We start from the raw sequence: 230724 nt of genomic DNA on the forward strand, positions 1-230724 counted from the left end.
CACAAGCCTCCCCACCAACGGCAAGGTCCATGGATCATGGGGGGGACCACATCATCATTCCTCAACAATTTGTCTTCTGTCAACAACACAAACCTTGAGGCTAGTGGAACACACATGCAACACCAGACAGATCTGGCACAGCATAGGGGCCATCTTTCTCGATATTGAAAGGGCCTTTGATAAAGTCTGGCACACTTGCCTCATCCACAAACTCATCCTCTACAACTGTCCTCTCCACATAGTCCACATCCTCAGATCCTTTCTCAACAACCATCAGTTCTTCATAGCCATCGAATGCTGAGAAAGCCATCCCCATCCAATAGCTATAGGGGTGCCTCAAGGTTCCATTGTGGGTCCCACCTTATATTCAATATACACAAATGACATCCCCCAGTAGATGGGAGGCCACCTTGTCCTCTTTGCTGACGACATGGCGATATTCAGAAGTAGCAGCAACATTCCATACACAGCAATGAAGCTCCAGCAACACCTAGATGATATTCATCACTGGTTTCGGCTATTGAAAATAACAGTAAATGCAGAGAAAACCCAGGCTATCATTTTCACTTACTTAAGCATACCCTAAAATGTCATGTTATCACTGGATGGAAACAACATACCCTGGAAGAACTACATCAAATATCTCGGAATCTACCTCGACTGCAGACTAACCTTTCAAAGACATGTAGAGCATATCTGTAATAAGGGCCAAGGAGTCACCTATATGCACTAATCAAAGGAAACGGATTACCACTGAAGACAAAATTCATTATGCCCAAAACATTGATACTTCCAGTAATAACATATGGCTCTGAAATCTGCTCCACACCCATATGAAGAAATTCCAATGAACCCAAAATGGATTCCTAAGGGCAGCTGTGGATCTATCTCATTCCTTCCAAACATTCTGGTACAAAATGCTCGTGACATTCCTAAAATCCCACAAATTCTTCAAGAAAAAGCCAACACCTTCTATCAAAGCACGCAAACCTTCCCATATGACCCCATACAATCCCTAGGAACAATCGCTCTTGATCCCTGATTCAAATTCCCGCGTATGCTCCAATACCGCAACTTCACGATATAACTCGCCAAACATAACATCTCCTCACCTTCCAGTGAGCTCGTCCCCTCAACCAAAATCCCGAATGTCCGATATAAGGAGAGAGACTGTATAGTTGCGGGCCTTGAGACGACAGGGGCCCAAAGCCCATCCGATTACGCAACGGCCAAAAAGTCCAATACCCAAACTTCGCTCATCCCGTCCTCTACTGACGTATTTGAGCGCTACCGCCATGACGTGTCCCGTCGCTGTGGTTTATTCTCGCGACAACAATTAGTTAAATATTAATTATTTCGTTTGTTAGCATTTAATTCTGGATTAATATTCATTCTTGTTTCATCTGAGTGTCACCTTCATGTCCTAAAGCTTATTAAAATCTGGAAACGTTTTTTTATCCAGTATTTTAGTACATGAACAACGACCGCATTTTTCATTGCAACCAACTTATTAAATCATTACAATGTTCCGTAAACAAAATATTGATCTCGGTTCAAAATCAAGTAATGTTTTTTGAAGTTAACATTTTCGGGTTTGAAAGTCACGTTTATTTAAAAACCAACATTAATATTTGTATAATTATAGTATCCATACATCTATGAGAACTTATATTGCAAACCTGTTCGACCACAACAAGTTTGTAAGATAACAGGATTTAATTAATGCTATTTTCTCCTGTGATTCACTAAATTTTCATATTTTAAGCAGAGTAGTAGACTGTTGCATACTCTGTTCATCATAAGAATAAACCTGATGGAAACAAATACAAACGTGATGATTGGTCAGCAGCCGCAGCTCTCATACACTGGTATTGGTCCGGTCTTGGAAGTAGGTCCAACTTACTTATTAGATATCTTATTACTATGTCACTGTAAATGAAACTTTGACATTTTAATGTATTAACAGCCATCAAAGTTTCTCTTAATCATACTTGAGCAACTTAATTTTTATTTCAAGAATCGTGTACAGTCACAGTTCCTGTAAGCGCTATTTGTGCGCATTCCTAGTTTCCCATGTTGTTATACATTGAAACCACTGAGGGACTTACCTCTTAAGTCGTTTCATAATGGACTCCAAAGAAAACATTTCAGCACTGCTACACTGATACCAAGGCGATCAACAACAGAATCCCAAGTCACAAAAAGTCCACATTTCCTCCTCCTCTTTTATGACGCACTGTTCTGCATTCGGCATCGTTCGGCAGTGATGTGTTACAAAACTTCGTGCATTAGTTCCAGTACATTTGGCAGCTTAACTGTCGTGTTATTTCTTGCAACAAATCCCCCAGTTCTACTGGGCTCAGATAGCAGTGGTACGGTGACAACTGTAAAAATGCAGCATTTGTACAGTGTGCTCGACGCCGTTAAAATTACTGTTTTGCATTTTTCTACGATGCTAATTGCTCTGGCTCGTGAGAGATCATATCTGTCCTACAAAACATATGTGCATATCAAAAAAGGGTATTAGATTTTTCATTTTTCTCCGAAAAAATTTGACTGTGTGATGTTTTCTTAACTTCAGCAATCTCTTATAAAATTTGATTCGTACGAATTTATACTTGCATTTTTCTTGAAAAATGATGGTTAAGTATGTTCCGGCGTTACGAAAAGCGCCGGCACCAAGATGAAGAACGCAAGAGCAAGACTAGGCTGTGAGACGACGACGTCAGCCAATAGGACGTCACGACGACAAGAGCGGCCTCTACAAGGAGACAACATAACCCCCATTTAGGATCAAAGAAACGTAACTACAAAACAGTGTTTTGAGATGGTTCGATTTAAAGGTTTTGTCCAAAAAAAAAACTGAGTGCTTTCTAATAGCTTTTCACAGACCTTTCTATGGCAAATAAAAAGTATACTTCATTGATTATGGTTTTCTACTAGGTGTTACATATTTTAGCCACTCGATGGACACTAATCAAATATTTAATAAAATTATGGACGCAGTTACGTATGTCCGATCCTAAACTTAATGGCTGCTGCTGTATAACATATGAACGTCAAACAAATAATGTGCAGCTTTAAGCGATATTATCATATTAAAGATTACTGCAGTTGTGTTATTAATGTATTTATAAATACAGATTACACGGAACAAGCTATGGGAGTGTGCGTCATTGCTTTCAATGAGTACTAAAAGCAAGAGAACTATTTTCCAGAAAGTTTATTATCAGTCTATGACGGAGAATACATAAAAGCCATTATTATTTTCACTTTGCATTATTTGGCAGCGAAAAATTTACAGGTGACCGAAATTATATTCTTGTTAAAAAACATAAGAAAAATCATTTTAACGAAGCACAGTGCGCCCTCACACGTTTTTCTGTTCGTGGATTACTGTTTAAATAAATAATAAAAAAATACAACACATACTTTTAAACGAGTCAAAATTAGTTGTTTACATGAAATAGCTAAGGTGATGAACTAGCAACAATAATAAAGGAGATAAAACCAGAAAATAAACATGAAGTCTATTCCTGTGATTCTTCCTCATTTTCTAAATCGTTACCAGCATTGAGTCCTTGATATAATGTGTGATACCCAGGAGGTATCATTGCATAAATCTATAAGATCTTTTTTTCTTTTCTTTACTTATGCTGAGAGGACTCTCATATGCTAAGTCATGAATTCGAAGAATTTTGTAGGCCAGGTCTTTTCTTGGAATGCAAAACTTAAAAGTCACGATCATCATAGGAATACTTGAAAAACATCATGTCAGGCTGATCTTTCCCACATTGCATCCAAACAATCTTAAGCCATTTTACAGTTTCTCCATTCTCAGCAGATTTCCTATTCTGAATTACTGTCTTCTGAAGCTGGTTGAAATCTAAAATTTGATTGTTATCCATTTCTGTCACTCTGTACTTGTTGGATGTCATTCTTACAATTGTATACCGGCAAATGGGATTGGAAACATCCACATGTTTAGTTTTTCTTTCGATGCTCGCATGCACTTAGTCTACTTCCATTTGTGAATGTCCAGGCTCGCCGGCCGGCCGGAGTGCCCGTGCGGTTCTAGGCACTACAGTCTGGAGCCGAGCGACCGCTCCGGTCGCAGTTCGAATCCTGCCTCGGGCATGGATGCGTGTGATGTCCTTAGGTTAGTTAGGTTTAATTAGTTCTAAGTTCTAGGTGACTGATGACCTCAGAAGTTAAGTCACATAGTGCTCAGAGCCATTTGTCCAGGCTCAAAAAAGCATTGGTCGATAGTTGGATTGATCAGTGTATTCACTGCATGCAAACACATAGTGCTCATGTTGGCATTCCTGTTCTGGACCCACATGTATCAGAATTCAAGGTTAATGGTTTTCCTTGTGCTTCATTTTTCAAAAAATCCCACAAATATGAAGTTACCTCTATGGACCCCCTTTTTGCCGTTGTCTCGTCCCACATGTAGCAATCGGTTTTGCTGTCTCCTTTAGTAAGGATTGTGATTGTACACCGAGAGCCTTCTTTTACAGAATACTGCCTTTGCATTCAAATTAGGGCAGTAAAGCACAGCTTGTAAGTCAAATTCAGCTAGCAAAGATTCACCTTTTCTTGCACTTTCTTTCTTAATCTTCTTAAATTCCTGTGCCATTTCTTTCCTTTTAGAAGCTCTTCTGGATCCCTTTTAAAATCTTTGTCTTCCTTTTCCTCAGTCAAAAGGTGTGAAAACTTGAAACATTTATCACACATATCTTTTCGGGCCTGTGGAATTTCAGATTAAATTCCTTTGTGAATATCTTGGTATACAGCCATAATGTCTCGACTATCTTTCCTTTCTCATAGCATTGTTACCAATATTTCATACATTATCTTAACACTCATATCAGCGGATAAATAATCTGCTGTGCACTCCTTCCTCTTGTAATGAGAAGGAAGGGTAGGAAAACTCTTAATGTGTTTCGTTATAGCCTCTTTACTTTCTTCTGATCTCTATATACCTGGCTCATGACATCCTCTTCGCTCTTTCTCAATTACATGATGTTCATTTCTTTCTTTAATAGTATTTCTTACAAAGGTTTCAGAAATGTCAAATGTCTTGAGAAAAAACTGTGTACACACTTGAATCTTATCAGATCTCTTTCCTTCGTGAGTTATCCAATTTTGTCCTCACACTTTGTTTCTCTTCTTCTTCCACTAACTTATTTAGGTACTGCCTTTGTAGCTCAACTAACCCAAGATCCCAGTAGGTTATATGGATATTCTGTCTGTCTTGTTCAGTAAACTTACTGGAGCACTGTTGTGGACATCTAGAGCAATCTTCACATTTCTTGCAGGAAAATGTAAATTTTCAGGAATGGCTTCTAAAGTTTTAGAAGACTGTAACTCAATATATGCTTAATATTTTATTTTTAGTCACTCAGAAGCACCCTTCACCATACTGTATATCATCCTTTTGATCTTTTTCAAGCTTTTTCTTCTTTCAGGACTCCTTAGTGGCCAACTGTGCTGCATACTTCGCCTTATCTATGCGAAACTTGTTCATCCGTTCAAGTTAACTGATGGTTTGCTCCAGGATTAATTCCTATATGCTGTAGCACTTTCACTCTGCCAATGTTGCCATCAATAAAAGAATCACTGACCCCCAATTTAGTGTCCTCATTCCAACAAAAAGTTTTTTGGTAAGCAACTCCATATAAGATTATTGGAATTTTGAGTCTGACCACGCAGACACTTCTTCAGTAATTCAGGATTTGCCAGGTCTCTGTAAATATGTTTTATGATATTCATAACTGCTGCTGGGATGGAATGTTTATGGCTGTATGAACTGTTTGAGTACTGGGCATTGCAGTAATTGCACCATGAATCAGGTACACGAGGGCAAAAGTGGTGTACTGGCTTTTCATCAGTTGGCAGTCTGTGGAAGAAGGTAGCCCATAATGCCTGCTTCATTTTCAACAAATCCTCAGTATTATTTCTAATGGTCATCCCATAATACTGCTGTAGTCCATCAATCATTTTGTCTGTCAGCCTGCTTCTTATGGTTTTACCATCAAAGTTTCTTGTCTCTCAAACTTTGTTTCAACTTCCTCACCCTGGTGCCTATCCTCTTCTGGACATGACCAACACATTTCAGTTTTGTGATAATCTTGTCACCATAAGGCTGAGCAGCTACTACACTGTTATATCCTTTTGAGTCTCCAGCACCTAAGAGCTTAGTGTAACACACTCCCCTTTCGTTCACCAAGTGACTAAAAATTTTAATAGCTGCAGAGGTTTCCATACCACCACTTCTTCCTTCATAATTTCTGTCACAGATATGACCTTCTTCATCCCCTGATTTAAATTTATAACATTGTTTCCTTAAAATCTGGAAATCTATTACCTTTCCGGTATCCACCCTGGTTACTGTAGCAACAGAATTCTTAGAACTGTAGCCGCACTTCTGCCAAGTGCCATCAAAAACTACTGGTATTTCAGTCATACCATCATTTATTTCAACAGCTTCATTTGCAGGACCCTTCATTGACTCAAATACAGCAGATTCCACAGCAGCACCAATAAATCCATCATACTTGTTGATTTTACAAGGTGGGCATGGCATATACATCACGGTACACATTGTTTCTGCTGCAGTGTGCCCTTTGCCACTAGCTCTCAATCCATACAACCACCTAACATTTACTTCACAATAATTACCTTTACACTAATCAGAATTCCAAAATAAATGAGTATATTTACAGAATGACGATTTTGGAAAAAAACCTCGTCTTATCATCACGTAAATACAATAAGTTATGGCTGTACAATATTAACACAAATTATTTACAGAATGTGAAAACTGGTAAAAGCCAATCTCAGGGAATACCAGTTTGGATTCCGGAGAAATGTAGGAACACGTGAGGCAATACTGACCCTACGACTTATCTTAGAAGAAAGCCAAACTTACAATCGTAGCATTTGTAGAGCTAGAGAAAGCTTTTGACAATTTTGACTGGAGTATTCTCCTTGAAATTTTGAAGATAGTGGGGGTAAACTACAGGGAGCGAAAAGCTGTTTACAAATTGTATAGAAACCAGATGGCCGTTACAAGAGTTGGGGGCATGAACGGGAAGTAGTGATTGAGAAGTGGGTGAGGTAGGTTTGTAAGCCTATCCCCAATGTTCTTCAGTCTCTATATTGCACAAGCAGTAAAGGAAACCAAAGAAAAATTTCAAGTATGAGTTAATGCTCAGGAAGAAGAAATAAAAACTTTGAGGTTTGCCAATGACATAGTAATTCTGTCAGAGACAGCAGAAGACTTGGACAAGCAGTTGAACAGTGTCTTGAAAGTAGAATGTAAGATGAATATCATTTCTTCTTTGTCAAGTTGTGCCACAAATTTCTTGTCTTCCCAATTCTGTTCAGTACCACCTCATTAGTTAAGTGGTCCACCCATCTAATCTTAAGCTTCTATGCTCTTCTTGTTTGAACTATTTATCATCCATGTTTCACTTCCATACATGGCCACATTCCAAACAAGTAACTTCAGAAAAGGCTGTGAGATCACAGTGAATACAATGGGTAAGATACATAGAGACAAGGGGAGAGTGTAGAATTCGAAATAAAATGATGAAGGGTGTGATTCATTCAGCTATGCAAAAAGGGAGACCTAGAAGAAGATGGATTGACATAGTAGTGGATCTCACCAGTATGGGGGTGGAAAAGAGTAGCAAAAAACCGAGAAATGTGAAGGAAAAGTGTTGAAGTAGTCAAGGTTCACCAAGGGCTGTAGTGCTACTGAAGAAGAAGGGCTACAACAGCAACGACAAGAGCAAGACAAGGATAATGGAAAGTCATTGAATTAAATCGGTAATGGTGAGGAATTGGATTAGGAAGATAAACTGATGGTATCCAAAGTAAAGACGATATAAAATGTAGACTAGCAATGGCAAGAAAAATGTTTCCGAAGAAGAGAAATTTGTTAACACCAAATATGGATTTAAATGTTAAGAAGCATTTTCTGGATGTATGACAAATGGTTTAAACAGAGCATACAAGCTTTTGAAAGTGGTACTGAACAGAACTGGGGAGACAAGAAATTTGTGGCACAACTTGACTAAAAGAAGCAATCAGTCGATAGGACATTATGAGACATCAGCGGATGATGAATTTAGTATTGGAGGGAGGCATGGGGTGGGTAAAAATTGTACAGGGAGACCAGGAGATGAATACAGAAAACAGATTCAGAGGGATATAGGTTGGAGTAGTCATTCAGAGACGAATAGGCTTGCACAGGATACAGTAGCACGGAGAGCTGCATCAAACCTGTCTTTTGACTGAAGATCGCCACCAACATATATCCTGACAAACATCGAGTATGTAACTGAAAAGTATGTGATCAGAATTATTTACTGAATCAATTTGGTGTGGGTGCACATGCCTTGAGGTTTGACTTCAATTAGCTGTGTTGTCATTTTTCGATCTTCATTTCTGTAGTTGTTAACATTATCATAAGGGGCTTTTTTTGTTGGGTGTAAAATTTTGAATTAGTTTTATTTTAATGAATTGTTAAAAGTGTAACTCGGCCAGAATTATTCTAGCACATTCAATATCCCCTGCCACACTCACTAACACATCACTGACACTTACTCAGTCTAGCTGACGAGTTGTTCAGCAGCCACAGTTCATAGTTTTCTGTGCAGCTGGTGCGGTCTTCCTTTTAAGAAATACAGTTGTGGCATCTGACAGCAAAATGGTTCGGTGAGCATCTAAATTCAAGCTCAAGTCACTGATGTGCAGGAGGAATAGCAGAGATCCAAGTACTGAACCTTTGCTTGACTTCTTTATTTTCAGATTGAATTTTAGTTGCTGAATTGAGCAGCTTGTTGGTGAATGTCATACAGATGTTCTGTAAGCTATTGCTTAGGAATGATGCAATCCATATATTTGCATCCTCTGAATCCGTTACTGTCTATAGCTCCAATTATTCTGGTTTCAAAAATGTGCAGTTTTTCTTGAACAACATATTAGTTTATGAAATATTTCCATTACAAAATTTAAGTTTCTAAAAATCTTGGCAGGCTTTGAAAATACCAGCACACGGTAAAACATCTGCCCCACAAAACAGAACCATCATTTATGCCCATTTCAGGCCACTGTGCTAACTGTCAATCAGGCTAACTTCTTTGTCTGATTTTTATAAATACACTATATATTTCCCACCTTTTACATTAATATCTAAATCTCAACAACTTCATATTTTAACGTTTCATAATATTTGACCTGAGTGAGTCATTAATTAGGAGTCTTGCACAAACCCACATTCAGTTAGTGGTGAGTCATTCAAACAATACACATACTATGTCAGTTCATGTTTAGCATTCAGTACGTAAAGTTCTATGTCAGTCAGCTGATAGAGTGTAATCAGTATTATTAATTGTATAAAACTTAGTGAATTCCCTGTATTTACATAAGGTGAAGTTCATTGTCAGTGATTATTGTACATAATCCATTATCTAAACCGAATAAATTGTTTAAGCATCTTATGTAACGTTGTTAGTGAAACATCATATTTCCAAGAATAAAACGTTCTTGGTTTTCCAGCCGCGTCAATTCGAATAAAATGCTCGAGCTTTTGATGGCCATCTCCGCCATCGTCATCAGGAGTTCACTGACTGCCGGGGCTGTTACGGTCTCCCGCTTATATAGGCACGATGCCACCATCAGCAGCCAATCAGATCGATCCAATGTGGCGCGCGCGCGCGCGAATGTCGACCCGGGCAGCTATAACGTAGCTGTTGCCCGTGTCAGAACCGGTGATGTCAGGTGGCGCCACGTTTGAAACTGCCGCTCCCGCGTCGCACATCTGTCTCTGCTTTCTTTCGATGTCCAATGCCCGTCCCTATGCCCTGCTGAGTGTGTATCCCCGGTCTCTGTTGAAATTGTTGTTGTTGAAGCGAATCTCGGCCGCTTCCTTTATAACGGAGTCCCAATATGTAGTCGCATGAGCCAACACTTTTGTATTTTCGAACTGTATTTTATATCCGTTTTCTACGCGATGCTCTGCTATGGCCGGCTTGTCAAGCTCCCTTTGTTTTATATGGCGCTTGTGCTCAGTAAAATGCTCCGCAACTGTGCAAATTGTCTGTCCAATGTACATGCTGCCACATTCACAGGGTACACCATACACTCCGAGAGCAATGTCGTCCTTAACAGGGCGCAACATTCTCGTATCTTAGGGGCGGGCCGGAACACTGGTCTTAGCCCATGTTTCTGCAGCAGACGTCCTAACTTACAGCTAGTTGCTCCACAGTATGGCAGGAATACAGTCCGTTTGGCCTCTTCTTCTGATTCATCAGGTGTCTTTCGTCGGCGGCCCTTGAAAGCGTTTGCGATGTCTTGAATTGACGTGGCGGGAAAACCGAGAACGTTTTATTCATGTATGCCGTCGCGAAAGACTCCGAGGACATCGCATTTTCAAGTAATCTAGTGCTACAAATCATGTATTATTGGCACTCGTAAGTACATTTGTTGATGTGTTAGATCAGGGGTCCGCCGACTCTTTCTAGGGGGTACGCGGCCGCCTTTCACCTTATCGTGTAAAATAATGAGTAAAATTATTGAATAAAAATGTAAAAATCAAATTGATCACTTTTACTTCAGGTCGTATTCCCAAGGAGCCTTTGCGGATCCTAAGTGAGAACGCATACACAGTTTAGTGCCGGAGAATGCGCCTCCTCTGAATCGACTGTTTCGCAACAATACGGGGGTCGTTTGTGCGCTGGCTCACGGCGCAAGATGCGCTGAAACCGTTTACGCATGAGCGGAGCAAGCTTTGTAGACCAATCACAGCGCTCGCTGGCACGTATGCGGCCCCAGGCATCATTAAATGTTAAACCTGCTTTGTCAGTGCACTACCCGTTTCATAAGTTGATTTTTGATCAGTTTATTACTTCTAACATGGATCGGTGGCTGAAGTCAGGATCATTGAAGAAGGGTGCAGTGTCTCCATCACCTTCACAACAAGGAAAGTTTCCTGTTGAAATGAATGAGGAGGGAGGACGACCAAAGGAAGAACAATCACAAGAAGCTCCACAGCCGGATTTATTATGTGAAAATGCTGCAAGTACTCTATTGGTTGCAATATCCTGTAGAAGTGGAATAACCAAGAACCCTAAGTACAACGAAAGCTATTTAGGAATGGGCTTTATGGAAACAAAGGAGGGTAAAGCTCAGTGTGTAATTTGTGCACGAGTCCTTCTGAACAGCTCAATGGTTCCAGTTAAATTGCTCCGTCGTTTTGAAGGTACTCACCCGGATTTCCAGGCTAAAGACATCGATTTTTTCAAAAGGAAGAGTGCTGAACTAGCTGCTTCTCAGTATTGCATGAAAACTCATGCAAAAACAATTAATGAAAATTCATTAAAAGCTTCTTTCTTGGTTAGTTATCGAGTGGTAAAAACAGGCAAAGCTCATACCGTTGCAGAAAATCTCATAAAGCCGTGTGTTAATGATATTGTTTCTTGCATGCTAGACGAAAAGGCAGTAAAGCTTGTATCTTCGGTGCCATTATCAAGCAATACTGTCAAGAGACACACTGTTGACATGTCAAATGATGTGAAAGACACTCTTGTTTCTCGCATCCAACACAATTCATTTTCTCTGTAGATATATGAATCCACTGATGTTGCAGGATTAGCGATTTTATTGGCTTTTGTCCATTATGAATATTCTGGATGTTTTGAGGAGGACCTCTTATTATGCAGACCACTACCTGCCAACACAACAGGTGTTGAAATATTCCATTTATTGGATAATTTTTTAAGGACTAACGAAGTTTCATGGTCTGATTGCATAGATGTGTGCACAGATGGTGCAAAAGCTATGACGGGACCTACAGCCTGAGCAATAACGAAAATAAAAGAAAACGCCAAGAATTGCAGCAGTGATCATTGTGCTCACCACAGATACGCTTTAGCTACGAAACAAATGCCTGTTTCGTTCAAGAAAGTTTTAGACAAATCCATTCAAATCATTAACTACATAAAATCGAGACAGTTAAAGTCAAGACTTTTCACAATACTGTGTGAAGATATGGAAATCCTTCATCGTTCCCTGCTTCTCCACACAGAAGTGAGGTGGCTCTCACATGGTAATGCACACACTCGGTTGTACGAAATAAGGTTGGAGGTCTCAGCTTTTCTTTTGGAGCATAACACCAAATTAGCAGACCTTATTAATGACGAAAATTGGCAGTGTATACTTGCGTATTTGTCAGATATTTTCTCCAAAATCAACGAAATGAATATTTCACTACAAGGGCAAAGTGAAACAAAGGTCACTGATATCGAAAAGTTCGAGCATTCAAGAGGAAATTCAATTTTTGGGCAAAGAGTGTCGAGGAGGGGGAGGTCGAGCGTTTTCCTCTTCTCAAGGAGTTTTTGAAAAACAAAACATTGGCACTTGGGAAGAATTCGTTTCATCAAATCCTGGAACATCTCCGAAGCTTGATGTCATTCTTGGAGCATTATTTCCCAACAGCTGAAGATGAGAAGCTGCAGAAATACGAATGGGTGGTCAACCCATTCACTGTATCCAAAAAAACTGAACATTCTATCATCAAATGAATATGAGTTGTCGATAGAAATTGCCACAGACCCTACCTTGAAATCAAGTTTTGACATTGACGGTTACTCACACTTTTGGATCCGTTTGGATAACAAGAAATGCTACCCCCTTGTTGAAAAGGCAAAACATGTACTTCTTTAGTTTGCCACAACATACGTGTGTGGATCTGGATTCTCGATCTATGCTGCCCACAAAACTAAGTGCCGAAGCTGTTTAGATGCGGAACCAGACATCCGTCTCCAGTTTTCAAGAACTGAACCCAACTTTTCAAAATTGTGTCAGCAGAAGCACCCTCAACCATCACATTAGGATTCCATTATTATTCCTACAAACTCATCTATAGTAAAGAAGAAAGCATTTTTCTTCGTAGATGCTCAGTGAACGTTCCTGAACTATAACTCTGCAGGAATATTGTTTGTCTTCTATCATTTACAAAATAATTGTTAATTGAATTCTGTTGGCATTGATATTTTTGTTATGAAAATTAAAGTATCTCTAAAGCTAATTTATTTTCTTTATAATATATTCCGTCCTCTCAGTTAAGAGTACGACCTGCCTGTAGTTCAATTACAATTACTTGTTATCACTCTGACACTATATTGTGGCAACTGGCTGCAAGGGTAAACAAATGAGGACTTTTCATGTGCCACCTTGTAAAAGGTAAACCACCTCTGCCAGAATTGTTTCCTTTGAGAAAAAAAAGTTTTACATTCTGTGAAATGCTTTGTCTTCTTATATAGAAATAAGAGAGTCTGTTTGTTTGTTTTCCAAATTTGTTTACAGTCGAGGCTGACTGCCACGATATAGTGTCCAAGTAGTAGTTGAAGTTATCAGCTGTGGCTAAACTGTTGCCACGCCACATGCCAGCTACCGACTGACAGTACACTGTTGCAACGCACCTGCTAGCTGCCGGCTATGGGCTAACAGCTGCCGTTCAGTAGATACGCAGAGTCGTAAAAATAACTAGACTTTCCGAGCTGTTTACATGGGCATGAAAATCGATTGTGCAACTGGAAAACTGCTTTACAAAAGCAGATTTCCAGAATCGATTTTGTTTATCTGACCAACCAAAAGTGGAACTGGGACATCGGCTTACGAAATCCAGTTTTGGAAACGCATGTAAACTGGGTGAATGTATTCCCACACATTGCACAACAGAAGTCACAATAGCCCTTTAAAGGCAATTCCTTGGCCTCTCTTCTTTCGTGATGTGTTTGTATCCCGAAACATGAGTGTGCCTCTTTTCTTCACAGCTGCGAGGAATGGCCGCGCAGTCTTAGGTGCCATGTCGTCGTGGATTGCGCGGCCGCTGCCGCTCCCGCTCCCGCCGGAGGTTCGAGTGCGCGCGCGCGCGTCTGTGTGTGTGTGTGTGTGTGTGTGTGTGTTGCCTTAGCGGGAGTTAAATTTAGGTTAATAGTGTGTAAGACTAGGGACCAATGACCTCGGCAGTTAAGTCCCATAGACTTTACATACATTTCAACATTTTTCTTCGGATTTCACTAAAAACCACACACACACACACACACACACACACACACACACACACACACGACTGCTGCGAAATATGCGTGCTTCTTACTCAACAGTAGCCAAACAGTGCAAGTGAACAAACCACAAGCTGCAGCTTGTCAACAGCGAACAGTTTGGACATGACGTTGATTGCTCTTGGAGGAAGGCAGCTCCAACGTGTGAAATATCAATTACCAATTAATTTTAATCAGGCTATAGTGTGTTGAACAAAGGGAGTAAATCCACTAGTAAGTGCCTGGATACAGTGGGAATCCAAATTGGATCGTTAATTTCAAGTGATTTTCATTCATCTCTAAACCAAAGACTGCTGATACTTCGGGGTGGGGGGTCATTGGGAACATGGCACTTGTGATTAAGAAGCTTTCAGTTCCCATGGGTTTCGCTCTGAAATTTAAAGTTACTGTGCTCTTGACTGACTAGGGGTCCGCCATGGATTTTCGACTGAAGAAGGGGTCCGCCAGCTGAAAAAGGTTGGGAAGCCCTGTGTTAGATGACACATGATTACTATTTTCGAGCTGGTCGACATTGCAGTGAACTATGGTTCTCAGGGGCCCTTGACTGTGCACCCCATATTTTGATTCTGCAGGCAGCAACAGTGCGAGTTTACAGGTGAACAGTGTTTGCAACATTCATTCTAACGCAAAACAGTGTCCTACTCACAAGTATGTACTAACACCGAGCAACTTCAGCTATTTGAAATAAGTCGCATTGCTGCACATGTTGGGCACTACATACTGGTGGTGTGTCATTGCTTTGAACAGTCATCTGTGGAACATTCCCACACCTGTTGACCAGAAGCTGGGGGTCCATGAAATACAGATGCACGTCGAGATCAATACATTGTGCAATGGTGGCCGAATGAGCGTTATCTAGGGATGACATCTGGGCATATGTTGGACTTGCTGTGTCATCAGGTACCCTTAGGAACTGTCTGCTTGTGTCAGGATTAACATCACATGTGGCTCCTGCCATGTTACCACTGACACTTGACACAGCCGAAAGTGGCTACCCTGGTGGTGTTAAAGTGACTGGGGAGTGTAATCGTGCTGTTCTGTCCTGTGATGAGAGTAGGTTCCGTCTGTACTCGAGTGCTGGAAATACACAAGTTTGGCACAGATCTGTTGAGCTGCTTGTGCCATAGTGCATTCACCCGTGACACACAGCCCCACCCCAGGTTTCTGCATGGTAAAATAACCAGTGCTCGACATATTGCACAGACCGTCATTTCTGGGCTATCGCCATTTGTTCTACGGGTAGGTGATGCATTTTTTCAGCAGCACAGTGAAACCCACATACGGGTGCTTCAATGCAATATGCTCTTCACGATGAACAACAATGAAGGAACTTACTCATTCTTACAATACTTGCAAGAACAGTTGCCGAATTGCACCAAAAGTCACAAGATGCTCGGGACAATCTATCGCAGGATGCCATTTGACTCTTTTATAATCCTTTTCAGGCAAGAAAATGTGCCTTCGTTGCTGCTTGAGAGGGGTACACTGTGTACTGATGCAACTGTCTTGACACGGGTAAAATACTTATGTAGGCAATCAATTTCAGTCAGCTGACCATCATCAATTTCATCACAGCGTCACGTTATGTGAAAAATAAAATTGTTATTGCCAGGTGATAAAACCACAAATAATACACTGTTATTATATTGTAATGTGAATTACATTGTCAATCTGTGGAAACTGTGCAAGGGGATGTACTCGCTCATGTTAAAACCATCAAACAGATGACTGAAATTCATTGCATACCTAAGCAAAGTATTTTACCAGCAGCTCAAGGCAGTAATGTGACATTTTTCAAATATATAAGAGCGGAGGGGGCACCAACCCCTGGACACTGTGTATTGTGTCATGTGCATTTTATTTGGTCTGAGTTTGTTATAATGTGCTCTTACCTTACTTATCCATAAAATAACCCTGTCCTTGGGAGAGTCCTCTACTCAAGATACCACAAAATTCATTCATCACTCTTCTTGGTCATTGTGTGAATATATCTAAATTATTTTCAACTATTCAAGGAGAAATTACCTGTCATTCATGTAAATAAAACTAGCAGAGACACATAATGATTTTATTTTTAACATACAAAAGAAACTGAAATAAAACAGAGAAAACTTACAAAACTAGCTTCTCAATGCTACAATGTTCTACCAGAAATGAATATGCAAAAGCAAAAGAAACATTTTTGTAACAACAACATTTAGGAATCACATTTCATTTGTACTTGATTTTTAAATATTATGAAAAATGAAAATAAACTAAAATACTTTCTTGTGATGATACAAAAGTCAGTACATTAACATGACATAAATCTAAGGGTAATTTACATAAAAGAGTAAACAACCGTTTAATTAATGAAATTCTCAGACTTAACTGGCTGTAAAGGGCACTTTTATCTAATAGGAACTATTGAGTATTCATTAAAAATATTTTGTGTAAGAAAAATTTGCTGGTTGTAATAAATGTGGAAAATGGTACTATCATAATTAAAAAAAAGTTAATGAAATTATGTGCAGGCAACTTTACAAACAAAACACAAATCTTCAAAATTTCAGAATAAGTAACAGAATCATTTTTCTGAGGCTGCGCAGACCCATTTTTCATTTCTGCAGGCCTCTCATACTTCTACAAAATGGAACTTTCTGCATGTATGTATAATGTCTTTATATTTGGCTTTCCTCACTGTCTGTGATGTATAGTGCTTGATCGGTCTCAGTTGTATTGGTAGTGAGGATGAAATCAAATTGATCTACGAGTCATAAAAAAATGATAGAATATTATGGAACCCGAACATCCTATTGTAGCAAAGCAAAATAAACAAACATGACTTCGTATTGTAACAGCATCTATGAGAATAAACATTTAACAAAGTGGAATTCATTAATTGGTTGTTATTTACTTTGAAACAACATGACAGTTTGTCGATCATGGGTTTCAATACCATCTTCCAAGCTGTTCCCGAACACCAAATAACTTTGCCAGTATATATTTTGAGGAGTCTTATAAAACAGAACTTGGAAAATAATGTCTGTTGTTAAATCTATCAATTTCCAAGTTTTAGAGTGTTTCATTTCTTTTTGTGGAATGTTGATAGATAACAAATTTCCAATCTTTGGAAAGAGTACTACCAGTGGCAGCTCAGTTTGTACTCTACACAGTAACACCAGTTCACAAAGAAAGAAATGAGAAAGGCAGTCCAGGAGCTTACACCTCTCACAGCAATATTTTAGTGACCTTATACTCCAAACTGCAAATGAAACCAGCAGTGTGGGCCACACTGATATTAACATTAAACTCTCCAGTTACCTTGTCAACAATCAGAAAACAAGGAGAGGAAATAAACTCAAATACAAGATGCTCATTACACATTACATCATCTGTCTTTAATGAGCAAGAGTCTGCAGGAGGCTGATACAATTTTTCACATCTAGTGTACTTGAAAATACCTTCTTACATAATTTTCTCTTCTCAGCCCTGCATCCTAATTCCTCTGCCTTTTTGAATGCAACTCTAATGATGTCAGTAGAAATTCCTCCCAATTTTGCTGCATTAAAACCGTATGACTTTGGACACACACCTTTCACAAACTTGTACAAGAAGGTCACCATCTCCTCTGTAGGATCATCTGCACCTTCATTTTCAACAGCACAAGCCTCGGAAAAAGAAAAGAAAGCAACAACTTATAATGGTGAACATACAATAAAGACACAAGGAGTATTACATCAACATAACAAAACAGAAAGCAAATACAGTAACATTTGTGAGTATTGCAACACTTTATAATTTATGCCAAAAATAGATACTAAATTTTTAGGTTTTAAGTAATATAATTTCCGAGAAGTTATGTGCCCAAGATCTGAAGGGTACACCCATGTCCACATTTTTTTGGTAGCAACACAAAGTTGTCATTTTTAGCATCAACAGACAAAGAGCATTACACAAACAGGGTACACACTAGCCTACTTTATGCACCATAAGCCAAACAGAGACAAAAAACTAGCTCTAAGGTGTACGATTCACATACACTGTGGCATAACAATGTTCTTGTCCACAACTTGCACACCATAAACAGCTTCTCAATTCTGTGGTTAAAAACTTTTAGGCCAACCAGTGTCTTGTGTGATTTGCTTCTTGAGTTATTCTCTTTTTCTACAGTCGAAACTATGTTTTTCAATGGCAAGTAATACTTATGACAAAATTCAGACTCAAAGGAGCAGCACTAACACATAAGCACTTGCACAAGCAGTATAATTTCTACTTTGGTAGTTTTGTATTTTAAAAGCTTACCAATGTTCTCGTATTTCAAAGAACACTCACACTTGCTTTTGCACTCGGGTACGAGCTGAAGAAAGTATTTTTCAACAGCTGGCCAGAGTTCCAAAAAGCCTCTCCAGAGCTGGTTCTACAGTCAGTTGTCTATAGATAAGGCGTTTCATAAATCAATAACTCACTAGTTTTATATGTAATTGTATTTTTTCAAAATTTTTCCAACAAGATGTTTGGCCACCAAAAAAATTATAGAGAAATGAGATAATGTCCAATGCATTTTCACGTCTTGTAATCATTTATTGAATGCATTATGGGTTATGTTTATGTTACATGTGCCAGCATCAACCAACTGTTTTCTTCCTAACAGGACCAAAGAATCATTCATAAGACGATTCACAGTTCCATTACTATTGGTTGATAACAATTATCATCAATAACTTGGAACAAAAACGCTGGGCATTATTGAAGTCTTAATTTAACTAATAGTAAATATCACTAGTGGTGCCTTTAGCAATAAAGAAAGTCTGCAGTCATCATGTCACAGTAATTTGTTTGGAATCAGGTCAGTATTTAATTACAGTATGAAACTCTTTCATTGAAGCTGCATTCACAGTTTCACAAAAACAAAGAGAGAAATGTGCTCATCCAGTATAATCCACTTTTAAAATATGGAGCTAAAGCGTCACATATTAAATATCCTGCCTTTCTTCTACTGAACACTGCACAGTACGTTTCACATTTTCACAAGCTGGCTGAACAGCGAGGTTCCCTCCAGTCATCCTCAAACACCAGGTTGACTCTGGCCTAAAAGCAGCTTTAACAGGATAAAGCTGAATCGATGGCGTAGGTCCGTGGGGTGTAATTGTACCAACACTTCTACATTCAGGATGGACAGAAGACAAATATAGCTGTGAAGAACTCACTTTCACTTTACATTGTTCTCTGAGCTTCCGAGTATAGGCATGTTCCTCTACAGCACTACAGTCGCAAGAAACTGAAAATTTCTGGCTTAAACTGAGATTTGTTTAAAATCTTCATGATCACTTGAATAATATTTCCAATATAGAGCTCAAGAAACATTCTTTGGTGCACATGGTTGTTAACCAAGTTATAACTCAGAGCTTTCTCAATGGTATTTTTAATTTTTTAATCCATCTGCCACATAAAATGGTACTTTACTGCCTACAAACCCTTTTCCATATGATGTAAATCTTTTTCAAAAAAAGGCCATGGTATAAAACTGACTTTATAGACCAAAACTGAAAAATACAGACTAAAACTGACCAATCAGTAAAATGTTATATTTCATAATATTGTTAATATTCTAACCTGGCCTTTTAATTGTTTCAATCTGAAAAATACTCACACTTACTTATTTTACTGAGTATTTTCCATCCCTGTATACTGCTTATGAGCAAACACTATGCAGTAATCTAAATACACAACTGAAAGGCAAGCAGTAATTCCAGTAAAACAACAGGGAAGGAAACATGACTACAGCACAACACACAAAGCAGAACTACACTAAAACTTCATTTATACGTTTTTCACTTATACGTTATTCTCACTTACACTTTTTCCTCCCATATCCCGGCAAAAATCCACAGTGTGCACAAGTTATGATGCAGTATTTCAGAGTGGGTTGCCGGGAAGTGGATTGGTAAGGTCAATATTAGACTATAATAAAACTTTCATAGTATAATAAGGAACTTTGTCAAAGTTAGGCATTGGTCAAATTTTCTTTGATCAAATCTATCGCCTCACCTTAGATTTGATAAAAGGAAGTGTTCATCTTATGTTTACCGCATGGAGAAATCAACTGCTTGGAGTGCTAGCATCGCTGCAGGTGTCTGACACACGATGTTTATCAGTATGACTCCCAAATTTACATGGTGCTTAGCATATATAATGAAATTGATAGAAATATTCGAGGCAGATGAAGCACTGTGTACCTTACAACATCCCGAATACAAAAACATGATAGGAAAAAAAAGTTTGTAATGCTATTAGCCATGAAGTACGGCCAGGCTGTAACCCCGACAATATAAAGGAAAAAGTCTACAACTTCTGTGCAAATAAAAATTTTTCATGACTGCAGTAAGTATTAATTTATTTGCCTTCACATATTCCTCCTTCAGTGGGTTATAAATAGCACCAAACATTTCTGGTATTATTTTCGTCAATGTGCACTACAGCATTAGAGTGGTACTGTAAACCAGAGTAGCTAGAAATCACAGTATTATGGTAAATCTGTCTTTTGTGTATGTAGCATTTCTGAGGAGTGTGTTCAGGTTCATAATATGAGGAGCCACTTTCTTGAGCACATACTGAAATGTACTCTCGACCATTCCCAAAGGGATTTTCATGCGACTTAACGTACTCAACTTGTAGCTCCCATAGCCAATTTTGTTGTACATCTTTTGCATTTTGCCGTGAAGTCTACGGCTTCACCCAAATAAGTTTCCTTTTCTTCTGCTTCTCTTGCAAATGCAATGACAATGCAATTGCAGCACACGCCATTGTGGACCCAGCATAATTTTACTTATGGCATCGGTGGCCTAGTGTGTCGATGTTGGCAACGACCATTCATTTCTGGAAATTCATATCACCACAAAGTAAATAATTAAATTTGTTCTTGCTCTATGGTTGACAGATTCTTGCATGTATTCTCGTCCACTCAGTAAATTAGTTATACTTGTAAAATGAACATTTCATAACAAAACATCTGCATTATGTGAAGATGGTGTTGCCAACTTCAGCACACTACACCACCAATGCCAGAAGTAAAACTGAACTCTACAGAATAGTATTAAGTTGTCGTCGGCCATTATGAAGGAACTTTGACGAAATATTTGATGACAGTGTAACACCCCCTTTTGCGCCCCATCGAAGACCATTGTCAAAGAAAATTTGATAGTATAATACAGACCTAAGCTTCATTTATTAACACGGCAGCAAGCTGCCAACTAGAAAATCACTTTGTCGCGAGCATCTGAATCCAACTAACATTTAATTTTTAATGTGACAGACTTGAGACTGGTTTTATAGATTGACAGATACGCAACAACAGTATAAACTGGAATAATAGGGTTGTCACAAAAACCAGATGTTATTCAGAGACTGTACAGTACTGGAAAGTACAGTATAATGTGATGGGAAGGAAAAGCTTCCCTCACGATCAGGAAATTTGCGAAGCCCCATTGTTTTAAGAATATTGTTACATTTCCCACAAAATTTGTTTCTACCGACAGGCAATGCACTACACTGCAGCTTCATAGCACAGAGTTTCAGACGATACCATGCGGAACTGTTTATGAAAAGCCGGATTTGGAAATGTAGTCCATGATCAGGGTGGAAATGATCATACTGACGATATTTCACATAATGAAGAAGAATGGAATCGACTTGAAGAGCAGGCATCACTTGAGGATTACGTGAATGTTGATGAAAACCTTGTCAGTACAGGACCCATGACTATCACTGAGCTGGTTCAATGTGCATTGCGGGACATGGATGAGGAAGAAACTCACAATGAGGATGATACAGAAGAGCCTCAGCCGTGACATTTAACAATGCAGTAAACACGTTAGGATTACTTAAACAATTTGTGATGCACCACAATGTTTCTGACGAAATAATGACAGAGTTATCCCGTTCTGAGGGTACAGTGTATGCTATTGCTGCGTCAAAAGAAAAAACAAGCAAAATTTATGCACTTCTTTTACGAAATGACATTTTCTTCTGTGTAGAGGTTTACATTTTTCTTTATATCTCTGTTAAGTATGGTACCTAGTAAGCCTATGTAACTTTTGTAGAATGTTTTTCTTTTTAATTTACTGGATTTTTCATTTTTGTTTACCAATTAATTTGATAGTATGGTGCTATATTTGATATATATTTATTTTTCACACTTCTGCTTTTTTTTTTTAGTCCATTGAAAAACGTATAAACGAAGTTTTACTGTACATACTGCCTTTGCATACAAGGCAAAACAAACTTTGATGGGGAAACAATAAGTTCAACAATTATTTAATAATATGACTGCAAAAAGGTAGTGCTCACTTACCATGTGTGCGAAATAAATATCAGACATATCCTTGAAACTGTCAACCAAAAGATGATAATGTGTTGAGAAAATTGTTCGGCATTTCATTTTCCTTAGTCTATTTATGACAGCACATGCCACTGCACACCCATCATAAGTAGATGTACCTCGACCTGGAAAATAAAATGTTCAAATATAAATGCAGGAAGAAAGAAACAGTTTTTATTTATATTGGACCTCTGGGTCATTGACATTGGTTCATAGAATATATATATCCCCTATTATGAAAAGGATAGTTGCTAGTCAGCGTATTGCACAATAAAAAGACGGTCAAGCAAAGCTTTGGCCAAACAGGCCTTCAACACACACACACACACACACACACACACACACACACACACACACACACACCCACCCGTGTGTGTGTGTGTGTGTGTGTGTGTGTGAGTGAGAGAGAGAGAGAGAGAGAGAGAGAGAGAGAGAGAGAGGTGTTCTGAATCATTCAAAGAGAGTGCTACTTTAAAGAGGCTGATATATCTTTTCTTCTGTAAGCATTGTTTAGAATGGTAAAATGAAGTTTGGTGAAAAGCTTTGTTTGGCAGTCTTACATTGTGCCTACCTGTGGCTCAACACCTCTGCTATATGGTGAATAGCAACTATCCTTTTTATAATATTGTCATTACTCCATCCTGGATTTCCCATTCTCTGATTACAACATATTCAGGCTCTTTAATTGGGTGAGGGTGGGGAATAGTAGTATTAAAACAAAATGGCACTGAGGACTATGGGACTCAACTGCTGAGGTCATTAGTCCCCTAGAACTTAGAATTAGTTAAACCTAACTAACCTAAGGACATCACAAACATCCACGCCCGAGGCAGGATTCGAACCTGCGACCGTAGCGGTCTTGCGGTTCCAGACTGCAGCGCCTTTAACCGCACGGCCACTTCGGCCGGCTAGTATTAAAACGTGGGACTGTATAATCACCGAATAAAAGAATGAAAACCACACTGACAAGACAAGAATTTACTTCATTTTACCATTCTAAACAATGCTTACAGAAGAAAAGATGTATCAGCCTCTTTAAAGTAGCACTCTCTTTGAATGATTCAGAACACCATATATCACCCAAATTAGAACAGATGGATCAGATGAGTTAACACTACGTGTAACTTCACAAGACCAATGTATGCTTAACCTTAGAACACACTTTAGTGACTTACAATTACAACAACAAAATCAAGTGAATCTGAGCAACATTGCCTGCATTCCATTCATTTAAATGATGTATAATCCCGCAAGAAAACTATGTATAGGTACTTATGCGTGGACAAGAAGTTTACCAGAAGAAAAGTCTTCAAACTGTGTTTTAAAGCTGAAGCTTACTGAACATATACGTTCAAAATGCTTACCGTTATTGACCACAAATCTCATAGGTGAGCTGATTTACTGTGCTGCCGGTGCAAAAATGTGGAAGTCATTAAACAGCACTAATAAGCTAAAATTGTATTCTTCACATGCCCTCATTGCTTGAAGTCATATGGGATAACATTTTGTGGCAATCAAGTTCAGACAGAAAGAAATATTTCAGCTTAAGAGTCATTCATTCACCTCATACATGCTATTAATTCTCGAAGCTCATTTGAACCTCTGTTCCACTAGCTGCCAACCCCTGCCGGCAAACAATATAGTGTGTGGCAGCCATGGTCGGATGCTGTGTGTCCTCCATTGTACTGAGCTGTGTTGTATTTCTTTTCAACTGAGTGGTGACACCATTCCAGATCCAACACAGATGTTGCCAATGACTACTATACGAACATGATGGCCGGTTAACTGTAATAATGTGCAGTAACAGATGTTGCTGCGACTAGGAAAAGCAGCTCAATAAACTCTTCAACCTGATTAGACAACTAGATAGATTTGCTGTGCACATTGGCAAAGGCAACAAGCAGTGCTGTCTGATGACGATTAGGTAATTTTCCGCATCTCATCCTACTGAACTGCCCAGACCTTCTGTTAAGGCAAGGTCAAGTGTTAACAGAATCCTTATAGGTTCACTTTGCTGTCCATCCGTCCGTGTCTGTCCGTCCGTCCGTCCATTAAATGTCCTTTTCTTCAACAAATGATATATGTATCAAGTTGAAATTTGTGTCACACACTAAGGTCTATGGCCCCTGGCTGTGGTGGAAAAAAAAAACTGAAGCTTCCAAGTCAATGCAATCAAAAGAAAAGGCCATTTATGTGACATATTTTGATACGAACTCATCAAAATCTGTAGAATACCTTCACGTTGACCTAGAATCATGAATTTTGGCTAGAGCAAGATTTCATGGAAGAATGAAATTTTAAAAATCCAAAAATTGGTAATTATACCACACAAAAAAACAAAAAGTTGTCCTTTGTTAGCAACTTCAAATTTGAAATTAAAACATTCTCGAAAGTCTTTTAATTTCTGGTACCAATATCTTGCCAGTATCAAATGTCAGTATCACTGAAAAATTGTCGAGATTTTTGAGACCCGGGACAGATGATCATGTTTGGTTTGTGGGGCGTTCAACTGTGCAGTTATCAGTGCCCATACAAATTCCCAACATTTGCTCAGTCCAATCTTGCCACTTTCATGAATGATGATGAAATTATGAGGCCAACACAAACACCCAGTCCTTGGATGGATGAACTGTTTAATACATAATTAAATTTGAATGTAACCCTCAGAGAATGAGTCCTAGTTGCACTTAGCCAATTGTTATTATTATTATTATTATTATTATTAAATTTTGCAAGCCATGAAGTCTCTCTGGTGCAGAAAATACAATTTGGAGCTACTTTGCACTGTCCTTGCAAGTAATTTTCTGGTCTCAATATTGTGTTACTGACTTTGTCTGACGGTGCTCTAATCATGTGTCCAGTATCTTGTTCACTGTAAATTGTAAATTTCATCATCAAGTAGTATTTTCCAGTCATTAGTACTGCAGTCCCTAATAGGTTCAAGTGTTTTACACTAAAATATACTCAACTCTCCCCCCCCCCCCCCCCCCCCTGCTGCTGCCCTCCCTCCCTTTTCTAGCTGGGGGGTGAGAGGCGAAAGTCTACTCAAATCTTTAAACTAAGACTGGTACAATTAATGATTTACATATGTACAATTTAAATTTCATAGAAACTAACTTCCTTTTGACGACTCTTGTAAGACAATGACCACATCTGTTAGCCTTCCGAATGCATGGTTTCTGTTAGGCTTAAATGGAATTGTGAGAGGTTAGTAGGCTGACAAGATATAAAAATTCATTGGTCTTTGTGAAAGGTGTGTTGTTAGTTTGTAGTACATTTCTGTGTTCTTTGAGGGCTTTAAATTAATTTTCATTGTTAGCTAATAGAACAATGTTTTCAAAATATGCTATTCAGTTGTGTTCCATTTTGTAATAATTTTATTTTTCAATTACTTGGCTAATTATGATATTAAATAACATTGGAGGCAGTGAAATCCTAGGTTTGACCTCAAAATCTTCACAAGAGTTTGTTTGCAACTTTAATTGTATATTTTGAGCTAGAAGTGCAGGATTTTATTAAATTCATCAGTTTGTTACAGGAACCACACTGTCTCATCCACTTCTATAAATATTGCCTATTAATAATAGCACAGGTTTTATTTTATTCTTAAATCCATTGAAGTATACTGTAATCTTGACTGAATTCATACTTCTTTTTATCAACGTCCTTAACATATGTAAAGTGTCCCCCCCCTAAGAGGCATAAGGCTTCTCCATTGCTTCAGAAGAATCTGCAATTTCATTTTAGCAATGTGTAGCTGGAGTCAGCTCAAACAAACATTGCCCATCACATCTTTTACGTGATGCACCAAATTGTTTCCAGTTAGAAACAAAATGATTTCTAAAGTGGGATTTTATACGCCCATTCAATAGAGCAGTCTAGTGAGATACTCGTATTATTGCGAAGTATTAACAGGAACAGTAAAATAACAAGAATAACCAGTACTCTAGCACGGATGGGACCACCCTGGCATGCGTCAACTGCTACCGCCACAAAGCAGTGTTGCTTAGTTACTGCTGGAGTACTTGTCACTCTTTACTTTTTATTATCCCTGTTAATACACACAGATAAAAACTAATATCACAGAAGACTAATCCGAGACTACTCAATCAAACGAGCATGAAAAATTCCACTATAAACATTTTGTTCATAACAAGAAACCAAATGGTGCTTTCCATCAACAATGGGCATTGCGTGAAAGGCATGGTGAGCAGTATCTGTTTGGGCTGATTGCAGCTACACATTGCAAAAAGTAAAATTCAAATATCTGCTGAAACAACAGAGCAAATACACCCGATTACTTGTAGACTTGAGGGACAGACAACTCAAATATTAGCCACTGTGGACCTGCATCTTCTGTACCCACAACGGACATTGTCCATGGAATCTCAGACACATTAATGAGCCAAAACATTACGACTGCCTGCTCAACAACACGGTGGCCTGCCTGTACGATGCAGTACAGCAGCTTTACGATTCCCACAAATTACAGGCAGGTGGGTCGTGTGCAGTGCTGGCATCCGATAATGTACCGTGTGGGTCCAATCAGGTCCAGATCAGGCGAGTTTGGTGCCCCAGGTGTCAATGTGAATTCACTATTGTGCCCCTCAAACCACTGTTGCACAAGCTCAGCTTCATAACTCCGACAGGTATCCAGTTGAAAGATGCCTTTGCTGTCAGGTAACAAGTTGAGCACGAAGGGTGCACATGGTCCACAATACTGTCCACTTAGCCCACAGCTGTAGTGATGCCTTTGATTACTACTACAAGTCCTACAGAAGACCACACAAATGTTCGTTATAACTTAATTCTGCACTCAATGGCCTGCATATGGTGCTCGTTTTGAGCAGCCATTCACATGAATGAATAGTTATCTGCGCATCATCCTGGTCTAAGAAGAAATGTGAATCATCTAATCAGATTGACTCATAGTCTAATCTCGACGATCCTTTGCCCGCTGAAAATCTAATCCATGATATCATCCGATTGGCACAGAAACACGCACAGGTCGTCAGCAGTAGAGACCGATGTTCGACAAAGTGTGTGTACAGTGCCGTTTGAAACACTTGTGCCTGGACCGGCACTGTAATCTGTTGTTATATGTACCACAGATCGCTGCCTATCCTGCTTTACAGAGCAGGCGAGTGTCAGGCTCTACGTTCTGTGAGGAGGTTCTGACGTCCAAAATCCTGTCGTCCACTCATAATGTCACCATCTTTTAACCATTTTCCAGCTGTGCTTACAGCATGGGACTGTGGAAAAGCTTCACTGTTTCCAAGACGCTTGTTCTCAGACATGGGCCTGATGATTCTGCCCCTCGATCAGTCGCTTTTGTAGGTCTACCATTTTATTTAAAACAGGAAGCAGAATAAATCTTGTTTGACGACAACACAAGCATTGTTATAAAGCTGAACACAGACTCATCAAATAGTAAATGCTGTTTTTCGGAAAGTTACTGAATGGTTTTGCACAAATTGGCTATATTTCAACTTTGAAAAAACACAGCTTACCCAGTTTTGTGCTGTCAAAAGTATTTCACCTCCTTTTAACCTACTATACCAACAAGATAGAAGAAATAGGGTAGAAAATTCTAAGTTCTTCGGCATCCATATTGTTGAAAACAAACTGGAAAAACCATCTACTAGACCTCCTAAAACGCTTATAGGTTTGACTACTTTTGCCATAAGAATAACTGCCAACTTTGGGGATATAGAAGTCAGTAAGCTGAGATACTCTGCATATTTTTATTCACTAACAGGATAATATTCTGAGTAACTCCTCACTTGAGCAAAAAGTAATTAGAATTGTGAGTCATCCACATATGTACATCTTGCAGGTATCCCTTTAAGCAGCTTGGAATATTAACCACAGTGTCACAGTATCTCTATTCACTTATAAAATTTATTACCAACAATCCATCTAATTTTGAAAGTAACAGATATTCATAAGTACAACACTAGAAGCAAAATTAATCTGCTGTATCCTTAATGAATCTAATCTTGGCACAGATAGGGGTGAAATACACAGCTATAAAACTGTTTCAAATTCTACCCACGGAAATAGAATGTCTGACAAACAGCCGAAGTGTTTTCTAATCCAGATTAAAGAGCTTTCTTCTCAACGATTCCTTCTACACCATAGAGAACTTTAAATACTTTTTATTTAGTTGTATACAACTTTCTCTGTCTCTTCTGTTGACATGTTCAACAACATAACATTTTTTATGAATCTGATCTCTGCAACGAGTAAATAACTAAAAATTGGGGAATGCTTCCCAAAAAAGGGTGGCAGGAGGGAAATGAAATATCTCCTGTGGACTAATAGGCAATGCAGCATCTGGTCCAGAGCAGGTGCAAAAAGCGCCTGTATCTCATGTTTGGAGTGACTTCCAGAATTGCCGAAAGTAAAGGACTAGCACTGCAAATTATTTTCCCTGCATAATGCAGTCTTCATTTTACATGCAAAATATGGCTTCCTCTCAAGTTAATCAATAACCAGATGCAAGCAAGTCCCATGTTTGGATCTATGGGGAGATGGGTATGGGATGTGGTGTGGAGCAACTTTAAAAGGAGACACTATATGTTAAGAAGAAGGATGATATAGAGTTTAACATCCCATTGATGGTGAGGACATTAGAGATGGAAATCAAAACAAGGATTAGTACTTGGAATGTCTAACACCGCTAACGGAGAAAAACTAGAAATCCTTAAAAACAAGATTGAAAAGAATAATATGACCCTGTTAGGGGCTGCTGAGGTAAGATGGAATGGAGGCACAGAATTGCAGTAAGATGAATACATAATGTACAACTCCCCAGGACAAATAAAAGGATAGAATACAGCAGAGGTGATTATGACAAAGGAAATGGCTAAATTTGTGGAAAATGTAGACTATGCAAATAATGGGGTTATCAGTGTAAGACTGAAAGGAATACAGAACATTCTGATTATCCAGGTGTATGCCAACTTCAGGACTTTGACGACCAGTTCACAGGGGAAACATGTAACATAACAGAGGGAATCATGGAGAAAAATCAAGGTGCTACAAAATAGTAATGGAGAATTAGAATGCCATTGTGAGACAAGGGAAGAACATAAGCATAATAGGCTGTCATATTCTTAGGGGGAGGAATGATAGAGGTGACTGGTTTACTGACTTCTGCATGGTAAGGCTGTTAGTAGTGACAAATACATGGTTCAAAAACCACAGGAGGAAGATCTACACCTGGAAATCACCAGACGATAAATACCGAATCCAAACTGATTTTACACTGATGGAAATCCAGAGATGGTATAAAGAAGATGCAACATTATCAGATACAAACATTACTAATGACAATTTACTTTTGAAAAAAGGGGGGCTGGAGAATGTCACTCTGATGAAGAAGTGGGAGCTAGAGAAGATAAGATCAGGGAGGGAGAGAGAGAGAGAATTGCAGAAATGACACCACATTTCAGGTCAAAGAACCAAACGATAATGTCAAGGAGTACTGGTATAATCTGAAAGATGTAATAAAAAAAAAAAAAAAACAAAAAAAAACAAGGGTTACACAGAAAATGATTTCCTAGATGGAGGAAGAAGAAAATTAAAAAAACCAAGAACAATGAAGATACAAGAAACAAATATCATAGGCGGTATTAGAGAAACAGCATGACAGGAAGAAATGGCTAAAAGAAGGGTGTGACGGAACTGAAGAACTGGAGAGGAAGGAAATATATGATTTACAATACACAACAATGCAGAAAGGATAAGGAGAAGAAGAAAAAGAGAAAACAAAATGGAAATGGAAACAAAACAGATGATGTGGCACTAGTACGGAAATTCTCAGTAAAGTCAAAAATATAGCATACAAGGACCACGACGGCATCCTCCACGGATGGAAAGACTATTTAAAAGAGCTACATGACACACATCACAAACCAACAACTCTGGAACTTGAATTCTATAACTGTGTATGATGAGAAAGGACCACCAATCATAACATAAGTAGTAAAAGTGCAAAAGTTGCAATAAAAAATCGTAAAGCAGTAGGTACAGATACTAAACTGGGAGAAATAGTAAAATGTCAAGTAAGAAGGAATAAGAGAAATATTGATGTTATTCAACAAAATATATGACAGCGGTGAATGGCCAGAGAACTTTTTGACAACAGTAATGATTTCAACAACAAAGAAACCATGAACCAAGAAGTGCAGTTGGCACAGGACAATTAGCTATCATTGCATGTGCAGCCAAAGTTATATTATGAATCATTTATGAAAGATTGGAGAAGGTAATGGGGGAGAATTTGGATTTGGACCAATTTGGTTGCATATGGAACGCAGGTACAAGACAGAAACATGACTGTTGCCAGTTTTGGGGGAGAGATTTATTGAGCTTGCCGTTGGTGGGAAGGCTTGCGAGCCTCAGCGATAAAGATAGCTGTACCGTATGTGCAACCACAACGGAGGGGTAGCTGTTGAGAGGCCAGACAAACGTGTGGTTCCTGAAGAGAGGCAGCAGCCTTTTCAGTAGTTGCAGGGGCAACAGTCTGGATGATTAACTGATGTAACACTAACCAAAACGGCCTTGCTGTGCTGGTACTGTGAACGGCTGAAAGCAAGGGGAAACTACAGCCGTAATTTTTCCCGAGGGCATGCAGCTTTACTGTATGGTTAAATGATGATGGCATCCTCTTGGGTAAAATATTACGGAGGTAAAATAGTCCCCCATTCAAATCTACGGGCGGGGACTACTCAGGAGGATGTTATCAGAAGAAAGAAAACTGGCATTCTGCGGATCCGAGTGTGGAATGTCAGATCCCTTAATCGGGCAGGTAGGTTAGAAAATTTAAAAAGGGAAATGGATACGTTAACGTTAGATATACAGGGAATTAGTGAAGTTTGGTGGCAGGAGGCACAGGACTTCTGGTCAGGTGAATACAGGGTTATAAATACAAAATCAAATAGGGGTAATGCAGGAGGAAAATAGGAATGCGGGTAAGCTACTACAAACAGCATAGTGAAAGCATTATTGTGGCCAAGATAGATACTAAGCCCACACCTACCACAATAGTACAAGTTTATATACCAACTAGCTCTGCAGATGACGAAGAAATTGATGAAATGTATGATGAGATAAAAGAAATTATTCAGACAGTGAAGGGAGATGAAAATTTAATAGTCATGGGTGACTGGAACTCGATAGTAGGAAAAGGTAGAGAAGGAAACGTAGTAAGTGAATATGGAATGGGGCTAAGGAATGGGTGAGGAAGCCGCCTGGTAGAATTTTCAACAGAGCACAACTTAATAATAGCTAACACTTGGTTCAAGAATCATAGAAGAAGGTTGTATTCATGGAAGAAGCCTGGAGATACTGGAAGGTCTCTGATAGATTATAATGGTAAGACAGAGCTTCAGGAACCAGGTTTTAAATTGTAAGACGTTTCCAGGGGCAGATGTGCACTCTGACTACAATCTATTGGTTATGAACCGTAGATTAAAACTGAAGAAACTGCAAAAATGTGGGAATTTGAGGAGATGGGACCTGGATAAACTGAAAGAACCAGAGGTTGCAGAGAGCTTCAGGGAGAGCATTAGGGAACGATTGACAAGAGTGGGAGAAAGAAATACAGTAGAAGAAGAATGGGTAGCTTTGAGAGATGAAATAGTGAAGATAGCAGAGGACCAAGTAGGTAAAAAGATGAGGGCTAATAGAAATCCTTGGGTAACAGAAGAGATATTGAATTTAATTGATGAAAGGAGAAAATATAAAAATGCAGTACATGAAGCAGGTAAAAATGAATACAAACGTCTCAAAAATGAGATCGACAGGAAGTGCAAAATGGCTAAGCAGGGATGGCTAGAGGAAAAATGTAAGGATGTAGAGGCGCATCTCACTAGGGGTAATATAGATACTGCCTACAGGAAAATTAAAGAGACCTTTGGAGAAAAGACAACTATTTGCATGAATATCAAGAGCTCAGATGGAAATCCAGTTCTAAGAAAAGAAGGGAAAGCAGAAAGGTGGAAGGAGTATATAGAGGGTCTATACAAGGGCGATGTACTTGAGGACAATATTATAGAAATGGAAGAGAATGTAGACGAAGATGAAATAGGAGATATGATACTGTGTGAAGAGTTTGACAAAGCACTGAAAGACCTAAGTCGAAACAAGGCCCCGGGAGTAGGCAACATTCCATTAGAACTACCGACAGCCTTGGGAGAGCCAGGACTAACAAAACTCTACTATCTGTTGAGCAAGATGTATGAGACAGGCGAAATACCCTCAGACTTCAAGAAGAATATAATAATCGCAATCTCAAAGAAAGCAGGTGTTGACAGATGTGAAAATTTCCGAACTATCAGTTTAATAAGCCATGGCTGCAAAATACTAACACCAATTCTTTACAGACAAATGAAAAAACTGGTAGAAGCCGATCTTGGCGAAGATCAGTTTGGATTCTGTAGAAATGTTGGAACATGTGAGGGAATATTAACCTTACGACTTATCTTAGAAGAAAGATTAAGGAAAGCCAAACCTACATTTCTAGCATTTGTAGACTTAGAGAAAGCTTTTGACAATGTTGACTGGAATACTCTCTTTCAAATTCTGAAGGTGGCCGGGGTAAAATACAGGGAGCGAAAGGCTATTTACAATTTGTACTGAAACCAGATAGCAGTTATAAGAGTCGAGGGACATGAAAGGGAAGCAGTGGTTGGGAAGGGAGTAAGCCAGGGTTGTAGCCTCTCCCCGATGTTATTCAATCTGTATATTGAGCAAGCAGTAAAGGAAACAAAAGAAAAATTCGGAGTAGGTATTAAAATCCATGGAGAAGAAATAAAAACTTTGAGGTTCGCCGATGACATTGTAATTCTGTCAGAGACAGCAAAGGCCTGGAAGAGCAGCTGAACGGAATGGACAGTGTCTTGAAAGGAGGATATAAGATGAACATCAACAGAAGCAAAATGAGGATAATGGAATGCAGTCGAATTAAATCGGGTGATTCTGCAGGAATTAGATTAGGAAATGAGAGGCTGAAAGTAGTAAATGAGTTTTGCTATTTGGGGAGCAAAATAACTGATGATGGTTGAAGTAGAGAGGATATAAAATGTAGACTGTCAATGGCAAGGAAAGCGTTTCTGAGGAAGAGAAATTTGTTAACATCGAGTATAGATTTAAGTGTCAGGAAGTCGTTTCTGAAAGTATTTGTATGGAGTGTAGCCATGTATGGAAGTGAAACATGGACGATAAATACACTCCTGGAAATGGAAAAAAGAACACATTGACACCGGTGTGTCAGACCCACCATACTTGCTCCGGACACTGCGAGAGGGCTGTACAAGCAATGATCACACGCACGGCACAGCGGACACACCAGGAACCGCGGTGTTGGCCGTCGAATGGCGCTAGCTGCGCAGCATTTGTGCACCGCCGCCGTCAGTGTCAGCCAGTTTGCCGTGGCATACGGAGCTCCATCGCAGTCTTTAACACTGGTACCATGCCGCGACAGCGTGGACGTGAACCGTATGTGCAGTTGCAGTTGGCGGACTTTGAGCGAGGGCGTATAGTGGGCATGCGGGAGGCCGGGTGGACGTACCGCCGAATTGCTCAACACGTGGGGCGTGAGGTCTCCACAGTACATCGATGTTGTCGCCAGTGGTCGGCGGAAGGTGCACGTGCCCGTCGACCTGGGACCGGACCGCAGCGACGCACGGATGCACGCGAAGACCGTAGGATCCTACGCAGTGCCGTAGGGGACCGCACCGCCACTTCCCAGCAAATTAGGGACACTGTTGCTCCTGGGGTATCGGCGAGGACCATTCGCAACCGTCTCCATGAAGCTGGGCTACGGTCCCGCACACCGTTAGGCCGTCTTCCGCTCACGCCCAGACATCGTGCAGCCCGCCTCCAGTGGTGTCGCGACAGGCGTGAATGGAGGGACGAATGGAGACGTGTCGTCTTCAGCGATGAGAGTCGCTTCTGCCTTGGTGCCAATGATGGTCGTATGCGTGTTTGGCGCCGTGCAGGTGAGCGCCACAATCAGGACTGCATACGACCGAGGCACACAGGGCCAACACCCAGCATCATGGTGTGGGGAGCGATCTCCTACACTGGCCGTACACCACTGGTGATCGTCGAGGGGACACTGAATAGTGCACGGTACATCCAAACCGTCATCGAACCCATCGTTCTACCATTCCTAGACCGGCAAGGGAACTTGCTGTTCCAACAGGACAATGCACGTCCGCATGTATCCCGTGCCGCCCAATGTGCTCTAGAAGGTGTAAGTCAACTACCCTGGCCAGCAAGATCTCCGGATCTGTCCCCCATTGAGCATGTTTGGGACTGGATGAAGCGTCGTCTCACGCGGTCTGCACGTCCAGCACGAACGCTGGTCCAACTGAAGCGCCAGGTGGAAATGGCATGGCAAGCCGTTCCACAGGACTACATCCAGCATCTCTACGATCGTCTCCATGGGAGAATAGCAGCCTGCATTGCTGCGAAAAGTGGATATACACTGTACTAGTGCCGACATTGTGCATGCTCTGTTGCCTGTGTCTATGTGCCTGTGGTTCTGTCAGTGTGATCATGTGATGTATCTGACCCCAGGAATGTGTCAATAAAGTTTCCCCTTCCTGGGACAATGAATTCACGGTGTTCTTATTTCAATTTCCAGGAGTGTAGTTTAGACAAGAAGAGAATAGAAGCTTTCGAAATGTGGTGCTACAGAAGAATGCTGAAGATTAGATGGATAGATCACATAACTAATGAGGAGGTATTGAATAGAATTGGGGAGAAGAGGAGTTTGTGGCACAACTTGACAAGAAGAATGGATCAGTTGGTAGGACATGTTCTGAGGCATCAAGGGATCACCAATTTAGTATTGGAGGGCAGCGTGGAGGGTAAAAATCATAGAGGGAGACCAAGAGATGAATACACCAAGCAGATTCAGAAGGATGTAGGTTGCAGTAGTTACTCAGAGATGAAGAAGCTTGCATGGGATAGAGTAGCGTGGAGAGCTGCATCAAACCAGTCTCAGGACTGAAGACCACAACAACAACAGACCTGGAAAAGGCCTTTAATAATGTGAGTTGGGATAAGCTTGGAACTGTAATGAGAGAAAAGAGAGTGGATTGGAGACCTAGAACTAATTACACTGTCTTAACAAACTCATTTTATTCCTGCTGTACAAGCAACATCAGTGCGGTAACTGCAGTGGCAGCTTGAACTAATGATGTAAACAAGTCATGCGCATTTGGTCAGTTGTGAGCAGGTAGGGTTAATTACTGGTGAGCAATCATGGTGTCAATGTTGTTATGTCACAGACTGCAATGGAGCTAGATATCTACACTCCTGGAAATTGAAATAAGAACACCGTGAATTCATTGTCCCAGGAAGGGGAAACTTTATTGACACATTCCCGGGGTCAGATACATCACATGATCACACTGACAGAACCACAGGCACATAGACACAGGGAACAGAGCACGCACAATGTCGGCACTAGTACAGTGTATATCCACCTTTCGCAGCAATGCAGGCTGCTATTCTCCCATGGAGACGATCGTAGAGATGCTGGATGTAGTCCTGTGGAACGGCTTGCCATGCCATTTCCACCTGGCGCCTCAGTTGGACCAGCGTTCGTGCTGGACGTGCAGACCGCGTGAGATGACGCTTCATCCAGTCCCAAACATGCTCAATGGGGACAGATCCGGAGATCTTGCTGGCCAGGGTAGTTGACTTACACCTTCTAGAGCACGTTGGGTGGCACGGGATACATGCGGACGTGCATTGTCCTGTTGGAACAGCAAGTTCCCTTGCCGGTCTAGGAATGGTAGAACGATGGGTTCGATGAAGGTTTGGATGTACCGTGCACTATTCAGTGTCCCCTCGACGATCACCAGTGGTGTACGGCCAGTGTAGGAGATCGCTCCCCACACCAGCTGCCGGGTGTTGGCCCTGTGTGCCTCGGTCGTATGCAGTCCTGATTGTGGCGCTCACCTGCACGGCGCCAAACACGCATACGACCATCATTGGCACCAAGGCAGAAGCGACTCTCATCGCTGAAGACGACACGTCTCCATTCGTCCCTCCATTCACGCCTGTCGCGACACCACTGGAGGCGGGCTGCACGATGTTGGGGCGTGAGCGGAAGACGGCCTAACGGTGTGCGGGACCGTAGCCCAGCTTCATGGAGACGGTTGCGAATGGTCCTCGCCGATACCCCAGGAGCAACAGTGTCCCTAATTTGCTGGGAAGTGGCGGTGCGGTCCCCTACGGCACTGCGTAGGATCCTACGGTCTTGGCGTGCATCCGTGCGTCGCTGCGGTCCGGTCCCAGGTCGACGGGCACGTGCACCTTCCGCCGACCACTGGCGACAACATCGATGTACTGTGGAGACCTCACGCCCCACGTGTTGAGCAATTCGGCGGTACGTCCACCCGGCCTCCCGCATGCCCACTATACGCCCTCGCTCAAAGTCCGTCAACTGCACATACGGTTCACGTCCACGCTGTGATGGCATGCTACCAGTGTTAAAGACTGTGATGGAGCTCCGTATGCCACGGCAAACTGGCTGACACTGACGGCGGCGGTGCACAAATGCTGCGCAGCTAGCGCCATTCGACGGCCAACACCGCGGTTCCTGGTGTGTCCGCTGTGCCGTGCGTGTGATCATTGCTTGTACAGCCCTCTCGCAGTGTCCGGAGCAAGTATGGTGGGTCTGACACACCGGTGTCAATGTGTTCTTTTTTCCATTTCCAGGAGTGTATATCAAATATTCAATACAGTCTCCAGAAAGTTTTGAAGAAGAGAAAAGTGTGTGCAATGTTTGTCCTAAACTCCTTGACTCTCGAATAAAAACTATGCATGAGTGCCTGCCACAATTTGACTGAAATACAAAACGCACAAAATACTTTTCTGAAAAAATCATCATGGGTGATGAGACTTGGTGCTATCAATATGAAACTATCACAAAATGACAAACTTCAGAGGAAATACATGTGAAGGGACAATGTTTTGACAGCGTAACTGGTATTGAAGCTGATGTATCGTGTAAGTAGAACATACCTAAGACAGATTTTTCTGGCAGTTTCACATGGTTGTATGAACATTCTGTGCATTGTACTAGTGTGTGTGTGTGTGTGTGTGTGTGTGTGTGTGTGTGTGTGTGTGTGTGTGTGTGTTGAAAAAGGGGAGGGGGGGGGGGGGGGGTAGGTAGAACACATGAAGCCATAAAACCATCTTCTTAATGTTTCTCTATTCTATATTAATCCAGTCTCAAAAGAGTTGTGCTGATGGGGTGTATTTAAATGAAAATGTATGAATGAAAGTGAGAAGAAAAATTACCAACTGGACAGAACTAGGAAAAGGAGTAAGACAAGTCTACTACCTTTTTCAATAGGTAGTTACAAAATGTGATTGATCACTGTCCACTAAATGACAAGGAAGTAAATATTGGACAATGAAGAATAAAGTGTTTGAGGTTTGCAGATGACCTAATCCTTCTAGCAACATGGGCAAGCGAGTTAAATTTAGAGGAAATGAGAAGAAAACGAAAGTAATGGCACTAGCAAGAAATGAAAGGCTAAAGATAATGATGAATGGAGAAACATTAGAACATGTGCAAAGCTTTAAATACCTAGGAAGCATGATAGAAAGAGACTGTAAGAGTGGCACGGCTGCATCTAAAGGGGCTGGAAGAACAGCACATCTACATGATTACTCTGCAATTCACAGGTAAGTGGCTGGCAGTGGATTCATCGAACCACCTTTAAGCCACTTCTCTACTGTTCCACCCTTATGCGCTGTAAAAACAAACACTTAAATCTTTCCATGCGAGATCCGATTTCTCCTATTTTATAATGATCATTTCTCCCTATGTAGGAGGGCACCAACAAAATATTTTCACACGCTTGAGGAGAAAGCTGGTGACTGAAATTTCATGAAAAGGTACCTGCTGCAGTGAAAAACTGCCTTAGTTTTAATGACTGCCACTCCAATTTGTGTATCATATCCATGGCACTCTCTCCCGTATTTTATGATAATACAAAATGGGCTATCCTTCATTGAACTTTTTTAATGACCTCCATCAATACTATCTGACGTGGATCCCACACTGCACAGCAGTACTCCAGAAGAGGATTGACAAGCATAGTGTCCTTAGTACATCAGTTAGATTTTTTAAGTGTTCTGCCAATAAATCACAGTCTCTGGTTTGCTTTCCCCACAACATTATCTATGTGATCATCCCAATTTAAGTTATTCATAATTGTAATCCCTAAGTATGTAGTAGAGTTTACAGTATTTACTCGGATCTAAGCTGCACTCGAATCTAAGCCGCACCTGAAAAATGAGACTCGAAATCAAGGGGGGGAAAAGAAAAATCCCGAATCTAAGCCGCACGTGAAATTTGAGACTCTAAATTCAAGGGGAGAGAAAAGTTCTAGGCCGCACCTCCAAATCGAAACAAAGCTGGTCCATTGTAATATGAGACACAATTTAGGTCGAATGGATGACAATACAGCTACAGTAGTTTGGTTCGAGTCGTAAGCTTAGCAGTTAAACTTTACCAGGTAGCCATTGCTATGTGTCAGGCGCTCCGCCCGTATTTATACGGGTACCCTTCCTTTTTCACGTGCTTCGTCTAGCTGGAATCGATTGCTTATTTTGCTTTGATCTGATAAGTGCTGTTTTCTTTGTTATAGGTGTTTACGTCACTCTAAGCTGAAAATGCATTACTGCACTGTGTCAGACATTGTTTGTCGCATTCTGATAGTGCGTGTTTACGGCCTGTCACCGCTCGGGGCCTGGCTTGCTGTTGTGCGTGCTACCGCCGCTTTTTAAAAAAAAAAAAAAAATAAAAAAAAAAAAATTAAAAAAAAAAAAAAAAAAAAAAAAATTTATAGAGAGAGGAATCGTCTCATTAGCGAAACAATGGCAAGAGACTGCTATTTTTTGTTACTTACACAGCTGCTTTCTTTGATAATGATCAACAAGAACCAAATAATAGACTGTGTATGATAGAACATGTTCTGAACGAGAGTTAGGCGAAAATTTTTCTCCGTTTGAAAATCTTTGCGGCCGCTTCTTTAGTACATCAAATTCTGCACAGAAATTAGAGTCATCTTGGATTTCAAAATCTAGTCAGTTGCTGTGCTTCATTTCTGACTATCACTATTAGGCATAAGAATAATACGAATATAAACATGACACGATATGTATATTCTTCCGCGTTTGCTGTTGTCTCACTCTAGTTTTGTAGTTTATTAGGCAGACAGGATATAAATGAAATAGCAGCAAACACGAAAGAATACATGGCAAAATGTTTATATTCATATTATTCTTTGTGATTCATACTTCATGAGGTTCCTATTAGCAACCATCTCTTCTCACAGGTAGGAAACAATTCAGAACGTAAGTTGGCCATATTGACAAACATCCGTAACAGTCTTGCCAGTCGGATTTTTGTAGTACATTGAAATTCTGCTACATTCGAAGATGAACAATACGGAATTTGTATTTACTTCGTTGGACAATGTATGAAAATGCAGTGGTCAAAACTCGGGGCGGAGAAAAAAAGATCGTCTTCCACCTTTTTTTTTTAAATTTATTTACTGACGCAGAGGTTTTGGCGCCAGTACTTATCTTTGTGCCTACAAAGCATGCCTGTGTAGCACTACATATATTCAACGGCAGGAGTTAGTTGTGGCGGCACCTACCAACATTTTTCAGAACTTCCGCTTGCTTTGCACTCGATTCTAAGCCGCAGATGGTTTTTTGGATTACACAAACCGGAAAAAAAGAGCGGCTTAGATTCGAGTAAATACGGCATAGCCGTTAATTTTGTGGTGATTGATTGTGTAAGAGAAATTTAGCAGATTCTTTTTAGTGTTCTTGTGGATGACTTCACACTTTTCATAATTTACAGGCAGTTACCATTTTTGAACATCTGATGACATTACAAGATCATAAATGGCTGCATCATTGCAAACAGTCTAAGACGGTTGCTCAGTTTATCTCCTAAATCAGTTCTGTATATCAAGAGCAACAGAGGGCCTGTAACACTTCCAGATATTGCTTCTGTTACCTTTCTGATAGAAAATCATGAATCCAGTAATGTGACTGAGACAACACCCACCCAGCATGCAATTGATTAGAAGCTGCTTGTGAGGAATGGTGTCAAAACCCTTTTATAAATCTAAAAATATGGAATCAATTTGATTTCCCCGGTCGATTGCAGTACGTTACTTAGTGAGAATGAAGAGCTAGTTGTGTTTCACAACAACAATATTTCCTGAATCCGTGTTGGCTATTTGTCAATAAATTGTTTTCTTTGACGTAATTCATAATGTTCGAACACAATATATGTTCCAAAATCCTGCAGAATATCGACATTAATGATATGAACCTGTAATTTAATGGATCATTGCTACTACCTTTCTTGAATATTTGTGTGTCTTGTGTAACTTTCCAGTCTCTGGGTAAGGATCTTTCTACAAGTGAGCAGTGACTTAAGAAGTGACTTAAGAATGGAGCTACTGTATCAGTATACTCCGAGATCTTAAGTGTTAAGTTGCTACATTACGCCGACGTTGCCTACTTCTAAGTTACTCAAGTCAGCAGTTGTTCATGATTCGAATTCTGGAACATTTACTATTTGAATTATAGAATAATCACTTTTGTCTTCTTTCGTGGAGGAATTTCAGAAAACTGTGTACAGTAACTCTGTTTTAGTGGCGCTGCCATCGATAACATCACTACTGTTGTTGCACAGCAAATGTATTAATTGCGTCTTGCTGCGGGTGTACTTTACATACGACCAGAATCTCTCAGTGTGTTCTGCCACATTTCGAGAGTGTTTCGTTGTGGGAACTACAAAAATTAACAGCAGGACAGCGATAGTGAAAGAGGCATTTAGTAAGAAAAGGCGAATTTTTTTTTTTGCAGAAATATGGGTAAAGATTTGAGGAAAAGGCAAATGAACTGTTTAGTATGGAGTGCCCCTCTGTATGGTGCAGAAACGTGAACAATGAGGAAGAAACATTGAGCGCAGCTGGAGGCTTCGAGGTGTAAAAAATGAAGACGTACTGAGAAGAGTGGGCAAGCAAAGGCAGTAGTGAATATAATAAAAAGAAGGTGCTGAAACTTGGTTGGACATAAACTAGGAAAGAAGGAGAGGCTTAGAAAAACAGTCTTAGAAGGGTATGAGGAAGGGAAGAGCTTTCAGACCCTGGATGATGTGATGGAAGGATTATAGAAAATGGGGATGCAATGGATCTGCTAACATGGCAAAAAATGTATGAAAATGACGATCATGAATAGTTTTCTGTAGATAAAACAAATTCTTTGTTTCAATAGCTTTCTTATAAACTTTCAGAAACAATAAAAAAATTACTTGATGATTTGGTTATACAGAATTGTAAAGAATGACATAAAATCCTTCCGAAAACATCAATAGTGATTTTGTGATGAACTCAGATATAAAATTATCAATTTAAAATACAACACTTTAATACATCAACTAATATGCATTTCATTAGTGACATTCAGAAATTTTTAAATACTTATAGTTTCAAACATCAGGATTAATATTTAAGCATGCAAAACTACCACTGAAAGTTGATAACTCTTCATAAATTAACAGCTTTAATTGTAATTCTCTGGGACACACAAAAGACCCACCACAGTGCACCATTATGGTTCATGTTTAGTGCTGATACTAGGCCTGATAGAGTATACAGACGTTTGAAAAGATGCTGCATACTCTTGTGAGACAGTGTTAACAGCATCAGATAAAGTTTGAAAGGGGCATCACAATGAAGCCCCATTTCGCTAGTACTTCAAATTGTGTACTAACCGAATTTATGGTTACAGGTATGAGATCAGGTAATAGCTGGTACTGATGATGGTACAATACTATGTCATGGACAACCCGAGTTCTCACGTGTTACCTCTTGTGCGACACTATCGTGATGCTATTTTTCGACAGGACAATAATCGACGACATGTGGCACGTGTCTCTTCGACCTATCTGTGTGATGCCGAGATATTCTCATGACCGGCAAGGTCCTCGGATCGATCCCCGGTAGAATACATGTGGGAAATTTCACGTGTCAACTCCGTCCCAGTGCCAGTCCCAAATACCAAGGACAAATTACAATAGTTGTGGGTCAGCTTTCTCAGGAGCCAATATGACGACAGCCCACCACCCCTACTCGACATGAGAAGTTTATTTTGTTTCCTCTTCTGGGCGCTTCATTTCCTTTGTCAAGCAGTGCATATTATTATTGTTTTAACAATATCCATTGCATCTATGTTCTGTGGTGTTACGTTGACAATAAAAATAATCTGGAAATCAAATTTTATGTAAAAATGGAAATGTGTTATGTTAGACCACAAAAAGGAAATGTTGAAAAACCTGAATTGGCAAACCCTTGGTGATAGACGCCAGTTATCCTACAAAAGTCTCCTTACAAAGTTCCGAGAACAGGTATCGAGTGAACAATCTAGAGATCTTCTTCGTCTCCCTACGTATTGGCCCATATAGGGACCATGGAGACAAGATTAAACTAATTATGACATGCACAGAGGCAACTGAGCAGTGTGTTCTTCCTGCGTTCCTTATGCAATTGGAACAAGAAGAAACCCTAATATGTGGAAAATGCTACGAAGCCTACACCATGCATTTCACAGTGGTTTGCAGAGAATGTATGTAGGAATGCAAAGGAATTGGGTATTCTGGAAAAGCTTACTATTGAAATTTGGAGGGTACATGTTCCAAGAAGAGTTAAACTTTACTTCATCCCCGTACATATACTCCCAAATAACCACACTACTAAAAACAGAGAAAAATCAAGTGTGTACAGTCCTACAGACAGTAGTAGTTTTGGTGAACCATTTTGGACTGGAAGGGAGGGGATAATAGTAGTAGTATTAGAGTACTCGTGTGTGTGTGTGTGTGTGTGTGTGTGTGTGTGTGTGTGTGTGTGTGTGTGTGTGTGTGTGTAACAGTACATGATGATGTGTCCTCTACCACAAGCAGATGGTACGGAACAAATGCATATGTAAATAAGACATTCTTTGGGCAGACTCATGTTTAAAATTTTATCTAATACATTTATTGCAAGTCATACAAACCCAGTTCGTCGACGAGTACCAGTGAGTGCTCTGTAGCATGTGCACAGATAGTCGCAGTTTCGCTCAGCTCAATGTAAAATGTGCTCTCTCCGGCCATTGCATCATCTCTCGCACCTATCCTTGTGAAAATTCTGTCAACCAATGTAAGCTCAAACGAGGCAGCTGGAACGTGGCAGCCCTGGAAAAGCAAAACACAAAAAAACTGGTAAGAATTCTTAATTGAAATGAAGTCTGCTTTGTAATGTTTCTCCTTATATCTCAAACACTATGCTGTGCTGAACAATTTTTAGAAGTTCAACTTTTGCAGATAAAAAAGGAAGAAGAAGAAGAAGAAGAAGAAGAAGAAGAAGAAGAGGGAAAAAAGGGGGGGGGGGGGCAGGGCAGGGCAAGACAAGAACAATTTCCTCCTCTTTACACACCATGACACACAACATTTTGTTATTTTGTAACTCAATCCAAATGAGAAAGCACTATACAAAAATTAAATACACTCAAATTTGTGAAGATTGCACAACCCAGGAAAAATGGGCCAAATGAATATGTACAACAGAAATGAGCATGCGAGCAAAGAGGTGGCATAACCCAGCGGTCTGTTAAAGCCATCCGTATCACAGTGGAGCACTACAATGTGTGTGAGTGCATACTGTAATGTAACAGACTGAGGCTAGCATATTGCTATACAGGATATGTGGGACTGCTAAGCAACACAATACACTTTAGTTCCATAGCGTATATATTGTATATCATCAAATTTTTGTTTTCGACTTACGTTAATTACTATTAATAATATTTAACATAATACATGGAAATTACTTTAGTAGAATCTTTGTTCAGTCTATGTAAAACGATATCTATAATTGTTTGTGATGTAAACAAAGGCCATATTTATAATAATCGGTAGAACTGAAAAAGCAATTCGTATAAAGTGATATGAAATGTCTAAGGAAACTGTCACAATCGAAAACAAGTGAAAGCCCAAATTAACTGTGTCTAACATTAAATGTAATAGTAATTGTTAAGTATAGTTATGAAGTCATTTTTGGAGCAGAACACACGTGAATTTGTTAAAACAACAATTAAGAACTGTGTGTAATTGTAAGTCACTTAAGACATATAAACTGCCCCTGACAGAGAGAGTTATGCATCCAGAAGGAGAAAAGGAAATGAAATTTCACAGATTGAGGGAATATGTGATATTATTTGAGTGATTATAACATTGAGTTAAATTTACTAAGGACTTGGCAGTACAAGCCCACTTATCAGTAGGATGCTGCACCCCTTCTGGTCTGGATAGGTGCAGTTATAAAGTTGCTAAGGGTGTCATAAAACTGCTGCATCCTCACCACAGGCCAGCTGGCTCCCATCGGATGCTTTAAACGGTGCCTGACATACCAGATACTGGTCCCGGGACAGAGCTGACATCTGATGTCGTCCCACACGTGTACTATCGGGGACAAATCTGGTGATTACGAGAGTCCCTCAATGTCATAGAGACATACAGCACGAAAGGGCAGGCACTGTCCTGTCGAAAAATGGCAGCGCAATACTGTCACACAAGAGGTAACATATGAGGACGCAAAATGCCAGTGATGTACCGTTGTGCCATTAAGAATTCCCGCAATCACTACCAACTGTGATGTGAAGCCGTACCTGACGGCTCCCCACGCTGTGACGCCAGGAGTAATGTAGCTGTGCCTCTCCAGCACAATGACAGAATGGAACTTCTCCCTGTCATCGCACATCTGACAGTCGTCATCTGGGGTACACAGAACCAGACTTCATTGCTGAACAAAATTTATTGCCATCCACTGACAATCCATTCTTCCCTGTTACAGCACCACTCTGTGCTGTTAACAACAGCCTAAGCATGGAACAATAATTCTCTATCCCACTTGTTTCTAGCCTGATCAACACGGTAATCTTCCCTACTGGCGGTCAGCAATGAATTACTGGAATCTTTACAAGTACGGCTGCTCTCTCGTCCCCATGTGGTCTGACATCAGATCACTGTCACATCTAAAAATGTGGGTGCTGCACAGTTTGAACTGCTGGCCAAATAGAAACCAACAATGCAGCCAATTTCCTGGCTGTTGTTGATAATGTTGTGTCATACAAGTATCTGGTATCAACATTCTCTTCACAGGAATCACTTGAAATGTGATGCTGTTCTCTACCAGGTCTGATAACAATAACACAAATGAAGAAAGCTAATGCATTCTGGTGTACATTCTTTCTGTCTCAGAGAATTGCAACTCTAATCATCTACATACCCACCAATGATGTGCACATGTATAAAGTGACATTGCCAGCTGTCCACACCTTTTGAATGCTTCCCTTTTTCTCATCAGGCAGTGTAAGTTCAGGCAGCTGTGTCCAAACAGTAATATATGTAGCAATATGGTAGCAGTTGGAGTGAGCGATATTTTGGAGTGGCTGTAGTGTTTGGAAGTTGTAGTTTTGAAAGAAATATCTTGCCAAAATGCAGTTCAGAAGTTGTTTTATGAATCAACTGCACAAATTAGCTATCAATGAAATCTGACTACTTATTGTGTGAAATATTCTCAAAAGGCAAATCTAGATGCTAGAATAATTCCTACATCATGAACTCAGGCAAATGCAATGACTGGATTTGGAGAATTAGCGACCAATAATAACACCCACTGGATTTGGAGAATAATTAGCCACAAATAATGACACCCACCAAGTATTAACTGTTGATGTAGAATTACCTGTTCTAAAAGATTTGTAATCTGTACTGCAAATAAGCTTCATTAAAAACCAGAAGTACATGTGATCAATAACCTAGAAATTTGGATTTTTATTAATTTGTTTTCACATCATTATTAACATGAAGAATTAATATAAAAGTTTTCTGGGTATGGTACCATGTCATATTGTATAAAACTACAGCTGGAGAAAACTCTAATGTTCCGGCCATGGTTGCAGCGACCTTTTGTGGGTCTACTTGTATGCCACTGCAACCGTGGCTGAAACGCTTGTTTTCTCCAACAGTAGTTTTATACAATACAATACGGTACCATACTCAGAAAACTTTTATGTTGACTGACTCAGGCCACAGAAGCCTACACAATTATATTAACAACCTTGTACAAAAACAAATCTTCCCAGTCCTATCTTCCCAGTCCTATCTTTCCAGTCTCCCAACACCTCCCAAAGTCCAGCCACAAAGGAGAATTCCCCTCGTAACCCGGTACCATCCAGGACTGTTACAACTGAATTACATTCTCCACAAGGGTTTCAATTACCTCTCGTCATGCCCTGAAATGAGGAATGTCCTGCACACTATCCTTCCCACCCCTCCTACCGTGGTATGCCACCATCCACCAAACCTACACAATATACTCGTCCAGCCTTACACAACCCCTGCTCCCAATCCCTTACCTCATGGCTCATACCCCTGTAATAGACCTAGATGCAAGACCTGTCCCAAACTTCCTCCTACCACCACCTACTCCAGTTCGGTCACCAACATCACCTATCCCATCAAAGGCAAGGCTACATGTGAAGCCAGTCATGTGATTTACAAGCTAAGCTGCAACCACTGTGCTGCTTTCTATGTAGACGACAAGCTGTCTGTCCGCATGAATAGCCACCGACAAATTGTGGCCAAGAAACAAGTTGCTGTTGCTGAATACGCTGCCAAACATGATATCCCTCATTGCAATGACTGCTTCACAGCCTGTGCCATATGGATCATTACCACCAACACCAGCTTTTATGAATTGCGGACGTGGGAACTTCCTTGCAATACAGCCTAGGTTCCCATAACCCTCCTGGCCAAAACCTTTGTTAATCTCTGTCCTCATCCATCCAGCCCTCTCCCTGTTCCCATTTCAGCACCACACAGCCATCATTTCACTGCTACACCCAGTCTTTTTATTTCTCTCCTTCCTACTACTTCTCTCGCCCCCTCCCCACCTGTCTCCTGACCTCTATCTAAACTGCTGTTCGCAGTGTGGTTTCAGTTGCCCGAGACTGCAGCCGTGTGTGCGAGTTGCATTTGCGTGAGTGTGTGCGTGCATGTGTGTATGTGTGTATGTGTCTATTGCTGACAAAGGCCTTAACAGCTGAAAGCTTTAATTGTGTGAATCTTTTTGTTGCGCGTATCAGTGACTCAGCATCTCCGCTATATTGTGAATAGCAACTCTCCTTCTCTAATATTGTTAATTCCATCCTGGAGTTTCCATTGTTTGATTATACTAACATGAAGAATGTTACAGTACACTATGTTCAGACAGTTTGACTTAAGTCTTCTGAGGGCTGCAACAGTGGTGCACACCCCACCGCCCATTAAACACATCATCCCACTGAGTCGGGTGGCACAATCTACTGCTTTTGTACTAACCTGGTTCAGCCTACACCACAGGTGTTGTCACATATCAGATGCCAAATCTGTGGACACACACTGGTAGTCTGACTTGGTGATCAGAATATAAAGTAAGCTATATATGGTAACAACATTTCACTTTTGCTTCTGTAAAGTCTACTTATTCTGAAAACGGATATTGCACCCTCCACAATCTCAATCTTAGTGGGACTAAACAACAAATGATACTGTAATGGTACTTTCTGTTTTCTTGCTGTAATATCATGTATCGATACCATCCCTACTGGCATATCACAGTTGGCAAAGCAATTTTAAGATTCCAACCAACGCTGATAGCTGTCGTGGAAGATCTGCCAGTCCCAATGGAGCACATCGATTGAGCCACATATCCAGCAACTCTGGACTACAAGTGTACTCTGCTGCTGCAATATAGGATTGTCGGTCGCATTGACTCGGCCCACTCACACTTTGAACCAGTTTGCTGCGCAGATGCCACCTAGTTGTGTCTGTTTCCAACTCCACAGTTTGTGCCTTTCTACAGAGAGCCTCATACTTGTCCAGACTGAGATAGCTGGACTCTTGTGTCACACTGCATTACTTGTGTCGAGTCTTCGTAAGTTTGGGGAAATACAAATTTTTGTTTGTTGTGTTAACTTGCTTGATAATCATTTCTGCTCCTGTCTAGCTTTCCTACGACGCCAGTTGCCGCACCACTCTGTAGCCTACATCTCTGTATTGCTGTGTATGAAGTAGTACACAACATCTATCAAGGCCTCTGACAGTATAGATCATAAAATTCTGCTACGAAAGCTAAAATGGCACAGCATTAAAGGTCTTCCTCTCGCACAGAAGGTGTCATATCTTAACAATATATAGGGACATAAAAAATTACGTATTTGCAATAAATGCAAATTCCACCTCAAAATGCAAAATTATATAATAAATGTTACTTTAATGTAAGCTGTATCCAGATGAACTCTATCCCTGTTCCCCAACCACCACCGCCACCACCACCACCACCACCACCACCACCACCACCGATGTCACTGCCGTCAAAACCACCACTGCCACCGCCAGCAGTGATTCTTTTAAGTAGCTTTACAAAGTAATCAGTTTTCAGTTACTGATGTCGTACATAATTACAAGATCTAGCAAAGCATAATTTGGAAAGAATATATACACTAAGTGCCACATAAACTGGTATAGGCATGCATATTCAAATAAAGAGAGATGTAAACAGACTGAATATGGCACTGTGGCTGGCAATGCCTAATAAGACAAGTGTCTGGAGTAGTTGTTAGATCAACTACTGCTGCTACAATGGTGTTACAGTTGGCGCGCACGAGTACACCGTGAATGCCAGGAATCTGTTAAGACATCAAACCTCTGACATCGCTGCGGCCGGAAAAAGACCCTGCCAGAATGGGACCAATGACCACTGAAGATAATTGTTCAAAGTGACAGTGCAACCCTTCTGCAAATTGCTGCAGATTTCAATGCTGGGCCATCTACATATGTCAGTGTGCGAACCATTCAACAAAACATCATCGATATGAGCTTTCAGAGCCAAAGCCACTAGTGTCCCCTTGATGACTACAGGACACAAAGATTTACACATCGCCTGGGCCCGTCAACACAAACATTGGACTGTTGACCACTGGAAACATGTTGTATGGTCGGATGAGACTCTTTTAAAATTGTATCTAGCAGATGGACATGTATGGGTATGGAGACAACTCATGAATCCATGGACCCCGCATGTGATCAGGGGACTATTCAAGCTGGTGGGGGCTCTGTAATGGCATAGGTTGTGTGCAGTTGGAGTAGTACGAGACCCCCGATATGTCTAGATACGACTCTGACAGGCGACATGTACGTAAGCATCCTGTCTGGTCACCTACATCCGTTCATGTCCATTGTGCAGTCCAATGGACTTGGGCAATTCCACCAGGACAATGCGAGACCCTACACATCCAGAATTGCTACAGACTGACTCCAAGAACATTCTCCTGATTTTAAACACTCCCACTGGCCACCAAACAGCCCAGACACAAACATTATTGAGCTATCTAGGATGCCTCGCAACATGCTGTTCAGAAGAGATCTCCACCCACTTGCACTGTTGCGGATTTATGGACAGCCCTGGAGGATTCATGGTGTCAATTTACTCCAGAACTACTTAAGACATTAGTAGAGTCCACACCACTTCATGTTACGCACTTCTGTGTGCTTGCAGGGCCCTACACATTGTTAGGCAGGTAAAGCAGTTACCTTGGTTCTTCAGTGTATATGGTGAACTTTAATAAAACAAACTGCAGGGACAGATTCTCAAATGGAAATTGAGGAAAAAACTCCTATGAACATGTGTATGGAGATGATCTCTGCCACACTAGAATGACAGCTCCTCTGACCATATGCTGTTTGTTCCTTGTGTGTTGCAGGCTGTGTGATAAACAAATAATACTATAAACAGCAGAATGGTCTGGTATTTGTGTTGGCAACAAGCCAAGATGATATTTGTGTCCGGTCAAGCAGACGGAAATGATCGAGAGGCAGCACGGCTATACAAAAACAAGTGCCCTTACAGGCATGAACCACTTCACACAACATTTTAAGCCCTTTATCTAGGCATTTGTGTGAGTATGGGTCCTTTCAGACAGACGAACCTGCAGGGAGCCGGTGGACCGTGCGTACACTAGATACGGAAGACCGGGTTCTACAGGATAGAAGCTCCACATAAGTGGCGAAAGGGTGCGGCAATCCATGAAGCAGTGTGTGAGAGCATGCACTGCAACCTGTGGAGATCACTATGAACATCTGTTCTGATATGGATGTGACACAGTTCTGTAATGTGTTTCAGGAAGATCTGCTGTTGCACGCACACTGTCCAGTTCAGGACAGATGTTCGTAGGACCTTTCTTCCTCCATTTCCAGTCAAGAATCTGTCCCTGCAGTTCATCAGTTTTATTAACATTCAACATGTGTGTGTTTATTTTTTTAACTGAATATATTGAAATATATCTAAACCTATACATCAGACCAAAAACAGGTTATAATTCCAATTTGTTTGTCTTACTGGGAGACATTCAATGATACCACACTCAACTACCCATCCCACCCCAAGTGTGGGTGGGTTGTGGGGCAACTTTGAAATCTTCAATAGTACCTCCCATTTTTTATTGCAAATTACGATTCTACAGCAAAATCTACATATGTTTTGTCTGTAGCATTTTCTTTGTTTCTCCACAGATGCAGCTGTAATCAGAGGAATATAAAGGGGTACACAATCTTAACATACGACATGCTACTCAATGGTTCTTAAATTTACAGTAGCACAGGGGACCCCACCTCCATGCTGTGAGGGTAGGACCGGCCACTATTTCACAACTTCTAATTGGAGACCCAATTCGCAATGTTGTATTTCTCTGGCATATTGAACACGGGACTACTTGATGCGTCACCGTGGCCGTGTAACGAACTACAACGTAGAATAGATAGCAACCCAAAACTTTACAATACTTGCGCAGTGTTTAATGCCCGCACACCTACCTATCATTTGGAGAACATACATGCAAGTGGACAATGAATGTTGCAACCATAGAAGAAAAACCTGAAATGATCCTGATTTTGGAGAATGTAGGAGAAATGTTAGAGGCCGCTGTTGCCTTGTATACCGAGCATTTTTCAGTGAAAGCTCGCTCTCATTCATTCTTTTAAAAGGTTGTGAACACCTTTATGTCTGATGGCAGCATACAGACAGCAGAAGGAAATGAAGCAAATGTGTTACAGGAGAAGCTAATGAAATAGTCATACTAGCAGCAGTGCACCACAACCATCAATAAGCAGCTGGAAATTACACCATGATTGCGATAGGTAGGTGTGGAATTATAAACTGGAAAAATAATTAGTTCAAGTGACAAAGTTGGCTTATCTTTTGCTTAAAAGTTACTATTGTGGATCTTTATGGGTTGTGGTAGGTGGATATCAGCTGTCTACAAATTATTATTACTGCTTACTGACATTTTTATGGTAGTAGGTGAATGGGTATGTGTTTCCACTTTTCAGTGCTTTGGGTGTTCACAGTATTTTACACTAAACTTTATGGTTGTCTTTCATGCGTAAACTGAATGACAATGATCGAAGGTTACTTGACGTATGCCTGCACAATGTTAAATATAGACCCCTACTTCTAGAGTGTGATTCGAGTTCCGTTAAAAAATCCAATTCACATTAAACATGCAGTTCAGGTTCAAGTAAAACCAGAAGTGACTCTTTGACATATGTCGATTACATTTTCCTAATAATTAAGTCTATACCACATTCTGAAAATCACAGTTTCAAAGTTTGTGCGCAATATGTTAAATATCATTTAAAATGCTCTCAGTACTAATTTAAAATCTAATATTTTCATTCTTGCATCTCAAATACCTGTCCCACAAAATTTTAACTTTTCCTAAACTGAAGTTTGAAGCTGTGCAAATGCACTAAAAGATACTGTAATATTTTTTTTATTAAACGCAAAATTCAATCTGAAATAATACTGTCATCAGGAATATTGTTACTTCCTTTCTCAAATCCACTGGTAAGTGTTTAGAGAGCAGTGAAGTGTACTAGAATCTGATTATCTGAATTCCCAGCCAGTACTGCATTTATTTTCAGCATTTTTAGAATAAAGTGAGCTGCTGTGAAGCCATAAATCTGTCTGTCATTAATTAGGTGATATTTGCTTCCTTAAATACAAATTTTATCCCTGGATCATATAATAGAAAAACATACTTTCACCACGTGAATTAATCATTGTGCTCATAACCTCACTGGCAAAAACTTAACAGACCGAAATCGCACATCCTGCTACTGGTAGCATAATAAACCACACTCTGAACAACGTGTTTTGGAGCGATCATTAGTGCAGTGTATCACTGAAACTACACATTTTCATAATACTCGCATATAAGTATGAAAAACATCAGTTATGGCCTGTTAGTTTCTAAGGTGGTGGTCCCTTCTGACACTAATTGCTGGTGAGAGAAGGAAAGTGGCATCACCAGTGGCGTAGCGTGAGGGGAGACTTTGAGACTTAGTCTCTCCTGTATTCGTGCTTAAAAAAGATGCAATAGTAATTCATAACAAAAATATATGCAACTTCCTAATAAGAGCTCTAAATGTGCGAAGACATCAGTTTTGTAGCCCACGCCACACCCTGAGTATTGGTGTGTCTGCCTGCTTGAGACTTGACTGCTCTCAGTCTCTGCCTCCCTTGCCTTACCTGGCTGTGAGCGCTTGCGCGTTAGTGGCATTATCGGCCCCTCTCCACTTCCCCTCGACCATGAAGGCCGGTGCGCTGCACTTGCTAGCAGGTATCAAGACTATGCTAGTTTTTAACAAGGAAGTGAACAGTCGCGCAGTTTGTGTTCGTAGTCATTTTTGTGTGATTTTAGTGCATATTTTCGTTGTGTCGCCAGCAACTGAACACCTTATAGAATTTTTATTAAAAATGCCTTTTTCTACATTAACGTACGAAAAAAGTGCGAATTGAAGGACAAACGACCTACTCCTATACTCAGTGTAGTTTTAAGTGAAGCCAAACAAAAACGCATGTTTCAGACAACCTGGTACGAAAAGTATACTTGGCTGACTGTGAATGCAGTTAATAACAGATTATATTCTTATGTATGTCTTCTGTTTGGTGATGGAAAGGAATGGTGCAATGAGGGCATTTGTACAATAAAGAACTTTGACAGGAAAGCACAAAAGCACCAGATATCAAAACGTCACCTGCAGAACAAAGATTCATTTCAGTAATTGGGCAAAAGTGGAATTGAGCATGCCCTTTCTGAAGCTGCTTGTCTGACAGCAATAAAGTACAATGAACAAGTTGCATCCAACAGGAGAGTATTGCCTTGTCTTATTCAGGCAATTATATTGCTTTGTAAACAAGATCTAGCCTTTCGCGGCCATCGCGACGACGAATTCTACAGCAACAAAGGTAACTATCTGGAATTGTTGGATTTACTAGCTCAAGGATAGCAGTTAATCCGAGACCATTTGTCATAATCTTCAACCTTTAAAGAAACTTCCCCAGATATACAGAATGATGTAACAGAAATGATAACTCTGGCAGTTAATGAGAAAACAAAATCTGAAATTCAGAACTGCAATTTCATTTCGATTCAGGCTGATGAAACATTAGACATGTCATGCAAGAGTCAAATGAGTAAAATATTCAGATACAGTATTGCAGACAAAATTGAGGAAAGATTCATTGGATTTTACGATGTTTCTGGAGGTAAAACTGCTAAACGTTTGTCAAACATTATTCGTGCAGTATTGAAAGAATGGAAGGTGGAAGGAAAAGTGGTTAGTCAAACATATGATGGCAGGCAGAGAAAGAGGACTACAACAAATGGTGAAGTAGTTCTTCGCTGTTTATTTATTCATTGTTACGCACACCAACTGAATTTGGTGCTGTTACATGCCTCCAAAATCATACGACAAGCACGCATGTTTGTAAGTGATCTTACTGCATTCCATTCGTTTTTCAGCAAATCATCAAAACGAACTGTATTGCTAACTGAAACAGGATATAAACTACCACATGGAAGCAACACTTGCTGGAACTTTCGTTCCAGAGCAGTTGCAACAATACCTACTCATTTCTCAGAGCTATATAGTGTTTTTAATTATGTAACTGCTGATACAGAAATACAGTAGAAGAAGAATGGGTAGCTTTGAGGGATGAAGTAGCGAAGGCAGCAGAGGATCAAGTAGGTAAAAAGACGAGGGCTAGTAGAAATTCTTGGGTAACAGAAGAAATATTGAATTCAATTGATGAAAGGAGAAAATATAAAAATGCAGTAAATGAAGCAGGCAAAAAGGAATACAAACGTCTCAAAAATGAGATAGACAGGAAGCGCAAAATGGCAGAGCAGGGATGGCTAGAGGACAAATGTAAGGACGTAGAGGCCTATCTCACTAGGGGTAAGGTAGATACTGCCTACAGGAAAATTAAAGAGACCTTTGGAGATAAGAGAACCACTTGTATGAATATCAAGAGCTCAGATGGAAACCCAGTTCTAAGCAAAGAAGGGAAAGCAGAAAGGTGGAAGGAGTATATAGAGGGTCTATACAAGGGCGATGTACTTGAGGACAATATTATGGAAATGGAAGAGGATGTAGATGAAGATGAAATGGGAGATGAGATATGATACTGCGTGAAGAGTTTGACAGAGCACTGAAAGACCTGAGTCGAAACAAGGCCCCCGGAGTAGACAACATTCCATTGGAACTACTGACGGCCTTGGGAGAGCCAGTCCTGGCAAAACTCTACCATCTGGTGAGCAAAATGTATGAGACAAGCGAAATACCCTCAGACTTCAAGAAGAATATAATAATTCCAATCCCAAAGAAAGCAGGTGTTGACAGATGTGAAAATTACCGAACTATCAGTTTAATAAGCCACAGCTGCAAAATACTAACACGAATTCTTTACAGACAAATGGAAAAACTAGTAGAAGCCAACCTCGGGGAGGATCAGTTTGGATTCCGTAGAAACACTGGAACACGTGAGGCAATACTGACCTTACGACTTATCTTTGAAGAAAGATTAAGGAAAGGCAAACCTACGTTTCTAGCATTTGTAGACTTAGAGAAAGCTTTTGACAATGTTGACTGGAATACTCTCTTTCAAATTCTAAAGGTGGCAGTGGTAAAATACAGGGAGCGAAAGGCTATTTAAAATTTGTACAGAAACCAGATGGCAGTTATAAGAGTCGAGGGACATGAAAGGGAAGCAGTGGTTGGGAAGGGAGTAAGACAGGGTTGTAGCCTCTCCCCGATGTTGTTCAATCTGTATATTGAGCAAGCAGTAAAGGAAACAAAAGAAAAATTCGGAGTAGGTATTAAAATTCACGGAGAAGAAATAAAAACTTTCAGGTTCGCCGATGACATTGTAATTCTGTCAGAGACAGCAAAGGACTTGGAAGAGCAGTTGAATGGAATGGACAGTGTCTTGAAAGGAGGATATAAGATGAACATGAACAAAAGGAAAACAAGGATAATGGAATGTAGTCTAATTAAGCCGGGTGATGCTGAGGGAATTAGATTAGGAAATGAGACACTTAAAGTAGTAAAGGAGTTTTGCTATTTGGGGAGCAAAATAACTGATGATGGTCGAAGTAGAGAGGATATAAAATGTAGACTGGCAATGGCAAGGAAAGCGTTTCTGAAGAAGAGAAATTTGTTAACATCGAGTATAGATTTAAGTGTCAGGAAGTCATTTCTGAAAGTATTTGTGTGGAGTGTAGCTATGTATGGAAGTGAAACATGGACGATAAATAGTTTGGACAAGAAGAGAATAGAAGCTTTTGAAATGTGGTGCTACAGAAGAATGCTGAAGATTAGATGGGTATATCACATAACTAATGAGGAAGTATTGAATAGGATTGGGGAGAAGAAAAGTTTGTGGCACAACTTGACCAGAAGAAGGGATCGGTTGGTAGGACATGTTCTGAGGCATCAAGGGATCACCAATTTAGTATTGGAGGGCAGCGTGGAGGGTAAAAATCGTAGAGGGAGACCAAGAAATGAATACACTAAGCAGATTCAGAAGGATGTAGGTTGCAGTAGGTACTGGGAGATGAAAAAGCTTGCACAGGATAGAGTAGCATGGAGAGCTGCATCAAACCAGTCTCAGGACTGAAGACCACAACAACAACAACAACAACAACAACAGACTCTCAGAGGGACCCAGAATATTTGAACTGTACAGTGGAAATGAAACGTCGGATGGATGATCCTACGTTTGTCTACTTGTTTTGCTTCAAAAGACATCTCTCAGGGCACTAACTTACGAGATACTGGATTTGCAAATTGTTCAGATGGAAAGACGATTTCAAGACTTTCCCCAAATTCAGTTTGTTGAACTTTTGAACGAAAAATGTTTCCTGAACTATCAAAAAGAATTCCCAATGTTGAAACTGCTTCAGTTATTAGAACAGTACCCTTTTTTCAAACAAGAACAACTTGAAAATTAACCGTGTAACATATACGCTGATGAGAAAAAAAACTTATCTACAAGAATCCTCTTAAAGTAAATTGTCAACAATGATTTAGACTCTGTTTATGAAGAAACGATGAAGTTCCTGCATTTGGTTTTCACCCTGCCCACAACTACAGCAAGCAATGAACAAAGCATGAGTACTCTTAAATGAGTGAAGAATTATTTAAGGAATTCAATGTCCAACACCCGGCTGTCGTGTTTGAGCACGTTAGCAATAGAAAAGAGACTGCTTGGAGAGCTATCCAGTGATCAGATCTTTGTAGACAGAGTTATAGACTTATTTGTGGAAAGAAAAGACAGGCACATTGCATTGTGTACAAGAAAATATAATTGCTTCTTCTCTTGCTGCTGGAGTTCTACAAATTTGTCATTGTTTCTTGAACAAGTTAGTTGTTATTATTATTGGTGGTGGTAGTGGTGGTGGTGGCATTTTGTTTCATTTGTTTAAATTATTGTTTATTGTACTATTTTGTCTCCCTATAATAACTGTAGAGTCTCCCCAACCTTTACAACCATGCTACGCCACTGGGCATAGCAAAGTTCAAGTGCTTTTAACTTTAGTGACATGGTGATTTCGCCACATCTTGTATATTCGTGAAACTTGTCTGGTAATTCTGGTAACCAAGGACAGTGTGTACAGCACTCACTATGTTCATTTCGAAACAGATACAGCTCATTTACATGCAGCTTGTAAGAGCAAAAGCCGCACTGCAGCACTCATCTCCAAGCACAGAGGCGGCGTCGTATCCGTCCCATACTTGTAAGTTAAAATGTAACCTACTTCGTATGTAAAATATATTCTAACCTAACCTCCTCGATCCCATCAAAAACTGACAAATGAGATTGGATGCAATGTGACCATGATGTTATCGTGTGACCTCTGGCGATGGCCTCTGACGACAGATGTCAGAGCCACTCTGACTGCAGCCTAGCAACCGTCTGGGCGATCTACATGTATCGTTTCTTTTCGGCACATACCTGAATAAATCTTGTTTCAGAAAATATATTATGGTCTGTCATACATTAAAAACAATTAATTTTTAAAAAAGCAATGTTTTCTGTTCTTAGATACCTCATTTATATCAAATAATTTAGAATTGTCACTGATATTGTTTCTATTATACATAGTTATTATCAAACATACATAAAACAAGTTTCCACTTTTTGGTTGTTGGAAATAATCTCGAGGAAAGCGTGACCAGGTTTCGAAAATCTTTCCAATACAAATTTCCGAAGAAGGTATTAGAATATTTAATCACTGGCATAACTGACATATCACGTGGAATGAACGACTAACTACTGTTTCAAACGTGAAGACAGCAGTCTAACATAAATACAAAATAAATTTCACATATATAATAGAGGGAAACATTCCACGTGGGAAAAATTATATATAAAAACAAAGATGAGGTGACTTACCGAACGAAAGCGCTGGCAGGTCGATAGACACACGAACAAACACAAACATACACACAAAATTCAAGCTTTCGCAACAAACTGTTGCCTCATCAGGAAAGAGGGAAGGAGAGGGGAAGACGAAAGGAAGTGTCTGTATGTGTGGATGGATATGTGCGTGTGTGCGAGTGTATACCTGTCCTTTTTTCCCCCTTAGGTAAGTCTTTCCGCTCCCGGGATTGGAATGACTCCTTACCCTCTCCCTTAAAACCCACTTCCTTTCGTCTTCCCCTCTTTCCTGATGAGGCAACAGTTTGTTGCGAAAGCTTGAATTTTGTGTGTATGTTTGTGTGTCTATCGACCTGCCAGCGCTTTCGTTCGGTAAGTCACCTCATCTTTGTTTTTATATAAAATAAATTTCACATATTTTTATGGCCAGGAGTTGAAGTTTAGAGTTCACAATAAAACTGGTGAATTGTTGAAGACAAAGAAAAGCTTTAAGCAAGGTCCACACCAAAACTGCATAAGGAATAAAAATATTTTTTGCAGTCCGTTACCAGCCAAGCAAAGCAGTACTGACACGGTTAGCCCAAAACATCATCTTCACTTTTACTCTCTGATTCAGCCAAATCAGAATCATGAAGATTAATTATGAAAGGCTCCATCGCTGAGTCTGTTTGTTTCCTTTTTAAAATCTTCTTTCTGGAGTGTTTCTGAATGTCTGGTGCAGTTTACCCATCCAGAGAGAGTTTTGTTGTTCACTGCTTCACGTGTGAGTTTCTCAACATCAGCAATCCGGAAGGTGCTACTTCTTTCTACGATATGGGCTTTAACTTGAGCAACCATACCAGCTCAATAATATTGTAGTGGCAATGATACGGTGATGACGTGGTTACTCCATGACCAGACTGTTTTGCAAGTTCATATATATTGTTAAGTGCGATAAGTAACTGTGTCCTGGTCTGTGACGCAGTGTGAGGAATAGGTGACAACCATGAAATAATTTCATCCTTTCTGGTATTCGAAGCAGGAGTCTTATTCACTGCACAGAGTGCACACTCGCATTGCGAATGACAATAACAGAATTCCCTGCCATGTACTGAAGTAGCTGTTGTACAACCGCTGCTTGAAGACAATAAGGTATCCCCCTTTGCCTACAGGAACCTTCAAGCCTCCAAAATCCTCACTTGTCTTCCATTACATTGGTCTTCAATGGTCATGATGCATGTACATTTCATCAAGATAATAAATATGTGACTTTCCAGCTTGTTTTATTTCATGCATTGATCTCAAGAACACTGTTCTTGCTGCTACAATGCCACTTCTCTCAAAGAGTATCTTCCTTCTTCATTGGTTCTTCTGTATTTAAATCCCATTTTCCTTAATATTCTGAGCATGGTAGATTTGCTGTCGTTGAAACTGTCAGTTCCTTTCACGCATGAACATAGGCATAGGATATTCAACTGTCAAATTTCCCACCGTAACACATTCTTGCTGAAATCATTGAGCTCACTTTCTTCTGATTTCGGCACTTATTGGGCAATATAAAAATAGGTGATCCATTCTCTTCAGCTCTGCTGGCTTCATTGGCGATCCATTAACAGTTCTCAACCTGATACAGCACACCACCACTGTTCATTCTTGGTAACTGGCAACACCAGGAGATGCTTTCTGATAAGACACGGATGCCACTTCAGACTCCCATCTAAGGAACGATACATGCTAAACACTATCTCTCTTATCTACCTGTGTAATACTGGGTGTGATTTGCTTTTGCCACCTATATTGATCATACTGCCTTGAAATAACTTTTGAAAGAACGCCACGCCAAACGCTAAAACAAGTTGTAAACTCGCTCCACACAGCATGAAATTAACTCAAGGGCATGCTACGGCTAACGCAATGATATTGGTTAGCACGTCAAGTGATGTATCCGTGCTTCTTAAAGCACTGGACTATACAGTGCTCTAGTGTTTCTGGGCTAGAGGTGAGCCAAATGGTTATTTTGGAATAATATTCCAGATGGGATTACAGTTAAATAACAAAGTAGGTGGAATCCATCAGTTTAGTTTTGAGTATAATTATAACTGTGAGTAGCGCAAAGTGGCAGGCTCATCGTATGGATCGTGCCATAACTTTAGCTAATTAACTGTCCGGTACATTTCAGTTGATGTCTGGACAGTTACTGGCGTTCCATATTACATGTACATACATTATTGGTCACTATTAGAAATATTATCCTCGTAGCTGCAACAGAAAGTACGCAGAACTTCGCCACAGCACTGTTTAAGTGGAATGTTAAAAATGTGCTGTTTTAAGTATGAACTAATATGTAAGCTGAATACTGTAGGTAAAATTCGAAGCTTAATTTCTTGTGCTGTTCACTTCATAGAATAAGTGTACGGGCTTGTAATACAACACAAAAATATACGTAATGTGACAGATTCATTTACTATTGTACGAGATAGTCCATTTGAGGGAAGTGTGAGTATGCTAATCCAAATTTTATGTGAGATTTGGAAAACTGCTCAATTTCTACAGCTACTGTGAGAGTTTTAATTTTTTGGTGGGAGAATGACTAAATTACATTCCTCCGAGCATTCAGTTTGTCATGTATCTCTTACATTTGGCATTATTGTACACAGAATTCCAGTGGATGATTGGTTGTGTTGATCTCTTAGGGGAAACATATTTAAACACCTCAGGCATCATTATGACACCTTTTTTACGTGGTTGATCTAATTCTTCTTCAGTTATCAAGATTGTGAGAGTGAATAGAGGGGATACAAATTTGCATAATATTTTCAGAAATTTCACAATAACATAATTTCCTGTCCTGAGGAATACCAGTCGATTGCATGTTTCACTTTCTTTTCCCCCCTTCTATCAGACATATGAGGCAATAATAAACACTTCATCTGTCAACATCACCTGCCTACTTTGACCTTTTTTTTTTCTTTTTACAATTTAATATCATGACATTTAAATGTCTGAATATGTAACACACTAATTCATGGAGGAGACAGGTGAGCACTCGAAATGAAGGGCTATGTTTTGCATGTAACAGAACCTCAATATAGCAATGAGTGCACCTAACAAAGGTTCTTAGTGTTGCTTACATAACAGAAAATGAACTGACTCGAGCTCTTTGAAAAGAAAAGGCATATATTATTCAAAAACGTTCATGTAGTATGCACAAGTACTAGTACGCCCTAATATAAGTAGATCCATACTTTTATTAAATATCACTGACAAAGTATCCGACCTGATTAGCATTGTAAGCATACCTGTATTCAATCCAAATATGCCTCCATCAAATGGTTAATTTGCCGTACATGTGTCAGACGAAATATAAATATACCATTGTACAATTTCCCATACAAACTGACATCCTCAATACTATGCAGAAAATGTTTCAAAGTCAATGGCTACAAACTAATTAAATAAAAAAAAAGCCCATATGCAATGGATATGTACAAACTGAGAAGACTCATTTTTCTCTCAGTAAAGCCATCAAGTAATGTTTCACCAAATTGCACAGGTTTTTTTGTAGACAAGTTGATAAGATACAATTTAATGAGATTGATCTGATCGAGAACCGGCACTTTTACCATAATGATGCCACTAAGCAATAGGGATACGGTATACTTTGAGAAGATATTCAACTATTTTCCATTTTTAGATCATCTGCAAGACTCAAACATTTCAGTAAGTGTAAAACACTTAGAAAATATTAACATGTAGCATACTCTTAACAATATTTAATGGATTTTCACGTATAAGACTATCGCTAGTACTACTAGTCTAGTGGCAACAACATAGAGAAAACCAAGTACACGAAATGAAAGCCAGTGCCCTCTAACGCAACCAAAGGCCGAAAGAGTGTGACACCTGTTTCGGAACTACAAGAAATGGCACGCTGATGGCCAGTGGTTATTTCCATAGCAGTACACAAATATTTTGTTCACTCCAATAACTATCCTCTCCGGAAATATCGGGTTCTACGACCATTAACTGGAGTCAGGAACACAGTTACCAACTTCCAGGTTATCTGTAGTGGTAGCCTGTTAACTGCCAGAGAACAAGAACTGTGAGTGAATACAATAACTGCCAGAAAAAAATACTGACCTCTGATAGTTATATCCACAGTCTCTCGAATTCCTAATGGTAATTATTTGTACTGCCCACCCAAACTAAACTGACACACAGAGTGATGACTCAAGGAAATGACCTTAAATGTGCAATGCCTTTACAGCCGCTCCTATCAGCCACTGTTCCGACATATCTTTATTTAATCGTTAGTACTGAGAGGACACGAAATAGTATACATTACTATCCACAGATGGCATGCAGTCTCACAGTTATTTCCTTGGTGTATAGAACACTTGCCACATGGTCTAACCCTCTCCATCATAGCCAGATCTCAGTTGATGCGAAAGCATAGTACAATCTTCGGTAAACAGATGACGTGTGGCACTGTTGGCTGTTATTGAAATAACTGGTAGTAGCAGATGAGCGGTTATGACAGTAATTGCTACTATTAAATAACAGGTTGTTTCTATCAGTTATGTTATTTTTCGCCACCTCTATTCTGGGCATCGAGACCCACTAAGTTACGTGGCATGTGCTGTGCACTCTGCTGCTCTGAACATTAGACAATGTATGTTGTTTCAGCATGATGGTTGCCCAGCACATTATGCAATTGACGCACAGCTGGTATTAGGCTGCATTCGCAGCGGCACCGATGACGGATGTCAGACACCGTCGCCAAAGTCGCCCGATAACCCCGTCCGACAGCTTCGTCACTGTGCATCTGATATCATTTGTCAGTTTTCGATGGGATCGAGGTACGAAGTAGGTTAGATTTCAACCTTCAAGGACGGGATGGATACCACGATGGCTCTGTGCTTGAACACGAGTGCTGCAGTGCGGCGTTTGCTATTACAAAGATGTCGAAAGCAAATACATAAGGTATATCTGTGTCGAAAAGAATGTGGTGAGTGTAGCCTCTGTCCTCAATCACTGGTTTTACCAGACAAGTTTTGCGAACAGAATTAAAAATGCTTTAACTTTGTGACACCGTTTTCCTTCTCTCACTAGCAATTAGCATCAGAAGGGACCACCACCACCTTACAAACTAATAGACCATAATTGATGTTTTTCTTATTTATATGCATGCATTACGAATATATGTAGTTTGTGATACATTGTACTAACAATTTCTCCAAAACATGTTGTTCAGTGCGTGGTTTATTATACTACAGTGGCAGGATGTGCAACTTCCCTGTATAAAGTTTTTACCAATGAGGCTATGAGCACATAATGGTTAATTCATGTGGTGAAAGTATGTGTTACTATTATATGATGCATGGATAAAATGTGTGTGTAAGCAAGCAAACATTATCTAATTAATGAAAGGTAGATTTGTGGTTTCACAGCGGCTCACTTTATCCTAAAAATGGTGAAAATTAATGTAGCACTGGCAAGATATTCATATAATCAGATTCTAGTACACTTCATTGTTCTCTAAGCACTTACCGAGAGGATATGAGAAAGGAAGTAACAGCATTCCAGGGGCGACTATCATTTCACATTGAGCGCTGTATTTAATAAATAAAACCAACATTTCAGTGCTTTTTAGTAGACCTGCACAGCTTCAAATTTCAGTACAGAATAAATTAAAACTTTCATAGTATAGGTAATTGAGATGCAAGAGTGAGAACATTAGATTTTAATTTATTATCTGGAGCATCTTAAATAACATCCCACATATCGTACAAAAACTTTGAAGCTGTACTTTTCAGAACATGTATACACCTAATTATTAGAGAGATGCGACCCACAGATGTCAAATATCAAAGTGTTACTTCTAGTTTTACTTGAACCAGAACTACATATATAATGTGAGAATCATTTAACAAATTTAATTTCACTATCACATTACAGATTTTACAGTATTGCACTGAGGTCATAATAGCAAATAAAAAATAACGTAGTTGAATGAGAAGTACATGTTTGTTTATGTTTTAAACTGCTCATGTCACAACACTGCTTACCCAGCTTCTGCTAAGAGGCAGTTCTAAAATAAACTATCCCTGTTGAGTAAATGATGTTTCAAAATACAGCAATGAACAAATAAGAGATGTCTGTATAGCATTTATTGAAATAATGTTGCAGCTAATGAAACTTTTTTTAATTACATAAATAGCATTATCTTGACCAGAAGCTAAAATTAAAACAAACTTCACAGAAATACTTACCATCTGGGCCATTATGACAAGGAGGGCCAATTGCCTCATTAATGTCGACTTTCCACCCATGTTTGGTCCTGTCAAAACAATTAGACTGGCCACATTGTCGCAGCCTATCGTCACATCATTTGGCACAAATTTCTCTACCCATGAGATACATGGATGTCGGCCTTCCAGAAGTCGCACATAGGGCTGTGGAAAACATGTATACTGATGAACAAACAAAGGTCAAATTTTTTTTAAGCACTGAATAGTACAAGGATACATCAGAATAAAATATGTTACTATGTGTGTATTTTTTAAAGATGTATTATTTCTTTTTTAAATTAGAGGCATCTTCAGAAAGTAAGTGAACTGTGACCATGAGTGGTATAGGGGAATCCCCTGACAAGTGTGAACATTACAGGAACATGGTAGTACAAAATCTCAAGTTTTAGTGTCCAGTTGCGTGAAAGAAGATGGTAAGAAAACCTGCCATGTGCGAGCCACATGCTGCGATCCCTGAAATGAATAACACCTACCAAAATTTTTTTGCGAATCAGGACGGTTTCCAACAAAGGTGTTATGAACAGAATGAGTGTGTTTAGTGATGTAGAGATTTCAATGGAGGCAGAACAAATGTTCATGACAAACAGATTAGTGAGAAGACTTCCCATCTTGATTGATGAGATGGTGCAAAAAAATTGAGGAAACTGTTCATGAAGACAGCCGGTTGACAGTGGATAATACTTCTGTGAGGTTTCCACAATTCTCCGGAACACTCTTGTATGAGACACTCAAAGAAATGGAGGGATACCGGGAACTGTGCGCGAGACGGGTCCCATAACAGCTGACAGAGCAGTATGAGAAAAACTGGGTCAATAGCATCCACAAATTTCTTGATTGACTTGAATTGGAAGGTGACGACTTTCTGAGCACTATTCTGACTGGAGATGAAATGTGGCTGGCTCATTACATGCTTGAGACAGAAACACAGTCATCATAGTGCTGTCACACCAATTCCCCATCTGCCAAAAAATTCAAAACAACAATTTTCATCGAATTTCTGCTTCAGGTGGAGACCACCAATGCACAATGATATTTAGAGACCGTAAAAAAACTCTAAGGGAACACTTAAAACAGAAGGAAATACTGATAGGAGGACTGCGCTTGTTTGGTGGCAATGCCCATCCTCATACGGTTTTAGCCTATCACCCCCGTATTCCCCGGACTTGGTGCCTTCAAATAATCTTTTCACCTCCCTGAAAGTACACACTAGTGGAATTAAAATTTAATCTTATGAACAGGTGCTAAAATATGTTCTGACATGGGGGAATGAGCTGGCGATAAGAGTTCTTTGAGGAAGGCATAAGGAAGTTTGTGCCACAGTTCACCAAGCACTCAATGGGATGGAGATTACATGGGAAAATAATCAACAAGTGTATCAACAATATCCCGTAATTTTTATTTTAAAATACAATTTTCCAAAAAATATGAATGTCTAGTACACTTAATTTCTGAACATGCCTCGTATATTTATTTTGAGTATTTGAATTTACTTTTGAAATTATAATATGCGTTACACAATAGAAAATATAGATATTAACACTATCTGTGACAGAAGATTAGTTCCAACTTTCCAGTTGTTAAAAGAGAAAGAAATGGGGCAGTTGGTGACACTTAGATGGTAGTTTCTGATAATATTATTCCAACACTATAACTTCAACAGCATTATTCACAAATAGACCACTGACCATATAAATATCGATATTTTCTAAGCTTGTACTGCAATATGCCCTTTGCCAACAATGTTCCTCCTCTTGCCAACATTGTCACCTCAGAGTAGCAATTGCAACCTACGCCCTCAATAATTTGCTGGATGTATTCCAATTCCTGTCTTCGTTTACAGTTTTTATCCTCTACAGCTTACTCTAGTACCACGAAAATTATTCCCTGACATGTCAACAGATTTCCTGTCATCATGCCCCTTCTTCTTGTCAGTGTTTTCCCATATGTTTCTTTATTCACAGACTCTGCAGAGAACAACCTCATTCCTTACCTTATAATTATAAGTCCACTCAATTTTCAATATTATTCTTCAGCACCACATCTCTTCTGTCCCGGTTTTCCCACAATCTGTGTCTCATTACTATACAACTCTGTGCTCCAAATGTACGTTCTCAGAAATTTCTTCCTCAAATTAAAATCTATGTTTGATACTAGCCCTTTTTTGCCAGAGCTAGTCTGATTTTTACAACCTCCTTGCTCCATCCAGCATGGATGATTCTGCTGCCCAGGTAGCAGAATTCCCTAAATTCATCTATTTCATGATCCCTAATTCTGATAAGTATCTCGCTGTTCTTGTTTCTGCTACTTCTCATTACTTACAATCTCTCTTCGATTTCTCTCAATCCACATTCTGCACTCATTAGACTGTCCATTCCATTGAACACATCCTTACCCTTTCACCCTGCATTTTCATCTCAATCTTGGACCATTCTTTTATTTATGTCGTTACCTTTCCGGTGTACAAACTGAACAGTAGGGGCAAAAGACTGCATCCTTGTCTTATACCCTTCCTAACTCAAGCATTTAATTCCTTGTCTTCCACTCTTACTGTTCCCTCGTGGTTCTTGTACATATTGTATATTACCTGTCTTTCCCCATAGCTTACCCCCATTTTTCTCAGAACTTTGAATGTCTTGCATCATTTTACATTGTCAAGTGCTTCTTCCAAGCTGATAAATCCAATGAACGTGTGTCAATATTTCTTCAGTCTTGCTTCCATTATCCACCGCAATGTTAGAACTACCTCTCTGGAGCCTTTACCTTTCCTAAAGCCAAACTGATCTTCATCCAACAGATCCTCAATTTTCTTTTCCATTCTTCTGTATATTGTTCTTATCAGCAACTTGGATGTATGAGCCATTAAGCTGATTGTGCAATAATTCTTTCATTTGTCAGCTCTTACTGTCTTCAGAATTGTGTGGACGATATTTTTGCGAAAGTATGACAGTACATCGCCAGTCTCAAAAATTTTCTATACAGCAACATGAATATTCATTTGGTCGCCACCATCCCCAATGATTTTAGAAATTCCAATGTTATCTATCCCATCTGCCTTATTTGACTTCAAGTCTTCCAAAGCTCTTAAGTTCTGATTCTAATACTGGATCCCCTACCTTTTCCTTGTCAACTCTTGTTTCTTCTTCTATCACATCATCAGACAAGTGTTTCCCCTCATAGAGGACTTACATATAATCTTTCCACCTATCCACTCTCTCCTCTGCATTCAACAGTGGAATTCCAATTGTTCTTGATGTGACCACCCTTGCTTTTAATTTCACTGAAGGTTTTTTTGGCTTTTTTATATGCTGAGCCTATCTTTCCGACAATCATATCTTTATTCAATTTCTTTACATTTTTCATGCAGCTATTTTGCCTTAGCTACCCTGCACTTCTTATTAATTTCATTTCTAAGTGACTTATTTCTGTAGTACTGAATTTCCCTGAACATTTTTGTACTTTCTTCTTTTGTGGATCAGCTAGATATTTTATCTGTTATCCCCGATTTCTTCGTAGCTGCCTTTTTTCTACCTGCAATTTCCTTTCCAACTTCTATGAGAGCCCTTTTTGGAGATGTCCATTCCTCTTCAATGCAATGCATTAAGACTGAGATTTAGGAACCAGGTTTTAAATTGTAAGACATTTCCAGGGGCAGACGTGGACTCTGACCACAATCTATTGGTTATGAACTGTAGATTAAAAATTGAAGAAACTGCAAAAAGGTGGGAATTTACGGAGATGGGACCTAGATAAACTTAAAGAATCAGAGGTTACAGAGAGTTTCAGAGCGAGCATTAGGGAACGACTGACAAGAACTGGGGAAAGAAATACATTAGAAGAAGAATGGGTAGCTTTGAGAGATGAAATAGGGACGGCAGCAGAGGATCAAGTACGTAAAAAGACGAGGGCAAGTAGAAATCCTTGGGTAACAGAAGAGATATTGAATTTGATTGATGAAAGGAGAAAATATACAAATGCAGTAAATTAAGCGGGCAAAAAGAATACAAACGTCTCAAAAATGAGATTGACAGAAAGTATAAAATGGCTAAGCAGGGATGGCTAGAGCACAAATGTAAGGATGTAGAGGCAAATACCACTAAGGGTAAGATAGATACTGTCTACAGGAAAATTAAAGAGACCTTTGGAGAAAAGAGAACCACTTGTATGAATATCAAGAGCTCAGATGGAAAACCAGGTGTAAGCAAAGAAGGGAAAGCACAAAGGTGGAAGGAGTAATAGAGGGTCTATACAAGGGTGATGTACTTGAGGGCAATATTAAGAAAATGGAAGAGGATGTAGAAGAACATGAAATGGGAGATATAATACTGCATGAAGAATTTGACAGAGCACTGAAAGATCTAAACTAAGACAAGGCCCCGGGAGTAGACAACATTCCATTAAAACTACTGATAGCCTTGGGAGACCCAGCCCTGACAAAACTCTACCATCTGTTGAGCAAGATGAATGACACAGGAAAAATACCCGCAGACTTCAAGAAGAACAGGGTGTATACATGGACAAGGAAAACAAATTCCCGAATTTTCCGGTTGAAAATACACTTTCTCCCGGGTGAAAATGCACTTTCTCTGTGTTAAGTGACAGTATACTTTTCCTCGGCACTGTAAAACTGATCAATACTTTGAATGTTTATGGTTTTATACACCGACGTGGAATTTTCCGGCACTTTAGAAAGCTTAACTTAGGGGGAAAGAAACAGTTTTGGAAAGATCTTTGATGTGGAGCAACATGTACGCTGCATATAAATTCGAATTCCACCAAACACCGCATGTTACTTTCCAAAGCACAGAAATCGAGATTGCGACTCGCTTTTATAAGCCAGTCATAGCTCATGTAACGTGATCTCTCCAGCTGATGACAGCATAGGACACGTGCTGTAGTCAGCCAATAGCAAGATCACTCTTAAGTAGCGCGAACACACAAATAAGAAAAGTTAATGGTTTAAATTAATATACATAGTGTTGCTACAAGAAAAACAAAGCCTTCACAAATAATATTGGTCACTAAAATTAATAAGCTGCAAGAGAAGCTAAGCTTCCACATATAATGCTGATCTTTTTGCACGCGTTACACTTTAAGATACATCACACAAATGTGCCAGTAAAAATTTTAATAACGACGTAAATGTCTGACCTTCTGGGCTCATAATTCTTCTAGATGGTTGTCCTCAAAGAGTTGATTTTTAAATGAGAGTCAAACGCTCTGTGATTTAAGAAATTCATCGTACATTCTCTCACATAGTTCATCTTGTGTAAAAGGAAATTTACTTTGAAAGTAATACTTTTCAAACCACCATTCGCAATATTTTCCCATGACCTGTTAGAAATTGGTTCGTTTCAGCAGTTGCCAGAGAGTGCCAGATAACAGGTGTCACAGTGCCTGCGCAGCTACGATGACTCAGGAAGCCGCATGTTCATACGTGTAAAACATTAAAAGATCTTGCATTATGTCATAAAAGAAACGACATCAGTGGATACTTCAAGAGCATCAGAATTTCGTGAACCATGCTAATGCATAATTCAGCTTAAAGTGCACATTCGTTTATCCAGAATCGGCTGTACATTTTCTTGAGTACCAGTACTGTTTTATCTCATGTTTGGTTCTTTATTATGGCATAATGCCATACGAGCTAGAAGATGGAAAACGTGCACTTGAAATGCAGCGAACAGTTGAAACTAGCCTACAGTGTGAAATTAAACACTTGCAAGGCGATTAATGCTTGACTGTCAGATGGAAACAAAACCTGAAATTAATAACCTATTTTAGCCTTCCGTAATTATGTGAACATATTTTAATTCACTTGATAACTGCCGGCCACATAAATCCGTTTTGTTCTCATTTGACGTGAGAGCAGTAAATGAAGAGGAAACAGTAAAATCACTAAACGTAAACACAGGTTACGTGAAGACTCCTCACCTCCCCACTACAACACAGACTGCTCTGTGGATCATCCCTGGATCTCCGATATTTCCAAACCAGGGCAATATTAGATAGTGGCGCCTAGCCACACATCTGTAGCCAGAAGCAGTAGAAGGTACTACTCATAGTCGACTCAACTGCACATGCACAAGAGCCTGCCGCAATTGCTCAAACGAATCTAATGTAAACAGCTGTCACGTCATACTCATCGGAGGCAATTTGTTGTTAGGAAGCATCGCATAGTCTTCCTAAAGCCTTTGACACACTTTGCTGTTGGCAGACGCTTATATGATCACTGTGTTTTATTGTTGTGTTTTATTGTTGTCTATGGCATATTTCCTTTGCGACTGACATTTTATTTAATTCCCCCCCTCTCGTTTATGCTTCGTTGCTGCAGTATTATTCTGCAGAAGCGGGATACAGTAATATCCTTTGTTAGAGTATTGGTTCTTACCAGTCAAAAATCACAAAAATTTAACTGAAAAGTAAACCAATGAAAAGTTCTTGGAATTCTAAAAAATTCCCGGGTTTTTCCCGGTTTTCACCAGGATGAAAAAATTCCCAGGTTTTTCCCGGATCTCCTGGGTCATATACACCCTGAAGAATATAATAATTCCAATACCAAAGAAAGCAGATATTGACAGATGTGAAAATTACTGAACTATCAGTTTAATAAGACACGGCTGCAAAATACTAACACAAATTCTTTACAGAAGAATGGCCCTGGTAGAAGCCGACCTCAGGAAAGATCAGTTTGGATTCCTTAGAAATGTTGGAACACGCGAGGCAATACTGACCCTACAAATTATTTTAGAAGAGAGATTAAGAAAAGGCAAACCTACAATTCTAAGAGAAAGCTTTTTACAATGTTGATTGGAATACTATCTTTCAAATTCGGAAGGTGGCAGGGGTAAAATACAGGGAGTGAAAGGCTATGTACAATTTGTACAGAAACCAGATGGCAATTATAAGAGTGGTGGGGCATGAAAGACAGGGTTGTAGCCTATCCCCAGTGTTGTTCAATCTGTATACGGATCAAGCAGTAAAGGAAACAAAAGAAGAATTTGGAGTAGGAATTAATATCTGTGGAGAAGAAATAAAAACTCTGAGGTTTGCCAATGACATTGTAATTCTGTCAGAGACAGCAAAGGACTTGGAAGAGCAGTTGAATAGAATGGACAGTGTCTTGAAAGGAGGATATAAGATGAACATCAACAAAAGCAAAACGAGGACAATGGAATGTAGTCAAATTAAATCGGGTGATGCTGAGGGAATTAGATTAGGAAATGAGACACTTAAAGTAGTAAAGGACTTTTGCTATTTAGGGAGCAAAATAACTGATGATGGTCGAAATAGAGAGGATATAAAATGTAGACTGGCAATGGCAAGGAGAGCGTTTCTGAAGAAGAGAAATTTGTTAATATCAAGTATAGATTTAAGTGTCAGGAAGTATTTTCTGAAAGTATTTGTATGGGTACAGAAGTGAAACATGGATGATAAATAGTTTAAACAAGAAGAGAATAGAAGCTTTTGAATTGTGGTGCTACAGAAGAATGCTGAAGATCAGATGGGTAGATCATGTAACTAATGAAGTGGTGTTGAATAGAATTGGGGAGAAGAGAAGTTTGTGGCACAACTTGACTCGAAGAAGGGATCAGTTGGTAGGACATGTTCTGAGGGATCAAGGGATCACCAATTTAGTACTGGAGGGCAGTGTGGAGGGTAAAAATCGTAGGGGGAGACCAAGAGATGAATACACTAAGCAGATTCAGAAGGATGTAGGTTGCAGTAAGTACTGGGAGATGAAGAGGCTTGCACAGGAAAAAGTCTTGGAAAGACTTTTGACGTGCAGCAACATGTATGCTGCATATTATACAATTGTATAAATTCTAATTCCACCAAACACAGCATGTTCATTTCCAAAGCATTGAAATTGAGATAGGCTTCTGTAAGCCAATCATGGCTCATGTCACGTGATCTCGCCAGCTGATGACAGCAGATATTCAAAGCATAGGACATATGACGTAGTCAGCAATAGCAACATCACTGTTAAGTAGTGCAAATACACATATGGGAAAAGTTAATATGTTTAAATTAATATACATAGTGTAGCTACAAGAAAAGCTAAGCTTTCTCGTGTAACATTTATATCAAAGACTAATAAGCTACTAGAGAAGCTAAGCTTTTACATGTAATATTGATATTTTTCTGCACGTGTTACACTATAAGATACATCACACAAATGTGCCTGTAAAATTTAAAATAATGACAGAAATGTTTGGTCTTCTGGAAAGTGGCCGGTCCTCAAAGTGTTAAGTTTTAAATGAGAGTTAAAAGCTGTGTGATTTAAGAAATTCATTGTTCATAACAGAATTCATCTTGCATAAAAGGAAATTTACTTTGAAAGTAACGATTTTTGAACCACCATTCACAATATTTCCCTGAGACATGTTAGAAATAGGTTCATTTCAGCAGTTGACAGAGAGTGACAGAAGAATGGCATTACAGTTCTTGTGCAATTACGATGGTGTAGGAAGCCCATTTGTTCATATGTATAAAGCATTAAGATATCTTACATTACGTCATAAAAGAAACAGGACATCAGAGGATACTCCAAAAGCATGTTAATTTTGTAAACCATATAAATTTTCTTGGTTTACTGGTAATGTTCTATTACATCTGTTTCTTTATTATGGTAAAATACCATATGTGGCAGAAGATGGAAATGTGCACTTGAAATTCAGCGAACAGTTGGAACTGGCCTGTACTGCGGAATGAATCATATTAATTGAATATGTCAGCAAATAAGATTAATAAAAGCCAAATTTCTTTAGCAAATCTACAAAAATAACTTCACTGTTCTGCAAGGCGATTATTACCCAACTGCCAAAAATGCGGAAATAAAATAAAAATCAGCAAACTGAAACTAATAATATATTTCAGCCTTTCATAATTATATGGAAGTATTTTAATTCACTTTATATTTCCCGGCCACATACATCCATTTTGTTTTCCATTGTACACAAGAGGAAACAGCAAAATCACTAAACATAAATGCAGATCACGTGGAGACTAACTCCCTCTGTACTACAACTCAGACTGTTCTGCACATGCGTGAATCTGTCAGCTTGGGCGCGCCAGAAAAATTTTTCTGGGTAGGCCGGTATTACACTATCACATTTCTTTGACAAAGAAATAAGACCAAATATTTATCAAACTTCTTTGACAAAGATCTTTGACGTTGAGCTAAAACGGGGTATTGCACTGTAATCATCATCATCAGTAAACACTTCCGGGCTAAGTTGCCGTGGTCGATCTGTAGAACTTCTTCTCCCTGACGTTTCGTTCTCAACTACGGAGAACATCTTCCGAGGTGAGTCGTCGACTCACCTCGGAAGATGTTCTCCATAGTTGAGAACGAAACGTCAGGGAGAAGAAGTTCTACAGATCGACCACGGCAACTTAGCCCGGAAGTGTTTACTGATGAAGACGGCGGCCGTGAAAGCCTACATGGGATGGCACTGTAATCATATTTCAAGATAACTTCGTATTATGCGCTGCAGTTGCTACTGCCACAATTACATTGTGTGTGCATTTGGAAGAAAAATGGCAGAAAAAAAGGAAACATACTTGGATGAACCCATAGGTATTATGTTGAGATAATAAGAGCATTCAGCAAAATCTTTTACAAGAGCTGCAAGTGGAGGATGTCAAGTCTTATATACAAATTATTTACGAATGGATGAGAGTGTATTTCAGTATTTGCTCCATAAGTGGCTTTTGATACTACAAAACAGAGAAATGACACGAGAGAGCTACTACAGTTTACAACAGAGCACTCTAATATCACATTGCACATTAAGCAAAATAATTTCAGAAATGCACGAAGTGGTTTATAAAGCACTGAAGGGGAATATGTAAAGGTAAATAAATGTTTAGATCACTATATCGGCAATAAGAACTACTTTTCTTTTTTAATAATTTACTTAATGGAATTAGTGATTCGACAACTATGAAATTAATAAAAAGTACGAAAGAGATGAAGCGCTTTTTAATTTGTAGCATTCAGAGTTAAAAAATAGACAAAGTAGAATGGAATGCTAAAAAATTATTTTTTATTTCCGAGTGTGACCACATCCTTTATTCTGGCTTGCTGAAAAGCTGCCTGGATGTTTTCAGATGTACAGTTGGGCAGCTGCAGCTATAATTATGGACATATGTCGCCTGCAGCATATTCCACGTGCCCATCAACAAACAATTAATAGCAAACACAGTGCTGTACAAACATGGCAGCAATGTCTGGACAGCATTCTCAAGGGCACAGCACGTTGTTTCACCTACCTAAACGATATACTCATCTATTTCAGGAACCCTACTGAACACCACTAACACCTACGTGAAATTTTTTTTTGGCCAACAGAAAGCTGGAGTGATACTCAACATTGCAAAATGGTTTCGCGGTAAGGGAATAGCAAAATGGTTTCGCGGTAAGGGAATACGAATTCCTCAGACACTTACTTTCTGCTGCTGGCTCCCACCTCCTCCCCGAGACAGTACAGGCACTAGTGGACTTTCCACATAGTAGAACCTTCAAAGGCCTATGATGTTTCATCAACATGGTCAACTTTCTTACCGCTGTCTTAATGACACTGCTGCCACCCAAACACCCCTTAATTCAGCACTCCTTGGCGATAAAAACAAAAGCAACGAACTGGTCCCTTGGGCTCAGGCCACGATTGAGAAGAGCTTTTCTTTAAAAATAAAATAAAATAAATAAAAATAAAAACATCGGGGCCTCGCCAATGTGGCCCTTTTTGCCCACCCCCACCCTAGTACACCATCACAATAGTGGCAGACACGACCCAGGCAGCTATCGGGGACGTCCTATGACAATATGTGGACTATGTCTGGCAACCACTCACTTTCTTCTCATTTAACCTCTCTGATGCACAACACAACTGGCCAGCACACGATCATGAGCTGCTCGCAGTCCGTGAAGCCGTCCGGTATTTCCAATCTTCAGTCAGGGACGAGTCTTTACAACCTTCGCAACCGACTGCCCCCTTGCCTCTGGTTTTTGCGGGAAAGAAGCACACCAGATCTCACCTCGACAGGTTAGGCTACAGGAGTATATTGCACAATTAACTACCAATGTCCAGCGTGTTGCCGGCTTCGATAAAATTGTGGCAGATTGCCTTGGCTGCTTCTGCGCCTTCACTCAACTCATAGACTACAATACACTGGCCGCTGCTGAAGAGGCGCACCCGTACCTAGCCCACACCATTCAGAATGCTGACAGTGGCCTCAGTCTACATATCCAGCTCTGATTGTAAGATCTTGTGTGACGTCCTCCTGGGTCCTTCAAAACTTGATGGTTCCTGACCATGTCCATGGCCTTGCACATGCTGCGCCTCCATGCTTCTGCAACCATCACGAAACAATGCTTCGTTTCGCCAAGCATCCAACGACACTGCAGAAACTGTGTCTGGTTGTGTGTTCCACATCAGCACGTCAAGATCGGATAGCACATTCATTCCCTTGCAGCCAACTACCCCCCACACAACACCCATTCGTGCATATTCACCTTGACATTGTTGGCCCACTACCCTCGCACAATGAATATCAATACCTGCTGATACTTATTGACAGATTCACTTGTTGGCCAGAGGCTGCTGCCATCCCTGACGTTTCAGCCAACACTGTGGCTGCGGCCTTTGTTCGACCTGGGTGTCCCACTTCAGATGCCCACACAACATCGCTACAGATTGTGGGCACCAGTTCACGTCAGCGCTCTTCCGAACCCTGACGGCCACCTGTGGCTCCTGTTTCTGCCAAACCGCCAACTAAAACCCTGCAGCTTATGGTGTGGTGGAGTACTTCCACTGCACACTTAAAGGCCCCCCCCCCCCCCCCCACTCACTTTAGTTTCAAATGGTTCGCTGCCTTACTTCTGGTACTTCTAGACCTGTGGCTCACACAAAAAACTGACTTGGGAACTTTGCTGCTGAGCTGGTATATCGACAGCCACTCACTATTCCTGGTGATATTTTGGAAGCGACCCTGCTCCCTCCTGGCAGTAACATCTCAGGTTTCGTACAGCAGCTCCAGTGCCATAAGTGTCCAGCTGCAACCAACACCTTCGCAATGTCATAGTGAGTACCATGCCTTTATCCACCGTGACCTCACAACCTGCACACATCGTGCTCCAGGTGGATTCATACCAGCCACTGCTCCGCCCAGTATTCGAGTCCGCACTCGGTTTTGCGATGTGAGGAAAAGACATTCTCCATTCGTCCATACAGGGTCACAACAACTGCCTCCATAAACAGGCTTACGCTGGCCAACGTCCTAGAAGCACCCCCAGCCTACGAGCACAGCACCACTGAGGTGGATTTGCTCCTACCTACCAATGACCCCAGCCACAGCATCATGAATACTGCCCCTGATACAAAGTTGGTCAATACCTTCCCCTATGCTGTTCCAGACACGTCACTCCCGACGCCATGTCACACACAGTGCCAGTCGGTGCCGCCTCTGGCCAACAGCCAACAATCTATATGACACATCCCCTACTGCTTGGGACCCTGATGTCGCTTCCTCACTATCCTTTTCGCAGCCTCCAGCTGACACAGACAGTGTTCCGCCCCACCTCCACATGCACCTGCCGCTGCCAACAGAGTGTAGTCACCACCATTGCAGTCACTTCCTTTTTCTTTTTTTTAGGACGCAAAACAGCTACGGTCATAAGTGCCCATTCTGTGGCTTAGTGAAGGATAAAAACAGGAATTTAAATCAGCAGCAATGGGAGCGAAACTCAGGAAGGAAGGAAACTAAAAACAGAAGGAAATCTTAGAAAAGTGCCGTTGAACAGGGGTTGTTTTCTCTGAAAAAAGCTTCAAATGAATGATGTCATCTCACTAACACTTATAAACTCAAGGACATCATTGGCTGAGCGCACGTCACCTGCTGAAAGGGAAGATATATCAGGCGACAGCCGTAAACGGATGCGTAGTGGATTAAAATAGGGGCACTGAAGTAAAAGGTGTCTCACCGTCCACGATTGAGAGCAGTGGGGATAAAGCGGGTGAGGATTGTCACTTAAAAGATGTGGATGCTGCCTTGTTTCTGCATATACCAATATGCCCAGGGGTCCAGAGGAATGCCACAGATATGCCCCCCAGGTGGAGCACTCCTGAATCCAGTGGACCAGACGGTGGATGGGATAAAGAGCTTGGAGGCTGAGAAGAGAGCCGAGCGAATCCTAGCATACAATGTACTGTATCCACTGAAGGTGACGGATGTATTTGACAGCCTGGAGAACAGCACAGAGCTCCGCAGTAAAAACTGAACACTGGTTGGGGAGCAGAATTCTAATAGGGGTGTCATCAATAATATACGCACTCCTCATACCAAAGGTGGTCTTGCAGCTGTCAGTGTAAATAAATGTGGCATCCTCCACTTGTGCACACAGAGCAGCAAATGACCGATGATAAACTATGGAAAAGGGGGGGGGGGGGGGTACTATCCTTGGGAAGCTGACAAAGATCATGGAGAAGGCAGGTCCGGAGGCGTTCTACCCCTGTCAAGAAAGTTTTAGGAAATTGGAAGGTAAGTGAATGTAACAGTTGTCAGAAGTGGACTCCCGGTGGTAAGAGAGAGTAAGGGCTGCCGGCATACCATAAATCCAAGGAGGCATTTGAAAAAAAAAAGTGCCATGGATCGGATGTGCAGGCATGAAAGACTGATGACTACTGTAATGACAAAAGGACAGCCCGCCAAGTGGACAGTGGAGGTTCAGCAGTATCAGTGTAAAGGCTCTCCGTGGGGCTAGTGTGAAAAGCTCCAAACACTAAACACAATCCACGGTGGTGGACAGAATCTAGACACCAAAGAATAGATGGCTGTGCAGAGGAGTAAACTACGCTTCCATAGTCCAATTTCAAGTGCACTAAGGCACGATATAAGCGGAGGAGGACCACTTGGTCTGCTCGCCAGGAGGTACAACTCAGAACACTAGAGACTGTTGAGGGATTGCAGACAGTGAGCCGAAATATATGAAATGTGGGATGACCAGCACAGTTTTCCGTCAAATACAAGTCCCAAGAATTTTGCAACGTCCGCGAACGGAAGGTCAACATAACCTAGATGCAAGGAAGGTGGCTAAAACTCTGTAAAATGCCAAAAATTTACACTGAAGGTCTTACTGGGAGAATATCGGAAGGCAGTTTCGATGCTCTGCGAGTGGAGGCGATCAAAACATCCTTGAAGACATCATTCAAGAAGGCTGGACCATTGAGAGCTATAGTAATTGCAAAATCATCAACAAAAAGGGATCTTGAGACATCAGGAAGGAGACAATCCATAACAGGATTTATGGCGATGGCAACTAGTACAAGACTTAGCACAGAGCCCTGGGGCACTGTTTTCTTCGGAGAAAGTACAAGAGAGAGCAGTGTTCACTCCCACCTTAAATGTGCGCTCTGCCATAAATTCACAGATGAAAAAGGGTAGCCGACCTCGAAAGCCCCAAGAGTACAGTGTGTGGAGGATGCCTGACCTCCAACAGGTATCATTTGCCCTCCCCAGATCAATAAAGATAGTTACAATTTGGCATTTCCTGAGCAAACTGTTCATGATATAAGTGGAGAGAGCAACAAGATGGTCAACTGCGGGAAGCTGCTTTTGGAAACCGCACTAGCAGTTGTTAAAAGGTTTCGGTACTCCAGCCACCACCCCAGACAGCAATTTACCATACGCTTCAAAAACCTTAGGTACACTACTTACGAGAGAGGTTGGGCGAAAGCTGGAGGGGAGTAGTTTGTCCTTTCCAAGTTTCGGAACAGGAATGACGATAGCTTCCCGCCACCTTCTAGGAAAGGTACTGTTGATCCAAAGCTGATTATAAAGGCAAAGAAGGTAGCACAGACTAGGGTATGATAGATGCAGCAACATTTGGATGTCCGTACCATCCAGTCCCAGAGCAGAAGAGTGAGAAGGAGGAGAGTTCCCAGATAGAAAAAATGGCATTATAGCTTTCGTGATTATGAGAGGAAAAAAGCAAGAGGTTGCTCTTTCGGTACCTGTTTCTTTGGGAGAAAGGCTGGTAGGCAATTAGAAGAGCTCAAAATCTCAGCAAAGTGTCGACCAAATGAGTTAGAGATTGCAACTGGGTCCACTAAGTTATCCTGCGCGATGGTTAGCCCAGAGGTCAGGGAAAAACTGGATGTGCCAGATATCCATCGGATTTGACTCCAACCAACTGATGAGGGAGTGAAGGTATTAAAGGAGCCGGTAAAGAAATCCCACCTTGCCTTCTTGCTATCGTATATGATCTGACAGCATCATGCACGTTAACTGCTTACAGTGGATACCGTTGGCCAGCGTAGGCCGATGGTGGAAAACACGAAGAGCACGTTTCCGCTCGCGTATTGTGTCACAACATGCCTCGTTCCACCAAGGAACTAGGGGGCACCGCAGCAAAGGGGAGGTACGAGTGACCTGACTGTTGATGTTAGGAAACTGGCGGTCATAAAATGTTGCTAGAGAGGAGAAAAGTGTCCAATTGGTTTGGGAAAACTTCCAGCATCTTTGGTGAATAGATGGCAGTTGTGGCTGTAATCGAACACATGGAAAATGGTCACTCGAGTGTGTATCAGCAAGAGTGAACCATTCAAAGCACCAAGTTAGCGAACAGTACCGACAGTAAGGTACAAATGAGATTTGGCTGACATGGAGGCAGACAAAAATATAGGTTCCCCAGTGTTGAGGTAAACAAGATCCGCTTGGTGGAAGAAGTCAATCAATAGGGAGCCTCTCTGACAAGGATGCAGAGATCCCCAAAGCGAGTGGTGGGTGTTGAAGTCCCCAACCAGCAAATAGAAGGGTGGGAGCTGATGAAGATCGGCTCTTGCCACTGGTGTGGACGATGGAATGTATATGGTACAGAGAGAGAGGGTGAATCCAGAAAGGGAAAGACGTACACCGACACCTTGGAAGAAACTGTGCAAGTGAATTGGGTGATAAGGTACAGTATCATGGAGAAGAATCATTAAGTCCCCCATGTGTCGGAACACCAGCAACAGAGGGGAGATCAAACCGGACTGAATGGAAATGAGGGAAGACAAAGCGATCATACGGACATAGTTTTGTTTTCTGAAGACAGAAGATCACTGGGGATTAAGATCGTAAAAGGATTGACGACTGATCCTGATTGTAGCAAAATTCCAATGGCTAATCGACAAAGAGTGGACTATAAAAGGGAAAATCTCACCACAGTTGTCGTCACCTAAAGCGACCGCCGAGAGCCAGTGGTTGACGGCATGGAATGGCATTCAGCCAGAGGCAGAAGATCTTGATCCATAGGTTGTTCTGGGGCAGCTCCTGCTGTGAGTGATCAGCTAGTTGATCGGCCTCCAGTAGTGCATCTTGGCGACACAGACGATGGCCGAGGATGCTGTAGAAGAGAGACGCCATGGCGGAGAAGGAGAGGAACTGTTTTTCTTATGAGCCCCCTTGGAAGCAGGATGTTGAGACAGGGTGTATACGCAGACAGGGGAAAAAAATTCCCGGATATCCTGTTTAAAAAATATACTTTCTTCCGGGTGAAAATACACGTTTTCCGTGCTAAGTGACGGTAGGTTTTCTGTAGATTTTTCCGTGGAACTGTAAAACTTATCAATCCTTTGAATGGTTAACGTTTTATACACTGGCATAGAACGTCCCAGAAAAAAGAAAAGGGGGGGTAGGGGGGAGGGGGGTGAGAGAAGTTTTGGAAAGACCTTTGATTAAGAAATAGGAGAGAAGTTCTGGAAAGACCTTTGATGAGCAGCAACATATAAGCTGCATATTTTCTTACTACGAATGTATAAATTTGAATTGCATCAAACACATGAGTTCGTTTCTGGAGTGTTGAAATTGAGATTGCAATATCCTTCTGTACGCCAGTCGTATCTCATGCCACACAATCTCGTCAGCCGATGACAGTAGATATTCAGTGCATAGGACATGTTTTATAGTCAGCCAATAGCAAGATCACTGTTACGTAGCGCGAACACAGAAAGAGGAAAAGTTAATGGTTTACATTAATATACATAGTATAGCTACAAGAACAGCTAAACTTTCACATATAATATTGGTTTCGACAATTAATAAGCTACAAGAGAAGCTAAGCTTTCAAATGTAATATTGATCTTTTTTGCGAGTGTTATACTTTAAGATGCATCACACAAATGTTCCAGCAACTTCAAAATAATGACATAAATGTCTGGTCTCCTGGGATTGAAATTCTTGTAAGTGGCTGGTCCTCAAAGGGTTCAGTTTTAAACGCTCTGTGATTTAAGAAACTCATCCCACTTTCTCACACATAACATAATTCATCTTGCGTAAAAAGTAATTTACTTTGAATGTAACACTTTTTGAACCACTGTTTGCAATACTATCTCAAGATTGTTAGAAATAGGTTCGACTTAGCAGTTGCCAGACAGTGCCAGAAAACAGGCATTATTACACATGAGCAGCTGCAGTGGTGTAGGAAGCCTGCATGTTCGTATGTATAAAGCACTAAGAAAGCTTACATTGTGCCATAAAAGAAACAGGACATCAGAGGATACTCCAAGAGTATCGGAATTTCGTAACCAAACTAAAATGCGTAATTCGGCTTGAAGTGCACTTTGGTTTCAACCGGATTCACAATGAAATACGTCCCATATGATCTTAAGCTTTTCAGTGTGGTTTTGGGATGTAAATTTCTGAGAGTACCAGTACTGTACTATCTCATATTTGGTTCTTTATTGCGGCATAATGCCGTACATGGCAGAAGGTGAAAACGTGCACCCAAAATTCAGCGAACAGTTGGAACTAGCCAATACTGTGGAATAAAAAACTTTGTTTCAAATAAATTGATTGCCTCAGATGAAAAATTAATAAAGCCAAATTTCTTTAGCAAACTGACAAAAATAACTTCATTGTTCTGCAAGGTGATTAATGATTGACTGCTAATAACTTGGAAATAAAATAAAATCAGAAAACTGAAAATAATAATATATTTTTGCCCTCCGCAATTATGTGAATGTACTTTAATTCGCTTGATGGCTCCCAGCCACAGAAATCCATTTTGATTTCATTTGACATGGGAACTGTAAACAAAGTGGAAACAGCGAAATCACTTCATGCAAACACGGGTCACATGAAGACTAACCCCCCCCCCCCACTACAACTCGGACAATGCTCTGCATGCGCGAATCTGGCAGCTAGAGCATGCGAGAAAAATGTTTCTCATTAGTATCTGGCTGCTTGCTGCTACTGCTGATATAGCTAACAGCCACACTTCAAGTAGCAGGAAGGGGGAGAAGGTACTGCTCATACGCGAGTCAACTGGGCATGTGCATGAGCCTGCTGGCAACTGGTTAAACGAACCTAGTCTAAATAGTTGTGACATCATGCTCATAGAAAGCAGTTAATTGTTACAAAGCATTACATAGTCTTCGCCCTACAGCCTTTGACATATTTTTGCTGTTTGCAGACGCTTGTGCATGCATGGTGTTTTGTTGCTGTAAATGGCGCATTTTCTTTGGCACTAAAGTTTTAATTTTTTTTCCTCTCATTTATATTTTATTGCTGCAGTATCATTCTCCAGTAGCAGGATACAGTAACATTCTTTGCTAGAGACTCAATTCTTACCAGTTTAAATTACAAAAATGTAACTGAAAGCTAAAACAATAAAAAATTGCCGGAATTCCGAAAAATTCCTGGGTTTTTCCCAGTTTTCTCCTGGATGGAAAAAATCCTTGGTTTTTCCTGGGTCGTATACACCCTGTGGGATGGAGGAGGATTTGATGGTTGTGAGGTTAGGGTACATAAAAAATATTCACTAGTAGGTTCTTTTTTGGAAGTCTGGGCATTCGATTTTGGGGCCCATGATTTAGCAGGAGCCAATGAAGGTTGAGCGTTACAGTGAGTGGGTGATAGTGGGCAAGTTGAATGGGCGATCTTCGAGCTGACCGATCTGATGACTGTGGCGCTAAAGGTGAAATCGCAAGCCTGGATGGCTACCCCCTTAGTACATCAAGGAGAGGCAAGGACAGTGCTATATTTACCAACTGGGAGCACAGTGGGATTTCTACTGGAGAACTTACGAGCAGTAAAGGTAGACACCTTTTCCTTCACTCGTGTTTCCTGAATAATTTGTTCATCTATAAAAATAGGGCAATCTCTTGAGGAAGCAGCATGGTCATCCATACAGTTGATGCAACAAGGGGATGGAGGTGGACAATCACCTTCATGGGCATTCCTGCCACAGGTAATGCATTTAGCCATATCGGAACACAACTGGCTGGTATGATTAAACGTCTGACACCGATAGCAATACGTAGGGTTAGGGATGTAGGGGCGAACTGAAATTATCTCATATGCCGCTTTAATGTTCGACGGAAGTTGAACTCTAAAATGTCAAGAAAAGAGTGCAGGTCGGTACCAATCCCTTTTCACTACTCGATGACAGGTAATTTTGAATGTCCTCATTTGATAATGTGTCGAGTGACTGCATATAAACCACCTCGCACGATGAATTTAAAGTACGGTGCGCTTCCAGGCGGACAGGGAAGACGTCAGCAGCGTAGTTCAAAGCAATTTTTGTGCCTAGAAGGCACTTTCTAACAGCAAGGTATCATTTCCTAACCAGACACAAGACTCCACAGAACTTGCAATTGCATCGACACCTTTATGAATAATGAAAGGGTTTACTATTGAGAAGTTTTGACCTTCGTCAGACCGAGAAACAACTAGGAACTTTGGCATTGGTGCAAGAATTTTCTGTGGCTGAGACTCATCTAGCTTCCTCTCGTGGACAGAAGTTGTAGAAGTAGAAGAAACCATTGCGATAGTATCCCCCACGATTACCGGCGTGTCTGATGGCGCGCTCCAACCTAGTGGGGGGGCCCCTCTGAGGGCAGTCCCGCCTTAGGTGATTGTCCACACCTCCCAAGAAACAGAGGGACGGACCAACTGGTATGTTCGAAAGGTACCAGTTTGGGTAATCATCCCTCCCTGGATCTGGCGTTTACCAGGGGGTACACACATGTCCTACTTGTCTACCCAGGTTGGGGAATTACGCATTACCCCATTACTGGCTATGTGTGGGAATGCGTGAATCGGCCTTCAGACACACACAGGGAGGAAAGAAAGTAAAAGGGAGGAACAAAGAAAAGGAAAGAAGAGAAGAATTCTCAAAAGCTGCAGTGGAGAAGTAGGTAAAGGGAAGAATCATGGAAAAGAGAAGGACAAAGTGCGGGCAGATACTTTACATCGTAGACATGAAAGAAGAGAAATCACTTCATTTGTTCACAAGCGTCCGTCTCTGGATGTAGGCGCAAAACATACTCCCAAAGAGAGGAAGAAGGGGTGGGGAGGGGAGGGGGAGGGTCAGGATTGGGGACAGGGAGTGTTGGGGAATGGAAAAAGAGCCGCACGAGCTTGGGGTCCCGTGCTCGCCACGCATGTATCCACAAAGGAGTTGTGAATCCCTCGGATTCGCTGGCACCTGCACGATTACAGCAGCAACACTATGTCACACACTCCCAACACTGTGCACAGGAGCTGCCCATGCCCCTGCTCTCCCCGGAAACCACAGTACGAGCATGAGCACAACAGCGACCACCCATGCATGCGCCGCAGCAAGCACCTTCAGTCAGCTCCAAACACTCCTCCGTGCAGCTGGCACAGGTGTTTTACTATTGAAAGTGGGGAACTGTGTTGTAACTCCTTCCACTGCCTCCACCTGTAGCAGTAGACGACAGACTGCGCAGACCCAGAACCAGTGATACGCGAAGTACTCCCCAGCCATGGTACCACCTCATCCCACCCCTGCCCCTTTGACAACGCCCTTGGACATGTCCACCAGAAGTAGAGCTTGAACGGCCAAACTTTTCCAGACACCACACACACTGAACCGTCACTCGGCCAGTCTCTTCTTCCACTTCAACAAGGCAGCACCTCCCAGCCACACCATCAGCAGCTTGTGGGCGCAATGCCATGTGGCTCGTCGTCATCTGCCGTACTTCGCCAGCATATGCGTGAACAGAAGGATTCTTAATCCGCATCAGTCTTTTGTCATGGTTCGTTTAACGAGACGAGCGCTACTGCGTTTTCTGAACTGCTTTCCCATGAGGGCTTCCATTGACTGCCAGTGTACAAAGCCTGATGCTGGATACCTGGGTGATCGACTCACAGAATGAAAAGGACGACAAGACAGACTGTATTAATTACAGATCCATCCAATTATTACCAATCACTCACAAAATTCTCTCCAAGGTGTTACTCGACAGACTAGAATCAGAAATTGATACAAAGGTAGATGAATACGAAGCAGGCCTCATAAAAGGAAGATCATGCACCAAACAGATCTAGAATCTGTGAACACTCCTGGAGATCAGGCAAATGAAAAACATTGTAATCAAATTTGTGGACTTAAAGAAGGCTTATGACTGCACAGATGGGGAGACACTCTTTAACACACTTGAATGATGTGGAATAGACCAGGGCTTCACAACATACGTGCTTGCGGAGCAAGCTGTGAGCAGCAAGGCGCGAGCACGGAGCAGCGTGAGCACGCTACCCCCACTGCCGGACAAGAGCGGAGAGTGGGGAGAGTCACGTGGGGCACACAACAGCTGCCGCCAGTCAATGTAAATCCGCGGCCACCTGCAGGGATATCACTCAGGAATTATTACTGTGACAAATGAAACAAATAAAGGAGAATGTACACGTGCCACATAATTTTATTAGCTTAGTGTATGCCTCTACATTCGTTTTAATTTGTGAATTGTTACACAATAAAAGGTGTCACTGAGGTGTGGGATTCTCGGTTATCTTGTACTTTTTGCACTTTACAATTCCGTCTATGTTCGGAGTAATTGTTCTTGTGCAGTGTAGGCGCAATGTGCAGTTTAAATTTCGATCAGACAATGCGTTTCTCAGGCGCATCTTGTTACATTTCATTGCAGAGAACAGTTGTTCACAAACATACGTGGAACATTGATATTATTGTAGCCGCCAGTTTGTGCAAACGAGGAAATCTATCCTGAGGGAAGTGTATTAGAATTCCAAAATGTTTTTCTTGTTCTGAAATTTGTGTCTGTATTCTCTGTCACACTGCAGGTCAATAATTTCAAGTTGCAGCTCAGGACGAATCTCTTCAATATTCGCTGAATATGGAAAGGAGAACAGATCAAAATCACTGTCTAGAGCTGTCAGATCTTGAAAGCGTTGATCAAATTCTTCCTTAAGGGCAACTAAACTATGTGAATAACACTCACAGTCTTTGTGAACATCTTGTGTGGATGATAATTTAGGAAAATGAGCTAGATTTCCTGTTTCCAGCTGACTCACCCAAAGTGTCAATTTCATTTTAAAAGCTCGTATTCGACCTATGAAATGAGTAATTAGCAGATCTTTACCTTGTAGTGAAATGTTCAAAGCATTCAGATGGCTAGTTAAATATGCTAAGAACGCGAGATCACATTTCCATGAAGGCTCTTTCAATTCATGAACACACATGTTATTTATTTCCATGAACGTATTTATCTCATCTAATAGGCAAAAAAATCGATTTAATAATTCGCCACGACTAAGCCAGCGGACCTCGCTGTAATAAGGCAGGCTACTATACTGGCTTTCTACATCGTCAAGAAAGCTTTTAAATTGCATGTGTTGTAGCCCTTGCTTCCTTATATAATTGGTTGGTTCAAATGGCTCTGAGCACTATTGGACTCAACTTCTGAGGTCATTAGTCCCCTAGAACTTAGAACTAGTTAAACCTAACTAATCTAAGGGCATCACACACATCCATGCCCAAGGCAGGATTCGAACCTGCGACCGTAGCGGTCTCGCGGTTCCAGACTGCAGCGCCTAGAACCGCACGGCCACCTCGGCAGGCTATAATTGGTTGTATGAACAACAACTCTCATCACATTTTTTCGAGTGATACTCTTTGCACATAAGTTTTCCTGGTGGATCACACAGTGAACGCCCCTTATTTCATTCGGCACGGTCAGTTTTTGCATTTTCTCCTTCAACAGCGCAACGAAACCTGATTTTTTTCCCTGTCATCGCTGGTGCACCGTCTGCAGACACTGAAACTAAAGAATTCCACGACAATCCTATATTTTCAACACTTTCTTCAACACTACTTAAAATATCACCTCCGGTTGTAGTGTTCTTCATGGCTACTACATCGAGGAGCTCATCCCTCAGCTGAAGGTCTCTATTAACACCTCTAATAAATATGGCAAGCTGCGCTGTTCCAGTGATATCAACACTTTCGTCCAGAGCTAGAGAATACGCCATAAAATCTTTACAGATATTTGCAAGCTGGCTCTGGACATCGTCTGCCATGTCCTGTATGCGACGCATAATGGTCATGATAGATAATGGCACAATCCAAAACTGTTCAATTTGAGATGGACACAAATGTTCCGCTGCAACTACCAAACATTCTTTTATTAAATCGCCATCAGTGAAGGGGCGCAGGGATTTTGCTAAAAGCAAAGCAATTTTGTAACTCACTCTGAGAGCTGCCTCAGTTGATTTTTCTTTGTCGTCCAGATCTTCTTCGGATAGCCTCCTTTTAAGTTTAATAACTTCCTGGGCACGATCTGGTCCATCACATTTTCCACTTCCGTAGTCTTTCGCGTGGTACGACATATAATGTCGCTGCAAATTAGATTTCCTAAAAGAATTCAGCGTTTTGTGACATACTAAACATTTTGCAACACCATCTTTTTCTGTAAACAGATACAATTCCTCCCAATGGGGGTTGAATTGCGAAAGCATTGTTGGGGTTACGCAATGGTGACTTGAGATGATTCTTAACCAGCGAAGTGACTCTTAGAGCTGATCGTAGTACTTTAAACGTTACACAGTCGGCGCGAATTCAATAGGCACGCTGCGGCCCTATTCAAACGTGCGCGTGCGCGCATTTCCCTCCCTCCCTACTCCGCGATCTTGCACCTGCTCGCGAGCACGTGCCTGAGCAGACGCGAGTACTCGCGCTCAAAACCGGCCAGTTGTTAAGCCCTGGAATAGACAGAGAAACTAGGGCACTTGTAAAACAGACACTCACAGGCAGCACACCGAAAATCAAATTCATGGGAGGAATCTCAAAATCATTTGAGATGCACACAGGTGTCAGACAAGAAGGTTGGCTCTGACAGCTTTTATTTGACAGTGTCTTCGACAAAATTATTAAACGATGGGAAGAAAGTAAATGTGATTACGAGAAAAACACAATACATGGAAAGAAAGAATACCAAGACAAGTCATGCACTCAAAATATGAAAAGGCTAAAAGAGCCGAAAAATTTATGTATCTAGGGGAACATACAGTAACACAAGGATCAAACATCGAAAGAACATAAAAACTTCAGAAAACTTACAAACTCACACGAATGCATTACAATGAAAGAAACATATTCTGACAGGCCAATCCCAGGCACTAAAATGCAGGTGTACTACCAGAAGTACTGTACAAGTCAGTAACGACCATAAATGGAGCATCAGGAACCACAGAAACAGACAAAATAGAATGAAAAATTCCCAGAAAAATTTATGGAGCAATATGCAGAGAAGATGTGAGGATGAAGAGACCAACCAAAGGATTATACAAACACACAGACAACACCAGAAAACATCGACTAACATTATGAACACACAAATATAACTAACAACCACAGATTCAATTAAAAAAAAAAAAAAAAAAACAACTGGCTCCAAGAAATAGAAGAAGACCTAAAACAAGCAGGAATCAACACGGAAATGAAAAAAAGATAAGAGGCAAATTAATAAACAAAATTATGAACACAAAATTTAAAGTAAAAGAAATGAAGAAAATATGGACAGAACAAAGGAAACAGGAACACAGTCAAAGAATTAAGAAATTTTGGAATGAGAAATAGACGGAAACAAGAAAAAAAAATTGAATAATCATGTAACACTGCTGTGAACACTGTCTAATAATAATAATAATCAGTACCTTTGTCTCAACAGTTACATTCATAATTCTTGGAATACACGTTTCCTCTTCAATATTTCGAGTATATTCAGCTAATGATAGAAGAACATCTAGCTCAGCAAGACATTTCACAGCAGTCATCCACATGTTGGTCCTTCAAACAAAAAAACATGTAAGTCCAGATTAGAATAAAAAATCAATATCTGACATTAAAAACTTACAACAATTAACCACATTTAAATAAACTGTTTAATTAGGCTGATTGATTTCTTATTATGCGGCAAATGTGATTGCTTTGTTGTCATTTGGAGTTTTCAAACAGCTTCATTCACAAACTCTGTGACGCTAGTTTCCGCTACGGACTTTTACTCCTCGTATACTCATACGTCCCAATAGATGCTTCAACACTGACGTTCAACGACACAGTATACAAGCTGGAGTACTCCGAAGCAACATCCTGGGGCCCCTCTTCGTTAATCTACACATGAAAGATATTCCAGGTACACAAAACACAACGGTTGCTGCACGGATGGCACCACCATCCTAGTACAAGAATGGAAACCATCAAACATCTAATTACAATTAGACACAACACTCAGAACAGCTGAGCTTTGGCTGGAATGATAGTGTGTTACGGTAAATGCCGCCAAGACTGAATCAACAACATAAATACCAAAACTGCAGACCAATAACCCTACACGTATGCCCAATACATTTCTCTGAGAGAGTCAGGTACCTTGGAGTCCGGCTGGACTGGAAACTAATCTGGAGGGACCATATACTATATATTTCCAACCTAACACACTTGAGGCTCAAACAACTTTACCCAATGCTTAACAGGCAAAGTGCACTGAATAGGAGGGCACTGAATCCATTTACGTGACACAGATTGACCTCTGATGACATATGCAGCTCCGGTCTGGAGTTATGCAGCTCCAATATGCCTGTGCCATCTACTGGTGATACAGAACAAGGTGCTACATATCATAAGCAGTGCTCTGTGATACACTTGCACTGCGGACCTTTCAATGAATACCGCCCTGAGACAAGATACACTACTAGAAACACTTAACCGCCTATGGTAAGCAAAGTACACAAATAACCCAAATATAGAGCAACAGCATTTCAGCACAGCTGACTGGCACAGCCAGTTGAATGTACACAGCCACACAACAGGCACAGCAAGGATGCCAATTTGCACATTAAACACAAACAAAACCCACCTAACACTACATACCGCACCATTCATTTTACGACCAATCGACCACTCACATGATGACTCTGGCACATTAGAGGTATGCAGACGCCGCACCTCACATCAATACTGACACACACTCTTTGTGACAAATATAAGCTAGGACACTGGTACTGAGCACTACACAATACGCAATAACGAACCACAACCTCACATGATCTGTCACACCATGCAAGAAACCCACTACTGTTCTCGCTACTTATTCCGCCCATTGCAGAGGTTTTATCCTCGCTGGTGCTTGCAGTGTTCACTTTTCTCCCCCTTCTGCCCTTACACCGATTCCTCTTCAATCGCTTTTCATCCACCCTCCAGTAGCTTGATGGGCTGTGTTCGTGGGTAATTCTACCCAGACACACAGACTTCACAAACCTACATCCTGTGAAAAAAAGTCAATCACAGTAAAAATTAATTCACACTTATGAATCATTGTAGTTATACAACACCTTTACTTACAAATGCAGAGATGGGATTTACTGTGCAATTGCACAGCGTAAGGAGGGGGTGAAAGAGAGAGAGAGAGAGAGAGAGAGAGAGAGAGAGAGAGAGTGTGTGTGTGTGTACTAAGAATACTTAAGCTTTTCGACAAAATCTTCCTGCAGAAGTAGAACTCGTACTCACAACAACAAGCACCTCACCGCCGCCACTGGCGCACAGGCACCCATAGACATAGACCCCCCCCCCCCCCCCACCAAAAAAAATTAAATTTTTAAATTGTTTACAAAACTGATTCATACCTCTCAAAATACTCTCCATTAAAACTCAAACATTTGTCCCACCAGGGCTTCCACTGTTTGAAACATTTTTTGTAGCCATCTTTAGAAATAGCTGACGTCCAAAACGAGGTTTGTCATCAATCGAAAGGTCGCCATTTTTAAATCCAGCAAACACTTGAGTTTTTCCCATATCGTCATCTTGTTGAGCTGTTTTCAGCATTAAAAGAGTTTCAGTAGCATTTTTACTGAGCAGAAAACAAAATTTCACAGCTGCACATTGTTCATCTAAACTCGCCTTCTTAAAAAACAACACAAGAATGAAACAGCACTAGCAAAAACAATCACTTCAGATGAATGCAAATGAGTTGTGCTACACACACCTAGTGGCAGAAATGCGTACTACACAAGCTCTGTACACAGCAATGTCATTCCGGTGTCTTTGGTTACTCCTTGGTAGCTACATGTTTCAGAGTAGTAGTTGTGTGAATGTTTCAATTTTGAGGAAGAACTTTGTTTGAAAGCTTAACACACAAGTAGGGACACCAGTTTTTACAACAAGAGTGAGTCCGCAGAGTACTTTGTACACATATAAAGAATAGCTGTCTTAATGTCACCAGAGTGAACTTGCGAACATTAAAAACACAGTTTAATCTTAGTTTAATTATAAACTATACAATAAACTCAATTATACGAGCTAGATCCTGTTTAACTAAACAATAATTAAATAAAATTTCATTATATTACTCTGTTATCACCTATAAGTGTTACCCACAGTAACGACCCACTGTAAGCATCAAACAGTGCAGTTGCATCATATCCCAACCAACCGTTTACTCTACTGCTAATTATCTCAAGACAACTGCTTCATTGTGGGATTGTAACTCAAGAGTCTGTGTAATTTTCTTGCAAGGATCATAAATTCTCTCTCACCTGGCTAAGTGTTTATTATTGTATATAACTGCTACTCACTTGGAAGTATGGCAGTCCAATTTATCACTGTGCTAGCTGAATCAATAATTAAGAAAAAGGTGCAGGCTCATAACTGTAAAAAAACAACAGAATGGTGCAAGGCAATGTTATTTGTGGATGACGCACATTATACATAGGCATGCCTGTTTGAGGATTAAATATTTCCACTGTTCTTTTATGTTGTGCCCGTCTGCACCTCCAAGCCTCCTCTAATATGGTTAGTAGCAATCTATCCTTCCCGTATTATTGTTACACCATACTGAACTTTTCACTGATTAATGTCACTAGCAACTATCTGTATTCCTGATTCGCCTCTCAAATTACAAACATTTGAGTGTTTAACCTACAAACAACTCATGGGGATCACTACGAGAAACAGGTTGACCTCATTCTACGACAATCTTTTCTTGGGCCGCACTGAAGACGCATTCCTAGGACGCCCTGACTCAATGCACATTTATTGATGGTATCACTGTGGTCTGGATTCATAGTCAAGATGAACAGCATTTTCTTCAACAGCTTGAAACCTTTTCTCTACTCCAATTTTACCTTGACTTTTTCCTATCACACAGCCACCTTTCTTGACATTGACCTCCATCCCACTAATGCTCACAAGCAACCTCAGTCCATACAAAAGCAACCTAAAAATAACAATACCTTCACTTTGACAGCTACCACATCACACAATCCATCCCCTGTAGCCCAGGCATCCTTGGAAATCTTGCCTGCTTCATCACTTGAATCCTTCACCACCTGCACTGAGACCCTGTTCCGTACTATCCTCTCGCACAAGTACCGCACAGATTTTGTCCGCAAACAAATCTCCCGAGCAATCTCCTGTCACCCTCCAAGAAATACAACTTCCGTTTGGAAAAACACTCAGAAACAAGCATATCCTGGCCTCTAATCCTTCCATGCATTATGTCATTGCGAAACTACGAATTTTGTTAAATTGAGGACTGAAATGAGGTTCTCTCTCTAAAATCCCTTTCACACCACTTACAGTTGCTTCTGTCACCTTTCCTCCATGATATTCTTGTCGAACCATTCAACATTATCAAACCATAATCACCATCACAATGTTCCTCACTGTAATTGTTCCTGCTATGAAATCTGCCACACACACCCATTTTCAAACACTTGTTCTAGTCCCACTACTGATCAATTCCACATCATGATAGACGCAGCATCATGTGACACCATGTAACGTGTGTTTATTGCACCACTTTCTAGCAGTATGATACATTTCCTTAAAATCAGTGTTACAGAGTTCTTGTCATTATGTAATTAAATAATGTTTACTTTTTGGACTGCAGTTTTCATTTCTCTAAGCCTCTTTAATCCAATTCATCTGTGATGTATCTTAAAAGTGGAAAGAACAAATTATTTACTAACAACTTACTTCGAACTGAATTTCTGGAATATTTTCTTGTTTATTCCATTAATTGCTTCCTTTCTCAGATCCTCTAAGTTTGATGCCTTTGCAAGGAAGCTCTGAAATCATATGAGAGAGGTATCAGCAATGATTATTTTAAGTAATTTATTGAATTCTAAATTATGTTTGCTTATCGTTAAAAATAAAATGAATTTACATGCAAGGAAACAGACAAGACACACTGATTTGAACTACTTTGTGACGGACACGTGGCAGTGATGGCCAGTCTTATGTCTGCGGCCATAATAGTTTGCACCCAACTGATTCTTAAACAATGTGCTTCTTCTCTTCCTTTTCCAGAATTACTCTAGTCTACCAGCATATTTCCTCTTAAGAGTTTCAACTCTTATGCAGTTCGTGTAATTTAGCACCAAAAATATGTATACTAAGTTCCTGTTAATAACACTTATCTGCTTCCTGCCAATTTTGTGCCTAGCGAACCTTCAAAACTGTTGATGTTACTCTGAAATTAGATGCATTTTCTCTTGATATTAACAGCAGCTGCAGAATGATTCAGAGATTCCAATTCTGTATTCTTTTAGTGGAGACAAATGTCCACTCCAATTTATATTAAACTGATTAACTACTAAAACCAAGGAATAATGATTTATATAAATTTTCAATTATTTACATTCATGCACATAGAAATAAAATAACAGAACACTTGGTTTCTTAAGCTGACAAGGATTAATATTAACCACAAGAGCCATTAATTTCATGGCCACATTATAATAAGAAAATAGTTTTCTTGGAGAAGAATAACAAAATAGTTTTTAGAGAAAGTTTGGATGTGTATTTGAACTCACAACCTTTCTATAACTGATCCAGTGCTTTTCACTTTCATTAACGCACAGACAGTTACATTAATTTTAATTTTGTTTATGTATACTGCAAACAGAATGCAAACTTAAATTCCTGTGTGTCTGATCTGACGAATTGCAGAAGAAACTTGAAAGATATAAATGAATTCAACATAGTGCGTGGACAACTTCAACTGTGGTGCTGGTGTACAGTGATTTACCATGATTATAACACGGCTTTCCTTCTGCCCCTAAAATCAATTACGGTATGAGAGCTGCATTTCATGTGCAGTCACAAATGATTTAAATAAAGTCCGCCGAATACAAAGTGCTGGGCAACCACATTTTTCAATGAATGCTCTCTGAATTAACTGCTGTAAATGTCATAATTTAAAATTATTATACTAACTATGAGCACTAAAGGCCAGCTACAATGTGAAGCTATAAGATGTGAATGAATCAAATGTTTTCAACCAAACTGTTTATTTATGATTGCATGATAAGATTGCGAATCTGACATTTTTGTGCACTTAACCAAAGTTCTATCTTTAACAGTAGATATCGTTTTGCCTGGTTTGTAGAAAAATATTTTAACAGTGGCAAATGAAAAAATCATGGCGTGCCTAGTACTTCTCCTCTCCCTTTCCCTCCCTCCCTAGGCAGCCTGTCTCTTCCCGACCTCTGCATCCCGAGCCACTTGGCAAGGCTCTGCTGCTCGTGCCTCCTGAACACACAACACAGAGAGCACACGGAGCCCAAGAAACGGCTGTGATTGGCCGACATCAGGCCTCTACCACTCGACCCACTGAAATGGCAATCACAAAGTAATTTTAATGAGAGTATAATCAAATTACTATATATTTCACAGTCTTATATATGTTATGCAGCCTTAGAATGAATCCATACATACTGAACATTCAACTTCAAAAATACTTTGTACAGCACAGAAATACAATATTCCACTTATGCTTTGAATTAAAATATTAAAAAGCAATATGAGTGATTCTGAACTTTTGGAAGTTATTATCATGCATACAGAGACTATAGAGCACCTTTTTGTAAGCAAACCTCACTTCCACCACCATACTCCATCAACTCCTGATACTGCCAGTAAAATACCTGATGTACATACTAAAAAAGATAAAGCAACATCTCTTTTAGCAAGAGATCAACAGGGATTCATTAGGATTGATGTGAATAAACAAGCAAAGTTTTTGTGAATTGTACCAGTGCACTGTTAACCCAGTGTGTGATAATACTGCATCGTAAGTTTTGCAGTAGTGTCATGTCATTTAATCTTAGTTTTTTTTCTGTAATAATATTTTCTTCAGAAATGTCTTCAGCATTTTCTCCTCTCATACTGCTTCAGCCGCCGCCACCGCCACCGCCATTTGACAGTAATTTCCCAAATGGTCATAGTATATGAGACTATGTTACATTGCTTCCCCTCTGGCACATATTCCTTGTTTCATACTGCAAATCATGTTCACACACATTGCACCTGCTCTGTCTATAATCACTAACCCTTATTGATTTATAAAAATGTGGTTAAAAAAAGTGAGAAATGTTTGTAATTGGAACTACAGCATAACCCCACTTTTACACTCCCGGAATTAAAGTTTTCCCAACGTTTACAACATTTTTTATCTCTCATGTCAAATTTCCTATGTCCACGATGTTAATTCATACCCGATTTTGCGAGAACATATTTATAAATTTCCTGCAATTTACCATTATGAAGAAATGTCCGTGGAGAAAAACTGACGTAAAATGCTGCTGGCACGATGTTGGCCGTCATGTAGTGTTTACAAACATTATGTGGCTTAAGTTTCTTGACACCAAAGTGCTCTACTTAGCGGATTTAAACCGGTAAATGTGTAAAAGTTGGAACAATTCATGCTGTATCTCCTGCCGCTGCCAAACTCTACTCTGCATGGCGGCTGATAGGAGTAACTAAGCTCATACGTATAAGGGTATCGTGACTAATCACAACCATTTGCAAGGTGTCTCTACAGCGCATGTGCAGTTTTATGATTTCTGTAATCATCGACACACCTCTGTTGAACTGTGTTTAGTGTGTTTCGTCTTTTGGCCGCTTGTAGTGCTAGTTGACACCTTCATTCAGTTCGCGTTGCTCAAATGTTTTTGGTTTAAATACAGTGCAAATTACGTATATTGTCATGCTGAACAAAACACCGAGAAAAGATTCTCGAAATTCACTGTGTTAAGCAGAAAAAAAGTATGTAACTGACGCAGTGATTCATTATTTAAATAATGAATGGCAGCTGCAGGCGTTCCAAAAACATCGATAATTGCGTATGAAATTGAGTGCAATGTTTCTGCTTCCCAATCATCAGTTCCCACTACATCAGTGGTTTTTAGTAGATAATAAGCCATTATTAGATAATGAACAAGTCCCTGAAATGAGTATTTTGATGCCTATTACTTGCACGCTGTACTGTATACATGAAGTGCAAAATTGCAAGGGGGTATCCTGTACATAACTTTTACAGCTTAAAACGTTATTTCCCGCATTTTACACAATTTTTTTTTTGAAGTCCCTTGAAAAGTGTAAAAGTGGGATTTCACTGTATTTTGATTCAGGAACAATGAGACAAAATGTCAGGAAACACAAGACTATTATTTGACAAATCCAGCTGGAGCCATGGCAACATTGGGAACAGTCTCAGTGAACTGGCTTGGTGCAGTTTTGTCCCAGTTCAACATAGAGGGTACTGTACCACAGGGTGATTACCACATAATTCAAGCATGGCAAGTGGCTATGGATAGTATTTTTGTCGATAAATACAACAACTTGTTATTAATGTCACTCGCTAAGCCATTCAGGTTACTAACAGTAGGTACATGAAATAGACTGAGCATGTCAGAAAAATATAATATGTCTAATTTGATGACGTTTAAATTTGGAGAGGAAGGATCAGTGTTGAGGAGAGAGGGATCTGAGCATGTGCCACAAAGATAATCATTCCCAGTTCTCTCTACACACACACTGTCGATATGCATAAATGCACTAACAGGCAGCAATTTCTACCAACATTGCAAAAGGCATAAGAATATTCTAATTCTGTATAAACTTCATAGTTTTGTCATCCAAGAGCACAGCTTCAGGAGCAGCAAACAAACTATTCGCAATGTAATTATATCTAGGGTATTTGGTTTGGAAAGGTGTCGGATAGTATGAATCACAGATAATAGTTGTGAAGAGGAATTCAAATGGGTGGCAGTTTATTTAGATTCTCACACACGACAATATGAATAACTGCTAACAAACTGAGAGCAATCAAGTATTATTGTTGAATAAAAGTGTTGGTTAATATTTAATTGTTGCTACACATTTTAGAGTGATACTGTTGCACAGTGAGAAGACAACTAGCTGCCGCTGCAGCCATATATTCTCTTTCACTCTGAACCCCCCCCCCCCCCCCCCCCCCCAAAGCCTAAACATAAGGAGACTAACTGGTTTGATCATGACCACCTGAAGTGTGATTCAGATAACTTCTGACTCTTGGCAGTTTTGAACAGAGCAAGTTGAGGGGAACGGTCCTACCAGCATGAACCTCAGGTTGCACGCTGACTTTCACTGCCCAGCCACTTACGAGCTGTCAGTAAAGCAATGTTAAGTAAATAACAAACAACAATACTGAGCAGGAATCAATCTCCACTTTCTTCCACTGGTTTGGTGGAGTTTCTCTAACACAACACAGCGGTATGGCACACTGTCCATTATTACTGTTAAATTTGGGAGAATATTTTTGTAGCAGCAAATTGAAAACCAATGCCATGAAAACTGCAGCACTTCTTTTCTCACCACAATCACCCCACTTTCTGGGAAAAGACAACAATAGACAGTACGGAATGAGCCCTCGAGCTGAGCCAGTCCAAAGGACGATTACCCTGTCACCCTTTCCTCTCCTATTGGTGCCTTGTTTCTCCTTAGCTATCTTGGTTATTCTCCGGTACTACTACTTTTATTGTCCAATATTTCGAGGAGAAAATGTGCTGATGCCTAATCACTCTTGTCTTCTTTATCTCCTTTCTCCTTCTGATACACAGCACCGCAGAACTGTGAATATTAAGTGCAGCGAAAGTTCAGAGTCACCTCACACAAAACATCTAAAATTGGCTTCCTGCTTTTGCACTCCAGTTGTCTGAATTCCCTTTCTGATTCAGTGGCTGAGAAGCTGGCTAATGTGTTCTCAGATGACCTCTACCCCAGCAAACATCATCTTGAGATGTAGCATACTGCTACTAGAATGACACTAATACGACAACACTAGTTCCCAGGAACATCCTACAACGAACGAAACTCGTCTAGCTTCAAGGTGGAAACCAGATGACGCTATGGTTGGCCCGCTAGATGGTGCTGCCATAGGTCAAACAGATATCAACTGCGTTTTTTTTAAATAGAAACATCCATTTTTTATTACACATTCGTGTACTACTTACAGAAATATGAATATTTTAGTTGGACCACTTTTTTCGCTTTGTGATAGATGGCAGTATAATAGTCACAAACATATAAGTACGTGGTATCACGTAACATTCCGCCAGTACGGACGGTATTTGCTTCGTGACACCTTATCCGTGTTAAAATGGACCGTTTACCAATTGCAGAAACGGTCGATATTGTGTTGATGTATGGCTGTTGTTATGGTCTTCAGTCCTGAGCCTGGTTTGATGCAGCTCTCCATGCTACTCTATCCTGTGCAAGCTTCATCATCTCCCAGTACTTACTGCAACCTACATCCTTCTGTATCTGCTTAGTGTATTCATCTCTTGGTCTCCCTCTACGATTTTTACCCTCCACGCTGCCCTCCAATACTAAATTGGTGATCCCTTGATGCCTCACAATATGTCCTACCAACCGATCCCTTCTTCTAGTCAAGTTGTGCCGCAAACACCTCTTCTCCCCAATTCTCCTCATTGGTTATGTGATCTACCCATCTAATCTTCAGTATTCTCATGTAGCACCACGTTTTGAAAGCTTCTATTCTCTTCTTGTCCAAACTATTTATCGTCCATGTTTCACTTTCATACATGGCTACACTCCATACAAATACTTTCAGAAACGACTTCCTGATGCTTAAATGTGTACTCGAAGTTAACAAATTTCTCTTCTTCAGAAATGCTTTCCTTGCCACTGCCAGTCTACATTTTTATATCTTCTCTACTTCGACCATCATCAGTTATTTTGCTCCCCAAATAGCAAAACTCCTTTACTACTTTTGTGTGTCTCATTTCCTAAACTAATTCCTCCAGCATCACCCAACTTAATTCGACTACATTCCATTATCCTCGTTTAGCTTTTGTTGATGTTCATCTTATATCCTCCTTTCAAGATAGTGACCATTCGGCTCAACTGCTCTTCCAAGTCCTTTGCTGTCTCTGACAGAATTACAATGTCATCGGTGAACCTCAAAGTTTTTATTTCTTCTCCAACAATTTTAATTCCTACTCCAAATTTTCCTTTTGTTTCCTTTACTGCTAGCTCAATATACAGATATAATAACATCGGGGAGAGGCTACAAGCCTGTCTCACTCCCTTCCCAACCACTGCTTCCCTTTCATGCCCCTCGACTCTTATAATTGCCATCTGGTTTCTGTACAAATTGTAAATAACTTTTCGCTCCCTGTATTTTACCCCTGCCACCTTCACAATTTGAAAGAGAGTATTCCAGTCAACATTGTCAAAAGCTTTCTCTAAGTCCTGTCAAAAGCTTTCTCTAAGTCCACAAATGCTAGAAACGTAAGTTTGCCCTTCCTTAATCTTGCTTCTAAGATAAGCCATAGGGTCAGTATTGCCTCACGTGTTCCAACATTTCTACAGAATCCTAACTGATCTTCCCCAAGGTCGGCTTCTCCCAGTTTTTCCATTCGTCTGTAAAGAATTTGCGTTAGTATTTTGCAGCTGTGACTTATTAAACTGATTTTCAGTATTTTTCACATCTGTCAACACCTGCTTTCTTTGGGATTGGAATTATTATATTCTCCTTGAAGTATGAGGGTATTTTGCATGTCTCATACATCTTGCTCACCAGATGGTACAGTTTTGCCAGGACTGGCTCTCCCAAGGCCATCAGTAGTTCTATTGGAATGTTGTCTCCTCCTGGCACCTTGTTTCGATTAAGGTCTTTCAGTGCTCTGTCAAACTCTTCACGCAGTATCATATCTCCCATTTCATCTTCATCTACATCCTCTTCCATTTCCATAATATTGTCCTCAAGTACCTCGGCCTCGTATAGAGCCTCTATATACTCCTTCCACCTTTCTGCTTTCCCTTCCTTGCTTACAACTGGGTTTCCATCTGAGCTCTTGATATTCATACAAGTGTTTCTCTTTTCTCCAAAGGTCTCTCTAATTTTCCTGTAGGCAGTATTTATCTTACCCCTAGAGAGATAAGCCTCTACATCCTCACATTTGTCCTCTAGCGATCCCTGCTTAGCCATTTTGCACTTTCTGTCGACCTCATTTTTGAGGAGTTTGTATTCCTTTCTGCCTACTTCATTTACTGCATTTTTATATTTTCCCCTTTCATCAATTAAACTCAATATTTCTTCTGTTACCCAAGGATTTCTACTAGACCTCGTCTTTTTACCTACTTGTTCCTCCGCGGCCTTCGCTACTACATCCTCAAAGCTATCCATGCTTCTCCTATTGTATTTCTTTCCCCCATTCCTGTAAATTGTTCTCTTATGCTATCCCTGAAAGTCTGTACAATCTCTGGTTTAGTCAGTTTATCCAGGTCCCATCTCCTTAAATTCCCAACTTTTTTCAGTTTTAATCTACAGTTCATAACCAATAGATTGTGGTCAGAGTCCACATCTGCCCCTGGAAATGTCTTACAATTTAAAACCTGGTTCCTAAATCTCTGTCTTACCATTATATAATCTATCTGATACCTTCTAGTATCTTCAGGCTTCTTCCATGTATACAACCTTTCTTCACGATTCTTGAACCAAGTGTTAGCTATGATTAAGTTATGCTCTTTCGTTTCTTACCCTCATTCCATATTCACCTACTATGTTTCCTTCTCTTCCTTTTCCTACTACTGAATTCCAGTTACCCATGACTATTAAATTTTTGCCTCCCTTCACTACCTGAATAATTTCTTTTATCTCATCATACATTTCACCAATCTTTTTGTCATCTGCAGAGCTAGTTGGCATATAAACTTTTACTACTGTGGTAGGCATGGGCTTCGTATCTATCTTGGTCACAATAATGCGTTCGCTATGCTGTTTGCAGTAGCTTACCCACATTCCTATTTTTTTATTCATTATTAAACCTACTCCTGCATTACCCCTATTTGATTTTGGATTTATAACCATGTATTCACCTAACCAGTAGTCTTGTTCCTCCTGCCACCAAACGTCACTAATTTCCACTATATCTAACTTTGACCTATCCATTTCCCTTTTTAAATTTTCTAACCCACCTGCCCGATTAATGGATCTGACATTGCACACTTCCGATCTGTAGAACACCAGTTTTCTTTCTCCTGTCATACTGAGTTGGCCCCGCCCGGAGATCCGAATGGGGGACTATTTCACCTCCGGAATATTTTACCCAAGAGGACGCCTGTATGTATGTATGTATGGCTATTGTGATCAAAATGCCCAACGGGTGTGTGCTATGTATGCTCCTCGGTATCCTGGACGACATTATCCATGTGTCCGGACCGTTCGCCGGATAGTTAAGTTATTTAAGGAAACAGGAAGTGTTCAGTCAGTCATACGTGAAACGTCAACCATTACCTGCAACAAATAATGAGGCCCAAGCAGGTGTTTTAGCTGCTGTCGCGGCTAATCTGCACATCAGAAGCATACAAACTGCGTGAGAATCGGGAATCTCAAAAACGTCGGTGTTGACAATGCTACATCAACATCGATTGCACCCGTACCATATTTCTATGCACCAGGAATTGCATGACGACGACTTTGAACATCTTGTACAGTTCTGCCACTGGGCACAAGAGAAATTACAGGACGATGACAGATTTTTTGCACGTGTTCTATTTAGCGACGAAGCATCATTCACCAACAGAGGTGACGTAAAATGGCATAATATGCACTATTGGGCAACGGAAAATCCACGATGGCTGCGACAAGTGGAACATCAGCGATGGCGGGTTAATGTATGGTGCGGCATTATGAGAGGGAGGATAATTGGCCCCCCATTTTATTGATTGCAGTCTAAATGGTGCAATGTATGCTGATTTCCTACGTAATGTTCTACCGATGTTACTACAAGATGTTTCACTGCATGACAGAATGGCGATGTGCTTCCAACATGATGGATGTCCGGCACATAGCTCGTGTATGGTTGAAGTGGTATTGAATAGCATATTTCATGACAGGTGGATTGGTCGTTGAAGCCTGCACATTCAGCGGATCTGACGTCCCCAGATATCTTTCTGTGAGGAAAGTTGAAGGATATTTGCTATCGTGATCCACCAACAACGCCTGACAACATGCTTTAGCGCATTGTCAATGCATGTGCGAACATTACGGAAGGCGAACTACTAGCTGTTGAGAGGAATGCTGTTACACGTACTGCCAAATGCATTGAGGTTGATGGATGTCATTTTGAGCATTTATTGTATTTATGTGGTATTTACGTGTAATCATGGTGTAACAGCATTCTTTCTCATAAATGATAAGTTCACAAAGGTACATTTATCACATTGGAAGAAACGAAATAAAATGTTCAAACCTACTTGTTACCAACTGTTCGTCTAAAATTGTGAGCCATATGTTTGTGACTATATGCCACAAAGCAAAAAAAGTGGTCCAACTAAAACATTCACATTTCTTTACGTACTACACAAATATGTAATAAAAACTGGGGGTTCCTATTTAAAAAAAAAGAAAAACGCAGTTGATATCCGTTTGACCTGTGGCAGTGCCATCTAGCGGGCCAACCATAGTGCCATCTGATTTCCCCCTTCAAGCCAGACAAGTTTCGTTCTTTGTAGTTTCTTCGTTGACGCTTATTTCGTGAGATATTTAGCTCGGTCATGATCAATGGACCACCCTGTATATATTGCCACTTTACAACGAGAGCGAAGGAACAAAGAAGCGACAGATGCTCACCAGCATATGCTCCTGTTACTGACAGTGTGTACACCACCTGGCAACCGGTCAGTGCCATGGGAGGGGAAACAGGCCAGTCACCGGTGTTACCTGGGCAATGGTATTGTGTCCAAGCTACTAGGCCAAACTGTCACATGTTGCAAGTTATTTCAATTGCACAATAGTCAAGTAAAAGAAAAAAAATTCTTTTAATATAGCAACTGTAGATTTGCATAGCATATGTGGTGACACATACCACTCCTCAGAAGTGAGGTGTGTCCCTAGGTCTTCATATCGATGAATGATACAACAAAAAGTTACAGGGATACAGATATTGTGTGGGGATATTTTCATTTCGCACATGGTGAACCATATTGAGGGACAACACGAGACAGTGATCACAGAAACTTCACTCGAGGCAGTACTGTATCAGAACTGTAAATAAATACGGATTGCACAGATATATGAATAATGGAAGTTAGTTAAATAAAAGTGTAAAACTATCTTCATTGTTCATTATGATTTGGTATATGTATCAAGACAGTTGTAGGTAGTTACTGTACGTATTTGTGAAGAGAATACATACACTGTTAACTCAAATGGAATTTTGCAAATCATTTCGTAGAAATGTGGTACAGAAATTCTGAAGTTTAAGGCAATTACAACCAGAAAGGAAATTTGAGAGAAGTCCAAAGGCACAGCAATCACATGTTAAGGTAACAATGTAGGAAAAGACAGATTGTTACTTACTGTGAAGAAGATATGTCAGGTTGCAGATGGGCACAATTAAAGACACTTACATATAGCTTTCAGCTATGGCCTTCATCATTAAAAGAGACAACAGTATTATGAAAAGGATAATTGCTACTCAACATATAGCAGAGATGCTGAGTTGCAGATAGGCACAACAAAAAGACAGTTACACAATAAGCTTTTGGTCAACAAGGCCTTTGTCAAAAATAGACTAAGCGTACACATGCACACACGCGCACACACACGAGACTGCCAACTCAACGTCCTTCAGGCACGAGATGCTGGAGCTGGTGGTCATGCGTGTGTGTGTGTTTTATTGATGAAGGCTGTGGCCAAAAGCTTTATGCAAGGGTATTTTAACTGTGCCTGTCTGCAACTTTATGTGTCTCCTTTTCATAAGCAGCAAACTGTCTTTTGCTACAATGTTGATTTTTCTACCTGGAGTTTCCACTGTCCGAGAAGTTATGGTAAAGAATATCAAATTTACATTGACCATCACACTTCACACACTCATTTAAGGGATTACTATTCATCATTTTAATACATTAATGATGCCGTTATCCCATTCACTTGTCACTTGCCACCATCACAACACTTGATTTCCTCAACAATGACTTTGCAACACTTATGAAACAACTACAATACCTGTGTGTCTTCAGTAACATATCTTTTATAGCCTTTCCTTTGGGATACTAGCTGATATTCATCAGTTGCTCTCTTACAGGCATGCTCTGGAACCTCCAACTGGTAAGCCTTTTTGCCGCTTCCAACATAAGTCACCTGCAGGGAAAAATGAACAAGTGTTCAAACAGTACACAGAATAATGTTCCATATTCCCATACAATACATAATGTGCAGTGTATAATTGAGGAATAATTGATAAATGTCTATACAAGCTAGACCACCAACTACAGAATTATGTACTTCAGGAGACTATTTCATACAACGTAATAAACTAATAGGTTCATCTACATCTACATGGTTGTGATAAAACCTACAAAATGGCTTAAATTAGAAAAAGACAGGGAAAAAACATTTTCATACCATACTCCAATTCAGATTCTTTTAAATTAAGAGAGAGAAATGCTGTGTTTAACACTTTCACTATGCTCTATCACACGCCATATGAGAAATGGTGTGCCATCTTCATTCGTGGCATTCTTCTTCTTCTTCTTTTCATTTTGGTATTCTGAGCACCATGTTAATTCTCATCAGCTTCGTTTCTTCTCGTCTTGTTCTTTGTTCAATATTCTTTCATTCTCATCATACTTTGCAACATTCTTTACTCTTCTGTTCATGATGATTTTCCTGATAATGTTTGATATTCTCTCTCTATCTTGGTATACAGTTCTTGATTTGCTCATCTCCTAAATTGACAGTCTTCTATTCTTCAAGATCTCAATGCCTCCTGATAATCTTTTATTTCACCACTTCTAATCTCTGAAGTATTCCTATTCTTACTAGGTAAAGAGCTTCTGCTGTGCATAATGCTCCAGTGCGTATCATACTCTGAAATGTCTCAATTCTACATCAATCAAAGTATTATCCTTATTGTTGATGTTCATGGAATGTATACTAAATTCATTTTGTTTTACTTGTGCTCCCAGAGCTTCCCTTTTCTGTAAGCCCAATTTGATCTCCCCAACTTCTGAATTTTCCCTCTTGTTGCCTTCCATCTAGAAGCTACCTTAATATTTATCAAACTGTGCCTTCTCGATAGTAAACTGTAGATCTGCTTTAGCCGCCATATTTGAAGCTGTGTGGTTTGGTTAACCACCTCTTTTATTAATTCCGACAATATTGTCTGTGAATGTTAGATAATCTACCTGTATTTCTTTCCCTGTGCACCCTAGTCGCATTCTACCCACTCCTTTCATTTCTCGTCACCATTTCCTGATCGCCTCACAAAGAATACGATTAAAGAGCAAAGCAGAGAATCTGACTCTTGAGTTTAATCTTTATGGCCCCTGAAAGCTTTCCTCTGAACTTTACCTTGGATGTTGTATTGCTTAAGGTCTGTTTAATCAGTCCACTTGATTTTCTATCCAAACTCAACTCCTCTAAAATTTGAAACAGTGTTTGATTATCTATTGAATAACAAGCTTCCTTTAAGTCTACGCTGTTGGCTATGTCTAATACTTCAAACAAATCATTTATGCAATAAATTGTAGCACGGGTGGCTAGTGAGCTATTCTTTTATATTGTTTCTGAACAACTGGAGATTTCCAATTTACTCCCTGATGCCCGTTAGTGACATGTTGTGGACTTCTGAATCCTAGATAGGGATGTATAGCCTATACATAACTCACCTTTGTTTCTAATACTGTGGTTGTGAATTCCACAGTTCATCCATAATTAATCTTTATTATTAACCACAAATAACTTTAGAAAGTTTATGCATTTGTAATTAAGTGTACCAATTCCTAGGTCCCTGAAGTGTCTCCTAGAAGATGACCAGTTATCAACATTATGTAATAAAAACATTTTGAAAGCCCACATTTCCCACCAGTTCATTCTCACCCATTAAAATACAATAGCGGTATGAAGATAAACAGTTGATACATTGTTCTTTAAAAATACATCCCTTGCGCTTCATTATATTAACAAACTTCCAACATGTTTCATAATGAAGAAATATCAAATAGTTCTAGTTTGTCACAAACAAATTTTGTCAGTCCAGTTCTAATACAAAGCAACAACTTAATTTATTACAAAACAAAGTTAATCATTTCTTTTCCATCCTTCTTAGCCTCCGTTGCATCAACATAAGTTTTCCAGGTACTCAGACTCCTGGGATGTCATGATGGATATGGCTCAAATGTCCTTTGCTAGCCAATAATATCATACACACACACACACACACACACACACACACACACGCACGCGCACACACACACACACACACACACACACACACACACACACACACACACACACACACCATGGTGCGTGCGTGCGTGTGTGTGTGTGTGTGTGTGTGTGTGTGTGTGTGTGTGTGTGTGTGTGTAGGCCTTGTTGGTCAAAAGCTCACTTTATGACAGTCTTTTTGTTGTGCCTATCGCGTCTCAGCATCTTCGCTATATCGTGAGTAACAAATATTGTTTTCATAATATTGTTACATTCCATCCTGGATTTTCCATTGCAAAATTGTGTAGTTAGTTCTGAAAAAGATGTGAGGGGGTTTCTATTTTTTTCCCACACTTCAGTCCTTCATAAGACAAAGATAACACAAGGTGGTATGAACTACATCAAATAATGAAAATACAGGGAAAAACTTGCCTCACTGCAGGATAGAAGCATATGCAGTTCATAACTGTTGTTTCCACTAATTCAGTCATTGCCATATTTTTTTCAGAATTGTACTGTCTTAACACTGAGAACAGTCTTCATTTCTCACAAAGGGATGATTTTAGCCATTAAGGCGTCAAGAGTTGCAGAGTGATATACGCCTTATCACTGATGTTAATCTTGATAATCCACACTTCTTGACTGGTGCCGACATCTGGTTGCCTCCTAACTTCTCAATGTGAAGTACTGTATAGTTGTTCTTTACAAATCTTATTTTGCTCATGAGAAGGATAGTCTCTAACATGGCACATAACATGAATCTTATTTAGTTTACTACTGTGCACAATAGAAGTTCGTTTCTAAGGTCAGTAGCCTGTAATGTTCCTCTCCACTTTCATCAAGCCTTGATGATGTTTAAATTCTGATGACTTATGTGACTGATCATATATTTGATATTACAGCTGCCACCTCTAGCATAATTTACTTATATACTGACAGGAACACCGTATATATTACTTAGTTTCTCCATTCAATATTCACCCTTATTTCAAAGCCAAAATATCTTTACATTATTAGAAGGCACTCACATATAACTTTCTGCGACAGCCTCTGTTAGCGCGCACACACACACACACACACACACACCCCGCCAACTCCAACATCCCGGGCCGAGACGCTGGAGTTGGCAGTTGAGTGTGCATGAGGGGTGTGTGGGTATGTGTCTCTCTTTATTGATGAAGGCTGTGGCCGAAAGCTACATGCGAGTGTCTTTTAATAGTGCCTGTCTGCAACTTGACGTTTTTTCTTTACAGTAAGTAGCAATCTATCTTCTCTTACATTGTTGATATTTCTACCTGGAGTTTCCATTGTTTGATATCATTAACAATGAAATATGAAGAAAAGTCAAAGTTGCTTGTAGTATGAAGTAACACTATACAGTGGGCATTTTATATACTGATTGCACCTGTCCTCTGATGAATGAATGTTTCTTTAGCAAAATATTACATTAAAACTCTTGTTAAAATGTTTGCCACAAACTAAACGAACGTGTGCCCCCTTAATTGTGGAGCAATGCCATTTATTTCATTGGATGAGGTTTTCTCTTGCTTTTATAATTTTTTTCACAATCTGGATGTGTATAACTTCTTTTTATCTTCACTTACAATGTCTGCATCAATACAGACTTAATTCAAGTTCAGGAAGCGTACTATAATTCATGAAATTTTTGCAGAAACAGCATATGTGGAGGAAAAGTTAGACACTGTGTGATCAAAAATAGCAGGTATAATAATTAGCCTGCAATGATGACACTGCAGCAGATACAAGAAAAAACAGCAACTGTGCAAACTAAACAAACATAAGAGAAACTGGAGTTTCAGTTTACTGGACACACCTTCTCTCTGAAGAATCTCTTCTGTTCCTCCAGGTAGCTTTTTGTTTCCCTTTCCAGCTCAAGCTTGGCTGAAATGTATTTGTCATACTGTTCATCGACCCCTTGTTCTGGTATTATTACACCTTCAGTCCTTGCTTTCTCATGATCAAATGCTCCCTACAACAGTACATCATTACTGCTAAACACTACAATACCAACTACAGAAGAATATTCACAATAACCAACTACTTGTAACTAGTGATAAAACATAACAATCATTATAATAACAAATCCATCTTCTCCACGAATTACACCATTGCTTTAAAAAAGGCAACACAGAATTTTTGAAGACAATCTGGATTACATAAAAGCTACACTGAGATGGTTACAAGTATTTTATAAATGGTAAATGCCCTTTATTGCCACAAGTAATGCATAACACAATACGCCAGGCAGTATTAAATGTCTAGTGATTTGAAAACTGTTTACACTATAACAGTTGGAATTTGGCAGTTCCTCTTTCTTAAATGAAAAATTAGTGAATGCGACGGCAGCACTATATCTGTATTGTGCAATATTGCAGTTCCTGTATTCTGAAGTATGATGCAATGTTGACAACATAGGGAAGTTTGGGTCTAGCAGTGAGTCTTACTCGGATAGCCAAATGGTAAGCCGACTGCTCGCAATAACCAGGATATCTGGGTTTGAAGCCCAGTCTGGCACAAATTTTCACTGTCAAAATTCCATTATATAGCTGACAGTTGTCCATATTCGGAACTGTAAATCTGTAATGGGTTAATGCTTTGTATTATGTGCAAATAATTGCTGCTACTGATTAGTTGAAAATGTGTTCATTTTACAGGGTTTGCTGTCAGGGAGGGCAACAAAGTTGGTTCTTTGGTGACATTATACCTTACCACAACATGTGTAGAACATGGACATTAACACCGACAACAGAAGTTCGACATCAAGCACACAAAACGTTCTTGGCAGTAATAGTTTGACACTGACATTGGGAGCCACGTACCCCGTCTGGTGCAGTTTACGTAATCAGCTACTCATAACTATCTCGGTCAACATAAGGTAACAAAAATAAATTTAAAAATTTACTCTGAAATTAAATGCTGCAAAAATTATACACAGATAACAATCGGTGAAGTACTTGCTTCAACAGCCTAGATGGCAAAATCCAGAGGCAGTCAGAGTACAAGACATAAGGCACAAGCTGAGGTGAGAATGGAGGGTTTCAGCAAGACAGAGAAGGACTTCCTGCAGGTTGGTAGACATGGGAGGGGAATGTCATAACTATTTGGGAAATGGTTCCCAGATATTGTCTCTGTGGTCTTTGGTCAGTGCACAAGCTCACTCCGTATACTTTGTTGACAAAAAGTGTTACAGGTCAATATTTTAAATCTTTTGTACATTGATTCTGATGTGCATCTAGTTATCACCTTCAACTGTCAATACACATAAACTGGTAACAGACTGAATGACTAAACTGTTAATTTCTCTTTATTCTCAGCCTGCTGACTGTCGTCTTATTACTAGGGACCAGAAAACGTAGCATCTATTTTTGATGAAATTTGCATCTAATTGTTTTGGTTTGTAAATGATTACACACACAAATTTAAAAGGTTTTCACACTACATGCTTGTAAACGATGCTTTAGTACTTTGGAACTGCTGCTTTTGAAAAAACTTCAACTGTCAGCAACCCAAGACGAATATGGAGAAGAGTACTTTCTCTTCTCAATTGCATGCTACATGCTACCTCTGTCTTCATAAATGTATAAGTTAAAATTGTGTGTTATTGTACTTCTTGTTACTTACTATCTTTTCTTTAAGGTGGTTGTTGTGCCTAATCGTTTAACTCTAAACAACTAAAATTTTAATAATCAGGGGATAACTCTTTGTGTTGCTGTTTGATAAACTTCATTTTTAAATTTCTTTGTGTAGAGGGAAACACATGAACCCATTACTCAAAAATGGTTGTTGAGCCTAATCAGTTAATTTACACTCAACGATTTTTACTCATGATGTGTGCCTGAGTATTGTTATTTACATTCTTTGGGTTTAATAGAAGTTGTTAAGAATAACTCACATAATCAATCAACCCTACCATTCTCCCCACACTGTGGTACGCAATCTACGATGACAAAATTTTAAAAGTTCAATATGTTAAGTGACGTATATTTGATTTGTGCATCAGAATAAAACAGTTTTCATTATATTTATGCTTCATCCCTAACTTCACTTCATGTTGCTACTGCATATTCTTGTGGTGTAATATTTTCGCACTAATGAACACAGGAGACAAGCCGATAATTTGATTACTGTGTATATGCTGCCAGAATGGATTAGTTGTCAGCCATTTGCGCATGTGCATGCCCCCACACCCGCATGAGCTGACATGACAAAAAGGTGGAGTAAAAGACCTCCCTGAAGTAAAGTTTCCTATTACAACCAACGACAAGTATATGGTGGCAACTGAACAACAAACTGCAGCCTCGAAATGACTGGCAGTGCTGCAACGCACAGTGAAGGGCTGTTGGAACAGTCTCAGGCTTTCATACAAACCCACACCATCAAAAATGCCACCAGTTACCAATTTACATAACTGATAGTGTCAATAAACAGTATATAGGGAGCTCATTGTTGCCACATTGAAATTTTTTTCCTCCCCAATTCTTCCATTTAATTGTGAAGGTTTTAAATAAACTTCCTTTTGTAATTGTACTGGATCCCTTAAGCTTCAGCCTTGTTTACACAACAGGTGGGCCCCCTCTCACCCTGGGGTCTGCGTGACCTGCTCTTCCTTTTAACCTTTCCCAATCTATATGTACCTCCTCCATGAGAAATGAACTATTAGTTCCAAAAGCTAGGCAGTGTATAACACTTATGTGTACGTGTCAGCAGTATTGCATATTTCACCTGCTGAAGATAAATGATGACCAATGATTCTGTCTCAACATTTAATAGTGTTTTCAACTGAATTTTCTTTCATATAATCCTATAAACTTGGAAAATTCTACAGAAACCGGAAATAATTATTGTGAACCTGGCAATGACACCAAGACATTTGCACGTCATGTGTCGACTGGGGCTCATTTGCTCAGAGAGTGATATTACAGCAGCAGGCAGGACTGCTTTGTGTAAACCTCAGGATGGATCCTAATATTGCTACCTTACCTGAGGATACTATATAGTTATGCCAGTTAAGTGTGATTTCGTGCCTTGTGCTGACATGGCAAAAAGGTGGAGTAAAAGACCCTCCTGAAGTAAGTTTCCTATTACAAAATCTTATCAATTAGCTTAATGTCTGCTGTACTGCCCCCCAAAAATCCATAAGGGTGGTGTTCCTCTCAAACCTATTGTCACTAATATAGGAGCTCCGACACATTGTGTAGTACAACACCTCACTATTCTAATGAGTCCACTAGTGTGTATGTGTGCACATCAATTAATACTGTGCAGATTTTATACATCGAATAGAGGGTTTGTACCTTAATAACAAATTTTAGGAAGTTTTGATGTGGTCTCCCTTTTGCTTGCATCTGCTGGATGTCAGAATCACTGTAATTAAGTGTAGTGTTGAAAAAACTAAAATGTTTTGACCATGTTGATTTCCACATACTTTTTTTTGTCAATGATCAATTTAATGAATATATACAAATAAGTTTGCGATGGGGAGCCCTTTGGCGCTATGGTTGTCAGTCTCTTTACAGATTTCGAGGAAGGTTCCCTGAAGTTGACAGCATTCAAACCTGCATGCCTCCTCCATCGTTCCTTTTTTTATGTACACAAAACTTCTGTTATTTTCTCACTGGACAGTGAGAATTTGCATAGCTTTTTAGAACATCTCAATTCAATTCATCCAAAAGTTCTTTTCGCTATTGAATTGGTGAAGGGTGGCTGCCTTCCCTTTCTCACTGTTGGCCATGAGTGAGGATGATGGTACAATAGAACTGAATTTATGTAAGTTGCTCACAATTTGATGCAGCTAACTGAGAATGACACACCTGCTTAACATGTCAGTGAGATGTTTTCTATGAGAACAACCTTACACACAGAAAAGTAGATACAGAAAGGGGGGAGGGGAGGTGGGGGGAGGGGGGGGGGGGGGGTAGTAAATCAGCTTAAAATGATGTTGCTGCAGTGCAGGAAGGCAGAATCTAAGGCATTATTTTTAAAAGATACATAAAACAAATATATAGGGCAGACGACGTACCCACATAGTGCTCTCAATCTCATTATAGTGCAATTCCGCTGAAAAAGACTACCATGTATTGTCTCCACTACTATTCATTCCCCTAGTGAATCACAGCTTCTACAAGAATATAAAATCTCTTACAACTAAGCAAGCTGCCAAGATTAAACTCCTGTTAATAATAAATTTCTTTTCTTCTCGTTTTTCAATTTTCATCTAGAGGTCTACCTGGTGCATATATAGCATGTGCCTGAATCTTTCAAAACTATCAGACTGTGGTTTATGAAGATTTATCATTCAGATTGCAATTTTCAATATATAGATCCCAATAGTTCACTAAGTTTTGCTGCAAATCATGTAACTGAAATTGTTACCATTGCATTTCATTTCCATGTATAAAAGGCAATGTTCCAACAGATTGGTTCACTAACTCATCGTAACTCAGCTGAAACTGCTAAGGATAGAAATCTGAAATTTGGAAAGGGTGTTGATCTTGTACTGTAGGCGTCAGTTGAGAAGGGATTTTTTGAAATTCCACCCTTAAATGCACAAAACAAGAAATTAAAGGGTGTTTTGAAAATTAGATGCTATTAATGCAACTTTGAAGCTCGATCAACAAAAATAAGTCATTACGAAAGAACTACTAAAGTATTTGTAAAGCTACATCTATGAAAATTGGTGTTTGAGTTCTCTGTTACAAATAAAAAGCACATGGTTTGGGCTTTTTTGGAAATTCGACCCCTAATGGGATGCACAATGAAATAAAATGTTTTATAAAAATATTTCATCATGAAACCATTTTTAAAGCTAAAGCTAAATCTATGAAAACTGGTAATTGGCTCTGTTAGAAATGAAAAAATATGTTAAAAAATTGTTGAGGCTTTTGTGGCCACTTGTTGACAAACTGCCTACTGGCTTCTGTCTCGGGTTCTTCGGCCGACGTTCATCTAATGATTTTTCTGACGTTTCGCCAGCACGAGTGGCTGGCATTGTCAAAGCTTCACCCTCCATTGCCAGTGGTGAACTGGAGCCGAGCTCGCGGGCGCAGACTATATGTACCTGGCGCGCCAACGTGCGAGGGTTTCTCCGCAGTCATTTCCGGTGCGGTTCTCCTCTTGCTACCTGCGACGGTCGTTCGCTGTAGTACGGGAAGCCAGGATCCGTTTACCTTAAGGCTTTCCTCTTTCTTGTTCAAACAGTTCGCGTGTTTTTGTATTTCCACAGCTTCTCTGAACAAGCGTGTGTGATAGTGCTTCTCTACAGCCAGAACTTCCGTGTCGGCGAATTTTATTACGTGGTCGGTCTCATTCAGTGCGTGCTCTGCCACGGCCGATTTCTCCACCTGCCCCAACCTGCAATGTCGCTTATGCTCTTTGATACTGGTGTTAACGGATCGTCTAGTCATTCCGACATAAACATTTCCGCATGCGCATGGTATATTCCCGACATTGCAAGTGGGTCTCTTTTCCCCTTCGCCGATCTAAGACACTCTTTGATCTTCCTTGTCGGTTTGAAAATCATCTTTACGCCATGTTTGCACAATATACGGCCGATTCTGTCCGTCGCTCTGGGAATGTAGGGCAGAAAGGCCGTACCTGACATTTCTCTTTCTGGTTCCTTACTTCGCCGAGTGTTTGGCTCTGTTACACTTCTAATATAATTTGTGGAGTACCCATTGCTCCTCATGACAGTTTCCAGGTGTTGCATTTCTCGTTTGAGGTGTTGCGGCTTTGGGGTAGGGGATGAAAGCTGTTTCCATTGTTGTGAGTGCTGTCTTGTCTCAGAACCAAAGTGGTGAACCCACATTTCATCCATTATCACATACCTTGCAAGAAAGCCGTCTTCATCCACTACAAATTGGTGGACGATTTCTTACAACACTGCAGACACTACCGTCTCTGATCTGTATTCAAGTCTTTCGAGATCCACCAAGATCGTATTGTGAATTGCAGTCACTGTTTCATCAGTGAAAATGGTGACAGGCCTTCTGCTCCTTGGTGCATCTTCCACACTTGTTCTTCCACGTTTGAAGTCTGCCACCCAGTTTTTCACTGTTGCACATGATGGAGCACCGTCCGTAACTGTATTCTGCATGTCCTCTACAATTTCCTTGGGTGTCATTCCCTTCAAATGAAGATATTCGGTTCTTGATTCTCTCAATATTTTTGCTCACACTACAGTATACAACGCATCCTAGTGGAAAAATTAACAAAGCTGGAGCAGCGAAATTTGACTTGCATACCCACAAAGGGTCACCATAAAAGTAGGCGATGGTGGTTGTGGTTGTGCAATACGTTACGGTAATTCATAGAATGAAGGCTTGTCATCACTTAACACTTCCGGGCTGAGATGCTGTAGTCCATACATAAGACTCTCCCCTGACGTTTTGCCTTCGACTGCGGTAGGCATCCTCTGAGGACAATCAGCGAGCTGCAATGAGAGCACGAGTGAGCGCCGTATACATATGTCATCCAGAGGGCGCCGCTGTCAATCACGTGACGTTGGCTGTGCTATGATCTCTGATATTGCCAACTTTCTCAATTGAAATTAATCGACTGTCACGTGATTGACAGTGGCGCTCTCTGGATGACTTATGTATACGGCGCTCACTCGTGCTCTCATTGCAGCTCACCGATTATCCTCGGAGGATGCCTTCCGCAGTCGAAGGTGATATGTCGGGGAGAGTCTTATGTATGGACCACAGCATCTCAGCCCGGAAGTGTTAAGTGATGATTACCGTAACTATCTTGGGCTAGAAACTTTATGAGCGCCCGTCGTATTGCCCATAAATGTAGGAAAAGCCATATCTATTAAAATTCATGTGGAGGACGTCACTGGATTAGTTCTCATGACACAAAGTTTTGCAGCAAGTCAACGAACTTTCCTCAGTGAACATCAAGGACAGAATAAGAGTTTGCAGGTAGGTCATCTCGCAAATGGAGAATGACGGAAAAGTTCAGCCTCCTACCTCCTTTGGTCATGGTTGTAATCATGTGTATGGCCATTGTTTTAGTTGTAAACTAATGCCTACAGCCTTCAAAGTCTGAACTGATGTTATGAGTTGGACAAGAGACAAGATTACTACCATGGACTACGTGAAAGCAACAAAGCAATGGTTCACAGTGAAAAAAGTTATGGAATTGATATACCGTCTGAAGTACATTATCTTCAAAGACACAAATGTGTAAGATACATTTGTGCAGCACTAACTGAAGGAATAACACTACAGCTGTTTTCATATTACCATTTAAATCTTTAAATATACTTTCCTTGGAAGGCAGAAACTCTTACATGGACTGTTATGATTTTCTCTCCTATTTAGAAAACAGCCTTGGAACTAAATAATCAATAGTACTGTCAAATTCTTCGGTACTGTACAAAAAAATTACAGCATGTGGCCTAGGTATAAAACATGAAACACTCCAACATACAGAAATAGTATCACGAACATTATCAAAAGTGTGCACAAATATGTGAAGTGGATAAAGCGACCACTTGTGATAAGCAGGAAGTCTGGGGTCGAGCCTTGGTCAGGTAAAATTTTTTGTATATAACAATAGGTATAACATGTATACTCAACACAGCTGACGTCAAAGAATTCAGAGTCAGCAAATAAATTTCGAATTATTATCAATTTGAGAAAGGAAGATAAACAATGGCTAACATGTAAGTTATCTGTCATCAAATCCAACGTTATTTTCTTAAATCTGAAATTTTAACAATAAATACAGAAATATTACATGTACTCTGTCTTGCACTATGAAAAGACGTTTGGTGTAAAATACAACAATAAGATAATGAACTATTGGCTCTTGCAACAGCTGTGATTTTCCTAGCTATGGAGATGAACATGGTCAGAACAAATAAAAATCTAATTATGAGATGAAAACTTGGGTGCACTTCTAATCACAACCCTCCACTCTCCTGCAAAGTAAAGCTGTTTTTTAAGACAAGATTGTAACAACAAATAAAACTGTTTTCCTGTTGATTATACTCAGTCAATGACTGACATTAAATCATGCTCAGTTTTTCTTTAATAATGGCATATTAAAACAGCTGAGCTTCCAAAAGAACATGTATATTTTAGAGGACAGTGTGTTTTTGTTATTTCCAGTGAGACGACACAGGAAGAAACTCATGTATAGTCCATCACCTATTTACAATGCAGTAACAGCTGAAAACACGTCGAGCGATGCAGGCTTTTGAAACTGAGGGCTCTTACTTTTAGCATAGGAGAGGAATGTGATGGAGTCATTCAACACCACACATGTCATTTGGGAAAAAAGCTGAAAACCAAAAATGGAGTGTCAGTATCTGATGAGGTACAAAAATTTGAAAAGTTTTAAGAGGCAGAGGAGAAAGTGGGCATGCAATCTGCTAAAATATGGGCAATTAAGTGCATTAATGGCAGATAGGAAACAATGAAATTAAAAGTATATACACAGAGATGAAACAACAGAAGATAAAGGAAAGAAGAAAATGAGAAAACTGCCACAGACTGAGGCTAGGAGAGTGATTAGGACCAGGCACACCACTATCTTCAGTCGGAAGATCATGGTCTTGTGGTCAGCACTGTTGACTCTTGACCATGGAGACCCGGGTTCAATTCCCGGGCAATTCGGGTCGCACAAGCAGCATAAAATAAACAGACTTGCACTAGACTGCCCAGCTCTCCAGAAAGGAACCCCAACCCAAATATGTCAGGTGGACATTCCATCCCCTGGCCCCATTTGCAAACTTCTGAGGAGCTTTTACTGGATGGAGAAACCATGTGGCATGGGTCGAAAATCAGACAATGGAGTTTCACGTGTTCTGGAACAGAAACACTGTGTTGCCAGTATATACACTCTGTTTATACCAGTTTTACCTAATTGACAACAAGATGGTCTTCGTATCAATTTAAAAGATTGCATCATGGTTGCACTAAGTTATTTCATAGGTGGTGTTCTTTCTAGTGGAGTAGCCTTTACCAAAAACAAAGCTGGTGTAAGCAAGGTGCATATGACAAACCAAACTGTACTTAAAGTTGAAAGCTTCCACATAGTTCAGGTCCTTGAGGATTACTAGACACCATCCACTACTTAAAGGAATGCAAGTTTTTCCCAAATCAAGAACAATTGTGATGATAGATTACAAACAGCCACACGAAGCATACCCCATAATTTTCTTTGTTGTTCGGTGCAGTGTTGTGTTTTGAACATGTACTACACTGACAGAAAAAAAGACACCAAGGAGGAGATGTGCGACAAACGACAGCTCATATGCATGTTTCTACATCCGAAAGATGATATCTATTCACCAGTCACATAAGAGTAGTAATAGTAGGGCCACTATGAGGATGCAAATCACGTTTGCTTTAAATACATGCTCTAATGCTCATCAGCATTAGTCACCTTTGAGATCGGACATGGTGTAGAAAGGCTTGACAGGCGTGTAGTCACTGAGATGACTGCTGGCAGCAGTGCTCAACAGAATGTACGATAGCAAGAAGACTGGGCTCCGGCCGTGTAGCACTACTGAGAGGAAAGACTATCGTGTTCGGCTTATGGCTCTGGCGCATCATATTTCATCTACAGCAGCATTTGAGCAGCAGCTGGCATCACAGTGACTTACTTCAAGGGCAGCTTTGACCCACGGGCCCTGCAGTGCACATTCCACTGATGCCAAACCACCGTCATTTGAAACTTCAGTATCATCAAGCAAAAGATGACTAGGCAGTAGGGTGGAGGTCTTTTGTGTTTTCTGATGAAAGCTGGCTCTGCCTTGATTCCAGTGATGACCATGTTTTGGTTAGGAGGAAGCCAGTCGAGGGCATTCAACTAACCTGTCTGCGTGCTAGACACGCTGGACCTGCACCAGGAGTTATGGTCTGGGGTGGGATTCCATGTAACAGCAGAACCATTCTTATGATTATCCCATGCACCCTGATTGTGGATCTGTACAGCAGTCTTCCTGTCATTCATGAACAGCATTCCAGGGGGTGTTTTCCAACAGGATAACCCGTGCCCACCTACAGCTGCTGTCACTCAACATGTTCTACAGTGTTGACATGTTTGGCAGATCTGTACCCAATCAAGCACATAAGGGATATCGTCAGAAAACAACTCCAGTGTCATCCACAAACACCATTAACCCTCCCTGTATTGATCGACCAAGTGCATCAAGCATGGAACTCCACCCCACAAACTGACATTTGGCACCTGTATAACACAATGCATGCTTGCATAGAACAATCTGGCAGTTATAATGGTTATTACTGTACCACACATTTGCAATGGCTTATCTTGCTCTTACATTAACCTGTGATTTTGCAATATTAACCTCTTAAATATGTTAGCAGGTCGACAGACACACAAACAAACACAAACATACACACAAAATTCAAGCTTTCGCAACAAACTGTTGCCTTATCAGGAAAGAGGGGAGGAGAGGGAAAGACGAAAGGATGTGGGTTTTAAGGGAGAGGGTAAGGAGTCATTCCAATTCCGGGAGCGGAAAGACTTACCTTAGGGGGAAAAAAGGACGGGTATACACTCGCACACACACACATATCCATCCACACATGATATGTGTGTGTGTGTGTGTGTGTGTGTGTGTGTGTGTGTGTGTGTGTGTGTGTGTGTGTGTGCGCGCGCGCGCGCACGAGAGTGTATACCCGTCCTTTTTTCCCCCTAAGGTAAGTCTTTCCGCTCCCGGGATTGGAATGACTCCTTACCCTCTCCCTTAAAACCCAAATCCTTTTGTCTTTCCCTCTCCTTCCCTCTTTCCTGATAAGGCAACAGTTTGTTGCGAAAGCTTGAATTTTGTGTGTATGTTTGTGTGTCTGTCGACCTGCCAGCACTTTCATTTGGTAAGTCACATCATCTTTGTTTTTAGATATATTTTTCCTACGTGGAATGTTTCCCTCTATTATAACCATATCTTAAATACGTTACCTAGACAAATGTATTCTCGAAAATTTATTAATCTACATTAATAATTTTTTGGTGCTGCGGTTTTTCTTTTTTCTGTCAGTGTATATGCCAACAGGGGATGTGAGTATGCAGTTTACAACCTTTAATACTATTTTTGTTTCAGCTACAATCACGTTTTAAATAAGTTATTCTAATGTAGCAAATCCTTTCTTAGTGTGTTTTAAAATACTTGGGCGGTTGCAAATAGCACTGTATATGTACTGTAGAAGTCAGTAATAGCATACTGGCTACCCATAAACAATGACTTGATCGCAACACACCTCAAAAAATTTAAGATCTTCACTCATGTCAGGAAAGATTCCTCCACTGTACTTGGATGCTGTAAATGTGTACCTCTTCAGCAGCAGTGACTCCTCGCAGGCCTTACAATCTAGAAAAAAAGATTCATAATCAAGCAGAAATTCAGGGTTGAGTGATTATGAATGTAACAGGCACTACTATGGATGCTGTTGTAAAACAAATGTCACAAATACCAATTTTTGTCAGTTAATCAGTTATATGTGTTGTCCTCTGTACACAACCACATACGTGAGTGGTTTGTACTTACATTAAACTTAATCTGTGTTTACATTTCATAATTTTCATTAACTTTAGACCTACCAGCATCTGTAACATGCATGGACAAGATGTCTATTAGTGACAGATACAGAAATAGCCTCTTACTGATACGGTACACAGTATTGACTAAAACTACTATGGACTAAAGCACAATGAAATTAATACTATGAGCCTATGTAAGAGACTGTATTGATTGGAGGTTATACAAAAACAAAGAGACAAGTGAAGGTGTAACATTTTTATACACACTATGTGTAGTCACATCATTATGGCCTTCATTCAGATGTGACAACACTACCATGTCGCACAAAAAAAGGGTACATAAAGTAACTGATACTAAATACATATGAATGTAACTCAGTGCCATTTGAGGTAATCAAAGTTATTTATCATAATTGCAAAAACAGTCTATTACCAATTTTTAGGCCAGAACGACTTTCATCCACCACAACAGCTCATTGTATTCGGCTGTCTGTAGGGGTGAATGGCAGCTAGGTCTGTGCTAATGGAGGTAGACAATCTTGAACTTACTCCATAGCATAGCAACAGAATTGTTGCTGATAGGATATGGATAGCTTTATCCTACGAGTTATGTTTTCTGCATAACAGGATGGATGAATCGAAGGATGCAGATATGCCTGGCTAGAAATGTTGGAGATAAAAAATCATCATCATTGCTACCAGAATGACACTACAGTGAGCAGTCGTATGGTCTGGGGAATGTTTAGTGGCTTCTCCTAAGCCTAAGAATTCTTGTAGAAATTGTTCTTGATCCACTTTGATTACAAATCCATTTTCCAAAATTGGAGTAATTCACAGTCCGATCTGTTTTTCTTGGGAAGGATGGATTCCTTCACCACCCTAGAACTGTCTGACAATGATGTCAAGAACAAGGTCATAAGTACCGCCACAGCCCCCAAATTTGCTGAACAAAACAAAGAACCAGTCATTATTTGTTTTCTGTCTTGAGTTTACTGCAGTTTAACTAAAGAGAAATTTACAACAGATGCATTTCACTTTTATTTATAAAGCGTCTTCTGTGGTTATTCTGCAAACTGGAGACTTAAGTTTGTACGTTTTTGGTTGTTTTAAATTAAAAACAACATTTTGTTTATAAAGTTTGAGTGCAAGTTACTTATAGTATTTCTTTACATATTCTCCAAACCACTGCTTCTCCCCTCCTTGCTAGCAGCAGTTGACATTGAAAAGACCTCGTTTCACATATACACTTGGTAGTTTTTGCCATTCTGCAATATTTCTTGTGTTGCATTTGTGTTATTTACATTTCACCTTTCAAGTTAGGTGTGTTTTTCACTCTGCACAGTATTACAGTGTTTATGTCTATACTTTGCTTTTGTGCAGGTCGTGAGCATTGCCAACATGTGAAACTACTTTTTTTCAAAATTTTGTGTGTGTGTGTGTGTGTGTGTGTGTGTGTGTGTGTGCGCGTGTGTGTGTCTTATATGGTTGGCAGAAATGAACCACGTAGAACAGGTTATATTTAATAAATTAGTGCCAAATAGGTACAACATCTTACACTGGATTATAGATACATGGATGAGATCTAGGGACTGGTAAGATGAAACAAGCGATAAAACTGACCACATACACACAGGTATAAATTCTGTTCATGACGAGATACAGTTTACAACAGACAAAGAGCACAATAGGCACTTAAATTTCTTGGACATCACTGTACAGATTCAAAACAACCAACATACATTTGACGTATACTGAAACTGACAACAACAGGCACAATTATACATAAGACATCTTAACACCCCAGTTCTCAGAAGCAGGCAGCACTTAGATATATGCTCCACAGACTAAACAAATTACCATTAGATACAGACAATTATCAAAAAGACATGAATATCATAATACAAATAGCCACAAAGAATAGATACCAGGAAAACTTAACAACAAACTCAGGAAACAGAAAAGAACAAATATCCACAAACACAAAGACAGACTCTCACAAAGACACACACAAAATACAAGATATGGAACAACACACATTGAGAAAGAAACAAAAAAAAGATGGTACACAATGACATGCAACCACCAATACACACACAGAATATCCAATATTTTCAAATACAAGGCATAAAAATAGCCCACCAAATCAACAATTCAGTTTAAAAATACTTCCCAAAAATAACAGGAAAAACTGAACAACACCATAAATGAGAAATATACCAACTGAAATGCAATAAATGTGATGGAAGATACATAGGTCAAACCCGGAGGAGGTTGGACATCAGATACAAAGAACACTTAAGAACATGGAAACATAGGACAAATCATTTAACTTTTGCATTACACTTACACCAGCCAGCAACAAAACATTACAACCAGTGACACAGACAAAGAAATCATAAGGCTAAACAACAACTAAAAACACCACTTCATCTTACAAAAGCTACCACATTCAAAAAACCATAACAACAAATAAACAACTCATAAATGACCAACCTGGCAAACCACACATTCTTTAAACTAACCAACCACTTAATATAACATTAAATACACGCATATATCCACTAGCATCTCCTCCCAAGTTCTGTCCTATAATCACTCCAGCCCACCCCACAAAAAAAGATTTCTCTCTCTCTCTCTCTCTCTCTCTCTCTCTCACTCACTCACTCACTCACTCACTCACACACACACACACACACACACTGCAAGAAATACTGCATACTGACAAACATTGCCAAGTGTATATATGAAATGAAGTCTTTCGACATCAACTGCTGCTAACAAGGATGGAAGAGGAAGTGGTTTGAAGAATATGTAAAGAAACACTGTATGCAGCATGCACTCCAACTTTATAAACAAAACACTGTTTTTAATCTAAAATAACCAAATATGGACAAACATATGTATACAATTTGCAGAATAACCACAGACGATGCTTTACAAATAAAACAGAAATGCATCTGGGGTAAAATTCTCTTTAATTAAATCGCAGTAACCTCAAGACAGGAAAACCATAACTGGTTTCACAGCTGCTGCGGAAGATGGGCATGCAAACAAATGTAAACAAAGAACATTTGCTCTGGAAGAGCATAAACTTAAGCTTTCTGAACAATAACCAATCAACAGCAGCTAAGCAACAATTGCTTTGCCCTAACTGTCTACAGGAGGCCTCTGGATGAAAAAGAAGACGCAGGCAAAAATCTGAATAACTGCAATAAAGAAACTGGAACAGCAATTACGAAAGAAGAAGAAATAATAGTAGCAGTAGTAGTAGTAGTAGTAGTAGTAGTAGAAGTAGTACACTGCTGGCCACCATAAATGCAACACCAAGAAAGACAAGAGGTAGCACAACAAAATTTATTTTGTAGATAACATGTTGACCAAGTATCAAATGATTACGTTTACAGACATCTGTGACATGTGGTTCCTGCCAGAATCTGTAGCCAGAGTAGCCGCCATTGTTGGAGATCACCGCTGCCACACGTCTCGGCATTGAGTCAAAGAGACGTTGGATGTGTTCCTGGGGTACAGCAGCCCAAGCAGCTTCCACACGTTGCCAAAGATCATCTGGTGTGGCAGCTGGGGATGTAATCTGGGTCACTCATTGAGCAACCATGGACCACATGTTTTCTATCGGCGAAAGATCCGGAGAGCGAGCCAGCCAGGGAAGCAATTCAATCTGGTTATTGACGAAGAACCTTTGGACAATGCGTGCCATGTGTGGTCGCGCTTTATCCTGTTGAAATATGGCTGTGGCCGAGCCCTGAAGGTAAGGAAGGACAACTGGCTCCAGCACCTCGGATATGTAGCGCCGGCTATTTAAAGTTCTGGCAATGCGTACTAGAGGCGTGCGAGAGTAATATCCAATACTGCCCCATACCATAATACCCGGTGCAAGACCAGTGTGGTGGTGCATAATGCAGCTGTCCAGCACCCTCTCTCCACGGTGTCTCCACACTCGAATCCGACCATCGTGGTGCTGCAGACAGAAGCGTGCCTCATCAGTAAAGACGTCATTCCATTCTGCCGTCCACATCCGTCTGTCATCACACCATTGGCGACAGAGACATCTGTGGTTCTGTGTCAATGGTAGACAAAGCAATGGACGCCTTGCGGACAGACCACTCTGCTGTAAATGGCGTCGAATGGTACGCGCAGACACTGGATGATGCATTAAGACGCAATGTGCTGTGCTATGGTTCGGGATGTCACTGAGCGATCCGTCACTGCCATGCGCACAATTTGCCTATCAGCAGGTGCAGTGGTGCACCGAGGTGAATGCGATCGACCACGTCGGTCCGTCGTACCCTCCTGGATCCAACAGTCACATATCCGCATTACAGTTGTTTGGTTTCGTCCAACACGACTAGCAATTTCTCTGTATGATAATCCACAATCTCGGTAAGCCACTATCCTTCCTCTGTCGAACTCGTATACTTGATCAAAAGATGTTCGCTGTTGTCTACGAGGCATAACTGATCGTCTTGTGAAACAACCACAAGGTAAACACACGTGCCGAACGTACACTCGTCGAAATCGCCAAGCCTTAAATGGCGCTATGAGGTGGCGCCACAGGGGCGCGTGATGTGCGTCTGCACTGAAATTCTAATCAGTTGCATATCTCATCGCTGCAAACTCATGGTGTAAATTTCACTTGATTCGGATGCTTCCTTCAGGGTGTTGCATTTACAGTGGCCAGCAGTGTAATAATAATAATAATAATAATAATAATAATAATAATAATAATTATTATTATTATTACACACACATAATAACAACCACCCCATGAAAAATGGACCTTGCCGTTGGTGGGGAGGCTTGCGTGCCTCAGCGATACAGATAGCCGTACCGTAGGTACAACCACAACGGAGGGGTATCTGTTGAGAGGCCAGACAAACGTGTGGTTCCTGAAGAAGGGCAGCAGCCTTTTCAGTAGTTGCAAGGGCAACAGTCTGGATGTTTGACTGATCTGGCCTTGTAACAATAACCAAAACGGCCTTGCTGTGCTGGTACTGCGAACGGCTGAAAGCAAGGGGAAACTACGGCCGTAATTTTTTCCGAGGGCATGCAGCTTTACTGTATGATTAAATGATGATGGCGTCCACTTGGGTAAAATATTCCGGAGGTAAAATAGTCCCCCATTCGGATCTCCGGGCAGGGACTACTCAAGAGGATGTCGTTATCAGGAGAAAGAAAACTGGCGTTCTATGGATCGGAGTGTGGAATGTCAGGTCCCTTAATCGGGCAGGTGGGTTAGAAAATTTGAGAAGGGAAATGGATAGGTTAAAGTTAGATATAGTGGGAATTAGTGAAGTTCGGTGGCAGGAGGAACAAGACTTCTGGTCAGGTGACTACAGGGTTATAAACACAAAGTCAAATAGGGGTAATGCAGGAGTAGGTTTAATAATGAATAGGAAAATAGGAATGCGGAACATTTGTCCTTTTCGCAAAAGCCTTCAGAGAATTTCTAGTCACTTTATGTTTACCCATGATTATCCTTCAATTAAACAGAGTGCAGTATTTCTCCTTCAGTTGTTCCAATGAAATTGTTAAACTATTGGCTTGATAGCAGTGACATCGTAAACCAACATTTGGACATGTTTCCCAGTAGTTACCTTAAGGCAGGGTCTAATCTATAAGGAGCTTGTTGCCGTTCCACATATTTTGTTTTATTGTCGCCAGTACTACATCATACTCTGATCTTTCATATTCCAGACAGTGTCATGTACACCATCTAGCTGACCTTCACCCCAATAATTTTCCCAATTGCTTCATTACCTTTTTCGTACTCTGTGACCACTGTACTGTTATTTATGGACTTTCGTAAATAACAATATTTTTGTTACTATTGTTGTTGTTGTTGTTGTTGTTGTGGTCTTCAGTCCTGAGACTGGTTTGATGCAGCTCTCCATGCTACTCTATCCTGTGCAAGCCTCTTCATCTCCCAGTACCTACTGCAACCTACATCTTTCTGAATCTGCTTAGTGTATTCATCTCTTGGTCTCCCTCTACGATTTTTACCCTCCACGCTGCCCTCCAATACTAAATTGGTGATCCCTTGATGCCTCAGAACATGTCCTACCAACCGATCCCTTGTTCTTGTCAAGTTGTGCCACAAACTTCTCTCCTCTCCAATCCTATTCAATACTTCCTAATTAGTTATGTGGTCTACCCATCTAATCTTCAGCATTCTTCTGTAGCACCACATTTCGAAAGCTTCTATTCTCTTCTTGTCCAAACTATTTATCGTCCATGTTTCACTTCCATACATGGCCACACTCCATACACATACTTTCAGAAATGACTTCCTGACACTTCAATCTATATTTGATGTCAACAAATTTCTCTTCTTCAGAAACGCTTTCCTTGCTATTGCCAGTCTACATTTTATATCTTCTCTACTTCGACCATCATCAGTTATTTTGCTCCCCAAATAGCAAAACTCCTTTACTACTTTAAGTGTCTCATTTCCTAATCTAATTCCCTCAGCACCACCCAACTGAATTCGACTACATTTCACGATCCTCATTTTGCTTCTGTTGATGTTAATCTTATATCCTCCTTTCAAGACGCTATCCATTCCGTTCAACCGCTCTTCCAAGTCCTTTGCTGTCTGACAGAATTACAATGTCATCAGCAAACCTCAGAGTTTTTATTACTTCTCCACGGATTTTAATACCTACTACGAATTTTTCTTTTGTTTCCTTCACTGTTTGCTCAATACAAAGATTGAATAACATCGGGGAGAGGCTACAACCCCGTCTCACTCCCTTCCCAGCCACTGCTTCCCTTTCATGCCCGACTCATAATTGCCATCTGGTTTCTGTACAAATTGTAAATAGCCTGCCGCTCCCTGTATTTTACCCCTGCCACCTTTAGAGTTTGAAAGAGAGTATTCCAGTCAACACTGTCAAAAGCCTTCCTTAATGTTTCTTCTAAGATAAGTCGTAAGGTCAGTATTGTCTCACGTGTTCCAGTGTTTCTACGGAATCCAAACTGATCTTCCCCGAGGTCGGCTTCTACTAGTTTTTCCATTCGTCTGTAAAGAATTCGTGTTAGTATTTTGCAGCTATGGCTTATTAAACTGATTGTTCGGTAATTTTCACATCTGTCAACACCTGCTTTCTTTGGGATTGGAATTATTATATTCTTCTTGAAGTCTGAGGGTATTTCGCCTGTTTCATACATTTTGCTCACCAAATGGTAGAGTTTTGCCAGGACTGGCTCTCCCAAGGCCGTTAGTAGTTCCAATGGAATGTTGTCTACTCCCGGGGCCTTGTTTCGACTCATGTCTTTCAGAGCTCTGTCAAACTCTTCACGCAGTATTGTATCTCCCATTTCATCTTCATCTACATCCTCTTCCATTTCCATAATATTGTCCTCAAGTACATCGCCCTTGTATAGACCCTCTATATACTCCTTCCACCTTTCTGATTTCCCTTCTTTGCTTAGAACTGGGTTTCCATCAGAGCTCTTGATGTTCATACAAGTGGTTCTCTTATCTCCAAAGGTCTCTTTAATTTTCCTGTAGGCAGTATCTATCTTGCCCCTAGTGAGATAAACCTCTACATCCTTACATTTGTATGCCATTTTGCACTTCCTGTCGATCTCATTTTTGAGACGTTTGTATTCCTTTTTGCCTGCATCATTTACTGCATTTTTATATTTACTCCTTTCATCAATTAAATTCAATATTTCTTCTGTTACCCAAGGATTTCTTCTAGCCCTCGTCTTTTTACCTACTTGATCCTCTGCTGCCTTCACTACTTCATCCCTCAAAGCTACCCATTCTTCTTCTACTGTATTTCTTTCCCCCATTCCTGTCAATTGTTCCCTTATGCTCTCCCTGAAACTCTCTACAACCTCTGGTTCTTTCAGTTTATCCAGGTTCCATCTCCTTAAATTCCCACCTTTTTGCAGTTTCTTCAGTTTTAATCTACAGGTCATAACCAATAGATTGTGGTCAGAGTCCGCATCTGCCCCTGGAAATGTCTTACAATTTAAAACCCGGTTCCTAAATCTCTGTCTTACCATTATATAATCTATCTGATACCTTTTAGTATCTCCAGGGTTCTTCCATGTGTACAACCTTCTATCATGATTTTTAAACCAAGTGTTAGCTATGATTAAGTTGTGCTCTGTGCAAAATTCTACCAGGCAGCTTCCTCTTTCATTTCTTAGCCCCAATCCATATTCACCTACTACATTTCCTTCTCTCCCTTTTCCTACACTCGAATTCCAGTCACCCATGACTATTAAATTTTCGTCTCCCTTCACTATCTGAATAATTTCTTTTATTTCATCATACATTTCTTCAATTTCTTCGTCATCTGCAGAGCTAGTTGGCATATAAACTTGTACTACTGTAGTAGGTGTGGGTTTCGTATATATCTTGGCCACAATAATGTGTTCACTATACTGTTTGTAGTGGCTTACCCGCATTCCTATTTTCCTATTCATTATTAAACCTACTCCTGCATTACCCCTATTTGACTTTGTGTTTATAACCCTGTAGTCACCTGACCAGAAGTCTTGTTCCTCCTGCCACCGAACTTCACTAATTCCCACTATATCTAACTTTAACCTATCCATTTCCCTTCTCAAATTTTCTAACCTACCTGCCCGATTAAGGGATCTGACATTCCACGCTCCGATCCGTAGAACACCAGTTTTCTTTCTCCTGATAACGACATCCTCTTGAGTAGTCCCCGCCCGGAGATCCGAATGGGGGACTATTTTACCTCCGGAATATTTTACCCAAGAGGACGCCATCATCATCTAATCATACAGTAAAGCTGCATGCCCTCGGGAAAAATTACGGCTATAGTTTCCCCTTGCTTTCAGCCGTTCGCAGTACCAGCACAGCAAGGCCGTTTTGGTTATTGTTACAAGGCCAGATCAGTCAATCATCCAGACTGTTGCCCTTGCAACTACTGAAAAGGCAGCTGCCCCTGTTCAGGAACCACACGTTTGTCTGGCCTCTCAAGAGATACCCCTCCGTTGTGGTTGCACCTACGGTACGGTTAAGGCTAAGGCAATAGTACCAGAAATATTTGAAAAACTAAAATTAGGCCTACAAAACTTTTGGTGTATATTATAGTGAAGTCATCAATGTGTGTGTGTGTGTGTACTGATGGAGAGCTGTCAATGATAGGTAGAATCAATGGCACTGCAACTTTGCTCAAAATTTTTTAAAATTATCCTGTACTAAAATATTACTGCATTATACACCAAAAGTCACTGTGAAAAAAAACCCTTAAATATGCCGCCAATTCTGAAATGTGTGAATAAAGCTAGAGTTAAGGCATTCAATACAAGAGAATTCTGAAGGTACTGTGAATTGTTGGATCTGGAGTATGGTGAACTTGTCCTACATTGTGACATGCAGTATTTCTAAAGGAAAGCATTTTAATACATTCTGGAAATTGAAAAACGTTCTTTCCGATTTTTCAGAACAGGAAAATACACTACCTGAAGAATGAACTATTACACGACAACAAGCAATTGGATGTGATATTTTTAGTTTAAGTTAGTTGACATCTCAAAGCCTAAATTTCAAACTAGAAGGCAAAAGTATTAGTCCATTTCACATTATATTAAAACTGAACATATCTCAGTTCTAAAATAAGGATCTGTGTCAATTTCCATCTTGAATGAACAGAGTGAAGGTGCTGTGGATAACAGCAATTTGACCAAACATACTGCAAAGGTAATTTGAAAATAGTTTCAAAAGTTTTAAGCCTATTGCAGATTCATAATGACACAGAAATAGAGCTGATTAGTTTAAAAACAATTTCATGGTTAAAAATGAAATATAACAACCCTTTTTCGTATCGAAATAATTGTCATGATTAATTTCTGGCATTCATTTTGCACTGAACATTTTCTAGAGCTAACAACATCTGTACATAATTACAAAGGTATGTGTCTCTCTGAGACAACATACAGATGAATACAAGGCTTTACATCTATGACATTTATTGACGGCAAAACCACATATAGATAAAAGCTCAGCCGCTGTGTGTGTCAATCAGGCCTCCAGATTCTACTATGTCTGTTATAGGAGTAAATATAATAGAAGGAAACATTCCACGTGGGAAAAATTATATATAAAATCAAAGATGAGGTGACTTACCGAACGAAAGCGCTGGCAGGTCGATAGACACACAAACAAACACAAACATACACACAAAGAAAATTCTTTGTGTGTATGTTTGTGTTTGTTTGTGTGTCTATCGACCTGCCAGCGCTTTTGTTCGGTAAGTCACCTCATCTTTGATTTTATATATAATGTTATAGGAGTAATACACACACACACACACACACACACACACACACACACACACACACACACCAGAACATCTTCAACCACAACAAAACTTTATTTCACTATAGAATGCTAAATACAGAGTTCCAAAAATCAGGCTCACAAGACTAGGAACACAAGTACAGATCAGTTGCACCTACTGAGCTTATTGTTTGCTTGCATTGTGAGGTACATTCTACACAGGAACCCACAGGAGACTTATTCGGGTTGACACTTGCGCACTAACACAACACACGCCAGATGATGGCTGTAGATGTTACAACAGTCCCTCGGTAGGAGCAGAGTGCCATCTAGAAGTGCACCGGGAAGTTCATATGACGGCCAGATCTCGTGGTGCAGTGTGGTACAGGAGCTGTTGGCAAAGGCAGTGCAGTTGTGTAGGTCACTTCTGGGACACAGGTAGGCGCTAGGCTGGGCTGTGGTGGTGGTTTTCAGCCCACACGTGGTGGCTGGTCATCCGATGATGGCTCATGCCATAAAGTGCTACCAGTTTTGGGAACAGCTCTGACTCCAATGTTTGCTTCTATCGATTGCGACACAGAGAGGGCAACCGCAGTATCCGGTGTGTGTTACAAAGGCCTGCACCATGGTTTCGGCCGAGATATTGTCTATCAGAATTGCTTCAGACCAACAAGTGAATTTCACAACAATGGTGAGCAGGCAATGTTTGTCATTCGAGGGTGGTAGTGGTCCGATGCTGTGGATGTGTGCAAAGCACGCTGTGGCACATGGGAAATTACCTGCTGCCACGTGAACGTACTCCTAACTTAGCTGCACTGACACTCTGTCCACTCTCTGCAACTCTTCTTGTCCTCTGGCCGCGCGAAATGAGCTAGAACTAGATGGAGCAAAGACCTTGTACCTAGGTGGTTCAGGTTGTGCAGGGATTTGAACGCTTGTCGATCGAAGTTCAGAGGCAGATGCGGATGTGACTGACTCGGCAGCGGACACATCGCAATACAGTTGTTTGCCGCTGCCAGGAACATCTACAAGTTGTAGCTGTAATGATGACCCCGTGTCTCGTAACAGGTCTCGATGCTCTCGATCTGGCCTCTGCGACGGACTATATGGCACTCGCAGAGGCACAGAGCCGCTTCCAATGTGAGAGAGGCAGTCTGCCACAATGTTGCCCACAGATGAAATGTGCTGGACATCCGTGGTGAACTGGGCTACGTACAGCAGCTGACTGTGTTGTCCTGGCGAGCAGCTGAGGTCATTTTGCCAGAAGGCAAATGTGAGCAGCTCGTGTTTGCAAGGGCGTGAACTTCGATATGAGGGTGGAAGTACCTGATAGCTTCATACATCGCCAGTAATTCCCTGTCGCATGCACTCCACTACTTCGGTGAGGCAGTCTACTTTTTAGAAAAGACAGATAGCGGTTGGCAGGTCACGTCAGCATGTTGTCGAAGTATGCCCCTATTGCCGTCTGACTCGGCATCTACTACTCCGGCCAACAGAGCATTCGGCTCAGGATGTGCCAAAAATGCCGCAACGGCTATCCCTTGTCTTGACTTCCCAAATGCTTCAATCGTATCATCTGTCCACGTAGTTTCTAAGTTACCTTTAGCCTTCGAGCCCACCAGCGCAGCTGTCAGTGGCTCTTAAGCTAGCAGACAGCCTCAACATTGTCCGGCAATGGTAGCGAGCCTGGGAGCGTAATGTGGTGGGGCCTAGAAAGTCAGTCTGAGGACATACTTCACCACATTCAGCACAATTCCGTGTTCACTCAATCAGAAAACCTGGACAAGATGCTGGCATTGTTGTTTTGGTGATGCAGAGAACACCAAGATGTTGTCCAGACACGTGAAGCAAAACGACGGACCACGCAGCACTGAATCTACAGCCTCCTGCCACATCTGCGCTGCTTACCAGAGGCCGAAAGTCAAGAACTCTCTCTCAAATAAATCAAATATTGTAATAATGGCTGTCTTCAGGATGTCCTCGTTTGCCACCGCAATCTGTGTGTAGGCCTTGGCACGACCTGGTAAGCTGTATACACATGTGCTGCTCCATGCACAATTCTAGTCATGGAGCAGAGGCTTGGGCATCTGTCAGGAATCATGCAGGTGATGAAAGCTCTGTAGTGTTGACAAGGCCACCGCACAGTACACTCCTTAGGAACGAGGTGCAGGGAAGGTTGCTATTTGCTGATGTCGAATTCAACCAGGCACAGGCAATTTGCCATTTTAATGCAGTGCAAGTTGCAAAGGCACACTATTTGATCCAAAAAGGATGGACTTTTCAACTATGGCATACTTATGAAGAACTCTGAAAATAATGCAAAGTTCTTCAAAGATTCAGTACAACTGATATCTGAGGACGTCAGAAGGACCAGAAGGGGGCTAGTCTTGAACACTGCTTGTGCAAGTGTAGTGTCTAATAATCCACACCGGTAGGTTTGCCATACGAAACCAATGAAGCATACCATGATCACAATACAAGAAAGAAGCCTGACCTCCATAAAGTCCAACTCGAGTGCAGGAAGGTGTACGGCACAGTGTTGTTGTTGTTTTTGGGGGAGGAGACCAGACAGTGAGGTCATCGGTCTCATCGGATTAGGGAAGGATGGGGAAGGAAGTTGGCCATACCCTTTCAAAGGAATCATCCCGGCATTTGCCTGGAGCGATTTAGGGAAGTCACGGAAAACCTAAATCAGGATGGCCGGACACAGGATTGAACAGTTGTCCCACTGCAGTGTTAAAATATTAAACTGACTGCCAAACTACTCAACCAATTACACAGTAACAAGGCATTATTTGAAAATAATTAAAGAAGTATTTACTTTAAGAAACGAGAGAGAGAGAGAGAGAGAGAGAGAGAGAGAGAGAGAGAGAGAGAGAGAGAGAGAGATCTACTAATCTTTGCATAATGTCTTATCACTTTGCTTCTGTTTTGTTGAGCAGAATGTTTGAGTGTTGGATGCGGACACTTTGCATGGGCATGGCAAAATTGTTGGGTGAAGCCGTAGGCATAGTCTGTTTGTGGTGTAGCTGGTGCCAGTATACTGACAGCACGCTAGCTGTGGAATTCAGGCTGTTTTCATTGTCAATCCTCTGCACTGCTACCAACGTGCTCCAATCGAAGTTGCTACAGTGAATCCTCCCTGCTCCTCCAAGAGTGGGGAAATTCCTACGCCAAGGCCCATGGCATTACTGAGATACCTGCGTGTTGTCTACGGTCGAGCTACTAACAAATTAACAACCAGTGCCCCTCGGCAGTGATGATCTGACATAAGAGAGCGCTTCTGCAGACACTCTGGGTTAACCCAAAGCCCCAGTTTCTTGCACTGCTCAGCCTCTAGGTTCCTGCAGCCATCCTACCACAAACACTACAAAGGCAAAACCATAGAAACAATAGGACCCAGGTGTGATGCCAGCGACCAAGCGACTGGCTCCTAGCAGGCTCGCTTCAGAATCTTCCATCAGCAGAGATGACGTGCCAACATCCCCCACCTCCAATAGCTTTGTCCCCATCTCAACACCAGAGGTGGATAAAATCACAGTGAAGGGAACCCAGCAGATCCCTCCCACATCGTCGCCACTATTATCAGGGAGATTGTTCCCAAGCTCAAAGATGGCCTCAACACCACCTGCAGGGGCACATAACCTAAATTTCAGGCTCCTACACCAGCCGACTATTAGAGCAATAAAAGAATATTTCCAATGGAACAACATCACCCACCACACCTATCTCACAATAGAGCGTGATGCCTTCAAGGTGTTATCAAAAGGTTCCCTTGTGACACTGACCCACCAGAAACTAAAGGAGACCTAATATTCTGCAAATTTTAAATTAATTGAGGTCAACCAAGAGAAGCACGTCTAACCCAGCAAAACCTGGAGAGGGTCAACAAAAGTGCACCTCTTTCAAGGCAATTACACAGCCAAACCAAAAGAACAGGGGTTGTTACAGTCAAAAAATATCAGCAACCTAAAGACCCTGTATAGTGCCACCAGCTCCTTCACAGCACTAAGAACTGTAGCCCCCCACTTAAGTGTGTCAAATGCGCTGACCCCCATGTCACTAACACATGCACCAAAAAGTGTGACACGCCAGCAAATAGCGTACTATGTGGAGATAGCCATTCGTTACAGCTGCTTCCTCGCAGTTTGCTACTGCAGCTGCGACAGCACCTTTGAGCTCTGCTCCCTCAGCCAGTCACAGGTTCGAGATCTGCCACCATCAAAAGCCGCAAACTGAGTGTGCCAGGGCTTGATCTACACCCTGCACTTCCCCCACGTATGTGCCCCGGCAGCCACTGCCGCCTGGCCACTGCACGCCCCACCTTCTCGGACCTCCCCTCCCAGGGTGTGGAGTCTGCTAACAAACAACTGCAGTCTCCTCCCAGCGTTCGACCGGCAACTGTCCTCGACGAGCTGCGAGCTGAGGCAGCTGTTTGCTTTTCTGTGATCTCCTTCACATTTAGGGGCACCTTGGCAAAGTTTCATGCTGCACCTGTTGCCCAAACAAAAATATCATGATTATTGGGGAAGGAGCAATTTCATTAATGTCACACTTTGATGAGTCTCTGTCGGTCCAACAGAATCAAAATTGCAGCCTGGAACACCAACAGCATTAAAACAAGAAAATCTTGTTTTGAAAGACTTTCTCGACTGGCATGCTATTAATATTATATGTTTGACAGAAACACCCCTGAAGAATTATTTGCTGTTAGAAACTACGCCATCACCCAGTTCGACTGCACGGACCACCCAGGTTGCGAAACAATGATATTGGTTGAGGGCAAAACGTGTTTCCATACCTCGGACCTTCCACAGACTCAGAATATCGAGGCTGCCGGTATAGAAATAAAAATTGGCTAAAACCTTTGGCAAATTATCACAGCCTACCCCCACCCCCTTCCGATTCACTTATCTCTGTTCCGGTCCACCCTCAGTGTCATCGTCCCTGATGAGCCCGAGCACATTCCTGGAGATGTGAACAAGAATTCTGATATACTCGACATTTTTGTCACAAAAACTTAGACCTCGATGCATCGTCCACAGTGCACTATGAACTGAAATCCAACCAAAGTCCTGTTGTGCTGGATCTTGCCAGTGTTGTAGATGATGTCGGGAGCATGGCAAGCACACAAGTGATAAACTGGGACAGGGAAAGAACACGCAGGAAATTATGCCGCTTTAGATGGAAGGGCACGTGGACGAAGCCATTGAACAATGCACTGGCATCCTCAGTGACTGTGCTCATGCAAATGGCATTAGGATTACTACTGATCTTTACGCCAGGAACCTGCCGCCCTGACATCTGGAACCTCACAGTCGCCAACCCAGGAGGTGTAGGCTGTGGCAACACCACCACGACCCAGCCGACCGCCGCCTGTTGCGGAGTCTAGAGGACCGGGTGAAACAATGATTACAGGAGCACACGAGGCACTGCTGGGAGGAGAAACTAAGATCTTCCGAACAGGATTATCCAGACGCAAAATCTGGAAAGTAACCTGGCAATGAAAAGCTCCACCAGAGATAACAAGTCACTCCACGGTGAGAACGGTCTTGCATATGACGAATAAGGAAAGGCAGACATAATAGCAAAATCATTCGAGTCACAATTCTGAACTGACGTCATCCGTGACGACGAGAACGGTAGGCAGGAGAGAACAGATATTGGATGAGTGACTCGGGTAAGAAATACATGCCCTATGAGAGAATTTGTGCCTGTTAATGACCCGACAATATGTGCACTCATCAAGCACGAGGATAAATACAAGGCTCCTGGTCCTTATCGAATCTCTACCCTATACCTAAACTAGCTTCCCCCTCCCACTATAATGTACCTAGCAAGCATTTTTAATGCCTGCCTGAAGCTAACGTACTTCCCCTCAGTGTAGAAAACTGCAAAGACCACCACCCTACCCAAAACTAACAAAAACCTACTCCTTCCCATAAGCTACAGGCCCATTTTTCTCCTATCTGGCCTCAGTAAAATCCCCGAGTTAATAGTCCTTTTACCCCTCCATCAGTTCCTGACTGAAAACAATATCCTTATGCCTGAACAGTTTGGATTCCCTGCTGAGCGTTTCACTATCGACTAATCCCGTAAGTTTATTGAACAGATTTGTGTGGCCAGAGTAAGGAGAGGAACAACAGGAGCAGTGTTCCTGGGCATAGACAAGGCATTGCACCACATCTGGCATGACTGCCTAATTTATAAGCAGATCAAATAGGGTACACAGCACATTTAACCTGAATATTTGATGTCTTCCTTACAGAACAGTTCTTCGTAAGGAATGGAGAGAAGTCCAGCGAGGCACAGCAGATTGCGGCAAGAGTCCCGCAAGGCTCGGTTTCAGTTTCCGTCGTTTATACCAATACACGTATGACATTCCTAAGCAAATTGGTAAAGAGATTGTTCTTTACACTGATGACACTGCTATTCACAAAAATAGTTGCAGTGTCCTCCAAATGAATTACAACCTTCAGCAACACCTGGATAAGATTATGCAGTGGTGTAATTGGTGGAAGATCGAGATCAAGAACACGATGAGTCATGTTATCTATTTTACCTCAAAAATCAAGCTGTCTGACCAACTCCCGACTGACAGTAGGAAACTGATTTGGAGAAATTCTATCACACACCTGGGCTTTTAAATAGATTGAAGTCTAACATGAAACAAGCACCACACCACTGCAGCAGACAAAGGCTGTGCAGTTTTCTGCAAGTTGCATCCCCTCATAAAAGATGAAGAATTAACCACTCAGTGCAAACTTCTCCTCTGGAGCTAGCTCGTACTTCCAGTCATCTTGTATGTCTCGAAGTGCGTATTTGGCATCAGACACAGTATTAACACAACTGCAACGTATCCAACACAAAGTTTTCAGTGTCATCCAGATGCTGGCCACTGCCTGCAAAGACAAATCTTGACATGTTGCCAAGACTGTACAATTACCAATTGGTAACTTACAAAGCTACAGCACACATAGCGACTATTCAGGCAGCAGATCATGGCATGTAGTTCTGCGGGAAGGTACGGGTGTTGTCTGTCATGGGATCTGTTGCACCAGGTACTTGTGGCAATATATACAACAGAAGTAAGTCACAGCTACAGGCTGTGTGTTCATTTTGAAGCAAATTGTGCAGCGCTGTGTGCTCGTGTTGCTCAGACACTCTCTCTGCCCATGGCCCGCCTGTAGTCTGGCATCTGGAATGCGATGCCCTTCATTTGTAAGTTGGACTATATATTCTGCTTGTCAACATTGCCGCAGTGAGCCATGACCCGTTGCATGTTGGAACAAAGAAATTAGTAGTTTGTGGTCAGTAAAATGTAAGATGTCTTGCTTCCACAGACAATTGACAATGTTTAATGGTCCTGTTGACCACCACCGACTTGCCACTGACAGTATTCCAATTCTTCCGCTGTGGTGTAAGATTCTGGGAGTAAAAGGCGAGATGTTGCCATTGACTATCCACACACTGTTGCAGGGCTGCACCAATTGCATTTTGGGTTGCATCCACATTTAGAGCCAATGGGGTGCTAACGCACGGGTGAGCCAGCCATGTGATTGTACCAATGCTGCTTCATCTACCCAAGTCCAAGGTATCTTCCTATTACCTATATGGTTGTCTGAGAGCAGTGCGGTCAGATGTTCCTGCTCACTTGCCAGCCCTGGAACACGTCGCCAGTAATGCTTTAACATTCCTAAAAATCTGCGGAATCCTCATCAGGAAGAGGTGACAAATCATTTGATGAGAATACATATCCTGGAAATTGCATCTCTTGTTTGTCGAAAACAATCTTTGTGGACAGGAGAGATGCAATTTTTGGGGTATGTTGTCTCATCAGATGATCTGTCACCACTTCCTGACAGAAGAATGTGCAGATTTTTAGGAATGTTAAAGTAATGCCGGCGACACGTACAGCAGGCAAGGGCTAGACAGTAGGAATGACTATATGTATAATAGGATCTGCATGGTGTGTGTCACTCCAAAAGGCTTAAATTTATGCTGGAAAAGCATAGAAGGTCCTATTACAGCAAGTTTTTTAAACGCCCTCTGGCATTACCAGAATTAACAAAAATGCTTCTGTACAATCGAACCTACTTAACGTCCGAGCATGAGTGGTGACCAGGTCAAGTGTAGATACTGTGTACTGGCCGGTGACGACACTTCCCACCACTGGTGGCCAGAAGAGAATGAGAAGCGATACTAATTAGTTATTTATCTAGATATCTCCCCCAATGAACCATGCTAATTAAAAGAACTTAACCATGAAATTATTGAGGGTTACTAAATTCATCATGACCTGAACCACTGGTGCTGCCACTAAATCTCACAACCATTGGGAGCATGAACATGACGGCTGGAGGCGGTGGTGATGGACCACTGTGTACTGCTGCTGCATTGTTGACAAGTCTGGCCAAAATCTCTGACCGGAGCGTCCTGTCCTAGCTGCATGCGGAACCCAAAGTGTCTCTGCAGAGTGTAAAACGCTGCAAACAGAGCAAAAGTGTCCTCTCTGCTGGCAGCATCTGAAGTCACTTTATTCAGAGCAGAATATGAAGCGAAGAGAAAGTACAGAGCTCATCAGTTCTGTGGAGAATTCCCTCATCTCAAACAGTAACTGCTAATCAGTAACATTTTTTTTTTGTTCCGCCAATGAAAAAAAATTAACTAGACTCCGCTGTACTACCATCACCTTATGAAAAATGAGGCACACCCATTCAAGTGTACTGAAATGCCTCTTCCAGAAATTTGCATCTAAACATTTTACGTCACAATGCTCCAGTCAATCCAGATGTCTTTTATTTAGCGCCATTTGCTCACTGTTCTCTAGTGTGGGAACATAAAGAGAGAAAAATAACAAAGGGAGAAATGTTGGGCTATATGCTGAACAGGTGGTCGAAACGTGTGACTGTCATTTCCAGGGACTGCCCGAATCTTTTAGAAAATTTTCGAGATCGATATTTTCCCCCAGAAAGTTTTCTCTCAGGAATGGCTTACGGCCAGTTCCTTATCATTTCCGAAATCCTCTTTTCACCAGGGAAAAGTTTCACAGATGTCAATAGCAAAGTTACAGTTTGTGCTCGGTTGGTAATGTCCCTCCAAAAAGCAAGAGGAATGAAACAAGACGATGCTTATTGGTTCGACACTTTTCGAAGTATGTCGCTGAAAAGACTTCCGTCATTTACTATAGTAACGGTTTCCACTGGCCAAAAACCTTTTGGATGCATCAGTCAGCATCATGTGACACGTCTGAGTGGTTTCCACACAGTTGTATGGGCACAGTCGACTCCTCATTTGCCAGCACAAATGACACAGTTGACAAACTGGCAGTGCGGCTCGCTGGAAGTAAACGACGGTTGGGGAAATCTGACAACAGATGAAGAGAGAAAAAATCCACACCGAGTATATGCCTTGCAGGAATGGAGAAAATAAATGTCCAAGTAGGATCATACTGAAGACCCAGACTCAATTTTATTCTCTGTTCACCATAAGTTTGACTACACCAATTGTTCACTGTGGTTAGTACTGGTATATGATGTGTTCGTGTGGAAAGTACAGCACTCAGCTATTGGAGTAAACTCTCACTTGGAACACTGAATCTACAGGGCAACTCTCATTGGAAATGTCATTGTTCGTGAACGGCTTCTGTGACCGGCGCAATGTCAACAGTGCTGCATTACATGCTGCCATTCATGCTTCAGTTGTGGATGGCCACATTGTTGATGACGAATGTCGGTTTCTCCTAATCTCCATCTATGGCATTTGGCTATGTTCAAGTCACCAAATATAGTAAGTTCATTAGGACCAATCTGGACATCTATAGTATTAAGTCACAGCACCTTTCTTCTTTGGGATGGTGTTCCGGAAAAGCATATTTTTTTTTTTTTTTAAATATTTTTTAGATTGTTGTATGTTTATACTGCAACACCCCTATGTTTATGGCATTGCCTGCAATAACTATTTATTAGTAAGTAACCTTCTAACCTGTAATATATTTTTTCATGGGGTTTCAGTCGATATTCAGTTACTGCTAACATATGAGTTTTGTCAATGAATATTTGCAGTAAGTCTCAATTGTTTCTGAGATAATGAATACTGAGATGCACTATCTGCAAAGATATTATCCATCCTTATTGATTTAGTGCTTTGCATGAATCACACTGTTTATGTTACAATTTTTACAGTACCCAATTGCATTGGCTGTGTCTTTAGGACTGTGTTGCAGTGACTTGTTACTTATTTCACAGTCTGGTTTTTCCTGAAGTGAGCAGTAGTCTCGCACATCTGAACTACATCCTCCACTCCTGTATTTCTCTTTCTTTCTTTCTTTCTTTCTTTTTGTGGTTTTGGTGAAGGGAAATTTGAACCCCCCCCCCCTTCCCCCAATAAATAGCTTTGTCACAAACTTCACATGTCTGGGAAACTAGCTTGGCCTTTCTCTTATTGTTTATGTGCACTCTATGGCGTGTGTGTTTACCACAGTTCATTTTACTTGTGCCTAGCAAATGTAAATAGAAAAACTTATCACACAATTTTTAGTTCATAATTGTAGAACTGTAGTTCTTTATTTATACATCACTGCTGTGGAAAATCATGTGGGAGAGGCACAATTGTGATGATGTTGTTTGGTTTGACAGTTTCGACAATAAATTTATAAAACATTGCAGGGCTGTCTTGTTCTCACCTTCATATACAAGCAGCCACCTACAATCGCAACACAACTGCCTTTATTTTAGTTGACTTTCCTCTGTTATGGCACACAGTAAAAGTCCTCTGCAGCAACTTTGCATCGGAAAGTCCTTTTTCGAATCTTTATCAGAATTTTTGTCACTACTTTTTGGTTTGCCTATGTTGGTTGTATTACCACAAGCAGGGTGTAATGCAGAAAATTTATTTGATAGTGATATCAATTAAGCTGTACTTAGAAGTTGCACTTGCTTGCACATTTTATTCGGAACATACCACATTTTCTGCGTGGAATGCCCATTAACAACAACATTGTATTGTACCTTTTTCATGGAGGGCACTACAGCCAAATATTTATTGAATGAATACGGCATTGTTTCTACATATTAAGTACAAAAAATTCCACATTCATTCAATACTAACAAAGGTAATGTTTCCAATCAAGTGCTTCACATTTTTTTCCAGCTCTTGTTATTTTCTCACAAGCACTCGATATCTTTGAGTTGATTGTCACTCATCATCTGTTAAAACAATATATTTTCTTTTGATGTTACATGTTCATTATTTAATTTTTTGTGACGCTTCCTAACAATTAGTAATGTAGGGCACATCCACACATGTTCACCTTGCATATGTTTCAGGTTTACTTTTACACATGCATCATAGTATCATCATCTGCCATAAGGATACCTCACTATTTTTTGATGCTGATTTTGCAAACATCACTATGACTTTCTAAAGGAACAGACATCATCGCACAAATGTCTTTCACTTGGTGCCCTCTTGACCTACACTGTTTGATATATATTCAATGAATGAAATAGTACAGAAAGATCTAGGAGACTAAATATTTTAAGAGAAAAGGAGGCCACTCACAGAATAGCAGTGTTGAGTCATTGACAGGTGCACACAGAAGAGCATGAAAACACACACACACACACACACACACACACACACACACAGAGGAGCATGCACACACTAATTACAATTAAGAATGGATTGTGGAGACTTTTGCCACACAGAAGTTAAACATCTTAGAATTAGTATTATTGTCTGCCATTAAAGATATGGCACCACTTTACCAATGTTCTTGCATGGATTGCAGCATTCGCAATAGTATCCATTACTACACCACTCTCAAATTCTCCTTTGCTTGGGAGCCGAGTCCTTGCCGCCCCCCCCCCCCCCCCCCATTATGCTGCACTTCGTAACTGCAACTGTAACAATGCACACCACTGCTGAACAGTTGCTCACACTTGTGTCACAAGAGCTACACCTGATCAAATATATAATGAGTAATCAGAAATTTGAACTATAAAATTGAACTATCCCAGCTATAACACTATCATGTGATATTAATAACTGTATGACACTTAATTCGTTCGGCGATGAACACAACAAATATTTAGAGGCACCTCTGGTTCCATAGTAGTAAATACAGGTATTATCAGTGGACAGAATTTTATAATTCTCACCTTTAAACATTTCCAGTGGCATCTCTGGTTCCATAGTAGTAAATACATGAATTATCAATGGACAGAATTTTGTGATTCTCACCTCTAAACATTTCCCCAACGCAAACTGCAGTCTTAAATGCGTTCAGGGTTGAAATGAAATCTATGATTTTTCTCTTAGAGTAGATCTTGTCCTCATAAAAAATAGCTCTTTCATCAGGATGTGCATTATGAAGATCTGAATTTCCAAAAGTATGTATCCTGTGCAGAATGAAAAACAAAATCTGAATTTAGTAAAACTTGAAAAAAAAAATAAAAAATAAAAAAAAGTTTAAATATGTAGGAAAGTTTAGGTACAATGTGAACAGTTTAGGAGTAAAGAGGAACATTCACCAAGAACCTCCCACAGAAGAACCCCAAAAGTGCCCCACTTGTGACAGGATACTTTCCAGGACTGGATCAGACTCTGAATGTGGCTCTCCAGTAAATTTACTCTTCCTCAAATCCTGCCCTGAAACGAGATCCATCCTTCATGAAATCCTCCCCACTCCACCAAGAGTGTCTTTCCATCGTCCACCTAACCTTTGTAACCTCTTGGTTCATCCCTATGAAATCCCCAAACCATCTTCCCTATCCTCTGGCTCCTATCCTTGTAACCGCCCCCAGTGTAAAACCTCCCCCATGCACCTTCCCACCACCACCTACTCCAGTCCTGTAGCCCGGAGGTTGTACACGGTCAAAGGCAGAGCCATGTGTGCGAGCACCCAAGTGATTTACCAACTGACATGCCTACACTATGAAGCTTTCTATGTGGGAATGACCAGCAACAAACTGTCCATTCGCATGAACAGACACAGGCAGACAGTGTTTGTTGGTAATGAGGATCACCCTGTGGCTAAACATGCCTTGGTGCATGGCCAGCACATCTTGGCACAGTGTTACACCGTTCGGGTTATCTGGATACTTCCCACTGACCTATCAGAACTCTGGAGATGGGAACTTGCCCTTCAGTATAATCTCTCTCTCTCCCGTTACCCACCAGGCCTCAACCTCTGCTAATTTCAAGTTGCCGCCCCTCATACCTCACCTGTCATTCAACAACATCTTTGCCCCTGTACTTCCGCCGCGACTGACATATCTGCCCAATCTATTTGCATTTACACATGTCTGCCTGTGTCTGTATATATCCGGATGGATGTGTGTGTGTGTGTGCGCGCGAGTGTATACCTGTCCCTTTTTTCCCCCAAGGTAAGTCTTTCCGCTCCCGGGATTGGAATGACTCCTTGCCCTCTCCTTAAAACCCACATCCTTTCGTCTTTCCCTCTCCTTCCCTCTTTCCTGATGGAGCAACCATCGGTTGCGAAAGCTTGAATTTTGTGTGTGTGTGTGTGTGTGTGTGTGTGTGTGTGTGTGTGTGTGTGTGTGTGTGTGTGTGTATCAACACGCTTTCATTTGGTAAGTTACATCATCTTTGTTTTTAGATATATTTTTCCCACGTGGAATGTTACACACACCTCAAATTACTCCACCACCGTCTTGCATGGGCTTATAACTTTGTCGACGGCATGATCATGGGTGTGAAATATTGATGTATGGTTTTAAGTAAGGAGTATCATCTGTTAATTACCAACAATTCCTCCAACTGAACATTATATATACAAACTTAATTTATGTAGCAAATAGTAACTCTGTAGCAAATGGCAATACAGTTGGCTCACAACAAGATCAGCAGCATTTACTGTAGCAGTTTCATGGCATGCTGCAAATGTACATCAAACACGAAATGGAACCCAGGCCCTTGCCTTTTGTGGACAACAGCTTTAATCTACCAGGATGTTTCGTACAATGTGGTCACACATCGACTAAACATAAGGAGCATCCAGAATGTCCAAAACCCTGTACAACCAATGCCACTCGGCCATGAAGTCACAATGTCACTCCGAATCATTGCTGATCAAATTGGTGCGCTTTCCTGGTACTGAAAATATCACACTTTCCAATTACCTTTGATGAATAACGTTAAGATCTGTGTAAATACTATACCTGTATCTTTCACAAATGTTTCCTAACAGTAGACAAAACATGGTTCATCATTAAACATCAGAGATAAATGAGTAGTCAGAACAGATGGCGATAAAAGGTGAAAATGCATCAAAGAAAGTAAATAATGGCTCCATTTGTATGAAAAGTCACAGCTACTGTTTTCTGCAAACTTCACAGTGTGGCACTCCTGGATTACCTCCACAAGCACAGAATTGTCACCACTTAATGTTAAACTTCACTACTCAACAAACAGTAGGATATTATTCACAATATGCATTTTGATCTTACAATGATGAAAGTCCACTTAACAATTAAAGTCCATTTCCATCATTATAAAAGGCAATCACATCTTGAACTGATTCTGGATAGCTGCACAACATTGTATTTCAAGTGATCCACACTTGTTATATTTGCCAGACTTTATTTCCAGCAATTATGTTTTATTCCCAGACCCAAAGAAACGACTGGCTGAATGACAATTCACATAGTGGACACACTATTTTTTGTGAAGGACATTAAAAAGTTATTGTCCTCAAATGATGTACTGTACATTACTTTGCAAGATGACTACATTAAAAAAAATTCTCTTATGCCTGATGTTTTTTCTGCCAGGCTGAGACTGTTTGAACCTGCCTCGTATCTGAGCTTTGTAACATCCCCATTCATGCACTGGTTCTCCCCTCTATGATAGCCAGCTCAAATCAAGTCCTGTTGGTGTATCGGTCCTGGATGTCAGATTGTGAAAGCACTCAGCATCACCACATACGAGTAGGAAGCTGCCTATCTTTCAAGGGGTGTACACTATTTGAAAATATAAAATTTCAGCCAGTGACACAAACACAACATCCTGCAGATCCAAGTCGCTCATCTATACTATTAGCAGACCTTTACTTAAGACACAATAAAAGTAAATGCATCCACAAAATTTGACAGTGGAAAACTGTTACAGTTTATGTGGCTGAAACAATAGGCTACTTTCCAACCAGCAAAGTTCACATTGAACATACGTGTCTAACAACTTACTTTGTGAGGCGCCTTTCCAGATCTGGCAATGGGCGCATAATCGCTCTAACTTCCTTTGCTAATTCTCCATTTCTCACTAAAATACCAACTGCCTTCTGTTTTGCAATAATCTTTGCACGATTACATAGTGGATTACACACTTGGAGACGCAATAACCTAAAATAAAGCAGCAGGGTAAAGACAATTAAATCATAAACAGAAGTACATCATTAACACAGCAATTTTAATGTGGACCTACCTTTTCCCAAAAGGCGTAACACAATAATCAAGCTTTTTATACAGTGACTCATTATCACCAAGTATGTTTAAGTTTTTTAAGGCAGCTCCATCCAAAATCTAAGAAAGAAATAAAAACACAAAAATCATTTCTCCAACAATATTTTTAAACAAATATTTCAAATTTAGCCAATTCTATGTTACTTTCAATGGATAATGTTATGCGTATGCAATACGACGGTTCACTCTCAAATATGTGGGACATTTGTGAGACACTAAAATTATCTGTAGCTGTGGCAAATGAAACTGCTTATGCACCATGGACCTCAGTTTTCGTTGGGATTATACTCATGTATCAGATGAGGATAGACACATACAAATGGCAAAACAGTACAACTACAATAATTTCACAAATTAAAATGTTCAATGAGATCTGTAACTTTCAAGCTTTACAGAATTCCTGTCAGGAGAATAATTTTTAAAATAATTATGCCTTCTAGAAATTTCTTTTCAGCTTGTTACTGCTTAATGTAAGAAAGGATTCACACTAACTGCACATCCTTACCACAATGTTCCTGAAACAGGGCATGTGCAGCAGGCAAAGACAAGAAAACTTTTCTCTAAACAACACAAGAGTATATTAATAATATTTTCAGCTACTGTTTATAATATTTAAAACAGATAATTATAAGCTCTTATACAGAGCATTGGAACAGTGTGTACTTGAACAAATGGTAAAAATCAAACAATGAAAATTTCAGGATGGAATGTAACTAATTGTGAACTAATGGTAACATTTTTAACATCAATAGGTGACACAGTTTTATCACTTGAAATCAAAAAGCCCTTTGTCAATAACTGAAATAATAATAGGAGGAAAAATGTGAACAGGGAGGTCAATTGGTTACCAGATACAGTGTCACATAAAGCATACAGCAAACTTACTGCATCTGTATTGTCCCTATATGTTATTTCTTTGAGCCAGTCTCATGCTCTGTTGGATTTACAATGTCATTTAAGTCTTTTGTTCAATGTACTATGTAATCACACCTGTTTTTTCAGCTATTAACTTGCACAATACAACAGCGTGAAGCACGATCTGTGAATTTTCTTTCATCCCATCTATCGTTGCAAATCCTTTCAACAGGGTTGTCAACTTTGGAGAGAGAGAGAGAGAGAGAGAGAGAGAGAGAGAGAGAGAGAGAGAGAGAGAGAGATATGCAGGGGCCAGGTGTGGAGAGGGAGAATGCAGCAGCGCAGTGATTTCAATTTTTGTGCAATGGTCACACACCAACATGATTGTGTGGGTGCGTTTTTTTGATGTAAGAGCAGTGAATTGTTTCACCCAATTTCAGGCCATTTCCTTCTCGCAGGCTTTGCAAAACATCACGATAGTACCATCAATTAATAGTTTGTCCCTGTGAAACGAATTCATGATGAACTAATCCTTCAACGTAAAAGAAAACTATCAGCACTGACCTGACAAGTTTTTTTGGTTTCGGAGATCCTTTCCCAATCCAGTGTGAAGATTCAATCTTGTCTCAACATCATAACCGTAGACCCACATCTCATCAGCAGTTATGATTTTCTTAAGCAACATCTCGTTCTCATTTGTGCGATCCAAAAGCTCTTTGCAGATTGCGATGTGAAGGTCTTTCTGGTCTTCGACTCGTGAGCCGTGGGATGAACTTAGCAGCTGTGTCACAATTTCGTAACATGATCCAACTGAAATGTTACATTCTCCTGCAATCTCTCGGACAGTCAGTCTTCGATTGGCACGCACAATGTCACTGACGTTCCTGGCATGATCATCATTCGTTGGCATTGAAGGGCGCCCTGAACGAGAGTCATCTTTAATTTCCATATGACCATTTTTAAACCGTGTTAAGCCATATTTGTAACACCAAATATGGCTTAAGCACTCGTCACCACAGGCTTCCTGCATCATTTGGTGTGTGTCTGTAAAGGTTTTCTTGAGTTTCACGCAAAATTTAATGCAGACGTATTACTCCTCTAACTTTGCCATCTCATAATTTGCAAACTCTGCAACAGCATTCTATTCAATGCAGCGCTGAACAATAACTAACAGACATATAACAATGAAACTTCCGGCAGTTACACATTAAACACTTGTGTGTGCAGGGATGCCAACGGCATTTCGGGTTCAACAAACACACGACTGGCGCGAAATTACGTATGTTCTGGAATTTTTTGAACAGACCTCGTCTACGACCGGACTATTTACCCCCCCCCCCCCCCCCCCCCCCATACAGAAATACTTTCATCACCACGAATGAAGAAACAAGGTAGATGTGTGGAGTGATGGTATCAGTACTGCATTAGGATGCGGCACTACTGGAACTGTGTCTACTCATAGGTTCTCAAGCAGCACTGAATGGATGTGTGATTTTTTTTCCCTATGTAACCTACCCACCTGCTCTTACAATCCACAACAGTCAATTCCGGTTCCTGACATCGACACGTTACGGTTGCAAGTCCAATAAGTGAATGACCTCTAAGAGTGTGTTTCCCATATGTTGGGCAGGCACAACTGTAGTGCATTGACATAAATCATCCTGTCGATCCTGCACCTGCCTGACACATCCTGCACCAGTCTGACACGCCAGTGGCCAAGAGCCAGCTGTGACGACATTTCTGTCACGTGACACTTTTGCCATAGCGACAACAGCTCCCTGGCCCCAATTCTACTGCTCACAAGTGTACAACAATTGTAACTTATGTCAAATTACGCATCATTCACTCATGAAAAACAATCTCACTGTTTTATCAACAAAAACAATCAATTTTTGAAAATATAATGTAACTGGATAAGTAAAAATATCTACTCACCAAACAGAAGCAGGAAACACAGGTACTCAAATTTGAAAGCTTTCAGAGCCAGTGGCTCCTCCTCCTGGCAGTAGGGTTGAAGGGGAAGGAAGAGAAATGAACGAACAAGAGTGGTGAGGTTCAGGAAATGGGGAAAGTTCAGGAGAGTTGTTCAGGACCCCAAATCAGGAGAGACTTACCAGACAGTATGAGAAGGAAAGACTGATTGTTGGGGACTGTACATGGTGAGACTCGAAAACCTGAGAGCTTAAAGATGGAGATAGGGTAATCCCCAAGACTGAGATTACTGTGTGCAAGTTAAGAAGAGTGGAAAGCTATGTGCATTGTATGTGGCACAGGTGGGGGGCAGAGAAAAATAGAAAGGTCAGAAAATAAAAGATGTAGAAAACTAAAAGGAGTGAAGGCAGGAATAGTAACCGAGAACAAATGCTGAGAGCGAAGAAATTAACATAAAGTGGGGCCATGTAGGTGGCAAGAACTGAGGACATGTTAACATACGTGCAGTTCTGAGAGGCTAGTGCCTGAGGGAATAATCCAGATGGCACATGTGATGAATCAGGCATCGAAGTCACGACTCATGTTGTAAAGTATGTTCTGCAACAGGATACTGTTTGTTGCCCATAGACACCCTCCTAACTGCTTACTTGGTAGTTGCCGTCACAAATGTAAAATGCACAACAGTGTTTACATAACAGCTAGTACAAAACATGTTATTTCACAGGTGGATCTGCCTTTGCCAGTATATTTTTTGCCAGTTACAAGGCTGATATAGGTGGTAGTAGGAGGGTGCAAAGGGAAAATCTTACACCAGGGACAGTCACAGGGGTAGGATTTGTGATTAATACATTCAAGGTCTTGATAATACTGAGTGACAGGACTTGTAACTGGAAGCTGGTTTTTGGAGGGGTCAGCAGTACCAGAATTGGATGTGAAGGACCAGGAAATTTGCTGTTGAAATAGGCTGGTGTAATCATGTCAAGGAAAGGCCAAGGTGAGAAAGGTGGTGTATTGCTGGATAGAGTCCACATATGAACAAATACATTTGCTTCGAATGCCAAGGCTGTATGGGAGAGAATGTTTGACATGGAAAGGATGATAACTGTAAAAATTAAACTACAACTGTTTGTTAGTAGATTTAATGTGAACAGCTGACCCTCTGTGAAGACGAGGTTGACATCAAGCAAAATGGCATGGGATTCAGAATAGGGCCACGCAAAATTCAATTGGGAGAATGTATTTACAGATCCAAGAATTTTAGCAGGTCAGCCTCACTATGAGTCCATATGGCAAAAATGTCATCAACATATCTAAAACTGAACCAGCGGCTGAAGACTTATGGATCCCAGGAAAGCCTCCTCCAAGTAACCCACGAAAAGACTGGCATAGGAAGGAAGGAGCCATCCTGGTTCCCACGACATGCCGCTGATCAGTGACTGTTTGTATGTCTGCCCCTCAAAGGTGAGTGGTTTACTGGTAAGCATAAAGTTTATTAATGTGAGCAGGAAGGATGTCATAGGTTCAGAATTAGGTGGATGATGGTTGAGGAACTGTTCAGTAGCAGACAGACAATATAAATGGGGGATGTTTGTATAGAGGGAAGTGGCATCGATGGTGACAAGGTGTGTGGTGTGTGGTTGGAGTGTGAGAGGCACAGATTTCAGACAATCTAGTAAATGGTTGGTGCCTTTAGTATAAGAGGAAAGTCTTGCTATTCTGATGTCATAATTGAAGGGTTTCCTCAACAGATGTCCTGCAAACTGTTTGCATATAACTATGTGAGAGTATCACATAAAACATGAGGCCATCAACGTTCTATTCTTGATCAAACATGAATGCACCCCCTTTTCCCCTTTCATCTGTTCATCTGTTCCTGGCCCTCCATTTTCCACTTCAAGTGAACATATTAAACATGTTTCTGCAATGGTCAGCCCTTGTCAACCTGATCATACCAAGCACATTTCACTGTATTCACTAAAACCCCATCAACTGTCTCCGCATCATTACTGATACCTTCTGATAACAAGAGTGCTCAAAAGGTTCAAGAACACCCGTCCACCATGGAAAGGTCATATCTAGACCACGGATTTTTAGGTCGTAAAAAAGTGTGTTTTAGGCACCTAAAATAGGCTCCTTCAGTAGTTCATTTAGGCAATATAAAACCTAAAATAGGCTCTAATAAAAATGATGCAGAGAAAATAAAAATAAATTAAAATACACAGTGTTGACAGTATGAACATCTTATTAGTCATTAAAACAAGGAGAATGAATATTTACACAGTTACAGAGCACAGCAATCTACAACATTAATGTTGAACACAACTCCAAATATTTTTGAGTTCCAGCAAGATAAAGATCTCCGTAAAAAAGATGTGGCAATGGTTTAATTAATACATTCGTAGTTTCATATATTCTGACCATAGTTGGCTTCACAATAAATAACCAAAATCTTTTCTAGGTTTTCTAGTGAAAAACTGTGGCGCTTGTCAGTCAGAATCAATTTATACGCTGAAAAAGAACGTTTTACATCAACAGATGTGACAAGGGCATACTTAATTTTCGGCACATGTTGGACAGGAATGCTGCAGTCAGGAGTGCTGGATTTTCTTTCTAGTAAGTATGTTGGCAGCTGCACACAACTCCTTCAGGCAAGTGTTCTTCTGCAAAACCGTTTGCATTTTTGCCTGTTCTTTTTCCCCTACTTCACCTGGCGTTTCATTAATTTTCATTTTGACTTCTTCGAGCAAAGAAATATTGTCGTAGATAGGTCTCCCTGTGCCTTCTAATTGTGAAATTATTCTTGCCATAAATGTGTAGTGGGCCCTAACGTAAGATAAGTCCCGTAACTCCATCGCTGCAGTTACGGATGCAGCATCCTCCGGTATATTTTCAGCCTCCTTCTGGACAGCCGAGAGATGCGTACTATAGTATTCTACTGCTATCAGCCACGTGCCCCAGCAGGTGATAACAGGCTCTGGCGGCAATGGGGCATCTGCAAGCGGTTCTTTGGATGCCTGTATTCTTGACGGTGCCTTAACAAAAATTTTCTTCACCATAGATATTACTTTATTTACTTTAGGAAACTGTAGCCTTACTTGCTGTGCTATGCGGTTGATCCCATGTACTACACAAGTTACGTGCAGCATCAATGGGTAGAATAATTTTAATAGTTGAAACGCTGCTATCATATATGCAGCAGCATCAGTGACGGCCAGAAGCATCTCATTCTCATTCTCCGTTTGGGTGTAGCACCTTAAGCCCATTGTTCACAAACTGTGCTATTGTTTGTTGGTTAGTTTTTGTAAGCTGTTTTGAGTAAATCAAATGAGCCCTGGATGGAGCATCTGGATCTAGCTTGCCAATAATCAGGTTTTGCAATGTAACGGCCAAAACTGTCAGTAGTTTCATCTACAGAAATACATATACAAGATTCTCCAACATCTTCTCGGATTCTGTGCAATGCAGCATTGTAAGCTGAATCCACATAATTCTTACGTAAAGTTGACTCTGCAGGAATAGACTGATGGCAGTACTTCTCAAGAAAACCTCTGAAAATGGGGTTTTCTAGTTTCCGAAAGGGGATGTTTACTGCCACAAGTGCATGACACAAATCACTGCAGAACTTGTTTTTTTTTTCGGAGGATTCACCAGATTTATTGGTTAAAAGAGTTTGCTTCAATTTTGACTTTCGTTCAACATTATCTCTATGTGCGATTCCATCTGCATGCTGAGTCAAGTGAGATTTCTTTACACTCGAAACCTAATAAGAGAGAAAAGGGAAATGCAGTTTAGAATCGCATATAAAGAGTATTTCGTATTACTAAAGGATAGCGATAAAAAAAGAATCCTAAGTGACAAGAAAATAAGAAGTCTAAGAAAAACATCAACTAACCTCCTCGTTGCATGCTTAGCAGAAAATAATTTTCCCATCTGTTGTATAATGCGGAAAATCTTGCAGCCACTGCCTTATATGAGTAGACTTTGAACTAGCTGATTTCGGCATGGCGTAGTATTCTCACACAGAAACTAGAATTTATTTTGCACTTAGAACGTCAGTAACACTTAACATGTCGGTCGCTACATAATGTACTGATTTGTTTTCGCTGGGAAAAGTGAACGATGACCTGTTTTACTGCGGTGCATGGGAGCGGTAGGGGAAGTACCGTACTCGTTGGTGGACATAGGGCACCTGACAGATAGCCGCCCCTCCTGAACAAGCGAATGGAATCTACCGGTGCTTCTGATGAAAACATCTCACTACTGGCAAATTATTTTCCGAACTGGAAAATTCACGTATAATACCTTTCACGAAACAGAGTAATTTGATAGGAATGCCTGTATACAGCAGCGAGAAAATGCGCAAAGGGCAGTAATTTAGCTATGGAGGGTGTCTACGGTTAACATTGTGATTTTTTAATCAGTGCTCAGCGTAAGGCCTATGAACCCGTTTCTTTGCAAAAATACACAGCTGGCCAGAATGCTACGAATGAAATATTTTCAAATATAACATTTAGTACTCCCACGTTTGATTCTAATGTGTAACTGAAATCTTTGACCGGTTCCCACTTGCTCACCAAAGTTAAGCACTGTCGCGCTCGGCGTGTACTTGGATGGATGACCATTCAACCGTGCCGAGTGCTGTTGGTAGTAAGGCAAGCAAAGGAATTATAGACAGTCTCTAATGACCTTCGCCGACATGTAAAGCCCTAAGTTAACTTCCGTTTTTTAATCTTTGAAAACACAAGACCTCTATGTCAGATTAACGAAATAGGTACTTTTTAGGATTTTGATGCCGATATAGGCAAAATTAGGTGTCAACGTCGAAATACGCCACTTTAGGTCCTATAGAACTAACGGTATTCAGTTTAGTTAGTCACGAAATGCATAAGTACCAACTTATATGCAAATTGGAGCTTAGGAAAAAAATAGGTTTTAACCGAAAGATCCGTTATCTATTTTTTACATATGAATAATAAAACACCTATAAAGAGTATTTGGTATTAACAGGGATAGCGATATAAAAAAATAAAAAAAGACGAAAGTGTTAGGCAAATACGAAGCATGAGTGCATATCAACTAGCCACCTTGCTGCACGCTGGGCAGAAAATATTTTTTTCAGTCTGTCGTATAGTGTGGAAAAACTTGCAGCCACTGTCTTATATGATGAAATAGGCACTTTTTGGGATATTAAAGCCGAAATAGGCAAAAATAGGCACTCACATCGAAATAGGCTTTTTTAGGTCCTATAAAATTAGCGCTATTAAGTGTAAATAGTCATGAAACGCATAAGTACAAATTTTTATGCAAATAGGAACTCGGGAACAAAATAGGTTTTTACCTAAAATCCGCGGTCTAGTTACATCACATCGGATGGGAGAAATTGGTTTTTAAATGTCCTGAGGCTGAAAACTGCATGAAAAGCATAACTCACATTGGTTTTTAATTGCCCCGAGACCAAAAACCACATAAAAAGCATCACTCACATCGGTGTCTAACTGTTGTGAAGCCAAAAATTGCATAAAAAGCATAAATCACATCATTTTTTAATTGTACTGAGGCCAAAAACTGCATAAAAAGCATCACTGAAAATCAAACTGGATTATTAATTCCTGTGTGACTGGTGCAAAAAGTTGAAGTCAAGAAACAGCATGTCCGACAACTGATCGAAGTGTTTCCGGGGTCATGTTCAAAATGTGTTGCACAATGCACGCCTTCAATGCAGCTAAGTTTACAATTGGAACACTGAACTCAACATCTTTCAGATAGTCCCGCAGCCAGAAGTCACACGGATTAAGATCAGGTGTTCGAGACGGCCAGGCTGTAGGGAAATTGCGGCTGATAATTCTAGCATTCCCGAAATGGCGCTTCACTGGATTTGCAATGTGTGGAGGTGTGCCATCTTGCATCCACACATCCACGCTGTTGGAGAGCTGTAATGACATGATTGCACACTAGACACTTGCAGAGCTTACCAGTGACAGGACAGTGCAGGTAACAGGACCAGAAGCACCGGCCTCTTCAAAAAAATTTGGCCCTATGATAAATGATGCCATAAACCCGCACCACACAGACCTTTTCAGGATGTTTGTAGTACTGGTTGATTGTGTGTGGATTTTCTGTTGCCCATATTCAACAATTCTGTGTATTGATATATCCTGTAAGATGGAAGAGTGCTTCATCTTCCACGGCCAATCATTGTCCACTTCCATGCAAGCAAGAAATTCTAAAGCAAAGGTCTCTCTTTCTGGCAGGTCAACAGGAAGCAACTTGTGCACATGGGTAATTTTGAATGGATAGCAAAGAAAGATGTTTTGTAAGTTTTTATGCACGGTGTTCATGGGTAAGTCCAATGTTCGGACAATTCTCCATGCACTACACGTTTGCACACCACCACTTGTCTCCTCCTGCACTGCTGCAGCCACTGCTTCCATTGACATCGAATCAATTTTTTGCCTCCCTCTGCCAGGTTGCACAACAAAAAAACCCGTCTTTTCGGATTTCTAAATCATTTTCTCCAGATCCACGGCAGTCATCGAACCAACACCTTTTTTCAAACCCTGAAGTGTGTGGAACTTCTGGAGAGCAACATGTGCCGTCATTATTCCTGTAATACAGCTTTATAAGCAGACCACGATCCTGCACTGAGACAGCCATGGCAAACATTGCAGATGCGAAAGGAGGAAAAATCGCGTACCTAGTGTGTGGGTCGTGCCATGACAGGTGTTTTCATTTACGTATTCTGACACATACAGCAACATCTATTGGTCAATTTTCACACTTTTGTTTTCTTCTGATGTACCTTTTCCCCCTTCTCCAATAATATTCTGTTGCAATTTGACATTGTTCTGACCAGTTCTTTAATTATAATCACTCTGTACATCACAATGTACGTTTCTTATAATGACTGCATACATACTAAATTAATAAAATCTTATTTGCAGTAACTGCTAATACTTATGTTAAATTTGGATGCAACAAGAACAAGAACAACATTCCCTGCTGATCATGTTTGCAAGCCTCTTAGGCCACAAATCGTGATATCGTTTGAGTGATGTACCCCAATGACGCCAAATACTCAATATTTACATAAAAGAATCAAAATTCATCTCTGAATTTCAAACAAAAATATGCACACTCTGAAAAAACTGCTGGACATACCATATTTTCTGGCAACTTTACAGTTCCTTCTTCATCAGAAACCTGTGCCACAGGAGGCACTGCATCCACAGGTAAGTATGAAGAGAACTGCTTCAGTGATAATATTCTGTCCAGCACCACACATTCTTTCAGGTACCAAATGCATGCGCCCAAGGCCTTAATCGCAAGTTCGCCTTCCGAGTTTGCTGACAGACCCATGGGATCAGCTAAAAAAAAAAGTAAAATTTCTATTCACTCTAACAATTAAAAGTTAGAGCTGAGAATAAAGAGACCTGTAGATATTAACACATCCAAATTCTGTGAGACATTATACATAATTACATAATAAAACAAAATAGCTTTTCAGTGTGAAGGAAAGTCCTAGCTAAAATTAGGATAATGCCAGAGCTAATATCGTCTACCCTTGCCCCCACTACAGATGGGAGTCTGTCATGCTATGGTCCGAGTGATCTGCCCTCCCTTTATATCGTTCCCCATGGAGGGTGCAAATATTCACACGTAATTTACATTGCCACCACCTACATCAGAATAACATATAACCGAGAGTGGCTTGAAACAATTACTCTCAGATTAATCTTGAGTAATTAACTGTAAGATGATTTAATGTTAGAACAACTACTGCTGGAGGTTTGTTTTGACAATGTTTCACAGGTACCCGGGTCTCGGAGAAGTGACAGCATGTGGTCCAGTTAGCAGTGACAGCGAAGGCATTTTGCAGCTCCCTGGTTTTGGGCCAATGTGGAAACACAACCGGAAGGTCAAACTATGGGCGAAATATCCACAAATATAATTTAATAAGGTAAATAATCCACATACTAACTTCATACAGAAGAATAACTCAAGGTAAGTTATAGACAAGGCACATTCAAAAAGAAATGAGCCAGAAGCTGTAAAATAAAAACCACTGAAGGAATCGAAATGTCATTGCCTATAGAAGAAGGTGTAGACCGTATAATGGCATTGAGCCACCAAACTCTCTACTCGAGGAATGTGGGCGCAAACCCATGTGGCGACAGAGTGAGTTCATCCGTGCACCACCTGGACTCAGGTGTGCTATAAACACAGAAATGGAGCGAAGGGGCGAACTGTTATTCCTGACAGTGCAACAAATCAGGGTTCATTAGAGAATGGCACAAGAGTACGATGAGCACTACATGTTCATTGTGCAGGTCAAGGTAGGGCCCAAGTGATTTAAGGAAGGGTGGATGTCACTGGGCAATAAATCGCAATCTGGACTGTCACATCACATTACCAGAACCTCTTCACCCTCAATGGGCGACAGTGTGGTGTGCAATCACCAGTCAGGGAATAATCGATGTGATATTCCTTTATGACATGACAACTACTGAATGGTACGTAATGGTTTTGGAAGGTGATTTCATTCCCATTATCTAAAGTGACTCCGATTTCGACAAGATGTGGTTCATGCAAGATGGAGTTTGACCACACTGAAGCAGGAGAGTGTTTGATGTCCTGGAGGAGCACTTTGAAGAAGGGGATTAATGTTTAACATCCCGTCCACTACGAGATAATTAGAGATTGAGCACAAGCACAGATTAGAGAAGGAAATCGGCCATGCTCCTTCAAAGGAACCATTCCAGCAGAGCACTTTGGGGACCACATTCTGGCTCTGGGGGTACCCAGAGACCATTGGCATGGTCCTCAATTGGCCAGCATATATTAAAGCAAGGTGTACAACAATAACCCCAAAACCATTGCTGAGCTGAAAACAGCCATTCGGGAGGTCATTGACAGCATCAATGTACCGACACTTCAGTGGGTCATGCAGAATTTCGCTATTCATCTATGCCACGTCACCGCCAATGATGGTAGACTTATCGAAAATGTCGTTACCTAAATCCAAATATGTGTTGTGACGTTTACATGTTGAATTAAGTGCGTGCACACCGTAGTATGTAACTAATTTACATTTTATTTTATTTTTTTTTTTTTTTTTTCCCATACAGTTCAATAATTGTCACACTGTGACAAACTTCAGTTATAAGACTACTTGGGCCTCTTACTAATGTTGGGAGTATAGAGTACACCTAAGGACTCTAACCAATTTTATTTGCTTAGAAGTAAAATTTGTGATAGCAGTTATGTCTGACACAGATTTAATGGAAGAAGTCTGCTGGCCATAACCAGGCAAACAAGTCAGAGTTATGGAAATTTTTTGTCTAATTATTATCCTTCAATGGTGAAGCAGCTACCCCAACAAACCACACGCTCCCTTGTCTGCAACCCACCCATCTCCCCTCTAGTTCTGAAAGCTAGATGGTGCCTCTCTCTTATATTTGTGTGTGTCTATTGGCAGTATTACACAGTGCACCTCATGAAGGCAAGTATGATCAGCAATTCTGGCTCATAGTTTTTTCAATTGAGTTTCCTTTGATTAAATTAAAAGACCAGTAAGACGATCCATGTGATGTTATCTGTCTTCCAGAGGGTTTACCAAGTTCTACTTTGAACAACCTGTCATCGGTTTCTATTACGTTGAAATGTTGTGTGCTATCAGTCCCAGTCTCACATATTTAACGCATACAGGAGTGCAACCTCACTTTCACGTCAATAAAAGAAAATTTCTCAATCACACATTCCCTACAAAATAGATAGAGGAGGGGAGGGGGGGGGGGGGTTATGTTATTTCATCAGAGAACAATACGACTGGTACATTGTTCAGCTCTACACAGTTGCAAGTGGAGCACTGTGGTTTAAGGCCGTCAGTTTAAAGATCTGCGACCTTAAATTACAGTACACCATGAAGATTGTGTAGCTAGGTATTTTCATTGAAGACACATTCTGTTACAAAGAGTATATGCATTATTTCTGGACACCCCATAATACAAAATCTGCATTACAGAACTAGCAGTATGATCGATATTGATTATTTCTAATCTCTATCTCCACCTGAAATTTGTGACAATAGTTTTTATTTTCCCCTTTCATCATTTTCTTCCATTCATGTAATGCTACTTACCTCCAGCTCTTCTGCCTGCTTCAGCTCTGTAATGATCTAAGCTTTCCACTCTTACCATTCCCACTGTCCTGAAGTTACTTCTTCCAACTTCCATCAATATTTATCAACTTCCTAGGACATCAGTTGTACTCCCCTCTCCCTCTACCGGTGTGTTCAGACTACTTCTCATATCAGTCCTCCTCTTTCTGTTTCTTCCACAACTCACTGCAGTTGTTCTGCTTCTAAAGTCCACATTACCATGTCACACAAAAAATTATGCGAGTACTGAATAATCATTGGAAATCCCATATGGAAAAGTCTAACTCTCGCCTGTACATCCCAACTTCTGAGAAGGCAACATTATGTTAAAAGCTAGAATATCTTTTACTACCATGCAGTTTGTGTTTATGACTTTAATGTCAGAGGCTTAGCATTTTGTGTTTATGGTTTTACTGCTGCTAATATTCTTTTGTTTAGTATTCTCAATATTATTTTTATTTTATATTCCAATTTTACTTCTAATCATAATAAGTAAAGAAGATCATAAACTATATTAACGCAAAGAAGAAACACTTGAGGAAAAAAGGGAAATTCTATGGGAAAAAATTAAATAATTTTACAATAATGCAACAGTAAACAAACAGAGAAAAAGAGAAGCTCTTAGAGAAATGTGATAGCTAAACAGTGAAAGTAATACATGCTTACAAATTCATATTAAAGTAATTACCACTGTTCAGATACTGCCAGAATGCCTTTGGGAAATACTTATTTTGATTATCATCACTTTCTACATCATCAGCTGTAAAGTACTGCCCCTCTCTCAAAAACACAAGTGTCTCTTCAGCGGTCCAAAATTCTGTCCTTGGTAGCAATACATCTTTCCTCACTACAGACTTTATAGAACCTATAATTTTTTGAGCCTCTTGTGAAACACTATCCTTCTCCAGAAGGACCTGAAACAGTGCATTAATGTGAAGAAAGAAAAACACAGGTTTATATATGTGTAACTCAGACCACTGATTATACAAAACATAAAATACTTTAGGATTTTGCAGAATTGTTATTCAGTACTAGATACGTATTAAGTATGGTACTCTGATGGCAAAACAGCTGATGGGATCTTATTCTCTTAAAGTAAAGTGATATGTTCTCCTGTTTTTCTTACTTCAACTACAAGTTTAAATCGTAACACTATGCTGTCCGGCGGCACCACAGTGGTGGTGTGCGTGAAACAGCGGTCAACAGCCAGCGACACCACAGTGGTGTCGTGTGCATAGTATCGCTCAGTGGCCGGCGACACCACAGTGGTGTCGTGAGCATAGCATTGTGCAGTGGCTGGTGACAGCACTTTAGTACCTTTTGCATTTGTTGGTGTTTTGTTTAGGTAACAATAAGTTACACATGTCAGCAAGTTTTTTGTTTTTGTAAGTACTTGTGCCCTTTCATTATGGCAAACGAAAGAGACGATACAATTATTTATGATGAATGCACGGACGTCTTGTCTGACGTTCTGGACGACTTGGCCGATTGAGAAGATACTGGATATCACAAAAATGAAAGTGAAGCAGAATCATTGGAAGATAGTGAAATATGTCCAAGCAGCATTCACTGAACACTACAGTTGCCAACTAATTTCGATGAATCAGACGAAGAAGACAGTGCACAGTGGTCAGACTTTGATTTACAAGGACCAATAACAAATTTGAAGGATTTCCGGGTCCAAACATATTTCCCTAAGATACACAGAGTGTTGCGGATATCGTAGAATTATATATCGGGAATGATCCATTTTAATATATTAGCAATGAAACCAACAAGTATTACAGTCAAAATTGCAATAGAAAAGAAAAAATTTGTTGACGTTAGGGGACCTGAACTTAGAAAATGCTTTGGGCTTGCTATCCTTATGGGAATTGTAAAAAAAGCAAGGATCGATGATTATTGGTCAACGAATCCATTGATAGACACACCAGTATTTCACAAAATGATGTCCCGCAACCAATTCAGACAAATATTATCATTTTTACATTTTTCTGACAGCAACAATAAGCTGGATAATGCAGACCGGCTTTTCAAAGCGCAATTCAAAATGGATTTTTTTTCCTCCAAAAAGTTTAAAGAAAATTTTAATCCAAGTCAAAACATCTCAACTGATGAAGGAATGATACCGTCACATTGGTGGTTGAATTTTAAAGTTTACAATCCATCGAAAATTACGAGATATGGCATACTAATTCGGATGCTGTACGATTCGAGTACAGGATACATTTCCTCATTCAAGATATATTCTGGCACTGGACACCCTTCAGCAAAAACAGTGATGGAACTGGAATGGATTTTCACTCTGCAGCGGAGTGTGCGCTGATACGAAACTTCCTGGCAGATTAAAACCGTGTGCCAGGCCGAGACTTGAACTCGCGACCTTTGCCTTTTGCGGGCAAGTGCTCCACCAACTGAGCTACCCAAGCACGACTCTCGCCCCGTCCTCACAGCTTTACTTCTGCCAGTACCTCGTCTCCTACCTTCCAAACTTTATAGAAGCTCTCCTGCGAACCTTGCAGAACTAGCACTCCTGAAAGAAAGGATATTGCGGAGTCATGGCTTAGCCACAGCCTGGGGGATGTTTCCAGAATGAGATTTTCACTCTGCAGTGGAGTGTGCGCCGATATGAAACTTCCTGACAGTTTAAAACTGTGTGCCAGGCTGTGACTCGAGCTTGGGACCTTTGCCTTTCGCGGGCAAGTGCTCTACCAACTGAGCTACCCAAGCACGACTCACACCCCATCCTCACAGCTTTACTTCTGCCAGTACCTCGTCTCCTACCTTTGCAAGACACCAGTAGTTTGTGAAGGTTGTTGGCAGTTAACACTTGCAGATAAAGGTCCGTATGTGTAGGCTTATGGCAGACAGAATGCCCTAATGCCCCCGCCATGGTAAACTGTATGTTCTTGTAGATTGAATTCAGATGTTGCAAGAATTGTGTAGTAAAGTCTTCCCAGTAATATGGATCATTCTTCTTCTACTCCTCCCCCTTTCTCAGTGTTGGGTGATTTGGATGTTATTCATGCTTTATGGTTTCTTTTCACTTCCGTGTCCGTCATTCAACAACTAAGTATTAATCTTTGGCATTCCCTTTTGTTTAAATTTTGGCATTTTTAGGTCAGCAACTAATAGCTGGTGGTTGGTATCTAGGCACTCACTGTGTATGACTAACATCTGTAACATACTGACCAACTTTTCTATCAAGATTATGACTTCACTCAACTCAAGTCTTAATTATAACAGACACTGTTGTATCTGACATTTGGTTAAGATCAAAATCATGATAGTATTGTAAAATAAAGAAGTTTGTATAGTCAAATGGTGGAAATATCATTCAAAGATTATTATATGATTGTGGGCCAAAAGTATGAAGAGATTATCCAAGAATTTATTGCTGTGTTGTTAAAATTTGACATGGTGAGACCACGGGTATGTAAAAATACATATTGCTTCTTAAAAAAAACACCAGGTATCACCCAGTAATAATAACGCTATTTATTTAGAACAATGGACATGTTTCTGGTTTCAACCACAGTTTCTTTGTTAATTAAATTTAAAAATTTCCCGGGCTATAGATCGTTCCACGAAATTCCGTGTGAAGATAATCGAACTGATATTGACAATGCAAGCTTTCACTATGGAAGGTGCTCACAGGAGGGCAGAGACTTGTAGCAGATGTGCATGTACTATAGCACCGCATGTGCAGTGATAACTAGGTAAACGATGAACGCACCAGTGGTTTTAACCTGGGCACCTCAGTTTACTTTCACTTGTATATGAGAAGGTGGTCAGAGGACTCTATGCCTAAACATTGGGGCAGTAAGTAACTGACATACAACAGTTTACATGAAATTTCATGGAACAGACAGTTTCATACTCAGATGACTGTTTACATTTACGATTGTTGTTTCAGTTCGTTGTTACATCTACTGCCAAGTTGCAGCTTGAGTTGTTCTTAGATCTCTCTTTTTTTTTTAAATGTAGGGCACCACTACATCAAGAAATTTTCACCACACTGAAAAGCTGCTAACACTGTGGGTGTAGCACAATATAAATTCAAATATAAATGTGAAGAGCCATCTCACAATGAACCAGTTTTCTTCGAAACCTGTTCTTCATTAGTATTATTAACAGTGGCCAGTTGCCATCTTGACTTCTTTGTAAGAAGGAACCTGTATGAAAATTCATTACTGTTAGCTTTGCGTTTCTCTTATCAAGACCTCCATTTGAATGTCTTTTGTTTAACAAAAGAGTTTATTCTTTTTGGAATATAATCATTATACCAATCGTTAAAGATAGATGGCTATATATCTCACCCTCCAGTGAGAATTTTAAACAATTCATAACTGTGTACGGCATGTAATGAACTGACATGGAAACTAATGCAGAGGGTGGACAAAAATATGGAAATGCCAAAAACAACATGCATTACCATGCCTAATACACAGTAGGAAACCTGTTGACATTCGAAACAGCTTCCATTCCTCTCAGAATGGATAACAACTGGTCCTGTATGGTTTTTAAGGGTATCCTATACCATTCATCCCGCAAAATTGAGGGAAGTTCAGATAACAATGTGATAATGTACCCTTCTCTGCAAGTAGACCACAAAAGCTAATTAATATTGAGTTCTGGTAATTGTGGTGGCCAGACAATTTATATTAGGGCTCACAAAACCATTGCTGGATGGTGCGAGTTGTGTGAACAGGAGCCCAATCTTCTCTTAACACAGCACCACCACTGAACAGCAAATATTATACCAGCCAAAATTGTTACATAATCCTTGGCAGTAATGTTACCATTCAGAGGAACCATGGGACCCTTGGAATACCACAATATCACTGCCCAAATCACTGGCAAAGCCCTGCCATGTTTTGCTCCTGGGATGTAAACTTGGCCAGAAACTGGAAACTGTTTGAAAACAAGTTTGATCCATTCAAATGACTTTCTTCCACTGTTTCACAATCCAGGTTTTATGGATTCAGCACCACATTTTGCTGCTAACAGGCAGTTGCATCACTGATGAGTGGTTTTGGAATTCCTACTTGTCCCGCAATTTCCTGCTTATGGAGCCAACAGGATTTGTGTGTGCGTGCGTGTGTGTGTGTGTGTGTGTGTGTGTGTGTGTGTGTGTGTGTGTGTGACATTCAGCTCTGCAGTGACTTTTGCAGGTGTCATTCTCTTATTTTTCATCACAATCCTCTTCAATGAGTGTCCACCACGGTCACTCAGCACAGACTATTGCCCACATTCTGACTTAGCAGATGATGTTTTACTGCTTTACCTGTACGCAATACAAATCTTTGTTACGGTACACCTCGAAACACGTGCGCGACTGCAACCTCTGGCAGCTGAAGCCACAGTGGTCGAAAGCTTATACTGTGACAGTCGTTTTGTTGTGCCCATCTACAACTCAGAATACCCGCTATATGGTGAGTGGCAACTTTCCTTTCCATGATATCATAACTGTCATTAACTGTTGATGTTCATTTTGTCTATGTAAAAATTTGTTTTTACAGAGTTTTAATGCAACTCATGTTACGGATGTATTTCCAAGCATGGGGATTTGGGGAGGAAGGGGTCATAAATTATGAGTTTTGAGCATATTGTTCTATTATCATGCTTTTTCTACAATTACTGTATTTGCATTCTTGTATTTGATGAGAATGCTGTGGAGATATATCCATTTAAGGGCATGGTCTTAAATAGTGATATCATTCTGACTGAAAGAGAGTTTCTGTGTATGAATATTGTTGCATTTGTTCATGGACACCTTTGGGGTAATAAAACTAAAATACAATTTGAAAGAAATGCTAGTTTCAACTTTGGCCACCAGGTACAAATCTGGCACTGTGAATGCATGAAAGATGTACAGAAATGTTTCCCTACATAATGATAATCAGGAACACGACGTTAGCAAAAAGAAATCAAACATGTGAGAAACGCATAATTGATTTTATTATTAACTGCCGCTTACACAGTTTGTTCTATATAAGCACCAGAGAAGTTGATGGGATGCTTATCCTTGAAACGACACGATCAACAGTTGATTGTAGTAGTTCCGACAGAATCTGAGCAAAATGTGCCTGTATACTGGGCTTCAAATCAGGTAGTGACTTAACATGTCCCTGATAATTTTTTTTTTTTTTTAAGATTTCCCCAGAGACCGGAAGTCACATGGATTCAACTTGAGTGACCTTGCGAGGAATGCATTTGCAAAACCTGTCGAGGTAATACATTTGTGGAAGGTTGCATTATGCAGCCATTTCACTGTGTAAGCAACATAAGGTGCTGCCACATCTTGCATGAAAACAGCAGTTTCCACACAGCAGCAAACTTCCAAAGCAGGAATCCCATGCTGTATAAGATGGTATAGATAACATGGAGATTGGTTGGTTGATTTGGGAGAGGGTATCAAACAGCAAAGTCGTTGGTTCTATGGTCTAGGATGGCAGAAATCAAGGGAGGAACAACACAGAGAGCACAGTCAATCAAGAGGAAGGGAAAATGGGCAAACAAAGAGGTAAAAGGAACATCAGGGCAACTGAAAGAAGAAATAAAAGGAGGGGGTGGGGGAAACAGGGAGATCAGGGGTGCCCCAGAAATGCTGAGAGGGGTCAGGCACCAGCATCGCCACCTACCCGTCCCAATTCCCACACCCGACCACAACCATAACACAAAGGGGACATCATCAGCAGAAAGAGACGCAAGAGAAGAGGAAACAAAACCGCACTAAAGACCACACAAAACCTAGGGAAAGGCATCGAGAGCATGGCAGGTGTAGAGGGAAGACCAAGGACTCCATAATCAATGCTAACACTAAGTGAGGGACTTCAATTCCAGAGGAAAATTCAAGGACTTAAACCTTAGAAGCCAAACCACTTTGGTGAAGAAAACTGAGGACAGACATAACCAACCACAGGTCATCCGCTAACCCAAGAGACAGAGAAGGTGGGAGGACACATTTAGTATGGTGAGCCAAAATGGGAGGCAGTTCAGCAAAATATAGACCACCATGAGGGCAGCCCCACAACCACAAAGTTGGGTGGGGAGGAGGGGGCCACTCACTGCAGAGTAAAAAACCATGTGTCAACGTAGTATGGCCAATACGAAGATGACAGAGGATGGCAGATTTCCCACTGGGAGCGGCAGAGGGTAGAATGCCACATGGTGGGGGTCTCCTCGATAGAGTGATGTTTATTAGACAGTGGGATAGCCAGTCAAGAGTCAGTCCAAGATTGAGCAAAAAGAGATTTGATGTAAAGCAAATCTGCCCCTGGAGGGGTGAAGAAGAACGCCCCACCGGGCAGCCAGATGATCAGCAAGTTCATTTCTCAGTATACTGAAGTGGCCAGGAATCCGAAGGAAACCAACCAAATAAGCAGAATCCCCAAGAATAGCGAGAAGGTTGTGGATGGCAGAGACCAATGGGTGGTGGGAAAGCTCTGAGTGATAGCTTGACGACCACTCATTGAGTCCATACATAACAAAACTAGGGTAAGTGAGAACTATTTAATGAAGCAGAGGGCCCTATAAATAGCATCAATTTCACAGTGAACACCCCACACGCAACAGGCAAGTCATGGCGCTCCATGCCAACAGAAGACGTGAAGGCATATCCCATATAATAGGCAGATTTAGAGCCATTGGAGTAAAACACAATGGCATCCTGAAACCCCCATAAGGACAAGGAGGGGAGATGGACAACACTGAAGAGATGCGAGGCGGAACAAAATCGGTAACCCACATGAGGGGGGGCAACTGCTGCGAAAAGAATACAATAGGAGGGGTGAGCAGGAGAAGAGCAGATAGTGTTGGCACAGGCAACCAGAAGATGAGATTGGCATTGGTGGCTAAACGGCTGCCACAATGGTGAACTGGACCCAAGAGGAGCAGTGTGGAAGGTACAGCTGATCCATAAACCTCACAACCACAATCCATACAAGACACAAGTACTGCCCGGTAAAGGCAAAGAAGGGTTGAACGATTCACACCGTAAGAGGTGTGGGCAAGGAAGCGAAAAACATCAAGTTTACAAAAAACAACCAAACTTCAGACAATGGATATGCGGCAACCAAGTGAGCTTGTTGCAAAAAGAACAGCCAAGAAATGGATCTCAAGGGCCATGGGTAGGTTTTGGGTGTTGAGATATGGCTCTAGATCAGGATGGGCCATATACGGCAACAGAAACACACCATCCTCGACTTACGGGGAGAGAATTGAAAACGGTGCGAGACTGTCCATGTGGAAGTGAGCCAGATGGCACTCTGGAGCTGTCGTTCTGCAGAATCTCTGAGTGTGAGCTAGCCCAAATACAGAAATGATCTACATACAGTGCAGGGGTGGCCAATGGGCCAGCAGAGGCCACAAGTTCATTAATGAAGGACACTTAATACGGAGCCCTCTCGGAACACCATTCTCCTGGGACCACAGAGAACTTAAAACAGTGCCAACCTGAACTATGAATGACCAGTGGGACAGCAACTGGCAAATAAAAATCGGGAAGGTCCTCCAAAGACACCACTCATGGAGCATATGGAGACTGCAATGATGCCAAGCTGTGTCGTAGGCCTTACGAAGATCGAAGAAAAATGCAACAAGATGGCAGTGTTGAGAAAAGGCCTGCCAAAGTGTGGTTTCCAATCAAAGGAGATGATCAATTGGAGACTACCCCCTCCTGAAAGATACACTGTAAGCAGATAAAAGGTCCTTGGATTCAAGGATCCAACTGAGCTAACAAACCAACATCCAGTATAGTAAACTCACAGGGACATTGGTCAGGCTGACTAGCTGGTAACTATCAAGGGACGATTGATTCTTGCCAGGCTTAATGACAGCAACCACTGTCTCCCCATTGAGAGGAGAAAATACCATGGAGCCAAATATGGTTAAACAACCGAAGGAGATACTGTCGTTGTAGAGGACTGAGGTGTTGAACAACTGGTTATGGATGGAATTGGGGCCAGGAGCTGAATTGTGAGAAGAAAAGAGGGCCAGAAAACGCTCCCATTCAGTAAAATGTACACTGTAGAATTCTGCCTGACAAGGGGTAAAATATAAGCGGGAAGCTCAGCCCGCTGTTTAAAGAGGTGGAAGGTAACTGTATAGGAGGTTGATGACGATGCCGTCAAAAAATGTGTTGCAAGGTGTTTCAAGAGCACTGATAGATATGTACAGAGGCCACCTGGAAGGGCAAGGTCCAATATGGAAGACTGCCACTGACAACCGTGGAGGGTGTGGAGTTTAGTCCACACCTGTGATGAAGGGCTAAAGAACGCAGAGGAAACAAAGCATTCCAGCACACCTGTTTGCTCTGATTAAGTACCAGGATTTGACATGAAGACGTTTAAATTTAATAAGACCGGCAGAGGACGGGTGCCACGGAGATGTTGCAAGAGCAATGGCGATAACAAATAGCGGTGGTAATATCTGTGATCCACCAAGGAACTGGTTGATAGCGAATGGGGCCTGTCAAGCAGGGAATGGGAATGTCAGCAGCATGGATTATCTTATTGGACAGATCACAGACGACTTCATCAACACAACCTGGCAAAGGTGGAAACACAACCAGGGAGGTATTAGAGGCCAATCAACACAATGGAAAGCCTAGCAGAGAACCTGGTCATCGGGAAGTGGGAAGGGAAAAAGCAAATCAACATGAAAAGGTCACTATCAGAGATCACTGTGTGATGACCAGAGTAACAAAGGAAGAAGGGGGGGAATAGAGGAAAACATCAATGGAACTCGATAGAATAATAATAATAATAATAATAATAATAATAATAAGTTTTGGAAAGATCTGTGATGTGCAGCAACATTTACACTGCATAGTTTCATATCACAATATGCTGCATACTTTTGTATTCATATTACGAAAGTATAGATTCGATACACGATACAGCACGTTAGTTTCCGAAGCACTGAAATTGACTTTGAATGCGCTTTTGTAAGCCAATCGTAGCTCATGTCACATGATCTTGCCAGCCAATGACACCAGATAAATAGGAAATGTTAATGGTTTAACTATTCTTGTAATTACATTATGTACATTAATTTAAACTTTCACATATAATATCGGTCTTTAAGAGATTAATAAGCTACGCGAAAAGCTAAGCTTTCATGTATCATATTGGTCTTTTTTGCATGTGTTACACTTTAAGATACATCACACAAATGTGACACTAAACTTTTAAATAATGATGATAATGTCCGGTCTTCTGGCCTCAAAATTCTTCTAAGTAACTAGTCCTCTATGTGTTAAGTTTTAAGTGAGAGTAAAACACTCTGTGATTTAAGAAATCCACTGCACATTCGCATACTTAACATAATTCATCTTGTGTAAAAGGAAATTTACTTTGAAACTAATGCTTTTGAAAGCATTATTCATAATATTTTCCCATGGCCTATTAGAAATAGCTTCATTTCAGCAGTTGCCAGAAAGCGCCAGAAAACAGACAGTACTGTGCATGGACAGCTACGATGACTTAGGAAGCCCACATGTTCATGCATATATAGTATTAAGAGATCTTACATGATATCATAAAAGGAAGAGGACACTCCCAGAGCATCGGAATTTCATAAACCATACTAAAAGGCATATTTTGGCTTAAAGTGCACACTCATATGTCCAGATTCACAATGAAGTAGGCCCCAACATGGTATTAAGCTTTTCAGTGCAGTTTTCGGGATGCGAATTTTCTTGGAGGACCAAATCCATATTGCCTTGTGTTTGGTTCTTTATTATGGCATAATGCCATAAATGCCAGAAGATGAAATTCAGTGATCAGTTGAAACTAGCCAATAGTGCAGCATGAAACACTTCATTTCTAATAAACTGACTCCCCCTGGGGAAAAGATTAATAAAAGCCACATGAAAACAAAATAAAATCAGAAAACTGAAACTGATAACATGTGTTAGCCTTCTGTAGTTACGTGAATGTATTTTAATTCACTTGACAGCTCCCAACCACACAAATTTGTTTTGTTTTCATTTGATGTGTGATGTATGAACAAAGAGGAAACAACAAATCACTAAACGTAAATACAGCTTACATAGAGGCTAACCCCCTTCCCACTACAACCCAGACTGCTGTGCAGATGCGCGAATCTGGCAGCTTGGGTGCTGCCGGAAAAATTCTTCCGGGTAGCATCTGGCTGCTTGTTGCTACAGCTAACAGCCACACTTAAGAAGCTGGAAGCAGGAGAATGTACTGTCCACACGCAACTCAACTGCACATGCGCATGAGCCTGCAGGCAACTGCTCAAATGAACTTAATGTCAACAGTTGTGACATCACGCTCATCGGCAGCAGTTTATTGTTATGAAGTATTCCATAGTCTTAGTCCTAAAGCCTTTGACACATTTTGATGTTTATCAGTTCCTACCGGTCAAAATTACAAAAAATTAACCAAAGACTACAACAATGAAACATTCCAAGAATTCCTGGGTTTTTCCTGGTTCTCTCCTGGATGAAAAAATTCCCGAGTTTTTCCCAGATTTCCTGGAGTGTATACACACTGTTAGTGTATCTACCAAGTTTTGCTACCACACATTGGATCTCCAAGAGTAGGTGCGCTTCAATTATAAACACCCAGTAATTGAAGAGGCTATTCCTTGACCATTGCTTACACTTTTCCATTTTACCCCATGGTCTTACTTTCGGCCCTGATGAAGGAACTTTATATAATTCAAGAAGCTAGAACATCCCATATTGTGTGTGTATCAGCAGCATTAAAAGTTCCATCTCTTGAAACTAATTACTGGCTAGTTATTCTGTCTTATAATTTTAAGTTGAGTATACTTCTAATTTGTAATATAATTGAAGAAGTTAAGCTTTCCAGACAACAGTCAACTGAAGTTCACTTGATCAGAATAATTTTATGGCACAGACTGCAAACAATGTTATTGCAGGTATGTTGAAATTGCAACAAGAATAGATATTCAGATAAAAATATCACAAACAAATATGACTTTTACTGAAGACTTTTTAAACTCTTTCTGCATTGTTATTTGGAGGCATTATAAGAAAAGAAGTATTAATTTTAATGAACAATGATCAAGAGGCAATATTTATGAACAAAAGGTTGACTTTGAAGAAGTGCAGAAGTAGGTGGGAAACGTCCCCACCTCCCTTTCTTTAAAGATTACCAGCTTAGTTCATTACCACTCATGTGAAGATCATTTTGTCGTGTTTTGCTGTGAGTCACAACAGGTGATGGTAGCAAATGGAAAATATAATGGATGTTGATCAAGCCCTTTATACTGCAAAATAGAGGTCCCATGCAACACTTTAAAAGCAGTGTAACTACTACTTCACATCAAACTGAAGCCACAATTATGTTGCTTAATAAAATGCGCCAATGTAACAAAAAAGTCCATAAAAGATATGTACAAATGTCTAACTGAAGCAGTAAACAATACTTACCTGAACAGGCGGATGATGTGCTAGCAGAGTCCGTAGTCTAGACCTATGCCGATCATCGGAAAACTGCCCAAAATTAAATGTACCTATAGATGTGTCAATGAAACACACCCCAAATACTGGAACACAGGAACCCACCTGGAATAGAATGCTTCAGATTAATTCAACCTCTTACACTGTGTACATATATGACTCACACAGAAAACAGCAATGGAGGATAAGACAGATTGCTCCTCACCATACAAAAATGACTCGTTAAGTTGCAGACAGGCACAATTAAAAGGCACATCCCTCATGCCCATGGTCTTACCGCTTCTGAACACTACCTTTCCCAATGTCCTTCAGATTCAAAACCTAATACTTCATTCCTCATACACCTTACTAACTTTATCCTAACCCACACCTACTTCTCCTTTGAAAGGAAGGTATACAAACAAATCTGCAGCACAGCCATGGGGCTATGCATGGCAATCTCCTATGCCAACCTGTTCATGGGGCACCTAGAGGAGATCTTTCCATCTACAGGAGATCTTCCTACCATCTCGAAACACCAAACCCTTTACCTGATACAGTTTCATTGTCGATACCTTCATGATCTGAACTCATTGCCAAGACACCTTACCCCCATTCCCTAACAAACTCAATACCTTCTCACGTATCTGCTTCACATTGTCCTCCTCAACGGTGTGTGCAATCTTCTTGGACACAGAGTTTCTTCTCTATGTTTACTTCCACACCAAAAAATCCCTCTCATACAGCCTGGCCACCTGGGGACAGCGTACCTGCAGGGACAAGTACTCCCTTACCCAGTATACCGAGGGTCTCAACTAGGCCTTCACAGACTGGCACTATCCCCAAACCTAGTCCACAAACAGATCTCCCGTGTAATTTCCCCTCCTAACCCCAATCCTCCCACCGCTCCCAAGAGCCACCCATGAAAGTGTCCCCCCTTCATCACCCAATACCACCCTGGACTGGAACAACTGCATCACATCTGCATCACATCTGTTGTCAGGATTTTGATTATCTATCACTATGCACTGAAATCAGGAACATCTTACTCAAGAGCCTTTCTACCCATCATAGAGTGATGTTCCACTGCCCTTCCAATCTCCGCAACATCTTTCTCCATTTCTATGCCACTCCCAGTCACACCTCTGGCCACAATGATCATATCCCTGTGGAAGACCCAGGTCCAAGTCCTGCCCAATCTACCCACACAGCACTTCTTATCCAATCCTGTCACTGGCTTAGCCTGCCCTATCGGTGGCTTGGCCACCTGTGAAGACAGCCGTGTCATATACCAGCTCTGCTGCAGTCACTGCACAGCTTTTTATACTGTTATGATTACCAACCAGCTGTCCACCAGGATGAATGGCCACCACCAAACTTTGGCCAAGAGCAAAGTACACCACCCTGTGGCACAACATGCTTGATTTCAACTGCAACTTCACTTCGTGAGTCATCTCGATCCTTCTCTCTACCACCAGCTTTCCTGAACTACACTGTGCGAGTTATCCTTATAATGCATTCTCTGCTCCTGTAATTATCCTGGTCACGACCAAAGGTAACATATCGTCCCCATACCCTTCAACCATCAGTTTCTGCATCATCTGACCTATCATCACCACCTCAGTCTCACCTCCCACTTTCTTTGTTTGCTGCCCTCTGCCAATGAACCTACCCACCTTTCCTCACTACTCTCGTTTTTTCGCTTTTTTACCCATCTCCCTGCCCCACAACTGCAAGATGCAAGCCTGTTGGTATTCTAGTCCCTGCACACACTTCAGACAGGTGATCCCTCGATGCCTCAGAACATGTCCTACCAACCGATCCCTTCTTCTAGTCAAGTTGTGCCACAGACACCTCTTCTCCCGAATTCTGTTCAATACCTCTTCATTAGTTATGTGATCTACCCACCTAATCTTCAGCATTCTTCTGTAGCACCGAATTTCAAAAGCTTCTATTCTTTTCTTGTCCAAACTATTTATCGTCCATGTTTCGCTTCCATACATGGCTACACTCCATACAAATACTTTCAGAAACGACTTCCTTACACTTAAATCTATACTCAATGTTAACAAATTTATCTTCTTCAGAAACGCTTCCCTTGCCATTGCCAGTCTACATTTTATATCCTCTCCACTTCGACCATCATCAGTTATTTTGCTCCCCAAATAGCAAAACTCCTTTACTACTTTAAGTGTCTCATTTCTTGACAGAATTACAATGTCATCGGCGATCTTCAAAGTTATTATTTCTTCTCCATGGATTTTAATGCCTACTCCGAACTTTTCTTTTGTTTCCTTTACTGCTTGCTCAATATACAGATTGAATAGCATCGGGGAGAGGCTACAACCCTGTCTCACTCCCTTTCCAACCACTGCTTCCCTTTCATGTCCCTCGACTCTTATAACTGCCATCTGCTTTCTGTACAAATTGTAAATAGCCTTTCACTCCCTGTATTTTACCCCTGCCACCTTTAGAATTTGAAAGAGAGTATTCCAGTCAACATTGTCAAAAACTTTCTCTAAGTCTACAAATGTATCTATGCCTTTCCTTAATCTTTCTTCCAATATAAGTCATAGGGTCAGTATTGCCTCACGTGTTCCAACATTTCTATGGAATCCAAACTGATCTTCCCCGAGGTCAGATTCAACCAGTTTTTCCATTCATCTGTAAAGAATTCGCGTTAGTATTTCGCAGCTGTCACTTATTTTCACATCTGTCAACACCTGCTTTCTCTGGGATTGGAATTATTATATTATTCTTGAAGTCTGAGGGAATTTCACCTGTCTCATACATCTTGCTCACTAGATGGTAGAGTTTTGCCAGGACTGGCTCTCCCAAGGCTGTCAGTAGTTCTAATGGAATGTTGTCTACTCCCGGGGCCTTGTTTCGACTTAGGTGTTTCAGTGTTCTGTCGAACTCTTCACGCGGTATCATATCTCCCACTTGATCTTCATCTAAATCCTCTTCCATTTCCATAATATTGACCTCAAGAACATTGCCCCTGTATAGGCCCTCTATATACTCCTTCCACCTTTCTGCTTTCCCTTCTTTGCTTGGAACTGGGTTTCCATCTGAGCTCTTGATATTCATACAAGTGGTTCTCTTTTCTCCAAAGGTCTCTCTAATTTTCCTGTAGGCAGTATCTATCTTACCCCTAGTGAGATAAGCCTCTACATCCTTACACCTGTCCTCTAGCCATGCCTGCTTAGCCATTTTGCACTTCCTGTCGATCTCATTTTTGAGATGTTTGTATTCCTTTTTGCCCGCTTCATTTACTGCATTTTTATATTTTCTCCTTTCATCAATTAAATTCAATATTTCTTCTGTCACCCAAGGATTTCTACTAGCTCTCGTCTTTTTACCTATTTGATCCTCTGCTGCCTTCACTACTTCATCCCTCAAAGCTACCCATTCTTCTTCTACTGTATTTCTTTCCACCATTCTTGTCAATTGTTCCCTTAAGCTCTCCCTGAAACTCTGTACAACCTCTGGTTTAATCAGTTTATCCAGGTGCCATCTCCTCAAATTCCCACCTTTTTGCAGTTTCTTCAGTTTTAATCTACAGTTCATAACCAATAGATTGTGGTCAGAGTCCACATCTGCCCATGGAAATGTCTTACAATTTAAAACCTGGTTCCTACATCTCTGTCTTACCATTATATAATCTATCTGAAACCTGTCAGTATCTCCAGGCTTCTTCCATGTATACAACCTTCTTTTATGATTCTTGAACCAAGTGCTAGCTATGATTAAGCTATGCTCTGTGCAAAATTCTACCAGGCAGCTTCCTCTTTCATTTCTTCCACCCCCCCCCCCCCCCCCATCCATATTTACCTACTATGTTTCCTTCTCTCCCTTTTCCTACTATCGAATTCCAGTCACCCATGAGTGCAAACATTAATACTGCATTTTAAGAAAAGGTAACGTTCAAAAGCGGAAATGTTATCCTTCAAAAAACATTGCTCAGTTCTCAACCCAGATCAATATTTAATTTGATGATGAGAGACTGTAATGATAGTGAGTGGTCAGCAAATTACATCCTGTAGCCAATCATGGAAATCTATACCAAGTTCTTAGGCTTTTTTGGAACGTTTACCATGTTTAGCCTGCAGTTTGCCTGCAGCCGTTTCTAGTCAGAATTGAATTGACTTTAAAATTTGATACGCACTCTAGAATAGTTTTCAGTTTCACAGGAGACTGTGAGTGTATTTCATGCTGCAATATTGTCAGTGCTCACCGTCCTGTACAATAAGAATGGGAGGGGTGTGTCAGCTGCTGGTTCTGCGCAGCCAATGAGAAAGCAAAATGCAGACAATACACCTGGAAGCAACAGACACTGCAACATTCTCATGTTAATACAGAAGCAAAATCAAATACCAATTCGGATGAATACGGCTGGGTTTTAAACTCCTGTAGTAGCCACAACCTCAGGAACCGTAACATTTGGAAGAAACAGCCATACATTTGTGACAATGAATATATAAATTTCACAGTTGTGCTATAGGATTATGATGATTAACAATAGTGATAACACAGACACAGTATTAGTAAGCAAAAATGTTGTAATAAAAAATAAAAAACTTTATATTGATTAAACAGTTTGTAATATTGATTAGTCAGACTATATTAAAAATTAATTTTTCTCAAGAAGCCTCTTCACAAAAAGGTGGTCCTCTTATAATCGAGTCCTCTTATACTTGATTAAATATGGTAAATTGTTTATTATTTCAAAAGTAATCACAGTAACTGTTAATATATTTATCCCATTGTGAGATAAGATGGCGCATGGCTTCATGGAAACATTTTTGCAATTGTCTACAGAACCACAATTCCATCTACATGTGCACTTCTTTGTCCAAAGAAAATCTATGGCCATGAATGTCTTTCTTCAGAGCTCCAAAAATATGAAAATCATAACGGGAGGGATCGGGACTGTATGGAGGATTTGTAAGTGATTCCCAGAGAGCTTCTGGAGCATAGTCAAAACGCCAGCCTACACATTGCAAAGGTTGTTTTGACTATGCTGCAGAAGTTTCGCTGGGAAGCACTCACACATCCTCCACACAGTCCTGATCTCTCCCCATCTGATTTCCGTATTTCTAAAGACCTGAAGAAAGACATTTGTGGTTGTTGATGTGCTTTGTATGAAAAGGTGCATACCTTGGTACAATCATAGTCCATAGTCAACCGCAAACATTTTTCCAGATAGGCATTAGATGTCTAGTCTCACTGTAGGATAAAAGTATTTAGTTGTTGTTGTTGTTATCTTCAGCTCAGAGACTAGTTTGATGCAGCTCTCCATGCTACTCTACCCTGCGCAAGCTGCTTCATCTCCAAGTAACTACTGCAGCCTACATCCTTCTGGATCTGCTTAGTGTATTCATCTCTTGGTCTCCCTCTACAATTTTTACCCTCCACACTGCCCTCCAATACTAGATTGGTGATCCCCTGATGCTTTAGAACATGTCCTACCAACTGCTCCCATCTTCTAGTCAAGTTGTGCCACAAACTCCTCTTCTCCCCAATCCTATTCAATACCTCCTCATTAGTTATGTGATCTAACCATATAATCTTCAGCATTCTTCTATAGCAACACCTTTCGAAAGCTTCTATTCTCTTCTTGTCTAAACTATTTATCGTCCATGTTTCACTTCCATACATGGTTACAGTCCGTACAAATACTTAGATCTATACTCAATGTTAACAAATTCCTTTTCTTCTGAAACGCTTTCCTTGCCATTGCCAGTCTACATTTTATATCCTCTCTACTTCGACCATCATCAGTTATTTTGCTCCCCAAATAGCAAAACTCATTTACTACTTTAAGTGTCATTTCCTAATCTAATTCTGTCTGCATCACCTGATTTAATTTGACTACACTCCATTATCCTCATTTTGCTTTTGTTGATGTTCATCTTATATTCTTATGAACAGTTATGGGGATTATTTTTGAAATAACAAAAAGTTTACTTACTTAGTTTCCATCTGCCTTGTTTTCATTTGAGTGTCCCTCATGCAGAACATGTGCATTCAAATGAGATCATTTGTCTTTAGGGAAATAAAGATACCGATCTGCTCACCTTTATATATGGTACTGACTGCACAAGCTATACATATGAAATCTTGAAGGGTTATGTATTAGGTCTACAACAATGCTTCCACCATTTTGCAATAGACGGCATTAGTGGAAAGTAGTGGTGCAAGTCGTAGGTTGTAAGTGCCATACAGTAAGCTTAGGCATTTGAGAACATAACACAATCAAAATATCAGATGATTTCTGATTGCATCTTAAAGTTATTCTCAGCCGAATATGTCAATTTACGAGCCCGATTCTCGTCATCTGCAGGAGGTTTTAATTTTTGGCTCTGATACGAAGAAATCTGCGGCTGAGGCTCATAAAAACCTGGGCAAGACCTACGATAAGACACCTGTTAGTAACAGAACTTTGCAGAAAATGGTTTCTGTGCTTCAAGAATGGTGATTTTGACGTTGAAGACCAGCACGGTTGTGAAAGAGAGAAAGCTTTCGACGCTACTGCAACTGACGGGAACAATCACAGGAGGTCATTATCGAAAGCAATTTATGTGTTTTAGCTGAGCACTGAAAGACAAACGGCCACAATACATTGCTAGAGATGAAAAGATGATTTTGCGGCATAACAGTGCACGACCCCAAGTTGAAAATCCCATCAAAACATACTTGGAGACGTTGCAATGGGAAGTTCTGCCCCCACCCGCTGTATTCCTCCCTCTGACTGCCACCTATGGTTCACGACCTAGCTGACTAGCTCTTGCAGTCATATGGACAAGTGGCTCCCCTCAAAAGATGCCCAGTTGATACACTACGAGATTCGTATGCAGCCCTAAAGCTAGGAGAAAGCAGTGGTCAGTGACGGCCAATACTTTGAATTGTAAATGTTTTGTAAGTTTTTTTACAATAAAGTCTCAAACTTCGAGAAAAAATGGCAGAAGCAAAGTTGTAGACCTGGTACATTGTTTTCCAGGCACTAGTGATACTGTAACTCTAAAAAATGAAAATGACTGACCACAAAGGGCCTTTCTCTCATATGACTGTTTTCGAGAGCACCAGCATTGTTGTTGCTGTTGTTGCCATTTCTTTGATCTGAAGGCTGGTTTGATGCATTTCTCCATGCTACTCTATACTGTTGAAGCCTCTTCATTTCTGAATAACTAGTACAACCAACTCTCTCTCTCTCTCTCTCTCTCTCTCTCTCTCTCTCTCTCTTTTTAAATGCTAAAGGCCATACTCCCCACCTAACACAAATGGAGCATTTTTGTAAAAATGTGGTACATCACATAATGTGCACACCTCCTCTATTTTATCAATGGCTCAAGGTACTGAAATACTATTTTTGATTAGTAACAGCAGACAAAAGTGCTATGCAGTTAATACTTCACACTTTTACACATCAAAAAATGAACTAGTTACTTTTTTCCTCGCAAGAGATTTTGTGCTTTCCTTAAAGTCTTACAAGAGATTTTGAGCAGATGTGTACAATAAGTGGGAAATACTGGAGTAAACAAAACAAAGACCCCTTTCTTTTTAAATAGGAAACAGATAAACACTTCAAGGAATCAAAGCGTAGATGAGACAGTAACAGAAGAAATACATCACAAGTTTTTGCTGAAAACAACAAAACTAAAGACAAAGCAACATAAATTCCAAAATGGATAACTGAGTAAATTTGCAAATACATAATGAACAAGGAAAAGAAATACAATGTTAAAAACAATGCTAAAGTATGGACAACTATAGCATAGATAGGTATTTATTACCATTTCTGTCAGTGAGAGTAAATAGTGGTTTTCATTGTCTCCTATGTCCACATCTATAGGCCCAAATGTTATTGTTCCTTTGGTGATTAACTGGCAGACTTCTCTCCTTACTACTTTGTCATACTTTGTTGTCTTTTTTGCTGTAAGAGAAATTACTGGCAAATATTCATTAAATTCCAACAATTACAATAAATGGGAGCAGACATAACAATACCCAACATTTAACATTTCTGATAATAATACAAATTACTACACAATAGGTAATAAATCTGACCAACTGAAGCAATTTGTACTCTTTTTCTGGACTAACATTCATCAGCACAGTCTAAAACACAGTTACATTTCAAGACATCTATAAAGTCTACAATAGCAACAATGCAAGAGTTTTATTCCATTATCAGGCTTTACAACCTGTTGAATACAACAGCAACGGAAACTTAGTTCCACAGAGCATACAGTTAGTGTTCCGTGTCTCATAGTGAATTTTTCTCTTGATCTAAGCCTTTTAAACATAAGCGGCAGAGTCGTGGGTTGTAAGGAGGAATGAGAGCGGTCAACACGGCAGCCATGCTTGAGGACATGCCCATGACTGTTATGAGGCCTCACAAAAATGTTGGCCTTGTCGATTGGAAGTGTTAACAGAACCATTTGAGCACTTTCTTCACGGACTGCTAGATTGGTTACTCCCGTTAAAAAACAAGGACAGCTAGCGACATATCATTACATTGCCAAATAGTGAGTTTACTGGCTGTAAGCCAAATGAAAAATGAATAAGACATGCAGAAAGTGTGTGTGTGTGTGTGTGTGTGTGTGTGTGTGTGTGTGTGTGTGTGTGTGTGGGGGGGGGGGGGGGGGGGTTGATGGAGTTAGAGGGACCAAATTATGAGGTCATCAGTCCATCCGTGCATCAAATATATGTCAAGCCAGGAAAAGTCCTCAGAGACGAAGAACACAGAAGACTAATCCTGATGAACACAACTGGAACAGAGACTCAATAAAACCAAGAGACAGAAGCATGAGGAGTAAAAGGGTGAAGTTGGGTGAGCGGCTCTGCCCAGAAAGCAGCTGGAGGCCCCTGGGACACATTATGTGAGGGTAGATGAACTCTCTACAAGCAACAGCTGTTTCCTCACCCTCCATTAACCGAATTATACTATCACCGTGGACAAGTTGATAAGACTCAGGAAAGAGAATAATGACACCAAGACAGGAACTCAACAACAGACGTAAAAGGATAAGAAAAATCAAACAGGTGGGAAGGGTGATAGCAAGACCAGACCACCAAGCAAGGACAGCCGTGGGCCCCACGGGTCGGAGCAAGTGACGGGGCACCACTCCAATCCCTCAGCTGACTGACCGAGGCCAATGTGCCCTGCCTCACACAGAGGAGTAGAAACCACCTTCATGAGTAAAACGTAAAATCAAGTCAGTCACTTTGGCATCATCCACCAGCACGAGAGGCAGCATTTCAGCAAGTTTTAGGTTTCGCAATAAAGTGACCACATCAGGGCAGTCCAGTATGTTGTGGGCCTCTGTTAGACAGACACCAGACTAATAATGGGGTGGCTTCCCATGTTGTAGGATGTGGCGATGGATCAGCCAAGTGTAGCCAATGTAAAGTCGACAGAACCATAGAATCCCTGTGATAAGCACAAAGCGAAGACTGCAGCGTGATCCCCTTTCTTATTTGTAGTTTGTCTGGAGACAACAGGACACGCCAGTCACAGTTCCAAGCCTCCTACAATTGACAGCAGAGAATCAACTGAAGATCCAGTTATGGTATCCCCATCTCCAAAGTTGACATCCTCGCAGCCAGAAAGCTATGCGCAGAAAGCAACATGTTTTCTCAGTTGTGCGCATGACGTCACAGTGGAAGCAAATCCGATCGGCACCTTCATTCCCTGGGATCCAAACAAAGATGAGCAACAAAGAAAGTAGATCCTGGGTAGACACAACCAATGGGTGTCAAAGTAGCACTGGTCAAGAGCCTAAAGACTACTCACGGAGACACTGCTGATTATAGAAGTCTCACTGGTGCACGAATGAAGGTGGCTGAGGGCTCAAACTATGGCCACCAATTCTGCAGTGAATACACTGCATGGTTTGGCAGGAAGTGCAGTTCACTGCACCTTGCATGTCTGTAGGCAAAATCAGTTCATCTGTCAAACATAGAGCAGTGAATGTATACCACTTATAATGAAGGTCAGGAAAAGGTGACAAAAACTCATGGAGGTCAAAAGTTTTTTGGTCCAAAGCATAAGTAGAGACAGATCCAAGGATGGGGTACACACCATAAGAGCATACACAATTGCTCTCTGACAAGAGGTGAAAGTAGGGGAAGTTGGAGTTCAGAGCAGAAATCCTGTATGCGAACTGTGATCATGGCTCCAGTCTTTGGCCTCTGTTGTGGGAGTTGAATCTCTGTAACAGGAAAAAGGAACAGTAGTTCAAATGCTCAGGGGAGCAGCAAACATGTATCTATAGTTTAGCAGCAGTAGAGAGACCCGGCCTCTGCAGTTAAGACTGTTCATAGGGCTGGTCTAAAAGGCATATTTCACAAGTAGGGCCCCACAATGGTGAGTAAGGACCAGCAACTGTAATCCACAGCAACTGGGCATCAAAGACAAGTCCCAAAAAGTGATAAGACTTCACCACATTGACCAGTCGGTTGTCGAGCTAAAGGTCTGATTGTGGAAGGAAAGTAAAATGGCAACAGAAGTGCATGAGACATATCTTGGTGGCTGAAAACTGGAAGCCATGGGTACGAGACCAGGATATGCCTTTTTGTGGCATCCTGCAGTCAGCGTTCAGCAAACCCACAGAGCAATTGCAAATGCAAAAGACGTAAGTATATGGGAAGATTGAAACTACAGACCCCACAGCTGCACTAGACCATGGCTACCCACTAGAAAAAGGCCCACATTCAATACAGAGCCCTGCAGGACCCAAAAAGGGAATCCCGGTAAGACCTAGAGCAAATTAAATATTGTAGGAGCCATTTATCATCTGGTCTCTTTACCCTGTGTTCCTCCCGCAGCATAGCCAGGCAGGAACCACTGTGGGGTCATATCTCCAGATTGTAGTAATCCCTTCCTTCAGAAGAGACTGCGAGGTCTACAAGTCATCCACTTTGGTGGCACACACTCCAAATAGTGGTTCTCCCATGGGTGCCAGCCTGCCACAGCAATGACTACCTATTTAGGTATGCCCCAGAGTCCTCATGCCCCAGCCATGACAGGTACATACTCATAAGCATACACTTGGACACTTGGGTTTGCAGTGCAGGCACGAATAGTCAGAGAAAGAGAGAGAGAGAGAGAGAGAGAGAGAGAGAAAGAGAGAGAGAGAGAGAATAAGAATAACCAGCAGCAGTTTTCCTGATCACATTTTCTTTATTATTGGAATATGGCATCTACACCTTCAGACATTATGTCCAAAGCCCTCCAAAACATAGTGATGTTCATTGTCTCCTATATCCACATCCATAGGCCCCAATGACGTTGTCAATTTCGCGATTAAATGGCTAACTTCTCTTCTTAGCACTGTGATATTTTTGTTCTCTTCCTTGTTGTAAAAAAATTACTGTTCATATGTACCACCATTCTTTGGGCAGAAGGGTGTATGTCCAATCTGCACCATTTAACAGCAGACACATGCTCCTGCCTGAGAGTTATTTATATTATTGCACGTTAATGATGAATAAAAAAGTGTTATTGTTTTCAAAACAGGCTTACACCACTCTGCTCAAATAAAGTTGTTACTATTGCCAGTAAGAGAGTTATATTCTCTCATTTCTTCCTACTTCTAGACATCTATATTTTTGCCCAAAAAAGGGCAATATTTTAATTAAAATCTGAACTTTACAATAAATGAGAAAAGACATGTCCTTTCCAAAGGAACCATCCCCTCATTCCTCTAAGGCATTTCAGGGAAACCGTGAAAAGGAAACTAGGTGGCTGGACAGACATATTGTCCCCGGTCTTCGCACATTGGAGTAAAGTTGACAAATGTGCAGCTCACTATCTGAAACATGAAGCAGCAGCTGTTAAAAAACAGCACAGAAGTACCAGTAACAGAAGAAGAAGAAGAATCAGAGACTATCCATGTAATCAACCAACTCGGAACATGTTTATAGTACACCAAAATTCACAGTAACATACAAAAGCAATAAACCTGTACTAGTGCTAACATTTATAGGTATTATTTTTATTTTTTATACACATACCACTACTGCTACATCTCTGCTCCATCATTTCAGGTGTTTCTGTCTGTTCTACACGAGCAACTTTATATCCTTTGTGAATCAGATCAGCAGAAAATTTTCCAAATGCCATTTCTGGAAATCCAGAATGAGCATGATCTCCCTGTAGAAGCAAATTCCTAATATATTCTTCAATGTTAAAAAAAAAAAAAACTTAACTTACGATCAATATCTATGTGTAGGCTCACCTTCATATACGCCAACCCGAGTTCCTGAAATCCTATTACTGCATCCATGTGGTATAGTTCATAAAATTTGCCAACTTTGAAAAATATGACACTGTCAAAATTATTCGATTTTATTTCCCACCATTGACGCATTGCCTGTATGATATGAAGAAGGATTACACCAAATTAACAGAGGTGAAATTTTTTATGACCTAAATATAAAGGGAAGTTAAATAAGAAATGGTGCAGACTACATTACACAGACTTACCTTCAGTAGTTGATAGTTCATTTACTGTTACTCATTTTTTCAAGCAACTTGGAGGTCTCAATTCATCGACCCAGAAGTTCATAAAATTTCCAAGTGAAGTACTAATAACAAGATATAAAACTTAGGCAAAGGAGGTATAGTGAGCAACCACATTTATTACAGTGTTTTCCTATTTCCCTATTAAATTTATCAGTTGTGTGAATTTTCTAAATCACACCAGCACTCGTTTAATGCTCAATCCATCGTGCAGTCCAAAGCTGATAGTACCTCTTGACAACACTGCCTTTTGGTTCCACCCACAAGTGGAGTGAAAGGAAATACAGCTATCTGTATTGTTACACATGAGCCCTGATCTCTCTGACACTTTTCTCTCATTTCTTATATGAGATTATAATAAGTGCAAGGCAATTGTTGCACAGTATGCCAAACACCAGCGAACTCCAAGCTCCACAATGTGTTTCACAGGGTAACACACCCTTCTTCCACAGTTTCCATTGTCTGTACATCTCCACTAGTTTTGTTTGGGCTATACTGACCTACAGTGACTTTAGCAGTGTGCCTTTGGATTCCTTTGATGCTTCCGATCATCCCAATGTAGCAAAACCCTGCATTACATTGCACTAGACCTTTCTTACGACAATGTACAGCTCTTCCATAAAATTCTCACAACAAATCCACAACTTAACTGAATGGATAATTCCAGAATTACAAATCTGGTGGTTCAGCGATCGATCACTGGACAATTCTCCGATTTTTTTTTCTGTTGTTGTACTAAAGCATATACATATCTCCTTCATGAAACTTTAACCTCTTCATAAAAAGTCTGGAAGCTATGTTGTCCCATCTCACAGCGAAAGATATGGAAATAGTGTATAAAATGCATATTTGAACTATCAGCTGTTTTTATTTTAAACCCAAATTCTACTGTTTTTGGCCTTGGACCCTTTCACGGATGCTATCCAAATATATAAATAATAATATGTAGTATGCAGGAAATGTTAAGTTTTTTTTCAAAGAGTGCAAAATAATTTGAATACTTAAAGGGGTTACCATGGTTTAAGCTACCATATCACATTAGTCATTACTTAAAATGTGTAGTGTGTTTCATGAAAATAAATATATGACACAGGACTTTAAAAGCAAACATCCAAAAACAAATTGTATACAGAGCAGTATTGAATATAAGATCAAGTCTTTAAGTATTACTTATACAAAATATTGAGAAGTTGGTCAAAGATGTTTAAAAGAATGTTTTGGTCATATGGTATAATAATATCTTAATAACAAGTTACTTGGTAATGTAGGGGATCAGACTATATTTGATGAATATCTTTGGTACAATATCACATGTAAACGGAAAACAAAGTTGCTATCTCCAAACTGTAAGACAACATAGATGTTACAATATAAGACAGAAAAGTTATAAAATCCTAATGTTACATGGAATCATATTCAATGCAAATACCTGATAAACTGTATACAAATGTCAATTATATCATAAATGCAATGGAAATCACATTGCAACATTAAAACAAGCTAAAATACAGTGCTCAGAATCGGGTTTAGATGCCACGGAGGGTTGATATGCATCTAAGTTATAGTAGCAAAACAATTACTGTCACGTATCAATTATATTTAAAGAAACCCTTCATATGTAAATAAAGTTTCATTACAGTGCTTAATTGGAAGCTTAGTATGTCAGTAATACTAGTATCATAACAAAGTGGAGGGGAATAAATAACAGCAGCATAACACGAAATGAGATTGATGACACACTTCAGGGCCAAACAGTGTAAGAGAAAGACATGGCCAAACCCATGCACCCACCTTGGGGAATTTCAAATTGACCACATGGCAATCAGCTGGACAAATGCTAAAGAGATCATGAACACAAAGTTCAGGAAGAACACAAGAATAGAACCGGATCACTATCTCTCAGAAGTTAAGTGCCTTTGGATTCCAAACAGGGATAGACTGCCACATATGAATAGAAGAACAGAAAACATAATGGTAGACAGAGACAAATTAAGACACAATCGATCCAGATATGAGGAAGGAATTGAACCATTCAATGAATGGGACGACAAGAAGCGAAATATGGCAAAACAGCATGAACTATGGGGAAAGGAGGAAAAGAAACGGAAGCACTGGCGATGGAACAAGGAACGTGAGGAAGCAGTAGAGACTCGCAGGAAAGCCTGTAGAGACTGGAGCAGCAAGAAGGACCCGGAAAAATGGGAAGTTTTCTTAGGAGCAAGAAAGGAAGTGGCCCGAACAATAAGATGGACCAGAAGACAGAAGATGAAGCAGGAACTGGACGAGATTGAGACCAACTCCAGGAAAATCAACAGCAGACACTTTTTTGGGAAATTCAAAAAGAGTCTGATAAGAAAGAAGAGCTGGCTGCCAGTGCGAAGGAGAACAATCGGATTTTTGCAGAGCACTTTCACGACCTGCTGAACTCTGAACCACCTGAAGAAGAGCTGGAACTGGGGACTGACACAGAAGAGAAAGAGCCACACCCTCCAACCAGGGATGAAGTCACACATGCCATAAGCGGTCTAAAGAATAATAAGGCAACTGGAGAAGATGGTATAGCAGCCTAGGTGATAAAGTGGGGAGGCAACAAAGCAACAGACAACATGATCAACATAATCACCAAATATGGAGAACAAAGAAGTTGCCAGAAGGATGGAAGAATGCAATTGTAGTACCAACACATAAGAAGGGAGACAAGAGAGTTGCTAACAACTACAGAGGAATATCGCTACTAGAGGTCGGGTACAAGGTGCTGTCAAAACTATTGCTCAAGAGAGTAGAAGAACAGGTAGAAAGTATAGTTGGTGACTACCAAGCGGGATTCAGGAAGGGAAGAGGTTGCATAGAACAGATATTTATCCTGAAGCAACTCGTAAAACATAGGGCCTTAAAAAATAAAAATACAGTAATAACCTTTGTGAACTTAACAAAGGCATATGACTCCAGCGACAAACAGACTTGTCAGGATCCTGAAGAACAGAGGACTTGATGGAACTACAAAAGAAATTCTGACAGACACAAAAACAAGGGTGAGATTCAGAGGAGCACTGTCAGAAGAATTTGAGATCAAGACTGGTGTTAAACAGGGAGATGGATTGTCACCATTGTTGTTCAATATAGCAATGGACGAAGTGACCAGGCAGTGGAGAACAACAAACGAGGAAATGGGAATACCAAAGACCCATGTGGGGGACAAAAGGAAAACAGGGCTCAAGTGGACTGCCTAGCCTTTGCAGATGACATAGCAATAGCAAGTGAGACAGAAGAAGACGCAAAGACACAACTCGACAACTTAAGTAAGGTAACCAGAAAGGTGGGACTGAGCATTGCCTATAACAAGACACAGACATTAAATACCACTGCAGACTGGGAAACACCAGAAGGCACTGTGCAAATGGTGGACAAATTTAAATACCTGGGAGAATTTATAACAGGAAGGAACAGGAGCAACGGGGGAATAACAGAGAGGATAAAGAAGATGAGGTCAGCCTTCTGCATGGCGAGAGAGATATACAATAAAAAGAATATATCCACAGAGGCAAAGATAAGCCACTACAAGGCAATGGTGAGGAATGCAGTATTATGTACTGCTGAGACGATGACACTAGGAGGAAATGGGGCAGAACAACTAGAGAAAGAAGAGAGAAAAATACAGAGAAAAATTCTAGGTCCCAAAAGGGGTGGAGAGAGGTGGATGCGAAGACTTAGGGAAGAATTGTACTGGAACATGAGAACAATATCCAGGGAAATCAGACTCAAAAGGGCAAGGTTTGCTGGACATGTAGTTACGATGAGTACGGACAGAATGACGAAGAGAGTGTGGGAAACAACAGGAAGGACAAGGGGAAAGACAGGAACCAAGTGAGCTGTTGAACTTTGGAAGGACTGGCTGGAATTGGGGATCAAGGTCAAAGGAAAGGAAAATTGGAGGAACAAATATACACCGACAAATATGCCAGAGATCAATGACAGAGAAGAATACAGGAAAAGATTATTGTGTCAGTGGAGCCAATAGGAGAAACGGAAACCGAAGATCTTGGAAGAAGAGCGGGAGAGAAGATGAGAAAGAATGAAGAGGTTCGGGGGAGAAGAAGAGGAAAATGCAGTCCATGAAGGGGCTACCCATGGTCCTACAGAGGCCATAACGGAAGAAGAAGAAGAAGAAGAAGAAGAAGAAGAAGAAGAAGAAGAAGAAGAAATGTACTCTCAAATTCGGCTTTAATGGATAATGACAACTTACGTATACAGTAGTGGGAGTACTCAGCCTATGAGTGCACATTTTGAGAAGCATATAGAAAAAAATTCTTTACATCATGAACCTGCTTAAGTAAAGACTTAAACGCATTAGACAGAATGTAGACATCAGGCTACAGATGACATATCTAATACATCAATACATGATGGTTATTTACATAACCTCATTTAACAATCACACAGTTTTCAGTAGAAAATGAGTATATGACCTGTTATTCATTAAAATAAAAACTACAACTTGAGAGTAGGAACATATTTCAAGTGAAGACAACTTGTTGACCAGAAGTTACAAACATTTTATAAATGCTTACAACAAATCACAGTGGATAACAAACCATAATATAATGTATCTGTACCACATTTGCATAATGAAGAAAGCTAGGAGGTGTAGACATTTAAATGCTAAATGAAACTTGTCACATGTATGTCGGACAACCTCTTCATATAATAAAACAAAACTACAACATTTATCATGACGACAACCCTATGGGGCCCTAGGATTCCATCTTCAAGATTGTAACCACACAATAGGTACCATTGATGAGAATATGAAAACACTACACCAAGCAGAAAAGGGATTAAGTATGAACCTTCTGGAGAAAATTGAAATCTTTTGTAACTTTATAAAAAAAACCAAATGATATTCTCAATGAACAAAAAGATTTGAAAAAATTATTCTCAATGAACAAAAAGATTTGAAAAAATAAGACTTTCTTTGAGAATTTCTCTGCAGTCTTTCACATACCTGATTCCAACCCTTAGCATGTCTTTTTCAATTATACTTCAAGATAAAGGTTTTTTTTCACAGTTGCTATTAAGGTTAAAACCTTGAAGATGGAAGCCTAGAGCACTATATGCTTGTCTTCATGATAAACTTTATAGTTTCTCCCAAAAGTAGGAAAGGTTTAGGGACTTGATAAATCAGTGCAGCTAATAATTTCGGGGGTAGTGCACCATCTGGAGGAAGATAAACATTGCAGACAGTTATTCCCTGCGTCAACCTTATCCTGACAGCAACAGCTTCAAGAGGGGTTTGAAGGGGCACAGTGTCACTACAGATTGAGTTTAGGACATAAATGCAAACTCCATCTGACACTCGATTATAGTCGCTACAGTTCCTGTAATATCCCTTATAGCTGCAGTTAGTCTTCTGCCACCGAGCAGTGTGTCAGCAATGCGCAAGTAGAAGCGAGTGACTTATTTAGCGTTTATATAAATGTTGTAGTCAGGTTGAAAACTTGTTTGAGAGTTCTTAGCACATTTGTTTAGTTAAATCCTTCAAATCACTGTGTAGTTTTGTATTTAGCAGGGGCAGATTTGCATTTTAATATCTGTGATGTGTAAAGTCACGTAGTCGTCTGTCATTTGTTTATTTCTTTCAAATAGTCTTTGTACGTTACTGACAGTACAGTTAGCCTTCTGCCGCCGAGCAGTGTGTCAGCAGTGCGCAAGTAGCAGCATTACTGCATCTACTAGGCAGTCTGGTTTTTTAATAACCGTTTGAATTTTGTGTCGAATTGTTTGCGCTCTCTGTAGATTACTTCAGACGTTCTCTGCACAACAGTATTTAGCACAGATAGGGACTGCGACTGCTGTGTTCGGATGCGGGCTGTGTTGGCATCCCTTCGCTCCCAGCTTCAGGCATTGTTGGCTTTGGTCACACAGTTTGAGGCTGCTACCAATGGGCATCACTGTGGGGGCCCAGACAGAGGTTTGTCGGGGATGGTCAGCTCATCCCATGCATCCCCCAATCGGGCTACGATTGTGGCTGCACGAGATACTGCTCACATTGAGGCTGACCCCTCACCCATGGTAGAGTGGGAGGTCGTCTCGAGGTGTGGCAGGGGCCGAAAGACATTCCGGAGGGCTGAACGGAAGGCCTCTCCAGTTTGTCTGACGAAGCGGTTTCAGGCTCTGTCTCCAGCTGATACTGATCTTCGGCCGGATATGGCTGCTTGTCCTGTTCCAGAGGTTGCCCCTCAGTCTGCAAGATCCGGGCGGTCGCAGAGGGTGGGCATACCCGATCCAGGCGGTCGCAGAGGGTGGGCTTACTGGTAGTTGGGAGCTCCAACGTCAGGCGCGTAATGGGGCCTCTTAGGGACATGGCTGCAAGGGAGGGGAAGAAAGCCAATGTACACTCCGTGTGCATACAGGGGGGGAGTCATTCCAGATGTGGAAAGGATCCTTCCGGATGCCATGAAGGGTACAGGGTGCACCCATCTGCAGGTGGTCACTCATGTCAATACCAATGATGTGTGTCACTATGGATCGAAGGAAATCCTCTCTGGCTTCCGGGGGCTATCTGATTTGGTGAAGACTGCCAGTCTCGCTAGTGGGATGAAAGCAGAGCTCACCATCTGCAACATCGTCGACAGGACTGACTGTGGATCTTTGGTACAGAGCCGAGTGGAGGGTCTGAATCAGAGGCTGAGACGGTTCTGCGGCCGTGTGGGCTGCATATTCCTTGACTTGCACCATAGGGTGGTGAGGTTTCGGGTTCCGCTGCATAGGTCAGGAGTCCACTACACACAGCAGGTGGCTACATGGGTAGCAGGGGTTGTGTGGCGTGAACTGGGCGGTTTTTAGGTTAGATGGCCTCAGACAAGTACTGAAAGGGCAACAGCCTCAACGGGTGCGGGGCAAAGTCAGGACATGCGGGGACCTAGCAGCAATCAGTGTTGTAATTGTAAACTGTTGAAGCTGCGTTGGTAAAGTACCGGAACTTCAAGCGCTGATAGAAAGCACCAAAGCTGAAATCGTTACAGGTATGGAAAGCTGGCTGAAGCCAGAGATAAATTCTGCCGGAATTTTTACAAAGGCACAGACGGTGTTTAGAAAGGATAGATTGCATGCGACCAGTGGTGGCGTGTTTGTCGCTGTTAGTAGTAGTTTATCCTGTAGTGAAATAGAAGTGGATAGTTCCTGTGAATTATTGTGGGTGGAGGTTATACTCAACAACCGAGCTAGGTTAATAATTGGCTCCCTTTACTGATGTCCCGACTTAGCAGCATTAGTGGCAGAACAACTGAGAGAAAATCTGGAATACATTTCACGTAAATTTCTTCAGCATGTTATAGTCTTAGGTGGAGATTTCAATTTACCAGATATAGACTGGGACACTCACATGTTTAGGACGGGCGGTAGGGACAGAGCATTATACTGAGTGCACTATCCAAAAATTACCTCGAGCAATTAAACAGAGAACTGACTCATGGAGATAACATCTTGGACCAACTGATAACAAGCAGACCCGAACTTTTTGACTCTGTAAGCGCAGAACAGGGAATCAGTCATCATAAGGCCGTTGCAGTATCCCTGAACACAGAAGTAAATAGGAATATAAAAAAAGGGATGAAGGTTTATCTGTTTAGCAAGAGTAATAGGAAGCAGATTTCAGACTACCTAACAGATCAAAACGAAAATTTCTGTTCAGACACTGACAATGTTGTGTGTTTATGGACAAAGTTCAAGGCAATCGTAAAATCGTTTTGACTGGCACGTGCCGAGTAAAACTGTAAGGGACGGGAAAAACCCACCGTGGTTCAACAACAAAGTTAGGAAACTAATGTGTAAGCAAAGAGAGCTTCACTGCAAATTTAAACACAGCCAAAACCTCTCAGACAAACAGAAGCTGAACGATGTCAAAGTTAGCATAAGGAGGGCTATGCATGAAGCGTTCAGTGAATTCGAAAGTAAAATGCTATGTACCGACTTGACAGAAAATCCTAGGAAGTTCTGGTCTTACGTTAAGTCAGTATGTGGATCGAACCAGCATATCCAGGCACTCTGGGATGATAATGGTATTGAAACAGAGGATGACACGCGTAAAGCTGAAATACTAAACACTTTTTTCCAAAGCTGTTTCACAGAGGAAGACCGCACTGCAGTTCCTTCTCTACATCATCGCACAAACGAAAAAATGGCTGACATCGAAATAAGTGTCCAAGGAATAGAAAAGCAACTGGAATCACTCAACAGAGGAAAGTCCACTGGACCTGACGGGATACCAATTCGATTCTACAAAGAGTACGCGAAAGAACTTGCCCCCCCTTCTAACAGCCGTGTACCGCAAATCTCTAGACGTACGAAAGGTTCCAAATGATTGGAAAAGAGTACAGGTAGTTCCAGTTTTCAAGAACGGTCGTCGAGCAGAAGCGCTAAACTATAGGCCTATATCTCTGAAACCGATCTGTTGTAGAATTTTAGAATTTTTGCTCGTGTATCATGTCGTTTCTGGAAAACCAGAATCTACTCTGTAGGAATCAACAAGGATTGTGGAAACAGCGATCATGTGCGATCCAACTGGCTTTATTTGTTCATGAGACCCAGAAAATATTAGATACAGGCTCCCAGGTAGATGCCATTTTCCTTGAGTTCCGGAAGGCGTTCAATACAGTTCCGCATTGTTGCCTGATAAACAAAGTAAGAGCCTATGGAATATAAGACCAGCTGTGTGGCTGGATTGAAGAGTTTTTAGCAAACAGAACATAGCATGTTGTTCTCAATGGAGAGACGTCTACAGACGTTAAAGTAACCTCTGGCATGCCACAGGGGAGTGTTATGGGACCATTGCTTTTCACTAAATAGAGGGAAACATTTCACGCGGAAAAAATATATTTAAAAACAAAGATGATGTGACTCACCATCCGAAAGCACTGGCAGGTCGATAGAAACACAAACAGACACATACATCCACACAAAATTCAAGCTTTCGCAACGAACTGTTGCCTCGACTGACATCTCTGCCCAAACTCTTTGTCTTTAAATATGTCTGCTTGTGTCTGTATATGTGTGGGTGGATATGTGTGTGTGTGCGCGCGAGTGTATACCCTTCCTTTTTCCCCCCTAAGGTAAGTCTTTCCGCTCCCGGGATTGGAATGACTCCTTACCCTCTCCCTTAAAACCCACTTCCTTTCGTCTTTCCCTCTCCTTCCCTCTTTGCTGATGAGGCAACAGTAATTTTGTGTGTATGTATGTGTCTGTTTGTGTTTCTATCGACCTGCCAGCGCTTTCGGATGGTAAGTCACATCATCTTTGTTTTATATATATATATAGTGTCGGAAGTTCCATGTGGTTTTTCGCGGATGATGCTGAAGTATACAGAGAAGTTGCAGCATTAGAAAATTGCAGCGAAATGCAGGAAGATCTGCAGCAGATAGGCACTTGGTGCAGGGAGTGGCAACTGACCCCTAACATAGACAAATGTAATGTATTGCGAATACATAGAAAGAAGGATCCTTTATTGTATGATTATATGATAGCGGAACAAACACTGGTAGCAGTCACTTCTGTAAAGTATCTGGGAGTATGCGTGCGGAACGATTTGAAGTGGAATGATCATATAAAATTAATTGTTGGTAAGGCTGGTGCCAAGTTGAGATTCATTGGGAGAGTCCTTAGAAAACGTAGTCCATCAACAAAGGAGATGGCTTACAAAATACTCGTTCGACCTATACTTAAGTATTGCTCATCAATGTGGGATCCGTACCAGGTCGGGTTGATAGAGAAGATCCAAAGAAGAGCGGCGCGTTTCATCACAGGGTTATTTGGTAAGTGTGATAGTGTTACAGAGATGTTTAGCAAACTCAAGTGGCAGACTCTGCAAGAGAGGCGCTCTGCATCGCGGTGTAGCTTGCTCGCCAGGTTTCGAGAGGGTGCATTTCTGGATGAGGTATCAAATATATTGCTTCCCCCTACTTATACCTCCCAAGGATACCACAAATGTAAAATTAGAGAGATTCGAGTGCGCACGGAGGCTTTCCGGCAGTCGTCCTTCCTGCGAACCGTACACGACTGGAACAGGAAAGGGAGGTAGTGACAGTGGCACGTAAAGTGCCCTCCGCCACACACCGTTGGGTGGCTTACGGAGTATAAATGTAGATGTAGATGTAGAACCATGTTTCCTGGAGGGGAATGCAAAAAGCAGCTTAACAGTTGCCATAGCTCAGCCAGGCAGTGGAAAAAGCTGCCACAATTCCACTGGAGGATGACGTCATTGTGAGACTGGTAAGGCATGGAACATTCAATGAGACAGTTTAGGCCTCAGGGTCACCTGCTACCACTGACTTATTGCCTGAGCAGTCAGTATCTATTGTGTCTGAGGGACCGGCGAGATCTAGGTACTCAGCGGATGCCAGTATCTCCACTTTATCCCCAGGTAGCGGTGGTGTGGGTGCCACTGCAATTTCCTTGGTCTTAGGTGTCTTCTTTTTGGACTTTTCTCACTGCTCCTTGGGTTTCTCTGGCTTGGAGGGCTTCACTGATTCAGTCTTCGGGACAGAATGATCCTGAAGCTCTACGACCAGCTGCTTTTGGGCACTTCAGCCATTGGCGGCCGCAATCTTTTCCATTAGCAGAAACCTGGGAAAGGAGTGACCGAAGGGGTCCCTTCCTGGCAAGAGGTGCCGAACAAAACTTGTGCTTCTCTGGCTGAGAAGTGGGGACTTGTGTCCCGATGGTTGGGGGGTCAGTGCTCCTAAAGTAGGTAGTGTGGGAGCAACAGGGGGGGACGTGCCCCCCACCATCAAGGGGAAAGGTATAGCCTCCTGGCTCTGAGAGCCAACTGGAATCCGTGGAACTGATGGGGCAACAACTGTTCTTGTAGTGGCGGCGTATGAGTTGGTAATAGCCACAGGATGTAGGTGCGCGTATTTTCTCCTAGCGTCAGTCGGTCCAGGGTCGTGTGTTCCACGATTTTCCTCTCTTTCTGTAAAATCCTGCAGTCTGGCAAGCAAAGTGAATGATGCTCTCTGCAGTTGACACAGATGGGAGGCAGGTAACATTGATTACTGGGATGTGATGGACATCCACGATCTCGACATGTGACGCTGGAAGTACAGCAGGAAGACATATGGCCGAACTTCCAGCACTTAAAGCACCACATTGGGGGAGGGATATATGGCTTGACATCACAGCAGTAGACCATCACCTTTATATTCTAGGGTAAGGTGTCACTCTCTAAGGTCAAGATGAAGGCACCGGTGGCAACCTGATTATCCCTCAGACCTTGATGGACACGCCACACGAAATGAACACCTCGTTGCTCTAAAGTGGCGCGCAGCTCATCGTCAGACTGCAAAAAAGGTCCCTGTGGAACATAATACCCTGGACCATATTTAAACTCTTATGTGGCACAATGGTAACAGAAACATCCCCCAACTTGTTACAAGCGAGTGAAATCCGTGACTGGGCAGAGGATGCTGTTTTTATCAAGACTGACCCTAATCGCATTTTGAACAAGCCCTCCACCTCCCCAAACTTATCCTCTAAATGCTGTACAAAAAACTGACTTCATCAAAAAAAAGGCAGGGTGTATACGTGGACAAGGAAAAAAAATTCCCGGATTTTTCCACGATTAAAAATACACTTTCTCATGGGTGAAACGAAACTCATGGAAAAAGACACGTTTTGGAAATATCTTTATGTGCAGCAACATGTATGCTGCGTACCCGTATTACGAAAGTATATGTTGGAATTCCACCAAACACATCATGTTACTTTCTGAATCATTGAAATTGAGATTGCGATGTGCTTCTGTAAGCCAGTCATAGCTCACGTCACGTGATCTCGCCAGCCGGTGACAGCGGATACTCAGAGCATAGGACATGTGATGTAGTCAGCCAACAGCAACATCACTGTTAAGTAGCCCGAACACACAAACAGGGAAAGTTAACAGTTTAAATTAGTATACATAGTGTTGCTACAAGAAAAGAAAAGTGTTCACATATAATATTGGTCTCTAAGGTTAATAAGCAGATAGAGAAGCTAAGCTTTCACATATAATGTTGACCTTCTATGCACGTGTTACACTTTAACACTTAAATTTTTAATAATGACATAAATGTCTGATCTTCAGGGTTCGAAATTCTTCTAAATGGCTCATCATCAAAAAGTTGATTTTTAAATGAGAGTCAAACGCTCTGTGATTTAAGAAATTCATAGTACATTCTCGCACATAGTTCAACTTACATAAAAGGATATTTACTTTGAAAGTAACACTTTTCAAACCACCATTCGCAATACTTTCCCGCGACCTGTTAGAAATAGGTTTGTTTCAGCAGTTGCCAGAGAGTGCAGATAACAGGTGACACCGCGCTTGCGCAGCTACCATGATGAAGGAAGCCCATTATGTACTTACTTGTAAAACATTGAAAAATCATAAAATTATGTCATAAAAAGAAACAAGACATCAAAGGATACTCCAAGACCATCGGAATTTTGTGAACCATGCTAAAATGTGCACATTTAAAATGCATACTTAAAGTGCACATTCGTATCTCCAGATTCCCAAACAAGTAGATCTCGACATGATATTAAGCTTTTCAGTGTGGTTTTCGGGGTGTAAATTTTCTTGGAGCACCAGTACTGTATTATATCACGTTTGGTTCTTTCTTATGGCATAATGTCATACGTGCTAGAAGATGAAAATGTGCACTTGAAATGCAGCGAACGGTTGAAACTAACCAGTACTGTGGAATTAAACATTTTGTTTCAAATTGATTGACTGCCTCTGCAGAAAAGGGTAATGAAAGTCAAATTTCTTTAGCAAACAGACAAAAATAACTTCATTGTTCTGCAAGGAGATTGATGCTTGACTGTCAGAAAGGTGGAAATAAAATAAAATCTGAAACTAATAACAAATTTTAGTCTTTCGTAATTACGTGAATGTATTTTAATTCACTTGATAGCTCCCAGCCACAGATATCCATTTTGTTTTTATTTGGCATGAAAGTGAACGAAGGAAAACAGAAAAATTACTAAATGTAAACACGGGTCATGTGGAGACTACCCACTATAACTCAGATTGCTCTGCACATCAGCCCCGGATCTACGATATTTCCTAACCGGGTCGATACTAAAAAAAAAAAAAAAAAAAAAAAAAAAAAAAAAAAAAAAAAAAAAAAAAAAAAATCGTATAGCCCCGTCCCCTTTTGCCTGTGGAAAGTTTATTTCTAGATGCGACGAGGATTCTCATGACAGAGACATCACGTACACTATCCACGCATTCAAAAATCAACTTATGATTCATTCAGAAATCAACTTAAAATGTGTTCAAAACCCAACAGGGATGCGTTTAAAAATAATATGAATAATCGATAGACGAACATACGCTGGATGCTAAGCGCTTTGTGAAACAAGTTTTTTTTCCTCAAGAATATACATTTGGTGCCCCCTTTTCCCGGTAGCATGTAGCTGAGACTGCTTGCACAGCCAACAGCCACTTTCCTGTAGACAGAAGCAGGAGAATCTACACTGAAACGCAACTCAACTGCGCATGTGCATGAGCCCGCTCGTAACTGCTAAGACAAATCTAATGTAAACAGTTGTTACTTCATGCTCATCGAAGGCAATTTGTTGTTATGAAGCATTGCATAGTATTCCTAAAGCCTTTGACATATTTTGTTGTTGGCAGACACTTGCATGAGCACTGTGTGTCATCGTCATATATAGCGCATTTCCTTTGCAATTTAAGTTATTTCGTTTTTTTTTCTCTTGTGTATGTTTTATTGTTTAAGTGTTATTTTGCAGTAGTGGGACACAGTAGTATCCTTTGTTAGAGTATAGGTTCATACCAGTCAAAATTACAAAAATTGAACAGAAAACTGAAACAATGAAAAATTCCCAAAATTCGAGTTTTTCTCGGATCTCCCGGGTTGTATACACCCTGAAAGGAGTCCCCATCAGTTCTCAGACATACAAGGTACCGGAATGAATAAGGTTCGCTGCCATACCTAGCCTGGCGCTCCTTCCATGGTGTGGCCAGTGGGGGAATGATGTAGTGTCATACTTTCTTGCATTGTACTGAGACTTTGAACACTTAGAGACTGCTGGTGTTTGATCACCAGCACGTGATTACATAGTACGCTTCGTCGCTAATCATCCGCACAGATGCCACCCTCTCCGACCAGTGGGCCTTCCCCACGGGCACCACCCAGCCGCAGCAAAGGCCACCTAGCAGGATAGCCATTGCCGGGAGTCCCGATGCCCCCCAGGATGACGGGCATTTGCTCCTTGGCATACGTGGGGAGTTAATGGCACAGGCATCAGCAGAGCGATCCCTGTGTTGTCACGGGGCTACAACCAACAGGGTACATGGCGGCCCCACCACAATGGACTGGCTACTGTGCTGGATATGAGGTGCAAAGAATTCCATGGTCCTCATCGGCACAGAAAACGACACTGCATAGTGGGTGGAGGAAAACACACCCAGAAAGGCATCCTCGCCAGGCCGAAACGTGAGACTCCTTTTAGTCGTCTCTTACGACAGGCAGGAATACCTCAGGCCTATTCTAATCTTTAGACCCGCAGGGGCAACATACTCTTTATGTCCATCTGGCATGTGCTGTGTTGACATTTACACATGAAACCATACAAAATTCAGCTACTACAAGCTCTCTCTGAAGGTGACAAACAACAACATGTGGAGCTGTGTAATTTTGTTCTTGGCAAGATGGAGGTTGACAGTTTTCTGCCATGCTTAGTGTTTAGTGATGAGGCAACATTTCATTTAAATGGAAAGGTGAACCGCCATAATGTGAGAATATGGGGTATGGAACAAGCACATGAAGCTGTACGACATGAGAGCAACTCTCCAAAACGTAATATGTTTCATGCAGATTCGCAGGAACTGGTGTATGGTCCATTTTTCTTTGCCGAGAACACTGTTACAGGAAGCAAATATCTCAATATGTTTGAAAACCTTTTCCCACAGTTGGAGACTGATTCAGATGACTTCATTTACCAACAGGATGGGGCACCACACTGGTATCTGGAAGTGCGGGAATTTTTAAATCGAAGGATTTACTGAACGATGTATCGGTTGCACTGGTTCAAATGATTTGGCCTTATATTACTAACCTCCAAGGCCACCAGATCTGACTGTATGTGATTATTTCTCATGGGGGTTTATAAAGGACTCTGTTTATGTGCCTCTGTTACCAACAACAATGAATGAACTGAGACATCACATAACAGCAGCTGTGGAAGCTGTAACTCAAGACAGGCTCACTATAGTGTGAGAACAATTTGAACACTGCATTGACGTATCCCGTCCATCTCAAGGGGGGCATATTGGGGATCCATGAAAACGTATGGGGGGGGGGGGGGAATGGAAAAAAGAAGGTTTGCGTTTCCCTTTCATCAAAAAACTAAGATTCATTGTACATGTTTATTAATATCAGAAATCAAACAATGGAAAATCCAGGATGGAAAGTAATAATATTATGAAAAGGAAAGTTGCTACTCACCGTACATGGTGTACATCAAGTCCAGGAACACTTTCCATTATTTATTTCACAAGAACCAAATGTTGTACAGATATCATACGTACGCCATTTTGAAGAAAAAACCTGAAAGTTTTTTTTCCCTCTCTTGTATACTACCACAGCGTACTTTGGTAATTTTCCGATAGTCAGCGCTAGTCACAAACATGGTGAGTTCAGGTGCAGAGCGAGGGTTCTGTGTGTTGGAGTTTGACAAAAGTACCAGATCTCACTCCGTGTGTCTTTTTTCTGTGGGAACACATTAAACAACTGGTGTATGTACCACCTCTACCAGGTGATGTAGCAGAGCTCCGGGAGAGAATACAGGAAGTGACTGCCACAGTTGACGATGCCATGCTGGGACGAGTATGGCAAGAATTCGATTACCATATTGACTTCAGCCGGGTAACTCATGGTTTGCATATCCAATGTTTTTTTATACAAACATTCAGAGTCTCTCTTCAAAATCCAATATGTATGACATCTGTACAATGTTTAGTTCTTGTGCAATAAATAATTGAAAGTGTTCCCGGACTTTATGTATGCCCTGTATAGCGGAGATGCTGAGTCGCAGATACACGCAACAAAAAGACTGTCGCAAATAAAGCTTTCAGCTAGTAAGGCTGTAAAATAAACCAACCACACACACACACACACACACACACACACACACACACACACACACACAAATCTCAACCCACACACACGACCGCAGGTTAGATGTCTAACCTCCAATACTTCACTGTCCGCCATTGGGAAAGGTAGTGTTCAATTGTGGCAAGTGCATGGGCATGAGGGATGTTGCTGTATCAGGAAGTGGTGTCAACAGCGACCAGTAGGGAACTTGAAGTTACAGGGGTGGGGATGGTGGAGAGTTGGTGATGGAAGGGGTTGGTATGTTTCATGTGGTACACTAGGTTACGAGCAATTGGTTGGACGCGTTTGTCAATGAGGACTGAAATCCTTTCAGTGGGTGACAATAACCACCTACAATAGGGCATCAAGGATTGTTGGGGTTTGTGAATTTTGGGGAACATTTGGAAGGTCGGTGTATGGGGTGTCATAGGGATTAGGAGGGAAATAGATTCAGGGGAGCGATTCTGGGAAGAGCGTAAGGCTTTGATCAGGCACTGGAGTTAATGTTGGATTCCTGGTATGAGATCACTCTGGCAGAGTTTATACGTGGACGAGTCAGAAAACTGACAAATCTTCGACCAGTACTCACAGTAACTGTCACCACAATGATGGAGCCTTCGTCTGCAGGGAGGATCAAAATCTGTTTTGCAACTGTGTATGGCTGTTCTCTCTGATGCTGAAAGCTTGGTGTTCTTAGGAAGGGACCTGGGAAAGGATGGTGAGGCCAAGTTGGATGAGAGGTATTCCTGGGAGGTGACTGGGATGGTTAGGTGGGAGAAGAGAGGATAACAGTTATGTATGGTGGTACGAACTGCGTGAGGCAGGTTCAATGCTGGGATTAAGTTGGCTTTGGTTGGTGGGATTGGTGGCAAAGGAGTGTTTCCAATGCAGGAATTGGAAAAGGAGAGTAGGTATTTCACAAGTTAAATCTCGGTGTAGGGCTAAAAGCAAGCCTTTTTGATAGGGCTGTAACTTTTTGTGAGATTGAGGATTTTGTGGAAAGGTTAACAACAGTGTTCCAGGACTGCTTAGGCTCTAAAACGTGGAGTGTTGGGGGATGCGGTAAACTGAAATGTCTGCTAAGCAGGGACTGAATGCTATGAGGGGTTGACAAGGAGGAACACAGTGCGCAGGGTAGTGGTTGATATTGATGCCCAAAGGCAGCAACAGCACATCAGCAGGTTAGCTAACTTACAGCGGTGGTGTTTGGAATGTTTTTCCAGATGCTGGAGAGCCAGGGATTCAGTTTCAGAGACGTGACTTATACATAGTTATCTTATGGAGCAATATCTGTCCCATGGGAACGTGTTTTTGCAGTACCAGTGATGTGAGGCAGAGTTACTGGCAGAATCTGAAAAAAAGAAGGTCAATGTGGAAGGAAGGATGGGATCCAGAGAAAGGAATTTTTATGGTTACACCGTTGGGGAGGGGGATCTCATGGCTTAGGCAGCATTTAAGGAACAACATGTGGACTCGGTTTTGGCCAGGAAAAGGGATGCTTTTCTGAAATAGTACAGAAAGATGGAGCATTGTGGCAGGGAAGTTCCAGTCCTATTTAAAGGCTTCACTTTTGAATTTTACACCCAAATTTATCAATGTTGCACTCGTCAGAGACCTACTCTTCTTCTCCTGAACCCTGCAATGGAAACAGTTATTTGCCACCAATACCTCGAATAAAAGCCAAACTAATTACAGCTTTGAACCCTGCCTCTCCCATTTCATACCACCATCCAACAATTTTGAATAATCATTTTTTAAATATTGTAGAGAAATAAAAGCCTGTTCCCAAGAAATAAGTGGGATTCTTAGCCACATATGTAATATCTCTCTGAAGCAGGTTATTTTCCCAGATAGACTGACGTATGCCATTGTTAAACCACTGCTTAAAAAAGGGGATATGTCAGATGCCAACAACTACTGCCCAATCTCTCGTCTGACTGCCTTATCCAAAATTCTTGAAAAAGTAATGTATTGTACAGTAGCTTCACACCTTCTTAAAAATAAAGTTTTAACAAAATGTCAGTTTGGTTTCCAGAAGGGTTTTTCAATGGCAAATGCTATATATACTTTCACTAATGAAATATTAAATGCCCTGAGTAACCAGGAGTCACCCGTTGGGACCTATCTAAGGCTTTTGATTGTGTAAATCACGGAATACTTCTAGCTAGATAAGCTCAAGTACTGTGGTATGAATGGGACAGTGCTCCAATGGTTTAAATCATACCTAACTGGAAGACTGCAGTAAGTTGAAATAAGCAGTTCGCATAATATGCAAGAAACTATTGATTTCTCAAACTGGGGAACAATCAAGAATGGGGTGCCGCAAGGTTCGGTCTTGTGTCCTCTGCTGTTCTTAATATATATTAATGACTTGCCATTCTATATTCACGAAGATGCAAAGCTGGTACTTTCTGCCGATGATACAAGTATAGCAATCACACCCAACAGACAAGAATTAACTGGTGAAGTTGTAAACGATGTTTTTCAGAAAATCATTAAGTGGTTCTCTGCAAATGGGCTCTCATTAAACTTTGACAAAATGCAGTATATACAGTTCCACACAGTAAATGGAATGGCACCATTAATAAATATAGACTTCGATCAGAAATCAGTAGCTAAGGTAGAATATTCAAAATTTCTAGATATATGCATCAAAATTTCTAGGTGTATGCATTGATGAGGGGTTGAACTGGAAAAAAATACAATGACGATCTGCTGAAACGTTTGAGTTCAGCTACTTATACTATTAGCATCATTGCAAATTTTGGCGATATACACCTCAGTAAATTAGCTTACCATGACTATTTTCATTCTCTGCTTTCGTATGGCATCATATTCTGGGGTAACTCATCATTGAGTAAAAGAGTGTTCATTCTACAAAAGCGTGTAATCATAATAATTGCTGGAGCTCATCCAAGATCATCCTGCTGACACTTATTTAAAGAGCTATAGATCTTCACTGTAGCCTCACAATATATATATTCACTTATGAAATTTGTTATTAACAATCCAAATGAATTCAAAAGTAATAGCAGTGTACATGGCTACAACACTAGAAGAAAGGATGATCCTCACTACTCAAGGTTAAATCTAACTTTGGCTCAGAAGGGGGTAAATTATGCTGCCACAAAAGTCTTTGGTCACTTACCTAATAGCATGAAAAGTCTGACAGATAGCCATATAGCATTTAAAAGGAAATTAAAACAATTTCTTAATGGCAACTCATTCTACTCATCAGATGAATTTTTGGATATAGTAAGTGGGTAATTTCCCCAACCCCTCCCCAAAAAATAAGAAAAAATAAAAAAAAAATAAAAAAAAAAAAAATAATATAAAGTGTCATGCAATATTTTGTGTAATGTAATATCTTGTATAGACACCTTTCATTAACCTGACATGTTCCACATCATTACGAAGTGTCGTATTCATGATCTATGGAACAAGTACTAATCTAATCTCTAATCTTAGATCCCCCCCCCCCCCCCCCCCCCGCCATTCCTCCCACCTAACCATCCCAATCACCTTCCAGTAATTTCTTATCTCTAACTTGACCTCACCATCCTTCCCAAGGTCCCTTTCTAAGAACAGCAACCTTTCAGCAGAGGAAAGGACAGTCATAAACAGTCTGAAAATAAATCCTGACCATTTCATCCACATATACACACTGCCAGAGTAATCCCAACCCAGAAATCCAACATAGTCTCCAATGCCTACTTAAAGGATTACGCACTTCCCAGAACCTTTCCCCCCCAAAACCATTTCCCTCCTCATCCCTATGACACCACACACACCCCCATCTTCCAAATGCTCCCCAAAATTCATAAACCCAACAATCCTGAATACCCCATTGCAGGTGGTCATTGTCCCCCACTGAAAGGATTTCACTAGCCTCCCTCATCAAAGACATCAAACACTCAACTCTCCATCATCCCAACCACTGTAGCTCCAGATTCCATACTGGTCACTGTTGGCACTACTTCCTTATACACCAACATCCCTATGCCTATGGCTATGCCGTAACTGAATACTATCTTTATATTTCCCAATGTTGTTTGGACTTGAGATGCACTACCTCATTCCTGGTTTACCTAACTAACTTTAGTGTGCTACATACCTAGTTCTCCTTTGAAGGGAAGGTGTACAAATAAATCTATGGCATAGCCACGAGCACTCGCATGGCACATTTCGACGCCAACCTGTTTACTCGGCATCTACAAGAAGTCTTCCTAACCTCCCAAAACCCAAAACAAATGGTCTGTTTCAGGTTCCCTGATGATTTCTTCATGATCTGGACTCATAATCAAGACACCTTATCCTCAATCCTTTGCAACCTCTGCACGTTCTATCTCAATCGTTCCACCTACTCCTCCTCAACCCAGAGTGCCACCTTCCTCTTGAGGCTTCCATCCACACCTCTGTCCACATTAAACCGATCAACAGTACCTGCATTTTGACAGTTGACATCCCTCTCATGCAGCCTTACCACCTATGGATGACATATCTGCACCGACAAGAACTCTACCTTTCCCCGTATGCTGAAGGTCTCACCAAGGCCTCCACAGACAGGCACTATCCCCCGGGCAGAGTCAGCGAACTGATTTTCCGTGTCCATTTCTCATCACTTTGTCAATCCTCCTGTCACACCCAAGAGGCAGCTACAAAAGATTGCCCCCTTCATCACCCAATACCACACCAAACTAGAACAACTGAACCACATCCTTCATCAGGGTTTGATTGGCCGTCATTGTGCCATTAAATAAGGGATATCCTACCCAAGATCCTTCCCACCTCTCCTAAAGAGGAGTTCCGTCACTCAACTAACCTCCACAACATCCTAGTCCACCCTTATGCCACTCCCAATCTCAAACCCTTGCCAAAGGGATCCTATGCCCGTAGAAGACCCAGGTGCAAGACTGGCCCAATCCACCCAACCAGCACTTTCTATTTCAGTCCTGTCACAGGTTTATATTACCCCATCAAAGGCTGGGCAACCTGTGAAAGCAGCCATGTTTCATAATAGTTCAGATGCAACCATTGTGCAGCTTATTATATTGGTATAAACGTCCATCAGGATGAACAACCAATGCTAAACTGTCACCAAGAGCATAGCAGACCACATTGTGGCACAACATGTAGCTGAACATAACATGCTTGATTTTAGCAGCTGCTTCACAACCCGAGCCATCTAGATCCTCCCTTCCACCACCAGCTTTTCTGAGCTGCACAGTTGGGAGTTATCCTTAAAACATATTCTCCTCTCCCAACATGATCCTAGTCTCAACCTATGGTAACCTACTGTCGCAACATCCTCCACCCAACAGCCTCGTCTGTCACCTCCTCCCCTTCCACATTCCCTCACAATCTTTGTGTACTGCCCTCTGTCAATGTACCCACCTGGCTGTTCCCCTTCCATGCTCCTCTCTATTTCTGCTACCGGTTTTCCCCCCCACACCTCAAGTCCTGACACTGTGCTTGGCAGTCTTGTCCCTGCACCCCCTCCCCCCTCCCCTCAGACAGCACTCTTCTCTCCCCCCTCTGCTGCATTCTGGTCGGAACTGTCAGTGGTAATGGTCATGCACATGTGACAAGTGCTTCCTGAGTGAATGTGTGTGTGTGTGTGTGTGTGTATGTGTGTGTTTTCTTAGCTGAAGAAGGCTTTGAGTGAAGCTGTAATGGGTAACAGTCTTTTCATTGTGTCTGTCTGCAACAGAACAGGTCTTCTTTACAGTGAGTGGCAATCTAGCTTTTCCTAATGTTGCTGATATTCAAACCTGGAGTTTCCATTGTTCTGGACTTTTCAGGTGTATTCACAACCCGCTACATCCCTCCCTAACTTCAGCTAGCCACTGCCACTGCCTCTTGACACTTACTATAACTTCAATAGCAAAGATGAGTGAAGTACGTAACTAAGGAGCACGTGGCCCCAAGATGCTGTAGTAATGATAGAGAATATTTGGCTCTGAGAAGTTACAGGCATGTGCAAATAATTGTCATGTATCAAGTGCTCTTTATTCCACTTTCTTCATGCTTAAATGTTGTGAACTATTGTTGTTTAATGCTGTTAAACCTGTTTATCACATTATAAATATACATGTATCTGAACACAGAACAAAGTCAGACAAAGATGAGATGACTTAACGAACGAAAGCGCTGGCAGGTCGATAGACACACAAACAAACACAAACATACACACAAAATTCTAGCTTTCGCAACCAATGGTTGCCTCGTCAGGAAAGAGGGAAGGAGAGGGAAAGACAAAAGGATATGGGTTTTAAGGGAGAGGGTAAGGAGTCATTCCAATCCCGGGAGCGGAAAGACTTACCTTAGGGGGAAAAAAGGACAGGTATACACTCGCACACACACACATATCCATCCACACATACACAGACACAAGCAGACATTTGTCTATAAAAAAATAGAGGGAAACATTCCACGTAGGAAAAATATATCCAAAAACAAAGATGATGTGACTTACCAAATGAAAGTGCTGGCAGGTCGACAGACACACAAACGAACACAAACATACACACAAAATTCAAGCTTTCGCAACAAACTGTTGCCTCATCAGGAAAGAGGGAAGGAGAGGAAAAGACGAAAGGATGTGGGTTTTAAGGGAGAGGGTAAGGAGTCATTCCAATCCCGGGAGCGGAAAGACTTACCTTGGGGGAAAAAAGGACGGGTATACACTCGCACACACACACATATCCATCCACACATCCCCGTCCTTTTTTCCCCCTAAGGTAAGTCTTTCCTCTCCCGGGATTGGAATGACTCCTTACCCTCTCCCTTAAAACCCACATCCTTTTGTCTTTTCCTCTCCTTCCCTCTTTCCTGATGAGGCAACAGTTTGTTGCGAAAGCTTGAATTTTGTGTGTATGTTTGTGTTTGTTTGTGTGTCTGTCGACCTGCCAGCACTTTCATTTGGTAAGTCAAATCATCTTTGTTTTTGGATATATATATAATAGAGGGAAACATTCCACATGGGGAAAATTTTATCAAAAAAAACAAAGATGATGTGACTTACCAAACGAAAGCGCTGGCAGGTCGATAGACACACAAACAAACACAAACATACACACAAAATGTATATATAAAATTACATGGAAAATTATGGTTGAAAATTACGAACTATTTAGGAATAAATGAGCCAACTCACTGGAAGCAGAAGCATGTGAGTGAGTGAGTGAGTGAGTGAGTGTCATCCCATTTACATAGGGCTCCCATAACTAGATTTTGCAAATCAATTTCCCAAGTCCGCTTCTGAGTGTTCATGTAAACACTTCAAAATCGATTCTGGAAATCTACTACTGGTTGCCAGTTTCCCAATTCTGTAATCGATTTTCACTTTCATGTGAACGCAACAGGTTTTGAAACGCTCTTGGGTTGTTAGGTTTCATCTTGTTTCCAAAAATTTTTGGCCAATATGGATTAAGTGGCTTTTCGATACAGTGAAGGATAAGTAGAAATATTAAACTGAAGCTCTTTACAACTCGTCTAATTGAAGAGAAATAGTGATCGTGCCGACTAAATAATAAACTGTATTGGCTGTTTTCCAGGCGCCATATTTAACCGTGCGAGCAAATCCGCTTCAGACCTAAACATGCAAACACAACAGCAAAAAATGGAATTTTAAAAGTCGCCGCCCCCCCCCCCCCCCTCTCTCTCTCTCTCTCTCTCTCTCTCTCTCTCTCTCTCTCTCTCTGTGTGTGTGTGTGTGTGCGCGTGTGTGTGTGCGCGTGTGTGTGTGCGCGTGTGTGTGTGCGCGTGTGTGTGTCTGTGTATACAACATGCATACATGATTGTTCCTAGAAAAGCTCTGTACCTCCTGTTTGTGTATCTGTCGATGGCACAGGATATAAAAAACAGATTTTTCATACATGTGGCCGCTCCCATTGTGTATACTTGGCGTATCTTACCCTTTGTATATATTTAATTGCTGTTGCCACACAGAAGTGAACATTTTAATCACATAAGTTACTTTTAAAATAACCTCAGGGCACCATAAAAACAACATACAATAACACTCCACATTCCTGGAATTAACGTTCACCAGCCATTTAGATTTTTTATCACCTCGTCAAATTTGCTATGTTGACAATGTTAATTTGCTCCCGATTTCCCATTAACATATTTATAATTTTCCCACGATTTACGCTTTATGAAAAAGTGTCCGTGGAGAAAAAACTGAAACAACTGATGTGTAAAATGACGCTGGCAAGGCGTTAGCTGTCAAGCAATGTTCACAAACTTTACATCATTAAATTTCTTGACACCAGGGCACTCTACACACCACAACTGAACCGATAAATGGGTTACAATTCATATCGTATCTCCTGTCACTGCCAAGCTCTAGAATTGGCATGGTCACTGATGGGAGTAACAAGGTTCATTCAAATAAGGGTATCATGAACAATCGCAATCATTTCCAAAGTGACTACTGTGCATGAGTAGTTTCATGATTGTTGTGATCATTGTGACATCTTTGTCGAATAATATTTAGCGCGTTTCGTGATTTGACCACTTGTAACACTGACACTTTTGCTCAGTTTGCTTTGCTCAAAGCCTCAAATGTTTTTGGTTTAAACACAGCACTAGTGTCGTATGTTTTCATGCTTAGCAAGATGTTTTTCTAGAATTTATTCATGTTATCAAGTGCAAGAGTTATGTAGGTGGTTTCCTGCATATTTGACACTCACAGTACCTGATAACCCCATAAAGCCAAATACAGTGCAAAGAGACGCAGAACAACGCATATGCTAACACCACATAGAATACTTACGTAAATGTTTGCACTTGACAACGAGAATAAATTCTCTAAATGCATCACACTAAGCATGAAAAATAAGTAAGTGGCACAGTGTTTCACTATTTAAATAATGAAAGAGAGCTGTAGGATTTCCAAAAACATCGATTATGACGTATGAAATTAAGTTAAAAATTTCTACTTCCCAGACAGTTCATCATAAGAATAAACCTGATGTAAACATTGCACTATGTATTCTTCTGGGTTTGCTGTAACCTCATTGGATTTCCGTTTCACGTGGGACTTCAGCCAAGCTGTCTCGAGTACTGTTAAGTACGATAAGGGTGCGTTTTGTGCTGTGCGTAACGCGGACATCACCTTAACGATAATACAGGACAACAGCTTTACTGGCGCATTTACCTTGGACAGCACTGGCCAGTCGGGTGGCACAGCTAGCCTGCTGTGACGTGGCCAGCTGCAGTTCACACATAAAAAGAGAACGAGCAGAGTAATGTCATTTAATTTTTAAGTAGAATGAAACAATACACTGCAAATAATCCACAATACGCTCCTCAGACGACTGGATGAAAACCGCAACACGTTATCGTTTTTAGCTAAATGTACTGTTGTAATTAAAAACAAAAATTCCTTACTTAACCACAGAGTAATTTTTCTGCGTAAGCTGTGTGTCACATAAGAGAGTACTGAAGGATTTCACCGTACAGTTAAATATTGAAGCCCTGAAGGTATTACTTACAGTCAGTCGTTTGGTAATCTCTTAGCTCCTTCCTTATCCAAATCCGAGAAATACATTTCAGTTCTGGAAGTGTCACCTGCTACGTTGATAACGAGTCGATCAACAACAAATTCCACGAAGCCAACCAGGTGCCGCATTTTCTCCTCATCTTTTATGACGTGCAGTTCTATACACCTCCAGTGTTCGGCAGTGTCATGTGAAAAAGCTGCATGTGTTAGTTCCAGTATGTCTGGCAGCTTAACAGTCTTGCTACTTCTCGGGCCAAATCCCGCACCTTGGCTCCAGATCAGTTCTGTTGGGTTCATATTGTAGTGGTACAGTAGTAAATGTAAAAATGCAGCATTTGTATGATGTGCTCGATGCTGTGAAAACGATTGTTTTTCATGTTTCTACGATACTCTGTGGTATAAAATAATGGACATAGTACAAATAAAGACGATTTGGTTTTTCATTTTTGCCTTAAAAAATTAAATTGTTACATTTTCTTAATTTGAACAACTTTTGTGAACAATCTTTCATAAAACATCAATAATTAAGAATTTGTATTTGAAACGGAAACAGAAATTTCATGTCCAATATGCAATTAGAAACAAGAAGACGTGCATTATTCATTAAAAAAAATGACGACTTTTATAATTACGAGATGCAGGTACTTCGAACAGAACAGGCGGAGGGGGGGAGGGGGGGGGGGGGGGGTGGAATTTACACGGGGGAAATTCGACTGTACATGATTTTTGAAATAAAAACTACGTAGCTAAAACACGATTAAGAAAAACGTTGATGGCTGTTAATACATTTGAATATCTTAAAGTTTCATTTAACTTAACTTATTAATAAGATATCTAGCACATAAGTAGGAGCGTAACAACACCAGTACAAATGTGCTACGGCTTCTGACCAATCATCAGGTTTGTGTTTGTTTACATCAGGATTATTCTTATGATGAACGGATTATAGTTCCAATATAATGGAAGGAAACATTCCACGTGGGAAAAAATATATATATAAAAACAAAGATGAGGTGACTTACCGAACAAAAGCGCTGGCAGGTCGATAGACACACAAACAAACACAAACACACACACAAAATTCAAGCTTTCGCAACAAACTGTTGCCTCATCAGGAAAGAGGGAAGGAGAGGGGAAGACGAAAGGAAGTGGGTTTTAAGGGAGAGGGTAAGGAGTCATTCCAATCCCGGGAGCGGAAAGACTTACCTTAGGGGGAAAAAAGGACAGGTATACACTCGCACACACGCACATATCCATCCACACATACAGACACAAGCAGACATATTTAAAGACAAAGAGTTTGGGCAGAGATGTCAGTCGAGGCAGAAGTGTAGAGGCCAACTCTTTGTCTTTAAATATGTCTGCTTGTGTCTGTATGTGTGGATGGATATGTGCGTGTGTGCGAGTGTATACCTGTCCTTTTTTCCCCCTAAGGTAAGTCTTTCCGCTCCCGGGATTGGAATGACTCCTTACCCTCTCCCTTAAAACCCACTTCCTTTCGTCTTCCCCTCTCCTTCCCTCTTTCCTGATGAGGCAACAGTTTGTTGCGAAAGCTTGAATTTTGTGTGTGTGTTTGTGTTTGTTTGTGTGTCTATCGACCTGCCAGCGCTTTTGTTCGGATTATAGTTCCAGTTACATCAACAGTTTTTATTAAATAATAAACCTGTATTAGATAATAAACAAGTCCCTGGCATATTGTGATGCCTATTACATAAATATATCGTACATATAGTGTGAAAATGCAAGGAGGATCCTTAACTAACTTTTAGCACTTAAAACATCATTTCCAAGATTTTACACAGTTTTTTTAAAGACCCTTGAAAAGTGTAAAGCCGGGGTTTCGCTGTGTTTTAGATTCCTCAAAATGGAGAAGTAGTGTTTACCTAGTGGGGGCTACAAATCTCTTACATCAAATAGCACAGCCTCACATCATGTTTGATTAGTAACAACAGGGCTCTTAACCATTCAAAATACAAGGCATTGCAGTTATTACAAATCTGGCAATAATGTGAAAATACTGTAAGAAATATTAGTGCTCCCTGTAAATTATTTGATAATGTAAATATGAGGAGCAGAAATTCAATTTCATAGAACAAACAATTTTCAATGAAAATAGGCCTTGATTCTTGGAACATGCTAATTACTGTTATCCTTTACAGCTATCGGGGTATTCTTGAAACCACAGAGCAAGCAGTAGTAAATAAAAGGCAGCTAACTGATATCACTGGGGAAGCACCTACAGGACAGTCTTCAGCCATCCTTCCAACAATGGTGCTTCCGTAACTTATAGCCACTCTATGTACATAAAGCTTACAGCAGACTAATCTTATTTAGGGGGAAAAAATTTATTTCTGCAAAAACAAATTATATGAAAAAAATGTTTTCACTACATGACGTAAAAATGTGTCAGTTTTCAACACAATAATGCAAAAATCTGACTTTTTCCTTGTCCTTGCGTAATACACTGCAAGTCAGAGTTGCAGTTGACTGATGTCGGCTTCGTACTGTTCTCTATGTAACACTCACTTCTTCTCTGAACCCCGTCCCCAATGTGTTCAATTTAGCTGGTGAATGATGTTGCTCGAGAAGTACTATTAAACTTAACATTATGTGGGCAGCCAAATTGTTAATGCTGAAATGTAAATTCCCGTGCCAGTAGTTCTGGATACAAAAATATTTAATTTAGAAAACAAAATGATCCAACCAATATAGGATTGAGTTTGTAATGTAAGTAATTGTTAACTGCAGCTAATAATGAGGTGTTAAACAGTTAGTTTCCAGTGGATGGCATGTCATGAGGACAGTAAGTCAATGTCCAATATTCTGCTAGTAGTCTTGAAAGTCCATGGGATGGTCTGTTAGAACCACCAGTACCTAATACTGTGTAGTTTGATCAGCCACACTAAGTTCAGAGTTCATTTGTTTACATCTGCTCTGCCACAATTCACAGTGCATTTAAGCTCACTGCAATTACCAGGCAGTCCTAATTAAAGTGAAGCTTTCCACGGAGGTCCAGTGTGGGCTCTAATTATTGTATGACAGTGAAGCTTGGTAGATATGTTAATGGGTTAATGCAGAACCAATTTACGCTGGAAAAACATTGGTTCCAGTTTCGGCCACTATACAACATCTCATCAACGTCTCCAATGCTCATACTGACCAAACTGTGTCAGCGACAGTTAATAATACAATCAACATAATGCCTTTCTTACTTGTTTGAACTTTTCTGCCCACATCCTATTCCTAGTCCATATATAAACGTATGTATAAACGAAACATTCACTGTTTACTGATCAATCATTATACTGGGCATGAAGGGCGAGGCCATCAGAAGGCAGTTCGGTGGAGCTCCACAATTTACAGCAGTCAGGGAGATCATCCACGGCTGTCACACTTGACAGCACTGACCTAGCCCCCTCAGAATTCCACTTGTTTGGGCCATTAAAGGATGCCATTCATGGAAGACATTATGAGGATGATGAGATGACACACACAGGAAAGCACTGGCTCTGTCACCAGTAAAAGGATTGGTACCGACAGGGCATACATGCCCTTGTTTCGTGCTGGAGGATGGCCATAGAACGGGATGGAGATTACATGGACAAATCGGATGTGCAGGTAAGACACCATTCCTTCATGGGTGTAATTCTCATATTCTCATTATGTTCAATACAAAGAATTGTTGAAGGGAAAAAATGCAGTGCATTACTTTCTGGGCAGCCCTTGTAGTACCTTTTTATGTTTTGTAGATTTCTAGTATATATCTCTCAGATGCATCATCTTGAATAATCTTGAATAATTATATTGTAAGGAAACTGTATGTTTTGCCTTTCAACATACTAAACAAAACATTAAATAAGTCACAAATAAAAAGCAAACATCTCAATCCGCAACAAAAAATAGGACAGAAACACAATTTTGCTGTTCCTAAACACAGTTAATTGTTAATAAATATCATACAAATAGTTTCTAACAGCTACTTGTTGTTCCAACAGGTATTTTTTCATTTTTTAAAAACTGATCATTACTTACAGGTGTCAATGTTTTCTTGAAAGATTCTGGAACAAACAGTGTTTTAGCATTATAGTTTGGGTCAGTAGGCTTTCTTTTGTCTGCATCACGGATGTTCTCTGGCTTCAAAAACTCTAGTTTCAAATGTGTCCATTCATCAGCAGTTTCTGTTTCACCCTGTTAAAATAACAAACAAGATAAAAACGTAACAACTGCTGTTATTTTATCTTAAGCATCATGATGAAGCAAATTTTATCTCTTGTTAACAGTAAAGATTCTACATCAAGCACTGGAAAAAGTTCATTTCCATGAATATGTGATTTATTTAGGTATTTAATATAATAGGGAGATTAGAGGAAAAGTGGCAACACATACTACATGCAAATCTGTTAGCACACTTTACATATAAACCAAACACAAATTTTTCAGCACCATATTACATAAAGCTCATGATTCCTATATGATTCGTGTCATCATCTGAGAGTGATATATGGACATTTCTGTTACTTGTGTGCAAGCACATCACATTTTCTGCTTCAATTCCTATCATCCCCCACAGGTGAAATATTGCTGCAGTCTGCTCTGCAGAATATTCTGGCCTGAGCTGCCAGAATTGATGGTCATGTGTGTGTGAGGTGTGATTGGTTCTTCTTCCAACAAAGGCTGGGGCCAAAAGCTTATATGTAAGTGTCTTAATTGTACATATCTGCAACTTAGCATGTTACCTTTACATTAAGTGACGATCTATCTTTTCCTACATTGTTTATATTCCTACTGGGAGGTTCCACTGTATAATAAATCCAATCTACTTAATTTTCTGGGACACTTCAATTGCTTGTTTGTCATTACTGTTACAGACTAGAGGAGAGTAAAAGTTTGTAACATAACAAACAATTGCAAGTCACTGATTGCCACTGACTTAATATACAGGAAACTAGCCAAAACACAAAAACTTGTTTGCAGTTTTTTTTTCTTAAAAATACAATTAATGTAATATACTATTGAGGATATAAAACTAACACACAATTGACATCTTATTTTAATAACAAACAATCTGAAGTACGCGTCCTCCCCTGCTCAAATTTTCAGATCATCCTTCATGACATAACATTTCTCCACCAGGTTGACATGTAAGGGTTTTTCTTTCTTTTTTTCCCAGTGATATTAAATTAGTACTAAGCAATTCTTTTATTATACCTTTGTTACAAATTTTCATACCTACCCATGTATTGTGACATTTGAGTATTAAGCTTTAAACAATGGGTAGGCAACATACAATTATTCTCATTCCTGATGTTTTAAATGTATCAGAAAAGATCTGCAACAAATAAACTAGGGTTACTACATACAACCCCCCCCCCCCAATCCCATGAACCTTGCCGTTGGTGGGGAGGCTTACATGCCTCAGCAATACAGATAGCCGTACCATAGGTGCAACCACAACGGAGGGGTATCTGTTGAGAGGCCAGGCAAACGTGTGGTTCCTGAAGAGGGGCAGCAGCCTTTTCAGTAGTTGTAGGGGCAACAGTCTGGATGACTGACTGATCTGGCCTTGTAACACTAACAAAAACGGTCTTGCTGTGCTGGTGCTGCAAATGGCTGAAAGCAAGGGGAAACTACAGGCGTAATTTTTCCCGAGGGCATGCAGCTTTACTGTGTGGTTAAATAATGATGGCGTCCTCTTGGGTAAAATATTACAGAGGTAAAATAGTCCCCCATTCCGATCTCCGGGCGGGGACTACTCAAGAGGACGTCGTTATCAGGAGAAAGAAAACTGGCATTCTATGGATCGGAGCGTGGAATGTCAGATCCCTTAAACAAGTAGGTGGGTTAGAAAATTTAAAAAGGGAAATGGATAAGTTAAAGATAGATACAGTAGGAATTAGTGAAGTTTGCTGGCAGGAGGAACAAGACTTTTGGTCAGGCGAATACAGGGTTATAAATACAAAATCAAAGAGGGGTAATGCAGGAGTAGGTTTAATAATGAATAAAAAAATAGGAGTGCGAGTAAGCTACTACAAACAGCACAGTGAACGCATTATTGTAGCCAAGATAGACACGAAGCCCACGCCTACTACAGTAGTACAAGTTTATATGCCAACTAGCTCTGCAGATGAGGAAGAAATTGATGAAATGTATGATGAGATAAAGGAGATTATTCAGGTAGTGGAGGGAGACGAAAATTTAATAGTCATGGGTGACTGGAATTGGGTGACTAGAATTTGAGAGCAGGAAAAGGGAGAGAAGGAAACATAGTAGGTGAATATGGATTGGGGGTAAGAAATGAAAGGGGAAGCCATCTGGTAGAATTTTGCACAGAGCATAACTTGGTTCACGAATCATGAAAGAAGGTTGTATGCGTGGAAGAATCCTGGAGATACTGGAAGGTATCAGATAGATTATATAATGGTAAGGCAGAGATTTAGGAACCAGGTTTCAAATTGTAAGTCATTTCCAGGGGCAGATGTGGACTCTGACCACAATCTATTGGTTATGAACTGTAGATTAAAACTGAAGAAACTAAAAAAAGGTGGGAATTTAAGGAGATGGGACCTATATAAACTGAAAGAACCAGAGGTTGTACAGAGTTTCAGGGAGAGCATACAGGAACAACTGACAGGAATGGGGGAAAGAAATACAGTTGAAGAAGAATGGGTAGCACTGAGGGATGAAGTAGTGAAGGCAGCACAGGATCAAGTAGGTAAAATGACAAGGGCTAGAAGAAATCCTTGGGTAACAGAAGAAATATTGAATTTAATTGATGAAAGGAGAAAATATAAAAATGCAGAAAATGAGGCAGCCAAAGGGAATACAAACGTCTCAAAAATGAGATTGAAACTTTGAGGTTCACCGATGACATTGTAATTCTGTCAGAGACAGCAAAGGACGTGGAAGAGCAGTTGAACGGAATGGACAGTGCCTTGAAAGTTGGATATAACATGAACATCAACAAAAGCAAAACGGGGATAATGGAATGTAGTCGAATTAAGTCGGGTGATGCTGAGGGAATTAGATTAGGAAATGAGACACTTAAAGTAGTAAAGGAGTTTTGCTATTTGTGGAGCAAAATAACTGATGATAGTCGAAGTAGAGAGGATACAAAATGTAGACTGGCAATGGCAAGGAAAGCGTTTCTGAAGAAGAGAAATTTGTTAACATCGAGTATAGATTTAAGTGTTAGGAAGTTGTTTCTGAGATGATTTGTATGGAGTGTAGCCATTGGACGATAAATAATTTGGACATGAAGAGAATAGAAGCATGTGAAATGTGGTGCTACAGAAGAATGCTGAAGATTAGATGGGTAGATCACAGAACTAATGAGGAGGTATTGAATAGAATTGGGGGGGAAGAGGATTTTGGGGCACAACCTGACAAGAAGAAGGGACCAGTTGGTAGGACATGTTCTGAGGCATCAGGGGATCACAAATTTAGCATTGGAGGGCAGCGTGGAGGGTAAAAATCGTAGAGGGAGACCAAGAGATGAATACACTAAGCAGATTCAGAAGGATGTAGGTTGCAGTAAGTACTGGGAGATGAAGAAGCTTGCACAGGATAGAGTAGCATGGAGAGCTTCATCAAACCAGTCTCAGGACTGAAGACCACAACAACAACATACTATGTACAAAGCTAATCAGTTCATACACATACAGTGAAGAAATGCTGACTATACATAGATTTGTATAGAAGTGTGCAACATGATTTTCTTCACTTTACACTGCGCAAATTTCTAATGGCAGTTTTTGAAGTTTTAATATTTGAGACAGACCGTTTGAACTACCTCAAAATATAATTTCATATATTATTATATTACTGCCGATCCGAAGTCGCTCTGGTATACTATTGTCATTATTTTCACGCTTGTGGCATTGCATATCATCACTGCAAACGCTACACCATTTAATTTATTTGTGAGGTACTGTATATGCAAGGCCCTTGATAAATTTTTATCCAATTGCATTCCTAGGAATTTCACACAGCTGGCATTCCATTCTAATGAGCAGCTTAGTGCCTCAGACCACTAACACGACGTTTCAATGTTCAATCTTTAGTCAGTCCTACATATTTACAGCAATTTATTACTTCTTTCAACTCTGGCACTCATTTGCTATGGTTGCACTGTTGTTCAAGTAGGGAAAGTCAGGAATGCAAGGGCATAACATATGTGCCTCATGAGGAGCTGTGGTGTTCACACCAACCTTATGTTTGAAGACAGTGTTACACTGTGTAACATTATACATTTCTTGCTTTTGCTTGCCTACGTGCTTCAACAATACACCTGTAATATTTACAAATACAGAGTGTAATAAAACTATGTACACACAATTTAAGAGTGTTTAGAGCAGTTAAATTAACAGATTGTTCCGGTGACAGCGATCTACCGCAATAATTACACTCTTCTTTATGTGACCAAAATTTCATAGATGCACCGTTTCTCCACAATGGGTCCATGAAGGTTTTGATGCCAGCAATTTTCAGAGACTGTGTTCAAACTGCTGTGCACTGAATATTGTTTTAGGGATGTTCCTGAACTATTATAGACCTTTTTTTTTTTTGAGAGGGATGGGAATAAATGTTTGCTGTACAAGATACCGATAGACCCTTCAGATGAGTCAGCTGCCAACTTGCCTGATGCTGCAGCCATTGTTTGTGAGACACTTAGTCATTTCGAGTGCAATAGGAAATTGTTAGCATGCAGATGCCACTTGTGCATCAATATGAACCGATTACATTTTCAGTAACCTCTCTACAACAATACACAGCACAGAGCAGTCTGAACACCATCTGTGAATATCGATGGCATCAAAACTTTCGTGGAAACCTAGTGGGGAATTAGTACCTATGTGATTTTTGTAACATAAAAAAATGTTTTTTCCTGCTAAATACTCTAAAATTTTGTTTACATAGTTTTCTACAGCCTGTATACCCTCCCAAAATCTGTGCACTGCATAACAAAAAGTACTTAGTAAAGTATTGTAATGGACAGATGCTCCTATTCAACTACACTACACTGCCTATTCCTAAACGTAACGAAACACAATAATTTTGTTGTGTGTTGGGTCATGTCTTAAATTTTCAACATAAACTAATCATTGCATAATGGCACATGAGAAAGTAACTTTTAAGAGACATAAACTAACATGAAAATCAACATTAAATGTTCTACTTTCACCCCAGAACACAAACTACAAAAAGACAAGGGGGAATGGCTTAAGCATCACGCAGCACATTGTTCCCTCCCACTGCACATTGCGCCAATGCCCGCCTTTTTATGTGCACACAACTCTCCAGTCCAAGGGGCTGCTGGGATGTGTTTTAGATAAAGTTCCCATTTCCAGAAACTAGTATCGGGTGCTCTATCCTTGATATTGTAGGCTTTACCTGTGGCGGGGCTGAGTAGATGGTAGTGGGTGGGTCCAAGGGGCTGGTTTTTCTGCGGGTGCGATTGTGGGGTCAGAAACTAAGTTATGGATACCAGTTCGGCACTGGGTAGCATATTTAACAATTTTTAAAAATGTATTGTCTTTGACAGAATTAACCACCTTTCTGGTGTGTCTTCTGTGTGTTATCTGCAGCTTTTGCCTGTCATCTTTCTTGTCATTCGGCAATCTTTTTACTTCTTCAGTGATCTTCCTTTCACTTTAAGTGACCATTTTCTCATATACAGCAACTTCTTTCCATGTTTAGTGATATTTACCTGGCTACCAGTTGTTCCGAGTGACTGGTTTTCTTTATTTGGCAATGCTTTTTCTTCATTGTTCATGTTTCTTCAGGGCAGTCCACTTTCATTATTTGGTTATTTGTTTCCATCGTTGGATGGGATCTCCCCCCACCACTCTTTCTCTCTATTTGTGTATGCTGCAATAGTTTTTCCTTTGTTACACATCAGGATAGTATCCCTGGTGGACACTACAAATTTGTCAAAGATCTACCTCAGCAGCTCCCAGAAGCCAAACCACTGTGTTAATGACCAGTAGACTGCCAGATAGTGGGAAATGCTGACTGAGTTGCGGCAGAAAAGAAACGGAGGCTATTTCAGAACAGGGGGATGATTGAGCATCCCAAGTCTGCAAGCACAGCACGACAACATAATGAAAGCTGAGAAGTACCATCATAATACTGACAAAGCAAAATGTTTTAAGGAGGCCAAGGCACAATGTAATAATGAGTATTCAGGTGTCAATCCAGTCGAAAGAGTCTCTGAAAGGAGAAGTTGAAAATCTGAAGTCACTACGAGAGCTGGCAGTGAGGGAAAACCAGGTCACACGATATCACTGCCATCCCCACCGCAACAGAGCGCACAGGAAGTGCCAAGTTAAATACCCACCCTTCTTACTAATTTTTTAAGGATGCAAAAACAACTGATGTCACAAGCACCCAAGTCATAACCTTAGAATATAAAGAAGTAAAAGAAATTAAAAGCAACTATATGTTAAGCCCAACTGACCGAAAGCAAGAGTGCTATGAACAGGGGTTCCCCTTGGAGAAAGGTCCAAAAAATATGCCACATAGACAACAGAGTTGCCAAACCAAAGATTAAACATCCTTCACCATATGGCTATGATGGATAAAAGAAAAAACGTGGTTGACAGCTTGTGCATCTCTGCTAAGATGGCAAACATGTGAAACGTGTTTGACAGCTTGTTAATCTTTGCTAAGATGGTCGATAACTCCAATGGCAAACATACACCGGACTGCTGACAGTGAGCAGAAAGTGGTGGTGGATTAGCACTTAACAAATGGTGATGGTTAAATAGACGGTGCCCAATAAGCAACCTAGCTAAAACGATTGTGTGGCAGGTTTTCAATCCCCAAAGCTTGTTCCTGTAAAGAGAACACAAGTGGTGATGCCAAAGTGACACCACCACAATCACGACCATAGGTAGAAGCATAAGTGGCCAAAGACTCTACGAGCTAGGGCATAGCCACCTGTGGCAAGCTAACATACGTCCAAAGCGACAACATCAGCAAGCCCCTGCATATCAGCAACATTGACTGGATATGCCAGCTGCTATTAAAGCCGACCAACAAGCTACAGAAGGGAAACCAATAAGCTCACACACTGACACACAAACAAACTGTCAACACTACCCTACACTGTGAATCCGATATATGTCCTATCGAATACAAAACAATGATGAACGTAACTGTTACAGGTATTTTGACATTGACCGAGAAATCAACACCGGCACTCCACGGCAGCTGCCGAGTACCACCACCGCACAATGAAAAAAGGTATCGACTTGCATGATACGCACTAGTAACAAAGCCTACCCCTGCACAACCTGCCGCAGGCAGCAAGAAAACCGCTACTGCTTTTACAACCCGACCCAACTATCGCAGTGGTTTTTCTCCCTCGGCTCTTGCCTTGGCACTTTTTTCCTCTGCCCTTCAAACCAGTACCCTCTATTAAACTTTCAACCAAACCAAATCCAGACGAGCACGTATTAATGGTTAACGTTAACCAGACGTACGCAAACATTGCAGTACCTACATCCTGTGAGACCTCACTTTAGTGAAAACTAACCCTTATGCAGAGATAGCAGTAGACCTTTTGTGCTGGCCATCATGCCAGTGTGGGTGTGGAGGGGCTCCACCTCTATTGGAAAAAACAACCTGCTGACAGAAAGCAACACGGAACTCACCCGAAGGAATGGAATAGCAAGCAGGGGAAGGTATGAGAACTGCAGCATTGGCACCAGCATCAGCAGCCACATTTCCTGTCAGATCGACGTGACCAGGAACTCACATAAACATCACAAACATCATAAACATCTCAACTGGGCTAGCATAACAGGTCCCAGCGGCCAAACAGATTTCACAATGGTGGATTATATTAAGATAGCTTAAGATGGACGGACGTCCAAATGCATAAATGAAAGACACTTGTAGTTTAGTTTCAAACGGACAAGGAATAGGCACAGGTGGAGCAGGATGTACCGCTTAGGACATGTAGGATACTGAGGGACCGAGTGCAGCGGACGACCAGGTAAGACATGTGAGAGGAACAAGAAAAGTTTTCTACCAAGCATGAGCGCCGGGAATTTCATAACTTCAGCGAATGGAAGACCAACAGGCCCAAGATGTAAAGACGGCAGAAGAAAGCCAGTGCACTGCCAGAAATTCATACAAACGGTTTTGTCAGTGGAAAAGCGAACGCCACTGTCAATGAAACTTCCTCGCAGATTAAAACTGTGTGCCGGACCGAGACTCGAACTCGAGACCTTTGCCTTTCGCGGGCAAGTGCTCTACCAACTCAGCTACCCAAGTACGACTCACGCCCCGTCCCCACAGCTTTACTTCTGCCAGTACCTCGTCTCCTACGTTCCATCCCCCAGGCTGTGGCTAAGCCTTGTCTCCGTAATATCCTTTCTTTCAGGAGTGCTAGTTCTGCAAGGTTCACAGAAGAGCTTCTGTTAAGTTTGGAAGGTAGGAGACGAAGTACTGGCAGAAGTAAAGCTGTGGGGACGGGGTTTGAGTCGTGCTTGGGTAGCTCAGTTGGTAGAGCACTTGCCTGCGAAAGGCATAGGTCCCGAGTTCGAGTCTCGGTCCGGCACACAGTTTTAATCTGCCAGGAAGTTTCATATCAGCGCACACTCTGCTGCAGAGTGAAAATCTCATTCTGCCACTGTCAATGTTCCAAGAGTAAAAAGGATCGAGACCTCAGTGAAGACGCCACTCAAGGAGACAAGTCTATGGAGAACTGCAATATAGATCGCAAAATTGTCGACAAAAAGGGAACCGGAGGTGACCAGCCGGAGATGGGTTGGTTGGTTGTTTGAGGTTAAAGGGACCAAACAGCAAGGTCATCAGTCCCTTGTTTCAAATAGACTCCATTCTGCTAACGGGACATCTCAGAAAAGTCAGAACAATAAAACGGAAAAAGGGGAAACGTAAAAGGGCAGTCACATTGTCAATAGTAAAAACAAATGAGGGAAGTTGGCAAGAGAACGAACCCAACACTATGCTGAAGCAGCATAGGCAAGACCACCTGTGACTTAAAAGGTACAACTGCTATAATGCAGAAAGTATGTATGGGAATAGAAAAACTAACCAAGCCTTAAAAAGAAGGGGTAAAAACAGAGTAAAAGGGAAAGAAAAGAGGATTCCGGTCAGGGAGGTGAATCGGGAATCTCTGAACACTGCCTACAGAGGGAGACACCCAAACACTCACCGCCCTGCCCCAACACCAGAGGGAGATTAAAAACTTTAAAACTGAGAATAAAAACCACTCTCCCGGAGGAAACCTAGAACCAGAGAGACCATCCGGGAATCGTCAGCCAACATCAAAGGTAAAGTGTGGGGGAGTCTGTACTTAGCACGCAGAGCCAAAAGAAGGGGGCATTCAACCAAAATGTGGGCCACTGACTGGAAGGCTCCACAACCACATAGCGGGGGTGGCTCATCACGCATAAGGAAACCATGGGTCAACCTGGTATGGCCAATGCGGAGACGACACAGTGTGGTCGAGTCCTTGCGGGAGAGGCGAAAGGAAGAACGCCATGGGCCTGGATTCACCTTAATGGCACGAAGTTTATTAGACAGTGGAGTAGCCTCCCAAGAATTGGCCCATGACTGTGCAAAGTGGGATTTGATGTGAAGCCGTAAATCCGCTGCAAGAGGGGTTACAGAAAACGGGGGGTAAGTAACTGTTCCCCCAGCCAAACGATCAGCGAGCTAATTACCCGGGATACCCACATGGCCCGGGACCCATAGGAAGTCAATGGAACAAGCAGCACGGTGAAGATCAGCGAGATGGTCATGGATGGCAAAGACCAAGGGATGGCGCGAAAAACACCGGTCAATAGCAAGAAGGCCACTCATCGAGTCCGTACATAACAAAACGCGGTTGTGTTGGGATTGTTTAATAAAGGTAAGGGCCCGGGAAATTGCCACCAATTCCGCAGTAAACACCCCACATGAGGGTGGCAGTAGATGATTTTCCGTTCCAACAAAGGACGTGAAGGCATACCCAACATGATCAGCAGATTTAGAGCCATCAGTGTAAAAAACAACAGCATCCCGAAACTCCCCTAAAATTTGGCGGAAAAAGGAACGGAACACCACCGGGGGGGATGGAATCTTTCGGACCGCGGCGGAGATCCATCCGAATTCGAGGCCGAGGAACTAACCAAGGAGGGGTGGAGGGGAGGGAGCGAGGAAGACAGGACAAAGAAGGAAGCCGAAAATCACGGTTAAGAGACGCAAGGCGCAGTCCAACCGGTAAACCCGCCCGAGGGCGGGAGTCAGGCGGGCGACGTCCATGGTCTGGGAATAGGATAGAATAGGAAGGATGAGCGGGAGAAGAACGGATAGTAAGGGCATAAGACACCAGAAGCTGGGACCACCGAACAGAAAGGGGGGGGGGGGGGATCCCAGCTTCAACCAGGAGACTATCAACAGGGCTAGTAGGGAAGGCACCGGTGGCCAAACGGATACCACGATGGTGGACCGGATCCAGCACGTGCAGCGTGGAAGGAGCAGCTGAACCATAAACTTGACAACCATAGTCCAAACGTGACAGAACTAGAGTACGATAAAGACGGAGGAGGAGGGAACGGTCCGCACCCCAAGAGGAGTGGGCAAGGAAGCGAAGGACATTGAGTTTACGGAAACATCCTACCTTCAGGAGCCTGATATGGGGCAGCCAAGTGAGCTTGTTGTCGAAAAGAAGACCTAGGAAACGAAACTGTGGAACCACAGGCAATCTTTGTGCAGCGAGATAGAGCTCTGGATCAGGGTGGACCGTAGTACGGCGACAGAAGTGGACCACCCGCGATTTTAAAGGAGAGAATTGAAACCCGTGTGAGAGGGTCCATGCAGAGGCACGCCGTATAGCCACCTGGAGCTGCCGTTCTGCAGATGGCATCGAGGAGGAACTAACCCAAATGCAGAAATCATCCACATACAGGGCAGGGGCGACCAAGGGACCGACAGAGGCCACAAGTCCATCGATAGCAATGAGGAAAAGAAGGACACTCAAGACAGAACCCTGTGGGATGCCCGTCTCCTGGATCCGTGGAGAACTAAAAGCAGTACCAACTCGAACTCTGAATGACCGATGGATCAGGAACTGGCGGATAAAAATCGGGAGTGGGCCCCGAAGACCCCACTGATGAAGGGTTAGTAAGATGTGATGGCGCCAGGCCGTGTCATAGGCCTTGCGAAGGTCAAAAAACACTGCAACCAAATGGCGGCGCTGGGAAAAAGCCTGCCGAACTGCGGATTCCAAGCGAAGTAAATGATCGATTGGAGATCGTCCCTCTCGAAAGCCACACTGGTAAGGGGACAATAGATCCCGAGATTCGAGGACCCAAGTGAGCCGACGGGCTACCAGCCGTTCAAGTAACTTACAACCAACATTGGTCAAACTAATTGGCCGATAGCTGTCAACAGATAGGGGGTTCTGACCAGGCTTAAGGACAGGAACCACAATGCTATCCCTCCACTGAGAAGGGAAGTCACCCTGGAGCCAGATACGGTTAAACACCCGAAGAAGATGGTGCCGTTGTGGAGCACTGAGATGTTGAAGCAGCTGGTTATGAATGGAATCTGGGCCAGGGGCCGTATCGTGAGAAGAAGATAGAGCAGAAAGAAATTCCCATTCAGTGAAAGGTTCGTTGTAAGATTCTGACTCACAAGTGGTGAAACATAAGGTGACAGCTTCAGCCTGCTGTTTTTGATGAAGGAAAGCAGCTGGATAGGAGGCCGACACTGATGCCACTGCAAAATGGGTCGCAAGATGTTCTGTGAGAACTAATGGGTCCGTACAAATGCCATCTGGGAGGTGAAGGCCTGGGAGGGTGGTCTGCCGATGGCAACCTTGGAGAGAGCGAAGTGTAGCCCATACCCGTGACAGAGGGACAGTGGAACCAAGGGAAGAAACGAATCGTTCCCAACATATCCGCTTGCTCTGTTTGATTAAATAACGGGCTTTAGCGCGAAGGCGCTTAAAGGTAGAAAGGCTGGCTACAGACGGGTGCCTCTTAAAGTGTTGCAAAGCTCGACGGCGATCACGGATGGCAATGGCAATGGCCGTACTCCACCACGGGACTTGCCGCCGACGAAATTGTCCAGATGAGCGCGGGACAGCAAGGTTAGCAGCGCGAACAATCGCGTCAGACACGTCACGTAGGACGTCATCAATACAACCCGACAAAGAGGGAGAAAACTCGACCTGTGCAGTATATACAGGCCAATCGGCGCGGTGGAAAGACCAACGAGGTAACCTCTCCATCGGGGAGCGGGAAGGGAGCGTGATAATCAACGGGAAATGGTCACTATCACAAAGGTAGTCGTGTGGCGACCAGTGTAATGAAGGGAGGAGAGAGGGAGAAGAAAGAGAAAGATCAATGGCAGAAAAAGTACCATGACCAGCACTGAAATGAGTAGGGGAGCCATCATTAAGAAGGCACAGGTCGTGGTCTGCAATAAATTGGTCTATAAGAAGACCTCGTCTAGATGGAAAGGCACTGCCCCACAGAGGATGATGAGCATTAAAATCCCCAAGGAGGAGGAAGGGAGGAGGAAGTTGCTGAAGAAGGGTGGTTAAGGCAGCAGGTGTAAGAGTCCTGTCAGGAGGGAGATAAAGATTGCATACTGTGACTGCAGAGTCTAAGTGGACCCTAACAGCAACCGCTTCCAATGTAGTTTGGAGAGGAATCCACGTGCTAGCAATGTCTGTACGGACCAACGTACAAACGCTACCAGAAGCCCGCAAGGGTCCGACCCGATTTCGACAGAAAACACGGAACCCACGGAGGGTCGGTGAGTGAGCATCAGTAAAATGAGATTCCTGGAGAACCACACAAGCTGCTGAGTAGGACGAAAGAAGGGATTTCAATTCCGGAAGGTGACGATAGTAGCCATTACAATTCCATTGGAGAACCACAGAACGATGGTTTAAATGAGGGCTGAACATGCTAAATCCAGTCATACCGCCGGGTCCCCACCCGTCACCGACAAGGAGGGGGCGACATCCATAAACGACAGGTCAGAATCCGGTTGTGAAGTCGGGGAAGGGACCTCCGGTGACACCAGAGGCTCTTTGTCCCGGGACTTATGTTTCTTCTTCTTTTCAGGCTGAGATCGAGGAGGGCTGTGTGGTATAATGGAGCCAGCTGCAGCAAGATCAGGAACAGAAAGAGACCGGGCGACCTGGGGGCCGATAGACCGCGGCTCTCGCGGTCGCCGCGCTGCAGCAGACCTTTGACCTGGAAGGTGCCGGGAAGGGGCATCCCGGGAGAGGCGCCCTTGACCAGCAGACGCCGAAGGAGTGGGACACTTCTCCGGCTGGGGAGGGGGAGCAGCGCCCAGAGGAGAAGGTGTGGGAGCCGCAGGGGAGGGGGGAAGGAGAGGGGTCCGGGATGGGGGTAAAGAAGGGGGAGGAAGGGATGAAGATGTAACCAAGGCGTAACTAGATGTCATGGACACAGGGTGCAATCTTGCATATTTCTTACGGGCCTCTGTGTAGCTTAAACGATCAAGGGACTTATACTCCTGTATCTTTTTTTCTTTCTTATAGACTGGGCAATCTGCTGAACGTGGAGAATGACTACCATGACAATTTACACATACAGGAGGGGGAACACAGGGACTCCCCTCATGGAGTGGACGTCCACAGTCACCACAGAGAGGGTCCTGGGAACAGCGAGAAGACATGTGGCCAAAACGCAAGCACTTAAAACACCGCTTAGGAGGTGGGATGTACGGCTTCACATCACAGCGATAGACCATAATCTTAACTTTCTCAGGAAGGGTATCCCCTTCAAAGGCCAGGATAAAGGCACCAGTATCAATACGATTATCTTTAGGACCCTTCTGAACACGCCGAACAAAGTGAACACCCCGCCGTCCGAGAGTGTCCCGAAGTTCCTCATCAGTTTGAAGGATGAGGTCTCTGTGAAAAATCACACCTTGTACCATATTTAGAGACTGGTGAGGGGTAATGGACACGGGAATTGTGCCAAGATGGGTACAGGCACGAAGGGCCGCAGATTGGGCAGCCGAAGCAGTTTTTATCAGCAACGAACCCGACCACATCTTGCTCAGGGAGTCCACTTCGCCGAACTTGTCTTCAATGTGTTCCACAAAGAATAAAGGTTTGACACTGGTGAAAGTATCTCCATCAGTCCTGGTGCAAACTAGATAACGGGGGAAAGGTTTTGCCCCTAGACGACGGGCCTGACCCTCCTCCCAGGGGGTAGCCACGGAAGGGAAGGCCGAAGGGGCAAGAGAAGCAGCACTCGAGGAATCAGTACCACGCAGAGAGACGGCCGCAGAAGAGCGGCCAGAGTTTTGGACCCGTATGCGTTTCATCTGCATAGCGTCCGCCCTGATACCACCCACTCCGATCAGGGGCTCTCCTCACGGGCGCCACCCAGCCACAGCAAGGGCCGTCTGGCACGGCGGCCATTGCCGGGAGTTCCGATGCTCCAGGATGACGAGCAACCACTCCAAGGCATGCATGAGGAGGTCACAGCTCAGGTATCAGAAGTGTGATCCCTGTGTGTTCAGGGGGCTCAACCAAAAGGGTACATAGCGACCCCACCACACGGGCTGGCTACCGTGCTGGCTATGCACCCTAGCATCAGACAACGACGTAAAAGAAAAGGTGGAATGTACTAGGAGGGCACACGTCGGAGACACTAGGTAAGGTGCTCTTCCCCAAATGGCTCACACTACGGAAGAGAAATTTTGGAATGGAGGTCAAACCCCAGAGGGGGCCCAAGGAATGCCAAAAGGAGGAGATGATTACGCAACAAAGCCGGAGTGTAAAACCAACAGAACCAGGAGGATAGCGGGGGCCAACATAAGCAAGGACACCAATAGAGGGAGAGGAGAGGGCGAGGGGAAAGGGGTATGGAGGGGAAAGGAGGGGAAGGGAAAGGAAATGCAGCCCGGGAGAGAAAGAAGGCTGCAATGGCTCGGGGCCCCGTGCTCGCCACGCACGTATCCACAAAAGAGTTGTGGACCCCCTGGGGGCGCCGGAGATGGGCCATAATAGAGTTAATGGCTATAGCCCAGAGGGCGACACTCAGGACGGAGCCCTGAGGCACTCCATTTTCCTGTATAAAGGTGTCCGACAAAGCAGAACGTACCTTGAAAATTCTTTTATAAATTCCTAAAAGAAATGGGCCAGGCTACGTCGGAAGCCCCGCATGGAGAGAGTACGGAGGATACCAGTCCTACAGCAAGTCCTGTAAGATTTTTCCAAATCAAAAAAACAGAGCCACAGTCTGGTATTTCCACATAAAAGCATTCATAACATTGGCTGAGAAAGTGACTAGGTGGTCAACTCCGGAACAGTGCACTCGAAGTCCACACTGGGCAGTAGTTAATAAATTATGAGACTCCAGCCACCATACCAGCCAGGCACGAACCGTACATTCCATCACCTCGCAAACACAGCTGTAGAGCGAAATGGGGCAGTAGCTACAAGGAATGTGCTTGTCCTTACTAGTCTTAGGTATGGGTATGACAGTGGATTCACTCCAATCTGGGAAACTTGCACACTGCCCACGTGCTAATGTACATATCAAGGATGGTCTGTTTGTTTTTGTTTTATAGGGTGCAAAAACAACTAGGGTCACACACACCCATGTCAAAACTTTAGAATGCAAAGACAAAGAGAGGAGTTATAAATGACTACAAGTTAATACAAATGAACGGAAGAGAAGACAGCTAAAAACAGGAACATGGAGAAAGGTCTATAAAATACGCCATGGAGAGACAAGAGGTTCCGAACTAAAGATTAAATGTCCTTCGTCATATTGCTACGACGGATGATCGACAGCCCAGATGTCATTCGCTAAAAAGGCCGGTACCTAAGATGGCAAACAGAAATGAGAAAGTGAGTGGTTAAAAACTTAACAAATGGCAATGGCCAGAAAGACAGTGCCCAATACACAATCTAGCTAATAATAAACAGATTAACCATAGAATAGGACTGACGTCCTTCAGTATGTGATACCATGAGGAATCGAGGTGCAGCTGGGAGATTCTTGAAATCTTTAGTCTCATTTGGTTTACTTTTAGTAGATGTAGTCTGAGTTGGAGATTGGTTCCTTCCAACTGACCCCCCCCCCCCCCCCCCTCCCGCCCGTCCCCTCAGAGGGGGAGCTCACCCACCTTGGTTGAGTGTTCACACCTCAGGTCACATCTCTGTAACTCCTGACAGAGGGACCACTTGGCAATTTGGAAAGGTAACAGGTCACACAATCACCCCTCCCTTGGCCTGACATGTACCAGGGGTACCAGCGAGTACGTGGGAATCCTACTTGTCAACCCATGACTGGGAATTACGGATTACTCAGTCACTTGTTACGC

The 230724-nt window shown here is 41.1% G+C and overlaps 1 protein-coding gene across 1 annotated transcript; it reads right to left on the bottom strand.

Moving 5' to 3' along the window:
- Positions 1–16291: 16291 nt before the first annotated feature.
- On the bottom strand, positions 16292–214948 carry LOC124620346 (DNA mismatch repair protein Msh6). The gene is made up of 20 exons (XM_047147020.1): positions 214925–214948; positions 214420–214575; positions 184442–184576; positions 184218–184356; positions 179993–180132; positions 172188–172322; positions 160449–160674; positions 156763–156968; positions 146780–146877; positions 146542–146697; positions 143579–143736; positions 120771–120880; positions 109352–109507; positions 105316–105450; positions 93993–94084; positions 89675–89807; positions 64679–64861; positions 43618–43795; positions 22471–22622; positions 16292–17788 (listed from the first exon to the last, which is right to left on the bottom strand). The coding sequence occupies exons 1-20, from the start codon at positions 214946–214948 to the stop codon at positions 17519–17521; spliced, it is 2982 nt and encodes a 993-aa protein (XP_047002976.1). The 3' UTR covers positions 16292–17518.
- Between the last annotated feature and the right edge of the window lie 15776 nt (positions 214949–230724).

Source organism: Schistocerca americana, chromosome 6 (genome assembly GCF_021461395.2).
Source record: "Schistocerca americana isolate TAMUIC-IGC-003095 chromosome 6, iqSchAmer2.1, whole genome shotgun sequence".
Classification (NCBI taxonomy): Eukaryota; Metazoa; Arthropoda; class Insecta; order Orthoptera; family Acrididae; genus Schistocerca; species Schistocerca americana.

Excerpts from the sequence above, each read along its gene's own strand:
- LOC124620346 (XM_047147020.1), bottom strand. The coding sequence starts at position 214,948 with ATGATAGGAATTGAAGCAGAAAAT. Across the intron at positions 180,133-184,217 it reads GCAGAGATGTAGCAGTAGTG|CAAAAAAGACAACAAAGTAT; the intron begins GTATGTGTATAA and ends TTTCTCTTACAG. Across the intron at positions 64,862-89,674 it reads ATGTAACTGTTGAGACAAAG|CCCTATGTGCGACTTCTGGA; the intron begins GTACTGATTATT and ends TGTTTTCCACAG.